At 37.3% G+C, this 234394-nt stretch overlaps 9 protein-coding genes across 26 annotated transcripts in view; 5 read left to right on the forward strand and 4 right to left on the reverse strand.

The window, feature by feature from the left end:
• Positions 1-15564, forward strand: part of col1a2 (collagen, type I, alpha 2) — a 15969-nt gene extending 405 nt beyond the window's left edge. The window contains exons 2-50 of the mRNA XM_026231567.1: positions 1525-1526; positions 2554-2589; positions 2871-2954; positions 3442-3498; positions 3801-3845; positions 4054-4107; positions 4199-4252; positions 4359-4412; positions 4506-4559; positions 4740-4793; positions 5140-5184; positions 5334-5432; positions 5525-5578; positions 5815-5913; positions 6002-6046; positions 6135-6233; positions 6391-6444; positions 6549-6656; positions 6880-6933; positions 7151-7249; positions 7377-7430; positions 7580-7678; positions 7770-7823; positions 7937-7990; positions 8084-8137; positions 8560-8613; positions 8728-8772; positions 8884-8982; positions 9061-9168; positions 9256-9309; positions 9403-9456; positions 10476-10529; positions 10688-10741; positions 10881-10988; positions 11113-11166; positions 11261-11314; positions 11433-11594; positions 11693-11800; positions 11891-11998; positions 12084-12137; positions 12306-12413; positions 12521-12574; positions 12690-12797; positions 12932-12985; positions 13080-13187; positions 13376-13622; positions 13738-13922; positions 14048-14290; positions 14538-15564. Coding sequence (XP_026087352.1) covers positions 1525-1526; positions 2554-2589; positions 2871-2954; positions 3442-3498; positions 3801-3845; positions 4054-4107; positions 4199-4252; positions 4359-4412; positions 4506-4559; positions 4740-4793; positions 5140-5184; positions 5334-5432; positions 5525-5578; positions 5815-5913; positions 6002-6046; positions 6135-6233; positions 6391-6444; positions 6549-6656; positions 6880-6933; positions 7151-7249; positions 7377-7430; positions 7580-7678; positions 7770-7823; positions 7937-7990; positions 8084-8137; positions 8560-8613; positions 8728-8772; positions 8884-8982; positions 9061-9168; positions 9256-9309; positions 9403-9456; positions 10476-10529; positions 10688-10741; positions 10881-10988; positions 11113-11166; positions 11261-11314; positions 11433-11594; positions 11693-11800; positions 11891-11998; positions 12084-12137; positions 12306-12413; positions 12521-12574; positions 12690-12797; positions 12932-12985; positions 13080-13187; positions 13376-13622; positions 13738-13922; positions 14048-14290; positions 14538-14684 — 3989 coding nt within the window. The 3' untranslated portion in view covers positions 14685-15564. The remainder of the gene's footprint in view (positions 1-1524; positions 1527-2553; positions 2590-2870; positions 2955-3441; positions 3499-3800; positions 3846-4053; positions 4108-4198; positions 4253-4358; positions 4413-4505; positions 4560-4739; positions 4794-5139; positions 5185-5333; positions 5433-5524; positions 5579-5814; positions 5914-6001; positions 6047-6134; positions 6234-6390; positions 6445-6548; positions 6657-6879; positions 6934-7150; positions 7250-7376; positions 7431-7579; positions 7679-7769; positions 7824-7936; positions 7991-8083; positions 8138-8559; positions 8614-8727; positions 8773-8883; positions 8983-9060; positions 9169-9255; positions 9310-9402; positions 9457-10475; positions 10530-10687; positions 10742-10880; positions 10989-11112; positions 11167-11260; positions 11315-11432; positions 11595-11692; positions 11801-11890; positions 11999-12083; positions 12138-12305; positions 12414-12520; positions 12575-12689; positions 12798-12931; positions 12986-13079; positions 13188-13375; positions 13623-13737; positions 13923-14047; positions 14291-14537) is intronic.
• A 12224-nt stretch (positions 15565-27788) lies between these two features.
• On the forward strand, positions 27789-38681 carry casd1 (CAS1 domain containing 1). Its single transcript, XM_026231576.1, has 19 exons — positions 27789-27974; positions 29001-29241; positions 30433-30529; positions 30622-30742; positions 31117-31155; positions 31270-31332; positions 31420-31464; positions 31552-31675; positions 31755-31957; positions 32046-32459; positions 32564-32653; positions 32743-32862; positions 35665-35821; positions 35936-36015; positions 36096-36197; positions 36300-36440; positions 36510-36587; positions 36876-36968; positions 37222-38681. Exons 1-19 carry the CDS (start codon positions 27909-27911, stop codon positions 37462-37464), a joined length of 2517 nt encoding a protein of 838 aa, XP_026087361.1. The 5' UTR covers positions 27789-27908; the 3' UTR covers positions 37465-38681.
• A 159-nt stretch (positions 38682-38840) lies between these two features.
• LOC113062054 (sarcoglycan, epsilon) lies at positions 38841-49087 on the reverse strand. Of its 3 annotated transcripts, XM_026231577.1 has the most exons (12): positions 48858-49086; positions 44902-45024; positions 44439-44596; positions 43889-43961; positions 43132-43330; positions 42423-42585; positions 42075-42289; positions 41457-41483; positions 40851-41039; positions 39837-39880; positions 39511-39548; positions 38841-39417 (listed from the first exon to the last, which is right to left on the reverse strand). In XM_026231577.1, exons 1-12 carry the CDS (start codon positions 48892-48894, stop codon positions 39367-39369), a joined length of 1317 nt encoding a protein of 438 aa, XP_026087362.1. In that variant the 5' UTR covers positions 48895-49086; the 3' UTR covers positions 38841-39366. The 3 variants fall into 3 exon arrangements, with proteins under 3 accessions (XP_026087362.1, XP_026087363.1, XP_026087364.1); XM_026231578.1 differs by lacking the exon at positions 41457-41483 and having other exon boundaries at positions 48858-49087; XM_026231579.1 differs by lacking the exon at positions 39511-39548 and having other exon boundaries at positions 48858-49084.
• LOC113062052 (neurabin-1-like) lies at positions 47319-90462 on the forward strand. Of its 7 annotated transcripts, none has more exons than XM_026231570.1 (19): positions 47319-47553; positions 54839-56220; positions 65988-66120; positions 66558-66678; positions 68729-68833; positions 73334-73469; positions 76935-77087; positions 77904-77957; positions 78211-78440; positions 80751-80847; positions 81145-81292; positions 83314-83366; positions 83942-84014; positions 84202-84253; positions 84817-84865; positions 86026-86145; positions 86379-86402; positions 86650-86832; positions 87437-90462. In XM_026231570.1, exons 2-19 carry the CDS (start codon positions 54928-54930, stop codon positions 87629-87631), a joined length of 3219 nt encoding a protein of 1072 aa, XP_026087355.1. In that variant the 5' UTR covers positions 47319-47553; positions 54839-54927; the 3' UTR covers positions 87632-90462. The 7 variants fall into 7 exon arrangements, with proteins under 7 accessions (XP_026087355.1, XP_026087354.1, XP_026087353.1 ...); XM_026231569.1 differs by having other exon boundaries at positions 47320-47517; XM_026231568.1 differs by lacking the exon at positions 47319-47553 and adding an exon at positions 51287-51516.
• Positions 90463-90505: 43 nt separating this feature from the next.
• asb4 (ankyrin repeat and SOCS box containing 4) lies at positions 90506-94606 on the forward strand. 2 transcript variants are annotated; one of them, XM_026231581.1, is made up of 6 exons: positions 90506-90543; positions 90649-90722; positions 92291-92590; positions 92762-93249; positions 93406-93519; positions 94211-94606. In XM_026231581.1, the coding sequence occupies exons 3-6, from the start codon at positions 92332-92334 to the stop codon at positions 94397-94399; spliced, it is 1050 nt and encodes a 349-aa protein (XP_026087366.1). In that variant the 5' UTR covers positions 90506-90543; positions 90649-90722; positions 92291-92331; the 3' UTR covers positions 94400-94606. The 2 variants fall into 2 exon arrangements, with proteins under 2 accessions (XP_026087366.1, XP_026087365.1); XM_026231580.1 differs by lacking the exons at positions 90506-90543; positions 90649-90722 and adding an exon at positions 90953-91292.
• A 3052-nt stretch (positions 94607-97658) lies between these two features.
• On the reverse strand, positions 97659-107002 carry LOC113062056 (pyruvate dehydrogenase (acetyl-transferring) kinase isozyme 2, mitochondrial-like). 3 transcript variants are annotated; one of them, XM_026231582.1, is made up of 11 exons: positions 106595-106997; positions 105799-105940; positions 103254-103325; positions 102933-103117; positions 102135-102224; positions 101918-101995; positions 100577-100653; positions 100043-100141; positions 99775-99885; positions 99442-99555; positions 97659-99227 (listed from the first exon to the last, which is right to left on the reverse strand). In XM_026231582.1, exons 1-11 carry the CDS (start codon positions 106710-106712, stop codon positions 99060-99062), a joined length of 1254 nt encoding a protein of 417 aa, XP_026087367.1. In that variant the 5' UTR covers positions 106713-106997; the 3' UTR covers positions 97659-99059. The 3 variants fall into 3 exon arrangements, 2 of the variants coding, with proteins under 2 accessions (XP_026087367.1, XP_026087368.1); XM_026231583.1 differs by having other exon boundaries at positions 106639-106776; XR_003278500.1 differs by lacking the exons at positions 97659-99227; positions 99442-99555 and having other exon boundaries at positions 99815-99885; positions 101865-101995; positions 106595-107002.
• Positions 107003-108096: 1094 nt separating this feature from the next.
• dync1i1a (dynein cytoplasmic 1 intermediate chain 1a) lies at positions 108097-162270 on the forward strand. 5 transcript variants are annotated; one of them, XM_026231589.1, is made up of 18 exons: positions 108097-108492; positions 109551-109664; positions 109757-109871; positions 110591-110678; positions 110988-110993; positions 114828-114887; positions 116097-116212; positions 134026-134115; positions 135987-136149; positions 136834-136933; positions 137100-137225; positions 146359-146505; positions 147968-148081; positions 148160-148293; positions 148655-148799; positions 153440-153580; positions 158144-158269; positions 160226-162270. In XM_026231589.1, the coding sequence occupies exons 2-18, from the start codon at positions 109557-109559 to the stop codon at positions 160334-160336; spliced, it is 1890 nt and encodes a 629-aa protein (XP_026087374.1). In that variant the 5' UTR covers positions 108097-108492; positions 109551-109556; the 3' UTR covers positions 160337-162270. The 5 variants fall into 5 exon arrangements, with proteins under 5 accessions (XP_026087374.1, XP_026087377.1, XP_026087373.1 ...); XM_026231588.1 differs by having other exon boundaries at positions 108193-108492; positions 134023-134115; XM_026231590.1 differs by lacking the exon at positions 114828-114887 and having other exon boundaries at positions 108193-108492; positions 134023-134115.
• Positions 162271-162273: 3 nt separating this feature from the next.
• Positions 162274-209837, reverse strand: slc25a13 (solute carrier family 25 member 13). 3 transcript variants are annotated; one of them, XM_026231586.1, is made up of 19 exons: positions 209755-209805; positions 209115-209165; positions 208929-208983; positions 208215-208357; positions 200191-200306; positions 197910-198049; positions 195149-195295; positions 194009-194147; positions 186328-186421; positions 185552-185636; positions 182182-182266; positions 181009-181167; positions 179691-179743; positions 178557-178637; positions 174897-175037; positions 171264-171402; positions 167334-167492; positions 165536-165626; positions 162274-163334 (listed from the first exon to the last, which is right to left on the reverse strand). In XM_026231586.1, the coding sequence occupies exons 3-19, from the start codon at positions 208938-208940 to the stop codon at positions 163166-163168; spliced, it is 1953 nt and encodes a 650-aa protein (XP_026087371.1). In that variant the 5' UTR covers positions 208941-208983; positions 209115-209165; positions 209755-209805; the 3' UTR covers positions 162274-163165. The 3 variants fall into 3 exon arrangements, with proteins under 3 accessions (XP_026087371.1, XP_026087370.1, XP_026087372.1); XM_026231585.1 differs by lacking the exon at positions 208929-208983 and having other exon boundaries at positions 209755-209837; XM_026231587.1 differs by lacking the exons at positions 162274-163334; positions 165536-165626; positions 171264-171402; positions 208929-208983 and having other exon boundaries at positions 167341-167492; positions 209755-209837.
• An 11716-nt stretch (positions 209838-221553) lies between these two features.
• sem1 (SEM1 26S proteasome subunit) lies at positions 221554-222929 on the reverse strand. Its single transcript, XM_026231594.1, has 3 exons — positions 222773-222929; positions 222321-222414; positions 221554-221805 (listed from the first exon to the last, which is right to left on the reverse strand). Exons 1-3 carry the CDS (start codon positions 222846-222848, stop codon positions 221763-221765), a joined length of 213 nt encoding a protein of 70 aa, XP_026087379.1. The 5' UTR covers positions 222849-222929; the 3' UTR covers positions 221554-221762.
• Positions 222930-234394: the final 11465 nt, after the last annotated feature.

Below are 234394 nucleotides of genomic sequence, written 5' to 3' on the forward strand. Positions count from 1 at the left end.
TCCAGCGGATCTTTTAAACGGATTCTTCGCGGTCTTGGATATTTCCATCTGTTGCGATTGAGAAACGGAAACACATGGCATAGTTAACAAAAACTATTAGCAAAAAAAGTGCAAAACTAGAGAGAAATTACGGACAGCTGGTTGAACGTGTTTAGTTTATTCTTAAAGTCTAGTTTTGGGCGCTGTACCTCATCATTGTCCCAGACTCCAGGAGTTTTTTTCTTTATAATTATGGGGGTCTGTAAAATCTGCCCCCTGCTGGCTGAAGTCTGTAACATCATTTTTAGGCAACATCCTGTAAATTTATTTAATAATCTGATTTAAATTAGCTGTTTCCTATATAAAGTTTTTTTTTTTTAAAGTAATAAAAAAAATTATTACTTTAAATAATGCCTAAATGTTAAAAGCATATCAATAATTAATTGGCTCTAAAACAACACCTCTAGCGTTTTAGAACAAACTGATTTAATAGAAGATTTAATTAATCAGACTTACCTTTAATTTTTTTATAGCTGATTTTAGATTACAAAGAAATCTGGCATTTGGCATTAGGTCATGCTAATAAAACGTCATTAGGTCATCCCTTAGTAATCAAAGACGCCACCTGGTGGAGAATAAGCGACATTACACGTAGCTGCTCCTACTGGATAAAAACTATTTAGTTGAGTGGGTGTCATGCTTGGCATGGCAACCGGAAGGCCTAAGCATGCAAATAATAACTGATAACCTCCAAAAGGTTAGTAATACATGATAATGTCTACTGCCTGTGACTCACTTGCTATAATAAATCAATAAATCAATACAGCCTTGGACAGTAGACTACTGTATTAAAATATTATGTGACAGGATATATTTAAATATATATATAAACAAAAGTTAGCATATTTGGTCATCCACGTATACAGATTTTAAAATTTTACTCAATAGTAAAGTAATTCAAAGCATCAAAATACTTTTAAGTAAATTAAGTACATAAAGAAGTATATTAATTAGGATTTAGGGATAATAGTTTTAGCTAGTGCCCTATATTACAATTTTGTGCATTCATTCTTACATATGCTCAATCATAAAAGCAAATTTAACTGCAAGTTATTCATTTAGACACCCTTTTTTTGTTTTACTACAAGACATATATGTAAACTATCTAAATTCAATCCAGGCCTACTAAAATATGGTCCTCTTATTTTGGCAAAAATGCAAAAAATATATAAATAAATTAATAAATGTAAAAAAAAAATAATAATAATAATTTTTCTTTATAACACTTTTTTTTTTTTTTTTTTGCATGTAAGGGTACTGTATATAGCATAAACATTTAAATTTTTTCTGTTCAGCGCCTTCTGAAATGCTTAGACTGTGTGAATTGTAGCCTAGAAAAATAAATAGAAGGCTTTTTTGTAAATGTTACCGTATTTCAACATATGGAGTGTATAACTAATCGATCACCTCTTTCTCTTTCTCTCTCTCTCTCCTTCTCTCTTTGTTTTTCTGTTTTTTTCCACCACCCCCATCTTCATCATACAGCGGTCAGTACACTTGCATGAAGTTATTTCAATAGTATTTTATAGAGATATTTACCTTATCTGATCCCAAATCTCCAAAATGGATGATGATATTCGGTGAGAAGATCCTTTGGTCAGTCTCAAATCTAGCATTTTGGATTATCTGAATTTCTGGGGTTTTTCCTTCTTGCCTGTTAAGGGAAGGAGGAAAGCACCATTGGCTCAAGCAAATGTCAGTGAAACTAGAGACCACCCAATCCTGCCTACCAGACAACCTGGGCACAATGGATCTTTTTAGATGGCCTGCTGAAGAGGTGGACTCAAAGTAACAAAATCAACATGCTGCTGAAATTCCTTCAACCTGGAAGATTTTGCACAGCAGTTCCCTCAAGTGGACATGCATAGCATAGATTATATTGTCATATTATTTGGGATTGAATCAACTGAATTGCTCACCTGAATATCACATACACGTATTAATCACTAAAAACAGAAGGTACTTAAAGGAATGTAATGAGAAACCAATTTTGGTCACTGGGACAGGCTCAATGCCCTGTTCTTGTGATGTAAACTAGGCCTCTGAGCTCCTTAAAGCACCTTGGTTTAATGTGGCATTACATCACTGATGTATTGCTACCTTCATTAATGTCGAATTAATTTCCAGGCATGTAGTTAATGGTAGTTACTGATATATACTGCACTGTGCATGCTTTGCAAGATTAATTTGCATGTTTGTAGCTTGAAGAATACAAAACATGCAGCTGATATGAGCTATTGCATATCACATGACATAAACATCTTAGAAAACCGGGATAAATAAATCCTGTATTTATATGTAGATAAGCATTAGATCTAATGTTTATGTTGATGCATGTGGCATAGTATATCTAAATGTTACTTAAACTTGAAAATGCATCACTAATATTTTGCTATTACCCTAAGCATGCATAGAAAAAAGCAAGTGGTTTTCATATGAAGGTCGAAATAAGGATTATGAATAAACTGCTGCACTTTAAAATATAGCTGTCTGATTATACTTTTCTGTAAAAAGGGCCTAAGGGGACCAAAAGGACCCAGAGGTGAGAGGGTAAGTTTATCACATCATTTTTTTCAACAGTATAGTTATATTAAAAATATATAGTTATTATATTTATATTTGAAATAGGAGAATTTCGATAGATTATTATAAGATGTTTAACTTAACTATTATCTATAATGACATATGGATAGGAAAAAGCTATTCTGTGTATTTTTGGCATCATCAGTTTCAGTTTCACTAAATTAGCATGGTGGCTAGTTTACATCAACACAACAGATTTACCTAACATTTTAAAGCTTGATTTTGTTATTTATTCTTGTTCTCCATAGGGTCCTAAAGGACCAGATGGAAAACCCGGCAGACCTGGACTCCCTGGGCCTCCCGGCCCCCCTGGCCCCCCTGGTCTTGGTGGAGTAAGTTTCCATTTCAAGCGAAAATTAGGTCTTCCAAAGACCTAAACCTGTATATTGCATAGTGAATGAGTGATTAAAGCTTGCGGCTAGTTACATTTGAGACTAATGATCCTCCCATTATCTCTTGACCCAGTCATATCTAACATTTGACCTTTAACCTTTGCCCTGAACCTTGGCCTCAAAATGGCTTCCAAAAGTGTGAGCTGTATTTATTTTCAGTACAAGGCTAGAAACAGTGTCATAATTTAAGTATGAAAGAAGAAACATTTAGAGAATATTTTGTGTTATTTTATTAAATATTTATTTTATTATTTTATTTTATTAAAGCTTTCCATTTTGTTTAATGTTTTTAATGATATTGGAATATCAAGTTCAATATTTTAATATTAAAATATTGTATTATTGATATAAAATAAAATAAAAATGACGGAAAAATCCATTATTATTGCACTAGCGCGCTAAATATTTTGCTTCATTTCTTTTGTAGAACTTTGCTGCTCAGTATGATGGCGCTAAAGGACCTGAACCTGGCCCTGGACCTATGGTGAGTCTATCTGATTTAATATCGGCTTCTCTTCTGTTCAGTTTCATTCCAGATGATGTCAATCCTCTCTGCTATTAAATATATTAATATTAAAATTAAATAGAATAAATTGAACAGTTTAATACTTAAGTATGACGAAATCCAAAACTGAGAATTAGTCTTGCCCAAATTTGTTTCTATTAATTTAGCAATTTCCTTCAAATGAAATACCGGACCTTTTAGTTTATTTGATCATAATATTAAAAATATTGCTGATCATATTGAGTCCACAGGCTACAATTGTTTTACTTTCACTTTTTCAGGGTTTGATGGGACCTAGAGGCCCATCTGGTCCTCCCGGTGCCCCTGTGAGTGTTTCCTTTTGTTTAACTGGATTACAGATGGATTGAAGTATTGATACCTTTTTAGTAAAATTTGTAAATAGAAATGTTTAAAATGAGTGTTTTAGAGTAAATTACTAGTTTGATGATCAATCAGTTAATTAAGTATTGTTGTGAGTGTTTATGAGTCTAAAAAAATAAATAAATGTATTCCTTTTTCCGTGAATTTATATAGGGACCTCAAGGATTCCAAGGACATGCTGGTGAGCCTGGAGAGCCCGGGCAGGCTGTAAGTACTCCTGGCCAACACTGTTTCACACGAGTCTTTTTTTGTTTTGTTTTTTAAAGCTGATTTTTTTCCCTCTATCATCTCATTACAGGGAGCTGTTGGTTCTCGTGGCCCACCTGGACCTCCTGGTAAAAATGGTGACGATGTGAGTGCTATATTACCATATCCTTAACTGAACTAATAACTTGACCATGCATCGCCTTGTTTATATATGTTGTGTCTTAACATCCTTTTTTCTATTCTCCTTAAAGGGTAACAATGGCAGACCTGGAAAACCTGGAGACAGAGGAGTCCCTGGAGCACAGGTAAGGGCATTAAAATGCACTTTTTTGGTTTAAATCGAGCAGGTATAGTAATATTTCTTACAGGAAACTTCATCTTTTCTCTTTCTTCTAAAGGGTGCCCGTGGTTTCCCCGGGACTCCTGGACTTCCTGGCATGAAGGGACACAGAGTAAGTGCTTAGTATTGAGGACTGATGAGAAGACACTGATAGCTTTTCAATTCCAAATTCCGAAAACCAACATTTCTCATAGAAGACGAGCCTTAACCTCTCGTTTCAATTGATTTCAGAGACCAGCAAGTTTTTAAGCGATCTCCAATGTAACCGTTATCTTCATTTCTTGTTTCCCAGGGTTACACCGGTCTTGACGGACGCAAAGGAGAGCCTGGTGCCGCTGGTCTTAAGGTAATAATCAAAGGTTTAAAATCCTAAAACATTTCAGATTATGAGATGACTTTAAAAATACATAAAACAATTCAGTTTAGCGCAGTTTAGTGCAATTTCATGTGTGCATGAAAGAAACTGCACTTAATGATGCTTTACATTGAAAAAAAAACGTTTTTAAGTTCTGACTTAAGAAGCTGCATTAAGTGTATGAAAGCTGCTATACAAATAAAACATATTATTATTAATATTAATCCTGATGTTATTACTGTAGGGCACTCTTACAACATTTTCTAGTCCATAACATTAATAGCTTAAAATATATTTTACAGGCTAATGTTTGTCTCCTTTTTAATTTTTTTAACAGGGTGAGAATGGTGCTGCTGGAGCAAATGGAATCCCCGGACAGAGAGTAAGTCAAACATGATTATTTATGGAAATATTTAATGTATATCCCAGTTCTCAAATGATTGGATCCATTTAAATTGATTTAACACCTTAAATAAACACCTGCTTCAACTCTTCATCTTAAGTCCATATCTCATACCTCTTGTTGCACAGGGTGCTCGTGGTCTTCCTGGTGAGAGAGGTCGTGTTGGCCCTTCTGGCCCATCTGGTGCTCGTGGTGCTGATGGCAACACTGGTCCTGCTGGCCCTGCTGTGAGTGGACTGGCTGCCCTTTGACCTCTTTGTTACCTTATGGCATAGTCTTAAAGAAGCCTTGTAGAACAACACATTTTCTCTCCCTGCAGGGTCCTTTGGGAGCAGCTGGTCCTCCTGGTTTCCCAGGTGCCCCTGGACCTAAGGTATGAGTGACAGCTGGTGAAATCAAAACTGAAGAAATGTAACATCCACCTTGCAGCTCTGCGTTAAATAATGTGCCAGAAGATTAATAGACATGTTAATACAAGCTAATACTCCCAATTCATATAATTTGATTAGATCTCATGCTCTAAATATATTACACCTTTCCTTAATTCGACATTTTGCAAACTTCCCTCTCTTGCCATCTGTAATTTACAACGTCTATGATATTTGACAGGGAGAAATTGGACCCGCTGGTCCCACTGGTCCATCTGGACCTCAGGGACAAAGAGGAGAGCCAGGCACGAATGGTGCTGTGGGTCCAGCTGGACCCCCTGTAAGTGCACTTTAAATATTTGCAGATAAATTCATCAGATGTTCATGAAGAAAAAAATTATAATATGTCTATCTTTAAACTTTTACAGGGTAACCCTGGTGCTAACGGTATCAATGGTGCTAAGGGAGCAGCTGTGAGTTTCCACATTATTTCATACTACTTAACTGAACTAAATAAAGTATGGTGCGTTAATGTACTAATCATTTTAATTTATTCCACAGGGCACCCCTGGAGTTGCTGGTGCCCCTGGTTTCCCCGGCCCTAGAGGTGGCCCTGGCCCCCAGGGACCTTCTGGAGCCTCTGGTCCAAGAGGTCTTGCTGTGAGTACCATCTGATTAATCAGTACTGCTGCATTTACAGTGTATATTAGTGAAGCTCCAAATTGTTAGCTGCAATTTTAGTTGTGAATTTCAGATTTGTAGATCTCGTAAGTGGAACATAAAAATAGTCCAACCTTTGAACTGTTTCAATGCACAGGGTGACCCCGGACCCGTTGGAGTGAAGGGAGATTCTGGTGTCAAGGGTGAGCCTGTGAGTATACACACTGTCAGCCATCTCAACCTTTATAAAGCTTATCATCTGTGCTATAGCTGAATGCTCTTCTTCACTTCCTTCTTTGCCTGTTTATTGTACAGGGTAGTTCTGGTCCTCAGGGACCCCCTGGGCCTTCTGGTGAAGAGGGTAAGAGAGGTTCAACTGGTGAGCAGGGAGCTACTGGACCCGCTGGACTGCGTGGACCTAGAGTAAGTTTGATTTGAGGTATCTTAGTAATAAGCTGTTAATATTAATATCTTAAGGGGCATCTCAATTTTAAGTGTCAGAGAGGGAGAGTGCAAGACTTGACTTACATTATAAGGGTATTACAGTGACAAATATTAAACAATGAAAATGTATGATCACCACTTTTAGTTGCTTAGTGGGCTAAGGAGTACTGATTGTATCAATGTATATTGATGTTTCTTGCAGGGAGCCGCTGGTACTCGGGGTCTGCCTGGTCTGGCTGGAAGATCGGGCCCAATGGTAAGAATAAAGTGATATTAGAAGACCTGTTCTGTATTGAATCAAGCTACAGAGTCTGTACAGAATGTCACAGCAGTTTAGCTGCTTTGGATAAAAGCATAGATTGCTATAAAAATATGTGTATGTATACTGTATAATTTCCTGCTAAGCTCTGAAAATCCATGCATTTATACGTTGTTCTGATGCTTTATTTAAGACACATATCTATGTATCTTAGGGCATGCCTGGTGCCCGTGGTGCTACTGGTAGCCCTGGAGCTCGTGGACCTCCTGGAGATGCTGGTCGTGCTGGTGAGCCTGGTCTTACTGGAGCCAGAGTGAGTATTATCCTCCCACTAATTTAAATCTGTCCAGTCCATTATGACAGGGAAAATATGGAAATCAAAAAGATCAAGCATTCTCAACATGTGGCCATATGAACAAAACCACTTTATATATTTTCAGGGTCTCCCTGGTAGCCCTGGCAGTTCTGGACCCCCTGGAAAGGAAGGGCCTGTTGTGAGTACAATCAAAGTTTATATTTGTATAATACACATAGTTTGAGTAACCAATGGTAATTTGTAAAAATATGCTGTGATATATTTTTAACAATAGTAAAAAAAACAATGACTACAATTACTAATACCACCTTATATGCCATTTTCTAGGGTCCCTCTGGTCAAGATGGCCGCAGCGGACCCCCTGGCCCAACTGGACCCAGAGGCCAGCCCGGTAATATTGGATTCCCTGGTCCTAAGGGAGCTACTGTAAGTATTGATTTTATTTTGTACATTTCATCTTTTTTTACAGATTCAACATGTGACATATCAATGAGTTTATCAATGAACCTCCTTGCAGGGCGAGGCTGGCAAGCCTGGTGAGAAGGGACCTGCTGGCCCCACTGGACTGAGAGTAAGTATTTCAGAGAGAAATAAATCTGTTATAAACATTCTTAAGGATCCAGCATCCAAGGAGTCAGTTATTAGTTACTGAACTGCTCTGACTGAGTTTCTCTTTTCACTTAGGGTCTCCCTGGTCCTGATGGCAACAACGGCCCTGCTGGTCCCGTCGGACTTGCTGTAAGTAGGCTTTCTGAAAAGACTATCGCTGTGGATTAGTACACAACCTTTTACTCTTTCTCAGTGGTAATGGATTGTTGTCTTCTCATTTAGGGTGCCCCAGGTGAGAAGGGAGAGCAGGGACCATCTGGTGCTCCTGGTTTCCAGGTCAGTGTCATGTCATGCCAGTTGATAATTTTACAAGCCTTCTTTCAAAATGATGAACGTCTTCATTCAAGTTACAACTGTGGAGTTAAATATGAGAAGTGTTTCACAACCTTTCCTCATGTATACCAACAACCCCATAAGTACGGCTCAAGTATCAAATGTGGCCAGAAATGTTTTCCTTTAATCAATACAGTGGGTGGAAAACGGGGTTATCAAGTAGCTCAAGCGCGTTTGCCTTTTACGAGTTTGGACAGTTTGGGGGCAGCTGTATTGTTGTGGAGAAATCCAGACAAAATAAAATCAAAGTAGTAATCCCTTGATGTATCAATGGTTGGGAATTTGCAATAGTCTTATATGCATTCTACCTGTTTATGTGGTGTTTGAAGCTTAGAAACTTAGAGTCTTTTGCTCAACCTTAACAGGGTCTTCCTGGCCCCGCTGGACCTGTTGGTGAGGCTGGCAAGCCCGGCGATAGAGTAAGTATTCATGGCTCAGATGCTATGCAACTTATGCATTTTTTGGTTCACCTGCATAATGCTGGATGCATAGTGTCATGCAAATCATTACAAATATTTAATATCTCTCAACAGGGTATCCCTGGAGAACAAGGTGCATCAGGACCTGCTGGTGTAAAGGTAACTTAACTTTCCCTAATAGCTTATTCTGTTTTTATTCTCACAAAGGGTACATGCATGAAAAGAAATGAGCCTATCTTATGGTTCTTCTACCCTTTTATCACTGTTTAGGGAGAGCGTGGTGGCCCTGGACCCGCTGGTGCTGCTGGCGCTCAGGGACCCATTGGTGCTCGCGGCCCTGCTGGTACTCCTGGCCCTGATGGAAACAAGGTACGTACACATATAACCACACTTGTCATCTAGATGGATCTTTTTATGAGAATAACTGACCAAATCTGTATTCTTCAGGGAGAGCCTGGAGCAGCTGGAGCTGCTGGTGGCCCTGGACACCAGGGAGCTGCTGGTATGCCTGGTGAGCGTGGTACTGCTGGAACTCCTGGACCTAAAGGAGAGAAGGTATGCTTTGGAGCAATGCTTGTGGCACTCTATACTGAATATGTTGATGTCTCCTACAGCTGACTAAAACATTTCTCTTATACACAGGGTGAGCAAGGATACAGAGGACTAGAGGGCAACGCTGGAAGAGATGGTGCCCGTGTAAGTATACACAGTACCTTTATCTCATTTCATACAAAATTACACATATTTTCTGTAGCCATGATTTTATGGTACTTTGTCCTCAATGTACAGGGTGCTCCTGGACCCAGTGGACCACCTGGACCCGCTGGTGCTAATGGTGACAAGGTAAAGAGCATTCTCTCAGTTGTTATGCCAGATCAATGCAAAGAATTGTTGCTATCATTGTGAATCATTGAAACTGAACATTTACACAAGTCTTTGTATTTTTATGGATCTTGCATGATGAATCACATCTTCACATTTTCAAACACTAATGCCAAATTAAAACAGACATGTTTTGATTTATTTTCAATATTTGTATTTTTATTTGATTATAAGTAATTATATTATTATCATCTACAGTCAATATGTGTGTGATAAGATGAAAAACAGTGTGTGATTAGATGATGGTTGTTTAGATCAGTGGTTTTCAATCCTTTTCCTCGGGACCCACTACTCTGCACATTTTGCGTGTCTCCCTTTTCTGACGCATTCATTTGAGTTCATAGAGCTCTTTCATGAGGAGATGATGATCTGAACCAGGTGTGTAATTTAGGGAGACATGCAAAATCTGCAGAGCTGGGGGTAGAGCAGGAACAAGTTTAAAAAGGACTGGTTTAGATAATAAACAACAATCAGACATTGCTACATTCATTCAAATGTGGTTTAAATCTGATTTTTGATCCTCCTGTGACAAATATGTTCTATAAAACTTTCATATGAGGACACAAATTACTTTGAACAGTGAAAACAAATGAAATTGTAACGAGCTGATCTAAAACTGGAAATCCAATGTTCATCAATTTTTTTATGACAGCATTTATGAAATGTTAATTGCTATGAAATTTCTTCAGCATGCTATGGTAAGATGCTTTAAGTGAGCCACATTTAACTTAACTGTATGGCCTCACAAAAATTGGATTGGAGGACTATGGCTTGCATCGTGAATTTAGCCCAACTGTCCTGAGGAATCTCCAAAATGCTGAACTGTTCTGAGCGATCTCCAAAATGATTTACAGGTGTTCCTTGGCACTTTGTGTAGCCAAAAAGAAAGTGATAGCCTAAAAAATTATTAACTTGGAAGACTGGCAGAAGTACTTAATTCAAGTAGCTGTGATCAAACTTAACTCTGTGTTCTCTTGCAGGGTGAGACTGGTTCTTTCGGTCCTCCTGGACCTGCTGGTGCACGTGGTAGCCCTGTGAGTATTAGGATCAGCTCTTTACTACATACTGATACAATGAATATTTAATTATTTTATGATTGTCCAATATCAAGGAATTAAAAAAAAGAGCTGTGCATAACTATAATTCGCTTCAGAATCAAGCATTCATGTTCAAATCTTGACATGTATTTTAGGGAGAACGTGGTGAGTCTGGCCCTGCTGGACCTTCCGGATTCGCTGGACCCCCAGTAAGTCCACGTGAAATCTTCTGAAGTCTGCAACTAAAGAATGTTTTTTTATGATTCATACATTCAATTTTAGACTTCCAAATATCGCCGTTTTAAAAGCTTGCACTAAAAACTGACAAGGACACAATGTGGCTTGTAGGGTGCTGATGGCCAGACTGGACAAAGAGGTGAGAAAGGACCTGCTGGTGGAAAGGGTGATGTTGGACCCCCTGGCCCTGCTGGTCCTGCTGGCAATACTGGACCCCTCGTAAGTTTGAGACTACATTTAATACAGCCCATTTACTGGTGAAGAAACATGCCTAAATGAGAATTGACTTCTTAAGTGTAATTGTAAAAATCTGAAAATTGTTGTAATGTTTGTGCATCTTTAGGGTGCTGCTGGTCCTGCTGGCCCACCTGGTGCCCGTGGTGACAGCGGCCCCCCTGTAAGTATGCTTTCATGGATTTATATGTTCATTTGCATGTTTTGTTGTGCAACATTTCCTAGACATGACCCATACATTTTTGGCTCTATCCTAGGGTCTGACTGGCTTCCCTGGTGCTGCTGGTAGAGTTGGACCTCCTGGTCCTGCTGTGAGTAATATCAGATAACTTTATCTGGACCCAATGCTTCATATTAGCTCTTGCTACCACTTGCTTCATTTCAGGATATATCTTTATTGTCTCATCTGATATTCTTCCTGCCCATTAGGGTATTGTTGGACCTTCTGGTCCCACTGGTGCTCCTGGAAAGGATGGCCCACGTGGTGCTCGTGGTGATGTTGGCCCTGCTGGTCCACCAGGAGAGAATGGACTTATTGGACCACCTGGTCTGGCTGGCGAGAAGGGATCCCCTGGAGAGCCTGGCCCACAAGTACGTACAAGCTAAACAAGCCAGACTGTTTTAATTGCAAAGTTAAACTACCTAGTATATAATACATATCATGATATTTTTTTCTTTTTAAAAATCAGGGAGCACCTGGATCTGCTGGGCCTCAGGGTCAGCTGGGATCTCAGGGATTCAATGGTCTTCCTGGCTCCAGAGGTGACCGTGGTCTTCCTGGTGGCCCAGGTGCTGTTGTAAGTGCACTGACCTCCTGATTGTGTCCAAACTGGTCAAAAATAACTTGCTACAGGTTCAATCTTAATCAGTTTTTGTGTGTTCTTTAGGGTGAGCCTGGAAGAGTTGGCCCTGCTGGTGCTCCTGGTCCCCGTGGTCCCCTTGGCAACATTGGTATGCCTGGCATGACTGGTCCTCAGGGTGAGGCTGGACGTGAGGTGAGTATCAATTTTGTCTCACTGTAAGACTCACAATTTTATATTTTTTTCCAGTATTCACATATGCCTCTATGTTGTTCTGTAGGGAAGCCCTGGTAATGATGGACCTCCTGGCCGTCCTGGTGCTGCTGGCCTCAAGGTATACATCCCTGATAGGACTTCTGACTTTGCATTTCTTCATATTTAACCATGACTAGCTTTATCCTAAGACTGTAGTCTTGTAATAAATCCTGAAGTTTTCACTACCAGACCAGTTTGTGTTACAAAACCGAAAGAGGTAATTGAACTGGACTATTTCGACTACCAGGGTGACCGTGGTGAGCCTGGTTCCGCTGGACCTTCTGGACCCGCTGGTGCTCCTGGACCCAATGGACCATCAGGCGCTGCTGGCAGACCCGGAAACCGTGGTGAATCTGTATGTGTCACTGAACTATGCTACAGCATTTACTTAATTATGCATAGAAATGGAAGAGACTTTCATACATTTAAATCAATCCATTCTCTCATTTACACCTCCTTTAGGGACCTTCTGGGTCTGTTGGCCCTGCTGGTGCTGCTGGAGCAAGAGGTGCACCTGTAAGTGTGTCAGACATCATCTTTCTCATTGTATTTTCATTGAAGGACACGGTCAATGGCTTCTATGGATATTTCTTACTTTCAAATTCTTCCTTTGTCTCTCTTTGATTAACAGGGCCCTGCTGGACCACGTGGTGAGAAAGGTGTTGCTGGAGACAAAGGAGAAAGGGGCATGAAGGGACTTCGTGGACATCCTGGCCTGCAGGGAATGCCCGGACCCAACGTAAGTGGCATAATAAGCCTCAACGTCTTGTTCCTGTACAAACAGTTTGAACAGTTTTGTTTAGTTCATACAGATTAGTAAAATGATTCAGCATTAAAGACTGCAGAACAAAGTCAAATGACAGTGTGTTACAGGGTCCTTCTGGTGACAGCGGCCCTGCTGGTATTGCTGGTCCTGCTGGTCCAAGAGTAAGTAACTTTCTCATTCTAAAGACTTACCACACAAGATTTTGTAATAAAAGTGTGGAACTGTGCAAAATGGTTGTTTGCTTTTTGTCTTTAGGGCCCAGCTGGTCCTAATGGCCCCCCTGGTAAGGATGGTTCAAATGGCATGCCTGGTGCTATTGGACCCCCTGGAAACCGTGGTCCTCCTGGATATGTTGGACCTTCTGTAAGTATAAATACATTTGAGTATTACTCTTAACATAGATAGAAAGAAAAACAGAAAATGTATATTATAAAATATATATAATATAGAACATACTGTCTTTTAAATTGAGATGAAATGTAGAGAAGACACCAAAGTTGTAACCATGAATACCACGATGTGTGGTAAATCAATAGTGTGTTTAACTCTAGGGTCCTCCTGGATCTCCTGGTCTTCCCGGACCCGCTGGTCCAGCTGGTGGTGGATATGACATTTCTGGAGGCTATGATGAGTACAGAGCTGACCAGGGCTCTCTGAGGGCTAAGGATTATGAGGTGGATGCTACCATCAAGTCCCTGAACACTCAGATTGAGAATCTGCTTTCCCCTGAGGGCTCAAAGAAGAACCCTGCCCGTACTTGCCGTGACATCAGGCTCAGCCACCCTGAATGGAGCAGTGGTAAGTGACCAAAGCATTTGAAGGTCTTTCTTCTTCCAATAGCACTAACCCATCTTCCAGTAGTTCCAATAGTTCCAATCATTCTAATGATCTGTATTTCTTTCTTTCCCTGTAGGTTTCTACTGGATCGACCCCAACCAGGGCTGCACCATGGATGCCATCAAGGCCTACTGCGACTTCTCTACTGGCCAGACCTGCATCCACCCCCACCCAGAGAGCATCCCACGCAAAAACTGGTACAGAGGTTCCCAGGAGAAGAAACACATTTGGTTCGGCGAGACCATCAATGGTGGTACTGAGGTAAGTTGCAGAACTTCTCAATAGCTGGAGACGTCAGACAGAACAAAATGAATTACTGTATTGATCCTTCAAGATTTATCAAGAGAAAGTAGTCTGAAGGTTGGCTTCTTCCATTCCCTTTTCAGTTCGGTTACAATGATGAGACCCTGAGCCCACAGTCCATGGCTACTCAGCTGGCCTTCATGCGTCTGCTGGCCAACCAGGCAGTCCAGAACATCACCTACCACTGCAAGAACAGCATCGCCTACATGGATGCCGAGAATGGAAACCTGAAGAAGGCTGTGTTGCTGCAGGGCTCCAATGATGTGGAGCTCAGGGCAGAGGGCAACAGCCGCTTCACTTTCAGCGTCCTAGAGGATGGCTGCAGTGTAAGTTCTCTTTCTTACACTTCGATTATACAGACAAACTAAATCTATGTTCGGTTTGCACAAAATAAGAGGTTAAGAGTTTGTATCATACAGAAGATAGTGTTCAACATGCATATGAGCCATACTGTCACAATTACATGAGCTACCAAAGAAGTCCATACATGTTTGCACCTTGGCATGTTTATGACAGTTTGTCAAAAAAAGAAGTCACTCAACATGTTTTGTCTTTTTTTTTGCATCCCTGCAGAGACACACTGGCCAGTGGAGCAAGACAGTCATTGAATACAGAACAAATAAACCATCTCGCCTTCCCATCCTCGACATTGCACCTTTGGACATTGGTGGCGCAGATCAAGAGTTTGGTTTGGACATTGGCCCAGTCTGTTTCAAATAAATAGACTCATGATAAATTAAACGAGAGAAAGAAAGAAAAAAAGAAAAATCTCTGCCCTTCTGTCTGTGTGTGTGTGTGTGTTTTTTTTTTTATACTGAATGCTGATTTTTTTTCCGCAAATCCACTTGCTTAAGCTGGGCTCTATCGGAGAGGACCAATGGACTGAACGGAGAATTGTGCAATGCAAATTAATACAGCAGCCCAAAGAGACACGGGATAACACCATGTTATGGGACATGTCATCATTTTGTAAAAATAAAAGAAGTGTAATAAAAACGATGAAAGTATACATCACTTTGTGGTCTTTGTATATCTTCCAAAGGGGAAGTTTAAAAACACAATTTCCGTAAGGTTTAAACTACCTCATGTGTAAAGGAAAATATTACTCAACATCCTAGTTGTCACTAGTTGGTACTAAGGCTTCAAGTTCTGTCCTGTTTCAAAGGTGCTAGATGCAGTGATATTATATGGTGCTATACATGCAGCTGTGGAGTAAACCACTGTTACTGTATTACTTTGTATTGTCTCTAAGGAATATTGCACAGGTCGCCCTGATAACCCCATTTTTAAGCAGGTGGAATATTCCTAAAACTAATGTTTGTCTGGTTTTTAATTTTGTTTTCGTTTTCTCTGAGTTTTGTTCAGATGTTTAGTTTTTTTTTTGTTAGTTTTATTTTGTTTTGTTCAGGCATTACATTCTTTTACGCCCCAAGTGTTAATACTGACAGCACAGTTCGTCCATTTAAAAAAGGATCACAGGAGCCTCTCTCTCAAAACGAACCACAAAGTTTATTGTACCTATTTTGTATATGTGAGATGTTTAAATAAATTGTGAAAAGTTCTGAAAATAAAGCATGTCCAATGTTCCGAAATACATTATTCCATGAGTTAAGTGCTTTAATGTTGGGGAAAAGATGTCTGACTTAATTGGCCACTTTGAATGTCTGCCTGATTTCTAATTTCTTATGTTCACAAGCAAAGGATTTCAATGCGCTTATTTCCAAAACATGAAATGGGTTTTCTATTTTATTCAGATAATGGGTGTTTTGTTTCTTATCAAATATCACTTTGAGTATATTGCCAAACAAAGCTCATTTTCCTCTGTTTTCAGTCATTACATGCTTTCAGATGGCAAAAGCTTTCTCACTTTTGAATCAAATAAAAAGGCAGTTACTGCACCTTTGCATGTTTGTATTTGTAGAGAATCCAAACATGTCTATATCCTACATAGAAAAGAATGCATTCAATTCTATACATTGTGTGTGTGAAATCTTTTAAAAGTTTAATCGAGGCTTAACTAACATGCCCACTATACTAACCAAGCAGCATAATTTATTACAGGAACCCACATTTAATATGTGGGTTCCTGCAATAAAAACAGAAAAGTTGCCAGGTTTTGATTATTCAAAATATATATCTTGGTAGAACCTGTTGAGGTTCAAAAGAAGCAAACATTCAGATTTAGCTACTGTAAGATGTTCTATTAACAAAGGAAGGAGTACGTTCAGATAATCAACCAATTCAGCACAGGTGGACCTTGTTCATAATCAACATAATTAGCATGATAGTAAATATATAAACAGCCATCCTACCCACCCCAGCTCCTCCCTCGTAAACAGTGATGCATAAACACTCAAGTAAAACTACAGATTTCTTACCAGAAAATTACTTTAGTACAAGTTGAAGTCACCGTTTAGAATATCACTGGAGTAAAAGTTTTTAAGTATGTGGTGTTTATTGTACTTCATAAAAAAGTTCATTCCAACATAAGAAAACATTTCTGACAGTAACGTAGCCAGAAAAGAGACTCATATGTGCATATGATAATCTGGGTGTGCCACATTTATTGTCAGATTACTGTGCAAAATTATGGGATAGTATTTTTGTCGCACTGCTTCCAACCATACTCCTAGTGGTAATTTGCAGGTCGTGTCAAAATGTAGTTAATTGTTAAATGTAATAATTTTCTTCAAAATACGATCATTTTGAACTTCTGGTACGATACTTGGACATTTCCAATCTGGCAACACTGTCTGTTGATGTTGGGCCCGGGGAGGGAGAAACATCCTCATCAGGTGGAACGTTAAGTCCTTGTGTCCGGCTGTTCATCAAGCCAATGTTTTTTTTTCTAAAAAAAAAAAAAAAATTAAGAAAGGAGCTCTGCGACATATTGCTAGCTAGCAATGTCCAATCAAAAATTATCTGGGGTCACAGTCAGCTGCTGTTTGCTGATTGGTTGGCAGTCCAAATGTTGGCAGATATATTTTAACAAAAATTATTTAAATTGTAAATTACATTTTAACATTTTTAGCATTATATTGGATTCTTATGTCTGTGCCCCTGAGAGTATGATTTAGAATGTTCAGTGGCGTCACAGAACTGCCAGATTCAAACAGCTTTCGCGCGTTGGCTGGCGCTGAGCCAGAGACGGACGCGCGCTCAGCGCTTGTTTCATACATTTAAATATACATAATCACTAGTAAACCAATATATTGGTAGTTTGTAAAATACACACTTGATGTCTATGGAAGCAGTAAAAACTATCTAATCAAATGTAATTTGCCGACGTGTTTCATTCATATATCAGACACACATAGCATTAAAAGTTTACTCTATTCTTCTCCCAGTTCAATAGCCACTTCATGTATTTCGGGAGAAACTGGGGAATTCAAGTGCTGTACGTTAAATCCGGCTGACACGACTCTGAACTGCAGCGCTTATCCCGTTATAGATCAAGATACTTTATAAAGGTTTTTGAACGAAGAATCGGAATATCAGATAGTTGACATGGTAAGCAAGTTTGTGTATATTTTTTAATAAAAAATGAAAAACGAAATAAAACGAATAACGATACATCTGTGGCTGTGGTGTGTCACGTGACAAGGGGAAACAAGGGGCCAGTTAAAATATTTGTAATTTACGCGTGAAAGGGTTGATTTAAAATATATATATATTTTTTATAAGTAAACAACAATAGCCCAAGTTTAGTAAAAATAATAATAATAATAATGAGACTATAAAAAACAATTCTGCATCTATTTTGAGGTGAGGCAGCTGCCACTGTGGGTGGCACAGGCACACCCTGGCACACCCGTGGAGTGAAATTTCATTGTATTATTATTAGCCTAAATGTAGCCCAGAGAATACATGGATGTATTTAACATGCAGTCACAACAATGATATTTGAAACTATTTAAAACATGAAAAAAAAATAATTGTGCAAGTAAATAAATGTGAAATTAAATAAATAAAAATGTGAAATTAAAACCGCCAGTAGGTGGCAGCAAGTCACTGTTAATAAATGAGTCATTGAGATTCATTACCACGATGTAAAATGGGCATTTCTGAAGGTAAAACGCCCTCTTTCAAAAGAAAAAATAATGATAAATAAAAAAAAATATATATTTTTTTTTTTTTGCCCAGTCATTTTTTAATCCTAGAATCAACTCAGATGGATTATCGAGAAATAAAAGCATACCTATAATGGATAATGAAGGAGAAAACAGTCATAAAGGTAGATATGTAATATCTGTTGTTTTATTATCTTGCAGTTAAGCAATTTTCGAAAACAAATAAACAACCAAAACATTTCAAACGTGCCGTAATGTTAGTAACGTTACTCTACATATATTTTACTGTAAGTTTTACTACAAACCAAACATGGTTATTGACGTCCATGGTAATCACAAAATAATTTGATAAGCCTCTCACATTCAGACAGGTAAAACAGTGTTCCTGTTCACACCTTTTAATCCTCAAACACTTTATAATGCTCTTGATTCATCTAAGTTATCTCTTTCTCTGTAGTGTAAACAGTCCACTATTCAGAAAAGTGATGGTTTGGGACATAATATATCAGAAGATCCTGTAAGCCCTGAAGCAACCAGTCCTTCAAACATTATCAAACTAAATATGTTCTTTCTGTGTAAATTCAATTTAGTATAGAATTATGAATAATTAAAAGGGTTTTCTTTACAGCAGTTGGCTTTGGAAAAATACTGAGACTAATAAAATCTGAGGTTTAACTGCAGACTTGTCTTGTGTGATAGAAATCATGATAGAATGGATGTGAAGCCAAACCTATTGAAGTGAAATGGGTATACCATAACTGAATAGTATATTGTGAGCATGAAACGATCAGGACAGATATCTTAAGTTTAAACTGTATTAATACAATTTGACATGAAACACCTGAGATCAGGACAGGGATCTGAAGCCATAACTTTAAAGGTCCCGTTTTTTTGAAGCTTTTTTGAAGCTTTGATTGTGTTAACAGTGTGAAATATAACATGTGTTCATGTTTCGCGTGTAAAAAAATCACAGTATTTTTCACACAATTCACTTATCTGTATACCGCTGTTTTCACTGTCACAAAAACGGGCTGATGACTTCCTTGTTCTATAAAGTCCCTCCTTCAGAAATACGTAACGGGTTCTGATTGGGCCAGCGGTTCCTGCTGTGATTCGACAGTTCTAGTTAACAAAGCTAAACAGCGTTGTATTTTGTGTCCTTTCTCCAGACAAAGAGGGAACTGCTCCATCTTTCAAAAATAATCTTTTTGCGAATCTGGCACTAAACTGATTGAGATAGAGGAAGCTGTCCTCAGCAAGCTGTTCTCAGCAAAATGTGCTGCACATAGTTTTACATAGGGCTGGGCGATATGGCCAAAATTTCATATCCCGATAACGATATACATAACGATATAGCAATTTTTCTGTTAATTCAGTTTATGAATAGTCTATATAAAATTGCAATGTGGAAATGCAGTTTAAAATGATATACAAAACAAATAAAGGTAGTATGGACTAAATTTTTATTTAGAACCTTATTTTCAAGCAAGACTGTTGGTCATGTTAACACCTGCCATTAAAATATTTCAACCAGCTATTATCGACCGTGTAGATATGCTTGAAAACAACAGAAGTGATCTCCTTCCATCTGCGGGAGCTATGGCTATATGGTGTGCCACGGGTAAAAGCCTGTGGAGCCATTCACATATTGCGTTGTTGTTATGTGGAGGGTTGGGATGAATTCAAACACAGACAGGATACACTACACACAGGGCTATTTATTGACAAAAGGGGAAAACAAAACCCACGAGGGGGAAAACAACGACTAGGGCAAAGACTAAACGATTTAACAAGACTGAGCTGACACGATAAACAAAGACTCTTAACACAAGAACACTAACTACAGATAAACAATCACAGGTAACACAACGTCTTCTTCAAAGTGCAACAAAGAGTAACAATATATCACAAGGAAACATTTAGAAAAAATGAACCACACAGGACAGTGAACATAAGGGGATATAAATAGGAAGACTAATGAAGACACAACAGGTGGCACAGGTAAGGCAATCACGACAAAACTAGGATAACAAGGGGGCGGGGCAAGGGAACGAGACAACACAAGCACATGGCCCAACGACCAGGCCATGTGCTTGCACACAAAACATGGGTCTGTCATGATCCTGTCTCAAGACTAGAAGAAAATCAAGGACACGAGGGCAGAATCATGACAGTTATTTCCAATGTAGCCGCGCGGTATGCGCGGTCATAATGGAAGCGCGGTGCGACGTGCCCGTTTTTTCCAGGCGCGTCCACACCGCATCGAGTTAAAAACATTTCAACTTTTTCATCCGTTTTAGGCATCCATGCAACATAAGTCGCCCCTCTTTTAGGTACAAGCTCCTCGGTTTGGGTTGGCTGGTCATCTTGTTGAGAATTACCCTGGTCTGAACCGCGTCTTTGTATTGCAGCGTGCATGGGCATGCCGTTGCGTGAGGTGCATCTTGACGTAAAATTCTGTCGTGAACGCCTTATCGTGGCTTAAACGATAGAGCCTTATATAAAACGATAGACATTTTCTATCGTCCAGACGATATATTTCGTCTTATCGCCCAGCCCTAGTTTTACATGTGGATTATAATTTTTGGGAACCGAGTTAAACATAAATTTCATTAATCTCCAAGTACAGTGTCCCTGAAGCCCAAACAAAGATGATTGGACTCCGAGATGAAAATAACAGCGTTTCAATGACATGGCAAACACAAACGCAGCTCTTTCTTCTTCTCTGTCGGAGTGCAACAAGACCACGCCCCCCTTGTTGTGAATTCATGTGGGCGGTGGTTAGTCAAAAAACTGTTTTAGTGACGTCATTACTGCAGGAACTAGAGGGCTGTAGTCCAAACGGGTCGTTTTTTGTAGGCGAATTCTGTTAAATAAAATATCTCGCTTGGCATTGAACTTTGAGTTTTAGAATTTTACAGATATTATTTATACTCCAACAACAACATAACTAAAGTTTAAAACATGGGATCACGAAGAAGGGCACCTTTAATTTACATTTGACATGAAACACCTGAGATCAGGACAGGGATCTGAAGTTATAACTGTATTTATATAATTTGACATGAAACACCTGAGATCAGGACAGGGATCTGAAGTTATAACTGTATTTATATAATTTGACGTGAAACACCTGAGATCAGGACAGAGATCTGAAGTTATAACTGTATTAATGTAATTTTACATGAAACACCTGAGATCAGGACAGAGATCTGAAGTCATAACTGTATTAATGTAATTTTACATGAAACACGAGTTTAGGACAGGTATTTAAAGTCATAACTGTATTAGTGTAGTTTGACATGAAACACCTGAGATCTGGACAGGTATCTGAAGATATAACTGTATTTATGTAATTTTACATGAAACACCTGAGATCAGGACAGGGATCTGAAGATATAACTGTATTTATGTAATTTTACATGAAACACCTGAGATCAGGACAGGGATCTGAAGATATAACTGTATTTATGTAATTTGATGTGAAACACCTGGGATCAGGACAGGGATCTTAAGTCATAACTGTATTAATGTAATTTTACATGAAACACCTGAGATCAGGACAGATATTTAAAGTCATAACTGTATTAGTGTAGTTTGACATGAAACACCTGAGATCTGGACAGGTATCTGAAGATATAACTGTATTTATATAATTTGACATGAAACACCTGAGATCAGGAAAGGGATCTGAAGTTATGACTGTATTAATGTAATCTGACATGAAACACTTAAGATCAGGACAGGGATCTGAAGCCATAACTGTATTCATGTAATTTGACGTGAAACACCTGAGATCAGGACACGTATTTAAATTTATAACTGTATTTATGTAATTTGCCATAACTGTATGAATATAATTTGACATGAAACACCTGAGATCAGGACAGGTATCTGAAGTTATAACAGTAGAGCTGTAGTCAAGTCCGGCTTTGTCGAGTCCAAGTCAAGTCCAAGTCCAGGACTAGTCGAGACCGAGTCAAGACCGAGTCCAAAGAGGTTCGAGTCCAAGTCAAGTCCAAGTCTAAAAGTTTCGAGTCCAAGTCCAGGTCGAGTCCAAATGAAAGAAAAAAGGGTCCTCTTCAAGACCACATACTTAACTACTGATAATGTTTGTGATGCGAGAGAAAGCATATCTCCTATTCTAAGAAAATCATTTTACATTATTATTTGTAATGATCAAAAAGCATGTGCAAAGTAACAACTCTGTAGGACAGGGGTCTCCAAACTACATCCTGGATGGCCAATGTCCTGAAAAGTTTAGCTCCAACTGGCCTTAAAACACCTGGAAGATTAGTGTGTCTAGTAAGAGCTTGATTAGGTTCAAGTGTGTATAATTAGGGTTAAAGCTAACAGGGACGTTAAACAAGATCCTGGGCCCTATTTATAGGCAGTCCTGATGGGCGCCCAAGGCCCCCACCCATGAAAATATCCAGGTAAAAAATATATATTTCAGATTCATACTTTTCAAGGGCCCTCTCTTCCTTTGGGGCCTTGCTAATGAGTACTGGTCTTACCCCCAGTCCAACCCTGGGAGCTAAACTTGGATAAACAAACAAAGTTTGGAACTGTAAGGTCAAATAATTTTTATGTACTTTATTTTTTGTTGACATTATATCTGTGGTCAAAAATGTATATGACTATGCCTAATTGGCACAGTGCACAGACACACGCAAAGCTCGGGATATGACAAAAGCGTGCAGCAAGGCTAGAATGGAAACGTTTGGCTCTACTGGGCATGCGCACATAAATACAGCGACATTTTTGTCATACTGTGCTAGTGCTTGCTGTGCTAGTCGAGCTCTGTCGGAAACAATCGTCTACTCCAGCATGCATTAACCATAATTCACACAAAGTGTCTGCAAGTACGACGTGAATTTTAGAATTACAATATTGCGTGGAGCTGTTACTATATGACCTTATCTATGTTGCATGTAAAAATAAAATATGTAATGTAATAATTAGGGTTGTGCCTGAAGCCGAATACCTTATTCGGAATGGCAAGGATAATGACTTAAAAAACGAATAACGCTCAAGGAATAATTCTGCCTGAATACTCGGCTGAAGCTGACACAGTCTGGTATTTGCTAGATAACAGGTGAGCCAGGGCATCAGCGCCAGAAGTGAATGAATGTAAACTTTATGAGTGAAAAGAGCGCAAATCAAACACCGCATTGTTGTCACCTCTCTGTTTATCTCTCAGAAATCAGAGCGTTGCAAGAGTAATTTTACCTATAATAATACATCATAGCTACACGTTATATTATTTGTATATATTTAAAAGGCAAATATTGAAAGCTTAGGCTACCATGATACGAATGAATGGAATAAGCACAGCGCGCTCACCAATCAAACAGCCACGCTGCGCGTCTCAGTCTCTCAAAAACCAAATCAGTTCTCTCTCAAGAGCAGGCTAATAATCAGCTTCGATACGGATACATTGTCTACTTGTCCTACATGTTTGCATATTTACCTTTTGCTGGTTTGCGCGGAACACACACATCTGTTTAGTAGAGTTGGGTCCGAGTCCACCTTTGTCGAGTACGAGTCAAGACCAAGTCCACAAACATCGAGTCCAAGTCCGAGTCCGAGTCCAAAAGGGTCCGAGTTGGACTCAAGTCCGAGTTCTTAAAGGCCGAGTCCGAGTCGAGTCCGCCCGAGTCCAGAAAGTAATTAAATTAAAAAAGATTATAAATTGGTATTGTAAATTTTTACATTCTATTCATATTTTAACCTTTCAACCCATTAAACCAATGGCAATATAAAAATGTAATAAAAAAAATACCACTGTTACATCTAGTCATTGCCATTGAACATTTTTATTTTATGTCAACAGAACTAGTTTCCTATCAAAAAAGTTTTCAAAGGTTTTATTGTATTACAAGTGCATGAAAATACAAAGGAACCTATTTTATTATTGCATCACACTATATTGTCCTCCAGTTAAAGATGACATTTCAGTTATTTAATGCCTCCCCCCACATTTGACATAGGTAAAGTGCAGCCAATGAGGAGATCCTTAATGATGACATTATGAATTTCTTGTTGTCTTGGAGAACTTGCATCATAAAGTAGCACTGCTTGTTTGGTCAGTTCTGGTCTTGCAAATCCTGCAATGCTGAGCTGTGCAGCATCTGTTGGTTGCTGCTGCTGTCTTTGGTAGTCGGTTGCATCGGTTTTCGGATCACCAGTACACTGAACCGAAAACCGTTTCTTTCGGAGGCGTCCGATTTGAGAACAGCTGAACTGATGATACTGCGCATCGTGTAATTTTTCAAGTATTTTGTTAAACATCGGAAAGTGTGATAAAACTATAACTATATATATACGTTTTTTTTTAAGATAGGGGCTACATGTTTCTAATCTGTATATTGTAGATTATGTATGGGCCAAAGGGGTTTTCAGGGAAGTTGGACAATAATTAAGACTCTAAAGACTCCATGTTTAATATGAATAAGGGATGATTTATGAAATATCTGTACTGTATTTATAGTTAATGATGACAGATTCACAAACTGAGTTTGTAGTAAACAGAACATGAACACGAGTAGAGCAGCTGATGACACTGAACTGCAGCACGTGCCGGTGTCCTGACATTTTATCCTACCCTGTCAGATTTTCCTACCCGGGTTTTGAGCGATTCTCGTTCTCGAGTCAAGAACCGGTTGTATCTGTTTTCAGATCATCAGTAAACTGAACCGAAAACCGTTTCTTTCGGACGCGTCCGATTCGAGAACCGAGGAGCTGATGATACTGCGCATTCGTGATTCAGCATGAAGCCGACTGACTCACAGCGCGTCTGAACCGAACTGATTCTTTTGGTGATTGATTCTGAACTGATTTTGTGCTAATGTAATGAGTGCGGGTAAACCGAGGGCTTGAATGAAGGGCAATCTGACGAAATGTAAATTCATTTAATAACAAATACATCGCAATGGATTATGTATCCGGTGAACTGTTTTTTTTTTTTCAACCGGTTTATTGAATCAAACCGTCCGAAAGAATCGGTTCGCGGAAAAGAATCGAACTTCCCATCACTAATCCACATTGATATCCAGTGAGTGGTGCGTGCGTTTCGTCTGCAAGCATGAGACTTCTGCCTGCCGGTGTGGTGCAGTAAAATGACAGAAGGGGAGACATTCATTAATTTATCATTTCAATTTTATGATGGTTTTATTGTTACACATGACGTGGACTCGACTGTACTCGGAATATTTTCCGAGTCCAAAATGTTCAAGTCCGTGTCAAGTCCGAGTACAAATTCACCCGAGTGCGTGACAAGTCCGAGTTCATTCAAAATTGGACTCGAGTCCGGACTCGAGTCCGAGTCCAAGTTCGAGTACCCCAACTCTACTGTTTAGTGAAGTTCATTAACATTAAGACTCGCTCAAAGTGTTCTGCGTAATGAGAATGTGTGCATTGAATGGATTCAGTCGTGTTCAAATGATCACTAAACGTTTGTCATGACATCTCTCTGCTTGCATGATAAATATTATTTTAGAAATTAATAATTATTTAAGTTTAACACGACATACTTGTTCAGTGATAACTACGAAAAAATATATAAAATGTCATAACAGTCTTATCAAATAACTGTACGATGTTGTATCCGAATGCAGATAGGGAAAAATTTGTGATTGTTACAGATACAAATACTGGCTGTTACATGAAAATGTAAATATGTAATGTCATATATAAAGTTTTTAAAATTTACATATGTAATTGTTGCATAAGGCTATACATTAATACGCGTTTATTGATAAAAAAAAAGGCTATCTAGGTAAAACACAATCTAACAGGTAGAAAATTAAATTAGAAACATCTAAACTTTTCAGGTCGCAGTATGTGCACCACTGGTCATGCACATCCTTTCCCGGAACAATACTGAAAGCTAAGGCAAGATGGAGAAACAGATGATCATAGTTGTACAAGGATAGCCATTTTTTAAATGAATCTATTAGCAGAGAACTGAAAGTGATTTTTAGTGCTGGAATTCCATTTATTCTTTGCTGAAACTTCTGCGTCATCATGAAGAGCGGGTCATGGTTGCCCAGCAACAGCAGACGCCACTGGAGCGCAAGCGGAGGCTACAGAGTGCTTTGGAAATAAGGAGAGCGGCGTGCCTAGCGTTTTCCACACGTTTTCAGTCGCGACATCATGCAAATGTGGTTTTGTTTTGAAGGAGAAATTTTTTATTTTATTTTTTTGCTGGACTCGGTCGAGACCAACTAGAAGACTTGGCGAGTCCAATGGCCAAGTCCGAGACAAGTCCGAGTGCAAATTCAACGAGTCCGAGACAAGTCCGAGACGACAGAAAAATGTCTCGAGTCCGGACTCGAGTCCAAGACCGGACTCGAGTACTACAGCCCTATATAACAGTGTTAATGTAATTTTAACAGTATGAATGTAATTTGACACGAAACACCCGCGATCGGGGAAAGGTTACCTTAAGCTGTAATAGCATGAAGATAATATGAAAAACACCCACGATCTCGGAGAAGTAACGCTATTTGAAGCAATTTTGGCAAACGGCTTTCCTTTCAATCTGCGCATGATCGTTGACCTATGCAAATAATCAAATAGGCCACGCCTGCCCGATGACGCAACATCTGTTACGCTGTTCTGAAATCCCTGGAAAAAAAGTGCTAGCCATGGCCAGAAGATGGTGTCTGCAACACTACTGGTGCTCATTGGATTTCTTTCACTTCAGTGGACGCTTTTCAAATAAAAGGAGGGATCCTAATGAAGATGCATCCTTCTTAGTGCAGTCCTACTGAGGTTTCAAGGCTACAGTCCTGCTCAGCATTAAACACTAAAATGAGATGGTCTAGTCATAGGCCTAAATTTTTCACATTTGTGGTCATGGCGCAAAATTACTATTAAAATTGTAATTTGAAGAATACGTTATATTAAACATGTTCATATTAACAGGCTTTCTATTAAAGCAGTATAGGTAAATACAACGGTCTGTGGTCTGCCAGTGCTTACATTAAGATTGTTGTACATTAGGAACATGGATGCAAAAGACTGTGAGTGGTGCGCAAAAGATACACTCGATGCATCCTTCAAAACATACTGAATGAAGGATGTAAAATGAAGGCCCTCTCCCAAATGGCACACTTAATGTCAACTTGTGGTCTTGCTGACTTACAAGATCCATGTGTCCTTTCAGAAAGGTGCTCAAAGTCCAAAGACACCCCTTTTGTGGCCACTTTACACCCTTGTATGCACTTCTGCTGAGTTTTTATGATATGAGTGGGTGGTGGTACAGGGGCATTGAAATCATCTCAAATCGGATGGGGTGCCTTAGTGCTGGATCATGATTGGTGACTGGGAGCCACATTACCAAATTCTTAAAGGTTTCTTTGTTCTTGTCTTTAAGAATTATGGTTCTAACACTTTTTGACTGGTCAATTATGAATGTTATTACATAGAAAAGGGAATCATGTAAGATTTACAAGTGATAAACTATGCCACCTGTTTAGTATCATGAAAAGAATGTCAGTTAGGGTGGTGTTTAACCCTGTTTGTTTGCATGCATGCATATATATAAATAAATTCTGACATTCAGAAACTATGTAGTCCCAACCAGAACAACCTGATGTGACAGATACACATTGTTTTAATTGATGAGGGAGGACAACTTAATTCAACAAATCATTTAAACGGCTGCGTGTCTTGCCAAACAATCATAGGTTATACTGCATGTGGCGGTTCAGTAAATAGAGGAGCAAAGTTCAAGGTTTCACAAGATTCGCTCTCCTCGAGTTTAACAAGTAGGACACTGGGGAAAAAAACTAAACTTTAGTAGTAGTTTGGGTAAGTCTGTGATATTTTCTTTATGTGGGAAAGCGAAAGAAAGTAAAAACCTGATATGACAGATTGTGCAAACGCAGCACAAGGAGCGCAGTCGGACTTCAGCCAACCTGTTCTGCTCGCGACAGCAGAATAGAGTTGTGACGTTCGCGAACGAACCGATTCTTTTGAACGGCTCATAAACATGAACGATGGGAGCCGAGTCGCGACTGGAGAGGAGCCGTTCTTTCTATCGTTCTTTTTTCCTATGCGTGTTCATACAAATGAGCTCCGCCAGGAGCCAGAACAGTTATAGGGGGAGGGGCGCACCCAGCGCAGGCCAACCCTTTATAGCGTGATGATATTAGTTATTAGTTGTGCATGCATTTACATTGCATTTTGTGTTCATTTAAAACTTATTTTAAAATCATTAAAAATGTTCTTTTGTGATACTGTGCTTGTATAGAAATGTTTCACTAAAAGCTGTTTTCCACAGACATTCATTGCAGCCCACTTTGTTATTGTTCATTGACTTGAAGGGGCTGATGTCATATTTTTGCAAAGTTTACAGTAGTAATAGTATGTAGTATGTAGACATTTCCATTTTATTTATTCTAATTTTATCTACTTAAAAAAAAATTAGTTTTCTATCAAAATGTTCTTGTGTGATAACAATGTTCTTGTGTGGAAGTGTTTGTAGTAAAAGCTGTTTTGCACAGAAATTCATTTCAGCCGGCTTTGTTTTTGATGTTTTTTTGTGAGTAGGTATTGTATGAATAACATAAGTCAACGTAGTTTTACACACACACACACACACTTTGTACTAAAGGTAAATCAAAATAATGATGTCACTGTCTAAGCAGAGGGATTTGTGCAACCCTATGGAATATAGTCAACACATGAGAAATGAGGTAATAATCAATATTTCAGAATAATTCAAACTCAGATATTGGTGTGTGATATCTGAGCTTTAATTATTTGACTACAAATCTCACCTCATAATACCTCCCAGTGATTATTTCCAGGATAAACTGAGATGCTCCCAAGCTGGCTTCTTAAAACTGACTAAATATTTAAAAAGAGCCAAAAGAGCCATTCTTTTGAACGGCTCTTTGAAAGGAACGGATCGCGAAGATCCGGATCCCCTCAAAGAGCCATAAATCCCATCACTACAGCAGAAGCTGAGGCACACGCGGGAAGCGGGCACGCGCCGCTCGGCTCTAACTTCGTCAACTCCGCCGCAGCTCGTCTGTCTGCCTGTTGTCATGGAGGAGCCAAGATGGCGGTCCTGGCCTATAGCCTAGGCAAACGGGAAATAAATCAATATTTCAGCATCAAAAATGCTAAATTGCTGTCTGTCGCCGCCGTCGTCCTTCTCACTGTGTTCCACACGGCTTCTCGACATTATGGAGGTGAGTGTTTGTGTAGCGGTGTGTAAGAAAGAGCTGCGTGTTTGTGTTAGCGCCAATGCTAATGCTGTCACTCAATGTTTTCAATGAGCGTGTGCGCGTCTGTCACTGCTAGATAACAACTACAGCTTTGCTCGTGAAAACACAAATAAACTGTGACCGCTTCGTTAAAACATTATTTGGCGCAATTTTATTAATAAGCACAACATTTTTCCTGATTTTAGCTAATCAACAGATTAAAGCTAGAATCAGTGCTGTCTCTAAGCTGGTCTGTCATCAGGGTTGCATTTCCAGTTATTATAGACTTAATTATTTGACGCATAGCGCCCAGTAGTTTAAAAACAGGTGCCTGCAGGTAACGTTATTTATTTCGTTATAGGCATGTCTGATGCTCATATATTGGCTAACGCTAGATTAAATGTTGAAATCCAGCCAAACGCATGTAAGTTAATATATTCAAACTCTATTCCAGGTAACTTCATTAAAACCTATAGGAGGAGATCTAGTCGTCCCTGGATGATCATTCATCTAGTCTTGCTTGTGTTTTCTGAAATTGAAGCATAATACTGGTCGTGTCTTAGCATGTTCAGATGATAGTATTGTCCTATCAGGATTGCGCAATGCATAAATCATCTCCTCTTATAATCAGTGATGAGCTCACCTAAACGTGAGCATTTTTTATTGTTTACATTATTTACTTACAATGTTTAAAATTCTGTGTTCGAATATTCTGTGTAAATTTGGTCTAGATATGAGAGGAGCAAAATATTGAAACTGAAACTATCTGAAAAGCCCTTAAATGTTATTTTAAAATCTTGCTTTATGTTGTACACATATCAGATGGACACAGTTGGCCATTGTGGTTTTCACATGATCCTTCAACGTGATTCTGATTTGGAGCTCATTCTTTCGACAATGTTGAGAACAGTTGTGCTGTTTAATATTTTTGTGGAAACTGTGATGCATTTTTTAATGATTTTTTGATAAAAAGTTCATAGAAACAGCATTTATTTGGAATAAAAAATTGTATTTGTTACTATGTAAAAGTCTTAACTGTTGCTTTTGATTAGATGCACCCTTGCTGAATAACAGAATTAATTTCTTTCATAAAAATAAAATATTACTAACCCCAAACTTAATTATATTATTCTTGAATTTGGTTTATTAACTATAATTATGAATGGTTTCTTTCAGGCAGTGACACATGTGACTGGCTTTTGTCCAGTGGACGTTTTTTAGGGGACAATGTATGGCAACCCTATGGCTGCATGCTTCACAAGTACAAAATCATGTAAGTCATGTAGTGATTGTTAATGTACCTCAGTGACGCATATTGGGTAGAAATGTGGGCTGGAATTTACACTCCTTTTTATTGTCTTTCAGTGAAGCAAAGTTTTGCCTCAGAGAGAAGAGAATAGCATTTGTAGGAGACTCTAGAATACGTCAACTCTTCTATTCTTTCATCAAAACGATGAATCCTGAGGTGAAAGAAGTTGGCAACAAGGTTTGTTGTTGCTATTCATGTAATTAAGCCATCATTTGGCTGATAATGTATTTCAAACCAGAGTGAGCATTTACTTCAAAGTCATATTTTGTTCGATGTGGGATGTCCCCCAAGCAATTACAACTTTTATAGATGTGCCTTCAGTTAAATAAAAAATGAAATGGGGAAGGAAAAAGAAATTGTATAAAAAAATATTTTTATAAAGATATAATAAATTCTAAATTTACATACTATAAATTCTAAACTTAAATAATAAATGCTAAAGCTTTATTATTATAATTTTATAGTAGATGTATTAACGGCTATAGATATAATTTATTCTGCGTAAAGTTAATTATATGTTTTGTTCTTGTTTTTATCAATTGTTCCTCCAGCATGAAAATATCCCTTTTGTAGATGGTGATTCCACTGTCGTAAGTATTTCTTTATTCGTTTTGTCCCATACAGCAGAGATCTTCATTTTATTTGAGCCGAGTTATTGTTATATAACAACCACTCAAAATATGTTGCCTGTGTTTACTTTTTAGGATTTCCTGTGGTATGCTGAAGTGAGCAATTCCTTGAAGGAGCAGTTGATGTTATGGACGGAGGTAAAGACAATTCTATTGTACTGTATAGAAAGCAAGCAAATCATTAAATCACAGGCGTAAGAATCATGTCTCATCTCATAATTTTAGGGATCTCCTTCCAAACCACATGTCGTCATCATTGGTGCTGCTACGGTGAGTTCCTCTTTGCAGTCGTGCAGTGCATTCAGGTGCGGTTGCTTAAAATCCTTTCTAATGACTGCAGTTTGTGGTTTCCAACAGTGGTCCATCAAGTTGCACAATGGCAAGAGTGAGGCACTCGTTCAGTACAAAGCGAACCTCACGGCTATATCCGACACATTGGAAAAACTAGCTGAGCACAGCGAGGTCTATTGGGTTCTGCAAGGTGAGTTTTGGAGTTCAGATCCTCTGTAATGATGGCTTTGTGTTCCCGTCTCATGTTTTTGCCTTGCCTGTGTTCATAGATCCTGTTTATGAGGACGTTCTAAGTGACAGTCGAAAGATGATCACAAACGAGCAGATAAATCTGTACAACGAGGCAGCGATTAGTACTCTGAAGACCAGCAAAAAGAAGGTCAAGTTCTTAGAGGCCTCTCGGCAAGCTGCTCTGGAGACCATTTCCCAGTCGGTGGATGGCTTGCACCTTCCTGAGAGCACAAGAGATGTTGTAAGCCTCTGGTTAAAACAAGTTTTATAATGAATAGCTCCATTTTGTTCTTTTTAACTAATATGACTAATATTTACCTACTTCTCAGGGCGCCATGGTTCTGATGAACTCCATGTGCAACAAGATCCTAAAGCCCATCGACGGCTCTTGCTGTCAGAGCGCTCCTCCCCTAAGCGTCTTTCAGAAGATCGCTGTTGGTCTCTTCCTGCTGTCTATCATCATCTTCCTCATCCTTGGCTATAGTAGACATCGTAAGAGCAGACCCGTTCCTGATGTGGAGAGCGGAGAGGACAAGAAACCCCCCTGTGTTGGGGGTCAACTGAACTCAAAGGGACCTTTAGTGGCCATTGGCAAAATGAGCCTTATCATGTTGTACTTCTACCTGTGTGACAGGGCAGATATCTTTATGAAGGAACAGAAATTCTATACACATTCTACCTTTTTCATCCCTCTCATCTATATCTTCGTTCTGGGCATCTTTTACAGTGAGAACAGCAAAGAGGTAGGGCACACTTTTGTTGTAATCGTTCTAATCTATAAAAGAACTCCAATGCTGTATAGATGTTCGCATTGATATTCTTGTCCAATTTTCTTTTCTTTTTCCAGACGAAACTCTTGAACAGAGAGCAAACGGATGAATGGAAGGGCTGGATGCAGCTGGTTATCCTTATTTACCACTTTTCTGGAGCTAGCACTGTATGCTTATTAATATCTTGGATTACTTTGCTTTACTCTGTTATTTATAGCGAATGCACTCTTAATCTTCTTTTTTATTTTCTCCTCAGTTTATACCTGTGTACATGCATGTCCGTGTCCTGGTAGCTGCATATCTCTTCCAAACAGGATATGGACACTTCTCGTTCTTCTGGCTAAAGGGAGACTTTGGACTTTACAGAGTGTGTCAGGTACATGTTGCCGGATTCTGCTCATCTTGTGATCCTGTGTGCATGTAGCAGTGACATATGTGATCCTGCACCATAAAACCTTAAACTTAAAAGTCTTAAGTTGCTAGGGTATATTTGCAGCAATAGCCAAAAAATACATTGTATGGGTCAAAATTATCGATTTTTCTTTTATGCCAAAAATCATTTGGATATTAAGTAAAGATCATGTTCCATGAAGATATTTTGTAAATTTCCTACCATAAATATAACTTAATTTTTGATTAGTAATATTGCTAAGAACTTAATTTGGACAACTTTAAAGGTGATTTTTCTAAGTATAAAAAAAAACACATACATCAATGGAAAGCTTATTTATTCAGCTTTCAGATTATGTATAAATCTCAATTTCCAAAAATTGGCACTTAAGACAAAAAATTTGAATATCATGGAAAATATCTTTTATTTTTTGTAATTTAATTGGGAAAAAAGCAAACTCTTTTATATTCTAGATTTAAATAAACAAAAATAAATATTTCAATATTTTTATTTTATTTTTATTTTTTTTTTACTTCTGATGGTTACAATTTACAGCTTGGGAAAATAAACAATTCAGTATTTAAAAAAAAATAGTTTGATTAGTTTTGAGTATAAATACTGGGTGCCTCTTGGGCTAGTTAAGAACATGCAACACAATCGAGGGGACAATCCAGAAGACAATCATCAACAACCTCTACAAGGAGAGTAAGCCACCGAAGGTCATTGCTGAAAGGGCTGGCTGTTCACAGAGATTGTCAGGAAAAGCCGATTCAAGAACTTGGGAGCGCTTCACAAGGAGTGGACTGAAGCCGGAGACGTCACACTCCGACGTCTTCAGGAAAAGGGCTAGAGCTGTCACATTCCTAGAACCAAACCACTCCTGAACCAGAAAAAAACATCAGAGGCATTTCACCTGGGGTAAGGAGTAAAAAAACTGGACTGTTGCTCAGTGGTCAACAGTCCTCTTTTCAGATGAAAGTAAAATTAGCATTTCATTTGGAAATCAAAGTCTGGAGGAAGACTGGAGAGGCGCAGAATCCAAGCTGCTTGAAGTCCAGTGTGAAGTTTCTGAAGTCAGAGATTAATTGGGGTGCCGTGGCGTCTGCTGATGTTGCTCCATTGTGTTTTATCAAGTCCAAATTAAAAGCAGCCACCTAGCAGGAGATTTTGGAGCACTTTATGCTTCCATCTGCTGACAAGCTTTATGGAAATGCTGAATTTATTTTGCAGCAGGACTTTAGCACCTGCCCACAGTGCTAAAACCACTTCCAAATGGTTTGATGACCATGATATTACTGTGCTTGATTGGCCGGCCAACTCGCCTGACACAGAGAATCTATGGGGTATTGTGAAGAGGAAGAGAAGTAACCTCTGACAAACAATACAGAGGAGCTGAAGGCCTATATCAAAGCAACCTGGGCTTCAGTAACGCCTCAGCAATGCCACAAGCTGATCGCCTCCATGTCACATGCCGCATTGAAGCCCATCCAAGGATTGAGTGCATAATTAAACCTGCTTTTGAGATCTTGAACATTTCTGTTTTGAAAATCTTTTTTTGATTGATCTTTTAGAAAAGATTCAAATTTTTTGAGATACTGAATTTTACATTTTCCTGAGCTGTAAATCATAAGCATCAGGATTAAAACAAAAAACTCTTGAAATATTTCAGTTTGTGTGCAATGAATCCAGAATATAAGAAAGTTAAATTTTTTAATTAAATTACAAAAAATAAAGCACTTTTCCATGATATTCCATTTTTCTTTCTTTTTTTTTTTGATGCACATGTGTGCTCTTCTAAAATGATGAAGTCCTCTGTCTCTATTTCATTTGATGTTTCACAATTATTTTATACTGAATTTAATAATTTCAAAATAAATGAATACTTTTCAGCATGTGTGCACAAATAAATGCTGTCAATAAATGGCATAAATAAACTTTTTCTTTTTTTAATTTATCAAAGAACCTTGAAATAATTTATCATGGTTTCCATAACAATATAAGGGCAACACAACAGTTTTCGGCTTTGATAATAATAAGAAATGTTTCTTTAGCAGCAAATGTGCATATCAGAATGATTTCTGAAGGAACATGTGACACTGAAGACTGAAATGTGTACTGAAAAATCAGTTTTGCCATCATAGGACTAAATTCATTTTAGAAAACAATAAGTAGATAAGTTTGAAGTAATAATATTTTACAGCATTACGGTTTATGTGCTGTATTTTATAAATAAATAATGCAGCCTTGTGGAGCATGAGACTTCTTAAAAAAAAAAAAAAAAATATATATATATATATATATATATATATATATATATATATATATATATATATATATTTTTTTTTTTTTTTTTTTTTTTGACCCCAAACTTTTGAACAGTAGAGTATATTGTCATTATATGTATTCATTTCAAAATCACAATATAAAATGATTAATGGATATTATACAGTATTATAATGTTATAAAATATTACGTATTTTATTTATAATAATAATGTAACATGACTTATTTTTTTAATGATTGTAAACTGTCATTTATTGTTTTGTTTTTTTTACCTTATGGATTATTGCTAGGTCATAGTTCATCACTAGATAATGGTTTTGTTGACTTTCTTGTGCAGTGTTTGAAATCATTGTTATAAAGTAGATGTGACCAAGTTGCTTATTAATGTAAATATTACAAATGGCAAAGTTTAGAGGGATATGCTTCATAATAATAATATTAATAATATTGCATAACTGCACAATATGATAGAAATAATGAGTCATCTCTGTATTTGTCTTTTAGGTTCTCTTCAGGCTTAACTTCCTTGTGGTGGTTCTGTGTCTGGTTATGGACCGACCTTACCAGTTTTACTACTTTGTGCCTCTTGTCACATTTTGGTTTGCAGTTATTTTTGCAACGATGGCATTGTGGCCACAGATTCTTCAGAAGCAGGCTAATGGTAATCAAAGTCATAACAATATTTGCTAGACACAAAACCTCCCTAAAATACTTTTTTAAAGGCTTGAAACATTGTTCCTCTATCTCTCTCTCTGTCTCCCTCAATCATGTACAGGTAGTGCATTCTGGAATCTGGCACTATTGTTGAAACTTCTGGGTTTGCTTCTTTTCATCTACTTCTTTGCATACTCGCAGGTGAGTTTCTCTCTTACAGCAGGACAGTTAAGACTAGTTTTGAGAAGTTTGTGCATTTCAGCCTTTTGCGTTTGTTGCAGGAACTCTTTGAGGCTGTTTTCTCTTTGAGGCCCATTTCAAAGCTGTTTGAGCTGCAAGGTAGCATCCACGAGTGGTGGTTCAGGTGGAAACTAGATCGATTTGTACGTAAAACATCCTTTCCTTTGAATGAATAAGAAGTCTAAAACATTGGTCAGTTTTGCATCTTGAAGTAAAGGTTTTTGTTCTGCTCTTTTGGATGCCAGGCTGTGATCAATGGGATGCTCTTTGCCTTCATATATCTGCTGCTGCAGAAATGTCAGCTGCTGTCTGAAGGCAAAGGAGAGCCTCTCTTCTCCAACAGGATTTCCAACTGTCTGCTCTTTGTCTCAGTGGTGTCATTTATGGTAAGGCTTATTCTGTCTCTCTCTGAAAACAGTAATCGGTCTTCTTTACAAAGATTGTTTTGTTCCCAGACATACTCCATATGGGCCAGTGGGTGCAAAAACAAGTCTGAGTGTAATGAGATGCATCCGTACATTTCAGTTGTCCAGGCAAGTACTCATTCCACTTTGTGCTTTTTATAATGTTGTTCTCTTATACACTTTTAACTATGAATGATTTAACCAAAACACACACACACATACACACACACACACAAAAAAAGAAGTAGAAAAGATTCTTTTGACTGTTCATAACCACACTGACCTTTATCACAGTTGATCCAGACAGTCAGGCGGCTTTCGTGGGAACAGAAAGAACATTTGTGACCTAAAATAATTCTTCCGTCCTGTTGTGCATGTGAGGCTGCTGACTTTGTGTGTTCATCACTCTGCCCACAGATTCTGGCTTTCATTTTGATCCGGAATATTCCTGGTTACGCTCGCTCTCTGTACAGCTCGTTCTTTGCATGGTTTGGAAAGATCTCCCTTGAGGTGAGACCATTCAAGCTCTTCTGCAAACAAACTTTTAAAAGAATATTCTGTGCTGTGCATTAGGATGAATATTGCTAACTCGTCCATCATTGAGTATAAAATTAACTAAATTTACAGTGATATACTTAAATGGACGTCCAGTGGGTCAGCAGGCACCACTGTAAATACAGGTTTAAAAATGCTGCAAGCAAACTATTCCACCATTTTGAAAGTATTGCAACCATTTAAACATGCTTCCTGTTTTCGCCACTAGCTCTTCATATGCCAGTATCATATTTGGCTAGCAGCGGACACCAAGGGCATCCTGGTCCTCATTCCTGGAAACCCCACTTTAAACATTATCGTCAGCACATTCATCTTTGTCTGTGTAGCTCATGAGATCTCCCAGATCACCAATGACTTGGCCCAGGTGGCCATTCCTAAAGAGAGCGGGCCTCTACTGAAGAGACTGCTGGTGGGAGGAGTCTTTCTAGGTCTGGTACTGATACTGTCTTGAAACGAGTAATCCAGGGCAACCAGAGACAGTAGCACACTTCATCCGGTGTGGATCCTAATGATCTGTCTGTATAAAATCAAGAAACTTGACCAGCCTAGGACTTAGAACCAGGGAATTCTTATGGTATGGGTCTGTATACAAAACTCAAGCTGGAACTGAAGCCAAGGACCATGGAGCAGAAACTGTTCGGATGATCAAACAAGGATTCTTACAGCAAGATGTTTGCAGTAGACAAATAGCACATACAGTGCAATAACAAGTACACCTGTGCTCTGCCCTCTCTCATAGCTCTGAGATGTGTTTTATGGACAGTATTTAATAATTTAAGTTTCTGTTTTAAATGGGGTTATGTGTTCGTGTGTCCTCATTGTCTCCCTCTTCTGTTTTTGTACACGACGCCTATGATTGCAAAATGTGAAGAAGTAATACATTGCTGCTTCTAACCTTGTAAAACTGACAAAACTACATCAGCTCGTGCACCAAATGTTTCCAAACAAACAGTTATATCACACCAGCAGCTTTATCCTTTAGGTGAACAACCTCATGTGAAAAAGACATTTGTGGATTGTTCAAAGGGGAACATCCATTTCCATGCCATCATAAAATCTTAATGGGAGTGAATATGGTTCCCACTACTAATGGAATCCATAAGCATTTACTGCTTCTATCAGAATGGTTTTCAGAAGTCGATTGTTTGCTCAGTTAATTTAGGGTGGATGCTGGACTTGAATCATAAATCTGAACACGATGCAGTCTTTACCCTCTTTTGATTGCACTGAGCGGGGCATCTTCCCTGCAGACTTTGAGTCGTTTGAGCCAGTTATCATTTGGTTTTCTTACCACGTGTTCAGTTCATAAGAATACAGCTTAAAGTCAGAGTCAGTTTTGTCTAAAATCAGAGACCTCATTATTTAATGTTTAATGTATGTCTTCATATCCTCTTGAAATGTGGCAACTAAAGCCTGATGTTCATGTTCAACTTGATTTTTTAAAATATATTACATGTATAAAAAAAAAGTTACATTTAATTATCAGTTTTCTGATAATGCTGTAAATAGATCCTTCTTCATGAGACAAAGGTGTATTGTTTCAAAGTGGTACTTCATTCTAGATAAATATATACTGACATTTTGGTTGAGAAGTTTTATTTACTATGAAACCATCACAATTTTGAATCTACTTTTCATAGGAGTTCAATATGTGAATTTAAAAGCAACTGCAAGGTATAATCTTTTTTTTTTTTTTTTTTTTTTTTTAGCAAAACTAAATTTGCAAAGTGTGCCATCCGCTGGCACATTCATACTACTAACTGTAAACTTTTTTTTTTTTTTTTTAATACTTCACCTTGTTTTTGTTCATAAAACTAATTATCTGTATAGTTTGGTATAAGTTTTATTTAAAGAAACCCCAAAGGCCTCAAATGTGAAATTATTCATTTCATTTGGAAATGCCTTCATCTTATTGTACAGTAAATGTTGACGATAAATAAAAAAAGTTTTTTTTTTTAATTCATCTTCTTTTGTTTAAATGACTTACATCCTCAGAAACAAACATATGCCAGCATAGTTATTTAGTGGCAAGTGTATTCATTTATCAAAACACATTTAATCATATAAGAGAACAAAACAAACAATATCAACTTGTTCAGATCCCCGTAAATGTGGCTCCATTAGTGACTCATACCATAAAATTAGAACATTTGACAGTATATTTAATGTGAATTCTATTTTAAAGTAATCTTTTAGTGTGCCCCATCTCAACATTAGTTCTGACACTGAATAACGTTTGGATATTGCACTTTTAGACGTGCATGACAGAACAGAAAGGCATTGAGCTTGAAGCTACAGCTACACATGCACATTTGGCATGATTAAACGGGCACAAAATTGAAGCCACGTGAAGTCACAGGTTTAGAGCTTCGGCCACCTTTCTCTCCTCAGGAATACCATTTACCTACAATGAGAGGTGCATTTTAGAAACATGAAATAGTTAATCTTGTTCTTCTTTGTTAAAACACATTATCACAGATGCAAAGAGTATACTTGCCTCTAGCCTCCGAAAAGTCGACATACAATAATTATCTCCTTTGTTAGCATGAATGAATGAACAGCATGTTAGACAGGAAGAGATTTCACAGCCGACTGATGGCAGTTCATTATGTGTGCACTGGGGTTCACCAGAGAGCAATGAAAGAGACTAAAGCACCAACACTACAATTAACATCTCCACTGCAAGGAGAAATGCCACAGCCCTTGGTTTTTGTGGATAATTTAACAAAATGTTGAAATCTATTGCTATGCCACCTGGTATCAGGTACTGTTTGCATCAATGGGATGAAAAGGTTAGGCATCCATTTTAAATGCTTCACTTACCAGAGGACTGCTGCTGTGGTATTTGGATCTGACTTTGAAGATTTCTATGAATAAACACAAAGTTTTGGTCAAAATGCTTATTACTAACACTGTGTTAGGATTAGGAAATAAGAACCGTTGTATTAAGAAAAAATTGCATAATGATGGTTGGATGCATTAAGAGTTCTTGCAAAAAAAAAAAAAAAAAAAACATGTTTCTCACACTTAATCTGCAACAGCGCAAAAGAAACTGTAATGGCTCTAATGAGTCGGTTCTTTTCAGTGAATAGAAAAAAAATACTCAATACTCAACCAGTGCAGTACAATTTCCAAACGAAAGAGTATCTGTGAGTAAGTCAGTTCTTTTTAATTATTCAAACAAGCTTATTTTATCACCCTCAAGTGGTTAAAAACCTGTAAGAGTTTCTTTCTTCTACTGAACAGAATAGAGCAGTTACTTGTAGACATTTACTTCCGTAGCATGGAAAATACTTCATTCATACAGGTTTGAAACAACATGACGGTGAGGAAATTTTTGGTGAATCATTTCTTTAAATTGAGATCAAGTATGTGTTGTTACTGAAGCAGAAATGCATCTTTTGTAAGAATTTCTTCACATTATTGTATTATTAAAACTATAACTCTTGGAATTGGAATGGAACTGAATCAAAACCCATAATCTTTAAAAGTAAAAAAAAAAAAAATCATTAATGCAACTATCCATGTAATCTAAATCGTTAAATTCTTCGGAATTCCTTTTCCAACTCTTCTTTCTTTTTTTGGGCATCATCTTATCAGAGTTTTAGGTCAGTCTTACTGATGATAATACACATGTGTAGTGATTTGAGATCTGTTCCAAGTCATCAGTGAGTTAATACCAGGTCACTGAGAGCTTCAACTCTGTTTTTAAAGAACCCTGGATTATAGTAACCTACTTTCTCATCTCTTCTTAAAGCAGATTCACCATTTCCAAACAAGGGTTGGGCATTACTTTCCATCCAGAAACCCCGATTAATGCTAAAGTAACAGACTCACGTCTGCGTCTGCATGAGCGGCATGCTGGTGGTCTCGTAGTTGTCGGGGTGGATGGGCGGCACCACCTCTCCGCTCACAGGATGGAAGACTGGCAGTGTCGAGAGAGGCCACGAAATCTCCCGGTTCTTAGACATGCTGCGAAGCTCCTTAGTAGACTTCTGAATGGAGCTGTGGTGAACCAGCTGAATACTGGGAATAGAAGCAGCAACTAAATGACTATTCAAAGCACATGCACGCACAAAAGTATAATACAGAATGTCTGACGCTGCTATGCAACCGCTAAACATTTATATAAACACTGTATTCTAACACTGGGTTATTAATCTATTTTGCAAAAGGGTATCTGATGAATATTTGATTCTTTTGTCACACTACCTCGTTATAAATTATTTACAATGATAATAAGCTGACATATATCTCTGTCACTGAAGCAGCTGCCCATTGATGACACCATGGAGACACGGAGGCGATTGTATGAATGAGATGCAAATGAACATGTCACTATGATGGAGGATGTGAGATAACAAAACGTAGGGAAGCAAAAAAAGAAAAAAAGGGGGACCTATGTAAAGAAAGGAAAAATACCACAGGAGAGGGAACACTTACTCTGGTGTTTGCATGTTTCTTTTTTCCCTAGAAACAAAACAAAATGACTGAATTAAATTCTAATATTAACAGTTAAAGACAACCACACAGAAGCCAATGGAGAGTGAGTCAGGAGGGGAATGGAGGGGTGTGAATGGATCAACTGAGGTCTGGCGAAGCAGGGGTCTCCTTCAGCTGCGGCAGCTCTGACGGCGTGTGACATCATCAGGAAACAGACTGGGATTGGCTGATAATGAAGAGGAAACATCTGCCGGAATGGCTCTGAATACAACAGATGGATCCTTTGGACTGAGTGGGTTTCAGTTAATGATTAAATGGTGGAGAAAAAAAACTGATGCTTGATGAAGATGGTAAGCTGCTTTCTGGCAGGAATGCGACACTGTCTTGCCTTTCAGAATTTGACAAATTCTAAAAAAGCCCTCGAGATCTTCACTTAACTGATTTGAAAGATGCCATAGTGGCACTACATGGTTTACTGTAATCAAAAAGTATTATATCATTTAAATGTTGATCATGATACAATGGGCACTAAGTACAAGCATTAAGTATACGAGCATTTTTTTGCTTGCTTGTTTGTGTGTGTTTCACTTTCACCAAGAGTTTAGCACTGGAACTTACACCCCTTCCCGTCTGCAGCACATGGAGTAGCCGAGGATGATGAAGAGGACCAGGGCGACAGCTGAGGGCACCGCCAGGGTGATCAGGAAGTCAGCAAAATAGTCTCTACTTTTCAGCGACTCAGAAGGCGGGTTGTACTCGCCGATGTCCGGCAGCACGCCTGTGCCCCGGTCTGGACGGTTACTGTGCACAGGAACAACCTTAGTGATGTCCACCTTCAAGAACAAAAGACAAACTGGGCTCAGCATAAATAAATGCTTAACACTATTAGGGAATGAATATGTTACACTTCATTATCTGCTAGCAAAAAAAAAATAAAAAAATCAGAGCCAGAGATCTGGCGCTCACCAGAGAGATCTTGCACCAGTCGATGTGAAACTGAGCTCTGAACTTCTTATCGCAGCTGATGACGGGCTCCATCTCCTGACTGCAGCGCAGCTGGTTCTGTGGGCTCTCCACCTCTCGAAGGCACGACGAGAACTGCACGTCTGCTCCCACCATCACATACACACTGTGAACGTCACAGAGACTTACTGAAGGGCAAGGTTTTATGCACAATATTCATAAATATTTAAGCCTCGTTCGACTGTGAATTAGCGCTTGGCATAACCATGATATCCAGAAAGCATAAAGGGTCTGATTGCACTAGACAGACAATATACATCTTCTGTCTGCGTTTCTGCTCTATCCGAGAGCTTCTAAAATGCTTCATCTGGAACATTTCTTCTTCTGAAAGAGGACGTGAATATTTGATGAACAACTTATGCCAACGCATGAGCGAAGTCCTCTAAAGAAATGTGAACCGAGAAGGGCAGCCTCTGATGTAAATTCACAATCCAATACACATTGCTCTTCTGCCTTCTAGGACAAAATGTTCTCCCTTTCGCAATTTTATTTATTTTTTTTTTTTTTATAACACTGCAATTTATACAGTTACTAAACCACTTGTTAGCATAAGATCCACTACTGCTACTATTTCATATTATTGGTTATATCACACGTTCTGTGCCAATAAGATGTTTCAATCAATTCCTTTCAGTGTATCTTTAGATCTCACCCCTCTTTCAGGTCGTTGATGGGTAATGGCACTCGTCCGCCCCGGTCCAGCGCTGAAGTGATGTTGATGGCATTGAGCCTCTCTGGTTGCCACACGTTCTTGACAGCACCGAGAAAATCTCCCAGCACCTCACTGGCTAACATCTCCTCAATATTCATGTTCTTGATGAAGAACTCAGCCTGATAGGGCAGAGGGAATTCTGCCAGAGAGCAAAAGAGCACAGACATGAACATATCTTCTTGTGTGCGATTAGAAATAACCCAAACTAGGTTATATAACGGTTGGATAATATGGTTGACATGTCGAAGTGTCTCTTTAAAGCAGATGGTGGTGAGCGTCACATCTGCACTGAAACAGTTGCTCAGCTTAAAGCTGCACACAGATCAAGAACGGGAATCTCACAGCAGCATTTAAACATAAAGCAGATCCACCTGTGAAAGGGACTGTGATATCTTCTGAATATAATGGGGTGAATATACTGTTAAAATACACAAATAATCAACGCTATTAGCAATTTAAAATCATCAGGGATTTTTTTTTTTTTACAGTGTTACATAACAGTCTTAAGAAAACAATGTTAATGTCTGTTGGTATATTCATGAATCCTATAATGACCTTAAAAATAAATATTTTTCATACTTTAGGATTATTCTCCATATTAGGGTTTTCAGTCGGACAACAGAGTCTTTCTTTGAGCATGTGGCTGCATGTTATAATGAGATTTGCTACATCAAAACTATAAGTTCTTGGCTCTCACCTTCTGTAGACATGATGTTTATGACCAAGTTGTGCCTGGCAGTTTCAAAAGTGCGTTTATTATACGCGGTAATCTGCAACATGCAAGAGGAAAAGTTTAAGCCCGGCTCAGGGCAGATTTACATTTATACCATGCAGAGGAAGTCAGAACCAGATGCAAACACATAAAGTCTCTCAAGGGTAAAGAAGAATCACAAAGCCAAATCCTTACATGAATCTAAAGCCTGAACAATACACAAAGAGGAGATAAGCATTCTCATGCATACATTTTCAACTTTGCCCTGTTACCTTCTATTTTCCTAGAAAAAAATATATATATTAGATTTATTTCTACAAAAATAAAAACTATGCACTGCTGTTTAAAAGTTGGGTTGGTATGATTTTTACAAATGTTTTTGAACAGCATTTATTTTGAACAAGCTTTCAATTTTTATCAATTTAATGCATCCTTGCTAAATAAAAAGTATTCATTTCTTGCAAAGAATCTTTACTGACCCCAAACATATCAACGGTAGTGTATATGAGTTCAGACGTGTTTATACATAACACACCTCGATGATAGTCGGCTTGCCCACATGTTCAGCGGTTGGTGAGCCATAGAGGACTCCATCACTATGAGAGGTTCTCTGAATGTACCGCAGCCATCCAGGCCTGTCAGGATAGCCTTTAAGGTTGGTGTTAAATGTGATGGGGTCATTACTCGAATCACCTGAAATGAAGAATAATTTTCAGTTGGATTTATTTGAGCAATAAGGTTATGGCAGACTGTGCAAATTGTGCTTTTGCATGGCTACCACAAAATAGAAATATTATGGAGAGAAATGTTTATATTCACTGTGTGCCATATTTCCCTTTGAAGATATAGGCTCTGACATGTAAACTGAATTTAACATGTTTCGTGTGCAGTGATATGCAAAGTAGCTACCAAGGTGTACAGGTGTTTCATAAAATTAAAAGAGCGAAACATTTATTCTGTATAGGCACATTATTGTGTAATTAGTGGAGTAAATATACCTGCTTTTGGATACGGTGGGAACTCCCCTTTAAAGTATTCCCTCTCAAGCACATGTACGAAAAGCACTCCGGCCGAAGGATAAACGTTGCGGTCCGCGTGTGACTCACAGAGGATGGTGACCGCTGGTGCAGACAGAAATGACAAAAGAATTAAATGCAGTGTAATGTGGCAGACTAAATTCCCTTATTGTAAACGGTAAAACTTCAGCACGATAAAGAATTAGCTATTAGAAAACAATCAAATACATATATATTTTACACACAACCATTCAAATGCTTGGGGTCAGCAAGGAAGCACTTCTATTCAGCAAGGACAAATTATGATCAAAATTGACAGTAAAGACCTTTATAAAGATTTTTTGACAAAAATATTAAGCACACGCAGTTTTTCTTGAGCACCAAATCATCATATTAGAATTATTTCTAAAGGATCATGTGACATTGAAAACTGGAGTACTGGCTGCTAAAAATTCAGCTTTGCCATCCATCACATGAATAAATTACATATAAATAGAATAGTTATTTGAATTGTAATAATATCTCACAATATTACAGTTTTTACTCTATTTTTGATTTAATAAATGCAGCCTTGGTGAGCATAGGAGCATAGGACTTCTATCAAAAACTGTTCAATGGTAGTGTATATACTTTATAAAAATTTTTTTTTTTTTTACAAGATAAGATTTTGTTATACCATAATAAACAATTTGATGCTTGAGACAGACATAACAAACAGTGTTATAATTAAGGTTTATGATTTAAGGAAGCTTAACAGTGATTATTTTTGCATTTACATATATATATTTGTCCTTTTCCAGTAATGTAAACTCTCTATTTTAACTTGTATTTATTTTTAACGCATTTATGTAACAGGGCGTGTTTCTCGCTTCTAGTGGGAGTGTGTGAGAATGTGTTATTTGAGCAAGTAGATAAGTGTGTGTTGTGTATCAGGCCAATCAGTCCTATCAGAACGGTAGTACAGTGAGTCACAATCTCAAACGCTCAATGCACATCTCACACGCCTTCCCCTCCCCTCGCTTTGCACATCAAAACCCTTTCTCTGGCATAACACATACTCCCCATTCAAGCATCATTTAAAAGGAAAGCACTCATTTTTTTCAGCAGTTTATAAAAGAAACTGGAGAGATGGTTGCCAGCATGCTTTTACAGTCTCTTTCTTTTCTCACTTGAAGTCAGCTGAGAGGAAGCTGGTTTTAAATCTCCACAGGGGCGTGTGCTGCAGTGAAAGAAAGCTACTGCAGCGATGCACTACAGAAATGCCAGATCTCTTCAAGCTTTCAGATACAAAATAGCCCCTAATACATCACTCAAGGCAAAGCATGTGCTTAAAGGCTCCAGACTGTGACTAAATGGGTTGCATTTGCAACCAAAAATTTTTAAATTGCGAGTGATATTTTTGCTGAGATTGCCACTGGAGGATCTATAAATTCACATGTCATGACTTAAAAATTTGCATGTAATGCCTTGCATGAATTGTCATGCGAACTGCACTAAACAGGGTTTTTTGCATTTTTGTTACCTCATTTGCATAAATTATTTAACAATGCGCACAGACAGTGCATGCAAATAAACGCTATAAGCAAGCATAATTCATAATTTAATGAGTTACATAACTTTTATGGAAAGCTCAATTAGACTTGCACCTCTCACGTGTGCAGAATTGTGAACAAAACTGCTAAAAAAACAGACTGGATGATAAGCAACAGCAACAGATTTTTGAACAGCTGTGGCATTACTAATGTTTTTATCCATGGTGGAGGTATTGATCTGTTTCTGGGGTGTTGATGGCTATGGTTTTGTACACATGGGGTCACAGATGCATGCTTTGAATAAATGGAGTGCCAGATGGTTTATACTGTCACCCTGAGCCTGAGGGCGACCTTAGCCCACAGGCTGATATAAACCCAATAGCAACAAAACCACAACCCAGACTCTATAAAATGTAGGGGTGTAACAGTGTGAAAACTCAAACTCTTGTACCATGGTTCAACAGAAATTTGACAATGCATCTGTTATATGGTTTGTTAAAAATAGCAATGTAAAACAGACAGAGTTCAGCTAATGTACAGTATGTTTCTGCTGATGAACCGTGAGTCATCTGAACCATTACACCCCTAATAAACTGATTTAAATAATATGTGAACTCAAGGTAATCTGAAGGTGGTCCACAACACTATATTCTAATGGATCAACCATTAATGGTTAATGCCAAACTATTCAAAACTAAGTAATGGCAGAGTGAACACACACATGCGCAAACACACACACAAATTACAGACAGCCCTGCAGTACAAATGCCTAATCCTGGTTTATGATTTTATGGGCCGACCTTGGGGTGGGCCAAATGAAAATATTCATCATGTGCCAACTCAGAAAAGACACTTTCTCTTTTGCTCCCTCCCTTTCCGTGACACAGCCAGGGATGTCCTACTGAACTGTTGAATCAGCGCTCTGCTGACTTCTCTTTTCCAGTCAAAGGGGAATTCATGTACTTCATGATTCATTGGGAACATAAAAAAACAATGCAGACCAATCGCAGGATTGTGAAGACATCAAACTGTTCAAAGTACTGGCCGGGAACACACTCAAAGTGAAGTGAGTGATACTTTTCTCAAGCTTTCCGTTTATCAGGTAATACAGATTTTCATTTTAACAGACTGGAAGAAGTGGACACTGGTTTTAATATCAATGCACTCATTTAATGCAAAAAATGCTGAATGTATTATGCACATCAAAAGATATATTTATATACAAATATATATATATATATATATATATATATATATATATATATATATATATATATATATATATATATATATGACATCACATTCATTTATTTATTTGAGGTTGAATAACTGGGTAAGTGTGTGTTATAATATACCAACAGTGGTATTGTTAAAGGAGTAGTTCTTCCTCTTCTACTTCAAAAGAGTCAATAGGAAGGTGAATTATATAGGTTGGCGATTTAGCAGGTTGGCAGGTGTTAAGGCCAAAAAGCTTTACACAGCAAAGTGCTGTGCATGTGTTATGATCGCTTCAAACATGTCGGCTTTGTATCAAATTCTAGTGAGCTGCCTACCTAGTCAGCATTATAAATATCACATTTACTACTTTGGGTATCTTCTGTATAAGTAGTTCATGAATTAATCAGAACTGATATTTTAAGAGAATTAATCATTTCAGTTCTCCTGACATATATTTTTCATTCATCTGTGCATCTCTCCTTTTTTAAAGCTATATGATTACTTTAGTCGATTGTTGTTGTTGTTTTTTTTGTCAATTGTTAAGTCACAGTTCATAAACTTGTGTGGTTTTTACATTGTAACATAAAACAAAAATGAAAACTTTAATTATCTAGCATAACCTGCAGAAAAGGCTACTGAACCGATTCGAAAGATTCAATTCACATGGATGAATCACAATCCCTATCGTAACTAGGCAGGCGACATTCTAGTTTTTCAGACACAGTCAGTCTTAACAATCACTCACAGCCAGTCTGAATCACAGATTTGGAGTCGATTAAAGCCCGGCTTTTGGCCCTCTATGTCACCGACAGAACGAACAACGGCTTTTACAACGGACAAGAGGAATAACAGAGGAAAAATGTCATAAACCATTTACGTTACTCAGAAAAACGGCGTCGTGATCTTACAAGACATTCCTGTTGTTTAGAGAAAAGAAAGAACCAAGTGTAATTATATTGCTGGCATTTAGCTAACGTTACAGTATAAGACCAGCGGCAGTTATAATAATATATAAATAATATATTAACGTCACCAACACGTAGTTGGTAAATTACTGTCCCTGCGTTATTAGAGATTAACTGTTCAGTTTATCCATATGATGTAATGAGAACGAGAGCTATTCCGTTAGCCAATAGGCTAGCTATCATCCGATAGAAAAGTGTCGTCGTCTCAGGTCTATATACGTACCCACTATGAGCCCCGCGAAAACGCCAACCAAGGCCATCGTTCACTTGCCGCAGTGGCTTTTAACATCACACACTTGAAGTGTCGCTGGTGGTCCTCGGGATGTGACAGCCATAAGCATCATCCTCTGCTGCTCGGATTTCTCCAACTCAATGAAGCTGATGGGCGCTGGTTGCCTGAAACATGTGGCGCAGATGCTGGAAAAAATCACAAGCTATATTTACAGGGGGACCCAGTCAGAACAGAATGGAAAACACATGTAGCACAAACCATACAATAATTATTTTGTAGAATGCAAACCGAAGCATTTATAATAATAATAATAATAATTATTATTATTAACATCATTATTGTTATTATTTGTTTTATAAGATTTAAATATGCTAAATACATCAGATCCATTTGCATAATATCTATCTAGCTCCCAAAAGCATTTATAATAATAATAATTATTATTATTATTATTAACATCATTATTGTTATTATTTGTTTTATAAGATTTAAATATGCTAAATACATCAGATCCATTTGCATAATATCTAACTAGCTCCCACTTCACATGACTACTTTTGCTCATGTTTTTAACTTATGTGTATTCTGTAAAATATCTTTCAGTCATTTTTTGCAAATTTAGCATTTTTTTAATTTAGCCTACTTGAACAAATTTCAAAACTTTGCTTAGATTTGAAGCCTTTCTTGCTGAGATTTCCCATACTGTAAGATCTTACTAAATTATTAGCCATATATGATCTTGTACTGAGCTGTCCTTTGTTTAGCTGTTTGTATTTCTCCTTTTATTATTCATTTATTCATTCATTTCAATGCAGTATCCTTGCAAAAAGTGCAATAAGTTTATCATTGCTGTTTGTGACTGATACCACTTTGATTTTACTTTCAGTTTTAAAATTAATGACTAATGTACACAGTAGCATGACCACTGCAATTGTATTTATTTATTTGGTTTCAGCATGCTGTGCAAATGCAGAGCTGTAAGACACAAACACAACCCTTCTCTAAAGGATAATGAACAGGAGGCTCCTCCCTCCCCCATCCGTCATGCCCCATAAGCTCTAAAGATGACAATGAGATAAGGTTTATTAAAATGTATTCAACCCCCGTGGAGAGGCTGAGCACACAGATGGTCATGGCCATTTGCACCTTGCACAACGCTGCACAACTGGACAGCCTATAGTGAGCACCATGACTGCTACAAACCTTCTGTTGGGTCTACATCCTTTTTGTACCTCGCATGAACAAAAGTGCTCCTATAGGCTGTCCTTTGTGCCATCAAGATTTTAGGTTGCTAAGCAACATCTCCAGACAACCGCTGACAGGGATACAAGGCGATCAAGTGTTATGCAATAAATAGTATACATATACATATATATATATATATATATATATATATATATATATATATATATATATATATATATATATATATATATATAATAAAAAACATGGGGGTGTATCAGAATTATTCTGTAATATTGTGTGCTACCCCCAACACAGTTCAGCAGTTTCATTCAATTTCCTTGTCAGTCTTTATGATTAAAGGCACAAAACCAAAGAGTTTGGCTTAAAAATGGACTTAATGAGACAAACCAGAAGTAAACAAAACCAGTTTGTGGCTAGAATGCAGTGCACATCACTATCTGAAATATTGTATATAAAAAATAAAAAAAATCATACTTTTATAACCGACTTTTTGCCACTATTATGCTGCAAAGACAGATGCTATATCTGAAGTAGCATGTATAAACACATAGAAAAAGTTCATCTAGACAGACATTTAAGGGCAGCATAAATGTATTTATGAAAAAGTGAATTTTGGGAATATGAAATATTACGGACAGGAATTTGTTTATATGAATTTTTAAAAAAGTTTTACATTTAAAAATGTTAAATATTACAAAAATGAAATAATGAACGCAAATATTAAATCACCAATATGTCAATAATAAATTAAAATATATATATATACAATATATACTCTTGTCATAACACAGAGCTATATATACCTTGAATTCTAAATGCTCCCAAATTCTATGTAAAAACTCAATTCTTGGCTATTTGATCAGCTTATCACATTATAGATTGTATTGAATTATCCGTCTTGTCACCACGTGGCCTCTAACGCAACCACTAGTTATAATGTTGCTATTTTAATAACTTACTTTCCTTTGCCAGACTGCAGTTTGCGCGTTCCCTCTATACACAGATTACTGGACTAAACCATTCTTGAATGGTTACACACCTGCCACACTGTTGAAGCTCTCATAAAAATAGCACACAGGCAAGTAACACAGCTGGTTGCGGTAAATAAATAAAAACGGAACTGGTTTCGTTTGAGTGATAGTTGGCCTCTGAATGGTGTTGTGTATCAACAGCCCTACTAAGAGAATGGCGGCATCACCCCTCGCCTGCAATGGCGTTGTCTAGCTGCTCGCTCGTGTATATGTGTGTGTGTATATGTGTGTGTAATGTCATATTGTGTCAGTTGTCCGGTGAAGTCCAGCATGGCAGTTTGATGCTGATAGATGCTGATAGCGGAGCTGAATTTAAATGTTGTTCAATGTAATTCCCCTTTGGTCAATGATTTAAAGCTAGTACACATTTATTCCTGGCACAACTGACATTGCATCTGAAGGCGTAACGTTAGGTAAGTGACTCTGTTGTTTTGGAGCAACAAGGGGAGTTAAGCAATACTTGTGCCACTTCTGTTTCGTGTTTTTATGCGATGTTTTGCTAGCTGTGGCTAAATCAACTCGCTTGAATGAGCTAGGTCTGTAATTTTGGAGTGTTTATGGATCTGGGTTTGTAGGATGGAGCTGTCAGTGATGCAGGCGATGTGATGTGATGCGCGCAAGGGTTGGTTGTTCATCATCTTTGAATAGCGCAGTGGTCGCACTTTTGCTAAATGCATATTTACATTTGTCACATTTATTTGTGTTATGCATGTTGTGAGCGTTAAGTTATCTAACCAACAACAACTATTTACAGTACATCATGCAGGTTGCGCGCACAGTTATATGTTGTCCTTGTTTTGGTCTGAAATGGGCACATGCCTTTCCGTGCTCTTAGTATAGATGTAAAATATGAATTAATGAGATGTGGGGTGGATTGTAAACCCATCCTGGCAGACTGCAGCGGCTGTCTGCGGTTAACACGTTGGGCGATGAAAGGCAAATCGAGATCTGCGTCGAAAACACTTGGGTGCATAAACATCATCGAGCTTAAAAAATGAAAGCTCCGTCGGCCCTTATGGCAAAGTGATGATCACGCATTATGTTCAAGAACCAGGGCGGTGGACTCTAGAGCCAGTGCAAAGGCATCTTCCAGCATCCGAGCCCCTTTTCGAGGTGTTGTTGTTTACAAACTGATATGCAGAGTTGCTTTAGAGATGTTGGTTTTGTCTGCCCTGCTGTTGTACAGTAGGCTATTGTAGCAACGAATTTGGGGAAGTGACTCTATTAAGCCAACCCAAATCTAAGTTTCACATGTTTTTGTGTAGATATGTGAGCAGTCTCATCAGAGATTAATGTCTCTAATGTCACTAACAAAATGTATCTGCTTTATTTAATTGCAAAATTTAGAGTATGCTTATAAGGTGCATGCCCAACTACCAAATAAGCCCACTATACATTTCCAATGTAAATGTTTCACATCATATTAGACACTTCGATTTAGATACATTTCTGATTAGTCAGAGTGACTAATTAAAGAACTGCTGTTCAAACTGGAGGATCTGAACATCCATTCAACAATATCCAGACATTCTCAGGCTGGATGTTACTTTAATCATACCATGGTACTTTACTTATTTTAAAGTCAGCCAATTTCTCTGGCACACTCCTTTCTCTGGTTGAGCATGTATTTGGGTTTTTGAGCTTTCCGACTCAGGTCATCATTTTATCAACTTCATATTTCTCTGCCAATACTGCAGCTTGTTGTGAGACTTATTTTTAGGCTCTGTAGTCCCTAATGTTTTGTTTCTCAGTGTGTCTCCACAATAAAATCTAAGTGGGTAAAGTTCTTGAATTAAAATGATGTGTTCTAAGCACAGTGTTTTCAGTTAATGCTTTTTATAAGAAGTACTGTACTGTAGGTTCTTGTCTTAGTGAGTTTATTAAGAACAATATGGGTCAATGCAGTCATTTCTAATAATCCGACTTGACAAAAAAAGGTTTATATTTCTTTGATTATACTCACAGACAGATCATTAGGTATTTTTTTGGTTTAAGAAGCTTCTATATGTATAATTTTGTGTTTATTCTGAAGTATCATGTGAAACTGAAGACTCGAGTAATGACTGCTGAAAATTCAGCTTTGCCATCACAGAAATAAATTGCATTTTAAAATATATTTAAACAGTAAACTTTGTTTTTAAATTGTAATAATATTTCACATTACTGTTTTTTTACTGTATTTTTGATCAAATAAATGCAGACTTGAATGAATCAAAAGCATTAAAAAACTTACCAGCCCCAAACTTTTGAATAACAGTTTATATACTGCTTGCATATAGTATAACAACAACTAGGCCTGTATGGCACTTATTGTTCAAACATATGCACCCTTCAGAAACTTGCGTTCTGCAAGGGAACAACACCTTGTGGTGCTTGTGGTTCAAAATCACTCTCACAAACCTTTTCCTGGACTTTGCCCAGCTGGTGGAATGACCTCCCAATCTCAATTCGAACAGCCGAGTCTTCACTCATTTTCAAAAAACATCTAAAGACACTTGACCAACTAATACTAGCACTTACCTTTTCTTGTCTATCTTATTCTTGGGAGAAAAAAAAAACCTTAGCTACGGGTTCTGTGCTAGACTAACTGAGACTTGTCATGGCACTTGTATACTGTTGTTGTTCTCTTGTTGTCTGATTGCTTCTATTGTTCTCATTTGTAAGTCGCTAGGGATAAAAGTGTCTGCTAAATGTTTAAATGTAAATATGTTTCCTATATGGGCTTATTAAGATCACTTACTCTATAGGGTCGAAAAAATTATTCAATTTAGATTTTGGCCTCCAACGATTATTAAAATACAATAATCGAGATAAAATGATTATTCCACCCCCTTTTTATAGAGTTGCAATTTTGTTGCTCCATAAAAGCCAAATTTCCTGTGCAAATCAGTAAAATCATGTAACGTGACTTTGCAAAATGGGTTTTTTTTTGGGCTTGATTTATCGAAGTGTATTGATTATTTTAAAAGCTTAAAAGAGAAGTGTAAAAGGTGCGTACCTAAACGGTCAAATACATGCAAAAAAGTGTCAAAATGTCTTGCATGGTGATTATTCATATATACCTTCGTCGGTCATGTAATAAATGAACATAAAGAGTTAAGAATGAAAATCCGCGTGTAACAGTAATTTGGATCCAAGCGGCTCTTAAAGTAACAACGGGCTATGTTTTATTTTATGTTTGATTATTGATTTTTGTAGGCTGTACCACGCTACATGAACCTTTTCAGATAAACTGCAATAAATACAAAACTAGAGCCAAACTAAAACGTAAATGAGACATCAATAATAAATAGTAAAGTGAATAATGAAATAATAATACTGCTTGAGACTATGCATAAAAAACCATCATATCACAGTTTGTTTCATTTGTATCTTTTTATTATATTGTATTTGTCCTTTACTTTTTTATTATGGAGAGTTTAATTATTTTCAAGAATTTTGATGACTTTTTATTTGTTTGTTTGAAAAAATGTCATAGTAACCTTATTTACAGGATCTTTAAATAAATCACTCAAAACAGTTTTGGTCATATGGCCCCCTCATAATCGTGTTTAATAATCGTGATTACGATATTGACCAAAATAATCGTGATTATGATTTTTGCCATAATCGCGCAGCCCTAGGTCACAATGACAGGTTTCCACTTTGTACAGTGTATAATTGTCTACTGTGCAAACGTAATTGTGTAATTTGTAAGCCAACAAGCTACTCATTACATTTTGTAAATGTTTTCAGGAATCCCCAACAAAATGTGATTGCACCCAACAAACAACCTGAAGGAATGTTACTGAATATTTGAGAAGACCTCCATTGTCGAGGCTAAGATGTTGAAGACAGAGGCCTCGGCAGAGAGGAATACCCTGAGGAGCGCCTCCCCACACCGGAATGCCTACAGGACGGAGTTCCAGGCTTTAAAGAAGGCGTTTGACCAACCGAGACAGGATGGAGACCCCAAACTCAAGGACACGGAGGGGGTCAGGCAGCCTCGAGGGCGGCAATACGGGGCCCATGTTAGTCGCATCAAGAACATGTTTATGCAGATGGGGACTGAAAACACTGGGTCTAACAGACGATCGAGGGAGGAGACCTCCCCGCAGAAACTCAACAAGCCAACAAACTTTGTCAACAGGGTGGATGGGTCAGTGGTCATATTCCAGCATGGCAATGGAGAGCGGACTTCCGGTGGCCAGCATAACTCAAAGTTTTCCGAAACAAGGAAACTCTTTGAGCAGAGCTCCAGAGATGCTTCACAGTCGCCCGTGTACTCTTACGGCCGGGACAAGAGGGGTTCTCACGAGCATTTGGATGACTGGCGGGGGGCGCGTTCAAACCGAGGCAGTACAGACTCTTTAGATAGTCTTTGCTCCAGGACAGAAGCTTCATCTCCCACTGTGAGTCAGCTGAGTGCTGTGTTCGAAAATATAGACCAACAGGGCTCCAGTGCTACTTTCCGAAAAGGCCATGGAGGTGGAAGAGGACTGTACTCCCCAGATGGCTTACAGAGACAGGGGGAGGCCAGCGAGGATGACACCAGCGCGCGACAGTCTCCGTCACATGGTTTTATCAGGAAGCGAGTGGGTAGCAAGCACAATCTGCCGATTTCATCATCTTCAGAAGATCTTCTCAGTCCTAGTCCTCTGTCGGAGGCCATGGACCAGGTGAAAACTGATGAGAAGAAGCCCCAGGAAAATTCTGAGGTAGTTGATGGATCTAGTGAACCCAAACCAAAAGATGAGGTCAACTCAAACAACGCCGTAGATGGTTCTTCAGCTGCGTCTCAAGTCAATGACGCTGCAGGAAATTCACATGAGTCTGCAGCTACCAAGGTCCATGAGGACACAGATGGTCATGTTAAAGAGGAGTCTAGCAGGATTACCAAGGATCAAACTGAAGAACCCAATGAGGAATATTGTAGCAGTGAGAGAGTTATTTTCAATGCTGATGGAGATGCTTGCTACCAGGGCTGGGGGGAGAGCTGCACCGAGGATGACCTATATGATGAGGATCTTTCTTATGACCCAGGATCAGAGATTACAGAGATTCCTGGCCTTCCAGAGGAGGCCAAGGAGGAAATTCCACAAAAACGGAAAATTAAATTCAGCTGTGCTCCCATAAAAGTAAGTTTATTACTAGTCTTCAACCATATTAAAGGGTCAGTTATGTGCCAAATGTTTTTTTCTCTGGTGATGTATGGTGCAATTCTCCAATTATTTTCAGATCTGCTTTCATCCAATCAATAGTCAATGGATGGAACCAATTTCTACCTTACACAAAACAGAAGAATAGATATTTCACTGCTTCCATTCCGTGTTATTTTATTATTATCTAAATATTGTTTATTTATCTTTTTCATTGGCTTTTATTTTTTAAACTTTAGTTAAACAAATTTTAAATTTGTTATGTGCAATAGTTATTTTCATTAGTTTTTGTTTTTAAAATATTTATATTTGGCAGTTTTTTTCTTGTAATTTTTGCACTTCAGTTTAAAAATCAAACAATTTTAATTATTTATAATATTTTAATTAACAACACAGCTTTTGTTCCACTGCAATAGTATTATTCAGAAATACATTTCATAAATGTACTGACTTAACATTTAATAAATTGCCTGTTTTTTTCATTCTTTTTGCCTTGAAAAATATGTAAAAAAAACTTTTTAATTACTGATTAACTTATACTTATTCAATAGCAATCATTTTTCAAAACAATATAAAACTCAAATGAATGCAAAGAGTACATTGGTATTTTACAGAAAAATATTTTTTTCTTCTTCTTCTCTTCTTCTTCTCTTATTGGCCCTAGTTTATAATATTTTTTTCTAAATCTAGGTATGCTTTAAATTACCTTAAACAGACTTGCTTAGAGATCACCTGCATGTTGTTACTGAGTTCCTGTTGTTCAGCTTGTCTGAATGAATAGTGATACTTTAATCTATAGAGGTCATTGATGCCCTTTTTCTATTGATTTTCTCCAAATCTAGTAAGAGAAATTCTCTTTTTTTGCCTACCTATGTTAGTGCTATTTAGATAATGAGCAGACAGAACCATAAACTGACACCCATAGGCTCACTCATGCTCACTCAGGGAGATGAACACATATACAGTAGTTTCTGTCCTCACATGCCTCGCTGGCTCTCCTTGTAACTTTTCACACCACCCCTGTCCCCATGTTTGTCAATCCACGCTCCTCTAGACTATGATCAAGTCACGCTCCCATGAGAACATGATTAACCGCTGTGTTCGCAACTTTTATCCAAGGGGAAGCATGAAGGTAATTACAGTCTGTCTATCGATGTCTTGTGTTTGGAAAGAGGCTACAGAATCACATTGTGAGGGGATTTTTATGATGTTAACTTCGCAGAAATGCATTTTACAGTCAATTAGAGTTCAGATAAATTCACTTAGCCAGCATCTTTGATTTGGCCATATAATAGCACAGCTTTGGACTACAATTGTTGTCATCGATTTTTTAAGATATCATGAAAATGGTGAATGGTTTGAGCTGCTGGAAATGTGTTTACATTTCTGGCTATTAACTCCAATCGGAAGCTGGATGGAGATGTGGGAAATGCTTGAAAACAAACATCCCATAGTTGGATCAGTCCCATTAATACCCTTAAGCAGTGCTGGATCGGTTCCCTTCCTTCTCTCAATGGGTAAACGTGATGTTTGCTTACTAGTCTCCCTCACACAAGCTCAATTTCATCGAGCGGTCCGGTTGTGTGCCAGTATAAACTGAATTATAAAGTCTGTTTGTACACGTTTTTGCTCTTGAATAATTGTATTCTTATGGTCCCTTAATCAGATCACATCCCAATGCTCTCCATTTGAAATCTTGGATCTGGCTGCTAATTATAAACATGAAATATAGGTCTTCACAGCTGCCGAATGACAAAAGTGTGACGGTGCATTCGAACATATGATTCGAAACTTGCACTCAGATCAGTCTGGTAATACAGAAGTGTCCTTTAGTTGTGTTCTTTCATAAATATTCATGAGCTAAATATTATTAAATAAAGCATATAGTACTGAAACAGGTGGAGCAACCAGAAATTGCCAGCCTTTTGTAAAATGTCATTGTGCCGACTGGGTTAACTGTGAACTCGACTGAACTGCCCTGGTCATTAACTTGGAAAAGAAAGACTTTTTCATGAGTCAGGGAATTTTGAACCCAGGCCACATGGTTTTTCTGCCAACACGGAGGAAATAACAGTCTGTGGTCTGTGTTCGGACTTGAGTAAGTGACTGATTTTTGGTAAAAGATTAGACTAGCTGTCAGTCATTAATCATTCTGAACATTTCTCTCTGGCTCATCATATTCCTTAGTTGTTTATTAAGTGGGTCGTTTCCATATTAAAGTGTTTCAATCTGTAATTAATGTAGAGTTGCTATAAGAGGCTCTTGTGCGAGCAGCTCTAGTGGCTGTGTGAAATAGCAACACTTTCAAAAGCCCTTCCTTCAATTTACTCTGGCGATTGCTGGTTCATCAGTTTCAAAATGATCACATCATAATTTTCTGATTCAACTTTTTCAATTTCATGCAATAAAATTAGGTTGTATTATCATCTGCATGTTTACATTGTGCTTGCCAAATGGAGACATCGGTCTGTTTACATGGGGTTTATAACCTAAATTCAGGTAAAACAGTGCAAAAAAAAAAATCATGCTTATTTGGCATAGTAAAATGAATAGTGGTCTTTTCAAGTCTGTGCACCTGTGGACAAGTTGCATAACATCCTTACATCCTATAGACCTTTTTCAGTGCCATATTCAATTTGACAGACGTGAAAACAAGGTGAAATTTCTGACGAATGTACAATATAACTTTCTTGTCATTGCAAAGAAATGGGGATTCGAAGCTTTCAAACTGTAAAAAGGATGTGAAAGTGCCATATAAATAGCATAAAAGTAGTATATTGTGGGATTTTTTGAAGTCGTATAATATCTTTGGGTGAGAAATTAGAAAATGCAACTTGAAATTTACACTGAAAAAAGAATGTCATACAGGTTTGAAATGACATAAGGGTGAGTAAATGATGAAAGAATTACCATTTTGGAGTGAACTAAGCCTTTTGGGACATTTCTTTCTCTAATAAATAAATAAATTTGGTCACCACATGAAGTCCAATATAAAAATCAGGATCTAAAAGCAAAAACATCCACTGACCCAGCTGACTTGTGGATTTATTCCAGTTTTGGAACCACTTGAGGCAATGGAGTTTCATCGACCTGACTCAATGTTCATACCTTTTTAGACTAGCTCTGATAATGAGGACATTGCATCCAGTATCCAAGTCCTCTGCCTGTCCTTTTATGTAGATGGATGTATGTTGCACGAATCACTCTTTTAGCAGCTTTTCACCCATCATGTTACGAAGGCATGTTCCTTACCATTGCAAAACAAGAAATGAAACAAAACGAGAGAGAAAGATGTTGCATTATCATGTAAAAGTGTAAAACTCATGTCTAATGTTTATGTTATTTGTTGTCACAAAATTCAGCAACTGTAGATTTTGAACCTGATTTACTTGTGTGATTATGCAGTTTAGTAATTTCTGTTTAAAAGATTGTTTTATAATATTAGAATTTAATGAGAGCAAAGTAAGCATATACCGTCAGATGACACATCAAACACGTGCCTGATGCTTTTACAGTCAATTCTAGTGTTTGTTTAGCTGTACCCTTTGTTACACCCATCCTGTCATCATCCACCTACATAAAAACTGCACTTTCAGGCTGCATGAAATATGACATTAGCTCTGCTAATCTCAGCCTCTTGTTATGGCATATTTATTCCTTCTTGATTCTCTAATGGATTTAAATGGATGCGAAAGACTGGGCAGCAGTTGAATGACTGCTAAAAATGATTCAATGATTATTCACTCCATTCTGTGCTCAGATGCACATATATAGACCACACAGAATCAATCCAGCCTTTTACTATATCACCTCAGTTCTGTAATTCAGTTAAAAGGGTGGATGGATGTAGTCTAGTTATTAGCCATATCTTAGGGTTATATTAAATATATATATAAACATACTTTCAGAAACGTAGATAAGGAAACCTTTTAGGTGAGTGAGCCGAGCAGAGGCTGTATTATTCAGTTTCTTTTTATTTGGAGGATCCAAGGTATTTTTGACATAGTAACCCTGACTGGAGTAGATTAAGGAGGGTTTATGCAAATGGTAAAAGGCTATATAAACCTTGTACTGTAGATAAAGATGTCTCAATTGGTGATACCATGATGACTTAGGTGGTTTTTAATCATCCAATAAGCACAGTTTTATATTTTTGTCTGTAAAAATGTTTTGTCCATTACTTTTGTAGACATGTCTACATTTTGGTTTGTTTACATGAGTTATCAGTTACATGATAAGTGGGAAACACATTTGTTGAATTTGTTTTGCAGGAAACAAACTTGCTTTCATGAGATATCAATGTACAGTGGGTGCACTTCAGGTTCAGAACAAAAATGTCAATCAAGCAATCATCTTGTTCTTATGACAGCAATTTTGAAGCTGAAGTCACTTGCAAAGATCTGTCTCGAAATGCATGAATGCTGTGGTTTTTTTTGTTTGCTTGTTTCTCTGACATCTGATCCCTTCTGGAGATGAATTTTTAATGACTGTGGAAACAGAAGACAGGCCTGTGGTTCCAGCTGTCTGTGTCAGGCGCTATTTCTCCACAGCTCTCCCTCCGCCCCCCCATCACAGGCCATCACTGAAGCTATCAGAGAGTGTAGTTTCTGCTTTTTTCCATGCTGGAAACAAGGAGGTGTTCAATGCTGACACAGTGTCCTGTATTGTTGTGAGACAGTCAGGACAAATGTGGTCGCTGTTTGTTCACCTAGTTGTGTAGAGTGCCTTTTTTTTTTTTTTTTACTATTTTTATACTTATTTTTTTAATGATTTACAAGAATGTATTTAATGCAAGCAAATACTGTAAATTTATTATGCATATACTGTATATATTCTGGTTGATTTCTTAATATATTATAGTCTCTCTCTCTAGACAAAAAAAATCTGCAATATATTACTTATATACTGTAATATGTTTCATATATATTATTATATTTTTTATTTATCTATTTATTTATTGTTTTAACACAATCTTATTTTTATTATATTTTGGTGGACCTGTATTTTTTTTCTTCAGTTTAATTACTATGAGTTAGTACAGTTTTAATATGAAGTAAGGATGAATACAGATTTTAAAGCATTATTAAATGCATATGTATAAAAACCTATGTTTAGTTTAGGCTAATAGCTGGAACTAGCTTGCATGAACACTTGCCTGTAAATGCAACCCTCTCTCCCACACATGTGGTCAGTTGATCAATTATGTATTCATCAGACCATGTTACTGATCATGTGAGGAGACTCAGCCAACACATGAGAATGAAGCATAAAGTAAGCAATTGTTTGTCTTGTTTAGCTCCTTATGCTAGTAGCTCCCCCTCACTGCACTAGCATGCTACATGTTGGCGGGTGGTGAGACCCTCAAGAGGTATTTCCACAAACACAGGATTAAAAAGAGGGAAAAGTTACATTCCAGGCCAGATAAACAAAAAAACAAAAGTCAAGAGGATGAACATATTAACGTAAATTTTGAAGGAGCTGTGTTCTTGACAAAGAGCAAGAGGCTAATTATAGAGTTATATCACCTGACTCATCTGTTCACGTGGAGTGTGGTGGTGTTCTGATATAATATTTTTTTTAAATCAAATGGAAATTCCAGTCCCAGTCACATGTTCTTGGATAAATAAACATTACTTACACTACCAGAGGGTGGTGTACACAATGTAATTAATATTCTATTCATTAAAGCCAAGTATACATTTTGTTAGTGTTTTTAAGCATTTTTCATTTATTCCAAAATAATAATTAAAGGAAGTAACAATTTAAACAATAGATTTTATTTGTGAACTTATATTCAGCTATTCTTTTTAAGAGTTAACTTTGAATTATTTTTGAATTATTCGGTTCATCCATCATCGAAGCTCAATAAATACTGGTCACAGACACAGATGTTTAATTAAAATTTCCCCAAACTGATTACTCACTAAAAATTCCCAGAGATCATGCCATTTCAAGTCTTATTTTGACGTAACAAAGTGATTACATCTAAGTTGTTTACTTTCTTTTTAAAATGATCTTCCCATTAAAGCTATTATATTGTTCATTTAGGCGGATTCGTGAACATGAAACGAGCATGAACAGAAAAGGCGGTATTTATCGTATTTATTTCTTTTTATTAATATTATAATAGTACTGTGGAAACCATATGATTATTTTCTTCACTTTTGAATGCATCTATGTTGAATAAAAGCATTAACTTCTTTAAAAACAAACACATAATACTGAGAGTGTGAAAAGTGAATTTTTCCACAGGCTCACAAGTCCCTGTAGTTGACTACATTTGACTTTGACAGACACCTCATTTTGGAGCAGCTTCCTGTTTTTAGAGAATAGTACATGTCTGTCAACAGATTTGTCTGTTGCATGGTTAATCCACTCAGCATCAGCTTCTGGGTTCCTCTGCGAGGGAGCTGTGTGTGTGTGTGTGCATGTGTATGTGTGCGTGTGTGTGTGTGTGTGTGTGGGCGTGTTTTTGTGACATATCAGGACACAACTCTGTATAATGACGTGTGTGTGTGTGTGTGTGTGGTGTCACTTGGAGCGCTGGCCTCACTGCTTGACTGTAGGGCCATTAAATGCGATCAGTAGTAGTCAGCCACGCAGGGCGATTGCCAGTCTATGATACAAATGCAGACAAACCCTTTCAGTTGATTGTTCTGCTACATCCCTTCCTGTTTCCCCTCGGACTGTTCCCCACAAGGATTGCAGTTACCCACGATGCAGTTGGAGGCGTGCTGGTGTAGTATGCTGCATTAGATGCATACCGATGAGCCATGGCTGCTTCGCTACAAGTGCAGTGACACAAAAACAGATGAGAGACGAGAGGGATAATGAAGTAATGAGCGGGAGGAAGTGAGTGGGAGTCGAGGGATGGATGATGGGCCTGGCTCGGTTTCACTCCCCCCTACAGTTCTGTAGAACTTCGCAGAGAAAAATGAGAAGCTCTCAGAGCCTTTGATGGGATCTCACAACATGCAATAAAAACTTACAGTGCTCTCCGAACAGCAAAATGCTTATACAAGCTTACATCTCTTGGCTATTATACAAGGCAGCAGTTGGAGCCAAAGATCTTGCAGGCTGCTGGGTTTTAAATATAAGACTGCAGTATGCCAGAGTGTATGAGCAATAGATAGAGGATAAGTGAGAGCTGATCTACTGTATGATGAGAAGACAAAAGAGATGCACTGTGTTTGTTTGAAGGCAGCTAACAGGTGTATTGATCTAAATGGTAAAATGACAGGAGATGGACAGAGGTGAGGCTGATGATAGAGAAGTGGGTTGAGTGGGATGAATCATTGTTACTAGATGGGAGAAAATGAACAAAGATGATCACAAAAAGTATTGATGTTAGTCGGACCGAAGCCAAGAAAAGATTCAGCAACTACCGGGGTACCTAGAGACGTAAATTGATCATTTTTAATTATTTGTTTCAGTTGAATCACTTAACAATTACGAAATATAAAAAAATTATTTTGTGTAACCCATTCTTAAAATCTCAAATGGTAAATTTCTGTATTGAATTACGCTTCAAGGCCAATGTTTATGCACTTTTGGTGCCTGGTGACAAACATTTTTGTCTTCATATTATATATGAATAAGACCATTAAAATATTAAACCATGTAATTATATTAAAGCAAAACATAAAGTGTCTTAGACAGCTACTGTATATGTGTCTATAATGAATACAAAAGAAGATGTGAATTACTACAGTATATTCTCCCATGGCAAGTCAGACCTGACAAACTTTGTCTGTTGGGTAGAGCCCCTCGTGGTTGTCATGTCTGGCAGATTCACAAAAGACAGTAGGCTGCTTTTTAGCCAGCTGTGGAGTGTGGACTGTCAACACGGTGATAGTTGGTTGAGCTCAGGAGAATAAGGTTTGAGGGAAGATCTGCAACAGATACGCTGAATATAGAGATGGATGTTTCTAGAAGTGTCTTTACTTTCAGTTTAGACCTCTAGTCAAGGGAATGTTTCTGTATACGTGTATGCCCTCCTGCCATCTTTGAGTCTTTAAATGTTTCAGGGAAGACTTAAGACTAAACATGTTAGCAGCCTTACTTTCCAGCCCTTCTGCCAATATGACTTTCATCAAATCCATTGAAGAACTGTAGACAATGGGCCCATTACACTTCAGCTAATCATTCGGTCAGCAATGTGACTTCCCAGTAATGCATAGCTGTTGATCAGTTTACATTTCTGATGTTGTATTATGCCTTAGAGATCATGCTTGCTTTTGTCCTAGTGCTTGGATACCCTACGCTCTGGTTATTGGAGTGCTTTTAGGATCTGGATTCATTGGTGTAGGCTTGTAATTAGCATAAAACTTCAGATTTGAGTCTAATTGGTTTCTTCACAGATGAGATAGCATTGATTCTGCTATGATCAGTCATGGTTTATTTGAAAGCTGATGGTTCTCATGGAGGCAGCTGGACACACTGACAGCTGCCTGCTGGTGAATCCAGCTTATTTGCTTAGTGGTAGAGCAGTGTGGGTTCGATTTTTACATTATTATTTAGAATATTTATTTTAATTATTTTAGAATTTGTATCAAATAGCTTATTTATAAATTATTTTATTTATTTATATAGATACCGGTTTGGGGTCTTTTTTTTTTTTTTTTTTTTAAAGAAATGAATAGTCTACTTTTATTAAATAAGGATGCATTAAATTGATCAACAGCACAGTCTCACTCCCATCTCGTCATATATTGATGCTTGGTCAGGACATTTTGATGTTGCTTTTTGACACACAACGTACCCCTTTAGCATAATTTTTCTACATGCAGGGTCCTCCATTGTTTTAAATAAGAAACCCTTAAAAGGCTTATCATCATTATTAATTTATATTTTGGGCAATAATACTGCCATTATTGAATATATGTTGGGGTGTGATTTTTCAATGTAAACAGTCACAACAGTTTTATTTCTATTACACTATTTAGACATTTATGAGCAGTTAACCCAACCCCTGCCCTTAAACCTACCATTTGTCAATAAAACACAATAACAGGCAGATACCACACAAACGTCTTAATTTATCCAAAAATATTAATATTCCAAGTCTTTTGAGGCAAAACAACTGATTTGTGAGAGGAATAGATGCGATCACCGTCTCAGTCTGCCATGAAATTCTTCCTGTGTGCTGTCTCTGTGTACGAATTTAAAAAATGCCTCCAGAAGAAGCCTTTCGTCAGCCATTGGATCTTTTGTGTCTTATGACCGATTGCGTTTTGCTGTTGTGAAACTGTCAGGGAAACTGATTATGTGATACCATGAAGCCCCAACTTATCCAATGAACACTTTTTAAAAGGAAACAGATAAGGGGGAGACAGGGAAGTGTAGCATTGGCATGGGGCCGATGTTTGTCCAAGAACCTGCTTAGGGGTCGGGTCGCAGTTGTGCGTGACTGTCCTTTCACACCACGGTGCACAGGAACATCACTTACACTAAGGAGATGACAAATGAGAGCTTGTGTTTCAGATGATAAGCAGATATGAAGTCACTCTGATGCAACAAGAGACATTGCCTCACCATCACACTATATAAAGAGAGATAGAGTACGTTATCATTGGAGTTGTGCTTATACAGTTTATAAGGAACTAAATCCTTCCTGTGGACTAATATTCTTTCTGTGTTTTAGAAGAAACTCTACTGACTCTCTACCCCTGCATGTTTCATACTCCATCTTTTGTAACAGTGACCTTAGAATTGTGACATTGGCCTTGGCTTTTTCTCACTGCCAGGTGTTCAAAACCTACTCCAATGAAGATTATGACAGGAGGAATGAAGAGGTGGACCCGGTGGCATCCTCGGCGGAGTATGAGCTGGAGAAACGGGTGGAGAAGCTGGAACTTCTCCCTGTAGAACTAGAAAAAGGTGACTAGCAGGACGGCAGTGTCATGTTAAACATTTGGGATAGTTATTGTAAGTGAGAGTAGGTCTAGTCGTCACACTTTTGACTCCAGAAAATACATTTCAGTTAGTATTCACTCTTATAGTTTTAACCTTATAGCTGTTGAGATACATTATAGCCCTGTGACAACTAGCCTTCTCTATAAGCTTTCTCAAAAAAACAAACAAAAAAAACACCAATAAAACAGGATAGATACAAAAAGGTTTTCAGGGAAATATTCTGCATTTATTTGCATATTTTGTGAGTGAATCAGTCAATCAATAAGCCTTGAATATTGATCAGTTAGAATAAACATGCATCCATCCAACAAACAGCCAATGATTTATGGAATTGATATTCTTTCCATTTGCTCACCACTAATATTTTTCCTTTTATTGATATGTTCATCTGTGGGTGTCAGATGAGGACGGCCTGGGCATCAGTATTATAGGAATGGGGGTTGGCGCTGATGCAGGTCTGGAGAAGCTGGGCATCTTCGTCAAGACTGTCATAGAGGGTGGAGCAGCAGAGAGAGATGGAAGGTAAACTAAACAGTTAATGGACGTATATTTTGGTATTATATCACCCTACTTTCTGCAAATGGATATGAGTATTTTCCATGTAGAAAGAAAAACACCACTTGTTAAATAAAAGTACAAAATAATAGGTTTCTTGTCCTTGCTCTGTTCAGCTGCACCCAGAGTGAGGGAAGCCCTGAGAGTCCATCATGAGATTTGCACATTGCCTTAAATGGCTGTGTCACTTCACTAAATTAAGTCAAAGTTTTTAGGCTTTATCACTGATTGTAGTTCAGGAGCCTGACAGTTCTGAAGAGAGGGTAGGGATGGGAATGAAAGCAGCCCATTTCACATCTGACCAAATGTTCTAGTCTAGAAATTTTAGTAAATGTTTTTTGGAGAAAATGCTTTCACTAGATCACTAGCGAAAATATTCATTAAATTAGAAAAGTTTTTTGTATTATTAAAATTATATTAGCAGCATAAAAATTTGTGTGTAAAGTTAATAAATGTCTTAACATTTGTTTCATCGCCCTTTAGTTTTAATGGCAGCAGCAATCACCAAATCTGACATGACTCTACAAGTTTATGTAAAACCTGCCGATCATGTTTTCCGGCAAGATTTGAAATGATCATCGTGAAGGGCATCTTGAACTTAAGTTGAACATCTGTACAAAAATTCACATGATCAGTGTCACAAATTTACCTATCAGTGATCTAGAAAACGTGCAGAATCTGAAGTATTTCTTATTAATTTTACATTATAATGTTTTTTTTAAAGATTATTTTGATATTCAAATTATTTAAGTTTATTTCCAAGTTTGAGATTCTGAATCCCAGTCTTTCAGTGTAGTCTCAGCTTTTCGCTGAGTGACATCAAACACTGCTGAAATCTTGAGAAATTTTGTACTTGTTTCAAGATTACCAAGCATGCTTTGCAGTCAGGTTTCAAAAGGACCATTCAATAGCCAGGATGTAATTTCCTCCACCATTAATGTCATAGCTGTTTCTGAGCTAAGTGTGACAATGTAGGATTCGACAGTGACATTGAAATCTTTGCGCTGGAGTCCTTATTTTTTACATAGCAGAATTATAATGTCCTGCTTTCAGTGTTACTATATTGGCGACATTGCAAAATGCATGTGAAGGTCAAGCTTTGCTTAGGCCACACTCTTAAGTTGCACATTAGGATTCAATCTTGCAAGCATCCCTCAGTTTGCTTTGCCTGCATAACAGACGGGATTTGCCTGGAGCTCAATATCCAGACAGGAATCAAGGGTCAAGGCAGTTTGATCAAACACACAAAGCTCATTACAGATATCCACTGTAGCATTTTGAAAATATATATCACAAGTTGTTAAGAAGCTTACTCGTCTTTGTAATCTTTTGTGCATTAGCTGCTGAAATGAAAGAATGTGAGTGACCACCCAAGTCCAACTGAAAACATTAAAATATTGTTCATGGTTCTCAACCTTTTTTGTCCTTTTCAAGTCCTATAACCTAAATTATTTGCTTAAAGTATTCGCTAGAATTTTAAGGGGTAAGTTCACCCAAAAATGTACATTTGGCTGTTTTACTCACCCCAGAGGCAAACTAGGTGTATATGACTTTTTTCTTTCCGATGAATCCAGTCGGAGTTATATAAAAAATTGTCCTGGCTATTCCCAGCTCTATCATTGCAGTCAGCAGGTGTTGCAGTGCTTCAATGTTGACCCCTTTATACATCTTTACTAGATCTTTACAAAACTTTCATTTGCGTCAGTACTTATATGTTAATGTTTTTAAAGTCATTCACACTGAAGTTCAAACTCTAAGGGTTCACAAACTAAACCCTGTCCCAGGATATACTGTGTCCTTCATACATCAGCATATTTGATCCACTTAAAAAATTAATCATAGCAGATTGATTAGAAGGCCCCAGGCAGAACATAATTAAGCTTTTATAAAAAAAAAATGTCATCTCAGAAATCACTGTTTGGTATTCATACAATCATTCAAACCTTTTTTGATTGCACATTGTCCTATAGTGTCACTGTAATAAGCATTACAACCTAACCACCTTCATTTTCCACAGAATTAAAGTGAATGATCAAATCGTGGAGGTTGACGGCACCAGTCTGGTGGGGGTAACTCAGAGCTTCGCTGCTTCTGTTCTGAGAAACACACAGGGAGTGGTCAGGTAAGATGCGAGATGTCTACAACCATTTTTGTTTGTTTATTATGTCTCATTAATCCCAGGTTTTCCCTGAATGCTGACCACAAGATCCTCACATCTGAATCTTCACTATAGCTCACAGGCTGCTAGAGTGACAAATGTTATTATTAGCGTTTGAAATAGCATGACATGCCATCGTCTTTCCTTCCACTAAGCTTTCTTTTGAGAAAAATCACAGACTTCTTATTAGTGTATCTAAACTCCCCAACAGCTGAGAGCATGTTTTTGAAAAGAATATCAGCCAGCAGGAGTACTTCACACTGTGAGAAAACAAGACTCTTCATTAACAGTAGAGCTGCACAGCATGATGGAGCGTGACATTTTTAAACAGATGCTGTCAGTGGTGTCTTATACTTCCTCTGTAAACACCAAGATGGTGATTTTTTTTTTTTTACTTGATTGGAACTATGAATTTACCTTCAAATGTATGTTTATTTAAAAGGGTTTGGGGGGGGGGGGTGAAATGCTCGTTTTCACTCAATATCCTGTTAATCTTGAGTATAGAGTAGTACTGCATCCTTCATAACTCAAAAAAGTTTTATTATATTCATAAGAGAAAGATAGTCTGTACCGATTTTTCCCGGAAAAACACGAGCGGCTGGAGGCGTGACTTGTGGGCGGAGCTAAAGAATCACAAGCACCAGTAAGCTTTTGCGTTTAGCGCATGTGGAAACTGTGACATTACCATGAGGAAAAAAACATCCAAAACAAACCATGGCTTACAGTCAGATTCAGCTGTACATGTGGAAAGTGCAGTTTGATGACAACATCGCATGTTGTTTACTTGATGTGCTTACGCACCGATAGTTAAGTTAACAACACAGAGATATTTGAAGCAGTTTTACTCACCGCATGCGGTTTCAACACACGATCGTGACCCTTTTTCTTTGGGACTGCATTATCCTTAAGAAATAAACGATACGCAAATCCGTCGTCAAACTGGGCCTTGTTTGTAAAACAAGCATCTTCGAAATGCAGGGAACAAACACTTGCACAACTCCGTTGATGCTCTGTAAAAATAAACTCCATCCACTGGTCCCTTAATGCTGTTTTTTTTTTTTTTTTTTGTAATCTGTGCAGGGTTGTCTTGCCCTGGCAACCAAAAACACACTTCTTTTGTGACATTTTGCTCTCGCTCTGATCAATGAATTGCTCTGCTATACGGGAGCGCGCGCTCTTCCGGGAGAAGTGCCCTCAGGACCCATATAAGGAAATTCCGCTCCATCTAAAGTCACACAGAGCCATACTCGAAAAAAACTTTCCAAAACTTGTGACAAACCGGAAGGAGTATTTTTGGAACAGAAATCCTTCAAACGTACAACTTAATTTAATGAATCTTTTAAATTAACAGAGTGGGGGAAGTCGTGGCCTAATGGTTAGAGGGTTGGACTCCCAATCGAAGGGTTGTGAGTTCTAGTCTCTGGCCGGACGGAATTGTGGGTGGGGGGAGTGCATGTACAGTTCTCTCTCCACCTTCAATACCATGACTTAGGTGCCCTTAAGCAAGGCATCGAACCCCCAACTGCTTAAATGGCTGCCCACTGCTCCGGGTGTGTGCTCACATTGTGTGTGTGTGTTCACTGCTCTGTGTGTGTGCATTTCGGATGGGTTAAATGCAGAGCACAAATTCTGAGTATGGGTCACCATACTTGGCTGAATGTCACTTCACTTTCAGTGGTGAGTTTAAAATATTCTAGGGTTCCCCCCAGAGTGAGTTTTTTTCAGGCGACTGTTATTTTAGAACTCCCTTTACTGTTTGTTTGTCACGTGACACACCGCGGCCACAATAACACTGTATGACAGATGGATCGCTTTTATTTAGTTTTTCCTTTTTATTTAAAATATTCACAAACTTGCATACCATGTCATGAACAATCTGATGTTCCCATTCATAAATATGTGTAAATAAGTGTGTTTTATGTTCGAGTACTGTCAGTCAGATTTACAGCACGTGAATTCATTAATTTCTTCTGAAATACAAATAATAAGTTGGCGTTGAACTGGGTGAAGAATAAAGCGAACTTTATAGTTACTTACACTATGTGTATCTTATATGAATAAAACACACAGGCAAATTAAATTTGAATGGATTGTTATTGTTGCTTCCATAGACACGTGTATATTTTTCAAACTCTAAATGTATTGTTTTACTAGTATTCATGTGTATTTAAATGTCTGAAATATGCATGTGTTGTTAAGGACACTGCATAGTTGTGATAGTATGACAAGAGCAGTAAACGTCTATCTCTGGTTCAGCGCCAGCTAAAATGTGAAAGCAGAAAGTTTGAATTTGGCCGTCATGTCACGTCATCAAATGTTTGAAATCCCATATGTGGGACCGTACTCCCAGGGGCACAGAAATAATCATCTCATATGTGGGACCTTACCACTCAAATTTAATTTAATTTCCTTAAAGGGACAGTTCACTCATTTAGTCAGCATTTACTCATCTTTAAAAAAAATACTTTTTGAAGGGGACAGTGACTTCTTGATTTATATGATTTCATATAGCCAGACAGATACTGACACAGTCTGGACTGCATGAAATAATTTTCTTGATCAATACTTTTTGTCAAATTTTCCAGTTAAACAAAAAACACCAAAAACATCCTTAAAATGAAAAAAGGTACTCAAGCAAAATAGCTTGTTTGTCTTCAAATATATTTTCCATATATCTAGATTTATACTTACATCAGATAACAGCTGAGTTAAGAAAATTAAATGTCTCTATAATTTCTATAATATACATGTAATAAATATAAATACCAAACAATATAATTAATATATTTTATGTTCTATAATATATCACAAAGTACTGTATAATAACATAATATAATATATCACTTTATATAGTTTATGTATTTATATAGTCAGATTTTTACTGGAAAACATCAAGTTCATCTAGTACTATGAAGGTCTCAGAAGTTGCACCACATCATCATAAGTGTATCTTTGTTTTTCAGCCGTCTTTCCTTTCCTGGTTTTAATTTATTCCCTCCTGCTGGTTATTTCTCTCTGTTCTCACCAATGAGGCAGTGTGGCCCAGATTTGGAATTTGTGCTATATTTAACCTACTGTTAGAATTAAAGGCAGGTCTTAAACATCTGCACCAGTGAGCACCAATAGTGACCTATGAAGATCGACACTATTAAGAGTGATTCATTGCTGTGATGATTCAGTATCAGAGGCTAGGGATTTTTATAGCAAGATGGCAGGAACACCTCCTCACTGGGTGAGGTGACGCTTTTATCCTGAAATGCATCCTGTCACTCCGGATGTATGTGAATAATAATCGTGGGTTTAACCAATAAGAAAGCTCTGTCCCGGAGCAGTGTGGTCCCTGTGTGTGGTATCAAGATGGAAGAGAGGACCGTATCCAGGTCAGCTGTGCTGCAAAAGAAGCAGAAATGCTCAGCATCACACAGTATTGGCCCAGATGTTGCTTCAGATGTAGATCAAATTTGAGACCTTGTCTGTGCCTAATGCAGGGTGATTAGGACTCCATGCTGAGGACTTCCCTGCTGGTTCTCCAAAACATGGATTGTGCAGTGCAGAGGATGGGGTGAATATTATCAGAGGGAATGGTCTTTGTCCCAAATTATTAAACAATTTCACTCCTGTTATGAAGTGGCTTGAAATTGATAAATGGCATATAATAACATTTTATATCATTTTGTCAAATAACCTAAAAGGATAGGTAGCCCAAAAATGAAAATGACCCCATTATTTTCTCACCCTCAAACAAACCTAGGTGTATATGTTTCTATTAGTTTTTTTTTTTTTTTTAGATGAATTCATATCAGTGTTAAATTAAAAAATGTTCAATGTAAAAAAGAAAGCTCTTCCATGCCCGTAGTGTATGGGGGTTTATGCACAGACAATTATATGTAAGTCTGTTTGGTTTGGTTGATATATTAGTTCTTAAACATCAGGTTCACCGATGGGTATTAAAAAACAGCACCAACACACCTCGGGAAATGACAAACTTGACATTTTATGAAAAACTTTCATTTTCAAGTTTCAGATATTTCAGCGATCATTCTTTCCCTGATTTTCTCAAGTAGAACTGGTAACATTTTTAAACCGGTATTATGTTCACTTTTTCATAATCATTTATCACACTGTCCTCACAAGAATTACCTCCTGTCGCGTTCATTGATTTATAGGGTATATTATAAAAGATACAATCCATCATGAAGGGAGAACAAAAACGTCTGTTTGAAGCCAGACACTGTAAGAAAAGGGCTTGACATATTACGCTTCATTGAAATAGAAAATTAGTTGTTGTTGTTTTTTTACCTTTCTCTGTTTTAATGAATGACATGCAATTTAACCGTCCACATTTTTATACCAACCCCATTTATGTAAAATCTATTCTGTTCTTTGTTCATTTATAGCCTTTGCCAAACTGCATTTGCTCACAAAGCCCCTCCCTTCTCATTGGCAGTTGGTATGTCTTTGCAGGTTTCTGATTGGCCGAGAGCGTCCGGGACAGCAAAGCGAGGTGGCTCAACTCATCAGTCAGACTCTGGAGCAGGAGAGACGTCAGAGAGAGATGATGGAGCAACAGTATGCCCAATATGATGCTGATGATGACGAGGTGAGCACAGAACAGGTCTCACATCAGAGCTTGTCTGAACAGGTTAATCAACCGTCACAAGCCAGTTGGAGCAGGTTCAAATCTATTATCCATGATTCGTCCATGCTACAAGCCTCAACCTGTTACAATTTGTCACATCAAATTGCAGCAGGATGAAGCAATTCTGCTAGTCAAAATCTATAGAAAATCTAGCTGTAACCTGTCTGGCCTTATTCAAAATAATACTATGAGATGTTGGGTTTGCCAGTTGTGGTTTAACAGCATATCTGTTGTATAATTTTTCTCACAGTATCCTACATTTGACCATATTTTTCTAAATTTGCAGCTGGAAAGTTGGAAAGATAGTATAGTGCCTACAGTGACATGAAAACACGTGTTGCTCCATCTATTTAGTCTTCCTGTTGAAAGGAAAATTCTCAAATATAAAAGAAAAATATAAAACATAAATGTCAGTTGTTTCCCCTAGATTAGAGGGGGGTTTAAAAAAGCAAAGTAGAGCTAATAGTTTGTAATATTAATGTATGTCTTTCCTTGCCAAATAGAGGTATTAATGTGTGTGTGTGTGTGTGTGTGTATACATTTATTTACACATATACAGTACATAAACATATTAGTAGTAGCAGTAGTAGTAAATGTTAATATTTTCTTTACTGAGTAAAAAATGTTTTATTTTAATAATTTTCTTTGACTTTAATGCAACAAAAAATTAATTTCAAAATAGAAAATTGATAATATCTCACTATATATTTGGTTTTCATACACTAAAAATCAGTCTTTCTTCATAAAAATAAATACTTGCCATGTTATTTCTCCAGTATTGCAAATTAGATTTCAGCACAGTCACAAAGTGTGCTTAGGTTGTTGAGAGCTTCTCATGGGAAAAACACCCACAGTGGCAGCTTTCTGCTCCATGGAGAGGTGATGGGGTTTGTTATATTACTATTCACTGAGCAGTTATTGCTGTTCTCATTAGCAAATCAATGGGCAGCCTGGCTTTCCAAACAAGAGGGCCACAAGTCTGTTGTCACGTCTGTGACTGTGCTACGATCTGTTTCAAAGGATTCAGAGCAATGCATTAACATAATACATGCAGGTCTATCACAGCTGTGGGATTCTATAGGAAGGGTCTGACTGAAAAAAGCATTGCATTAATTGCTCGCTACGTTTCAAAGATAATTACATCAGTAGACCAGACAGAGCATTTTCTACCTTGTGTTTTGGAGGACGTTGACAATTTAGCATTATAGGCTCTCGTGCAGCGCAGAGTGATGCAAGAATCACATGTACTAATGCAAGAGTGACTTTTTAATGCCTCTCGTTATTTGTCAGTGAGAATCTAAAATAGCATTTGGACTGTGTATGTGTTGAAATCGCACATTATAGATTGAGCTGATGTCATTCTTATGTTCCCGCATGGTTTTATTTGTCCTCCTCTGCGGTAACGTCTGGATATTGTGTAGCGGCTGGCTCGGATGCAGACTGCACTCTTGAGATGGCTGTGCGATCAGCACTGTTTATTAATTCTGGCACAGGTGGCTACTCCCAGCAGACAGGCTGCCCGTTAGGAATTGTAATGAATGTAGCAGTCCTTGCTAAAGATTAGCATGTTTGCATGGGTGGATCGGGTGTTTGTTCGTGTGAATGTGCCGTATGTGTCTGAGTGGCAGCACATGTGAATGTCTGTTTAAATGTGTCATATCAGTGTCATGTAAGAGAAATGACGGTTTAGGAGCTGGTGTGTTCACCGAGGCAGAATGGTGTGAACCTGTCTGAAATCTTGCTGTGCTGTGGATTAGCAGCGGCCAAAACCATTCATAAGCTGCCTGCCAGCAGTAAATGGCCTTAAAACAGCAGGGTCCTGCAGGATATAGTGGTTAAAAGGACATCCAAGAAAGGTTCGGAAAGGTTAGTGTTGATGGAACAGGCATACAGTGTCATCAGCCACATGTAGAAATATATGAATTTCACAACATTATATAATAGCAAACTAAATAATGATAGACCTTTTTGTAAACAATTTTTAAGCCATTTTTGCAATTACTTTTTACCAACCATGAATGTAACTATGGGCATGATGAGTTCTTAATTAGCATATAGATTTTCTTTTTTCTAAGGATGCATAAATAAGTAGTATATTGGTTATGAACTGATATTTGACATTTTATATTGATTTTACCTTTATTTTTATCAGTTGATATTGGATAAGATTTACTTAAAAATATAATATCAAGCAATTTATATTTCTCTCTCTCTCTCTCTCTCACACACACACACACACGTTTGTTTTTGTGAAAAGTGGGTTCATCCCATAGGCGTAATGGTTTTTATACTGTACAAACTGTATGTATATTCTATGGCCCTACACCAACCCTACACCTAACCCTAACCCTCACAGGAAACTTTGTGCATTTTTACTTTCTCCAAAAAAAAAAACTCTTTTTGTATGATTTATAAGCGTTTTGAAAAATGGGAACATGGGTTATGTCCTCATAAGTCTCCCTCTCCTTGTAATACCTGTGTCATACCCATGTCATTATACAGAGTTGTGTCCTGATATGTCACAAAAACAAGAGCACACACACACAAACACACACATATCATCCTGTATATATTTTTTTAATCGTGACTTAAGTGTAATGACCTACTTTTGATTAATTAATTCAAAGTTTGACAAATTCGATGACATTCTGTGTTAAACTGTGAATTCTCTTTTTATGACTGGATAAAGACTACACTGTGTAATTGTACCACTTATCATGCGTCCACTTGCCTGAGGTGAAGATGACAACTCTTAGCACCAGTGGTCAAAGGGCAAGTGTAATGCAAGAGACTTAAGGAGACACAGATGAAACACAAAAGAGAGCGCTCAGGTTAAAGCAGTACAGTAGGGCTGGGTTATTTAGGGCCTCCTTCCAGGCAGAATAATTTGATCTGGAAAGGAGGCTTCCCAGGGAGCAGCCCTGCCCTGCAACCAGATACAAACCCCAGCCAAGCAGAACCAACCTGTCTGTGTGTGTCTGCACATCCATCTGCCTAAAATAACTTTGGCAGACCCACACGCAAGCAGGAGAAATAAATGCTATATGAATCATTTTAAGATTACAGACCAGCGTGGGGTCAGTATGAATTTAAAAAAACAGATAAGGGATTTGTTTTATTTATTTATTTAATTTATTTTGTGATTTGCCAAGTTAAATAGTTTTAAAATGTAATAGCACATCTCAGTGACCTGGGCAAATCGAGTTCACATTTCATTTGGCTAAGCATACTGTACCAGTTAATATAAAATCATAGCCAGGTTTTCTAGGATATGGATATGGTCTAGTATCTGTACTGTTGTTAAGAAAATACAGCTTCCTGGACACACAATATAAAGCTGTTCCACCTATTAAAGATAGAAACCCCTCACATTGATTGCTCCAGTAAATGCAGTGCGAATGTTTATTCCCATGTTCCCATGCTCAGACAGGAGAGTATGCCACAGATGAGGAAGACGAGGCAGGGCAGACAGGAACGGACCGAGATGTGCCCATTGAGGTTTTCGATTTACCTGAGAACGAGGACATCATCTCGCCATCAGAACTGGATGCCACCAAACTTTATCAGAAGTTTCGAGAGGTAAACCTAGACTTTTAACAAATTATTAATGAAAGGAAGTACTTAACCTTAATAAAACGTGAAAAAGTACAAATATTGTTGATTTTGGCAATACATTTCTAGTTAATTTTATGTTGATAGCTTATCTTTTCAACTTTCTAATCATCAAAAAAAATATATTAAGCAACTGTTTTCAACATTGATAATAATGTTTCTTGAGCAGCAAATCAATATATTGAAATTGATCATTTCTGAAGGATCATGTGACACTGAAGACTGGAGTAATGTCTGCTAAAAATGCTGCTAAATATGAATGAATTACATAAAAAATGTATTACAATAGAAAACAGTTATAATACATTAAAAAAAATAATAATAATACAAAAAAGGTTCCCACTGACACCCTGCCATGACATGTTAATCAGCCTGGGGAGAATAGATCTGATTCACATTTTTCCTGTCAAACCCACATGGCCTAGATTCAGTATACATATAGTCAACATAACGTTTCGGTATTGGTTTGCAAGTAGGACTAGATATTATCTTCATTGCTCTTCTTGAAAGTTGCAGCTGATGAGAAACCATATTCTTTTGAGAGAAATTATGTAAATATTGTATCCCAGAATTCATTCCTTCCTCAATTGTCCTTTTCCTGCTCACTCTCTGTTGTTATTTCTCTCGAGTCTGGATTTGTAGAGAGAGAGAGAGAGAGAGAGAGAGAGAGAGAGTGTCGTCAGGCAGAGAGAGCCTCTCTGGTCAGTTCTCTTTGAGAGGAGGACTGTCCTTGATCTTGCACTCATCTTTCTTCTACTCTCTCTTATTCCATTGTGTCTACAGCTGCAGATTAAACACACTGTCACTGAAGCTGAGATCCAGAAACTCAAGAACAAGGTAAGAGGCTACTGTATCTGCTAATATCCAATACAAAAAGCTACAAATTGAATTGGATCTGTTTGTTTTTTTCAACTGGAGTTTGCAGAACATTGAAGGAAAGAACAACTGGATTAATTGCAGTAAATTGGGATGGTTTTGTTTCCATGCTATTTCTTATGTCCATTTAAAAAGTTCACTATATGCTTATTGACTTTGTGGTACTTTTACCTTATTTTCCTGCCTGTGTCTCTATCCTGGTTTCTCTATATAGCTTGCCACTGTGGAAAAAGAGAAGGCACGGTGGGAGAGAGAGAAAACACAGCTGAAGCAAAGCATCGAGGACAACAAGGAGAGGATGCTAAAACTGGAGAGCTATTGGATTGAGGCTCAGACGCTGTGCCATACGGTCAATGAGCATCTGAAGGAGGCCCAAAGTCAGTATCAGGCCCTGGAAAAGAAGTACAACAAGGCCAAGAAGCTCATTAAGGACTTCCAGCAGAGGTACAGATACTGAGATGATCGAAGTGTACTTTAAACATGAGAGAATTCATAGAGAAAACTAAATGCGTTTCAGGTAATTATAACCCCAGCACCGTGCTGAAGAGAAGGATCTTGATTACGTGGTTGCTGTTCTTTCACAAAAGACCACAAATGAGCTCACTACAATGAACGCCATTAAAAGATCTTCTGAGTTTTTAAAGTAGCCATGCTAAATTTAATGCTTTCATACTTAAAAGTAAAAAATAAATGTATTAAAAGGGTCATATGATGCTTTTTTTAAAAAGATGTATTTAGTGTAACAGAATATGTTGACATGCTCTAATGTTCAAAAAACACATTATTTTTCAAATACTTCACATTATTGTAGGCTAGGTCCTCTATTCCCCAGTTCTCTCAAAAGCGTTGTTTTCTACAGAGTCCCTCCTTCTGACAAGTGCAGCCTGCTCTGATTGGCCAACTGACCCAGTGCTTTTTTATTGGCCGAACATAACGAGCAATCAACGGTAATGTTATGCCCCCTTCCATAATCGTGAGCTTTATCTTTCAAAATAAAATAAGACAGTTAATAATGTCCTTAGTAATGTTTTTTAGTTTTAAGGGGAACAGAGTGGATTGACAAACACAGTGATGAAGCTCGTATGTGTTTAGCCAAGGACGCTCTCTCTCTCTCTCTCTCTCTCTCTCTCTCTCTCTCTCACACACACACACACACACACACTACGCACAAAACTCCGCATTTGAACAGTCAATAGTAAATACTTAAACTAATAACAAAACATACTTACAGTAGCGAATTCAGAAGCGCCAGATTGTCATAGCAAAGTCAGAATTACCTCTATTCCTAGGTTCACGAAACGTTGCTGTTCTGTTGTAAGCAATCTTAAAGATTCCTAAATGCATCTACTTTCAGAAAGCCAAATAAAGTTATTTTGCTTTCGCCTAGATACACACAGCACCTCCCTGACATGGCTGCTTCAACACTAACTGCGGTTACTGAAACCACGCCTTCTTTCTTTGTGTGAACATTGTGGCAGCATTATGCAAATGTTTCCACATAGTGACATAGACATGTGGGGGCGTGTTTAAATTAGCCGTTTTAGGGGGGTGCGGCAGAGTCTTAACTTTGATAAAGAATATTTCTTTGGATTTGAGACTTGTCTTTGCAACTTTACAGATCTTCTTCATGCACCAAGAGATTGTGACACTCCAAAGAGTAAGGAAAAATTGAAATCACATCATATGACCCCTTTAATTTCTCGAAAAAAACTGAACTTTTAAATGATAATGTAAGCAGGAAGGCATGACTAACAAATGATTTCAATAGACCTTATCATGTTGCTAATCTAAGAGCACTATACTGTTTTAAAAATGAACAGCACATACAAATAATATTTATAATGGTCATTTTGGGAATTTTTTAATGAGACTGAAGCTTTTTATATTTTTATTGAATTAATTGTATTTATAATTAACATTTAAGTCACTTTGCCCACAATCTCGGATGGATATTGAGCCTGTTGCAGTGCATTATGGGACTGGCTTCTTCACAAATGATACATGTTATTGTTGCCTGTAGGATTTGAACAAGAAGAAATCATAAAACTCTGCATAATTATGCTTTTGTCAGGAGTGTGTTTGTTAGCTCTAGGTTTTGGCACAGAGCCCTGGTGACAAGAAATGGCTTGTAACCATTTATATGCAATGTCTGTTCTATGGTAAAACAGTTGTCATACTGGACTAGGTACATGCTGACTTAGCTGGTGAAGCTAAAAGATCCAAAACATATGTGAACGGCCAGTCTTTTCAACTGGGTGTATTTTGTACTTAAATGCAGTTTAGGTTATAATTGAAAAGATATTTTCCCATTGTATAATTATAAACTATTTAAATCGAGTTAAATCTTCACAATGGCGTCTTCATGATGTCTGTGTGGCTGAAGGTTGAGAGAATCACAGCGCGTGTTTCTCAAACCGAAAAGTGTGGGAAGGGGCCTGTGTGAGCTGATCTCTGTGCTCGTTTCTATCACAACTCCTCTCCTCTGGAGCCTGAGTGCCTTTAATTGTGATTTCCCTTCAGGCATTATTGCCATAGTTAACTGCAGAGTAGCTGTCTATCCATGCAGACTAGCCTGAGGAAGCAGTCTTGGCATTCCATTGTCTGAGACATCTCTCGGTTGACAGTAGTTTTTTTGTTATTTGCTTGATAATGAGGTTCTGTGCTCTCGAAGCCATTCGAAATAGATTAATATGTCCACGTAAACCCATCTTAGCCAATATATGACCACAATATTTTGTCTTTGCTTGATTTCAGAGAGATGGAGTTTGCTCAGAGGGAGGATGCAGAGAAGAAGAGGCTGGAGGAGGCAGAAAAGGCTAATTTGGCTGAAATCCAGAGTCTTCAAGTTAGGGTAATTATCTGCACACACAGACACATGTCAGTGCACTTCACTGCATTTCATGGCAACTGTCTCATACTGTGAATCATCCGAAGTCCATTTGCATTAGTCAGTCTGTGAGCCCACATGGAAAAGGTATATTGCAACTGGGACACATGGGACACTGAAGACTGGAGTAATGATGCCTGAAAATTCAGCTTTGACATCACAGGAATAAATAACATTTTTTAAAAAAAAAAAAAATATTTCTATATACATATGGGAAAATTGAAAACAGTTCTAAAATAGAAACCGTGTGGTTTTGAATAGATTGCTACACTAGAGTCAGAGCTATTGCAGCTGATGAAGCAAAATGGCATCCAGATAAACAATAACAACAACAGCGCTGAGAGCCGAGCCCAGCTGACGGAGAGACTGACGGCCTTACAGTGTCCAAGGAGAAGTGTTGCTGGAGGGGGTGAGTCACAAAAACACACATACACACAGCTCAACGCTCTCAACCAGTAGCTCATTAATTACCAAAATGATCATCAGTCTTCTGTTTGACAGGTGTCCTATAACCCGACCTCATAGAAACACACACATGCTCACGTACCAGGACACACTTTATACAGCTGGTCATTTTTTGCACCCAAACTATTAATAGTGACATAGTGGTAGGTGAAGCATGATCATATGATAGGAAACAGTTAATACACAAGACCTAATCAGTCTCAATTAAAGCTGTGCTTATCAGAAAGACAGGAGAAAATAACATGGGTTTCAGCTACTACAGAGGGGAAACATATCAAATCCAACATATAAAACCCACCCTATATTACATGGCTTTTAGTTAAAGCCACAAGGTCCGTCACGGATAATCTGATAAATATTGTTTAGATTTTTTATTTATTCTCATGCAGTTAAACAGAGCAAGCCATTAAAAAGGGAACTGAACAGGCATAAAAACATAAAACATTTTGGTGGAAAATTGACATCTTGTTGTGTAAAAAACTCTAAATGTACAATAATATCGTGCTTATTCTTCATTATTGTAATGCATTTTATTTTCTTATTTAAAAATGAATGTATTATGCATTATGATGATAATATGAATAATATATTATCCTTATTACTATCATCTTCATTTTCTCAATTTTAAAGGGTTAGTTCATCCAAAAATCTAAATTATGTAATTAATAACTTACCCTCATGTCGTGCCAAACCTCCGTTAATCTTCAGAACACAGTTTAAGGTATTTTAGATTTAGTCCGAGAGCTCTCAGTCCCTCCATTGAAGCTGTGTGTACGGTATACTGTCCATGTCCAGAAAGGTAAGAAAAACATCATCAAAGTAGTCCATGTGACATGGACTCCTGAATCGCTCGATGTAACCGGATCTTCTTGAACCAGTTCACCAAATCGAACTGAATCGTTTGAAACGGTTCGCGTCTCCAATATGCATTAATCCGCAAATGACTTAAGCTGTTAACTTTTTTAATGTGGCTGACACTCCCTCTGAGTTCAAACAAACCAATATCCCGGAGTAATTCATTTATTCAAACAGTACACTGACTGAACTGCTGTGAAGAGAGAACTGAAGATGAACACCGAGCCGAGTCAGATAACAAACAAAAGATTAACTCGTTTCCAAGGCAAGAACCAGTTCTGTTGGACTCGTCCAATTTGAGAACCGATGAGCTGATGATACTGCACATGTGTGATTCAGCGTGAAGCAGACCGACTCACAGAGCGTCTGAAGCTTTTTTGCTTAAAGCTATTTTTTTCATGTTAATAGACTTTCTCCTATCCTAGTTAAATGAGAAGTGAGAACTACTGTACATTTGCAGGAAAATGTAAAAAAAGTATGTGAATGTGTGATTATAATTTGACAAAGTCACAACAATAGACAAGCACCATTTGCTTGAACACACAAATAATGAAATGATTTCACATGTGTATTGAACACTATGTAAATATTCACAGTACCGGATGAGAACATGAATGTTGGAAAAAGTAGTGGTTGTCCCACCCTAAACCATCACCAAACATTTCCCAAAATTGCAGATCAGGCCTGCACTACAATCGGGAGGAATTGTGCCCCATTCCTCTTTCAGTATAGCTACAGTTCTCTGGATGTCTGGTGTGCAGCGCTCTCTTGAGGTCGTCTCAATCACATTGAGACCAGAGCTCTGACTGGGCCAGATCTCATGTTAAAGACATTATGTGAGTGTTTTTCATTGTTTAGGCTCCAGGTTAGCATTAAGAGACATTATGAGTTATTAGAAATATTCACATACTTCCCTCTGTACTGTACTGTACTGTGTGTTTTACACAGTGTGTTTAGTGTAGAACATGGTTTAGGGTTGCCAAAGGTTTTGAATGCTTTTGAAGTCACTTATGCTCACCAAGGATGCATTTATTTGATCAAAAAGTATTTTAACATAACTGTTTGTATATTTGCACAAATGTAATTGTATGGATTTGTTTCCTGTGCTAGAACTGGGCGAGTGGACGGGAACCAGTGGAACTCACCCTGAGAGAAACGACAGGGTAAGACTCCCTTTCACATACACCAAACTCCTCTTATTCAGGCACAGGACATTTAAGCCAGATGCTCCGATAAAGTGGAAGTCACTTCTAATCTCATACCTAATTCTTGAGTATGTGTAGAATATGTCTGGTTTCTATTTTTACAAAATACTTCCTTAACATTAAATGCATTTAAATGTATTATGTATGAATGGTCACAGCTTTTTTTTTTAGTTTTCTTTTCTGTCAGAAGGCCTTGGTGGGATAGGATCACAAAACAGGAGAAAATCTAGAACATGTCATTGTACACATTGACATTCTTGTTTGGCAGACAATTTAGCATATTTTTAGGCTTCCTGAGAAAACATTATTTTCAGTTTTTCCTCTCTCAGAATCATAAGCCACGCTGTGTCTAGCTGTTGTAAATGTCTGTAGTAAGAACCATACAGTAATACAACTCGTAGAAAAACAGAAGGAAGTACTGTTGGGTCAGCAAAACCAAACAGGAAACAGCTTACTGTTGCAAAGAGCTTTCTTTTTTGGATGTTTTAAACCTCTCCCTCTCTGTCTGTCTCTGTGTCTGTTGCTGTCTGTAGGGCTCTGGGCTTCAATCCTCCAGGGCGACCGGTGCCACAGAGACCAGGCTCAGGCTGGGACCTGATAATGAGGGTAAATGCACCATACATTAATAACTCAATTACACGCCTAATGAATTATGCTTAAAGCCTAAGAGACACAGTAAGGAAAAGTCCCTAAAGAAAAGATAGCATAAAAGGAACGCCTGAAGTAATGAATATGGCCTCTGTACAGTAAATGCTGAATCTTTTTGAATGGATTGTGCCTGGTTTTTCTACAGGCTCTTCAGCAAGTCAAAATGAGAAATCTGGCAAAAAACTACTAGACGTGGGGTAAGTTGTATTATTGTAAGATGTACTATAAACCCTTTTCATAGTAATGTTAGAATAAATGCATTGTAACCTAAATCTCATAAATTGTACAGTACATGTCCAGATGTGCCTTAAAACTGAGGTGTCCTGGACTGCAAGATTAATAAAATGGCAAAAGAGCTTTCACACAAATTTCAAGGGAAAAAAATACACTACATCTTTCGGAGATCTCAGATTTGCTAGACTTCAGATGCATTTTGCATTTGAATGAATCTTCAATGATTCAAAGAATTGTTTAATCAATGATTAAAGAGAATTGCTCAGCAGATGCAAGGCTAAAATATTCGGAATTTACGGAAGACAGGTCATATACCACAGCATCACAGTTCCTGGATTTCAAACACAAATTACAATGGACTTGTAGCATTGGAAACCCCCCCCCCCCACTAAATTAAGGCTGAAACTTAAGTGTGTAAAGCAGTGAAATAAATGCAGCTCTCCCCGGTGTATATGATCTGTCTCAGTACTTGTCAGAAACTGTGCCATTGTGTAGAACCAGTGAATAACCAGTCCACTAACTTTAGCTCCACAGGTCCTTCAGCAGAAAACAGTCCTGAAAGATGCAAGAGCAAGGTAAGAAAAGTCACACAGACATGTATGTGTGTTATATATGTGTGATTTTGTGTGTGTGTGTGTATTTACACTTTATATAACTAGTTTAAAAGAAATTGCAAACAATTGTTTAAAATATAAATGCCTGCTGCCTGTTCATGACATAACCTCCCTCTGGTGTGTTGCATTTCCATGAACAGAAATCTTTTTCCTGGCCACGCTTCTTCTCCTATTCATATAACGTGGTACTGTATCACGTCTTGTTTGTTCAGATCCAAGGCTAATCGGATATTTCTCTAATTTTAGCTGTAGACAAACAGTAGTATCACATTACTGTTTTTGAGATTGTTGCGGAATTATTATAGTCAAGTTTCACAAATTGAAACAGACCATTTTGATCCTGAAATTGGGGAATTTCATTCTGCTGCATGCATTCTGACTCATACTTTTGAATGTCATCTTCTTATAATACACTAACCTCCTGGGATCAATGCAATCTTGTATTAAGTCTGAAGGACATCAGAAAAACTATGGCCTGCTTCCCTTGCTGAGTCAAGGCATTAAATTAGCTTCAAAATAATCACTTTTGAGCCAGAGTTAGAGTATTTTCAGATTCAGTTCAGAATCTTTCTCACAGACTTTAAGGTGTTGGAGACAACCAAACTGGTAAACACGTCCATCTCTATTGTTAACATACGGGACTCTTCAGGAAATGTAGTAAACTTGTATTTGATTCTTGAATCTGTGACCTTATGTTCAGAACATGTGACTAGCAACATTTTCAAATGCATCATGTTAGTTGATTACACATTATGTTAAAAAAAACTTTCCCTAAATGCGTTCATTTTAAAATGCTAATTAATTTACTCGGTGACAAATGATCACAATCATCATTTGAGTGACAGTATCAGTCCACACTCAAAGCATTTTGTCGAGGTGTGCATGTCTCCTTTTGTCTTGTTAATCTTAAGAGACTTAATTGGCTTAACTGTCAATCAGCAGTAATTACGCTAATAATTCTTTGTCATAGTCAATAAAACAATCAGAATCAAGGAATAAATAATTACCTCTCAAGTAATGGAGAAACAATTCAAGCCAATCAAAATGGTCCATGGGTAAATGTGTCAATCAGGTAATTCCGGTGTCTTACAGGTGTTTTTCTGTCTCTGTCTCTCTTCCAGGGTCCTGGTGTCACTGATGACCTCAGCCTCAGCAGCACCAGCTCCACAGAGATCAGCGGCATCCTGACAGACGCCAAGATGTCTGGCCGATCGCAGACACTAATGCTCTCCTCAGATGAGGTATGGTTTGTACTATACACTTGCAACCTGATTTCTCGGTTTAAAGATCCAAAATGTTACATTTATTCAAGATTTACTTAGCCTCATGTTGTTTCAAACCTGTATGACTTTCTCTAACTGAATTCTATCTAAAGCATCACTTGCATGCTAAATTGTTCTGCCTGGAAAGATCAGCAAAGGTTTTTTTCTGATTCAGTGAGTGTTTTTCTTGTCCTTTATGCTGCATTTATTAGAGTGTGGATATGATTGAAGATGAGGTGAGACTTTGTTTTAATGTGTTTAAGTCCCAGAATGACTCTTCTTCCACTTAGTCTAGTTCTTCCATTTCTTGCATGTTCTTTGTCATCCAAAAATGTAGCTTCCTCAAAATGTATTAACTACGATTTCTGGAATTATCAGTGCTGATGACTATGTGATCTTGTCCAGCTAGTTCTGTACAGTAAGTTTGTGTGCGTGTGTGTGTGTGTGTGTGTGTGTGTGTGTGTGTGTGTGTGTGTGTGTCAGATTCTAGACGACGGTCCTCCTCCGAAGCTGTACCAGTGGCAGAACCACAGTGTGACTGAATGGACATGTAAACAGGTGTCATGCTGGCTCATGGGTCTGAACCTGGAACATTATGTCTCTCTTTTTACTGCCAAGAATGTGGATGGAGAGCAGCTAATGAAGCTGGACAACTCAGCCCTCAAGGTGAGGAACAGATTTGTTGGGATAATTTAATCCTCTATTACTTCTATTGTGTGTGTGGTGAAAACCAAGCAAATGATGAATATGCAAGATGCAGAAATATATAACAACTTCAATCTTGCACATTAAGAGTCATACATTTGTATATTGCATTAATATAATAGCTAAATATTTCAAGATATATTTATATTTTTAAGCCATTATTATAATATCTTATTTAATATGCCATACACATTTTTGAGGTTAAAAATGATCTACATTTATGTCTTAAACATTTACATTTACATCCACAAAAGCATTTATTAACTTATTTTATTTTTATTTATTTATTTATTTGTTTGTTAAAAAAAAACTTTTTATTAAAGTAATGAAGTCCATTTCAAGAAAATTCAATAAAATGTATTTATATAAATTAAATGTGTGCAATAGATGCTTAGGTGTTGTTTTTATCCTTCTTTTGTTTTACCTGCCATATGCTAATATTGCTAGAATGATTCACGTCCCATCTGCTTTCCCTCCAATGAGAGAGTTGTCTTTAGAGATTAGCATAGTTTCTTAGGATTCGTCTGAACATCCTGTAAGTGTGTCTGTTTGTGTTTTTTGGCAGGCTCTGGGTGTAGAGTCCTCTCAGGATCGGGCTCTGATAAAGAAAAAGCTGAAGGATCTGAAAGTATTGATGGATAAAGCTAGAAGAAACAGAGAGAAAATTGAGAAACAGCGCAAGAAAGAACTGGAGCAGGCTCAGAAACCGGTCCGGAAAAACAGCAACTCCTCCGGACCAGGAGAGGGCGCTACTGAATGACACTATTCACCTCACTACTGTCTCACCATTATGAGTACAGACCAGTTCAGCATTTCACCCACTGAAAGTTCATTTGAAAAGGGTCTTATTGCTATTGAGCTGCCATTGGATGAATTGAAACCAAAATTTCCAGATACGGATTTTGTTATTTTTACCGAACAATATTCAGGTTGTCGTTTTTTTTCACGTTTTAACAGAATGATTACTGCTTTTTTGGTTTCCTATGTTTTATGTCTGATTGATATCTATTTATTTGCATATGGAGAATATGTATATATTGAACCAGAGCATATCAGCTCGTAGCTCATCCATGACAGTAAAAAAGCACCTTTAGACGTCGAGACAATGTACATATGCAGAAAGCATATATATGAATATGTCTAACGTGCCATTTTCTATCAAAAGGAGGATCGTTTGTTAAGTGAACGAGGAAAGTTTTTAATACGATAGCTTTGACAAAGCACAGGTCATAGTGATGGACAGTGTTGCTGTTGAGTGTCTCTTCACCAAAAAGAGTTTGGGTGCTGCTCACAAGAAGCACTACAGTCTGATTCACTGTCAAACACAAACCCTACTGTGAGAAGAAAGCCATTCCAACTGATGAGATATCATGGACCCTCTGTGTGGATATTTCACTGTATACTTTGAACCTCCTGTCTGGATCTCCTTCATCGACCTGCCACTATTCAAGATGAATACACACGAAGTGTATGCTCTTCTCCAAGCTTAAATCCTCCTAATGGTATTTGGGGGGGAAATGGTGGCAGTAGGATACTTAACGATTTCAGGAGTCCGCTATCTTAATTTTTAAACAGCTGCTTCTATTTCACAGCTACCTGCTGTAGCCCTCTCCATCGCTCTGAGCTAGATTCTCAGTTAGACCCAAGTGCTGCCTTTGAAGTGCTGTTTAGATTTTATTTTTTCTTTTATGGTTTGTGGTTACAGTCCGGATCACAGTGGTTGAGTGAATGCACCTCTGTTTTACCGGCATCCAAATGTTGTAGAGCAGATGACAAATGTGGGAAAAAATTGACTTATCTACTGTATGTACAGTACACTACCTTTCAAAAGTTACGGGTCAGTAGGATTTTTTAAAGAAACTAATGCTTTTATTCAGCAGGGATGCATTGAATTTAACAAAAGTGACAGTATAGACATTACAAAATGTTACAAATTATTTTTTTTATTTCAAATGAATGCTGTTCTTCGGAACTTCGAAGACTGAAGTAATGATGCTGAAAATTCAGCATTGCCTTCACAGGAATAAATTACATTTTTAAAATATATTTAAATAGAAAAGAGTTGTTTTAAACTGCAATATTTCACAGTAGTCTTGTTTTTACTACATTTTTGGTCAAATAAATCTGAGACTTAAAACTGACCCCAACTCTTAAACAGTAGTGTATGTTATTTCATCAAGCTAGATTTTATTCAGTTTGATCCCATTGTTTTTAATCAGTTATTTGTCACATTCACAAAGAAAGCACTGTAATATAGTAAATAAGTAGTCTTTTATAATGTCATTTACTGCATAGACTAACCAGTATTGCCTCTGTCAGTTTATCCTGGGTTGTATTTTTTAATTTATGCAACACATTTTCCATACTGTATTTATCAATTGTAAGTATTCAAAACACAGTAACCTACAGACATCATTTAGCATTTCTGAATGCTCTTTGACGAGTCACAATAACCCTGTTCAACCCACATTATTTTCCCAAATCTCAATTTTATCTGTCCATATCACATTTTTCTGCATTCGTGATAAAACGTATCGTTCATGTTTACATTTGAATTACTGATTATTTCCGTAACATCACAAAGGCAGCTTCAGTGGAACTTGAGCAAAGTACAGAGGACATTATGCAGTGATTTATTCAAATGTGACTCCATGGAAGATTATACTCATTGTTAATTACTGAATTATTTATCTCTTATAATTTTAAGTCTGTCATAGTCTGTTTATTTCCCAATCAAAGAAATGTTTATAAATCAGTTCACATTATTTATTTATGAAGCAGAAAATGATTACCAAAAAACATTTAATTGTACTCATTGAAAGAATTAGGAGATTGTATGTTTGTTAATTAACCCACAATGCTCTTGTGAACATATCTTTATTATTGTAATCGTGAAGAAGACGTTTGACTTAACATTATGAAATCCTTTCTAACCCTCTGCTATGAATCAACTGAAAAAAAGAACCTGCTGTAGATCCAAATCTAACCTGCCTACCGATATACTGACTTTTATATGTTAAAGTTAAGCAATAGCTTTTAATCCTGGCATTTTGTATCAATTCCATGAGGAGACCGCAGACGGGGTCTGTCTCTTTGAATGTGTCTGCGTGCAGGGATAATCACGTATGGATCTGAGGACAGAAATGTGCTTCTCTTTCATGGGTTATTGGTTGTTTTCACTATACCATAGTCAGGGTATATAGAGGAACTGCACGCAACACCTGAGAAAAGAGCATTAACCTGTGTATTTTTGTTCTTCATACCGGCATGAGGGACCTCAGTGTGCCATACCCATTCTTTCCAAAACTACTCAATTCTATCCTTTATTTTTGTTCATGAAAAATGTAAAGCCTTGTGAAAGTTTCTCATGTTGGACTGTAAATACACTTCAAGTGAAATATTTGATCAGAAAAATACAATGAAAGATCATTCCAAACCTGTCTTGAGTTGTTCATGTGCAAACCGTTTGTGGATTCAGTGGATGCTTTGAACGGTTCAGTAAATGTAACCATTTTACGTTTGGGTGAATTGGAATTTGTATATTAAATCATTAATTTACAGAAAGGTATAATTCTTAGCAAATAAAAAAATTTTTGAAAATGGTAGTGGTAGTGGTAGTGCTGCTTAATGACCTGCGGAAACAATACTGAATGCTTTATTACAGCTTTATTGGTGCGTGCATTTTGAAAAATGCAACTTTATGACTTATATTTCACCTATTTGTTATGTAATGTCTTTTCATCTGTCACAAGTATTACTTTTTATTTTTATTCACAGGATGGCCTCCAAAAAGGCTTGTAAGTTCAATACTGAGGTGTGACCTTGCTGCACTTTCGGACAATTTGCCATTGGTAGGTTTCGCCCAAAATAGGCTACCTTTAAATATAATACAATAATATGGCGTCTTTAGATTAAGTCTTTCTTAAATGCTGTCACTGTTTCAGTGTAGTAATAGTACAGTATTTTGGTGGATACTGTATAGTTGTTGGCCAGTTGTTGTTTTGTTTTTTAAGGCTTATTTGGTCCAGTAGGCTCTGACCTCTTCGCCTCAGTCTATTAATAGTTCGACTGATGTGACTGACTCGACACCGCTTGTGTGTCACACACGCTCCTGGCCACTGGAGTTCACAAATCTTTCTGGATTTACTTAAAACATACTGAACGAGTGTTTCTTGCGGATAAGTCGGTGTATGGGTGAGATATGAACAGGCCTCGAGCAGTACTCGGTTTAGCGGAAGAAGATAACCGGACTCTGTCGCGGCGGGAAGTTGCTGACAGCCTTCTGAAGGCACGCTTTCTAGAAGCGCTCACGCGTAACGATGCGGTGGAGGTTGCAAAAATCCTTCGCACCACCAGCATTGAAATAGACACCGTGTTAGACGTGGAGGACCGCGATATGATCCTTGCCTCGTATAAGCAAGGTAATTCATGTTGACAACAAAACAGTCGTTTATTTACCGGAGAAATCACTAATCGGTAGACTGTGTGACTGCAGTTAGTTATTCCACCACAAGGTGGAGCTAGACCGCAAGTATCTGAGAATTAAAGTCGTCTATGAAATCTCTCAGTGAAGCACGCTGCAGTAACAGGGGTACTTGATATTATTGTCCTGCAGTGTGATAAACACTACGATTCCGATGAAACTATTTAAATAGCATTTGTTCAGTTGCATAATTATTATACTAGTAATTGATATGACCTCAAGTGAATCGAGAGACTTTTCGTAGTGTAAATTCACACGATCCCTGAAATAAAAATACTTTCTGCTTGTAACTCGCATTCCTGTACTTTACAGATTTTTGTCTAATCAGATGCTCTCTAGAATGAGAATGCCACCTGCAACCAATCAGCAAGCTGCTTTTTTAAAGACTATTTCCTGCTCCAAATGTCCTATTTAAATAAGAAACATGTTAACACAGATAACACTGAGGTAGGGTTTTAAGGGAGCTGCTAAAAAGTTAAAGATTAAATTGTGGAATACATGTGGAGTTGGGACCATGTTGTTTTAGTGTTCTATTTTTATTACATACTATTTAATAATACTGTAAATTAGCTTTTATTTTTATATTTTCAGTTTTCATTTTAATTTTACATTTACGTTTTAGTAATTTTGTTGTTATTTTGTTCATTTTTATTAGTCTTTTTAATGTTTTTTTTGTATAACTTGAATTTTACTTCAGTTTTACTTTAGTACTTTACTTTAGTATTTTAGTACTTTAGCTTACGCTTGTTTTTCCATGATCTAATATTTATATTTTATAATATTCCAGCTTTATTTCAATTACCAAAAATACATTTTAATTAACAGCAACAACACTACGACCAGTTAAACCTAAAATATAAACTTCCCCATGCATGTGTATATCCATTTAAACCTTAAATCTTTCAGTGGAAAAAAAATAATGCCATTTTCCACCAGGTTACTGGCTGCCAAGTCATAAGTTGGAGACATCCTGGGCGATGGGTCTGCACGTGTGTATGATGTACAATGCACTGGAGAGCGCCATAGTCCTTCTGCAGAATGGGGCAGCGGTCAACAGGAAACCTAATGGGAAAACCCCTCTACATGTGGCCTGTGCGGTGTCTAACGCTGACTGCGTGGGACTTCTGCTGGATTGGGGTGCACGGATCAACAGTATGTCCCTGAGTGGACATACTCCTTTACACTTCTGCATCACACAAGAGTCTTTGGACTGTGCCAAACAACTTGTTCTCAAAGGTCTGTACATTTCAATCTAAAATCACCAAAGTTCTGTCCGAAATTAACCTGTATGACTTTCTTTCTTATGTGCGTTAAAAACAATACTGTATTTGTCCATATAAAGTCAATGGGGTCCAAAACAACACTATTGGACAAAAAAAACACAAAAGACTTCTAATCTTACTGCAGGAGCGAATATCAACATGCCCAGTGAGGAGAACCAGGACACCCCTCTTCACACTGCGGCCCGCTACGGTATCCCAGAGCTGGTGGCTTTCTATATTGCCCATGGAGCAGATATCAATGCAGTCAATGGCTGCATGGAAACTCCTCTGATCACTGCTGCATTCTGGGCCATGGACATTCGTGAGCGGACCTACAGCTCGGACCACCAGCTTGTCTGCCGGATCCTGTTGGACCACAATGCTAACGTACATTTATATGAGGAAGACAAGAAGACAGCGCTGCACAAAGCTTGCTGGAACTGTGATCATGTGCTCATCCAGATGTTCCTGGAGGCCGGCGCCAAGACTAATGCTATGGATATGAATGGATGCGCAGCTATACAGTATCTGCTGAAGGTGACGCAGATCAGGCCGTGGGCCATTCCTGAACGCTGCTATCAGCTGCTTCTGAACTACGGAGCAGCACGAGTGTATCCACCACAGTTTCACAAGGTACAACACTCGCCCAGCCAAACCGCTGTAGTTTTCCATGTTTATTAGAGTAAAGATGTCAGTGGGAATTTTATAGTCGACTAGAAGGTGTTTACACTTAAGATGGGTCTCAAAATATTAATGTTGTTCTTTTTGGTTTGTCTTTCTGTTAAGTAGGTGTTGCAGACATGTCATGAATACCCCAGGGCTGTGGAGGTTATGGTCAATTCTTATGAACATATCAAGCACACAAAGAAGTGGAGAGCTGCTATTCCTGAAGCTGTATATGAGGTCAGAAATAAACTTCTTTATTCAATGCAAAAAAATAAACATCATAAAATACAATACAATAGCATAAAATAAATAATTCTGTTCTGCTTAAAAATGTTTAGAAATGTTTCTTGGGCACTAAATCGGGATATTAGAATGATTTCTGAAGGATCATGTGACACTAAGGACTGGAGATATGATGCTGAAAAATCAGCTTTGCCATCACAGAAATAAAATTTAAATAATTTTTTTTTTTTTTTAAATTGTGATAATAACAGTATTTTGTGGTATATGACAAAAACAGTTATTTGGTCAGTGTCCACACTGTCCCAGTTAGACTTAGTCAAATAATAAAAAATAAAAAAAAGGAGGTAAATGGAACATTTTTCCTTAATTATTTAATAGTACAGAAAATGGCACTAGATATATATATATATATATATATATATATATATATATATATATATATATATATATATATATATATATATATATATATATATATATATATATATATATATATATATATATATAGATATTGATATAGATATTGATATAGATATATTAGATATTGTGCTTTAAATATTAATGTAATTTTCATGCATTTTAAACAAAACATTTTGACCTGAATGTGGCACACAATGATGTATTAGTGATCTGATATCTATTCATGAAGTTGTTTTTTCAGCCTTGTTTCTTTTTCTTCATTTAGAGGTACAAGGATTTCTATGATTCTTTGTTTGCTGTCTGCACCAACAATCCACGCTCTCTACAGCATCTGGCCAGATGTACAATACGTGCAGTACTGTCGAATCACTGTGAACTAGGTGTCCAGCAGCTCCTTCTTCCTTCATCATTGAAGAAATACTTACTTCTGGAGCCTGTAGGAATCATATACTGACACTCTTCTACATTATAAGACTTCAAATTCAGATTTTGTTACAGTGTAAACAATGCTCCAAAACTTGCTTGCTTTTTGTTTTATGTTTTTTAAAAAAAAAAAAAATCTTTTTTTTTTTGATCCTTTACCAGGGCACAAGAATAATGTTGATGTATTTAATAATATTATGTATTATTACAAAAATATACTATTCAATATATAAACAATGAATAATTTTATATTAATGCTAATATCAATGCTAATGCTAATATTCTAAATATTAAATTAAATTAAAATTAAATTAAAAATGTAAAATTAAATTTACAATTTTAAAATTAAATTTATGCATTTAGCAGACTAACAGTGCATTCTGGCTATCAATGTTTACCTATCATATGTTCCCCGGGAATCGACCCCACAACCTTGCGCTTGATAGCGCAATGCTCTACCAATTGGGCTACAGGAACACTAAATATTAAAATATTAATATTAATATTACACTAACACTAAATATTACTTCTAAATATCAAACATTCAAAAGTTATTGGTTCTTTCCACATCCACACATATAAAAAGCCTAATGTTTTAATGAAAGACTGTGAAGATCCTTATTTAGTTTTAGCTATGGGGGGGGGGGGTTATTATACTTTAACTGAATAAGTACACATTAACACTTGATTCACTTTGAACAAAACAAATGAAAACTTTGTTTTTATTTAAATGTATGTTTGTCCTTCCAGCCTTTGAGATAAAGTATCTCTCTTTGCAAGTCACTGGCCTTAGCACTTGGTAAACTATTTTTTGATGAGTGGAAGTGGTCTTTTCATCCTGGTCAGCATGTTTGCAATCTCCTTTAATGATGAGTTCTGTGATTACTGGGTCATATGTGAGTTTAGGATAGTATTTTCTCTCTGAACCCCACACAATGTCACCTGGAAGCAATGATTTTTCCTCCAGAAGACAGTCTGTTTCCACTTATTCTCTACAGAAGAGATAAAACAGCCACCAACAAATCAACCTCTGACCCCGTCATTGTACAGACCAACTTTTATTTGCATTGTATGAGATTAAATTATATATTATATTTTAAGCACATTAAAAGTGATAATCTTATAATCAAGTCCACAATGTAAAGCAACAAGCTCTGTATATTCCTGTGGAAATTAGGAACTAGCAGCAGTTGTGTGGTTTTAAAAACGAACCGAGTACATTGTCTGAATGACTGACAGGTCAAGCGGTGTGGTTAAGGTTCTTAAAATAGCACTATTTTCCAAGAAGGGTGGGGCCACCAGTCACAGCCACTATATCAAGTGCTGTTAGGAGAGACTGGAGAGACGTGCTAAAGAAAAGATGGATCATTTTGTTCTGGGCTTATGGCTACAGGCCAGAAATAAACACAGGCTCTGTGCCAAAAATCTGTCCTTAAGTAAGACTGTAGCTCTCCTGCTAGATATCCCACAACAAAGACTACAACAGACTATACTGTAAAACACCAACTCAAAATATTTAAACACTAATAAGTTCAAAATGGTTTACACTACCATTTAAAAGCTTGGGAAAGAAAAATAGACATTTGATGGGTAAAGTTTCATTTCAAGTGTTATAGTGTTATATTAGTTTTGTGTTATAGTCACAAGTTCCCATTTAAAAGTTTGGGGTCAGTTTTTTTTTTTTTAATTATATTTATAAATAAAATTACACATTAAATTGCTCAAAATGTATTTATAATGTCACAATGTTTAATGTTTTTTGAACTTCTACCCATCAACACCATGGGGTTCAGGTCTGGTGAGCTTGCTGGCTAGTCAAGCACACCGACACCATGGTCATTTAACTAACTTTTGGCAGTGTGGGCAGGTGGCAAATCCGGCTGGAAAATTAAATCAGCATCTTCACAAAGCTGGTCAGCAGAAGGAAGCATGAAGTGCTCCAAAATTTCTTGGTAAACGGGGACTTTGAATTTGGTTTTCAAGAAACAAAATGGACCAACACCAGCAGAAGACATTGCACCCCAATCATCACAGACTGTGGAAACTTAACACTGGACTTCAAGCAACTTGGGCTATGAGCTTCTCCACCATTACTCCAGACTCGAGCATCTTGGTTTCCAAATGAAGTATAAAACTTGCTCTCATTTGAAAAGAGGATATTGGACAACTGGGCAACAGTCCAGTTCTTCTTCTCCTTAGCCCAGGTAAGATGCCTCTGACGTTGTCTGTGGTTCAGGAGTGGCTTAACAAGACGAATATGACAACTGTAGTCAAATTCGTTGACTTGTCTGTGTGTGGTGGCTCTTGATGCCTTAACCCAAGCCTCAGTCCATTCCTTGTGAAGTTTGCTCAAATTCTTGAATCGATTTTGCTTGACAATCCTCATAAGTCTGCGGTTCTCTCGGTTGGTTGTGCATCTTTTTCTTCCACACTTTTCCCTTCCATTCAACTTTCTGTTAACATGCTTGGATACAGCACTCTGTGAACAGTCAGCTTCTTTGGCAATGAATGTTTGTGGCTTACCCTCCTTGTGAAGGGTGTCAATGATTGTCTTATGGACAAGTGTAAGATCAGCAGTCTTTCCCATGATTGTGTAGCCTAGTGAACCAAACTGAGAGACCAAGAGACCATTTTGAAGGCTCAGGAAACTAATTTGCTGAAATAGTGAACTGGTTGGTTTTTGTTAAATATGAGCCAAAATCATCACAATTAAAACAACCAAAGACTTAAACTACTTCAGTCTGTGTGTATTGAATTTAATACACACGTTTCACAATTTGAGTTAAATGAACTTTTCCACAACATTCTAATTTATTGAGATGCACTTGTACTAGAAAGTTGTAATTGTAATATCTCACTACTGTCCTTTTACACAAATTAATCAAAGTCCGTTTAAAGGGGTATTTTATAGTCTTTGGATTATTGCAGATTTGGTGAACATAAGAAACTTAAAATAATAATAATAAAATAATAGTAATACTAAAATAAAAAAAATACCCCCAAACTCAATACTTTTGAATTGTATGGTAGTAAAAAAATTATAATAATAAAAAAAGAAACATTGTAGTGTATGACAAAAACATTAGTTAATCCAAATATGAAAATTCTGTCATTATTTTCTCACCCCCCATTGTCTCAAACCTGTTTTGATTGATTTTCTTTCGTACAACACAAAAGGAGTCATTTAGAAGAATGTCCAAGCTGGAAAGTTCCATATAATGAAGTTCTAAAAAAGAAATTAAATTCTTTAAAAAAATAAATAAAAAAAAACATGAAAGAAAAGAAAAACATTTTGTTTTCCATTCATTGTTTTAATTGTACAGAAAATGGCACTCTCTCACTGAATGAGTGAGTTTGATGAATAGTACTGAGCATTTATTAACACAGTTGCTCTTTGTGAATACAGGATTGCGTCTAGAACACATGTGTGACTTCATGAGCACAGGTATGTCAATCTCTCCGTGACTGCACTGAGGTATGAACGAATAACATCAACATGTCAGTTCTTGATTATAGCTTGAAATGTGCAAATGATCTATTAAGATTGTCTAAATACTTCCATCTCTGAAGGAGGCAAATACATGTAGCAGAGCAAACTGCTCGCACCTGAAACCCAATAACAAACCAATAAAATAAAATAAGATAAAAAGACAAAACTAGAAAGGCAAATCTGCACAATCCTGAGATTATATATTTAAAACGAGCCATTTATATTTCAGTCTCTTCAGTGTTTTCATGCTTAGAAAAAAGAAGAGCAAATAGAGCTACATATCATGTTTGTTCATACAGAACACCTGAAATGTTCACCCAGAAGCTGATCATACATCTTGGTGGTCATAAAAAGCTTCACACATAACAAAAAGCAACACTGTTAAATCTATCTAACCAGTTTTAAATAAATGAACCTGGGCCCAAACTTACTTTGTCGGTTTCTTCTGACACAACTCACTCTATTATTATTACAGTATATATCAGATAGAGTGTCAAATTAAATTCATGGTGTTTAATGTCAGTGAAGTTACTTGGATTTCATCATGATTGCATGTGTACATTGAAATGATTTGGCCTCATTGATAGCAATACATTTTTACACTCAAAACTAAACGGAGTGTTAAACAACAGGTCCAACTGTGGAACATTTCACGATCACAATCAAGAAACACACTACTATGGTCATTCTAACGTTTGCATTGTGAATGCATTTTAACCAAGGAAACATAAAAAGCCTTGGTTACTTTCAGATGCATACGTGTTCTCTCAAATATTTGCTAGAGATAAATGCTATATAATAACTTACATAAAGCTGGTAACTTGGCCCCACTGACTAAAACACAAGTTCACATACTCAAAACACACTTACAAATCAGTTCAAATCTGTGGTAATGTGTAGGAATCGGCACGTGCTCAGATGACCAGTCAGCTTCAGTGCATTTGACTGAAGTCTCTAACATCACAGAAGAGTCTTGTGAAACTTAAACGAAAAGGTTAGCACCACAAATGAAGTGCATGGTGTATTATAAGCAACGTGAGATGTGGAAGACAAAAATGCCCTTGTTATTCAGACTGTAACATTCATGAAGTCAATTATCAACCCTTTGAAAACACCATGCTTCTGAAAAACCTCAACAGTCGCATACATGGTTACTCAAATGAACTCCACTATAGTTCACAGCCCTGTTCAGTCCTTGTGTTTATTGTATGAGCTTCTCCTTCCTCTCAACACCATACTCGTACTTTCCCAGTTTCTTGGGCTCGCTGCTTGGGATGCACCAGTCATCTGCTTCTGTGCTCGTCTGATAATGCCTTAAGGCTGACTTGTTAAAGACAGGAAGTCTTTCTATTGATTCAGTGGATAAGGCCTGTGAGAAAAAAGTGGAAAAGACAAAAGAGAGAGTGTAAATTAAATAGTTGTAACATATTTAAAAAAAATGGTGTCACATTTCTGCTTATTCTGAATCCTAAATGCGTGGCGATATTTAGTTATTTGGCAAATTTTTATGCAGGTGAAATCCAATTTCAATAAGAGTCAATGTGATTGGGAATATCACAAAAGATTTCGACAAAAGAGTGTACCTTTAGGTATATGACTGCCGATGTGCCGTATCCCTCCATAGAGTAGAGCTGCAGATCTCCCTGGAAGTACTTGGCATAGAGGCGGGAAATAGGAAGACCATATCCAAAACCAGCCTGACATGGTACAATTGTGAGAGAAAGAGAAATCATTACAAACGGCATTTTGGTTTAAACAACAAACTGCACTTTTGGTAATTTTGCTAATTTATAATCCTGTAAGATCATGGTTTACTTCAAAACAAGACTGGGGATCAAAGATTTCCCATGTGGTATCACTGCACAACAAAGACAATCTGCATAGCATATGTTTAATTAGAGAGCCTAGGTTCTTACCAGGGGAGCATTACGGCTGTTTCCAGTCACAGGACTCGGTGCAGTTGAATACATGTAGCTGAAAAGCCTTTCGATTTTCCTCAAAGGAACCCCACCTCCTCTGTCAGACATCTAACACAACACAAGAGTCATTACAAACATGTTTTGGCTCTCACTACACTAGCCAGTATGTTGCAAGTTAAAACAGAGAAAATATTCAGCTTCTGCTGACCCGTTACATCTGTGCGTCTGAGAAAGCATGAGCGTTTAGGTGTTAAAGAAAGCTCACCTTGACGGTCAGATCTTCTCTTCCTAGAGAAACTCTCACTTTGATTGGTGGGAGATGTAGGCTGGTCTCATGGGTTTCCACAGTTGCTCTCATTGCATTCTGTTATAGAGAAGAAGAAAAAACACGTAAAATGCTTGATGGTCAAGTCATTCCAAACAAACCCATTTAACTTTCTTACTTCTGTGGAATGCAAAAGGAGACGTTTAGTTTAATGAACAAAGACAAAAAAGCACTATTAAATGGTCCATACAACTTGTTTACTATATTCCAAGTCTTCTGAATCCATATAATAGCTTTGGTTTTAGTCATTATTAACTGAAAATTTAGCTCTTGAATCTAATTTACACTTGCACATACAGTATCTTGTTTTGTAACCAACTGCAATTTACCAACCTTCTGTAAAAACTCATTTTGTGTCATACAGGTTTGGAACAATATGAGAGTGAAGTAATGATGATACATTTGCCTCTTTTATTTTGTTTATGCGAGACTATCATTGCATGGGCTATAGCTACTATAAAGTGATTCACGTACCTTGAAGAGCTCAAAGAGCATGTGGTACAGATGAGAAGGCACATAAACTATATGTATAAGGTCACTGGGTCCTTCAGCTGCAAAAACAACAGACATATCGATTCAGTAACAGTTGAGTTACCCGAAAAACAAGGCCATAACATGCTAGCCCAAATTAATTAATTAATTAATGCAAAGAAGAAATCAACACTGGCACGTTGCCCAAACTAGTCAGGTATGAAGCACATGATTGAGGTTATGCTGGCTAATTTGTTACTATGTGTTGTTAAAAAGGTGACTGGCCACAATGGTGGTCATTCAAGCTTGTAGGTTCTCTTTGCTTGACACAATAGTACACTGCTATTTACATGTCTAAGAGATAAAACGAGAGATCGTGGCAACATTTTGCCATTATGCAACTGAGTACACAGTGCTGCTCCTATCAACCATTTCTGTATAGACAAACAGTGATAAGATTATAAAGCGCTATTTCTGTCTACACGGATAAGTGATTAAAGAACATAGTAAATGTGGTTGCATAATAGTGCAATTCTCTTATAAAAACTAATTCAAATGTATAACACTATTATTACTATCAGTCCACATCATGCATCTTACTGTACGTATACTGTAAATGTACATGACAGTTACACTACCCTTCAAAAGTTTTGATGTCCGTAAGAGTTTATGTTTTGAAAAAAGCCGCTTATGCTCACCAAGGATGAATTATTTGATGAAAAATACGGTGAAAACCGTAATATTGTGAAATATTATAACCATTTAAAATAGCAGTTTTCTATATAAAAATATTTCAAAATGTAATTTATTTCGATTTTAGTGACATGAACCTTAAGCAATCATTCTAATATGCTGTTTGCTGCTCAGGAAACATTTCAGAGCACCAAAGCTGCAGTTATTGTTTGAATTTGAAGACACAATTTGGGAAAGATGAGACTTTGTTTCTTATCAAAAGTAACAATATAACTGACAGTTTCCAATGAAATTCCACTGGTGCAGTGGTTAAAACAATGCTGTATTTGTATGGTACACATGTGTACCCAACCAAAAGTCCCATACCGAAAATGTCCGATATGAATATGTGTATCGTTAAACGCCTATAAGATATAGAAACTACAAGCATAATTAGACACTAGTCCAGGCATGTTTAAATGCATGCAGGACAAGAATGTGGCATTTCACTGCATACCCACTACAGACTAACATGAGTCAATAAGACTGTAAATAAGTGTAAATAAGACTGTAGAAAGCTCCCTGCAGAGTTCAGCTTTTCTGCCAGCTCATGACTCACCATGCAAAGGACACACTTAGACTGAAAGTTTGAGAGAGAAAATTCTCGCTCACAGTTCACTTGTTTGATTTCCACTTCGGGAGAGGTCAAGTAGTACTGATCACACAGCATCTTGGCACTCTCACAGGCATCTAGAGAGAGAAAAAGTGAGACACAGCTTGAGTCGGCCCATGTAGGGCCTGCAATGTCCATTTCACCCACAGTTTATTGGCTTTCTTTCACAGAGTAATTAATAGTGTTACACAGGCAAAAAAAAACATGTTTAATTACCTTTTACAACCTCCACAACATCACAGTTTGGGTCGATACTGCCAATATGTTTTGGGTGGGCTGGATTGGTGCTGCCATCAAAGATTAACGCTAAAATGAACACATTTTATTTGTAAGGATGCATGATATATGGGTACTACATTTTAGCGATCCTTACCTATATTCGATAAAATTTTAAAAGCAACATTTTTCTTAAAATAACTAACATTTGTATTAAGCAAGGAAACATTAAACTTATAAAAAGTGATGGTTAAATACAACTAAAATTTTACAAATGACTTCAATAAAAAAACAAAACAAAAAACAAAGAATCCTTAAAAAAAGATCAGTTTCCACAAAAATGTAGCACAAATGTTTCCAACAATGGATAATAGTACTGTTTCTTGAGCCCCAAATCAGCATATTACAATGATTTCTGAAGAATCATGTGACTGAAAACTTATACTGAATAAAAGTTTTATATATATATACATATGGTAAGTGATATAACATATTTAAAGTTATCTAAAATATGACAATTTAATAACACCGTTAAATGACTCCGTAGTAAATTCAAAAACACTTGTATGGATACTTATCCATATCCAATGCCTAAATTCCCTTGAAGCATTTAAAATGATTAGTGTTTAAATTTGACTTAGACAAACTAGTACAGAATTTTTCAATATATTTTCTATTAATCAGTTATGAAGCTATGGTACATTACAATATCAGCAAATTGCTAATCTTTTGTTTCAGCTAAGGCCAAAATATGTCTCCTACTTGGCCAGAACTTTAGTTCATGCCCTCAACACTTACTGTGCTGATTCATCAGCATGCGTGTGGAGATTCGGCTCATGTAGAAGCGGTCCAAAAAATACTGGACGTTCTGATTGGTCACGGGATCCACGCCAAAGGCCTCCTTGTACTCCAGCACTCCCTGTGCCATGGTGGGCACCACACTGTTGTGCCTGTTCCTGACATTGATCAGCGTTTCTGTGAATCTGAGAGACATGCCAACCAGTTAAACACACTATTAGAGGTCACTTAGAGCAGGCTACAGCCAAGTTAAACTAAATGTGCAACATTCATGAAGAAGGACTTCAGATTTCCCAGAAAGCTCCTGAATACTGTACTTACTTAGTTAGGATGTTTTTATCATCAGGGTCTTTCTCCAAAAAGTCAACAAGCTCCATCAGACTCTGTGCATACCTGTTTTTGAGAGTAAACAAACAGTCAGCATTTATTTTTAGACTGGCTTTTATATAACTCATAAATGCGTAACATTAATGTGTTAACTTTATATTCCATTTCAGTTTTCAACTAAATTGAAACTTTCATTTAAAAAAAAATAATAATAATTTAGGTGCATCACTTTTTCCAATTCAATACTGAATTCAATCGAATGAGATCAGAATCAAATTACATTGAAAACCTGTGAATCAAACTGAATTGTGAGATCTGCACCAATACCCTAGCTCTATTTGAAACACAGCCATAATGCACCGCACACATTATGTAATACCGTGTATTGTTTCCTTTGAACAACAAAGCCAATTATAGTTGTTTGTCTGAATGGCTAAATGTATCGGACAGGTATTCTTATCACTGCTTTTGCTGAATGGTGATTACAAAGCTTTGCATGGATAATTTGTTTAAGTTGGCATGATGGGAGACGTGTTGCATGAAGAACAACAGTTGTACATGTGACACGATGAACACACTGTATTGTACTAGCTACAATTCATCTGAATGACAGTTCTGTGTCAGTGTGCCACATTGCCAAAGAGGACTTGTCTACACTGAGACCTCTAGGAAGGTTGCAGCGCACACTTGTTTGTGTACAGTGTCTTATGCTATCTGACACAGCACATAACATTTTGATGAACACATTTGAAAGTTTTGTTTAGTTCACGTTTGGATCTCAGCATGATTCTGGAGTTTTGAGGACAAGGACCTTGAAACAAACAGACCATCTCATACTGTATGAATATTAAAACTCAAGTTATAAAAATATTTTCCCTGTATCATACAGGGAAGACCAAGGGCAACTGTAGCATTTTGTACATTGTCCTTCATAACTCACAAACTATTACAAATCTACCTGACATTTATTGGACTAATATAGTGTAATAAACAGAAATACACGATAAAAGTTAACATAACAAAGAATATGTACAGTACATTTATAAATAAATACATAAAAACAGTTTTTTTTTGTTGAACATTCATACTTTTTGTCAGGCAGTAGTACTTCACTGATTGTCATAATGTTTGCTTGTTTGTGCTTGAATAAATGTGCGTGTTACAGTCCCAGTGTCATGTATAGTTAAAAACCTCTCGAAAAATATAAAACTTCTCAATCCAGCAGAGTCAGCGGAAAATGTTCAGTTTACCTTACACCCACAATTACATCATTTTCAATGCCTTCCAGTTGACTTGTTGAGCACAAAGCCTCAGCTAAACTTCAATAAGCTAAACTTCAACTAAGACAAAGTTCAATAACTACAACAGCTCATTTTGAACTTATAAATCATTCTTTCCTTCAAATTATGTCCTTTCAGAAGTCTATTCTCAAACAGAAAAGCCTTCCATGAAAAACAAGCTATTTAAATCGCCTGCACGTTCATTCACCCCGCTTGAATACCATACTCTGTCAACAATTTAAATAGATGATATTCATCATTTACTCATTCAGTCTTGTTTTAAACCTTTTCCTTTCAATAGAGAAGACAGCCGAGAGTGACAGGAAAGGGATCAGAGCGAGACAAAGCAAAGGTCAGACTCTGACCCACATCCTCATGAGAACAACAACTACCACCTGCTAATATTAAAATAACATTTACCTACACACACTTACTTTTTAGATTCCAATTCACTTATCTAGTAGTTTTAACAAAATAGCTAAGAAAGATTTTTACTTGTCTGGTCTGAGGGCTGTGGATTCCTTAAATTACTCCTTCAAAAGGTCAGCTGTCTGTCCAGCGTCTTTGTTTTCATGAAGCAGCAACACTAATGAACTTGGACCTCAAGTCCAAATTTCTGAAAACTACCGACTGTTACAGTATATATCCATATGCGTTTTAGCCTAATGATGAACAGAAATGTTCTCTGAAAACACATTACTATTCAACCTGAACTAGCTAGAGTGGGGGCTGAATAATACTCAAAAATGCTGATGAAGTTTAGTGATATCCTAAGTTTTTGCTAAGAGGTTGTTACAATGTGCAGAATCGGGACATAACTTACAATTCAATCTGGAACTGATACATTTTTCACCATCATGAAAAAAAAGACCACAACAGACGAACCAAAAATCAAGTCCTTTCAGCCAACAGATCTGCAGAAGTAAACAAATATAGCTCTGGTACTTTTTAAACACAATCTGTTGTTGTTATGATATTCCATGTAAAGCCACCGCAAACCTATTCAACCTCATCAAAATGTCATTAAGTTTTAGCGAGATGAAAAAACCGTCAGCATCATTGCTCAAACTACAGTTTAATTTCTTGATTAAAGGAACTTTGATTTGCTCTCAAACTTAGAAGGTCTTTATCTAAAAGACTTCATGGTCACCTTTCGTTTGAAGTCATGTGCTGAAACTATATGTCATATGAATTGTAAAAGGTTGACAGAGAGTCTATAGTAGGCTGAAACTGAACAGCATGTCAGCTGTGGATCTCACCAGCTCTGAAGCAGCTTCAGTGAAGGAGTGCTGAGCAGTTTGTCCGGGAGGAAGTCGATCTCCTTCATGATGTTGGCTAACCGGACAGGAAGCTCTTGCCTTAAAAACATGAAGGAGGTCTTTTCACAGGCATTGGCAGATCCTGTGAGCAAAACGGGACTACATTAGTAAGAATTTCACTTTTGATATGTACTGTACACCTGAAAATCACTATACTGTACAGTTCAGACCAATATTTTGGTTAAATCCTAACTAGACATCACTTTGAACATATGTGTAGACGCCTAAATGACTGTGGAGTTTAGAAGTTAGCTTTGTAATATAAGATGTCCTGTAAAATGACACTTTATTTCAGACATTTGTGTATTTTAAATATTACACTTTCTTTTATTGTTTTTAAACTAGTGGTCTATTTAGTACTAACATATACATACAAAATATCAGGGTTTTTTAATATGTATGATAACAGTCTTTAAGAAAATGTAAACCTAGAGAGCTGCATATATAGACCGCATGTTGTGTTACAGCTGCATACAGATAAACCCTACAGATGCAGACAATACTGTACAAGTAGGTCAAGCTGTTCTTACGAAAATGGTTATATACATGGTATAGCACTATTAATGCTGTGGTTTTTTTGATAAGTTACATGACATATTCCCAATGACAAATAGATAAATACCATGTAATAAAGTGTCTTTGTACTTTTTATAAGTGAGCTCACTAGGTTTTCAGACACAAGCACAATGAATGGGTTGGCTCCATCAGATCCATTTCAAGCAGATAAACAACTCACCAAAGTCAATGAACTGCTTCATTGACAGCGGGGTCGGAGAGTACCTTGAAAACCTGTCCACTTGTTTAGGTATGTTCAGCTTCGAGCTGTTCTTCAGCATGATCTGGGCGAACTTCATGTTGATCTTCAAGTCAAATCCACAGATCTTGAACTGTTCTCGGCGAGTGTTTGTCCTGGTCTCATCCGATGCAGGTCACAAAGTTTGACATTCACAGACTGTTACTTCATCACATAAATGAAGATCACCACGGCTGTGATCGGATCGGAGCCCGTCTCAATCCCTCTAATTTGGTTTATTTGTCATTGCACCAAAATAACTGACCAGCACAAGGTACAAAACGGTACAAACATTACTGTAACTCGAAGGAGGGAGGGCAAAGGGGAGACTGTTACTCCAGTATGCACAGATAAAGTATTACAGATAGTAACCCACACATCAAGGCGTTTCTTTCTATTCTTATCGGCAGGTAAAACGCAATCATTGAGATAAATAGTTGATATAAAGAGACTGGTTATCTGATTTTGTCATATTCTGTTTCTTGTGCAGCGGACAGAAAAGGGCTTCACGATCTACGTGCTGTACATCTACAGCGTCCTGCCGCTGACGCACGCGCACAGCTCATGCAGAGCAAAAGTCTTTAGTCGGACCGACACAATTTTTATTTGTATTTTTTATCCTTAGTGGTGTATTTAATTGTACAGCGTGTTAAAATAACCTCAGTTACTCCATGTAATGTGACAATGTACAATATATTGAGATTTTTTATTTTTTTATTTTATTTAAATGCAAATTTGGTGATTAAATGCAAAGTTTCAGGGTTATTAGTACTAAAGGGAAAATATTAAAGAAACATAAAAAAATAATGTGTACAATCTTTTAAAAAATAAAATTTTGGCTGTTATATTATTGTATACTTACAATACAATAATATAATCTAAAGGACATGATATGAAGATATGAGAAATATGTTTGCTGTTTTTCGTTCCTGTTAATCTATGACCTATGACTTATTTTATTTGTTTATTTTTGCAGTGATCATTTACATTATAGGCACATTTCGGTTGGCCCATCTTAAACCAGCACACAATATTTTTTTATGTTTTTTTATTTTTTATTATTATTATAATTTTTTTTTAGCCTTGCTCATTTGAACTATGGCTCCATCTAGTGGTGTATAACGATTGAAATGAACACATTCTTCTTCTTATTATTATTATTATTTCTTTTTACTCTTTTCCAAGTTACCCATTAGTGCAATTTTCGTTTACTGCTGAAGAAGAAGAAGAAGAAGAAGGAAAATACGCTAAACCCAGCCTTAAGTGGTAGGTTGGTCTTAGATGGTTTAAGGTGGAAGTAGCTGGTTTTAGCTCATCTCCCAGCCTGACCAGCTAAAACCAACCATACAGTTGTTTTCAGCAGGGATGTTAGGCTGGTTTAAGATGCTTTTTTCCAGCAAGAATATTGAAGTTAAGATCCAAATGAGATTGTTCTTATTGGATTTTGGTTAATTTGTTATCTTGTTAATGGTTATATCACCTAATGTTTACATCTGCACCTCAGGCACATCAGAATGCAGAATATCCGCTAGGTGGCACTGTTGCAGTGGATTAATTTATTTCTACATCTAGCATCATTTCGGAAAGGGAGAGGTGGGATCTGGGATCTTTTAGTTATCTCGAGGTAGCAAGGCGGTCTGTGAGCATCTTGCCACCTCTGAAAAAATGTAGGCCAACTAGCATTACATTTTGCCAACAATTTAGATTAATTTCTAAACGGTCACATCGTATGATCTCAAACATTTTTTAAATCAAAGCGCCGTATTAAAGCGGACGACAGATTGTGTTCATCAGCAGTGATACAGCATATTTACAGTGGACAGCATCCACACTGGGAACAGGTAGGAGGTCTCTCACACACCGACTGCATGTTTCTCATGCTCACATAACCGTGGGGCTTCATACGTGCATTTTGTTGAAACGGCGCGCTGTGTTTTCATCCTTTATGTTCGATGACTTCATAATCGCATATGGTTCATGACGTCACCGTGCTTCTCCTGGTACCCACTGTTAGCAATAGCAACGCTGACATCATTTGTACATCCAAATGGATCATTGTCGGCCACCTGTGTAATATAACTGGATTTCCAATAATTGTATATTCTATGATTCTCTATAATCGAATTTGAGTCTGTTGTGACAACAAATCCAGTATTATGATAGTCCACCTAATGTAGCATCCTCACAGGACCTTATATATCTCTGGACCACATGAACCTGTCCACATCAAACATTTGACGTTTGCATGTGAATTTGCGATCAAAATGCATGTTTTTATTTGATTGATTTGAAATGCATTTGCATTTTGTTTTGTGCCATGTATTATGCCTTAATAAAGCTTTCCTCCGCAGTCTGATATTGTTTTATTGTTAGTACCACTCCATTTCATCTCATTTATTGGTAATGTGAATTATTTGATAAAACATAGGATTTACACTTTTAAGAAGTATTAATCTTAGATTCTGCGGGTACATCTGCCACACCCTTAATACAGAAATAGCTAGTTTGATCTCCTAAATCAGCAACAACAACAAAACTATATATATATATATATATATATATATATATATATATATATATATATATATATATATATATAATGTTGTGGAGTTAGGGGATCAAACTAGGTTTCTAATGCCTCATAAATATAAAAAATAAGTTTGCTCATAAATGTATTGAATTACACGGATAAATGCCAGCCAGGGCATTTCTGTTGAAAACACAAACAGTCCTTCAACTTGAACCAGTGATTTTCACTGCAGTAGAGAGTGATGAACTACTGCTTTTAATGAACAAAACCTCTGAATATGGTAGAACCTACTGTAATCTCCATACGGCCCTGCTTACACTGGGATGGGTGTGAAAACTGTTGGTCTGTGGTGTAACTGTTTTATTGCAGGGTAAAATGGCTGATAAGAGTGACCTAAAAGCTGAACTTGAGCGCAAGAAACAGCGCCTTGCTCAAATCAGAGAGGAAAAAAAGAGAAAGGAGGAAGAAAAAAAGAAGAAAGAGGTGAGAAAAATATTTTAATGACACTTATTCAGAATGTGGTATTACTTAACATGAATATCTGAGTTTGTGTGTGCATTTGTAAATGTAAACAGTCAGAGACACAACAGAAAGCGGAAGCTGTTCCTGAGGACTCAGATTTGGACCGCAAGCGCAGGGAGACCGAGGCCCTCCTCCAGAGCATTGGCATCTCACCCGAACCTCCATTAGGTACACAGTACACAGACCACTGGACCGCACTGAAATATCCATCTGCACCGCAGCCACCTCACTCAACAATGCCTGCCTCCAAAACACAGTGGAAAATTGCCTTTTTACCTTTGCCAAGATCAGGCGGTGTAATATTCTGGGTTCCCTTCATGTCTTTGAATGGGACTTCATCCAAACCTCTTTTTAGGCTGGATTTTCCCTGTTTTTTTTGTCTTTTGGATTCTGCATTTTAGTGTTTTTACTACACCGTACAGTATGTCCCTCATTACTAATCCTGTCAAAGTTGTTTTGTAATTGGTAATGAAATTCTAAGGTTTATCCGCCAAAATAGATCACCCAAATATCTAGATCACCCAAATATCTAGAGCTTTAACATAGACACTAATTAATGCAAATGTGAGCAAATTAAGAAACTCACAATTACTTGTTTTATGAATTATCTCACCACTCTACAGATTTTGTTAGTGATTGTAATCCCTTTATCTGCTATTATCGCCATCTAGTGCAGAGCCATGTGCATTACAAATGTGGACATGGCCTTTTAAATGAAATTAATTCTGATTGCGAATAGTATGAAATAATGCAGTGTAAATAAAAAAAAAACTAAAAAAAAAAAAACATTTTTTCAGATGTAGCTTCTTCTTTTTTTTCTAAATGAAAAAAAAGATGAACAACATTTTATATCTCACAGTTTTATGTTTTTTTTTGTCTGTTCATAGTCCCGACACCCATGTCCCCATCAAAGTCAATGAGCACACCCAGCGAGACAGGCAGCCAGGACTCGGTTGATGGAGCAGCTGCTGGCAGGTATTTAACACCCCTTAATCTTCATGTACCTTCAGGAGACACAAATCTTTATTGTTTTTTAGTATTTGAGAGAAAAACAAATGTCTTCTCCAATGATAGTTCAGTAAGGTAAACAATACTAGCAAGTTAATAACAATCCATTTTATTTTATTTTAAATGCTCTATATATACCACAGTTCAAAAGTGTGGTTGTATATATATATTTTATATATAAATAATAGCTTGTGTTTAAGCAGGAAGAAGTTAATTTGTAACACAAAAGTGTGGCTGATACCCATGTTTCTCTGTCTTTTTATATGGGATCAACAGATATAGGTAAGAATCATTCTGTGGTTCGTGTAATGTGCTCATTTTTTTTTTTCCACTTCATCTGTTAGCTTTAGACATTATAAAAGTATCCAATCTAATTCCACTGATACTGAAATGGAGAGTTCATGAGACTGCCTGATCAATTTAGTGGGCATCTAGAAATCGATAATCAACCGGAGAACTTCCTGTAAGAGAAATATATATAAGGTGATGCGATCGATTTTTAACATACAGCATCAAAAATAACAAGCAGGAGTGTATCAGTTCCGGTAGCAGTGAGGGTTGTTAACAGACTCGTTTTTCTTTCTCTGAAATATGGCCAGATAGCTGCAGTCATGTGGAAAGGGGACGGCTGATGCGACTGCTGCTCTGGCATGTAATTAAGTCTGCAGAATGCAGAAGTGCGGCACGTTTGCCACATGATGTGCGTGTTTGTCCCTGTCAGTGCTCCCTGCAGGGGGCTGGACTGAAGGGATATTTCCAGGACATATCAATGACTTCATCTTTAGCTATGCAGTACCATTGCCTCATGATAGCTTGATTGTCACAAAGGATTTCAAGAGTTGTTTTTGCTTCGAGGTCGGTTGTAACAGTGTCCCGCTCGAAGTGTCTTCATCTATAACTCTTGTCCTCTCCCAGGTCAGGGGTCAGTGGCATTAGTAAGCACAAAACAGACACAAACTATGAAAGGAATGTATCTGCACAAAACCCTAACCCAGAATCCCAAGCAGCTCCTTTGAAGGGAACGTGTGTGCTCTGCTATTAAAGTCGGCGCACAGTTGAAAAAAGCAGAGCAGTTTGGGTCGTCCCCCCGGTGTGACTGCCTGATGCCTGCTGTTACCTTGAGCCTTGACTTCAGCAATTCCTCTCGCATGGTTAAATTGGAGCCATTTGCAACGACGTGAATGACAATATGGTTTTTTAAATGTCATCACTGGTAAAACAGAGTGTCAGTTTGACACGCGACCCCTCTGGCTGTGTAAGCTGAGTGAAAAAAATTAATAGCCATGTTTGTGACTTGTGCTGAAGGTGGAGGAAAAAAGTTTACAAGGTCAACACTGTTTTGACTTGTTTCTATAGGAGGAAATATGCACATCACAGCAAAGCTTTGCCTTTGTGGGTCATATAAGAATATAAAATATATATATGTACATATATATATATATATATATATATATATATATATATATATATATATATATATATATATGTTACGTTCTGGCCACCAATCAAAACACGTCATGTATGAAACTGTGCCTACTGTTTGTTTATCTTCCTAGTCGGCTTAATAATTGAGTTTATGAGAGAAGATAGGCTTTAATATCAGATGGTACTTTGAAAAAGACCTACTTTAACCACCTTTTTTTTTTTTTTTTTAGCGTAAGTGTAAGTGAAGTGCATTTGTAACTTGAATAAGTGAGGCTTCTAGTTCCATCCGCTTCTAGTTATGTTTAGCTGTAAAAAAAAAAAGCCTTTATGCTACTTGATACTGCAAACTGGTATTCTCATCATGTTATTTTAATTTATTATCATAACCATTAACACACTGGTTTGTAGCGCATATAGTTTTACTGTTTACAGAACTTTGTTATTCTTCTAGCTATCTTCCTATAGAAAATGTGAAGCTGACGTCAAGCCACGTTGAGTTCTGGGAAACTTCTTTGTTTATCCGCCATACTGGGAGCATCCACTATTGCGTTTAGGGCAATAGTTAGATTTTTCTGTCATGATTGTGAGAAATGTCATTCATGCTGCATCGAGAATTGCGATAGTAACTCAGATCATCGCTCTGAGAGAAAGCTGGACAATGTAATATGTTTTTTTGCCTTTTCTTTGTGTAAAAACACCAAGCAGGTCGTGAAGACGAAGATGCCGGATAGTAAATCTATTAATGTCAATGATTAAACCTATTGCCTGTCACTCAATAAAAGAGTCACATTGCTGCATTTTTTTACATTTTGATATTGTTTGGTGTAATAATTAACATTACCTTTGCGAGTATGAGTCTCACTCGGCTTGTGAATTAGCAGAACTTGAACAGAGACATTATACATTGCTCAACATAATGCTTAATGTGGCTTTTTTTTTTTGCATGTTTAGGCACCAGGCAATCATCCCCAAGCAGAAGCGTCAAGCCCTTTCAAACCGAGGGGACATGTGCCCCTCAGATTTTTGACCCAACTGGTTTTTGAATCCAGCTTCCAAAAGACAAAAAAAATTGACTAATAATATTTTTACATTTGATATGATCACACCTGTGGGATTATGATCAGCTGCTCAATTCAAATGTGCATTTGCGGTTTGTCTGGCGCTGAGCCAGAGACAGACGTGTTCATGTGTCATCTATCAAATCTTTGAAAATTGAAAAGTGTCAATTGCAGCATTACATTTAAATCTGCCCATGTTGCATCATATCTTCTTTTTAATAGTTTTTGCAGAGTTGCGCAATAAACCATTTGCTGATTCTGTTGAGCTTATGAATTCAATGTCCAATCAGAAGCGTTCAGATTAGTCATCGCTGAAGTTTTTTCAGTGCACATGCTCGCAGACTAAATTCTGCACTTTCTCATTGCAAATTCTCTAATCATAAACTTCAGAGTGTAAATGTGCATACGATGTAATTAAGAGATTCATTTCAGCTCCAAGAGATTAGGAGATTCATAGACAGCTTTATTTATTATAGGCAAACAAGACTTTTTTGAGAGTGCTTAAACTCACGCTAGATTTAAGTCAATGAAAATTTTATTTGATTGTGTAAACGTTCTTGGCTTTCTTTCTGTATAATGAAAGCATTACAACTAGTTACTTACAATGTTTTTTTTATAAATTCAAGTTCAATACAAAATCAGTTGTATTAAAAATATTTTATTACATGACAACCATAAGTAAAAGAGACAGACTTTATAGATTACACTTACATTAGGCTACTGGCCCATCACCCGTTATAGTTGCAAAATTCATTTACTGAGAACAGGAAGCACTTCGAATGCTCACTCACTCATAAGCAGTAATCAGCCCGCCTCAGAACGGCCTTGTGCCTTGTTTATACACAAATCCATGGTAAAATGAAGTGAGCAAAAGACCAAGTTCTTACTGACACGGTCTGGAACTTCATTAAAAATTAAATTCATCCACTGATCACTCTTTCCTAATGTTGGGATCAGAAGGAAGGCATTGCAAAGTCTGTTTTTCCACAGCTTGGCACTGCCACTACATTTTGTTGCCATCTTTATCGTTTGGTTTCTGCGTAGACCTGAATTTGCCTCTCGTTGTTCATCTACTACATGCGCAAACAAGGGGCGGGGCTAAACAGGCAGTGATGTAGAAGCAGGCATTGATCTTTTTCTGTGGAGGTGGTGTTTAGCCACACTATTAAGTCATAAAGTGAAACTTTCCACAACCTTCTGTTTTTGCAGATTGGCTTCAATATAAGCTGTTTTTAGACTAACGAGAAAGTTTTGAGTTCTGAAACCTACAGGATATCTTTATAGTACAATGACCTCTTATATGTAAAGATATCAAAGGAATTTAGATTTCTCAGTTCATGACCCCTTTAATATAATTCATCTTTCTACAGTAACATACATGCCATTCTTTGAAAAGGCCATAAACATGATGCATGAACTTCCTTATTGTTGTTTCAAACTGCATCCCATGTGTGCTGATGTGACTGGTCCTTTCTCACTGTTCTCCTGGCTTGCATGAGGCGTGTTGTTTGATGCTGTGTGTGCTATGATATTTATGTTTGTGTGTGTATGATGGTGTTGTTTCTGCTGAGGTTAATCTTGCACGTTCTCTCCCTCCTGTCCCCTGCGTGACACCCCCTGCTGCCCCCTCCAGGACCTTGCAGTGGGACACTGACCCCTCTGTTCTTCAGCTGCAGGCTGACTCTGAGCTCGGGTATCTCCTCCTCTCTGTCTCTTTCTTTCATTTTCCCTCAGATCTGCTGAACTTTTAAATGCATACACATTTACATGTACAAATATTTTTCAGCAGATGTACATGCATTTCTTTTGACACCTGTTGCCTACATTGTGTGAATGAATTCTTAAATTCTTTATTTTGTATTGACTAAAAAGAATGCATAATTTAAAATGCAAAAATTTGAATTTTAAAAAGCAAGTAAAATTTTAATGAATTTAAATTAAAATGTTATACTTTACCGTATTACTTTTTAAAGCAAATTTCATCAAGACTACTCTTGTTTGAAAGTATGTGTATATAGGAAAAAAGTAAAAACACTAATTTTGTAAAATATTATTGCAATAATAAATATTTAGGCTGCATTATGCTCACCAAGGTGGCATAACGGCAAAAATGATCAAAAATACAGTAAAAGCTAATATCATGAAATATTTGTACAATATTTAAAATAAAAGCACTAATATGAAATATTGTTAAAATATTCATAGTAAAAACACTAATATAGTGAAAAATCATTGCAATTAAAAATGAATAGAAAGCTCAAAAGAAACATGTAAATTTAATACTGTATATTTTGAGGATAACATTTTTGATATATAATGATAAAATCTTGACGTTATTGGTTGAAAAGCAAGAAGATTTATTTAAATATATATTATTGAAGAGATTGTTTTGTTTTTAGACCAAATGTGTTTTAGGTTCCCTTTTGATGTCTAATTTACTTTTTTACATTGATAATCTACGTTTTTCATATTTGTGAATGGTTGTATGTGTGTGTGTGGTATTGCACTGCCTTTGTACCGTAGTGTACCATTGTGTATGCAGCTTTTTCTTTGTTCCTCTCATTTCTCGTTTTTGCTCTCATTCCCCTTTCTTTTGAAGTTTGTCAGGTTCGAGTGTTTTCAGCTGGTCATTCTCCAGCTGTGTGCCCAGGGCTGTATGTGACAGTGATTGATGCACCATGCCATGTACTGAGAATGCTTTAAACATTAGTTCTAGCAGTCAACTGAGGGTCATCCAAACTTACAATGTTCACGGACCTGAATAATGAGCCCTTACAGCATATTAGATGTAACATTGTATTTTATCACTGGGATTCTGTCAATGTGTTATATGCACATGCAATCATGTTCACACTTGTGTCAGCTTGCAGGACATTCATAGTCTGTATTTCTCTCTCCCCAGTCGTCGAACACATAGATTGGGACCTTCTAAGATTACTCAGGTGGATTTCCTGCCCAGAGAGGTGGTGTCCTACTGTAAAGAGACTCAGACACCGCTAGCAGCTCATCAATCTGAAGGTAGATACTTATGATACTTATTTGAAGATGCTACTTTTAAACTAGACTCTAGATTTTCTAGCACAGGAGTGTCAAACTCAAATCCTGGAGGGCCGGATCCCTACAGAGTTTTGTTTCTACCCTGCTACAACACACATACCATGTAGTTTTCAAATAAGCCTGAAGGACTTGATTCGTTGGATCAGGTGTGTTTATTTGGGTTGAATCTAAACTCTGCAGGGCTCTGGCCATCCAGGAATTGAGTTTGACACCCCTGGTCTAGCTGATAATCATAATCTAGAGTGGTTAAACTACATATAAGCTAACCTTGTGATGAAGTAGCTACACTGGCAACTACAAACAAAAATTGCTTATTACATTGAAACTATTAAAGGGGGCAGATATATAACTACTGGTAGAGTAAGTGTTAATTCATTTCAGTAACACAAATCTAAACAGTTCAGCTAAAAACATTAAAGGGGTCATATGACGGATTATAATTTTTCCTTTCTCTTTGGAGTGTTACAAGCTCTTGGTACATACACAAGATCTGTAAAGCTGCAAAGGCTAAAGTCTCAAATCCAAAGAGATATTCTTTATAAAAGTTAATAGTTATCCACGCCTACCTATGATGGCTTGTTCTAACACGCCCCCACATGTCTACATCACGATGTGGGAAGATTTGCATAGCTCCGCCCAAATGTACAAAAAATAAAGTAGGCATAACTTTTATTCTCGCTGTTGCTGCTGGGGCCATTGTCATGGAGACACTGTGAGTTACATTGTGAAAGCAAAACTTCTTTGTTTGTCCTTCCGAAAGAGAAGTTACAGTGCAGAGGAACTATTAGAGCTTGTTGTTTGTCCTTTCTCAGATCACAGATGCAGACATGGTTTTATGTTTATGCAGCGCTATACGCAACACAATGCATGAAAAGACAGTATAAGTCATGATAATCCGTAATTATGTCCCCACTGGATGCAACAAATGCCTCATATGAATGGGTTTTAATTGTTTAATCATGCCGAGACACACAGTATGATGAGCTTTGTAAAAAATGACGCGTTTCAGAAAGGCTGGACAAAGAAGAGAAAAATAATGTACATTATGTGGAAAATAATTTATTAATAATAATTTATTGTTTAACCATAAACCACATAAACACATTGCATTACATCAAATACACCAAATAATATTATTTTTAGCAACGTCATATGACCCCTTTAAGATTTGTTTAATAGTTTACACAAAATGAAACAAAAATATACAAATAGAAACACCAACACCAACACTTCAGGATTAACAGCAGTAATAAAAAAGAATCACTACAAAAGGTTGACTCAAATGAATCTGTGAATTGTCTTTAAATGAGTTCATTTACATGAATCTTCCAGTGAGCCGATTCACTGAAAGGAATCAGTTTAGGAGTGTCTGTGTGATTCATTTTACTACAATATAATGTGACATTCTTTAAAAACAGCACTTTGTCATGCTACATTGTTACATGTGTTATTTTGGAAAGAGCTTATCTTTTGTCACACTAATGAAAAATGTTGTGAGCATTGCTTTCAGTTAGCTATTCCCCAACTCACACACGAACTGTGGGGAGGAAAACAATGCTATTATTCAATTTAAGTTTTCTGGCTAACTATGATGTGAGGTTACAACCTATGCTTAATTCAATTAAAAATAAATGTTATTTAAATATATTTTCCGGATGTTTCTAAAGCACCATTTTAGAGTTAGAACCTATACAGATGTTGCCTGTTGTGTGAAGTGAAATTTATGGAGTGCAAAATCAGACGTTTAGCTACAATTGTACTTGTCAAACACTGTTAAGATCTACAGTAACTTATTTATGCAGTTCTGAAAGGGGCTGTGTGAAATTGAAAGGGACTGCTCGGTGAAGAGCTTTGATTTCCATCGCTGTCAGGTGGGCTGTCATCCTGACCGTCTGGTTCCGTTGAAGAGCTCCAAACCTGTGCAGATTAAGATTCATCTGACCAGCTGTGGCCTCCATTTCCTGAGAGGGGATGTGGGGAGACGGCTTTTTTGCAAAAAGAGATGCCTGCCCATCAGTGGCTCTGCCTGAAACGGCAGAACAGTAACGGCATTGAGTCAGGCTTTAAGTGGATGCAGACGGGTAATTCAAGATGGCTTCTATCATCAGAACATCACTTGGAGTTGTGCCTGCGTTTCTGTGGAGGGCTACCAGTTTACTTTCTCCTTTCTGTTGAGATTGTTAAGCCCAAAGATCAGATCAGGTGCATGATATTTCAAAAATATTGTAGATGAATCCTTTGTAGACCAATTTATATATCCATCTACATTTAAACGATATTATACATCGGATAGTTCACACTGAAATTATTTATTCACCCTCAAGTTGTTCCCAACCTGGCTCTCTTTTTTTCTGTGGAACACAAAAGAAGATTTTGATAATATTCACAGTTTTGGTGACATTCACTTTAATTGTGTGAAGAAAAAAAAAACGATAGTGAATCTTGGTTCAACTTTGGTTATATATGTTTTATTAGCCCTGTAAACATATAAATAAATTATTCATTTATGTGCATGTTTTTAGATACTAGTTCAAATATATCACAAAAAAATACTTAAAAAAATACTTGTACTTAAAAAAAATTACAAATAATTTATTCATTTTTTTTATTTGCAATATTACCTAGTAGAAATTATACAGCTACTGTATAATGATAATACAAAGAGCTATAATAAAAGTCCTGAAGGATAAAAATTTATAAACAATTTTTTTTTCTGGTGTTTACTGTAAATACCATGGTAATGTAATTTAAAACAACAACATCCTAAACATCACTGAATCCCGTGTTTAAGCTTGGAAGCTATGAAAACAAAAGATACAGTGAAATAGCATAACAGGCAATCCTTTAAATGGTTAAATAGTAAACTCGTACCTCATGTAGCATGATACCGTAGTAATAAAACTCCTCGAGCTGTCTGATTTATGAAATGTGAAAGTGCTTAATCAAAGCCACTTTTGCTTGTTTGTAAAAGAATAATGTCAGGATATTTCTCCTTATTAGTTTAAGTGTGGTTCCTACCACAAAGACGGCTTGGCTTCTCCATTCGTTAACTCGACACAGCAGTCAGCGCCGAGCCACCCTCTTCCACAAGTGTACTCTAATGCACTCTATTGACTTCAATCATATATCTGAAGCCAATCATATTTAAAGTGTCATATTTCAATGACATCTTTAAATTTATAGCCTTGTTAAAAAGAAGCTCACATAGAGCTCGGCTAATTTGATTGCATCCCCCAGACTCGGGAGCCAGGCCTGGTATAAAATGCAGATGGTTTGAAAAGCACCCTAAACATCTCCATATGGACGGGGACCCCTAACAAGCGGCTTTCGGGAATATTTGCATAACATCGCTGGTAGTTGTGATGTAAAGCGCAGCTTTTGCTCTTTGGTTTTCTCCGATTTGGGTGTTAAACCTGCGAGCGGTGCACTGGAAATGAGTGTTTTGTGAGACACAGACTTTACCTCGATGCTCGCCATCTCATCTTCTTTTTTTCCATCTGCACTTCACACCGGAATCTCGTGGCTCCTTGATCCCTTCGCTGGCAACAGTTGCTTGCCATGTGATTGGAGACTTCCTGTCATTATAACTGATGTGTTTTTATTCTTTCCACTTCCTTGAAGCCTGATCAGAATTCAAATTGCTGGTGGAATTTCCTGTCAAGGCAGGTCATTTGTTCAGCAAGTGCAACCGCTGACAAGCCTTTGATTGGCCGTTGCCCTTAGCAATCGCACTCTGTACAGTTTATTCGTTTTTTTGAGCTCACAGCTGTCTGTAGGTACAGGTTGTCCGTCCAGGGGAAACCCTGCCCCTGCCAGACCTCTCAGATGAGAAAGAGAGGAAGTATTAATAGGTCTTTCCACCACCTGCTACAGCTTGCTTTCTGTGTTTGTTCAGGTCGGTGCAGAGGTTTCATTCGTTGATTGGTGAAACTAAACAGATGCCTTTTTTCCCTTTCTTTCTTTTTCCTCTCTTGCCCTCTCTTACCCTCTCTCTCTTTTTTCCCTGAGTTGGGGGATGCAGAAACCGCCCAGGTGTTAGCCCCCTGTAGACTGCACTTTAACACTGTCACGAAAGCCAGCAGTGCCTGCAGTTGTACCAGCAGGAGTCAACATGTAGTTTGATTAAGGTCAAATGAACCTGAGCAGTTTCCAGTACGTACCTTCTACTTAGAGTACAATGGCTAAAGATGTGCTTGGTTAAATCTCTCCTGAAAGAATTACTGGTAACACTTTACAGTAACGATTCATTGACATGAGTTGACAATACTTATGCAGCATTATTATTAATCTGTTTAATGTTTATCTCAACGTTTTTTAATATATTAAGATGAAAAGTTGTATCTGTAAACATTATTTAATGTCCTGTGTTAATAAACATTTGAGACCTTACTGTAAAGTGTAAAGAATTATTTCCCTTTGTATAAGCCGGTAGTCTTTTCATGTGTGTGCTCATAGAATAAACCTTAAAATTATGAAAGTATTTTAACCTGGGTTGTATAGAACACTAACTTATCTACAATTCCCGTAGCATTGAGGATCCTCTTCCATTAACATACCACTGTTAAAAAGTTGGGGTCCGTAAGATTTTATGCTCACCAAGACTGCATTTATTTGAGGAAAGGTGTGAAATAATAATTAATAGTGAAATATTATTCAAGTATGTGTTTTTCTGTTTTCTATTTAATTATATTTTATGTATTTTTCACGGCAAAGCTGAATCATGAATAGAAAGTGCAAAAGAACAATATTTATTTGAAATAGAATTTTTTGAAAAACATTTTTTTTTATAAAAAGACATTTTATAAATGTCTTTACTGTCATTATTGATCAATTTAACATATGTACACACACACACACATATTACTGACCCCACACTTAAATAAGAAATGTTTAAGATTCTATGCTACATCTAGGTCACTAATCAGTCAAATTTGTGACACTAATCATGCAGAGGTTTTTCTGTGGCTAATATCTGATGCCTTTGGCTTAAAACACTCAGGCAAAGAATTCCTTAATGGATCCAAAAGGTACTTGGCCACGTGTATTGTGTTCGTCAGCTGTTTTGTTGACCCTAATTTAGCCCTCGTTGCAGGTTTGGTCACGTGCAGCTTCAGCCCTTGTGCTGCCAGCAGTATCAGATCCCATGAAAGATACGGTTTCAGAACGATTTCCGCTGGTGGTCTGCGAAAAGTTGGCAGAAATGAGCGCCAAACCTGTTAGCCAGTGGCTCGTTTGTGGTATAAAAGCCTTCCAGATCTCACCATCAGAGGCATAAGAGCTTAAAATGGCATTATTATGAAGCAACAGCACTGGATGTGTGTAGCACTAATGACTCAGTCAGGGGTTGTGACCCATCTGAACTTTTAACCCCGCTGAGAATCCTGTTTTCTCCAGCCGGAGTTTGACTCACATCAATCTAAATGTGTGTGACTCTGTTTAGGAAAATTGATTGAATCAACTGTTTGCTTCCGTCTCAGCTTCGCAATAATGAATATGGGTAGTGTGAGATGTGTCTAGGTTCTTGTGTGTTGGTTGGTCGGGGATCTTTATCTCCTAAGTGTACATTGTTCTTCACTCAATCAAATTACCCGCCATTCACTGAGCGCCATATTCAAGGCTCCATTTGGCTCTTGGCGAAATATTTTGTGTGAAAGCACTGGCTTGTAATTCTTAAAGACTGCTGGGAGTGGAGAACATTGTAAAGACATGGCTCATCCACTGGACAGTGCACTCTGGGAATATCGGCTTCCCAGTTATATACTTTCCTCTGGCCCGTCCAGTTTCACACTGCGCATATTTAGAGAAAGTGACCCCTGAAAATCTGGCATCCTGGAGTGGAGCGGTAGTAATTAAATGTTAATCTGTAAAAACAGTTTGTGAAAGAACACATTAGGTATTCTCTCTGTTCTGAGGGGAAACAGTTGTTCATTTTTCACCTAAAAATTTAAATTCTTAACCTTTCTCAGGGCTCCAAATTTCCACACAATAAACATAGAAAAAAATAATTTAAAATGTAGTCCTTTTTGTGCATTCATTTCTAGTTTCTTGTTAAAGTGTCCGCCAGTGTTTCCTACAACGACAAGAACACTGCGAGCCACGATGTTCAGTTTGCGCACAAATGACTCTTATGAATCAGTTTGTTTTAACTGGTCTTTTTTCATTGATTAATTAATTTTATATATTTTTTGTTTTGTTTTTATGTTTATGAAACTTGAAAACAGCTTCACACTCGCTTGGAACTTAACCATTTGAATCCGAGTTAGTGAATCATTTAATGAATAGCTATAAACTGACTCCCTAATTGAACTACGAGAAATTTTTTGAAAATTTTATTATTCTGTATTTATTTAAATTCCTCTATATCACGTGACAACATGTAATTAAAAGTACATATTTGCATAGTTTTATTTGTAATAAATAGCGGAACAACAATAATAATAATAGTGGTATATATTAAAAAAACACTTAAAAAAAATTTCATTTGATTTCAAAGTGTTTCATTTTAGGATACATTTTAAGTCAACTATTCCTTTGATAACCTACATTAATGCTTTAAGAGCAGATCTTCAGAAACATAGTCTTCAGCTTTATCTGATAGAGAAGTGGACCTATCAATGAAATGTGGTCCAAATCAGCAGAGTTTGCATGTACTATATGTGTAAGCCATAATAATTAAACGGCTTTAACAGGCTCTGCCACTAATTACCATCAGCCGAAAATAATTATTTAACACTGTGGTTAAAAAAGTCTTCACCCTTGTGCAAGATAGTAAGACCCAAGGTTGGTTAAAAAGCATTGAACTTTATTGCAACCATCATGATACTGAATTTTGTCGTTTCTGTACTGCACTCGGTCACCCCTGTCCTGGAAACCATCTCAAGGAAGTTGAATAGTGCAGAAGGTTTTGGAAATGATGTGATTCTTTGTTTCTCACAATCTTTCTCTTTCTTTATTTAATGTGTGCATGTACTTTTGTGTGTGTGAGTGTGAGTGAGTGGGCTTCTTTTGCTGGAATTTTTCAGGGCCATTAGCTCTGGGGGTCTCCAGTGGGAAGTGGTGATTCACTTTTTTACGGTCACTTTTTTGGTAAACCTGTGGTGGTCCTGTAATGGTTCCTAATTGCAGGCAAACGGAGTTCTAACTAACTGCTAATCTGAAAGACATTACAGGGACTTTGCAAAGACCACCATAGCCAAGCAGCCGAAAACAACAGTGAATGTCAATTGATCCCAGCAAAACATATTGACTCGATTAATTCTTTTGAGTTGTCGGGTCAGAGTCTGACCACTGAATATCTCAAGCGTCGGAATAATTTTAATGTTTGATGACACAGCTATGATTATTAACAGTCCGGCTAATTGAGATTAGAATTATTATTTTTTTCAGGTCATTCTCAAGCGCGGCACAAGTTATACTTGCTGTGAAGGAGGCCTACTTAAACCATCTCAAAATCTTTTGTTTCTGGCACATGCATTTAATATCACCTTGACAAACAGTTTTGCCTTGTTGAGAGTGTGTTGCAGTTGGTGTTTCATGAACAGCAGTTTTCTGAGGGTCTCATGATGACTGTGGTTAAGGCTTTTGCCCATAGCCTTGCCATTCGGGACCAGCTCGCCCTCAGTGTGGGTTTAGCAGGGCGTATGGGTCACATATGGAAGCGTTTCTTGCTGGCGTGTTGTTTCAGCTCTTTTATACAAGAGAAAAGCTGAGGGTGTCAGTGTTCACAAAACTAAAGGTTAGCCAAAATTCGCTCTCATACAACAGTGGTTGCTATTTTCTTCCATCTCCATCCCAGGGAGAGTCATGTCGCATTTAGATACTGTTACATTTACTCTCTTTTGATCTGCAATGTCAGAATTAATTGTTGGCATTAGAGATGATGTCTGTCTTTTCTCCCTTTGCTCCTTGCTGAAATGCCTAGACTTTAAATTCATCGAAATCATCTGACTCTGGTTTCAAGCCCAAAAAGGCCTGAATCCCCAATGGTTTGGATCGAGATTGGATGCCAGTCAAAAAAATCTGATATCAGACAATACAGTGTCTTTCACAGTAGGTGGACCTCGCCAATCTGGACCCAGATGATTACAATTTTCCTTTCTTACCGCCATATAATAAGATACATGAAACCACCTCAGCCAAAAAATCGGCCCCTGTCCACGGAGCCACTATAATAATATTTGCCATCTGATGTGTGTTGAACATCTGATGGGATACTGTTTCATCCCTCTGAACAGTTCAACTTTTTCCATGCAGCACACAAAAGTTGAAAGTCCCGTATTCCTCAGGAACTTCTAAGATCACTGTAAAGTCAGGTGAGGCGGTGTACAGGACTGGGTGGTTGGAGGATAGCTGCTACAGAGGGTTTCTATTAAATATTTCAGGTCTGCATAAAAAAATAAAAAAATAAATAATAATAAAAAAATTATATACATATATATTGTATTTATAAGAAAATAATGTTACATTTAATGCAGTTTTATGCAATAACTGATATAAAAAGGTAATATTTTGTGTGCTGATTGAATGAGTTGTTTTGGTTATGTACTGCAGGGGACATTAGGGGGCACTCTTAGCACATCATCCTCATAGAAACTGCAGCAGCATTCAGACTTCTGCTGCTTTGAAAAGCCATGAATTGTGAACTTAAGTAAATTCCACGATATAGTTTATTAAATAATTGATTTCCGGTCTATTTCACGTGTATTATAAACGTTATTAATAAGCGCTTTGGAATAGTGCATTTTACTGCTGAAAGATCGCAATCAGTTTATTTTATCACCAAGGTTTTAGTCATAAATTCTATTATTTACATATTTCACTAAGCACTTAAATAAATCGTGAAATCAAAGAATTTTAGCCAATATGCCATCTCTCTTTGTGACTTGTTGAAAAGTGAGTTTTAGCTCATTGCCTGAGCTGAGTTGCTCATTTTGACAGGCAAGGGTTTGGAAAGTTTGAAGTCATGAGGTTTAATCATGCTCTGTGGCCAGTCTGTGCATGGCGTGGCATGATGACTCCTTTAAAGATGTGGTTCTGGGAGCAGGCCAGCTTCACTGGCACCACATTTGCGGGCCAGAGACCCGTTGCATAATGTAGGTTCATTACTAGACCAGAGCCTTGGTAGGACAGGAATATAGGATCTGGAACAGTAGACGCTCAGTGAAAGGAGGAACTAATCATTTTCATTAGAGTTTGTGATTAATGTCAGTCTGAGATGCTGTAAGGGATTCATTTCATGTCACATATAGAATTCAAGGATCGAGGATTTTTTTTTACAAACTAAAAAGCATTGTTGCAGAGCCTAATTAGTTTGACTTGTAAGACTTAGAGGTTGAATAAAAGAAATGTAAACTATTCAAAAGATTTATTGTTATGTTAAAAAATACAGAATTAGTCAAACAGCTGTAACCAGACTAGGTCATTCAGGGAACCCTGTCTGTGTCCATCTTAAATAGCATTTAGTTTCTTTCTTTCTCATTGTTGAAATTTGTGGTTTGAATTTTTATTTTTTTTACAATGACCTAAGTGTCATGTTCTGTTCTGATTAGTAAGTAGAGTGTATTTCATAGCCATTTACTACTTCTCGATTTGAATCGTACACTAGGTGAAATAAATGTTTATATAGTTGAATCTAAAATTAACTATGTGCAATAGTACTGTATTTATGTTATTTTACTATCAAAAGACTTCCAACAAGTCAAGTAAATTTTCTAAAAAATGAAGTAAAAATAATTTCAATCGAAATAATGTTATGTAGGTATCTTGAAGTGATTTTGTCCAATAAAATATAAAAATGGAGTAACTGTTTAAATACGACGAAAGTTAAATCTAAAATATGTAATGTAGTATGAATTTTAATATTGTTTGACTGCCAATAAATTAGGTAAAATGTTTGTTTTTAATAGAAATAATGTTTTTTAAATTACTAATACTAATAATAATTCAATAATAATTTAAATTATTTACACATTAACATATTAATTTGCATTGAGATGCTGTTACATTTACTTTCTTTTGATGTCAAAATGAATTAGATATTAGAGGGGATTTTACAATTATATAAAAAGGACCAAATGCCATATGGTATTCAAATTGGACTCTATTAAATGGTAATACATAAAGTAAAATGTGAATCGTTTCAATAGATAGCGTGTTTTTTTAAATTACTCTTGAAATTACATTTAGAACAGATTAGATTTACAAACAATAAAATGAAGTTCCATTATAATAGTTGGACTTATTATACAATAGTGAAATACAATCTTAGTAACTGTAAGCAATATACAGTAAGGATGTGGTAACTTCCACGACACATTATTTTAAATATGCAGTCCAATCGGACAAGACTTGGAAATCTCAAATCTTAAACATTTCCTGTGCACGTTAGCAGCGCTTCAGAGAAGATATCGGTTCAAAGTGTTGGCTTGCTTTATCTCGCCCGACTTTGAACATTACCAGACCCCAGAGTGCGGTCTCACTCTCTGAGGGGAAGGCAGGTCTGTGATGCGTGGCCTTGAGCTTGAAGATAGCGGTACACTAAAAAGGACTTCGTGATCAATCTCAGCCGTTTGTCATGATGATGTCATAAAGATGACAAACGAGAATGATGAGGAAGGCCAACAAAAGGCTGTTCCTAAATGTGAAGTTGCTTTTCCAGTAAGGAGTCAAAGCATTATTTGCCACAGCAGCAAACTTTGAAGAGCCTCAGAATGGGCTTCAGAAGGGGAGAAGAAGGATAAGGGTTGCTATGATTTATGTGTACGGTTTGATGAACTGCATTCAGTGCATTTTAGCATTTTCTCTACCGTTTGTCATTGAGCTGTTGAGACATTCATCTATTTTTCTCTGATGTTTTAGTCATTAGATTATATTATATTCGATTTTTAGATTATATTCGAAGTTATTGTTTTGTTTTGATTTTTTTTATGCATAGCACATGTACAGAACCAATGAAATACAACAACTTACTTGCAGTGGAATTAGTAATTTAGCACATAAATAAATTATAATAAAGTGTAAATGAGGTCAAATTTATAGTGTAGTGTGGTCACAATAAAGCATGTTTTAGTAGAGAATGTTCAGAATCATAAAACAATGCAATGAAATGTTTATAGAAAAAATATACAAGCAATATTAATTTGATGTTATTTATGTATATATAGAGAAAGAGGTGTAAATAAATAATTAAATATTGAATTATTTTTTTAAATAATATTTACACTCATTTTGTAGAATTTATATTTTATTACTTTATAATTATATATACTGTATATGTGTGTGTGTGTGTGTGTGTGTGTGTGTCTTTCAATCGCTGGGTTATATTTGGAGCAATAACCAAAAATACATTGTATGGGTCAAATTTTTTACCAAAAATCATTAGTATATTAAGTAAAGATCGTGTTCCATGAAGATATTTTGTAAATTTCCTACTTTAAATATATAAAAACGTAATTTTTGATAAGTGATTTGCATTGATAAGAACTTTATTTTTACAACTTTAAAGGCAATTTTCTCAATATTTAGTTTTCTTTGTACCCTCAGATTCCAGATTTTCAAATAGTTTTTATCTCGTCCAAATAGTGTCCTATTATCCTAACAAACCATTCATCAATGCAAGGCTTATTTATTCAGCTTTCAGATAATGTATACATCTCAATTTTGAAAAAAAGAAGACCCTTATGACTTGTTTTGTGGTGCAAGGTCACATATATACAGTATATTTATAAGTGTATATATATATACATGTATGTATGTATAAAGAGTACCCTAGGATAAGAGTTGTTATGACTTTACTTTTGCAGTTTTATTTGGTCTGTAAATAATAAATTTTTTTTCTTTCTGAATTGTAGCTGAAGGTGTTGAAGCAGTATTGCTGGTTTGTCGCCCATCCGTGTGGTTTGTAGTTATGAAATGCAAACAATGTATCCACAGCCCTGGGCTTTCACACAGCTGCAGGAGGCCGTGAAGAGTGTCAGCTCAAGGACCTGACTCCACTCTGGCCTGTGCTCTGTGTGTTTGATGAGCAAGTAGCCAGGAGCACAAGTACTCTCTCCACAGCTTTTTTCCCCATCTGATTAAACAAGACAGTCTGGCTCTCTCTGTGTGTGTCTGAGTGAGAGAGAAGGGAAAAGGAAAGAGAAGAGCTTTTGTTGGGTGGATGGGTCACAGATTGCAGACTGCAGCGTGTGCAAAATCTATCATCATGGGATTGTTTTCCTGTTGCTATTTTAATATTTACATTTTTATATTGAATTTGTTACATTTAGGTTTATGCATGTCACAGACAATGCATTCAGCATATTTTTTTATCGGTTTTGTATTTTACTGAGGGATTGAACCCAGGGTCTTTGTATTGCTAGAAGCAGGCATAATTAGTTACAAAATGATGAAGTGTTTACTTTTGTGAGGATTATACTATTTTCTTCTGAATCAGCTTAATACAGTATGCAGAGACAGCGAGCCACTTGCAGGATGATTTGAATAACATGTTTGGCTGTCAGGCAACTTGAATCCAATCAATGAGATTTCTGTTTCCCGCTTTATTTCTAATGGAAAGAAATTTCAGAAAAGATGGGGGTTTTTTACATTCTAAGTATGTTTGCTAGTTTTAGATGGGGTTTTGGAGCTGACAAGTGCAAATTGTCAGGCAAGGAGATCAGATGTCCCAACTTAAACCCTCTAATTTCCCACTGCTAATTCACATGTACTGCTGTTTTTTTTTTTTTCTTCAAGCAAGTTTATGCAAGGTTGTAGTACACCTATGGAAGGGATTTAAAGCCTCACTGCCTCATTCTCATTTGTGTCATATTCAATCTGCCCTGTCTGAGGTCCATTAATGTGTAAGGATGTGACTCGAAGGACGTTTTTGTGGCTGATGTGCCATTCAGGAGTGCAGTAGATTGATAGTGTTTGTCTCGTGCTCAGTTTGTCTTGCCAGTTCCACATTACAGGCCTCTTTCATGTTCCTGTTGCCGCCTCCTCAGTGCTCTGCCTCTGTTGTGGTCTGCAGGCTGCTTGACACCCAACTTCTGTATGTACTTCATCTTAAAAAAGCAAGACACATGTATGCAGGCCTGAAAGTGTGTCTTATATGCTTGAGTGTCAGTGTGTCAATATGGTGGGCAGTAGGGGTGTCCTCCCTATGTGTCTCATGCCCCATATGGAAATACCCTCGGCCCTTCAGTTCAATTTCTCTCTGTGTTTCAGAGGCCCTGAGGAAAACAAACACCCTCCGCCCCCTCACTGAAAAAAAAATCCCCAGTTGTCAGATGAGGGGATTTTTTGATTGTCTAATCAGCTCCATATCCCAATCCAGAGGCCTGGAGCAGTGCAGCTTTGTCCAATAAAATGCTGGATGAAAGACTGAGTCGCATCCTCCTTCCGTTTAATCGATGGGATCTCTTCTCGCTTTTGGCAGCATTTTTTCACCACCATAATCTTTTATATGTGTCTGTTGTAAAGATGCTCAGAACTCTTCTGTGTGGTGATTATTTCAATAATCAAATTATTTTTTTATTGTAGCTTGTTATATTTTAAGGTTTGTTAACATGTTAACTTAATTCACATGAAATATATTTTAGCATATTTAATCTGTTTTTATATTACTTTATAAAATTAATAATGATTTTTTTATTATTTCACAATATGTAATTTTAGAAACGTATTTAAAGTGCTACAGAAATGTATTTGAAAACATTTATCTTCTAGGACAGTAGTTCTCTGGGGCCCACTAGGAGGACTTAGCAAACTTCCGAGGGGTTTTATTTAAAATGTTTCAAATGTCAAATGTAATTAAATAATTTTTTGTTCTTCAATGAATATAATTAACTTACAAATCACTGGAACTTCAAGTGGGACTGGCTTCTATGGTCAGATGAAACTAAAAAATGAGCTATTCAGCAGCAAACACTCAAGATGGGTTTGGTGAACATAGAGATAAAAAAGTACCCTATGTGTACAATGAAATATACTGCTGTATTTCTGATGTTATGGGCCTATATTTCTGCTGGAGGTCCTGGACATCTTGTTTAGATGCATGGCATCTTTGATTCTATCAAATACCGACAGATAAAAAATCAAAAATGACTGACTCTGTTAGAAATCTTGTAATGGACCATGTTTGGATCATCCAACCGTACAATAATCCAAATAGAGGTTTTAAAAACCTATATATCATATTTCAAAATGATATTTCCTCCCATTTTAAATTCTTATTATCCAATGAAAGGTTAGATTTTTGTGAATTTTGTTAAATAAAAGATCAAAAGGATTAAAAATGCAGATTAATTTTCACAGCCTTCTTTGATCATATTTACCAAGGGTGTACATATTTTTGGGCATGACTGTATATAAATAAATAAATATATATATTAATCTTATAATATATATATATATAGTTATAGTTATAGTTATAGTTCAGTTAATACAGTTTTTAAGGGGCCTTAAGAACTGCTGGTCTAGTAAGATTACTGATCTCAAGTAAACCATTTTACGATGCTTTAACATCATAAAAACAGTATGGAAGTGTGTGCCTGACAAGTGCACTGTAATTCTCCTTCAGCACTGATGTTTCCATGACCACGTCCATCTGTGAACCATTTGTGTCTGGTATATCGCGTGCAGTGTCTTTAGAGCAGGAAGTGCTAAGATCCTCCTTACCACATTCAGAGGCATTCGCTCTTGCACCCTCTATAACGAATCAAATGTTGCCACCACTACTCCATTATGCGATAACCAGAACTAATCTTTCACATACCCTGCACCCAGCCATTGCACAAATAGCAATTTCTGTTGCCTAATTAAGCAGTTAATTAGCTCGGGTGTCATAAGTCCTACACCTTGAGAAAAGCTTGTGGTTTAAGGATGTAAGTCCCATTTTGCTGCTGCTGCTGTGTTGGTCATTACGACTAGCAGCTTGACAAGCAGAGGATTGGAATTGCTTGAGCAGCTTGAGGAAACAGAGAAAAGATTGAAGGCAGGTAAGATTGGGGGGGGGGGGGCTGTCAATAGCTTGCAGGGCAGGTCCCCAGTTTCATCAACCTGGTGAATGGGGTGGATGGTTCATAATGTTCCTTCCCACTGAGGGAACCCGTATTAAGCACCAGGGGAGAGTATGTTAACCTTGTCTCGTTTATCCATCTCTTCTTCACTTTCAAGACTTCTAACCGTTTCCTCGATGACATGTTGGTTGCTGTCACCTCATGGGAAGCGCAAATAAACATTCTGACTGGGATAGGACATCAGATTCATTATGAATGGATTGAAGGGCATAGTTTAATTTACAAATTGGCTTGTAAGTTCCCCCACCGTGCTGATGTTTTTCAGAGCGATAAGGGGTGTCACGAAAACATGCTTTGGCCAAAAAGCCACAGCGATCTGCGGATATATTGCAAACCTCTTGAATGTGTTTGCGAACCTTTTGACCACAGCCATGAATCAGGGTTGTTGTTGCTTTATCCCCCATCTGTGTGGTCAACGAGGCTTCATGCGAATGACTTTCCTCTAGATCATCTGGTCATATTAGGTCACATCCTCCTCCAGACTTGAACATCCCAATCCAAAACCTTCTGACATAGTGTGTCTAGCATGTGGGTCTTCTGGTATGCAAGAGGTGTCCCGTTCTCTGCCTGTGCTATTTTTTGTCAGGCCCTAGAGAAAAGGAACAAACTGAAAACGAATGGCAGGTCTCTTTCTTCATCTTGGGGTAGGCCAGAGCAGTCCATGGTAGTGTGGTCGGCCAGGGCTGGCTGGCTGCCTGTCTGGGTCTAAGGACTCCTCTATTCCCCGCTGGTCTCTGGCTCAGAAGCACAGTCGTATTCAGCAGCTAAACCACACTTGCTCCGGGCCAGACTCAGCTCACATCAGTGATCCACATTCAGCCTCTGGGGAATCAATTGTCTCTGTGCTTATGCTCATATGTCATGGATTTCTCAAACTCAAAGTGTGTACTGTAATAACACAAAACATTAATTATTATGAATTCAACATAGAGTATATTCTATCCACATTTGATTAAAATCAAAAAAGTATTTGTATTTAAAGAGTGAATAAATGAACTTGGCTTGAAGAAGGGAAGTAAACTTTTCTTTGTTTCAGAAATTAGCTCTGCGTTAAGTCAAGACTTTAAAAGAAGTTACTGACCAATTAGCAATTCTTGTTATACACCATTTCTTTTTTACAATGTAACTCTATCGACAGTCTTTCTGTTTGGATCGTTTTAAAGGCAAGTTTACAAAAAAAGTATCCAATAATGTTGCAGAGTCAGTTATAAAAAAAATTTTAGTTAGCAACAGTAACTAAGGCAGACCTTATTGGAACATTGGACCTTATTAAATACGGTTTGTAACATTCATTCATTTTATTTTAATGTCATTTATTCTTGTGATGCAAAGTGTAATTTTCAGCAGCCATTACTCCAGTCTTCAGTGTCACATGATCCTTCAGAAATTATTCTGATATGTAATTTGTTGCTCAAGAAACATTTGTTATTTTTATCGATGTTTAAAATAGTTGTGCTGCCTAATGTATTTGTGGATGTATGTTTTTCAGGATTCTTTGATAAATAGAAAGTTAAAAATGAAAGCATTTATTAGAAATCAAAATATTCTGTATTTTAAAAGTCTTTACTGTCAAGATCTTATTGACCCCAAACTTTTGAATGGTACTGCACAGCAGTGGTTTTCACTATGGAAAAAAAAAAGATTTTTCTTTCCAGAACCCTATTTTTAAGCCGTATTGGATAGAGATAAATATAGGGAAAAACATTATTGTTTGAGATTAAACCCAAGTAAAGGCAGTAAATCTGTCATACTATAGCTTAATTCACAACAATGTGAGCAACTGCATTTTGCAAAGCTTAAATCATTGTTAAGCGTGCCTCCAGGGCCTTGCCTCCTCCTTGACTGGTGTGAACACAAATACACTGGTGTTAAGAGAGTGAGCCGCAACACGTCTGGCATGATGGGATCACTTCCTTCTGCAGACTGGGCACCCACTGTCAGCCCGACCCCAGATAATTAACCTCTGCCACCGGGGTTCAGCAAGAAAACAATCCCACAGAGCTCTGTGTGTATGCTAGCGTGACGGTGTGTATGCCCCGTCTACAGGTGCCTGTGAGGGTGTTAAGCGTCATCCTTCTCGCCATCTGCAGACATGGGACAGGGTAATGGAGAGGGCTAGGAACACATGCCCAGTGCTTCGGATGGCGTAGCAGGTGGCTGAAAGCGGATAGTGCAAGACTGGGTCTTTGACTGAGGTGACTAGGTTAATTAAGGGGTGAGTCGTCAGGTCCTGGGGGGCCCCGGGGCAGGCGTTTGGGGGGGTTGATCGAGTGCAGAAAGAGGCCACGCCACTCACCCCCTTCCGCTTCCTGTGGGGTATCTGTGCCTCTCTTCATGAGCGGACCTCTGGATTCATAAACTTACACAAACGCATGCACACGTGTAGCACATATGTTCTTCGGGTCCTAAAGGAAGTGTCTTTTAACTGAGTGTGTTGTTTCTCTAGAGCTCACGGTTGTGAAAATGCAGCTGTGCAAATCCACAATGAACCGAAGAAACAACATGCCGTGTTGATCCAAAACAAGCATTGAGTTTGAGCAGCTGATTAGTAAAGAGTCTGATTGTGAAATGAGTCAGTATGTCAGGTACAGAAGATCTGTAAGCTATTATTATGGAAGAGTCTGGGGCTCAGGGTGGGTCACAGGGAGCCAGTGAAATTTGGCAGGTGTCATAGAACAGAAACTCAATGTGACCTTTTGGGTGTCCTTTCAGAAGATGAAGAGGAGGAAGAAGAGGTCACAGAACCGAAAGCTGGCCCAGAAAATGACCTGCAGGAGGAGGAAGAAAGCAAGGACACAAAGGAAGGTAAGAGTGGGTGTGAGTGTGTTTACTTAGTTCACTTAGCTGAATATTATATTATATTATATTATATTATATTATATTATATTATATTATATTATATTATATTATATTATATTATATTATATTATATTATATTATATTATATTATATTATATTATCAGAAAGCACTGTATTTATACTTTAATGCTACAACATGGCACAGCTAGAGCTATATATTACATAATTTAAAAATGATACTAAATCAGGTCTTTTTTATTATAGTTTAAAACTTAATCTAAATCTAATCTGTATTTAAATAATTGTAAATAATAAAATCAAAAAATATATATATGTATATAAGTCTATGTTATATCCTAATTTAGATGGCAAATGTGCGCGTGTGAAGGTGTTCCAAAGGTTGCACTCTGTTAAAAAAGCATGTTTCCAACACAAACGGCCTACACCTGGCACAGATTTAGCACATTTGACTTCTGTATGTTGGATGTTACACGGAACCACATCTGCTCATTTCGGGCTCAGCGAGAGAGACGTCTCTTTACAGTAAAGCCTGAGGTTCAGACGCGTGTTCTGCACACATGTTCCATAGGTGCCAATAGAAACCATATCAGGTCTGTAGATAAATTACCCTCACTGACTAAAATTCAATGAGGCTGTTCCACAAGGGCAATTCCTTCTGTGTTGGCATAGCTGGGATTTTATTGTCGCCTTCTTTTTGATGTTTCAAAGGGAAATGCATCCTGTTAGTGGTTAATAAGCCATGGGTGGAGTGACATGACAGTGAGGGGTTTATTAACTTGACGTAGTGTCTCTAATAATTTACCATGTGATTTACAGCTTGTTATGCAAGTCATGCGACGTAAAACCTTCAGCCAGTGAAGTAATGTGTGTACCTTATAATTACAGTAGAGTACGATGATGCAAACATTTCCACTACTGTCCAAATCACGTTTTTCTTACCTGTCCTGCTTCAGTAGTTTGTGTTTGGGCCTCCCACATGTCAAAATTCCCAAAGTCACCAAACAGGATCAGCGGAGCGTTGAGTGGCCACTCGCGTGTGACCCCTGCAGCCGTATCAGATGGCATTCTTGCTGGGGGAGGGGGGTGGGGTGGGGTGGGGGGGGGGCTGGGCTTATCGTGCGCGGCATTCTGGGTCAGGCCTGATCGAACTTTAATGTCACTAGACCCCAGCAAGTGGACTTCAAAGCGAGCGGAGAGTGCATTCTTTGTGTAAGTGTACAGGGTAAATAACTAGAGAGAGGCCGGACAGAGGCAGACTGTGAAAGCACACGAGGGCTTTGACTCCACGCGGACTTTGATCACGCTTTTGTCTTCCTTATGAGTCATCAAAAAAGCCACGCAAATCAAGTGGGCTCAGATCAAAGGGACGGGCCCCTAATAGTCCGGGAGAAAAAGGAGAAATGCAATAACATCAAAAAAGGACGAGAAAAACTGGGGGTGTTCTCATTATGGAAAGAAGAACTAAGAGCAGTGTGTTCGCTAATGTACAGTATTTGCGCATTCATTTATTATTTGTTTGTCGTTTTCATGCCCGTATCTCCGGTCTAATTGGCTTAACTACCTCCAAGGCTTGTTGGGAGTCAGGAATAAGAATGTGGGCGAGTTTGTTTGGGTATAGTTTGTACAGTTCCTGCTCATCGTTATGCCGTACAGCCATGATTTTGTCTGTGGTTAAATCCGTTTGTTAGTGTTATTGTATGTAAGTGGTATGTATAAACACATGGCCCATTTTTGCGGCCATGGCATGTGCTTTTGTGTGTTTTTACATTAAAATGTATGGCCTGTTGTTTATTTATTTACTGGGCAGCTGTGTTTACGTCTTCATTGTGTTGTGTTTTGTCTTGTGTGTGGATCAGGCCACCCGCGGGAGCTGACGGAGGAAGAGAAACAGCAGGTTTTGCACTCGGAGGAGTTCCTCATCTTCTTTGACCGCGGTATCCGTGTGATGGAAAGAGCGTTAGCTGAGGACTCCAACATCTTCTTTGACTACAGCGGACGAGACCTGGAGGAAAAAGAGGGGTAAGAAAGTGATGTGTAACACAGATGTGGCTTTATATAGAAAGATGGTTTCTGAGTTAAATATGAAATATTTTAAAAAAAATATATTATGCATTTTAAATATTTAATAATGAATTCCTATATATTAAAAACTTTCTTTAACAACAGTCGAAAATGATAAATGGTTGCATTAATAATGGTTATATTATTACAAACTTGATTGCAGTGAAATTAAAATTTATGTAAGAAATTGTACCACTTTGACATTAAAATGGTAATTAATCTACATAAATTGCAACCCAAAACACAGAATGTAGTTACACAATATAAACTGCTTTAATTTTCTGGATTTCATTTTAATTTAATTTTTATTTAATTTATTTAATTTAATTTTTTTCTGGATGGTCAATTTTATATTTATAATATTTTTCTCAAGCAATGGATGTAGGTTGCTCCAGTGTTATGATCTGTCATAAAATGAATGATCACACAAATTATCATATCACTGTTGAATTTATCACATTTTAAAATGTATAGTGTATTATCAACAAATTTTCTGCAGAAAGTGATATAAATATAACAAAAATAGGAATGGTTGGTGTTAGCTTGTAGTATGTGTTATAATCAGTCTAACATGAAACCCATTGAAGACTATAGCATGTCCTCAATGAGCTGAATTTGTTAATAAGAGTATCTCTCTCTCAGAGATCTGCAGGGTGGCTCCAGTCTCTCTCTCAATCGTCTGTTCTATGATGAGCACTGGTCAAAGCACAGGGTCATCACCTGTCTGGACTGGTCCCCTCAGGTAGACTGACCTCCCTCTCTGACCTCCTGCATATGTCCGCACCTGTTCATTAAAAAGGGAGAATCCTCCCATTCTTTGTCTCTGAGTCAGCTTTATCATGCTCTTCTCTGTTCTCTCACTCTCTCATCTTTCTCCTGCCTCCACTCTCTTCTCTTCATATTTCCAGTACCCTGAGCTCTTGGTGGCCTCCTACAACAACAATGAAGACGCTCCTCATGAGCCAGACGGTGTGGCTTTAGTGTGGAATATGAAATTCAAGAAGACCACTCCAGAGTACATCTACCACTGCCAGGTGAAAACCCTTAACACAACACAAATGTACACACTTACCCTCCAAATATCGCGTCACACTGAATATTAAGGAAGTGAAAACTGCTACTGCGAGAAAATGTTAAAGAGATTCTGTGATCATTTACTCACCCACATGTCATTCCAAACCCATATGAGTTTTAACTCTGCAGAGTTCAAAAGAAGATAGTTGGAAGAATATTGGGAACCAAAGAGTTGCTGGTAGCCATTGACTTCCATAGTATTTTTTTCTCCATACTATGAAAGTCAATGGCTCCCGCAGCTGTTTGGTTACCAGCATTCTTCAAGATATCTTTTTTGTGTGTGTGTGTGTTTAACAGAAGAAAGAAACTCACACAGGTTTGGAAAAACTTGAATGTGGATAAATGATAAATCATTTTTGGATGAACTAACCCTTTAAGAAATTTGGGTTTAACTATTTATTTTAGAGATTTAACTTTTTGCTGAGTTAAAAATACATTTATCATTGGGTTTATTGTTACACACTGCATGCTATATTGCATACGATTTTAAAAACTGTAGGCAACATGTAGTACATACATGTATCCCATTCCAAATATACCTCTAGTATTCCAAATTTATAATAAAATGACCTAATTGGAAAGCCATGATAAAGGAAGTGGTAGCTTCAATAAAAGGGAGATCTAATGGAGTGTACCACTTCAGATGACGACATGCATTTAAATGAGCTAAAGGTGATATTTAATTAAAGGTGCATGCTGGCCTTGGGGTACCGCAGCGGAACAGAACACCTTATTACGGTGTGTGTCCGCTTGGGTCAGGCCAAAAAAATCTTGAGGTTTGTGTGTTAAACATATCTGGTGTCGGTTTTGATGCTAATTATAAAAGACTCTTGGTTAAGAGTCTTTTCAGGGAGACGACCAAGTAAGCAAGTCTGGGAGGCGACAGCCTGGTGTGAAGGAGAGATATTAGAGAGACATATCTGTAATAAAAAGATGTGGCTTACCACTTCCTAATCCTACCAGCCGCATATGTTTGCCCACCCACATGGTCTGCTGGTGCATGTGCTGCTTTTCCAATGCCCAGCACCTCTCACATGCACACAGACAGAGGATGCACGTACACATGCTCTTTTACTCACACAGTAAAGCATGCATACTTACACCAGATATGTTTTAGACATGCCATATTGCACACGTTTACAAACAACAGACTTTTCTTATTTACATGACTTTTTTTAATTGCCATTTTAGTTCTTTCTTATTGATTTTATAATTGTAAAACTATATAATGTTGAGGATATCAATGTCTTACAGACTGCAAAATGTATGATTGTTTATTCTTAGACAAATTTGTGCTTCAGTTCTGGGAGGGGCCTATATGACAGGGCAAAAATGTTCTTGATAGGTAATTTTTGAATTTGGCTCTTTATATTACAAAGGAGGTAATATTTGCTTCTAAAGAGCTTAATTTTTTTTTTTTTAAAGATCAGTTAAAAGATATGCTTAACCTTCAGGAAATATTGATTATGAAATATTGATTGAACCTCAGAAGGTCAACCTAAATATTAGTTGTTTATTTTCTGTTCATTTTGGATGAGGTTTACAGTCTTGTTAACAGAATGTGGGAAATGTCTGAAGACTGAATAATGAAAAACATTATATAAACATCTAAATTAACTACCCTGCAAATTTAGCCTAAATTCAGCTGATTCTGAGAATGGGATAAAGGGATAGTTTGGGACTAAATGCTTAATTTTCTTTCCTGATAAATGAAAATCATCAGTTTTTCTTTCAGTGAATTTCAATGTCAGCACTACAATTTGTTTGAAAAAGGAAGAAGATTATTATATGTTTGTCTTCCTGGGATGTTGTAGAAGGGTGCCAATTCTGTTATTTCTCGGGAGTCACAGTGTAACTGTAAATGTTTTGTAGCAGGAAGAAATCATGTGGTAACAGGGATGATGGTAACAGACATTTAATGTAACACTTGCTACATTTCATCCTAGGTCAATTATATCTAGACAGTTTCTATATAATAGTTTTCACAACAAAGTAATGGGACACTAAAATAAACTGTATTTTATAGAAAGTGCCATGTGTTTTTGATTGTGTTGTCACACAGGAGCATAAATGAAGACTCCCTTTGACCTGCCTCACTCTGTCCTTTTCTTCTCTACAGCTCAGTGCTACAAAAAAAAGTATAGAAATGTATAGAAATAAAACGTAAGAGGAATAACATACAATGGCATTTCACAGCTCTCATTCAGAGTGGCCTGAGGTTCATCCATCCTTTTTCCATCATGAGGAGAGAAATGGAGAGAGAAGCACAGGATCTCCAAACATTTGGCTGTTGGCTGAGGATGAAAGAGGTCGGGCCAATTTGCTGAGATATTGTTTTTCGCTCTGGGATCTGTTCTAAACGGCGGTGCTCCCCTCTCACTAAACAGGAATCTGATGGCTCTTAATGTGTGAGCATGTTCTGCTGAATCCCCCACACGCTCCTCTCCTCGATTCTTCACCCCTCCCTTTCTCTCTTTGTGGCTTCCCTCACTTTTGGCAGGCCATGTGGCAGAGTTCAGCAGTTTTGCAGTTGTTTTCCAGATTTACCCACAGTGGCCACTTTCATGTCCTGGATACTTCAGAAACCCTCCCTCCAGCACCGCTGTCTCCCACTTTTCCCTCAGTTTCTCTTTTTGCAGTTCCGTCTTTACCTCCTTTTGCCACATCTCTCTCTCCTTATACTTCTTCTCACACTCTAGCTATGTTCCAAATACCAGTGAGCTGACTCGCTGTCTACTTAGGCAGGTTCCTAGCCATCATGGAATTTCATAACTGAATGTACTGTGTGTAGCACTTATCATGGGAAACATGAATCATAGTTGATTTCAATTGAGTTTTCCATTAAAATTTCCATTTCCATTTTCTCTTTAAAATGCTCCCTACGTAGGCAGCTCACTAGATTTTGAAAAAGCTTCTGCTTATGTTTGCCTTTTCTTTAGTCTCTCCTTTTTTATTTCACATTCTCTCTGACTTCGGAAGGCCATTCGCTTTCAGACGGTTGTGGGATAGTTCTGAGATGGTTTGGGTTTGTTATGGGCTCTGTGGGGTGTGATCTTGGCTCTCTGCTGTTCTTTTGGGCCCATCATCATAGTGGAGCCCAGCTCGCTAGAAACACCATATGACCTTCTAAAGTGGGCTGCCTCTCTCCACATCAAGGGCACACCCTAAAAAATCTGCTCTCCGATACTGTCAGCCTTCATGTGCATCGCCTGCATTTTATTTATAGAATTTATATTTTACCCAGGATCACTCTGTAACCTCATTCAGACTGTCAGCCCCAGACCAATTTCTGTGCCAATGCGATTGAAATCGGATCATATTTAGATAGTCTGAATGGCAACAAACTATATGAAATCCGACTTTTGCAAAAGAATTTTGAGCTACATCTATATGCGGTTTGAAATCCTATTAAAATCGAATTTCTGGAAATGCTTTTCAGTCTAACCGCTCAGATCGGATTTTGCGTAGCTTTTTTACATTCTCACGCCATGTAAAAAGTCTATATGTATTCTATCTATTTGTTTTCTTTTTATTTATTATACAATTAACAAAAGTAAAAAAAAAAGGCCTCTCACACTAGCTTGCTCTGTTCTTTTTCTAATCTATCTGTTTTATTTATTATATAATAAAAAAACAACAACCTTGCTACATGTACTTCGTTAAGCTAACTGAGACTTGTTATATCACTTGCATATCAATGCTCTGTTGTTGATTTTGATTGCTTCCATTGTCCTCATTTGTATGCCGCATTGGATAAATGCATCTGCTAAATGACTAAATGTAAATTCATGCAGCTTCGTAACTTTCTGCCGCTGCCTCATAAGACATAATATTGTTATCGCTTATTATAATCCATCGCGGCAACATGTCATCATGTTGTGAGACAACACCTGTATTGCAAACTGTATTGCTCTTATTGTTGCTTTTAACGTAGACATACCAACACAACGTCATTGTCATAGAAACCAATACAGATACTGAGGAAAAACAAAGAGTGGCATGTACACACACATCGGAATCGAGCAGTTGTGATACACAGTGTGGACTGTCCATCGGATTCCAAACAGATATGAACAAAAATCAGATTTGACTGAGAGTCTGAACATGGCGTATGTGAACCCCTGCTGGATGCCTGAGACTCACTTAATAGAGGTTGGCACAGTGGAAGATGTGTTCGCAGGAGCTTGGAGAGATGCCTGCTCTGCATAATGCTGGTGGATGGAGTTGCATGTGCTCATAAAACTGAGTGTAGAAAGGCTTCAAAACCACTCACAGCTTTTGAAACAGGAAGAGCAAAGACCTCCAGTCCGCTATGGGTTTAATGCCTGCTCTTGTATCCACATATATTACCAGATAGGAATGGGTCATAACGGTTGGCTAGTTAGGAGTCAGAGTTAGTCTGCAGATTTTGGACAGTCACAGTCAAAAGATTTCACAGAAAATTCAGATCAGATTCAGATTGTGTCCGACTGAGGTGTTGGTATACTAACCAGACTAATTATACAGGCCTTCCTTAAAGGGTTAGTTCATCGAAAAATCATAATTATGTTAATAACTCATACTCATGTCGTTCCAAACCCGTGAGACTTCCGTTAATCTTCAGAACACAGTTTAAGATATTTTAGATTTAGTCCAAGAGCTCTCAGTCCCTCCATTGAAGCTGTGTGTACGGTCTACTGTCCATGTCCAGAAAGGTAAGAAAAACATCATCAAAGTAGTCCATGTGACATCAGAGGGTCAGTTAGAATTTTTTGAAGCATCGAAAATACATTTTGGTCTAAAGATAGCAAAAACTACGACTTTATTCAGCATTGTCTTCTCTTCCATGTCTGTTGTGAGTTCAAAACAAAGCAGTTTGTCATATCCAGTTCGTGAACGAATCATTCGATGTAACCGGATCTTTTTGAACCAGTTCACCAAATCGAACTGAATCGTTTGAAACGGTTCGCGTCTCCAATACGCATTAATCCACAAATGACTTAAGCTGTTAACTTTTTTAATGTGGCTGACACTCCCTCTGAGTTAATATAAGTGAGTTTTATAAGTGTGCTGCCAAATCATATGAGACTGAGTATAAAACTGCATGTCATCCGTATTTGTCTATTCTAAGAATACTGTTCATTCATATTGACTGGGCCATGGTCATTCTTTACTCTTGTCCTAAGGTAAAAGAGAGACATTGAACTACTTGCATTGACTGGCTTCTCCTCCATTGTTCTCTAAAACGGAGATATGGTATTACATGGCCTGTGCCAGTAACCACAGAGTGACAAAATCCATGGGGTGCCATTTGGAAGAAAAAAAAAGAGTTAGGGAGAGAAGGATGCTGGTGGAAGACAGAGGAGTGCATCTGGAGCTGATAAGCTTTGCTGAGAACCACATGATTGTGGTGCTTCAGGAGGAGGCGGCAGTAAATGTACTGTCTGTTACACAGTCATCTCCTCCCTGACAAATGGCTCCAACTTTTTTTTTTCCTCTTTTCCCTTTTCGGCCCTGAAAAGGGGGGCAACAAAGGAGGGAGTGTTCCTCATGCCATCTCTCTTCACGTGGTTAGTCCTGTGGATTATCCCATACTGAACCGTTCCCATTGATATTATCATGTCCCATGCACTTAGTTCCATTGAAACCCATTAAACTGCAGGAAAGTGTTGTGGGATTGTGTTTTCACTTGCATTTGACTTTCCAGTTTGACTTTCATCAGAGCTTCGGGTTGTTAGACATCAAGCTGAGCTTGTAATGAGTAATATTCTCCATAAAATCTCAATGACTGCACTGTCGAGATGGTGGGATAGTGAAACTTCAATTCAGGATTGAACATCAAACATGAAATTTCCTAATATTGACTGTACACTTATAAAAAGACCTAATAAGTAACATTGTAATACATTTATTTTATTGGTTATTGTTGTATTCTTTGAATTATGGTTGAGTGCAAAGTAAACTGTGATGCAATTAATGATAATCATTCAGTTCTTCTTTCACGGAATAATTCTATATATTCGGTGTAATATAGACACAAATTTTGGGATGTTTCTCACCTGTATGTTTTTATACTTACGTGCCAGTTGGAGCAGGTCTGAATGGCTGAAAATGGCTGAAAAGATCACAGCTAACCAGTCTATTGAGTCAAAGTGAGCTCATTCCAGTAGCAAAAGCTTGATCAAATAATGGTGTTTATGGCTTCCAGTAAAACTGAGGAAGTTTCAGCCTTTCAGGTTCCACGCGTTGAAGATAAGCAGATCTTAACCCACACTCTCCATATGGTGTGAATATACAGCCTTTTCATCCCTTTTCCCCTCAGCGTCTTGTGCCTTTGCCATGTTTAGATTATGACTTTAAAGAGAGTTCAAAAACTTGTCATATTTATCTGCGCTTCGTTATGGAGCCAAAGGTCTCTCTGGATCTATGTGGTTACGATTATGAGGGAAGTATACATCTGATGTTTTATAAACTGAGATTGCCCTCTGACATGTTATTCATCATTAATGGCCTGTTCACATTGTGTCCAATGCATTGAACTTCATGAAGTAAGCGATGATTACAGCATTAATCTAGTCATCGCTGTCATTCAGTGCTCAAAGTTCAATCAATTTTTTACATTTCTGACCTTGTCAAAAGGTCCTAATATACATGACTTTTGTGATTTTCACATAATTTTGCCAACAAGAAACTTGTTCTTTGAACAGGTGCATTCACACAAATCAGGTACTTAAAAGCTTATCCAATCAAAAGTAAACTAGTGATCCGTTAAGCTAAAGAGTTCATCTTAACTTTAAGAACAGAAAACGGACAGACCGAGTCATCAAAGGTTGCTGCAGGACACAGTGATGATACCACAGCAGACGACTCTGATAAAAACAGGCCTGCAGTGTACGGGGAGAGGCCAGAGATGCCTGTGATTGGCTGTTGGCTGGATTGCTTTCCTGAGCTGAAGTTTCAGGTTACGATACTTCATTAAGTCTCTGATTAATGGCTTCATAGCGGAGTTATTACCCTCTTGTTGTGGTGACCCCAGCTCATGTTCATTAGCCCAGTAATGAAGCGCTGGTCTGGGGAGCGTGTCCCTGTCACATGACTATAGGAGAGAGAGAGAGAGAGAGAGAGAGAGAGAGATTTGGTTCAGAGGTCATCTTGTGGCTCTGATTGAAATAGCCGTGCATTTAAGCAGCAGTGTTCCCATCTCTGTGTTAGTATTCAGAACTGAATGATCATTAATCACAGAACTGAGATCCTTTTCCAGCAGTACTGGTAATCAGACTAATCAAGTCTTGAGTGAAACTTTTCAACCTCTTAAAAGATACTAATCAATTTATTAACTGAAATGTTGGCTTTTGATGACCAGTGATTGTATTATTGCAGGCAGTTTAGTGCTTTCCATTTTATTAACCCTGCAGTTAAGGGTGGGAATCACAAGAAATGTAAAGCTAGTAAATTTAAAACAATTCTTGAAAAAGGTGACTTTTTAATTACCATTTATTTATTCAGTATTAATTGTATTTTTTTTTATGTGGCATACAGTAAGTGCAAAGCAATTATTGATATAACTGTATTAAATAGTATTGAACAAACAAAAAATGTGGTAACATTTAATTTATTCTGTTGTTTTAATAAAATACCAGTGATTACAGAACTCACAAGTTGAAGGCTGTATGTGTTAGATTCACTAAAAAGAACCAAATTGTAAGAGTCAATTATTCGTGAATCGGTTGGAATGCAGTATGGTTTTGATTCACCAAAATGAACCTGATCATCAGAATCATATGTTCGCAAATCGTTTTGATTACAGGGTGTGCTGTGTGACTTTAATTCACAAAAAATAATTGTCTCAAAAGAGTTATTTGTATGTGAATTGGTTGAATTTGATTTTGATTCGCTAAAAAGAACTGACTCATAAGAGTTATTTGCTCAGGAATCTGACTACTCACTTCATGCTGTGTGGTTTTGATTGACTAAAAAGAACATAAACATTGACTAAACATTTTTTTTTAGGTATCGCACTTCTCACTTCATTTCACTTTCATTCAGAAAAAGCTCATGAGAGTAATTCAGGAATCAAACTTGATCGCACAACGAGTTCTATATATTTTACCCAGCAGATTCAGTAGCAGTTTGGCAGTAGCTGCAAGAGTACAGTATTTGTTTTGAATAATGCAATTGCAACAACCCTTAATGAAACAACATAATTAGATTTCTGAATGTAAATGAATGGAAACATTTCTGAATAAGAATGGTTTCTTAATATTTATGTAGTCTTTCTCAGTCAGGCCGCAGTCAATCACACAATCAGTCATATGTATTTCAAAATTTTCCAAATAATCTCCAGTCCAACCATCAAACATTTTTGTCTTATTGCGTTTCAACTTAAAACCAGATTGGCTTGTGTGTCCTGAATGTAAATAAACTCAACTCGCTTTTATTTTTACCCCTCCAACTTAGTTTATTTTGAGTCCTTATAAAAAACCACCTCACACATGAGGTTGCTCCCAAACCCTCTTAGAAGCTGTATTTTTGTAGAGGGGGGACGAATGAAAGAAAAGAGAAGCGTGTTTTCTTTTTTTCTCTGGTTTGTTTTCCAGTCACTTTAAAATGAACTCTGGGTGCATGACGAGAAGGCCGCAGATGGAGTGGGGTGCAATGGAGAGACAGTCCTAGTTTTGGCTCTACAGATGTCTGGAGAGCACTATGAAAACATGCCTTTTACACTTCTGTCCTGCTGCTTCCACACCACGGTGAAAAGGGCAGTTTTGGAAGTAAAACAAAAAATCGTTGTCTCCATAAATGGTCTCCTGAGATAATTGTAAAAGTGCTTAGTAAGGGCGCTACAGAGAATTCGATGTGAAAATATATAAGCATGAGGACACGTTTCATGTGACAGGCACTGAAGAGGAACCAAAAACTCAATAAAAGTAACGACAGAGGGAAAGTTCAAGGCTAAGGCTGTAATAACAAAAGGCTGCACTTTTCGCTCTAGTGCACTCTGTTTATGATGCTGTAATATAAAACTGCTGCTCCCACAATCCTTAACATAGTCTTCATCTCCATTTTTCTTTTGTCTTTTGTCCTAAAGATTTTGTCTTGTCATCTCTTTTCCAGTCTCCAGTGGTGTCGGTGGGTTTCGCTCGGTTTCATCCTAACCTGTTGGTGGGTGGCACGTACTCGGGGCAGATTGTTCTCTGGGACAACCGAAGTCACCGAAGAACGCCGGTTCAGAGGACCCCCCTGTCCGCTGCAGCACACACTGTAAGAGAACCTACAGATACAGTCATCAGATACACTCCATCATGAATTCACTTAAGTGATTCCAAAGAGCCTTATTCTATAGAAAACAAAAGGAGTTTACCCAAGCCACTCTTTTACATACAATAAAAGTAAATGGGAGACTATGACTGTCAGATATGATTTTCAGTGAGAACATAAATCTTAGTTTCCTAACCAAAGCTCAAAGAGTTATTTCTGTTGAAAAAGTTTGCTTAATTGTACTGAATGTTCAGTTGTAGTGTAATTCAAATCATAAATGTATATTTAAAAAAAAAAGTTACTTGCAGATAATGAATGAAATAAAAGACCTCTTAAGTGCACTTTCATATTTTAACACACTTAAGTATACTTTAAAAAATTACAAATGTCCAATTACAAATAAACTTAAATTCATTCAAATACACATTTTATGCTTGACAGTATATTCGGCAATGCACTTTTACCAAAAAAAATGATAAGATTACATTTAAAGATGTACTTAAATCTTTCTTATAATAAGTGGGTCAAAGAGCACTTTTAAGGTCAACTAATTTCATTTAATATAAGTTTTACTTTTTTACATTTTGATTTATTTGCAGCTACTGTAATGCATTTGAGAGTGCATTCAGTTTACACTTACCTATATTATTAAGTATATTATTTACATAAGAAGTACTCTCTTTTATTTAAAGTATGCTAAATTGTACTACAAAATTAAACACTTTCATGGTGCTTTTTTGTCTATTTTGATTTCCATTTACTTTTATTGTATGCAAAAGAGCAGCATAAACAGTCTTAAACAAAAAAAAAGAAAATCATACAGGTTTGGAACAACATGAGGGTGAGTAAACGAGGACAGAATTTTTATTTTGGGTAAACTTTCCCTTTAACCGGACAATCACGTTATTACATGATGCTGGTAGCAATCAACCCTCAACGTTTTCCTGACCTCGTCTTCTCTCTACCAAGGGCTAGACTCAGTCTGTCAGCACAGTCAGGTTCAGTGAGCCTCATCGAACTCCTTGTCATGCAATAAAGACAGTACAGCCTAGTAGCAGAGAAAAGGGACGTCCATAGACCCTTATTGTGCTCAGCTGCCACACATGGCCCCTGAATGCCATACATGCTGAGGGTTTAAACTCCCGTGCCCTCAATAATGAAAGCCTATGTCCCGACTGCCATCTCACCACTCCACCAACCCGTCTGAAAGAGCCCATTGTTAGTCAAAAACAAAAATCAAATTGACGACAATAACAAAAAAAATGGATTCACATAGTTGACTGTATTTGCAGACGGGCAGATGCTCAGGCCAGGTTAGTTCACAAGTCTTGTCTCTATACAGACATCGCTTTTATTAAGGGACCATCCCTAGATCTTTGCTGGCCATGTATAACACTTTCTTGAATTTCTCATATTTGTCAGGCAATTGTAGGTGACATATATTGTAAATGTATTTTTCTCAAAGCACCCTGTCTACTGCGTCAATGTGGTTGGCACTCAGAACGCCAACAACCTGATCACGGTGTCCACAGATGGCCGGATGTGCTCCTGGAGCCTGGACATGCTGTCACAGCCTCAGGTCGGTGCTGATATTACACCAGCATCCATCACGTCTGTATAAAGGTCTGCTTGCTCAATCCATGTGTTTCTTTTGTAGGAGAGCATGGAGCTTGTTTATAACAAGTCTAAGCCGGTGGCTGTAACTGGGATGGCCTTCCCCACTGGAGACGTCAATAATTACATTGTTGGCAGTGAAGAGGGAACAGTGTATACAGCATCCAGACATGGCAGGTGAGTGGCACATACATGCATACATTTAACAGACTGTTTTTTTAAAGAAATTTGAAAAGATATCCATTTAAAATAAAGGGCAAGATCAGCTCAGAATCATAAAATGAGATAAAAAAGGTAAATAAAAATAAACATAAAGTACAAAAGAGCAGAAATGTATTTGAAAATAAATGAGTAATTTTGTAGATGTCTTTCTACTGTCACCTTTGATAAGTTTAATTGAAATGCAGAAATTACGTGAATGGATATTGTAAAAAAAAAAGTTCCTGGAAAAATATTCACATTTTTAACAAATATCAGATTTGATTAAGCATATCAAAACTGTTGCTGTTATTATTGCTACCTTTCTGTTGCTCCACAGTAAAGCTGGCATCTGTGAGATGTTTGAAGGCCATCAGGGGCCAGTGACGGGCATCAGTTGTCACAGTGCTGTGGGTCCTGTCGATTTCTCCCACCTCTTTGTCACCTCTTCTTTTGACTGGACGGTAAAATTGTGGAGTACAAAGGTAAGAAATAATATCCTCTACACCTTTCAAGCATCAAGCATTGAGTACCTACACAAAACTACAAGATGGTCTTAATGAATGTATGCATGACTAATGATCGGTTTTAATGAGACTCATGGACTGGAATTAGCCACTATTTAAACATTAACCAGTGCATTATCAATGAATTCATTCAAAAGTCTGAGGTTTTGTAGAACTTCTGTTTATTCAGTGATACTTGAATGTTTAAACATGCAATTATTTACACTTTCTCGTTCTAACAGCAGCAACCTTTTTTTTTTTTTTTTTTTTTTTTTTTTTGGGGGGGTTTTGTACATTCAGAAAGTACAAATTGTGAGTTATTTATTCTTTTGTACATATTTTTGTGTTGTTTTTCAGTAACAAATATCTAAAATGGCCCCACTGACCTTGTTTGTCTTTGTTTTATGCATATATGTATGTATGAAAAAAAAACAGTAAAAATTCAAATAACAGTAAAATTTTTATTATCTTAGACCACTGTTGTTTTCAAGTAAATGCATCTTGTGTTAAGGATGTTTTGACTGGAAATCAAGATAAAAGTGCTGTCTTTTTTGCTTTTTATGTTTATGAAACCCTAAAAAAACTGGATAATTCAAAATGTTTCCATCATTAATGTAGGCACACTAGAGCTTTTTAAGACCTGCTTTGTTAATGGAGACAGCATCTTGGCTTTGTCTTGTACATACAAGTAAATCCATTCTGTGTCCAGAGCTTTGAGACCACTGGACAACGGCTTTTTACTTTGGAGCTTAATCTGCAAATTCAGAAATGAATGATTGAGTCTCTTGATTGGAGTTCAAACCACACGGACCAAAGAGATTGAGCAAGAGCGGGTTAGGGTGGGAGACGTATGGACATGGTTGTGTTCACAGATACTGCAATCTGTGTCTGGAGATACTGGCTCAAATCACATTAACCACGGAGTGAGGGAAGCATGAAGGCCAAGTATGAAGAAAAGATGGATGTAGAAGGAATGTTAGGGGAGAAGAGAGAGGCACAAATAATTTTTTATTAAGGGAAGGTCTTTGCTGAAATTCAGAAATTATGTGAATGGATATTGTTAAAAAAAGTTCTAAAAACTAAAAAATAAATTATTTTATTAAATCATTTTATTAAGGGAAGTCGTGGCCTAATGGTTAGAGGGTTGGACTCCCAATCGAAGGGTTGTGAGTTCTAGTCTCTGGCTGGACGGAATTGTGGGTGGGGGTAGTGCACGAACAGCTCTCTCTCCACCTTCAATACCACGACTTAGGTGCCCTTGAGCAAGGCATCGAACCCCCAACTGCTCCCCGGGCGCCGCAGCATAAATTGCTGCCCACTGCTCCGGGTGTGTGCGCACAGTGTGTGTGTGTGTTCACTGCTCTGTGTGTGTGCATTTCGGATGGGTTAAATGCAGAGCACAAATTCTGAGTATGGGTCACCATACTTGGCTGAATGTCACTTCACTTTCACTTTATAAAAAAAAGCAATGGAAAAGTGGGATAGCTTGAAGAAGAGACATCAATGACACAACCTTTGTAGAAACGGAAAACCTAATTAGTAGTTAAAGGGATAGTTAACCCAAAAACAAAAATGCTGTCTTCATTTTCTCATGCTCATGTTCTTCCAAACCTGTTTGACTTTCATTTTTGTGTGGATCAGTCATGAGTATGAGTTAAAGAGTTAGTTCACCCAAAACTGAAAATTCTGTAATTAATTACTCACCCACGTAATTATTCATCTATATATATACATCTATTAATATAAACATATAGGTTGTGATTCAGTGGATCCATCTAGTCCAAATAAACTGGGTACTGAGTCATCTTTCAAGAGCAAGCGGTTTGTGAATCCTGCGTTGAACTCCCCGAGATTAGAGAAGCATGTACTCAGTCAAAATGACGTGAACACACAAAAAATTGGGGTTGTACTGCTGTGGTACAGTGGAAAAAATGAAATTCAGCTACTGATTCTTTCCAGCCTAATCTTTCAGAATCGAAAATAAAATTAATTTACTTTCACAGCGTATTTCACAGAATCTAGGCATGATGTTAACCACACGGACAAGCTACAGTGCATGAGGGCAGCCAACCATAGTCGGGCATTATGCAAATATGTTACTCTGTGACGTGTAGCTGTCACAGAAGTGGGATTCGAATTACCGACGACTCGTTTAGGCTGTTCATAGTTGATTCTTTTTTTGGGAGACAATAACTTTATTTATCGTGCACTTTTAGCATTACAATTTTGCAGATGGTTTACATTCACATACAGCTACATTAGACACTGCATGAACGGCATACCTTTAAAATGAGTTAACAAAGAGTTAAAAAGTAGAACAGAGCCAAATAATCTGAAGTAGATGGTGGACACGGGTCATTTGACAAGGAAGTGTCACATCTGCTGCCTCAAGCCCTGCGATGGATAACACAGCTGAGCTGCATTAATGAAAGCTACAGTATATGTATCATGTTCACACACTCATCGCTATCTGTGTGCACAAGTCTACGTAAAGAGTTTTCCCAAAACCACAATATAGCGTCCTGTCACTTTAAGTTGGGCTCAATGGATTTTCTCTACAAATCTTAAACTTTGTGCATTCTGACAGATATTAAAACATTCCTGGGCTTTTATGGATGTGCATGTGTTATTTTTTGGGGACGGGGGAATTCCTTCCCTTTGAGGAGAGCCGCAGGAATGCAGGCCTGTCTCTTTCTCCTCTGTGTGGTTGTAGGCACACCTTGGTACCTTGGAACCAAGCACGCTGTGAGCCTCCACACGTTATCACTCACATGCAATAAAATGAATTTCAAATGATACCCGGCTTGCTATTTTTAGACATTGATGGGATAGTTTAGTCATTTTATGTTATAAAAATGTATTGTTTAATTATTCATTAGGTACAGAGCTGCCTCCATTTTTCTGTTTGTAGTATAACCTAGGCAGTGCTGACAGATAATTCTGATCTTTTTATTGGTGTCCTATAAACACGAAAGGAAAAATCATGTTTACCGTCAATGCCTGGTCACTGCTCAGAAAACCCTTCTTGTGCCCTAATTTGCCTCCTTAAGTACATAAGTAAGGCTAGTCCTTGATGTACTTTTCGATCTGCATCTTAGTCCTCATCCGGGTCTGTGATGGTGGTGACATGTATAAGCAACGTTTACTGTAGGTACATAAACAAGTACATGAGGTAATTGTAATTGAGTAAAAACATGCATATACTGAAACCCATCACTAGATCTCTGCAGAGGCATCAGAGAGGTTATGGAATGAATGTGAGGTCTGCTGAGGAGTAAGCACATCACGCTCTGTTAGAGGGGGAAAAAATGGCCTGCAAACTGATCTGTAGTCCTGAGGAAGGGTAGAATCAGCACTGGCGCCTTCAGGATTTAGATTTGTGGCTGTGGATCCTGTGGATCAGATCAACTGATGAGCATAGTTAAAGTAATAATTGGACCTGAAACTGGTTTGATCAGAACATAATAAAATAACAAAATTACCTTAGTGCTAAATGGGAAATGTAAAGCACCATTTGTTTCAAACTGGTCGGTTTTTCATGGATTTGTCTCTCTCACACACCCACACACACACACAGACACACACACACACATTATTACATATTAAAAATATATTTATATTCAAAACATTTTGTCAGGCATATTTACCAGGATTTTTTCAGAATTAATTTGAAAGACTGTTTAAGGATCACAGTGTAGCTCCCAAAAAGTAATTTTTAAAACTTTAGCAATCTTTGCCACTATCCAACTCATCAAAATATAATCAAATTTAGTATTATTATTTTAGATGTTTTAATAAGTACAGGTCAGAATAAGAAGAAGTTTACTTCCATTTAATATGCTTTCTATAGATATAAAATCACTTTTGTAAATGTAATTTTATGCAGACACCAAATGGGACGTCTCTTTGACCCATATGTTTTTGTTACAGTTATTCACACTTCTCCAATGCCTCTTTTAATACTGTAAAAAAAAAAGTAATATTGTGAACTATTATTACAATTTAAAATAGCTGTTTTCTATTTTAATATATTTTTATAAAATGCACTTTTTCTTAATGACAAAACTACATTTTCAGCAGCCATTACTTCAGTCCTCAGTATCACATGATCTTTCCCAAATCATTATTTGGTGCATAATGATACAATAATAACATTTGATTTGAAGATGAAGTCTGCTCACTGCATGGTGTGTTTGTCTCTGTGGGGTTGTTTATCATGCCAGCTGTCTCCTTCACTGTACCTGTGTGGAATGCATCCTGCAATTCTCAGGATCTCTCTCTCACTCTCTCTCTTCTTTCCTTTTATTCCCTTTTCTTCTATGCCACAGACAGCTGTTACACTTAGGCTACAGTACACCTTGGGGAGACTTTCATCTAGTGTTTTTTTATGACACTGCTTGAATGTGCAAAGGTTTTAATTAGCTCAATCCCAGACAGGCCCCAGGGCTGCAGCAGCGCCACTCTGTCTACTGCCTATGCCACTCATTCTCTCGTTCTGCCTCTCTCTCCATCTTCACCCACTCTGTCCCCTTACAACCCCAGCACCTTCTTGCTTGCCCTTTCATTCTGTCTTTCTCTTTATATTTCACATCCTTTTTCTCATTTTGTGTCCCCCTCAGCAAAACAAGCCGCTGTACTCCTTCGAGGATAATGCAGACTACGTCTACGATGTGATGTGGTCCCCCGTGCACCCCTCGCTGTTCGCCGCCGTGGACGGCATGGGTCGCCTGGATCTGTGGAACTTGAACAACGACACTGAGGTGAGGTAACGCTTTCGGTCTGGTCCCCCAGATCACGCCAGGCCAAAGATGCATCAAAACAACAACAAGTTCCTTTCTGTGTGGGCGTCTTCCCACAGGCCGCGCTTAAATCAGCTTTCTGACAGCTCCTCATCAACAGCTCGCACAACACCCCACCGACGTTCCTTTCCACAGACGCACACACTTAGTCTGCAAGCGTACGGCTAATTACTCCGATGTGTGCGGATTCCTCTCTCTCCACCATTCCAGAGTCAGTGAGTTCCCATGGGCTGCAGCCCAGCAAAGCGGTTTAACCCGGTCTTCTGAGGCCACTGTCTTTCAAGACCTTCAGCGACTTAGAGACAATCACAGATTCACTTATTGTATAAGACTGAGGTATACTGCAAAAAAATTGTTTTAATCATTTTCTAAACATTCTTAAAACAAGATGCAAAACTCTCTGGATTAATCCATATACTGTATATTTCAATATATATGTATAATTTGAAATATTATTTTATATTTTGTATTTTTGTATAATTATATACAATACAATGATATGTAAAAAAAATTACTTTACAGTTTTAATTTAAATAGTTTTTTTTCTTACTTCACTAGAAATAAGAATATCTTGATTTAAACATTAACCACATTAAAGTCTGTTAGATGTTTAATATACAGTTATTTTGACCATTAAAAAGCTATATAAATATATGAAAATAAAATTCTATTAAAAATGTATAATAATCAACCAATTTCCAAAATATATCCTCTGGGAACAAAAAATAATTTGCCATAACTCTGCTGGACGTTTTTTCATGTTGTATTAAACATTAATCTCATAAAATTTTGCTCGATTTGTAGTTTAATATACAGTTATTTTGATTAAGAAAAAGTAAAATACTTCAGTAAAAACCAAATACATTTATGAAAATAAAATAAAAATATTAAATAAACAAATATTCAAGATTTATTCTCTAAAAAAATTATAATAATTAGAATATGCCATTATTCCACTGGAATTTTTTAATCATGTTTTTAACATTAACCTCAATTTGTCATTTAATATACAATTATTTAGATTTAAAAAATAAAGTGATTCAATCAAAACTATAACAATATATTAATCAAGATTTGTTCTCTGAAAACACACAATAATTTACCATTCAATTAAGCTTAATGAATTTGGATTTTTTAAAAATGACAAAAATAAACAAAGTACAAATAAGTACGATATAAACCTCTAAAAAAAAGCCTTCATATCTGAAGCAGTTTTGCTCAATGATTGCTCATGAGAATGTTTAGATATTTTTTCTGAAAACAAGGCCTGAATCAGTCCTGATTCAACTGCAGTGTATTGACATGCAGACTTGTAGAACGCTGAGGTCATATTAACTGTCATATACTGGATCCAATAGTGTATGTCACTGATAATGGAGAGTCAATGTACATCACATGCCATGATGTTGTTTCACATGACAGTTGACTTAGTGCTACATGGACCATTCACACAATACATCGGTCTGTAATGGTGTACATGCCTCACCACAGTGCAGAGTCCAGCGAGAGCTGTTGTGTGTTACTTGTCTCCGGTGTGAGATGAGATCTGCTCTGACTGACACTGCCTGTCCACTAAGGAATACACACCCTTTTTAATTACATGCTGCTCTGAGATCTGCTGTTCTCGACTCAGCCATCTCCCTCTAACCATACACTGTGGGTTTGGTGGAAGGTAACCAATAAACAGCTCACTGATTGTAAATCACATACACTAAAGTCAAATTGAAATCAAAACTGACCCTGTATATATATATATATATATATATATATATATATATATATATATATATATATATATAGAGAGAGAGAGAGAGAGAGATAGATAGATAGATAGATAGATAGATAGATAGATAGATAGATAGATAGATAGATAGATAGATAGATAGATAGATAGATAGATAGATAGTAGGGGTGTAACGGTACGTGTATTCGTACCAGACCGTTTTGGTACAGGGCTTTCGGTACGGTGCACGTGTGTACCGAATGACTGAATGCAATATTTTGTGTGCGGAACATAGGTACATTTTCGTGTTTCCAAACAAACATATTAAGTGGCGTAAGTCTCTGCGTTCAGCGCAAATCCCGCCCTGCAGCTGATTCTAAGGTCGGTGACACACTGGCTGCGTGGCGTGAGCGTGGCGTTTCTGCTGCGTGTCAGTTGCATGACGGCTGCCAGTGATGACCCGGGATATGTGCATGCTTTCACACACAACCCGTAAAGATCCCGTAACGACACGTGACATCAGGGCGTGACGTGTAATGTACGAGTCGAAAACGTTAGGCACGTTATACTTTCACTGAAGCAAGAGAACGATCTCAACTTTACACTTTGGAAAAGTTATATAGATTTTTTAAATATGAGCAGGCCTACAAGCTGGGATTGGTAATGCTGCACTGTAATCATAGTTATTTATTAATATTTTTCATTATATTTTATTATATGATATTGGTTTGAGACTGAGAGTATTTTATTTAGTGGAGAACTTTGCAGCAGTATTTTAGTTCTTATTCTTTTTTAATGTTATATATATTTTATTAAAAAGTATTTAAAAAAGTGTAAACAAATTGTTAAAAAAAAGTTTCTAGTAATGAACAACCTGCAGTTTAATGTTTCCATTTCTTTCTCTTACTGTACCGAAAATGAACCGAACCTTGACTTTAAAACCGAGGTACGTACCGAACCGTGATTTTTGCATACCGTTACACCCCTAATATATAGATAGATAGATAGATAGATTAACCAAGCCCCCTTATTTTTTGATATTTTATTATTATTAAACATTATATTAAAGTATTACAAATATTAGCTAATTTTTAATATTTACTGTAATATAGGTCTTCGTTTTAGTCCATTCAGGTAATAATCAATATGGTACTGATATATTGTCCATTATTATTTGTATAACATGGTATATAAATGGTACTCTACACTCAATTTCATTAAGTCACTACAACTTAATATTTAAAAACTATACTGCAATCAATTTAATTAAAAAAATCCAGTGTGTGGGTGCGTGGGTGTCCTCTTAAAAACAATGGACATTATCCAAAACATCAGGAGCCAGCAGTGCAACAGCAACGTGCATGCTGACGCACACACCGGCACATGCGTAAACAGCCAAAGATCTTGTGCCAGAAAGCAGCCAACAGTTCTCCATTGTCAAGAAATTCACCCATAACACCATTAACAGACTGCGGGCTCGCCTGGTTCCAATTTATGCAAAGAGAGGCTTGCAGCCAATTTAACCTTGCAGTTGACTCTCGGAGGAAGCTGCTCGCTAATAGCTCTCAGGCTGTGGTTAGCCTGTTCTGAAGCGAGGAAGCTTTTGTATTAGCCAGCGTACAGCTTCCATCTTTGCTGACAACATATGTCAGGCCGGTCTTAACTGTCATAAGTAATAGGCAGAAGTCAACTTCACACACGCGCACAAACAGAGCTTGTGTCTCGCATTAATGTGTGCAAAGCAACTTTTCATGATGATTTATGAAATCATTAAAAGCGCTCGTAGTTATTTCCAGTACAGCTGTGGATTCATGTCTTCTTCCTGTTAGAGCTCAGAGGCATCCTAACAACATCATTTGATCACAATGGATCTATCTGTATGTTTACATTATATGAGTTATAGGCTAATATCCAAAAACTGAAGACACATTTTCTGAAATGAGATTCACCAGAGTCCAAATCCTCTTTTTTATAATTTATTGTATTTTTCTATATTCTAGCATGTTATTTTATACATTTTAAAGGTGAGTAAAATAGTGATTTTCAACATTTGTATCATTTGTATGTTTTTATTCCTTCTAATTAATATTTTAAGGAATTATTATAAGAAATACGGAGTTAGCAACATGACAAACATTTAAATTTTGTAAATGTAAATTTAGATATGAGATATTAAAAAAGCGGTACTTTTTATAGATTTCCATTATATATTTATTTATACAGTATATAAATTATATATTTTATTATTTAGCATTTTAGACTGCAGTTATTCACATTATACAATTACAAAATAAAACAAACTACCATTGAAACATTTGGGTCAGTAAGATTTATTTTCTGCTTTTCTTTGAATGATGTTCATATTTTTATTAATCGAGGATGCATTCAGATGATCAACAGTAAAACATTCATGTATGATTTTTTATTATTATTATTATTATTTTTACTTCATTCATTAAAGAAAATGTTTTATAGTTTCCACAAAAAAATATTTTGCTGCACTGCTTAAAATTCAGTTTGGCACCACAGAAATGAATTGTATTTTAAATTAATTTAAATAGAAACCAGTTATTTTAAATTGTAATGATATTTCACAATTTATTTGATTGATCTTCCATCAAATAAATGCAGGCTTGGTGAGCATAGCATATTTATATCAAAAACATTTCAAATTCTTAGTGTATATGCTGGGGTGTATTTCACCGTGAAAAAGACTTCATTCAAAAACATTGTAATGTGGGTAATTCACATATTGTGTTGGATATGTATGATATATGATTAGAGGTGTGTTTTGTGTCCAGGTGCCCACCGCTAGTGTTACAATAGAGGGAGCCCCCGCTCTGAACCGCGTCCGATGGGCCGCAGGGGGCAAAGAGGTCGCTGTGGGAGACTCAGAGGGACGCGTGTGGATATACGACGTTGGAGAGGTATGAATCATTTGACACTAATACGGTTCATAATGTGCAACATTACTTGTATTATTCTTCTATCAAGATGATGTTTTTAAGCTGTACGGCAGCTTTGTGAGCATCATCAACCCAATAAGGCCTGGATGTTGAATGAAAGTGAGTTTGTCATGAAGGGTTTGCGTGTTTACAGAGCTCCGCGTGGCTAGCTTGTTTTTGTTTGAAACTTTTATTTTAATTCCTTATTTTAAGGCAGTCTCCACATGACTTAACAGAGCGGCAAACCACCAGGACTCCCATGTTCACCATCTTCTTTTTCGGTCTCCGGGTTTCGCCTCATGTGTGGGCCAGGGCAGTGCTAATCTTAGCGCAGTGTATCGTGGTAATTGGAGAGTGCGTCGGTCGAGCATGTGGGCTCCTTGGGCTGTTGATAATGGTGGGTCGTCAATAAAACGAAGTGAAGGAAAGTTGAAGGGTTTAGGTGGAACGTGGCTTATTTACAAAAGACTTGGACATGAAGCACTCACCATGGCCTCTGTCAGCAGAGGCAGTCACCAACCTCCAGTCGCAGCAAGAAGGACCACTTCTGACGACTGCCAAGGTCCCTTTGTGTTATATTTAGTAGACTGTGTTAAATATTTGCTTTGGAACACCACAGCATGTTTTCACTACACTTGAGTCATATTGCCTAAACTTCTGATGCCATTTTAGATGGTTTACAGTTGAAGTTAAATAGATTTTATTCTTCAACCGCAGGACACCCCCTTTATAAGAGTTTTTTAAGGCCGGAAATATAATCTATGATATACTAAAGCTAAAGATTCTTTTTAAACTCTTGCTTTGCTGCTGTATAATTCTAGTTGACCATAGAAGAAGACAATTTATGCAGATATCTGCTTTACTGCCCCTTGTGGCAACTCAAAGAATGCAACACGTTTTAGTCCTCCGTTATGAATTCTGTTCATACAGTCGAGTGTTTGTGTTCATGTTCTTGCCTGACACTATTACTGCACTTCATACAAACCATGATTTTCTGTGCATCTCCCTTATGACCAGCATGAATTTGATTTCAAATTCATTTTGTTATTTTAGTTTTAGAAGCAAGGTTAAACATCTCATAAAAATTAATGAAAAATGTTAAACATATTTTATAAACATATTATATTATGTTCTAGGAAAATATTTTAACTGCTTCACTTATGAATATCTAAATTAATTCTGTCTGCGAAATTATGTGCTCCAACCAACCTGCAGAAAAAAAAAAGAGAGGACCCCATCAGACCATAATGTTAAGTTCAATAAAATATCAGATATTTTTATGACTAGGTTAGTTTTTTTTTAGTTTGCAAAACTTGGAAGTATTTGATTAAGATTGCAATCATTTTACTAAGTTAGACATTTTCAGATTTATTAAATGTAAACATTTCTTTAAAAAATGGTATAAAACTTTTTCAAAAAAAACAAACATATGAAACATTTTATAAATATAGTGATGAAATCCCATTGTTATGAGGTCATTTATTGATGAAGGCCTCTTAAGCCCCCCGCTGTACTCTAAAAGAGCGTGATTTGGTCTTGGGTTTGGAAGTGGCTGTCATCTCCTCCCACCTCTCTATTCCTGTTTAATTATACCCTGTAGATCTCTCTCTCTCTCTCTGTTCCTCAGCCTGGGCGGCAGGCAGCCGTCCTTTCTCATCTAAATCTGACTCTGACAGCAGAAAGCGATCCCACATCGTCACCCAGCCGACCCATAGTCCCCATCTTCCCCTTCCTGAGAACTGACACGATAAATATTCAGCACTCAAAGGCCAAACAAGCAGCTTTATTGTTCTGTCTCTGAATCACAATGTGTGGTGATCTCTTTCCTCTCCCACACTGTGACAGCACATGTAATGCGTAGCTTTTGCTCTTGATGTGGCATTTCGGAGGGGGTGGGTGTTTTTGGCACTACATTTCTAAAACGCTCATCTGTTGCAGCTGGCCGTGCCCCACAGTGAGGACTGGGCCCACTTCGGCCGCACGCTGATGGAGATCCGTGCCAACCACGGTGACGGTGAGGAGGAGGGGCCTGTGGAGCTGGCCGCGTAAACACCGGACCCAGACTGAGCCTGATGGAACACACCCAATTAGCATGTCCACTAGTACTGTGCTGTTTACGCCAATAAAAGGGACCATTGATCCAAATAATGAAAAATTACCAGGGCTGAGTAAAATATTGCATGATTTTTTTTTTCTTCCAAAGCAGTTAAGTGCAAATCCTACCCCACAGCGGCTCCGCTGATCAACTCAATCATGCAGTCACCAGTCAAGAAAAGTTCAGAAATATCTTCAGTGGATCAAATCGATGCAAACAGTAGGCCTAAAGCTATCAGGATGTGCAACCAAGGCTATACTGAGCTTAGGGTAGAGGTTGGGGTCAAAGGTTAGGATTTGATTTAATGTTGTGCAGGCAGTCTGAACTGTGATTTATTTGACTGATACAGTCTTTAGAATCAGCTGTGTGGTGGGTTTTGTGCTTAACTGTTTTAGTAGGAAAGAAATCATGAACAAATATAGATTTTCGGATTATTTGCTGACGATTCCTGAAATGCCGAGATAAATGCTGTGTCTGAAATCACATACTCTCTAGATAGGTAGGCCTACTTTACTTTAAGTAATTACTTAGAGGCTGTTTAAAAAGTATGTCGTGTGAAGTATGAATGTGTGTAGTATGAATTTAATCATTGTGATTGTCATGTGACCTGCTGGCTTCCTGAGATAGGAAAGTGGCCATTGTGCACACTTCAGAATTGCACTGAAAGTACGGGAACATTTTCTCATACTATTTTATGAATACTGTGAATTCGGGCATACTACATTTTTTACATAGTGTTTTTCGTTATATAGTGAGGAAGTAGTTTATGTGATTTCGGATGCAGCCTCCAGTTTCAGTGACAGCGTGACAATGTATTTGCGCTATCCGTCCTATACATGTCGCTAAACTAATTAACCTTAATGCACAATTTGAGCCATGTTGTTATTTTTTTGTTAATATGTATTTTTCGTAATGTGCAGGCTAATGCACTTAGAAGGTTGTCTGTATCACGTGTTTCTTGCATTGCTTCAGTCTTCAGTGCCACCGCAAATGAAATCATATTATAAATGTGAGTTTGTTGTCTAGATGACTGCACTGCAAATGAATACGAAACGTCTTTCTATTGAGTTGTCCTTGCGGAATGCATGTAACATAAACATACACACGACCAATGTTGTCTGAATCACAAAATTACATTTATAAGCTTGATGTTTTAATGTTTCAGAAGTGAATACAGTGCGACTGGTAAAGACCGATTAAAGAAAAGTGACTTGAATTAGCCTTTTCATTAATTATATCATTTACAGAATTAGCAAATCTATCATCTATTAGCTAAATAGACGTTGTAACTGTTTTAATCACCACTTATGGGAAAGAGCGGCTTGTCCTACACAGTAAAGTCAAACAAGTTTGGAATGACATGAAAGGTCATTTTCATATTTAGGTGAACTATAAATGTAATGTTGTACTCATCGGTTTGTTACGAAGCATTTAAAATGACATTTCATTGCCATGAGCTTTTTGTTGTGTGAGAGTTCATTGTATTTTTACGTTCCATGTCATTAACTTGATGGCAATTAATGTTAAATCAGTTTTTTGAAAATGTGCATTTCGAAAATGTGAAATAGAAATAGCCTGCTGCTAGAAAGGCATCTTCGATGTTGGTTTGTGGTTATTTTTTTTTTTTGTATACTTGAATATTGTGTGTGTGTGTATATTTTTGTACTGAGCCCCTGCATGAGGCATTGACAAATTAAGTTATATATAAGTTGGTGATCGTGTCAACAATATTCACAGTGGCTTTCTCATTATTGTTACGGCGATGCAAGCAGGTATTGTGTGTGCATACTAAAAGATGTTTCACATGTTAGAATTGGTGACCATAATGGAAACTATAACTGTGTGGCTAAATGAAACAAGTGTTGGCAAATAAAATATCTTCTAGCAATCATTTTGGTTTGATCTCCTTTAATAAATCTGTCCATCAGTGCATCTATTGCTTTCATACGTATAAGTGCCATAGTAAGGCACACTATGTACAATCAACTCAACTATACAGCTCAATTTATTCTTCACATCATTTTGTATGGGGCTAAGAAATACAGTACCCACACTGACAAACATCATGTGTAAAACCTTACTGCGGAGACTCTCATTTCACACTGACCTGACCGTAAATGGTCACTGCGTGTAGATTCCCAACACACAAATGTAACACTATACAAACATTAATATGAAATACAATAATACATTCAAATATGAGTGTCCACATCAGCACTGAAATGGACTGCCCAGTGAGTGCTATGTGCTTAAATAGTTTTATGGCAAAAGGAGGAGAAAAGAAATTGTAAACAGTTGCACATCTATCATTTAAACAATACAACATGGTCAATTCCAACTGGATATGCTTGTACGCTTTTAAAACCCTGCAATATGCATCAAGTAAAATGTTCATTAAATAAATAAAACTAGTAGTATATATAACTGGTCATTTGAATTGACTGGTTTGTCCATATCCATTAAGCTGGTTTGCAACAGTTTGCTAAAGGTTTTTTTTTTTTTTTGTTCGAGTAAAAAAAAAAAAAAAAAAAAAAAAAAAAAAACAATCTTAATGTTTGATTTACATTTAAATTAGATCAAAGTCACACTAAGAATCCAGGACTTTGTGGTAGATTTTTAAATATTACACATCATCCCATCTAATGTTGTACTTTAAAGTTGTGATTAACGATCACATAAAACATTATTTCCAGGTCATCTTCTGAAGGCTTTCTGTTCTCAACAAGAAGGAAGAGATTCATATGTGTGTTTGTTCCAGTGCTGCTGAAGTGGATGCGTCTGCTTCAAACGTGTGGGGCGGCAGGCGCTCCGAATCGTGGTAGATGCAGTCCAAATTTACTCTCGATGCCAGCAAACGTGGCCACAGCCAACCTGAAGCCACCGATGTGGTCAGGATTGGGCGCCGGGAGGCTGATCCGAGACTTGGGAGTAGGCTCTGTGCCAGCTGGTTTTCTGTGGTGAGGAGAGAGGGAGAGAGAAGATGGATGAGGAGGAGGAGCAAGGGGAAACCTCACATTCTGCTGTGTCCTGTCAGAAAGAATAAACAGCCTGTCTGAATACTGAAAACAAGAATATTTTCCTCTCCAGTTATGGAACACAAAATAAATGAATAGACCAGAACCAGTTTCTTGTCTTCCTTTAAAAAATAAAAAAAGGAAAAAATATTTTCCATGTAGGACACAAAACCTATTTTAGGATGTCCTCTTACCATTTTTGCCTGAATGAAATCATGTTGCTCAGATCTGCCGAGGCACCAAAACCAGACGTCTAAATCTGTGTGTCCGCATAAGCAATAAAATAAACATGTCAATGTCTATGTGCTTATGTATATTTATGACAAAGGAAAAAGCATGTAAATAGAGTCTCACAATGAACACATTCAACAAAACACCTTTTCACTCATTCTGTACTGTACTGTATATGCATGTGCCGTTTTCTCAGTCTCTCTGTTTTCCTACAGCTTTTGGAGCACATGATTCTGTCAGTTGTGGCACTGAAATATTTTTCTGGAATTACTTCTACTAATAACTTTAAATTTGACCGCTGTCCCTGGCAAATCATTTTCTACATACACTACCATAAAAAAAAAAGTTTGGGATCAGTAAGAAAAATTAATACTTTAATTCAGCAAGGATGATTGAAAATAAAGACAAAAGATTTCTATGTCAAAAAATAAATGTTTTTGAACTTTTTATTCATCAAATATGAATTGCTTCTGCATATATAAAGCACAGCTGTTTCCAACATTGATAATAATAGGAAATGAGCAAATCATAATATTAGAATGATTATTAATAGGATCATGTGACACTGCAGACTGGAGTGATGATGATGCAGAAAATTCAGCTTTGCCATCACAATTAATAAATGAATAATAAATAATATATCAATAATTAAATAAATTATATATATATATATATATATATATATATATATATATATATATATATATATATATATATATATATATATATATAATTAAATAATTTAACATTTAACATTTTAGTGATATTTCACAATATTTCAGTTTTTATAAATAAAAGCAGCCTTAGTATGAATAAGACATCTTCTCTATTATAATAAACAATAGTTTTATTATTGTACAATATTCATAATACTTTATTTATGTGTGTGTGTATATATATATATATATATATATACACGTAACAAAGAATAGATGTATTCTTATAAATGTATTAAATTTGGCCATCAGTTACCAGCTATAACATAAAAGTAATTATCTATATCCGCAGGAATTTGAATAATAATGCATTCTTGGTCATATCTATGCTCTCTTCTTCACATAAAAGTTTCAGATCTAAGCTACATAACTGTATGATTTCATTTAAACTAAATGTCCTAAAATACAGCCTGCATTCTAAAGGTTTTGAAAAAGGCAAAAAAAAAACGCTCTGTTCATTTATTCTGTCCTCCAAAACTTATAAGGAAAAAATTCTTGTTTTCACAATTCAGTCAGGCTGTTTACCTCCAGTACACTTTTTGATATGACAGCAAATATTTATTAAAGTGCTAACTGAGCCACATTAATCAATATATAAACAGGTATAAAAACAAATCCACACACAGGTTTGTATATATAGCATGTTCTTTTGCATGCTCCTGTGGTTTTTGGGTTTCAGGACAGCACAATATTCCACGGGAAAATAAGGTCATTCTGTCCAGAACTGGAACAGACTCCAGTCAAAGCAATTCTCCCCAACTCAAATCACTTGGGACACATGGAGCCATGTGGCTATGGAAGAGCATTTCTAGAAATGTCACCTCCAGGCTTCAGTGAGTCAGCCGACCCTTTCTAAATCATAAAGCGAGGGTGTTTTTTCGCTTCAGCAGGAGAGATAAAGATGCCACAGCAAACAGCTTTCAGTCCAGGCGTTCAAAGCTTTCTTGTGTAGTAATTAGGCCTTCCTGCCTCAGCTGTAACAAAGTGCCTGTCGGAATGAGAGTCTTTGCTACAAAGCCAGCCCTCTCTAAACAGCTATTAATGAAATTTCAGGGCATCTGACATTTCAGTGCTCTTCACAATCACACTACGTGGCCCAGAATTTATTTACTTTTTTTTTTTACTAATGGAAGAATTCTAAAGAAAGTGTTACTAAACTATTTCAAAGTTGTAGGATGTGTGAGAGTCTTACTGTCCACCGAAGTCTATGTAGAACCACCTCTGCAGGAGTTCATAGGTCACTAGAGTCACTCCAAACTGAGGCGAGGAGCGAAACACACGTGCTGGGGGGGACAAAAACATAAAAAAATAAGCATCAGCATGCAGTTGGTATAGATAATTTGAAAAACTTAGTAGAAGGATATAAAGGTCACCATTATTCACCCAAAAATTTGTTCACCCTAATTTGATCCAAACCTGTGCAATTCTTGAAAAATTCTAATGTTCTCAGATATTTTCTTAAAAACATCCATGAGACAATGACAGGTTTTGGTGTCATCACATCGCAAGCCTCGCTGATCAACATTATGAAGAAACATCTCAAAGACCGACTTTTGAGCTGCAGTAATAAAGCTACTAAACACTTAGAATATTTTTTGTTTCTTAAAAGAACCTTCTTTTCAGGAGTTTTGTCTTTGGAAAGATCTTAAAGGGATCATATGATACGATTTAAATCACCCAGATGTTCATGCAAAGAAAGAAGGCATAGCTTTTATTCTCTCTGTTGCCACCGCTGCCAGGTTATGGAAATGCTGTGAATTTCGTTGTGAAAGTGAAACTACTTTGTTTGGCGTTCCAAAAGAGAACACAACTAGAAATTAGTGGTTAAGTTGCATTTACAACACTACTTCAGAACAGTTAAACTCAAATATTCAGATGTGTGAAGCACATGTTACTTCAGTAAATATGCAATGTAAGTCATTATAATTAGTAACTATGTCCCCACTGGATGCAACAAATGCCTAGTTTATAAAGGGTTTTACTGATTTTGTCTCATCGCACAGGGACACACGGCATCACAGTAAGGTAAGGAGCGTAATTGACCAATCACAATGCACTGGATAGCTGGCCAATCAGAGCAGACCTCGCTTTTCAGAACGATGAGCTTTGTAAAAATGGACACGTTTCAGAAAGGTGTTGGCATAGAGGAGAAACAATTACGTACAGTATGTGGAGAGTAATGTGTTTTTTTAACCTTAAACCACATAAACACATTGCATTACACCAAATACACAAAATAATGTTATTTTTAGCAATGTCATATGACATTCTAAAGAAATATTTTTTGAAATGGAAAGTATTTTTATTCTTTATTCTTGAATTAGAAAACAGTTCAAAAGAATTGTATTATTGCAAATGTTTTGTGAACCCAGCTCCTGACTTTCACTCAACAAAAGGAGAACGTTTCACAAAGCAATCACAGAAAGTCCAGGGCTGCGTTTCTCAAAAGCAGTGTGAGCTAAGTAGAGGACATTGGTGGCAATGGTCCTATGATTTACATGAAGTAGGCTTATGATGCTTTTGGTAAATGCAGCCCAGAGTCTGTCAAGCTCCAAAAATGAAAATGAAATAAAAATTATAATTGTAAAAGAAAAGCAAAAGTTGTCCATATGATGTTTGCACTATATTTCAAGTCTTTTGAAGTCATATGGTCATAGTTTTCTAGGAAGAACTGAATGAAATTTAAATGATTATTCACTGAAAATCTTCCAGGTCTCAATCGTGGCTTGAGTTCAATTCAAATGTGGCACGTCAAGAAGTGACTGATGTCAACAATGTTCCATCATTGACACGTCCTGGCACACCATATTTGATTCAATGCTATTTTAGATCGACAACTTTTTGTGAAAAGTTGAAATAGGGGTTAATGATGATGAAATGATTATTATTTTTTTGCTGAACTGAGCCTTTAAAATATAAGGCCGACTGCAAAATCGCAGGTCACAAAATATATTAGCATGACTAGTTTCAGGTACGTCTGCAAGATATACCTTCAGCTCCTTTCCAGAAGGCACGAGGCCCCTCCTCCCGAAGAATCTTCCAGAAACAGTCAATGAGTCCATTGTACGTGGTCTGACCTGCACGGGCAGCCACTTGTAACCGGGTCTTGATAACATCAGCAGGGGTCACCAGGGATGCGGCAGGCATGCCTAAAGAGAAGTCACACATGTCAATAAAGAGTCTGATTTAAATTCATTAGAATCCTGAAATAATAACAAAAGTTTCAGACATCATATCGGAATATAATAGATTCATTAATATAATTCAATCCTTTTTTAAGGCCAGGATTAAAACATTAAAGGGGTGCTATTATGCTCTTTTCAAAGTCTTGATTTTGTTTTGAGGGTGTACTAGAACATGCTCATGCTTGGTGGTTCAAAAAACAATATTACAATACCTTTCTCCCTAGCCTGACACAAACGGCTCAATTAGTTCCGGGTTTGATGAAAGCCCGCCTTACGAAAAACTAAATGTGATGTGATTGGTTAGCTGTCCCAGTGCGTTGTGATTGGCGAACAGCTTAGATGGTGTTTCAGTACTGCACCGCCCCTTGCCAAAGCAACCAGTTCTGTCTGCTCTGGTATAGTTAGGAATGGTGTCAACATTACCATATCAATTTGACCCAGTTTCAGACCCCGGGAATATTGTACAAGAGGATCGTGGAGAACCTTTGCATGCACTGATATTGTAAGGCATTTTAGAGTGTTAACTAGGGTTGGGCCGACAGACGATGGCATCATCCATCGCCAATGGCTGAAAGACATCACAATGTTGATCCAGCATCATGTTTTGAACTTTTGTTGAACTATTGTTCCAGCCACCAAAAACAGATTCGCAAATAACCTGCCTGATTTATCTCAAACTCAAAAATACATATGAACTAGATGAAATGACTGGCAACATTGAGCACCATTTTCTCTTATACATTAGAAGCTGTTGCCCTCATCAAATTGAAAAAGGTTAGAGAAAAACTTACTGTGACATGGTATAACAGTAATACTCACTCTCTCAAGATAGAAACTCGTAGTCTTGAACGCAAATGGAGAAAAAGTACTATAACTTGGAAGTTTTTAGAATTGCATGGAAAAACAGTATGTCCAGCTATAGACAGGCCCTAAAACTGCCAGGGCCGAGCATATCCACAAACTCATTGAAAATAACCAAAACAATCCAAGGTTTTTATTTAGCACAGTGGCTAGATTGACAAATACCAGACGCCACCTGATCAACATTTAATAATGATTACTTTACAAATTTCTTCACTGATGAAATAGATAACATCAGAAATACAATAACAAATGTAGATTTTACAGCGTCTAACACTTCAGTTTCATCCATTGCACGCAAAGATAAACTGCAGTGCTTTACAACTATGGGACAGGAAGAGCTAAATAAACTTATCACTGTATCTAAACCAATAACATGTTTATAAAATCCTGTACCAACTAAATTACTGAAAGAGTTGTTAACTGTAGCAGAAGTACCACTTCTCAACATTATTAACTCATCTGTATCTATAGGTCACGTCCCAAAACCATTCAAGCTGGCGGTTATTAAGCCTCTTATTGAGAAACCACAACTAGATCCTAGTGAACTGGCAAATTATAGGCCCATTTCAAATCTTAGAAAATGTTGTGTCTGCTCAATTCTGCTCCTTCCTGCAAAAAATTATCTGTATGAAGAATTTCAGTCAGGTTTCGGGCCCCACCATAGCACAGAAACTGCACTTGTTAAAATTACAAATTACTTGCCTCTTGCGTCAGATCGAGGCTGCATCTCATTGCTAGTTCTACTTGATCTTAGTGTTGCGTTCGACACCATAAATCATGACATACTCATAGATAGATTACAAACCTATACAGGTATTCAAGGTCAGGCTCTAAGATGGTTTAGGTCCTACCTTGTTTATTTAAATGGGGAGTCATCTCATTTATCACCAGTAAAATATTGAATGCCACAAGGATCCATCCTAGTTCCTCTGTTTATTTTAATTTACGTTGCCCATTGGTAATATTATTAGAAAATATGGGATTAGTTTCCACTGTTATGCTGATGATACTCAACTATAAACAGTATCTCAACAAAACCAGATAAAACTTCTTAATTATCTAAACTAAAAGTGTGGACCAAAACAACAGTACACAGAATCTCGTAGATTACAGTATGCAACGATGGATGTACTGTTACTTCCTCTATAGTCAAAAATCTGAATGTTATATTAGACAGCTCTTTGTCTTTTGAAAACCATATTTCCCATGTTACAAAAACAGCATTCGTCCAACTTAGAAACATTGCCAAGCTACAAAACATGTTACCTGTTTCTGATGCAGAAAAGCTAGAAAAGCTTTTTATGCCCAAACATGTGCCCACTCTACACACGGGCTAAAATTCAAAAAGTGAAAAAGCATAATAGGACTCTTTTACCGTATGTAAATATTGTGACTCCCGTCTATGATTAATGCACAGTGTGCCATGAATTAGTTAAGTCAAATAAAAACCAAAAGCCTATTTTAACAAATATTATAAATATCTTAAGCGTTTATCAAACGGTATGCATCCTTTTTCACTTAAAAGTCCAGACAATGCTTAATAATGAGGCTGGCATAAGCCCTGTCCCACGCTGTCCGGCACAAAGGCCACTGTGGCACCAATTCAGCTCTTAATAGCCTAAATCAGCGATAGCATTTAGACTGAGCAGTCACACCGCCAGCACGCCAACTCCACCGTATGTTCAAGAGCTTTATTTAAACATCCAAATAAAATACTTCATCTGAATAATTACAAGCCTTTCTCTTTGTTGACCTGCTCCGATGGGCAAAACCTTCATTATTAAACACAAAGAGCATAAGATATCTTTAGAAAAACACTTGCTTTCATTTTTAGTTCGGTCTGTATCTGTGTTATTATCATTAGCAAAATCTAAAATGAAACATTTTCATAGAAAGAAATATAATGTATGTTAAACAATTTTAAATTACACCTGTTGGCACATTAACTTCAGCAGGCTAAAAATACTCAAATTAAAAACTAGAAAACTCTGAAATATATGAAATTAAAGATTACAGACATGTTAAAACTACATTAAAAATGTAACACAAACACCCATTTCCTCAAGAAGAGGCATGAGTAAGGGAAATACTCAGGGAATTGTGTGTTGGTCAATGCCCCAGAAGTCTGCATGCCTACCAATAATGGCACACAAACTGAGCATGTGATTAAATTTCCTGAACTGACTGTAAATCACTAATTGCCTTTAAGCTCGAATTGCTGATAAATGGTAAACTGAGTGATACATGCCATAAGAACATATCTAACCACTGCTTTTTAAACCATCTGACAGATATAAAACATTGGGGAAGACAGGAATGCTAAGCTCTCTCTGACCATGTATGGCTTTTCGATCTCATATCACGTTCAAGAAGCAGTAAATCAGAAAAAGCAAAAAGGATTAGAAATAAATATTAATTTTCTTTGAATCACATTCCAAACCATACTGGCTTGGCCAAAGATGTAGTCTTTTTAAACAATGTTTTCTTAAGGATGAACCACAAGAGTAAAATATTAAAAACAACATTAGATCTGGATCGTATTTTATACGTGACGAGGAAAGAGAGACTTGTAAAAATATTGCAAGTCAGATCTTGGATGTGTTGGCCTGGTCACGCCAGTATCGTAGGGTCTGTTTATTGCTCCTGCAGTATGGCTACTTTGGGAGTTAGATATTTTTTTTCCTCTTTTAACACTCTCAAAGCTCAAAGCACAAACTTCCAGCCTCTATATTAAACAGTGGAAAATATCCGACCCTTGGCAGGCGTTCTGCACTTCAAAACACAGCCTAAATCACTGAGCACTCTAATTACGGCCAACCGCAATGGAGCCAGCGGTGGCAGGCGGCTACCGGAGAGTGCGTGGTGGCTTACCCGCCAGCGCCCCTGCCAGGAAAAGCCTGCCAGGTCCCACTCGCCCATCTTCATCAGTCAGGGCCGCCTTGGCATGTGCGTAGCAGGGGAAGTAGATGGCAGAGAAGGGGATGTCTCTCAGGAAACAAGCTTTTGCACCCTGGGGGCCAAGAAGACGGACACGTCGTTATGTCAAAATGGAAGACATTAATATTTCATGAGGTATATTACGGAGACAGTTTTTTATTCGAGGACTGAAGTTGTGTAGTATTGTGAGGTTCTGAGATATTCTGGGAGTTTATGGTGTGTTGATGTCAGCCCTATGGACTGAGTCTGTTTTGTGCCGTTTCTGACTTGTCACTTCAAATAAACATTCACCATGTAGTTTTTTCTTGCAAGAACGGTCGTGGAGACTATTCCTGCGTCTCTCACTGTAAACAAAGCCGTACCTTCAACGGGATTCGGTTTCCCTGTTTTTAGCGTGCTGGTGAGCAGCCAGGAGTGGAGAAACAAAGAGATTTTCCTCTCAGCAGAGCACTTTAAAGCCCGGCTGAAGTGCGCTTTAGACAGGCTTCATTAGACTCGCAAGGTTAATCTGCAGCGTGTACACAGGTAGCGCAGATAGCCAAGGTATCTCTTTCCTGAAGCAATCTTTGTGCTCTCCTGCGGGCCAGGGCAGACTGCCTGCTGCGAAACCAGATAAAAATCACCCCTTTGTCCAAAAGACCAGACCTGGCTCATCTTCTTTGGCAGAGCCCGGCGTGCCGGAGGTAAGGGTTGTGTTAATGTGGGAACATCTGCATCCACTGGCCCTCAGTGTGCATGATAACTCGACAACAACAGACTTGCAGGTGTGTGTGTGAATGTGATATGAAGTGTGTGTCTTCGGTTTGTAGCACGGGCAGGGAGAAGTGGTGGAGGCCCTGCAGCAGCAGAAGGGAAGAGGCGGGGTAATTAGGCTGACAAAGACCGCTCTGTGCCTGGGCTGGACCCTGAGGAGCCAGGCCGTCTGAGAGAAGCAGGCTGCAGCGTGTCTCCTGCACTCAAAGCACATTGTCCGTGCGGCTCAGGAGAGACACAGATGGAGGGGAGGCACCGGATTCGACATTCTTACACACACACATGCTGTTGTGTACGGTAGCAAACCACCCCCACCCCCTGACCATGACTCTGAAATAAAGGCTCCTTTCCCACGACAGGCTGACAGGTGAGGCCTGGAGACGTACCTGTCTCGGCCAGATGACAGGAGCGCAGGTTTTTTTTCAAGTGATAAAGTGATTTTCAAGTTTTTTTACTGAGAAGTGAAGCACATTCTACTGTAATCTACTGAGTGATATTGAAATTAAACATGAAGTATTGATACTTAAAAGACAATATGGAAAACAAAAGGTTAGGTATGATACAACCGATAAAATAGAAGCTGCTACAATGATTCTGACTTGTGTTATTGTCACATTAGGATTATACTTACATACATATATACATATACATACAGTACAGACCAAAGGTTTGTACACACCTTCTCATTCAAAGAGATTTCTTTATTTTCATGACTATGAAAGTTGTAGAGTCACACTGAAGGCATCAAGGTCTATTTGACCAAGAAGGAGAGTGATGGGGTGCTGCGCCAGATGACCTGGCCTCCACAGTCACCGGACCTGAACCCAATCGAGATGGTTTAGGGATGAGCTGGACCGCAGACAGAAGGCAAAAGGGCCAACAAGTGCTAAGCATCTCTAGGGGAACTCCTTCAAGACTGTTGGAAGACCATTTCAGGTGACTACCTCTTGAAGCTCATCAAGAGAACGCCAAGAGTGTGCAAAGCAGTAATCAAAGCAAAAGGTGGCTACTTTGAAGAACCTACAATATGACATATTTTCAATTGTTTCATACTTTTTTGTTATGTATATAATTCCACATGTGTTAATTCATAGTTTTGATGCCTTCAATGTGAATCTACAATTTTCATAGTCAGGAAAATAAAGAAACCTCTTTGAATGAGAAGGTGTGTCCAAACTTTTGGTCTGTACTGTATATACACACACACACACACACACACACAACTGAACAAAGTGGGTGTATACTTGTGTCATATAAACACATCTTAGACTTTAATGTTCTCCTCTCCTCTCCATTATTTCCTTTCCTCTCTACTGCCTTCATAAATAATTAAAAAAGTGAACACCAGTTATTATTACAGCATAAACCAACATCAAGTGTCTACATGTAATTAGCACCACACATAACACCTACGCAGAGGTGAACGCCTCATTCATCTCTCTCCAGCTGTCCATAAAATGTCAGAGAAGGCAGCCACTAGATGAGATATGACCCAACTCCATCATGGCAGTCCCCACAACGTTGTTTACACCAAAACACTCGCTCTCCGCAACCTCCTGTGCTCCAAGCCTCAGGAATGCAGCCCTGCATCCCTGCTCAGATGCATTCAGCAGCAGCAGAATAACTGGAGATCTTCTCCTGCCGCGCGGCTGAGCCTCATGGGGAAAACAGGACACAAAAGCAGCACTCAGGGAGCCGCTGTGCATTCATGGTTCTGAGAGGCTAGTGCTACCTGGTCCGACTGCTACAGCAGACCGCAGGGGGTGGATTAGGACCTGATGGTGTGTGTGGGTGGGTGGGTGTGTGTGAGAATTGCTGGAGAATGTGGAGCATGACTGAGGCACTCAGGGACACAAGAGGGAGTCCAGGGAGTCAATCCACAGGTGGGAGGCGCTAGAGAGCCGAGGATGCTCTTCTAGGTTGTGTAGTAAGGTGAATCAGACTGTATTTTGGAAGGCTATTGGAAGAGGTGTTAAATATATAAACACTTATATACAAAATACACACACAAAACACCATACTAAATGTAATAAAAAGGCTTAATTATGCATATTTTTAGGATAGGTAGTATGCAGACAGACTTTAAAATTAAGCATGCCTGATTTTGCTTATGACCCCCCCCCCAAACACACTTAATATTTAACATTAATATAAAAAAATAAACATAAAAATCAATAGAAATAGAAATATGATTTTTAAATGTTTTTGAAAAAGGTTTCTTATGCTCAGGAAGGCTATATTTATTTGATCAAAAATATTGTGTGTGTATATAGTATTACTGGGTAATATATATAGCAATATTGTGTATTATAAATAAAGCTGTTTTCTATTTCAATATGTGTTCAAAAGAGCTGAATTTTTAGCTGCCATCCAGTCTTTAGTGTCTGATGCTCAAGGAACACTTGTTGTTAATATCAATGTTAAAAACTGTTTATTTGAAATAGCATTATATACTGAATAACATCATATATGTTGTCAGTCACTTTTGATCAATTTGATGCATTCTTGCTGAATAAAAGTATTCATTAATAACCCTTTTTTATGTTCTTATTTTCTTAAATTCTTAAAATAAATATAAATGGGTAGTCAATGCATTGAACACTGAATTTCGCTAAATGCTGAGAATTCATATGAAAACATTACTACAACAGTTTTAGCCTGTATAGGGTAATATTTCCCAATACTCTTAATTTTTTATTCCATAAGAAAAAGTATGTACCAGTGAAGTACACATTGTTCTTGATGCACATAGCAGATGTATCTGACGTTAAATTGATTAGGTTCAGTTTTTTTCTTTGTGTGAATGTGACGTACCTTGTACAGGCCGAAGAACCCCAGGTCACGGATGACAGAGAGAGCGCTGACGCGTGGCCCTGTGGTGATTTCTCCTGCCACCTGCAGACGGATCTTCACGATCTCCAGAGGGTTTGTGAAGATCACCTGAGATCCCCCAGCCTAAAGATCAACAACACCGCATAAAGGCTTTCACCGAGCTTCATTAAAATGCATGTTTGTGAGTGAGAAGGGTAAATGAGGAAAAAATGTTTGCTGAACGTATGTACAGATCATCCGTGGTAAGTCTGATGTTACAGATGTAAATAAGTTCTGATGAACCCAAAGTGGAAAAGCAAAAACGACAAGAGGGAAGTAATGTGATATTCACATTACAAGAGGACAATGCTTTAGACCGGGACCGAAGAATGACTGTGCCATTGTCACAGGAGGAGGTTATACCTGCCACAGACAGACGGTGCCTGAAACATCACACAGAACGCAGGCCCCTGGGGGCCTCTCAAAAAACAACTTCAGGTCTCCAACCTTGTACTTGTTACAGGTTCGAACAGGTTCCTCTGAGCTCTTTGAAACGGTTCGGCTTTGACGTGATGGCATCTGAGGCTGCAACAGAAGCATTTAAACATGTCTCGCCAAAGAGGCTGGCCGCTTGCCGCCTCCGTGCCCTATCTTTCCTGTTGCTCCTAGTTACTGAGGCTACACACAGAAAAACAGAGCAGAGTAATTAGATGGAAATCAGTTTCCATGGATTTCTTCTCTTTCCCCCAGCCCTCCTTTTAAATACAGAAGGGCCTTGCCGATGGTTTGTTTGTTGGTTTTTATCTTCTATTCTTTCAGAGATATTAACGAACGGGGCGTCTTACGGGAATCTGGTAAATTGGTCTTGAATCTCACAAGTGAGCACATTTAAAAATCCCACTTTAAGTCTGAGGCAGCATATTTAAAAATAAAGATCATTTTCATCTCATTGAAGGTGTAGTTCAAACAGGATGGACCAGAATGACCTGCACTTTTCATCCAGAGGAAATTACAGCTAAAGACGTTCAGAAAGGGGTTCCTACCTTTCAGAACTCACAGCTCCGACTTAACAGTTAATACATTTCATGAATTTGATTTATTTTGATGTACAATTATAATAATTTTTTTAAGTATTAGAGGCACAAATCTATAATTATCTATAAAATTAACCTTCTGTATTGAATCTAACAATTATAATCTTTGAAAACAAATTCATTTTCAGAACTGAGTGAAAAAAAGTTTTTTTCAAAGACAAAGTTTGAATTTCATATACTAAAAACTTAATGTAAACATTTGATTCAAACATTTTTTGAAGGTTAAGCACTTCCTTTCACTGACCAGTTATTTAAAAAAAAGAAGTTACGAGTTTCGCATCCTATTTTATACCCTATTTCTGGAAAATGCCACTTATTTATGTGGAAAGTAATCTTTTATGGTTAATTATGGCATCAGGGCCAAAAGCAATCTTATTTTCCCCTTGTTTTGGCAAGGAATAACACACTAAGGAGAGGGCCAAGCTATTAGCCACATTAAGTGGGTACTAATTGGATATTTAAAAAGTTACACAAAGAGAACAAGCAAAAAGCAAACAAGAACATCGGTTAGAAGACAACAGATCGATCACCTCTGGCAAAGAGGCAGTTTAAAGAGCGGGAAGCATGCGCTGCAACGTGACTGCAAGAAATGCGATTTGAGTGAAGAGTGAGCCAGCGTTGGCTCGATAATTCAGTGGTAATTACAAGGCAAGGTAATCCCCAGAGGCACTGGGAGCGTGTGTGCGTGTCTGAGGTGGGTGGGGGGTGGGGTACTACACACTTTACTGGCAAGATGAGTGCAACTGAAAACAAATACTTAACGCACACTGAGCACATAAGCATCACACACAAAACACTACAGTCTTCTAAAAACAAAAGTTCAGCGCCAGACACAAACATTAGCTTCCCTTCATTAATACTCGCTCACATTCCGCGCACTTAAACAGGATTACACAAGCGTTCTCATGTAGAAATGGGGGCACTGCGCCAAAAAAAAAAAAAGTTTCGCAACAGACTAACAAACGAATGCTGAGAAACAATGGACGAGCTGAATTACATAGCTTTACAACTAGCGCTGCAAATGAACAAAGCATCACTGTATCCATGCCACGGTTTCCCCCGCTCTCTACGCCATTTTACGTTGGCTAAGCTAGTATTTTGAGTAACCCAGCCCTCAAATGAAGGCCAGCAACAACCAGATAAGAATCCGGCCAGCTCCACGGACAGCGAGGCGTGCTGTTCTTACCAAATGATCGACTCTTGGCAACTGTCAAGTGTCTAATTCAGAGGCTGCAATGTGAGAAGAGAGGAGCTTGAAGTTTTAATCACTGCAGCTCCACAACCCTCGCAATCTCTTGCTTTTCCCCTCTCCCGTTTTCAGTGATTTTTACTCTCCTTCCTCAGACAGGAACACTCACGGTGTGCAAATCAGCCGTCTAGTCTTTTCCCACTCAAACCAAATAAATAGATTTGATTTGCCGTGGCTGCAGTGTCAATAAACACGGCTGTGAGCGAGCGGCGCGTGTACAGGCGTGAGAAAGAGAGCGGATCCTGCCAGGCCAAACACCGGGGATTCGGGCTGAGATGAAAGGAGCTGTCAGAGAAATCAGAAGAGGAAAAACATCTCCGTGGCACAAGCTCCCTTTCTGAGCTGACTTCATCTGCAACCAACCTTATGTTTCCGTAGCCATCTCTTTTCAAATCTCAGAGCAGAGATCTTGTGGCTAAATGCACTCACGTCGCTATAATCGAGACTCGCAATCATCCAAGAGTCTGTGATGCTTTTAAATGGAAACCCACACGTGATGAAATGTTTTAGTAATGACTGTGATATGAAAGAGGGTCTTTCAGTATCCTGGGTCAGGGCAGACATGAAGAAGCACAGTCTGGTTTTGACAGGTCTCAGGTACGACACAAACAGGAAAGCTACCGCTCTATGAAATCTGAACTGAGGGCATTCGCTTTCACACAGATCAGACAAGAATGAACTGTAGCACATGTAAACGTTGCAATAAAATGTCAGTTTCGCCTTTACGCTTCTAATGAAAAGGGTAAGTGATCTCCTGTTCATGCTTGTGATGGGCAGGTTGAGAATCAGCAGCCGTGGGGCGGCAGACTATGATTTAGATGTGAGATGACATGTTTTTAAACTCTGATGGGGCTGAAGTGTCTTTTCGGTCACCTCACAAAAGGAGAGAAGTGTTCCCTCAGGCCAAGGCTTAGACCTCAAAGCCCACTGACATTCAAAACTAAACTCCTTATTGTCAGTGTATGGTTACTGCATTATGTATGGTTTATTTGTGACCCTGGACCACAAAACCAGTTTTAAGTTGCTGGGGTATATTTGTAGCAATAGCCAAAAATACATTGTACGGGTCAAAATTATAGATTTTTCTTTTATGCCTAAAATCATTAGGATATTAAGTAAAGATCATGTTCTACTGTAAATATATAAAAACTTAATTTTTTTTTTGCACCCTCAGATTCCAGATATTCAAATAGTTTGTAATTGTAAAAAAATTTATATCTGAATTTATTAAATTCAGATATAAATCTGAATTTAATAAAATTGACCCTTATGACTGGTTTTGTGGTCCAGGGTCAGATATCAAAGTATAAAGCTACTCACACATCCGCCAGCCAAGATTTCAGCAGGTATAGGAATGCTGCCATCTTTTTTCATAGTCTTTCCTCTCACAAAGTCGTTCACCTGTGGAAAAAACAAACAATGTAGCATCAGATATCTATAGTTTCTTGGAGGAAGAAAACTGCATGGGAGATTTTTCTTTACACCTGCACAGATTCAGCACATTTTTTTTTTATTTCATAATTCAAACACATCTTGTTTATTTTACTGGGAATGTTTAAGCATCCAGTTCATGTAAGGAGATTTTAAAAAGTGACTTAATTTAAATGGGCACAGCTATAGCAGTCTGCACAATTCTTAGATTTTCCTATAGAAGCCTGTTTGTGCCTCAGAATAAAAAATAAAAAAATAAATAAACCAAACAACTGTGAGTTATCAAGTCACAATTACAATTGTAATACATAAAATTGCAACTGTGAGATATGAATTCACAATTTTAAGATACAAAGTAACAACTGTGAGATAAAGTCACAATTGTGAAAAGTCCTAAATTTAATATGAACTGCAATTTTGAGAAAGTCAGCTTTGAGATATCAAGTCTGTAGTAGTGATTTTTAGATTTTAAGATATAAAGTAAACTGTGAGTTACCAGGTCTTAATTTGAAGATTTAAAATCAATTTTGGTATAAAGTTGCAATTTTGAGATATAAAGTGGCACTTGTGAGATAAAGTCATAATTTTGAGATATATTAAGTTGAAATGTTGAGATATAAAGTGGACATTTTGATAATTAAAAAAGTTGTAGTCTGGATAAAAAGCCACAATTATGAGATATAAAGTCACAGGTGTAAAATCTAAATTTGTAATTCTAAGAAAAAGAAATTACATTTGTGATATAAAGCTGTAAATGTGCCGAGGAAGCCACACCGAGAGATACAAAGTCGTGATTGTGAGATTAAAAACCACAATTGTGGGATATAAAGTATAAGTGAGCCTGCTGATGCCCAAATCAAGGGGATCCAACAGAAAACAGATTCACTTCTTTTTCAAGGGGCTAAGGCGAGTCAGTGAAGACAGGCAGCAGGCGGCCGGGAGAAACAGAGGGGTGCATTTCTGAGGAGTTAAGGGCTTGGGTTTTAAGAGGCCAGGCTGATGTGGTGAAGGGAGAGCACTTACTGTAAGCTTTATGGCTTTCTCGGGAGCCACGCCCAGAAGCTGCGGTACGAGGCCTATAATTAGAAAACAAGTTGATTAAAAAAGACAGGGGTGCGGGAAGCACGACTTTCCTCAATATAAAAGCTGCAGTGCTGCCTCCAATTCTCTATCATCCACACACTAATGAACACTATTGATGTGGAGTGTATAAATATCGGAAACTTAACAGTACTACAAACTCTATTTCCCTTTAAAAACAGTCTTAACCAAAGTTTACACAGCCCTCAATTACAACGCAGATTTCTGGCTTAGACAAAAACAAAACTAAATAATCTGATTTAAAAAGTGATGTCCCGTCCCCGGCAGTAACAAACAAGCGCAATAATGTGGGCATACTATACAAGTGTAAATAGGCCACAAGGTTAGAAGAATACAAACACAAACATTTCCTAAAGGCATGGTCTACGGAGTGCATTTGTGTTTAAATACAAGCAGATGAATTTACAAATAATATTTTTGAAAACATTATCATCCATATATTCCCCATAAACAATTATTGTTCATGCATGCTGCTGAATGTTTTGTGTTTGCCAGGATAGTGACATCATCGGCTGTCATCTTTACCAGCTTCTGAGCATCTACTCTGTCAATAAACAATCAGCATGACTTTGCCTGAGAAATTTGTGTCTTGAATAATAGTAAGTATGTTTATTACTGTCCTGCATTAAGGGATCTGATAGAAAAAGCTGAAAAAATATATATTTTATGCATTTAGCTAAAAGCCTGGACTGCTCACTTCCTTGTTTAAAAACTAAACTATCCATTTGCAAAAAAACAAAAGCACTTAGTGCTCACTTCAAATATAGTGCTCTCAGTCATAAAGCACTGATATGCTCTACTAAAATGAGCACTGAATTTTCGTTTCGAATTCTGCACGGGTGACTAAGATCTCAGCCTCTCTTTTGTCAGCTTTATGATTGACAAATACCAGCAGTTAGTGTTCTCAATGGAGGTCACATGACAATTGCACCTTGCAATCACAATTTAAATCTGCGCCCTCAGAATGCTTTAAAAACTCATGTTCCAGCTCTAAAATCAGAGCAGATACTCATTATCTGAGTGCCATTGACTGCATAGAGCATTCATGTTCTTCATTGTTAAGTTCCTGTGCTGGTATGTGCCCTTTCATGCTCTGCACATTGTCCCCCTCAAGCAGCAAAGGTAGACTTAATCTCTTCAAAGCAGGTAAGGTCAAAGGGAAGATGACCTGGCCCTGGCTTTCATGAAAACTCTTTTTGTTGGTGTGTCCCTGATGGCCCGGCTGCACAAAGCCACTGACCTCTGTAGAGGCCGAAAAAGCCCTCGTAGCGTACGACCTTCTTGAAACAGTCAATGCTGTTCTTGTACATCAGCTCTTCCACGAAGGAACCTGAAGAACGTTGGTTCTGCATGCGGGTCTTCACCAGGTCGATGGGGTACACGGCAGTGGCACCCATCGCTGTCGTGAGAGGAAATGTGTTTTAAACTATGTACGATATGGAATAATAAGACTGTTTAAGGAATAGTTCACCCAAAAATGTAAATCTCCCAAAAATGCATTTACTCTCTGGGCATCCAGGGCACCATATAAAGCGTAAACGGTCCAAAACAGCTCTAAACAAATATGATGAACATTATTATGGATTATTAATATATTATGGACAGCTATTTTGGCCAGAAGCAATGGTTTAAAGTTAAAATGCTTTAATGATGGGACTTGTTTTTTAGAAACACTTTTCATTTACAAGACCAATTACTTGACTACTGTAATATCAGCCACTTTGGACTCTCATTTTGACGGCACCCGTTCACTGCAGAGGATCCATTGGTAATGTAATGCTTAATTTCATCAAATCTTTTCCGATGAAGAAACGTTATAAGAGTTATATCTTGGATACCCTGAGAACGAGTGCATTTTCAGTAAATGTTAATTTTTGGGTGAACTATTCCTATAAAATAGAAAATATACTGGCTGATGAAGGACACATCAAAAAAGAACAAAAAAGAACAAAAAAAAATTAATAGAAAGGGAAGAAAGTCAGGATATTTCGGAAGAACCCATCAGTCAGTTCTTATCTGACAACTTTGGGGTGGACACAAAGGGGGATACAGCACCGACAGGCTTAATTAAAGAGTGAGTCGCCCTGCACTACCTCCTTATTACCTTGTCTCCTCTGAGGGAGCCAGACTGGAGCCAAACACAGGGCCAAGCACCACCTCCTTACGTACACACAGTCCAGCACACACACACACACTCTCACACACCCCTCTGATCACTGACAGGTACAAAAGGAGCTTCCCATGGTGCATAACCTCATTAAACTAGAGAAATAGCCCCCTATGAAGGCTATAGGGCAGGCTTTTTGTTATTCTTTTTGTGCAGTCCTGCTATCTCTGGCGTGGAGGAGGAGGGGCTACTGCTGGTGCAGGCTCAGGTAAAGGAGTGGTGCACAATGATCTGTGACTGACTCACCTCCAGCCACAGAGCCCAGAGTGAACCTGTACGCCGACTCAGCGGCCTGAAGCAGAACCGAGCGAGATCCATCCCCACCAGACTGCTGTGGAGAGAGAAAATAAAAAGATGCTATAATATAATCATTACATTTGAGCACTAAATTAGCATATTAGAATGATATATATAAAATGATATATAATGATGAAAATAGAACATTTTAATATAAGAGAAAATATAGAATCGAATAGAATGTAATATATGGCTTATAAATAAATTAGAAGCTGCCATGAAAAGTTTCGCTTCCATATTTTATTTTTGATAAATGTACTATTATTCTAAAGTGACTATGGAAAATAGAAAATGCTCATGTGGAAACTTTTGACTAAACATTGAATGAAATTTAATTAGGATTTCACAAAATAATAATACACTTAATTTAGTTTGATCCAAGATGTCTAGATAATTAGAAAGTTAGTGTTAGTTGAGATGAGCAGAAACCACGATCAAGTGGGTTCAATCAGTGTCCCAGCCACAGCCGTAGCCCCACGGTTAAAGAGAGCATAAGAAATAAGGCCAGCCAGAACCATCCAAGCGTCCCATGCTGCATTCCCCGCCAGAGAAACAGTCGCCCAGCCTACCCGGTGACCACCTGTCAGGAACCTCAAGGTAAATGCCCAGATTGCCACTGTACACCCCTTCCAGACTCACTGAGGGGTTAAGGGTGTGGGATGAACTGTGTTGGGGGAAGTGGTGAGGGAGAGCTGGCCAGCATCCCATAAGGCCAGACCACAGCCCAAAGCAGCTCATTGTGGTGGGACTGGCGTCTCTGTCCCAGGCCCCCGCTTCGTATGGCCCTGTACGAAGGAATAACTCAGCTCTCAATGTGTTTGGAGGCAGGACTTCTGTTAAAATAAAGAGTGAATTTTTCTAGACACAGACACGCTCTCTTTCTTTTCCCTGTAGAGTCTTCAGGCCTTTCTGTCTGTTTTAATTTCCCCTCATCTCACCATCAGACGCTGATAAGTTTCCTCGACTGCTGGGCCCGTGTTTCATTTACAGCTTTTTATATGTGTGATCTGTGTGCTGATGACAGATTCAGATATTCTCTTCTTTCACTGCTCTGGTTAAAGCGAAGACGAGAGCTCAGCAGTAGCTGAGGGAAAAATCCAGAGGGGCTGGAAACGATGCATTGATCAGAAGCACTTATAAACTCAAGTTCTCAAAACATATCTTTAACTTCAGCAAAAGTGATGTCAAAAAATGAATGAACCAATAACATCAATAGGAGTAAAAGTAGCACATTTAGATAACCAAAACTTGTTAAAGTGATTTGATAGGATATCTAAGGATACACAAGTCACATTTTTGCAATGACAGAACAAAGAAAAATATAGGACAGTCTACTCTGGGTGTGTCCAAATCCGCTCCTTATTTCAACTACAAGTGTGCTAACCAGAGAATCAAAATCGTTCAATCACTGTCAAAACTGTTTGAATACATGAAACATTCCCAAAATTCATATAAATGCCACTACATTCATTTACTGGAAGATCTGTAAAATTGCAAAGACTAAAGTCTCAAATCTAAAGAAATATTCTTTATAAAAGTTAAGACTCGTCGACACCCCACTAAAACGGATCATTCTAACTCGCCCCCACATCTCTACGTCACGATGTGGGAAGATTTGCACAACGCCGCCCAGATGTTCACGCAAAGAAAGAAGGCATAACTTTAATTCTCATTATAGTATTGTTGTTGCCGCCACTGTCATGTCGTATAGACGATGTGTGTTTGGTTGTGAAAGCATAACTACTTTGTTTGGCCTTCCAAAAGAGGAAGATATCCGCTTCGTCATGCCTGGAGCTGATCCGTGCTGGTCGCTGAGGATATACATCAAATTCGCACTGTGGATCGCCAGATCGACTTTCACTATGGACAAAGCGGCATCCAGCCCAGGGTCATCACATGTGGTTGCCCCAAGCTCCTTCGTAGAATCCACCAGCCGCACCGTTGTCAAGCCGGCCCACCTCTGCTCACTCTAGGCCTCCGGCCTCTGCTCACTCAAGGCCGCGGTGTAACCCTGTTTTGTTGAGAAAGCGAAACTACTTTGTTTGGCCTTCCAAAAGAGGACATGACTAGAAATCATGTTTATTTCACGTTTATAATGGGTTTTATGTTCATGTCTCAACGCTCCAGCCTGACAGGACATCACAATATGTTAAAGGGCGTAACATTTCCTTCACACGCTTGAGGTATTCGGCCAATCACAACGCACTGGATAGTTGGCCAATCACAGCACACCTCGCTTTTTAGACCGATGAGCCTTGTACAAATCGACATGTTTCAGAAGGGCAGGGCATAGAAATTAAACAATAATGCACAGAATATGGAAAATAATGTGTTTTTTAAAATTAAAGCGCATAAACATTTAATTACACCAAATACACAAAATAACGTTCTTTTTAGCAGCATCATATGAACCCTTTAAAAAAAAAACAAGTGTACCAAAGTTCTGTACAAATGTAAACAGTTTTTGGCAAGAGAAATATAAAAACTAAAACTAACTCATTTAAAATAAAATAAGCAAGATAAGCCATAAACAACTAAACCCACCTATGTAAGTTAGGCAATACCATAGGCTAAAGAAAATAAATGAGTCTTCGATCTAGATTTAAATGCTTCCAATGTGGGGGAGGATTTCACAACAGCTGGATGTAATAAATACTTTTATTTAGTAAGGATGTATTACATTTATCAAAAGTAAGACAGTAGGACATTTATAATGTTACAAAATATTTCTATTTCAAATTAATGTTGTTTTTTGAACTTTCTAAATAAATAAAAAAACCTGATAAAAGTATAACAGTTTCCACAAAAATATTAAACATAACTGTTTTCAACTTTGATTAGAAGTTGAGATTTTTCTTGAGCAGCAAATCAGCATATCAGAATGATTTCTGAAGGATCATGTTTTACTAAAGACTGGAGTAATTATGCTGAAAATTCAGCTTTTCCATCAAAGGAATACATTATGAAATTTAAATGAAAAAATATATATATAAAATTAATAAATGTTACATTATATTAAAACAGGGAAATAGTTTAAATTACTTCTTTTAAACAAAGTTACAGTTTTACTGTATTTTTAGATAAAGTCTTGGTAGAGAGTTCTTTCTAAAACATTTTTTAAAATCATGCTTTTTGGATAACAGTGTATGTTCAACATATAAATTCTATAGTGCATTTTGTGGCTTTGATTTATTGCATTTTAATGCACAACCTCATAACTGAGTCAAAAGGTCCCAAAAGTTAGTGGACTAAGGCCCAGTTTATACCGATCTCTATAATCTTTTAAGACAAGTTTATACTCTGAGGTTCTAAGTGTTACCTGTCTTTGAATCTCAGCAAGGTTGTAAGGAAGAGCTCCCTCCTCCAGAGGTGCAGTCCTCTCAATGTCAAATAAACCAACACGTCTGAAAAAAGCAAAAACATGGGCAGACATAATTAAACAGTTAAACAGATTCCTTTTTTCTGCCTTTACAGAGCACAACATCTCAAAGAAGTTTATGGAAACATGGTATAGTTTGTCCTCAAAATCTTGAAAAAATAGTCAAGAAATAATAATGTCCGAAAACCAAGCTCCATTTGAGACCTAACCAGTAGTGTCATAATATCTGACTCTTCCAAAATGTGCATGTAATATCTTTGGTTTCTGGAAAGAGGGGTTTAATTCACAATGATTATACCGCACTATGGCTCAGAGCAGATATTTTGTAAATATACTTCCAAGCTCATTACTGTACTGGTAGGAACTTTGCAGCAGTTACTGTAGTGTGGAAACATGTGTGCCGCTACATGCTGCAGAAAATGTTAGAATAAGCTGGACCGTGTTCAAATCCTCCCACTGTACAATAATAGGAGGAGTCATGTATCATCGACTATGCAATTGCCAGAACAAGACTCAGAATAGAGGGACCAGAAAACTTTTTTCATATAATTACAGAAGAGTCAAACAATGCTGTTTTTAGACGTCAAGAGTGACTAGAGGGCTCTGAAACACAGGCTGCGCTGAAGTATGTTATGGCTGAGCCTCGAACCCTCCTCTTGATGGGCAGAGGCTCTCAGACGATGATTCAGCAAGGCCTTATCACCATGGTGACTCACCCTCTTGGCTCAGACAGGTCAGCCAGCTGGAACAGGATGTCCACTTCCATAGGGGTCACCTGGCCAAACCTTTGGGCAGCAATGATGAACTCCTCTGAAAAACAGGGAAAGAGAGTGCAGAAAACATCTAAAAAATTTTATTTGAATTTAATACAAATTTCACAAAGATACACTATTCCAACATTTTAAATAAGTTTTTCGAAAACAAGTTTTGTCATTCATGCTTCCTAAAACGAGTTTTCCATTTGAATATATTTTTAAGTGTAATTTATCAAAAAATAAATAAAATAAATACATTAAATGATCAGAATGTATCTATGACAAAGGGTTCTAAAAATATGGTTACTTATAAAAAGTGTTCCCATGGCTCAGTTTGCCCCAGGTTTGAGGTAAGTTGACCCGAGTCGAGTCAGTGAGTAAATACGATAAAAAAAACGATAACTATAAAGATAACTATAAAGATAACGATATTAGCGTCCACACCAGCGAACGATATTGTCTGTGTATTCTAAGCGGACACACGTCTGCTGCTTTAAATTCTCGAGCTCATTACAACAGGCTTGATTCTGATTGGTTGGCAATTCCAATGATATCGTTTCTCTGTGCCTTTATCGTTATAGTTGTGGTGTGGACTCTGCTATTCTTTAATATTGAGAACGATTTTTAGAACTATATCTTTATCGTTATCTTTATAGTTATCGTGCTTGGTGTGAACGGGCCTTAAAGCGTTAGTTCGCCCAAAAATGAAAATTATGTCATTAATAACTCACCCTTATGCTGTTCCAAACATGTAAGACCTCCTTTTATCTTCGGAACACAGTTTAAGATATTTTAGATTTAGTCCGAGAGCTCTCAGTCCCTCCATTGAAGCTGTGTGTACGGTATACTGTCCATGTCCAGAAAGGTAAGAAAAACATCATCAAAGTAGTCCATGTGACATCAGAGGGTCCGTTGGAAAATACATTTTGGTCCAAAAATAGCAAAAACTACAACTTTATTCAGCATTGTCTTCTCTTCCATGTCTGTTGTGAGAAAGAGTTCAAATCAAAGCAGTCTGGATATCCGGTTCGCGAACGAATCATTCAGTTCACCAAATCGAACTGAATCGTTTTGAACGGTTCGCATCTCTAATACGCATTAATCCACAAATGACTTAAGATGTTAACTTCTTTAATGTGGCTGACACTCCCTCTGAGTTCAAACAAACCAATATCCCGGAGTAATTCATTTACTCAAACAGTACACTGACTGAACTGCTGTGAAGATGAACACCGAGCTGAGCCAGATAACGAACAATAGACTGACTCGTTCACGAGTGAAGAACCGGTTGCATGGTGTTCGGATCACCAGTAGTTCTTTCGGACAGTTCGATTCAATAAACCGGTTGAAGAAAACGGTTCACCAGTTCTTTTGAGCTCGACGTAATGGCGTCATTGGCGATGATTGCCCTTGATTCAAGCCTTCGGTTTACCCGCGCCCATAACACTAGCACAGAATCAGTTCAGAATCAATCACCAAAAGAATCAGTTCAGTTCAGACGCTCTGTGTGTCGGTCTGCTTCACGCTGAATCACACATGCGCATCATCGGCTCCTCGGTTCACGAATCGGACGCGTCTGACAGAAACGGTTCTTGACTCGTGAACGAGTCAATGTTTTTGTTAGTTATCTGGCTCGGCTCGGTGTTCATCTTCAGTTCTCTCTTCACAGCAGTTCAGTCAATGTACTGTTTGAGTACATGAATTACTCCGGATATTGGTTTGTTTGAACTTAGAGGGAGTGTAAGCCACATTAAAAAAGTTAACAGCTTAAGTCATTTGTGGATTAATGCGTATTAGAGATGCGAACCGTTTAAAACGATTCAGTTCGATTTGGTGAACTGAATGATTCGTTCGCGAACCTGATATCCAGACTGCTTTGATTTGAACTCTTTCTCACAACAGACGGGAAGAGAAGACAATGCTGAATAAAGTCGTCGTTTTTGCTATTTTTGGACCAAAATGTATTTTCGATGCTTCAAAAAATTCCAACGGACCCTCTGATGTCACATGGACTACTTTGATGATGTTTTTCTTACCTTTCTGGACATGGACAGTATACCGTACACACAGCTTCAATGGAGGGACTGAGAGCTCTCGGACTAAATCTAAAATATCTTAAACTGTGTTCCAAAGATAAAAGGAGGTCTTACATGTTTGGAACAGCATAAGGGTGAGTTATTAATTACATAATTTTCATTTTTGGGCGAACTAACCCTTTAAGATGCACCATCTGGGTGTAAAATGACCATCTGACACAATCTGATTCAAACCCATGTGAAATTAATAACAATATAAAAACAAATTTAATAATTTCCTTTTACAAACAGTCATATTTCTTTTCATAAAGTTAACTTCAACAACATAAAACCAACCAAATCAAGTTTAAATTTCAATATTTCCAGTTGTAGCCTTCCTAAAAACAGAGAGTTTGAAAGTGAAAGTAAAAGTGATGTGACATACAGCCTAGTATGGTGACCCATACTCAGAATTCGTGTTCTGCATTTAACCCATCCAAAATGCACACACACAGCAGTGAACACACACACACACCGTGAACACACACCCGGAGCAGTGTTTTTATCAGAGAAGGATTTGGTGCACTTGTACACTGTCCCTATCAAATAAACTGAAAATAAAATGTTTATTTGATCAACTAGATCACTAATATCACATTAAAATACCTTTTCTCAGAATTTCTTTCAGTCATTTTTGCAGTTATTTCTAGCCAGCTGGTAGCAAGGTCATTTTCAGCGGATGTTCTGTTTTTAGTCACTGGGTGAATTACATGTAGAAGTGAGCATCACTGTGACTCATTTACTCAGAACGGCAGAACACTTGAAGTAAACACTCAGGACAATATGGTAATGTACAGCCTATATGTCTCTGCCACTTTATATAAATTCTAATTTATAGCTATTGCAATTATTCTTTCACATCTAATATTGCCTGTTTGTGTCTTTAACTCAATTTAATTTCAATTTCTGTAGTATTTGTTAAAACTAAAAGAAAAGAAAAAATTCCACAAATAATCCATATGTGCACCATAACAGCTGAGGTAAGATTTCAAATTACCTCAAGATGCATAAGTGCCGATCAGAATCACATGACTCTAAAACAGTAAAATTATTTCCTCAAAGTGGCCATTTGCCCTTCACTAACAGCCTTGTAGAAGGACTCTTCATGGAGGAATTCAGCTACTCGCTTTCATTTGTACAACAACTTGCACCATCTTCATTAAAAGATAGAAGCTGAAGTTTTGTGCATGGAGTATTACAAGGTTTGAGCTGTATTGCTCTCAGTCTCACTGAATTGCTCGCTGTTCTATTAATAAACTATGTGTCCCTACTTGATCATGTAGTAAATAATTCATTCAAATATTTAGCAAATCACTGAGTCTGGGCTTGCATTGGATATCAGTTGGTTGTGCAGTTTAAGAGTAGAGAGGTAATGAGCAGGGATTCCCACTGCACTGGTATAGAGTGACTAGCCTGAAAAAGGCAGCAAGTGTTCTTACACAGAGCCCTATTGAATCAAGGCCAGCTCAGCTTACCCCGGCCTTAAACATGCTGTGAAGTGTGAAGAACGCTCCAATCAAAGATCACGCAAGGCATCTGTCTCTTTAGCTCCCTCCAAAAACAAACACCGGCTACAGTGTGAGGAACATGCCGCCAAAAGCATTCAACCAGACAAAAATCATATTTGATGCTACAAAATCGTGATCGATAGCAATGAAACAAGTGAGATGAATTTCTGCTTTAGAATGGCCAGAACATCAGTACGATGATCCACATTAAAGGTTTTATACATTTGCGAGCTCTTTTTTTCTATCTGCAGCCTTTGTACGGGGTGATGTGTTCCCCATTTTCCCCAGGTGGCAAACGATGGCTGTTGCAATGACGAAACTATGCTTCGGCGTACTGCTCAAAACATACGGAACCAATCAGCTGTGGGTCAACAAGAGTACTAGACATGGAAATTCGCACGCACAAGTCCCAGCGGAGCCCAATGGCGGCCTACAGCCTCTGTGGGAACAGCAGCGGTAAATGTAGCCTCCCCACCCCTGGCCCCGGTCTCCACAGGGCTGATAGCATCGCAGGCTGGGTGTGTACAGCAAGAGTGTGTGTCCAAGACGCAGAGCTCCATTGAAGCCAGACTATGAGGGCTGTTTCACAGGTCAGCAGTTGGCCAAGGAGACACAGGCCAAAGGTTTTTTAAGGTGTTGGGGCTTTGTTTTAAAAGTCCTCCTTGATAGGCTATAGACAGGTTTTTTAAAGATATTTATCATCCTTTAATGAGCTAAATGTGACTTATCACAATAGTAATAATACACTTGTACTATGCAAGTTGCTAAAAATATATACAAATAATTAAAATTAAAATAATAATAATTAGAAGAGTCTGAGTGAGAAAAAAAAATCTGCAATTAAACTTTTTGTTATTACATTATTTTAAAGTTCACAACAACAAATGTAAGTAATATTAATTTTTTTATTTTATTTTTACTTTTTTATTTTTTTAAATGTGTTTTAGAGCAAGATGTTTTATTTAACACATATTATATATATATATATAAGTGGTGGGCCGTTATTGGCGTTAACATGCTGCGTTAACGCGAGACTCTTATCGGGCGATAAAAAAAATATCGCTGTTAATCTATTCTCAAAGTTGGGTTGGGAGCTGGGTCTATACTAACAAGCTATGATGACTTTCACCTTGATATTTTATATAACCGACTGAGTCTGGCTGAGGCCAGCCTAAAAAAATGCTCAGGACAGTTGACGGGCCACTGCTGCGCATCGTCACGAAAGCTTATATTTTTCACAGGTTTTTACGCATTACCGCTTGTCGATTTAAACATTAAAGCATCCAAACACAAGACGCGGAAAAGTTGAACAGAGTAGCTGGTTACTCGCGCGCTGTGCTCGGTGTGGATGTTCGGTGAGGAGAGAGAGAGAGTCGCGTATCACGGACAGCGACACTGAACCGAAAGTCGTCTCAAAACACTTGAAAATCGAATTTGCTTATTTTTGCTCTTGTGCCGACAAATACATACAAAATATGAAAAAATATCCACCTTGGAAATTATGCTCGAAAAACTGTCAGTTATTTCTTAAGTGAAAGAAACATTTGAGAGAAAAAATGGGATGTGTATTATATTGGATGCGTTCATCGTCTCTTAAAGTGACCGCGCCTAATTTAGCTACTGGCTGCTGTAATGTTAATCCAAGAAAATGAAAGAAAATCACTCACACTTACTTTGTAGTTTTAACAGTCAAACCAAAAATTATTCAGACACCAGATATAATTTTTTATATATATAGCAAAACTGTAATAATGTGAGAAATGTTGAAGGTTTCTGAATAAATGTAGGTTTGATTGTATATTTAATTTTTACATTGAAGACTACCCAGTGCTATTTTAAATTTAATTATTTGGTTTCTGTACCTTGACACCTACAAACCTAAAAAAAACTTGAACATTGGTGTGAAACAGGCGTAAGGTTGTTTGCACTTTGTGCAATGTGGAATTAGTTTATAGCTTTTTCAAGCACTTTGTGATGCATTTTGGAAACAGGAGATGAGCCCCTTTTCTAATGCAACACCTAGCTTGATAAACCCCTTCTCAAAGACTTACTGTTTGTCAATTATATTTGAGTAACACACATATTCTGAATGCCTTCGGCAGAATTTGAATGAGCCATTTTAATCTATGTTAATCTAGATTAATTTCAAAATCACAGTGAGATTAATCTAGATTCAAAAAATTAATCTATGCCCACCTATAGATATATATATATATATATATATATATATATATATATTTTAATGTGATTTAGAGCAAGATGTTTTATTTAACACATATTATATATATATATATATATATATATATATATATATATATATATATATATATATATATATAAGTGGTGGGCCGTTATTGGCGTTAACATGCTGCATTAACGCGAGACTCTTATCGGGCGATAAAAAAATATTGCCGTTAATCTATTCTCAAAGTTGGGTTGGTAGCTGGGTCTATACTAAGCAAGCTATGATGACTTTCACCTTGATATTTTATATAACCGACTGAGTCTGGCTGAGGCCAGCCTAAAAAGATGCTCAGGACAGTTGATGGGCCACTGCTGCGCATCGTCACGAAAGCTTATATTTTTCACAGGTTTTTACGCATTACCGCTTGTCGATTTAAACATTAAAGCATCCAAACACAAGACGCGGAAAAGCTGAACAGAGTAGCTGGTTACTCGCGCGCTGTGCTCGGTGTGGATGTTCGGTGAGGAGAGAGAGAGAGCCGCGTATCACGGACAGCGACACTGAACCGAGCTCTCTTCTGCGAAGAGAAAGGCGTCTCAAAACACTTGAACATCGAATTTGCTTATTTTTGCTCTTGTGCCGACAAATACATACAAAATATGTAAAAATATCCACCTTGGAAATTATGCTCGAAAAAACTGTCAGTTATTTCTTAAGTGAAAGAAACATTTGAGAGAAAAAATGGGATGTGTATTATATTGGATGCGTTCATCGTCTCTTAAAGTGACCGCGCCTAATTTAGCTACTGGCTGCTGTAATGTTAATTCAAGAAAAAAAATCACTCACTGCTCTTGACTGAATTTCTTTGTAGTTTTAACAGTCAAACCAAAAATTATTCAGACACCAGATATAATTTTATATATATATAGCAAAACTGTAATAATGTGAGAAATGTTGAAGGTGTCTGAATAAATGTAGGTTTGATTGTATATTTCATTTTTACATTGAAGACTATCCAGTGCTATTTTACATTTAATTATTTGGTTTCTGTACGTTGACACCTACAAACCTGAAAAAAACTTAAACATTGGTGTGAAACAGGCATAAACTTGTTTTCACTTTGTGCAATGTGGAATTAGTTTACAGCTTTTTCAAGCACTTTGTGATGCATTTTGGAAACAGGAGATGAGCCCCTTTTCTAATGCAACACCTAGCTTGATAAACCCCTTCTCAAAGACTTACTGTTTGTCAATTATATTTGAGTAACACACATATTCTGAATGCCTTCGGCAGAATTTGAATGAGCCATTTTAATCTATGTTAATCTAGATTAATTTCAAAATCACAGTGAGATTAATCTAGATTCAAAAAATTAATCTATGCCCACCTATAGATATATATATATATATATATATATATATATATATTTTTTTTTTTTTTAGTCCACAAGAACATGTAAGAAATATTTAAAATAAAAAATAAAATAATTATTATTTTAAAAGACAGTAACAAAAATTGGAGTGGTTTTGAAAATTGAAAAATGCGAGATGTACTGTATTATATAAATAGTACAATTAAATATTTATTTATATTAAATTGCACACATTACATATTTGCACAGCAACATGAGACATATAATTGTTCAAAAAATGTATATGAATTTGACGTATATATATATATATATATGTATGTGTGTGTGTGTACAGTATGTGTATCAAATTTCACATATTATATAATAACAATAATTATATTGCCTCAACAAACACATACAGAAACACATGTGGGTAATTTTGGGGCACATAAAGTCAGCCTAATCTGGGGAGGCAGGACAAAGTCAAAACAAAACAAAATAAAAAATAAAAAACCCTACTAACCTTTAGTAACTTCCACATCTTTGCGGTTGCCTGCCAGGGTGGTGTAGATCTTCCTAATGAGCTCCATGTTGTTTAGCAGAGAGTTGAAGCCATTAAAGTAAGAAAAGCTGACCTGATGTGACGTACTTCCACCGGCCGCCTGCAAAATTGGCAGACACACAGACATCTGAACGAAGACATCCTTTTATGAGGGACAGAGGTGATAAATAGCTGAGAATTCTATGGAGAGCCAAACATTAATCAAGCTACAGTGCGGCGACATCTTTAGCACGTCCACCCCACAGAGCGCTAAATAAATACACGTGTTTCACAGAGACGGCACACTGGTAATTTCAGAGGGATTCAAGCTCGAGGGCCATTTTTAATTAAGCTGTTTTATGAGAAGAGAGACATATAAAGTGGAAAACTAACAAGAGGTAAATCTTTAAATAGCATCTGACAGGATGCTCGGTGTAAAAACTCCCTTTGCCACTCAGATAGCGAAATAAATTTTGCATTTATGCTGTAATATTAAGTATCAAATTAAACATTTCTGGAATGTATTCATTTTGACGTAGTGTAGCTTGGCTGAAATAGTTCTTGTACAGTTTTCTTCAGGCCTAAGAGGGGCTGGGATAGAAAAGCAAGAGCAGATTGTCCCTCACTAGATGGCGCTGTGTGCTTTGCAGAAATGGTGGCGTTTACCTGAAGCCACAAAAACCATACCTGCTCTGAAGTGTGCATAACCTAGATGTCATTTGTAAAATCCCTGCATAAACCTGTCCATAAAAAAGTATAAACCTTTTTGTAGATGGGATAAAATGTTTACACCTCCTGTCTTGTTTTGCGAGGCATCTAAATTAGAGGATTGAGTGTATAGACTGGGTCTGACGAGCGCATTGTCTTCCATTTATTTCTAATGGCCTCGAAATTGTGTGTTTACAAACATCTCCTAGAATCCTAAGGTTTGTGAGGCACAAACCGTGGAGAAAATGACAGACTCCAGCGAGTGTGTATAAAACAGACTGCTTACACATATACACCTAGCAAATAAATATCTCCCAGTGGTTTACGTGAAACAAAAGTCTATCACAAAACTGTCCTCCAATACAACCGCTGGCTGAAATAGCTAAAACATGAATACAAATAAACAAAACTCACTGCAACTAAGCATTCCTCCACAAATGGTGTGAGCATGTGGGGTCTGATGGTCACCATGATGTCCCTGAAGTCCAGAGCGGTGATGGTGCCTGTCCCGGCCTTGTCTCTTTGCATAAAAGCCTGTCTGGCATGTTCAAGCTGCATCTCCTGCAACACAATACATCTCAATTAGTGTGTGCATGCTAGTAGTTTACACAATGCTGAATTGGAGTCATTTGTACTGCAAAAAAAGAAAAGAAAAAGGATATATTACATGCTCGTGACTTTATGCATGTGATCCATTATGTACAGCTGGCCTTAATTATGTACAAATGTAAATGTAAATCAATCTTTGAATGGAAAAAGCAGATGATTTATAAATCTTAAATATAAAGACTATATAAGTAAATATTATACATGTAATTATTAAATGAACCCTGTGCATCGATCTAAATCAAAATATGTCAACATGTTTAGTCAAAACCCTAATAAAGATTTACATTTATCAATTATAATACTATTTATTTTGCTTAATCATAAATGCAATTTTATTTACAATATTATATGTTATTACATGGGCTACAAAAAAGAAGACAAGCCAGTGTCAGGAGCATCAGAAAATCATAAATGTAAATAAAATCATTAGTTAAAAAAAAAAAAAAAAAAAATCATATATATATATATATATATATATATATATATATATATATATATATATATATATAAAATTTCCATTTTTAAATATATATTTATTTATAAAAGCATCAGTCCATTCAACGTCACCCATGCTGTTTCAATGAAATAACTATTTTATGTGTTTGTTATTACCTTTGTTATTACACTTAATTTATTTGCTTGCAGACATATGCTAGAAAGACATTAGGAGAGGGAAATCTAATTTTGTTGATTGTGCAACTCATCTGAAACGGCTGCAGTATCACATCAGGAGACGAGAATGGCTTTCTTACACATCTCAGGCTTTTAAAGAGAGTTGTTTTTCTTTCTTCCCGAGCTACCGCTACAAAATCCTAGAAATATAGGTCTGCTGTGCGAATAGACGCACATTCATATAGAAGAAATGTCTGCTCACAAAACACGATTAGAGAAAATGCCAAAGCTCTGAATGTCAGACTCCATGCTAACCTATTTGGGATATTATAGAAATGTCATTGTCCTAATAAAAATACAGCAATAATAGTTACAATTGTTGCTGGTAATTTCACTATTATTAACCTATTTTTCACATCAATATACTTATTTGAATATTCGCAAATCACATTTAAGCAAATGCTGGAAAAACTTTACATCTTATACTGTACACGTGCATGCTCCTCTGCCTTTCAAAAACACACAAACAATGTTTTAAACAAGGAGGAAATGCCAGTAGCAGTGTAAATAAATAAAACAAGGGCAGAGCAAAATATTATCTGGCTACTGATTTTTCCTGTCTTGCATTGCACTGCTCCAGCCACAAGCATGTGGAATTGCATAATAATTGTGGATCTAAACCTTACAGTTTACAGTTAGCTTCTTAAAACCTTAAATTACTGCAACTGTGAGTATTTCAGGAGCATGCTTTTTATTTAGAGAGGAGAACAACTGAACCTATGAAAGCCAATACTGAAACCACTATGGTATTTATTGTGCCTTTAATTGTCTTTGGAATCAAATAAAAACATTTGATGAGCCACCTCTGTTCGGGTCAATTATTGTAATTCAAGCGCTGGCATTAAAACCGCATTTAAACAGCGAAACAGGCACTTTCTGAGAAGTCTTAAAGATCTCATCATCAATGTTCAGGTTAAAGAAGCTGCAGGATTTTGGACCTTTGGCCATGTCAGTAATACTATTTCTGACAGCAGAGTCAGATTCCTGACATGTCTGACATGTTTGTAGGTGGTCATATTGACAAGAAGTCAGTGTTAGAAACCACCCATTCATAAAGGAATAATTCAGAGAATTTGTGGATTTCATTGAGTAAATCTGAATCGGCAGCTTTTTTCTCATAGTATGTGAAGCTGCTGGTGCAAATTTACAGTGCTGCGTGATATTGTATCAGTGCGATTGTATCAAATCTAACAGTTATCACCGGCCGGATTTTCAAATCACTCCACACGACCATAAAAAAAAATTGCCAATTCGAAGAAAATGAAATAAATGGGACAGGAAATGTGTTTTTTCATCGTTTTCAAGTTCCAAAAACAAAATTAATCCCGTCTTGGCCACAAACACACTCTCGGCGTGTTTCTCGCCGTTTCCCAAAAACCCATCTGGTTAAAGTTACGTTTAATATAAAAAGCTCATTCAGATATAGTGAGCGTAGATGTAAACTTGGCACAGCCGACCCCTCACACTCCCTCTGCCCACTCTCAGGTCTAGACGTTATATTGGGAAAGGTCTTACACACCACCACAAACACAAAAGGAATACTGCTATTCTTCTTGTAGGAGAAAACCTTTACCTGTTTTAGACTGCACTGAGGTTATGTCACTTAATGAGAAACAAATGCTGGCATAGGAATATAAGTGCAGTGTTTCATTAATGACTAACTAGGTCAATATGCCTCGTTGTGCTGTGGGAAACGGTGCCCAGAACTGTGTGTCAATCTAAGCAAGACCAGGCACAAAATATAGCAAACAAGACATTACATCGATCTGAGCTCTGCGGCGGTGAAGGGAAGTATGCGACGGGGATTGTATGAAAGTGAACATGTCAGGGCGTTCATGGCGGGAATAGGTGGGGTGCAAGTGGATCAGAGAAATTAGACGGCAGTCATACCCACCAGCAGAAACTGAGTGAACTCCCCGTAGTTTAGGTGTTTCTTCCTCTCAGCGCCAAAGTGAAGCTGAACAAATTCCGAGTTCCAGTTAAAGGGGATGTGCTGGTGAATAGTGGTCTGACCGAAAACTTGTTTCACATCCTCTGAAATCAGAGATATGCCTTGCGTCAGAAATGTAATTGTTGAGGATTGAGTTACAAAACTATGCATTGTTCGATTTTAATGATAGTACCGCTAAAACATGGGTCTACGAGTAAACCTTGTTTAAAAATGCAGGGCATCAGGACATTTTTTTTTTTTTTACATTTAAACATGAAAATGTACATAAAAAAAATTGTAGGTCCTAAACAAGTAGATTTAAGACACTGAACTTGACTCTTTATACAGAAATACACACGTTCGTGCTCTTGAATCAGCTCAAATCATGCTGGAGAACAAGATCAACTAGTTTTACACAAACCTGTGGCCTTCATCAAATAAGAAAAAAAAACTAAAATGAACCATTTAGACATTTAAGTTCATTTTTCCACTCACATGCTGATGATACAATTAATAATAAAACATTAAATTAGAAAAAATAAAAGGCTAAACAGAAGTGGCCAAATAAGTATTTGCAATGAAGATGACAATAAAAGCAAAGAAAAATTAGGGTTGGCGGTATTTCTCATGAAGCGCTGCACATCCAACAGGTTTTTCCCATTTATGGCAAAATATATACAGTAAGCATTCATTTAGCAGATGCTTTTTATATGGCATTACACCAGAGTTCCACTGTGGAGTTACTCCAGAGCTTTATTTTATCAGTGTTTATGAACCTGTCAACACTTCTCTGTCCTTCTTTCTTTACATCGCTTTGGAGTCGCATGGCAGCCTGCAAGTTTAATACCTCTAACTCTCCTAATTGAAGCTTGGGGGGGGGGGGTGAAAAATAAAATACCCTAGTCATTCATTCATTAAAAACTAAATTTTCCAGACTCTTAAAAAATACCCCTTCATAATCTGACTTGCAATGACAGGGTTTATTAAATGGTGGTTAAATGGTGAAAGAATCTGCTTAATGTAACAGCAAGAGACCTTTAATGCTTTTAATGACATTAAGAGGGTTATAAACGGGAGTCTCCTGTTTGCTTGAACACAGAGCGGCATTTCATTTTCCTGCCCTCTGTAGTGCATCACAATAAAGTGCTTTTGACATGACCATAATCTTAGTCAGAAGTTATTTGCTATTTATGTTGACGGGATGGCAACAGTTGAAAAACAGGTGTATGAGACAAATACTGCCTATACGTTTTCATTACAGCTCAACCCAGACATACTACTGACGACATGAACAACAAGAGACCTTTGAATGGCACAGAAACATCATAAATAACCCAGTCATTTCAATACGAAATAAGCACATGTGCATGTACTATCTGATCTTTTTCCCTATTGACTAAAACAGGCTAATGAAAGTCTATTTCTCTCTGCATAGCCACTTTGAGTAGTGCATCTGAAATGAGCTGATCTGACAGGTCTCACCTATAAAAGGCAAATTAGACTAAGTCAATTAGGGAAATTTAACGTATGAGATACACACATGCAGTCTTTCTGCGCCAAGTTCTTTTGCAATATGTATATAACTGCAAAAGTAACTTTTCATCTTATTTGTGCATTGCTATCTTTGGTTCTTATTCTTATCTGGAATCAAATAACCGCAATGAATGTAAAGCGGAAGATTATACTGATGTCCACTAGCGTCTGTTTGAAATCAATCTGCTTTTTGAAGATCTCTGGCAGTGGATGAATAAACCTGATTAAGAGTTTTACAGTTACTGATCCTGTAAGTGACAGGAATCTGTCGGTCTAAGCAAGCATTCAGATTAGACTACTTAGCATTAGCCCTTTGTTTTAAGGCTTAGCATAAGGTGCTTTGGAATTATACTCTGTAACCTCGCTGATTTAAACAATCAGCTGATATAAACACAGTTTAGGCCAAGACAAGGATATTCATGCAATGAAAATTTACAACAACAAAAAAAAAAACAGTCTAGTTCTTACAGAAAGTGACTATGACATGACTTTAAGTGACTTAGTCTTTATAAATGATGGCAACTTTAGATCATTACAAGACTCCAATGTTCAAAAGACATTGCCAAACAGCACAGCAACTAGGCCCATTTACACAGAATGTGTGCGATCACAGGTGAACTTTAATGAACATTTTACAACAGCTTCAAAGGCAGCTCATCCGATCAGAATTTTGAGCTGGAACTCTGTTTTATGAAGTGCGTTGTACACTTACCAAAAGTGGCAATTCCGTTTCCAGCTTTGTCGAAGAGCTGGAAGGCGACCATGAAGAGAGCATCCGGAGCACACAGCACTGCCTCAAAAGCCAGAAACTCCTGGAAGGAGATCAACCTGATGGAGACAAACAGACTTACAGCCTACATATTGTGGACACTTCACTCCACCAGTCTGGCATTACATTATTGAATGATGAGAGGGTATCACTCACTGATTACTGCTTCTCATCGCCAAACAAAAAAAGGTAGCTCATATTTTCATTGTGAACACTTGACACTTGAGTGATTTGTTCAACTGTAATTATCAGCCTAAAATTATGATGTACAAAACATCTAAACACACAGTCCAGCTTCGATTCTAGGCCCAGAGATTAAGTGAATGACAAAACAATTCGACATAACAGGCTATTCAATGATCCCGATCTTGATTGAAGTGCCTCCAATTTGACTGTCAAATGTCATTACCTTTTCTGAAAATGGGACCAGTTCATATAAAGCCCCCAGGATAGGAACTCAGTAAATAATGTGATTACAAGAGAACCACCAAGTCATGCTGCGGTATAGTAAAGAAATGCTCAGGAAGTGCAGTGTCTTAAAAAGATTCATGTATAGGCTTATACTAAAAATGTTCAGAATAAATGAATATATAAACTAAAATATATATAGTTAAAAATATATATTTATACAAATTGTACGAATGCAACAGAAATTGCACTTCCGTATGAATTTCTTTACAAAACAAAAATATTCATTTAGTTTTGTTTTTTAATGTATGAGTTGAACCTGATAGTAAAGAAAAACGGCTTGCTATTGATTAGGTGTGCCCAAACTTTTGACTGCCTGCGCACATTTTGAGAAAAAGATAGGAAGCCATTCACATAATTGCCACTGTTATTAAATATAACAATTTTAAGATTATTTCATTAGTTCCTTTATGTGTGCTCACTTTACAGTGAGAATAAATGGGGGCTATTGTTAAAAAAAAAAAAAAAAAAAGAATCAAGTAAACCAACAGAAAGATTAAAAAAATTTGATACCAATAAAGGGGAACAGCACTACTTCTTCAAATGACTAAAAGTTTGAATCATAATGGAGAGCATGACATTTGCCGAACATCAGAAAACACATAAACATGCTCACAAACGCACACGTACGCATGAATCTACCTGATTAAAAAAGAAGCAATTTCAGCATTCATAGGAAACCCTGGGGACCACGCAATCTAGTCTTTATTTAAGCGCAGTTCAAAGTTGCCTCAACTCCATTATGAATTTCACAAATGGATACAGCAATTACTCGAGGTCACTGCTAACGAGCAGTCCCAATGCATGCATCTCTAATTTATTTCAATTTCCAGCGAGCAATGATTACATTTTCGTGGCCACTCTAATTAATTTTGTTACTGATGAAATTCAAAGGAACTGAGAATTTGTGCGCTTCCAGCATGCCAAATCAGCCACATTGTGGAGTCAAGAGTAATTGTTTTATTAACTAAGCTGACAGTAGGAGAACAGGAGCCTGCTGTTTCAGAGTGGGCGGAGAGCTACAAAAGGTGATCCGCTGGGCCCAGGCGTCAATGATTATAAACAAAAAGCAATGAGAAATGATACAGATGCTGCTGCTTTTACAAAAAGAAAAATCGACTAAAACTTAGTAAGTGATTAAAATGCATCGCCAACACGAGAAACCGCTGGAAGAAAACTATGGACTTCTAATCACCAGATGGTATTGCTTTCATTTCAGATCAGCTTGATGGTCACTGTAATTGATTTTGGGAGCGTATCTGCATTAAATACCCTCCGATCATCAACATACACAAAAATGAGTTGTGCATGTAGTTTCCACCAGCACCATGCCAGATGCTTATGATGGTTGATTAGCAGTGCCTTGACTACTAGAGAACAATTACGCTGATACACAGACACACTAAGATGCCGTAGCCATGAAAAACAAACTAAACTGAAGCTCGAGTAATAAGGCCAATGCAAAACATCTTCCAACCATCAACTAAAATGGCACAGAACCAGAAGGGTAAAATGGCGAACGCAAAAACTTTTCTCGAATATGATACTGAAATGGTTTAATAATACGGGCAGTTCGTGTGGAACTTTGTTTTTCTAAACACACAAAAACTGGAAAATCTTTTTTAATACACCACCATTCAGTTCAGGGGTCAGTAGTTGTTTTTCAGAAATAAGTACTTTTATTTAGCGAGGACACATTAAATTGATCCAAAGTGACAATTAAGACAATTATAATGTTGCTAAAAAAAATCCAAATAAATTATATTCTTAAAAAAAAAACATTCTGAAAAAATGCATCACATTTTCAACAAAAATATGAAACCGCACAACTGTTTTAAACATCGATTATAATAAGAAATGCTAATTGAGCACCAAATCAAACTGCAGATTGGGGGAAATTCAGCTTTGTGATCACGGGAATACATTTCATTTTAAAATATATGAATATAGCAAATTGTTATTTTAAATTGTAACTAGATAGTAAAGTTTGTTTTCAAACTTTAAGTTGGCTTGAAAAAGCCTGGCCAGAAAGTTAGAAAAATGTAGAAAGTTTGAAAAGCTTAAAAAGTTTTAAAAATGTAAAAGTTTGAAAAGTTAAGAAGTTTAAAAAAGAAAGTGATTAACATATTACTAGCATTATAAGCAAGTGACTACCATGTCGTTAGCATGATTAGCAAAGTTTTTAACATGTTTCTAGCATGTTGAGAGCATGATTTTAGCATGATTAGCATTTTGCTAGCATGTTTCTAGCATGTGACTAGCATGTTTCTAGCATGATTAGCATGTTGCTAGCATTCCACTAGCATGTTTGTAGAATGATTAGCACGTTGTTAACATTTCGGTAGCATTTTGTTAGCATGATTAGCATGTTACTAATATGTTTGTAGCATGATTAGCATGTTGCTAGCATGTTGCTAGCATTTTTGTAGCATGATTAGCATGTTGTTAGCATGTAACTAACATTTTGCTAGCATGATTAGCATGTTGCTAGCATGTTGCTATCATTTTTGTAGCATGATTAGCATGTTGTTAGCATGTAACTAACATTTTGTTCGCATGATTAGCATGTTGCTAGCATGTTTCTAGCATGATTAGCATGTGGCTAGCATGTCTCTAGCATGTTGTTAGCATGTTTCTAGCATGATTAGCATGTTGCTAGCATGTCGCTAACATTTTGCTAGCATGATTAGCATGTTGCTAGCATGTTTGTAGCATGATTAGCATGTTGCTAGCATGTTTCTAGCATGATTAGCATGTTGTTAGCATGTTTCTAGCATGATTAGCATGTGGCTAGCATGTCTCTAGCATGTTTCTAGCATGATTAGCATGTTGCTAGCATGTCGCTAACATTTTGCTAGCATGATTAGCATGTTGCTAGCATGTTGCTAGCATGATTAGCATGTTGCTAACATGTTTCTAGCATGATTAGCATGTGGCTAGCATGTCTCTAGCATGTTGTTAGCATTTTTCTAGCATGATTAGCATGTTGCTAGCATGTTGTTAGCATGTTTCTAGCATGATTAGCATGTTGCTAGCATGTCGCTAACATTTTGCTAGCATAATTAGCTTGTTGCTAGCATGTTTGTAGCATGATTAGCATGTTTCTAACATGTTTCTAGTATGATTAGCATGTGGCTAGCATGTCTCTAGCATGTTGTTAGCATGTTTCTAGCATGATTAGCATGTTGCTAGCATGTCGCTAACATTTTGCTAGCATGATTAGCATGTTGCTAGCATGTTTGTAGCATGATTAGCATGCTGCTAACATGTTTCTAGCATGATTAGCATGTGGCTAGCATGTCTCTAGCATGTTGTTAGCATGTTTGTAGCATGATTAGCATGTTGCTAGCATGTCGCTAACATTTTGCTAGCATGATTAGCATGTTTGTAGCATGTTTGTAGCATGATTAGCATGTTGTTAACATTTTAGTAGCATGATTAGCATGTGGCTAGCATGTCTCTAGCATGATTTTCATGTTGCTAGCATTTTATTAACATGATTAGCAAGTGACTAGCATGTCGTTAGCATGTTTGTAGCATGATTAGTATACAACTAGCATGTTGCTAGCATGATTAACATGTGACTAGCATGTGGCTAGCATGGCTAGCAAGTGACTAACATGTTTCTATGCTAATCCAGGTAAAACCAGTTGATTCAGTTAGAAACCAGCTAAGACCAGCGTGACAGTGGCCAAAACTACTTTAAAACCATGTTAAAAGCATGTTTTTGACATGATTATCAAGTTACTAACATGTTGTTAACATGTTTCTATGATAATCGAGCTAAAACCAGTTGATTCAGTTAGAAACCAGCTAAGACCAGCTTGAAAGTGGCCAAAACCACTTTAAACCATGTTAGAAGTATGTTTCTAGTCTGATTAGCAAGTTACTTGCATGTTATTAACATGTTTCTATGATAATCTAGTTAAAACCAGTTGATTCAGTAAAGAAAACCACCTAAAACCAGCTAAGACCAGCTAAAGCCAGCTTGACAGTGGCCAAAACCACTTTAAACCATGTTAGAAGTATGTTTCTAGTCTGATTATCAAGTTACTAACATGTTGTTAACATGTTTCTATGATAATCTAGCTAAAACCAGTTGATTCAGTAAAGAAAACCACCTAAAACCAGCTAAGACCAGCTAAAGCCAGCTTGACAGTGGCCAAAACCACTTTAAACCATGTTAGAAGTATGTTTCTAGACTGATTAGCAAATTACTAACATGTTGTTAACATGTTTCTATGATAATCTAGCTAAAACCAGTTGATTCAGTAAAGAAAACCACCTAAAACCAGCTAAGACCAGCTAAAGCCAGCTTGACAGTGGCCAAAACCACTTTAAACCATGTTAGAAGTATGTTTCTAGACTGATTAGCAAATTACTAACATGTTGTTAACATGTTTCTATGATAATCTAGCTAAAACCAGTTGATTCAGTAAAGAAAACCACCTAAAACCAGCTAAGACCAGCTAAAGCCAGCTTGACAGTGGCCAAAACCACTTTAAACCATGTTAGAAGTATGTTTCTAGACTGATTAGCAAATTACTAACATGTTGTTAATATGTTTTTATGATAATCTAGCTAAAACCAGTTGATTCATTAAAGAAAACCACCTTAAACCAGCTAAGACCAGCTAAAGCCAGCTTGACAGTGGCCAAAACCACTTTAAACCATGTTAGAAGTATGTTTCTAGTCTGATTAGCAAGTTACTAACATGGTATTAACATGTTTATATGATAATCTAGCTAAAACCAGTTGATTCAGTAAAGAAAACCACCTAAAACCAGCTAAGACCAGCTAAGGCCAGCGTGACAGTGGCCAAAACCACTTTAAAACTTGTTAGAAGTATGTTTCTAGTCTGATTAGTGAGTAACTAGCATGTTGTTAGCATGTTTCTATGCGAATCTGGCAAAAACCAGCTAAAAACAGTGGATTCAGTAAAAACCAGCTAAAACCCAGCTAAGACCAGCGTGAGAGTGGTCAAAACCACTTAAAAACCAGTTTGGGAGACTAGCCAAAACAACTGATCAGCTTAGGCTGGTTTTAGCTGTATTCTCAGTAGAGAGTTTTTAAGGTTTGCCCTGGTAGTAGACAGCTTAAATATATTATAAGCCTTATTTTTCAAAAGTTTGTACCCCCGTAATGAAAGTCTATGGGATTTAAGGTGGTTTTGGTAGTCTGGTTTACGAAAACCATAAGCCGAATCAGTTAGAAAAGATATAGCAACCCGAGTCAGACCAGTCTGAAGGTCTGACCCGAGTTTGGTGGTTCTAGCTTGAAAGCTCTAGGAGGAGATAGTGTTTAAAATTTGGCTCAGAAGAATAATAATAATAATAATAATAATAAGATTAAATAGTAGATCAGTAAGTTGGCTTTTTCAAGCCAACTTAATAATATTTCACAATATTACAGTTTTTACTGTATTTTTGATCAAATAAACTTATTGGGCATAAAAGACATTTCAAAACGTATAAATTCTTGATCTTATGTTGCAATAATCAAAACTCAGTAGAGAAACGTATTATTAAAAAAACAATACATTTGATCTTTATTTTTCATAGAATTGAAACATTATGTTGCTATCAGTTTCCAATGTGTCATGCTAATCACAACAGGCATATACATGTTCTACAAAGAATTTCCCTATATCTTCCAGTGGGTGCGATGCACCTTTAAATTGTGTTTTTGTGTTAAATTTGTGTTTTCAACAGAAAGGTGCTGGTAAACACTGTCCTTAGCAGAAACACTATTTACAGACTTATTATTTCAGTGGTTTAGCGTAGTAGCTTTTATCCGTGACAGGTGAAGAGAGAGCACCTTCAATAAGCTCTGGCCCTGTCATTGTCACTGACAGACGTGGATGCAGAGGGACACAGGCTGGTTTAGCTTTCCCTGAGTGCATGCCTCAGACCAGCCTGAAACCACATGGGCACGGACTGCCATTTTCTCAGCATGCACCCTTTACAAAGTTTTAACCCCCAAGAGGCTACAGTGTTTCACACTTGAGGAGTTTTTCCATCAGAAATGGAGAGGGGAGAAAAGATAGAAGGAGAGAAGGAGAGAATGTCTGGCAGATCTTTGAATCAGCAGGGAAGTCTACATGTGTTGAATGAATGATTCAGAACCGCTGGCAGGATGCCGCTCAAACAGGGCCGAGTGAATAAAGGAGAAGTGATTCTGTACCTGATGGATGTCACCATACCACTTGATTTATTCCAGCTCAGGAGGAGGTAGAAAATGCATCATGCTGTTTGTATCCATCTCATGAAACAGATAACCTGTGAATCATCTCAATCAGATGAAAACCTACCTCGGTTGTAAAACACATCGTGTTCAGCAAAACATTAGCACCCACACAAACAGATTTAGCTAGAGATCGATAAGAGCTTTTAGCTCTTGAAATGTTATGATTTTGAATACATTTCAATACTAGAACGAGCTTCATTTGTACATGCATTTATAAATATATATATATATATACACATATATGATCTGCTGTTAGAACTTCATTCCATCATAATTCTGGGAAGAAGGCCTCAGAATGAACATTTCTTCATTTGCAACATTCCACAGTTCTGACGGCATGAAGTTCCTGAGTCCTGACCACAGCCGCCACTACGACCAAACCACAGAAATCTCTATACAACCAGATCTTTATTTAACTAGCTCAGGAACCTACATGCATTGTTACAAAAAACATGAAAAAGCCAAAGCCAATGCTTACCAACATACTCTATATGATTATTTTTCCATAATGTTGATTAAATCAAACAATCCTTCTATATTTTAACTCAAAGCCTTGCAAATAAATCAAAAATGATGTTCAGAAAGAGAGCTCAAGCCATGATTCCCTAATAGTTATCCATTAATAGCTGAGATGCAGCAATTTATCCATCCTTAAAGTCGCACAAAGCATGAGAGCTGAAAGGCACAGGCAATTACAGTGCGTTTGTATCTCTCCCGCTCTATGGCAGCCCTAATAATGTGTGCCGCATGACCACATGCACTCGGCACAGAACGCTGCTCGGCTGGTCGCCATAGTAACGCACAATCTTTTTGGACTTACGCTCGAGTATCATTGGCCTTCATTATGTATCATTAAAAGCATACATATTAATGCAAAAAGGGGTTGAGCCATGCTGCCTGAATGGAGCAGCACCTGAACAAAGCGTGGCGTGTTAAGATCTCTGACCCTTCATCCTAATGCAGGATTCAAAGCGGAAGATCCCGCAGCATATTCCACGTCCATTTCACAGCAAACGCTTTGTTTATGAATCAAATGACCTATAAACTGTAATTTACACAAGTCGTGAATTATTAATGAAAAACACAAATTCACGCTGCGTGTTGGTCATTGTCATTTAACAACTGAAAATTACATTTTTCAATATTTAGTTTTGTGTTTGGTAACACAGTTTGATTTGTTTCTGAGCTATAACCCACTAAAGATTCAAGAGCAACATAAATATTTCAAAGCAGCAATAGAAATAAATACTAACCCATCTTTGGTCTGGTCTACAACACCTGCCAGTAAAACAGTGGCCTCCTTGGAAAGCTTTATGTCTGTTAGTGCATGAAGGAACCTGGACACAAAGTCCTCTGGGGACATGTAGTACTCTCCATTCTTCTCCACACTGGCATACTGTGAACGGAAAGAAAACTGGGTTAATATTAACATATATATACATATATATAACATTGAGGCCACTGCAGTTCAGAATAGATATTGTGAATAAAATACTTCATTAAGTGTTAGTTCACAAAATATCAGCAATCTGATTTACATAAAACATGATGAACCAGCAAACTCAAATCCATCGCTTAATACAGTGATTGTACAATACTGCAGTATTTCATGAAGATTATAAGCATGGCAAAATACATCTCAATTAAAATCACATATCGCATCAGAATGGTAGTCAGAAATATTTTAGTATTTAAAACCCAGGACAATATAATCGAAGAAACATTCTCTTCATAGTTTAAGGCAACGTGAGCAAAACATTTTGCAATCATACAGAAGGTACTTTCTACACTTAAAAGGAGATATCAGAAGGAGGGAAAAAGGTTGGTTATTGAAAGGAATATTAAGCATGTGTTAGTTGATCATTGATATTAGATTAAATTAAAGATGCTACTTAAAATTCTTTATTTAGGCAACGTTTTTTTTTGTGCTTTTAAGGAACTCCGCTTCGTATTTCATGTGAACTTACTATGAGTTCCATACAGTGCTCGGTGCATTTTTAAATTAATCCTCAGGTTTTCTTTCTGTAATGAGAAAGTTATTAAATGGTTACATCAGATAGAGGTATATGTCATTGACACCAGTGCTTAGATGTTGGGCTACGGCTCCCATCCCTTCATTTCCAGACTTTCAGGAGAGATATGCAGTGACGTACCTTCAAGAAAATGGACTTGAGCTCTGCCGGATCAGCCCTCTTTATCATTACCTGAAGAGACAAACACACGATGATCTACATTCATAATGAATCCTCATATATACATTAGGCCTTGTGGTCTTTTTCAACATTATTTTAGAATAATATAGAAAATGAAGTTTTTCTATAATTACATTCCAGTGGTAATGATGATCATTTCACAGTTAACTAGTGGTATTATTATTAAAAGCATCTTATATCGAAAGAACCCAGACAAGCACTTGTAATGTCAAGCCCAACTTCAGCTCACTTCAAGAATGTTTAGCATCCTATAAACCCCATGACACCCATTCAAGCACTCAAGCAGACGCTGGACAGCCTGTCTGCAGGGGTTTGATGCTTCATCCGAGCTCTCTGAAGTGCTCTTATGTCTCAATGTCATTGAGAGACGCTAACATTCTACCAGGACATTAGCAGGCTAACTAGCTCTATCACACCGGCTACTACAGCATGTACTGAAGGTTATCAGTTAATCTCCCCCGCGCTTCTCCAGTAAACTGCAATGACGTTTTCTGGATACATACGGATGTTTCACGATCAGACACTGAGCTCCGTTCATCTGCAGAAAGCCTAGCTGTTCCTGAGCGAGAAAAGCGCTTACCTTTGCTGCCATGCTCAGCTAGCGAACAACTCTAGCAGCAGGACGACTTCTCGAGCTTGATGACGTTTCCATGGAGATCACGTGCGGGACAGAAGCGGCTGTGCGGTTAGGTGCAGAAGGACTGTCATGTTCCCATTGTAAATATTTTCAGATACTGTATAAGATATCAGTTTACAATTTTTAAGCATATTATTCGTATTAGTTAATTATCACAGTATCAGGGGGGAAGCCATTGGTTTGGTTTGAGCAAATGTTATAATATTTGTCATTATTTTGTGTGATATGCACTAAATTTTCACAAGAAAATAAAAATTCTAGGTAGTATTCATTTCCTAACTGAACTTTTTCCAACAAAACATCCAGCGTGTGTATCATTTTATTTAGTATAACTGGAGTCATGTAATCTAATGATTAAATCAACCGAACTTTGTGATGTACACTCTTTTGAATTTGTATTAAGCGAGTTGTGAATTATAAGTATAGAAACAGACAAACAAAGAATATATTAAATAAAATAAATTGAGTGTGGGTGTGTGTGTATGTGTGTGTGTGTGTGTGTGTGTGTGTGTGTGTATATATATATATATATATATATATATATATATATATTTAAAGCAGGAAAAAGTCTCTGATTGGGGATGGTTCTCAGAAATAAAATGCATTTTGAGCTCAAAATAATTGAAAGTGTTTTTGTGGCTTCTGGGATTCTTGGAGACCCAGTAGGAACCACAGTATTTTTCACAGCAGGCTTTCTCCATTACTTAAATGGACCTCTTCTCCCAAATATCCCTGGCTCCTGCTCTATTCTTTATTTATATATATATATATATTGATGCATTCCGTAAACATTCTGTTTGCATTTCTGAGTGTAATATTAGTTGCAATATTTAACTTAATATATATATTACATTCATTGTTACATTATAGGGATAGTATCTATAATCATTTAATCCCCTTACATCATAAACATTTTGAAGAATGTTCATAACAGTTTTATGTATTTATGTTCAAGATTCAAGATTCAAGAATTTTTATTTGTCACATACACAATTATATAGAGCATACATAACCAGCAGTGAAATGTGAGTCAGGTCCGCTCCATGGACAGTGCAATTATTAAAGAAAACAACACAGATGAAAATATACATAAATATAGCTATGAAAGAATGAAATAAATGTAAACAATAAAAATATAAGAATAAAATATAAAAAAGATTTATATTGTAGAATTAAGTATAGAACACAAAATAATGTGCATGAAAGTAAACTGTAGTTTTAAATATTAAGGTATACAGGGATGTATAATGTGCATGCATTATACTGTAGTCTTAAATATTAATATACACAGGAATGTACAAGAGGCAAATGTGCAAACAGGCTGACACTGTCAGTGTGAGGTAGTGAATGATGAAGATCTTACTGATAAAGTGAATGTTAAGTGGAGACATGAAGATGTTAAGAGGCTGGTTTTGAGTTTTGGAGCCTGATGGCCTGGGGGAAGAAACTCCTCCTGAGTCTCTCGGTTTTTGTCATCGGGCTACCCAAACGCTTACCAGATGGCAGCAAAGTGAAAAGATGGTTACTGGGGTGGATAGAGTCCTTGATGATTTTAATAGCTCTGTTTTTGCAGCGTTTGAGGTAGATGTCCTGCAGAGAGGGGAAAGCAAACCTGGAGATGTGCTCAGGATATGTAAATTTACAGTCTATTTCTGTAATTTTACACAAAATTACGTGGAAAAAACTGTAAAATGAAACAGTAAATTTCCGTAAAATTACAGTTTTTTTTTACAGTGTAAGTGCACAACTCTCTGCAGGGCTTTGCAGTCTTGAATGGAGCTGTTCCCATACCACACTGAGATACACGGAGTCAATACACTTTCTTTAGCAACTGAATATAAAGTTTTCAGGATTGCTGGTGAGACCTTGAATTTCCTCAGCTGTCGCAGATGGTACAGTCTTTGCCTGGCTTTATTAACCTGTGTTTGAATGTGTGTAGTCCAAATCAGGTGTTTGCACCAAGGTACTTGAAGCTGCTCACCCTCTCCACAGGGGTCCACAAGAGGTATATAGGGCTGCTGCTGTCTCTTCCTGAAGTCCAAAATCAGTTCTTTAGTTTTGCTCACATTCAGAGAGAGACAGTTGTCCTGGAACCATGATGTTAATTTCTCTACCTCATCCAAGTATGCGGTCTCATTATTGTTGTGAATGAGGCCCAGAACCCCAGTATCATCAGCAAATTTGATTAAATGATGTGGAGCTGTGCGAAGACACGCAGTCATGTGTGTAGAGAGAGTAGAGCAGGGGACTTAGAACACAGCCCTGTGGGGCTCCTATGTTCAGGGTGATGGAGTTGGAGGTGTACTAGCCTACTTTCACCACTTGAGGTCTGCCGGTGAGGAAATCAAGAATCCAGTTGCAGAGTAAAGAATAATTCAGGCCGAGGTCCATGAGTTTATAAGCTAGCTTTATGGGGACTATAGTATTAAAAGATGAGCTATAGTCGAAAAATAGCAGCCTTACATAGTTCCCGTTATTGCTGTCAATGTGTGTGAGAGAAGAGTGCAGGATGTGACAGATGGCATTCATCAGTGGATCTGTTTGGGTGTTTGGGTCTAAAGTATCCGGGATGGAGGAGCAGATGACGTTTTTTAACCAGTCCCTCAAAGACCTTCATGACTACTGATGTGAGGGCAACTGGACGATAGTGATTCAGACAAGAGGGTTTATTGTTCTTAGACAGGCATGATGACAGATTTTTTGAATGAGGTGGGAACCACCGATGTAGCAAGAGACTCATTAAAAATGGATGTAAACAAACCAGCGAGCTGATCAGCGCAGGACCACAGAACACGGCCAGAAATCCCATCAGGTCCAGCTGCTTTCCTTACATTCACTCGCTTTAGTGCCCTCCAAACCTCGTCCTCTGACACAGTGATCACATGATAATCACTGCTCTGGCTGCTGCTTCCTGATGTGCTGATTATGTAAAACTGTTTTAAATATTTATACAAAAAAATTATAATATAGTATGTATGTATATATATATATATATATATATATATATATATATATATATATATATATATATATATATATATATATATATATACATAAAATAGTCTAGTATATGTTATAATATATATATATTTGATGAATATGACTTTTCTGTGCTTCGACTCCCCAGTCTTTGGATTATTTTGCCAAACCAGAAGACCTTTGACACGTCTTGGCCTTCTGCCTCTCTTGGGGCAAACACATCTTTGAAGAAAAAGACTGAAAGGGTAGACGGACATCTTGGAGCAAAATTCCCCTATTTTCAGTTGTTTAAACTGAGGTTTAAAAATAGAACTACTTATAAACAAATGATTGAACCACTTTGTTCCTCTTTACCACTGGAGTGTCTCTAATAATGGTCAGTGACTGGGGACTCCAGAGGTCTCTAAGGTTAAATACCTTCTGTTTTAAGTAACAGAGGCATTGAGATGCTTTACAAAGTTGTGTCTGTTTGAGATGTTGACAGTTTAATTATAGTCTTTCAAGTGCTGATGAAGATGACTGACATGATTTAAGTTCTGCTTGAGCTTGTCTGCCTCCATTAAGTTCTGTATCTGGACAGGTATAGAAATTCAATAATCAAATATTGTGTCATTTTTACATTTTACAACAGTCCCTTTGCTACTACAAATCCAGTTAGTTACATGTATGTGAGTAAACTGTAAAAGTAGCAGCACACAGACAACACATTTAATGTTAACAGCTACTGTTTTTAACTAACGTCACTTAGACATTTTAAATATAAGCATTCAGATTCACTTTATGCCATTACTTTTTCCCTTTAAATTTTTTTTTCAGTATTCAGAAGTTATATGTTTACTGCATTCTTTTGTACTGTGTTTCACTCTCTATCGCTAATGTCTGTTTTATCTTTGTCTTGGAAATATGTCAAACTTAATTAGTAGGGAATCAGATACAATATATATAATTCCCCTGACAAAAACAGAATGCACGTTATGGGCTTTGACAGACACAAAAATAAATCTGTTTGAACAACATCCCACCAGCTAACTTAGCATGTCTGGTTCAATTCAATGTGCAAAAGTATAAAAAGCTCTGACACTAGTCCAGGGATAGAATATAGACAAATATACACAAATGAGCAGTAAGTAACTTTTGATCCCAACTAGACTTTAAGCCTGACCTTGGAAAAGCCTAACTGATCTATTTATTTTTATGGAGTAAAATGAGGATGTGGGGGTCAATATTACAAGCTGTTCATTATTCATTTGCCTACTTCCCCAGCATTTACACTTGTACACAATGCATCTGTACACTACAGTCACCTGAACCTGCTCACTCCACTTTGCAAATGCCCCATGAAGCCCGGCTCCTGAACGAATCTGTTTAACATCTTTCAGTTCAAATGAGTTACTATGCTAAACATGCTTTGGGGCATGTGGGATGGGTTGAAATTGCCCCTCTGGAAGGACGGGCGGATGCACCAGGGCAGTTTGAGAAGGTCCAGGCAAGCAGGCTTTAGCCATTTCGAAAAACAAGAGCCCACACTCAGACCCGCAACCTGAGAGGATGAGGGTACCTCTCCACCTAAGTGAATCCAGATGCTGCCCACAAACACTGCAGAGCAACTCAAAGGCTCTGGGCTGCACACTTGGACCTCGGACTCCTGCTCTTTCTCATAGCTGCTGATCATACGGGCTGTTCAACAGCATTGTGGGAAGGAAATTATCAGCCTTGTTTGTCTTTGAACAAAACAAGAACACCAGAAAATCTTTAAGTCTTTTCCTTTTCCTTCTCCTGAGGACATACCACCTGGCAACAAATCCAGATACACATGCCGGGCTTGAAATCTGGAATGTTGTTGAATTGCATCAGAGAAAAGAAAAATAATAATATGAAGCATGGTTAAAATACAGGACAATGCATATACTGTAAGAGACTTGTATCAAAAACATTTAATAAATAAATGAAATCAATTATGTTAAATGCTACAAGTGAATTTAGACATCAAAATATGAATATTAGTACTGATATGGCATATATATTGCGCATCCCTAGTCAAAACATTTGATATTTGAGTTTAGAGATTTGAACAACATGAAAAGCACGTGTCAGGGATGAATGGATGTGCATTAATAGATAGCTCTTTTCTTTTTATTTTGACATCTGCATTTTGGACGAGGAACAAAGACACTGCATATCGCAGTTCTCATGGCTACAGAGTGGCCCATGCAAAATTCAAAACAAAAATCACCAAGGATGCATCATGTTACATGTCACTCAATCCATTTCAAGCAAAAAACGAACAATCCTGCTCACTGTTCCGTCAGAACTGATGGGAGCCTGTAAGATGAGAGGACAAAAAGTGTTCTCATACTTGGATTGGAGAGATGAGCCTTTCTTTCCAAAAAAAAAAAAGTGAGAGAAAATCTATTATTTTTTTAGAGAATCTGATGTCAAATAAAAACTCATGGACATCATAATGGAAATGTGTTCTGATGTAATATCATTATAGCATTTCCCAGGATAATCTATGAGTGCAATATCCCTGTATATACAAGATTTTAATGATGCACTGCCATATGTGGACTCCTGCATTCTGAGCCAAACAGAAAAATGAGTGAGATTCAACACACTCTGCTTTCCTTAATCAGAGCATATGTAAGCCGGCACAATAAGCAATGAATCAAAGCTCACTCTCTCCCTCCACGACAGAACAGCGTTCCTTAGCAGGGAGCCCTTCAGTAACATGTGTCACTTCTAATTTCGACGGGCTGCATGATGGCCACCAGACGCTCCATCATGAAACACACACCAGTTCTTTCTTTGCTTATGTGTTTCTTTCATTTCCCAATCCCAAACACAGCGGTATGAAATAAACTGCACATTTTCCATTCCATTTCAGTAGGCGTTGCCTGCTTTGGCTCATTTTAAGGAAGTTTGCCACTCAGAGGACAAACGGTTAAATTAAAGATGACTAAATGATGACTACATTTCCCAACACGGAATAAAAAAGCTTGAGTTTGCTTTTGATTGAGTAAGATTTTGGTTTTCCCGTCCTGTATTTAGAAGGAGAAAAAGCAACTTGAATGGGCCATTAATTTGCAGTGAATAAAAAAATTACCAGTGAAAGGACTGAATTATTGAATCCTGAAAAATGGGGGAAGGGGGGTTAAGTGCAAATTCCCATTAAGATGTACAGTAGAGAATCAAATGTGCTCGACAGAATGCAAACCACCTGTGTGTCTGTGTGTGTAAGACAGAGAGAGAAAACAAGAGATAGAAAGGATCCACATGCCTGAGCGGTTTGCTGGATTTGTGTCCTGCCTGAGGGTGAGATTTGGAGCATTGTTGTTGTCTTGTGAGCAGACAGCCGCTCACACATGATAAATTGTTTCCGTGTTGAGCTCGTACTATAAGTCTGTGCGTCCGCCAGGCCTCCCAGGCTCTCAAACCCCCAAAGCGACATTTTTCCATATTTTACAGTTGCACTCCACATTTCATTTACCCATGGATCTACTGGCCTCTGCACAGCCTCCAGTTTATCCTTATTTAGTTGTCAAACTCAGCTATGGAAGCAATTTAATACTAGGAAAAAAAAGATTCAACACATTGTATTCATTTTAGTGGAGATGAATTGAAATATCTGTATAATTTTAGCTTTAACATTATTAAAAGTGTTGGACACACTTGACACTCATGATCTAAAAAAACTGTATATATATATATATATATATATATATATATATATATATATATATATATATTGAATTAAACTATAACACCTTTCAAAAGACAAGATGGTTAATAAATCTACTATATTATATTTATATCTTATACTAGACTTACATAATATTCATACTTTTATTTGTTTTATAATTCCCATACTTGAATGTGTGTTTTTTGATAACTTTATTATTATCGTTCGAAAATTTGATTAATAGTAATAATTAGTAGGTGTGTCCAAAATTTTGACTGGTAACATATTCGTTAACCTTCTGTATATATACTCTCATCCACATAGAGATGAATTTGAAATTCATATTTTGTTATTCACTAAGGCACAGCGTTGTAAGTACTTTCGCTTTTGAAAGCAGTTTGACAAACATGAATGTTCTAGAGAAAGACGATGTGTGTCCCACACCTGAAAGGTCATTTGGAGTCTGTCTTACAGTAACTGTGAAAATGAGAGAGCTTGAGCGAATGAGATGATTAATTAATAACAATTATCAGAGCTCTGATAATTCATAGCGACGAGGATAACATCAAGAGAGCTTAATTGCCCCAACAAGTCTTGATGTGCTTTCCTCCTGACTGTCCAGGGTTATTAAGTGCGGTGGGTTGACTTGATATGTTGGACATGCTTAAAATATGATTGCAGAACTGATGGAATAAAAACGACCTAATTGCTGGGTATCGCCGAGCTTGAAGATGATTTAGGGGCTCAGTGGGGAACTGCATAAATAAACAAATAAATAAAACCTTTTTACATTTTAAACAAACCACTTAGCCCATTTCTAGCTTTGTAATATTAAGACAGCAGAATTATTTAACCATTATTAAAGCACTATATTTTCTGGATATACTTGTCTAGACTGTATTTATACATTTTTATTAGAATAAACAATAAAAATCATACAAAACAGAGAAATTTGCAAAAGGCTTTGTGTGGTGCATTTGATATTTTGTGGAGGCAGTCGTTGCCTAATGATTAGAGTCAGACTTGTAACGCGGGTTCGAGTCTCATTACTGGCAGGCATTGTAGGTGGGGGGAGTGAATCTATAGCGCTCGCTTCCACCTTCAATATCACGACTGAGGTGAGACCCTTGAGCAAAACACCAAACCACCAACTGCTCCCCGAGCGCTGCAGTTTGTTTGTGTGTGTGTATGTGTGTGTGTGTGTGTACTACTCACTGCTGTGTGTGTGCACTTGGATGGGTTAAATGCAGAGCATGAATTCAGAGTATAGGGTGCCACTTGGCTACACATCTCATCTGTTACAATGTTTTTCTCATGTCATTTAGAAATTGAATTGGTATGTAGCTGTATAAATTCAGAACACCTGCAACTAATACTTTTTATAAAACTACCTGCATTAATAGTTTTGTATAATAGCAGACCAGAATGCATTTCAGTATAGCTGTAAGAATTTGATCTCAGAAACATTTGGTTATGCTGTTTTTATTTTTATGTATGCTCACATATTCATATATGTATAACATTTCAGTTATGACCATTTTTAATTATAATTCATATAATATACATCAATAGAATGATGTTCAAGAGTTTGGGATCTATAAGTTTATATATATATATTTATATATATTTACATATATATATATATTATTTGAAATAAGTCTCTTATGTGCACTAATGCTAGACTTTATTTGATTAAAATACAGTAAAACATAAAAATTGTGAAATTTTATTACAATTAGAAAATAAATGTTTTCTATTTGAGTATATATTTAACAGATCTTAATTTATATTTACATTTTTATAACATGAATGACTTTTCCGACATCAATGGAAATCATTTCCTATGTAAAAGTCCTTAAAATGTCTTACAATACTCAAAATAGCATAATATAAAAACAAAATATAGTGACGCAGCAAAACGCTGACTTACGCAATGGTAACATTTCCAAATGCCACATGAGTTCTACAAGCAAAATGAACAGCAGAGAAAATTAACAGCTTTTTTATTTTAGTGCCATTATGCAAATAGTGGATAAAGAAAGGCAGACAAAGAAACACATACAGAGAGAAAAGGGGCTTGAAATGAGGTTAACACACTTACACTGATACATGTCCTTTTAGGGTCCCTCAATGGGGGAACCCTCCTCTGTGTCTTCAGAAGTTATTTTCCACCCTCAATAAACAGGCCAACCATTGTCACATGGAGGGCTCTCATTATTATTTTTTGAAATAATTACACCTTATTATCTGTGTTTACTTTAGCGAGGGTGAGTGCAGGTGTGGGACAGGGAGTTGTGGGTGGTAGTGATGGGCCTCACTGCTGAACAGTTGCCCCTGTGAGTCCTTTTTTTTACACTCAAGGTTTGGGCATTGTAGCTGTGCACTGCCACTAATTTCAGACCCACAAAAGAAACGTGCAATTAGGCCTATTATTGCAGCAGCTGCACGCTCCCTGCACGACAGCCCCCTGTCTCCTCTTGGCTCATGCTGGAGATGCTTGCTGTGGTCGCGTACACCCCAGTGCAACCGCAACACCCGTCCTATGAGTGACAGAAACACCACAGAATAAACAAATAAACTGGATATATGTCATCAGTATATAAAACTAAGTGAGGGTGTAAATGAAATGTTCATCATAATATAACTAAATTGTTATACTTTTTCTCAGATACATTGATATTGACAGAAAACACAAATAAATGTGTAATTTTATTAAGCATGCATGAGTTAAACTGATCAAATTTGACTGTTAATTTATTAATAATGTTATATGATTTCTATTTCAAATAAATTGTGTTCTTTTGAACTTTCTGTATTTCTATTTATGAAAAATAATAAGCTGGTTTCCAGAAAATATTAAGCAGCACAACTGTTTTCAACATTATAAAAAGAAATGTTTCTTGAGCAACAAATCATCATATGAAAGATCATGTAATGATAAAAACTGGAGTAATGGCTGCTGAACATTCAGCTTTGCCATCACAAGAATAAATGATTTTTTTAATATATAAGAAATTATTTAAATTATTAAATTAAAAGATATTTTATTAACAACTACATTATTATTTTCATTTACTCTATTTTGATTTTTTTTTTAAACAGCCTTAGTAAATAAAACTTTTAACAATTCCAAATTCTTGAGCAAATGTTTTTTAAAGAAGTCTCTTAAGCTCATCAAGGCTGCATTTATTTGATCAAACATGCAGGGGAAAAAACAGTAATCTTGCTCAATGTTATTACAACATAAAACTAATGGTTTTGTATTTTAATATAATTTAAAATATAATTTATTTCTGTGATGCAAAGCTGAACTTGTATCAGCTATTACTCCAGTATAAAGTGTCACATGCGCTTTAAGAAATCATTCTAATATGCTGATTTATTATTAGAATTATCAATGTTGGCAACAGTTGTGCTGCCAAATATTTTTTTGGAAACTGCAATACTTTTTTTCAGGGTTCTTTGATGAATAACAAGTTAAAAGGAACAGCATTTAACCGCATTCAAAATATAAATATTTTCTAACAGTATAAATCTTTGCTATCACTTCTAATTAATTTAACACATCCTTGCTGAATAAAAGAAAAAAGTAATACAAATTTAGTGACCCCAAACTTTTGAACTGTAGTGTATGTTGTTAGAAAATACCTTTTTAACTGTCATTTATCAAAGAACCCCAAAAAAAATTAATCACAGGTTCCAAAAAATATTAAGTAGCATATAACAGAAAAAAAAATGTTCTGATTCCAAACTTTTGAACGGTAGTGTATACACACACACACACATATATATATATATATATATATATATATATATATATATAGCATTGAATCTGTCCTTCCTAAATGAGTCAGACATTTTAAAATCTATTTGAACTGAACATTTATTTGTCATCATTGATTTCAGGTCAGGACAAATGACCCGTTGACAGAATTTAAAAGGATCCAAATTCACAAGCAATAGCACACAGGACAAAAGAAATAATATAGTGGAAAATACTACACAGGCTTAAAGATTGTGTGCTTAATCATTCTCATGAACAGTGAAACCCACTTTAGAAAAAGCCACAAAGACCCACCTTACTAAACACAAGAGGCCAATCTTCTGCCTTCAGGCACAAACAAAATGGCCTTGGAATCTCCACTGTTGCTCTCACTTAGTGATTTTCACACCTCAATGACTCTCCAACAATTAAAATAATGATCCAGCACAGAGCACTTATTTTGTAGGGCATGGCTGGATTTACATGTTATAATTGTGCAAGCCTGTAAAATGTGGGTGTCCCTGATGTCAAGAAAAAAAAAAAGGGATGTAATCATAAATTTGACATTGGGTCATTAATGTCAGAATCAACAACAGAAAATCTATTAAACAACACACTGAGCAAGTAAGATGCAGCCTTCATACATGAACACTTATAGCAATAACAAACCACATCACAGCCAAACATGCACATTTCTGTCACAAAGAAATGAAGTTCTAGAACAAATTATAATTTCAGACATTTTTTTAATATATTTTGAATTTTGTTAAGAGAAAATATGCAACATGAGGCTTTAAAACATGAGCAAATGATGCCTCTGCAGTAGAAAATGCCTTACTGGCATTGATTTTAGCTCATTATGTCCTTGGGACTCACAGCCACAAATCCAGAGAAATCATTTTGCTAGGGGGGAGTGCGGCTGGGCAAATTGGCTTCTGGTTCCGTGTGGGAGCCCTCGCTGTGAAGAGCAAAAGAGCAGGGCCTGGTTGGGAGTGGGCAGGCCCAGGCAGGACTGGCTGGGGCTTCACGCTGCGACCACCTCCGTGCCTCTGACAAACACTTCACTGGATAATCTCACAGCAGAGACTCTCGGGGGGAAAGCATCAGGGCACAGGCCAAGCAGTTTCTCCATGGATGCATGCAGCTGCATCACTGAAGGTTACGTGAAAATCTGCTCACTGACTAACAATATTTACCAGACTTAACCATGCTGTTTACATTATGATTAGAAAGACAATTACAAATTCATGTATGCAATTCAATACTCTGCCTCTAAATATATGAATATAAATAATAATAATAAAAGAAAAAAAAATCAGAATTGGGAAAACAATTCTTTATTATTACAATTATTAACATAAGATGTATATAAGGGCAGGGGAAAAAACATTGGTATCAATTTCAACTGACCCTATTACAACAGTGGGCTTCTTACAGAAGTAATAAGAGAAGTCACATTTTTTTTATTGACAGAAAAACTGACAATATTCAAATGTGGAAAAATCAATTTTCAGCACAAGTAGTCCAATGTTAGGAGGTTTCCATCTTGTATCCGTGTTTTTCTAGCTCCGCTCTAAAAGAAGGGGGGGAAAAAATTCAATTAGAATTTTTCAATCAAAATTTTTGTTTTAGTTTCTTAATGTCTATAGTTATTATATATATATATATATATATATATATATATATATATATTATACACACACACACAGACAAGTATACTAAATGGCTGTATTTACTGCAGTCATGTTCTCACACACCGAAAAGTTCATAAATGTGGTTTGAGGCCACCATGAGTGTTGGTTAGCCATTGGACTATGAGATCCCTTAGGGACAGATTTCTTCTAAACGAGTTTAACCACACAAAATTCTTTTTGAAAAAAAAAATGTGGGTTTCACATGGACTCGGGTAGATTCTGACTAAGGCGCTAGGACAACGCAAAGTAATATGTATGTCTAACAGCATTCATTTTGGTGAATTTAGATTAGGCTAGTACACTCCATATTTAGTATTTAACCATCTACAATTAAAAAGTGCCACAAGGTCTTCTCTACTTCAAATGTATAATTACACAAAAATGTGAAGCCTACCTCAGCTGATTAGAAAAGTCATCCTCTACGTTGTCATCATCCCAGTTATCTTCCCAAACATGAGCGTCCTCATCTTCATCCAGGCCTGTCCAGTCTGGGAATGACACAATAGTTCAATGAAGCTGATGATCCAACTATGGGCTTTCTGAGGTGCTAAAAATGCTAGCTGCTAATAATGCTTAATAGTAATATTGTAGTTTATTTACGTCCGTGGACCAAGGAGCGCTAAAATACTTAATAAGAATTAATGCATATTACATTCGTTATTTCATTCACGTCTTTTCTTTTCAATCGCGACAACCCTCCATTTATTGAATAAAGTCTGGAATGCTCTGTCGGTTAGCTTAGCAATGCTAGCTGAGTCACTGTCGTGTTGTTTGTGTTTATTTACCCGTGAACTGACCAAAGAGCGCATTTCTAACCTAATCAACAAACATTTTCTGTTCACTCACCCTCTGCTGGGAATTCTTCAAATTCATCATCCTCCTCCAACAGTCCCAAATCCACTGTTTGTTTCTTCTCTGACATGTCTCTCTAGTCGCTACTGATCCAGCGGTTCAAATGATGTGGGCACTGCGCATGAGCGAAACTGTGACTGGGCCTACACGTGGCTCTTTGACATGCATCAGGCTTCATTTGCCTTTATTATGTGCACTAGCCTAGATGTTTGAAGTGTTTATTCATGAAGGCTCTGCATAATGAATGTGGCTGAATAGACTATATTGCTAATTCTCGAAATTATTCTACATAAATTTAGTATAATAAATTTATTTATTATTTTACATTATTTATTGGGCTTATTTATAATTGTGTGTGTGTGTGTGTGTGTGTGTGTGTGTGTGTGTGTGTGTGTGTGTGTGTGTGTGTGTGTGTGTTTGTGTGTGTGTATGTGTGTGTGTGTGTTTGTGTGTGTGTGCGCTAGGAAATGTGAATATGGCTGTATAGGCCATATTATATAACTCTAAATAATAATAATGTAATAATATATATATATATATATATATATATATATATATATATATATATATATATATATATATATATATATATATATATATATATAGACATTCTGCATGAAAATGAGTAGAAATTCTTCCAATGAAGGTAAATCCAAAAAAAAAAAAAAAAAACCTATAAGAGCCCCAGGCAAGACCATTGTATAGTCTAGATAAATGACAGCACATACAACCACAAAACCACACATGCCACAATGAAAATAGTCCTGCAGCTCCAATTTGCTGACAGCCGGCGAAAACTTCAGCCAGTATCCTACTTGCTTATTCTGCTTTGAAATTATTCTGTAATCATCCAAACTCCAAATATAAGTCGACAGCAAATGGAAGCAATTTAGATGATGACGGTGTGCTCATTTTTGCTGACAAATCCAGCGTATGCAGTAAAACAACAGACATTCCGGACACAGAGATGAGGAGAATCCCATTTTGATTCTAGATTTACACCAGTGCCAGAAAGATGGTAAATTACTAACAGAAATAATTGCACAAATCTCTTATGAGCTCTTGGGATAAAGTGGAAGGATCATTCAAGTCTGTCCCAGGTAAGGGCCTGGGAATCTCTCACAGTGTCCGTGGAGCATACCTGAGACTGCAGTTACACTGTGGCGCCTGGAGTCTCAGGAGATGGGGAGGGGGGCTGCCCACACTGACTCGCAGCCTTTCTTCGTATGTGAGAATGCCTTTCATTGGCCCCTCCAGGACAGTATCGCAACTGAGTCCTCATAGAGGCTCCAACCCTGCCCGGCCAGTCTGGCAGTCTGGCTTCCACCGGTCCTTATCGGGACTGAGATCACAATATGGCCTGAGGGGTGCTAGGACGAGCAGCGGGGACAGGAGGGTTTTATAAGGACGGAGGCCGTCATCACCCCCAGCATCTGACTGATCACTGACTCAGATTAATGACACGACTCTCCCTCTGCCAATGAAAGTGATAACACACCAGAACACAGGCCTGTCTACCTGTCCAAGTGCCCTTGATGAGATAATCGCCCCTCTCATTCAACATAAATAGAAGAATGCCAAATAAGTCAGCGAATACTTCACTGTGAAGACCGACTGTTGGCGCAGAAGTGCATGTGCTATATATGAACTTCATTTCTTGGTGTATTTTTGTGAATTGCAATTAAATCGCTATTTTGCATATAGGGAGTATTGACCCTGACATCTTGTGGATAGTGATTATAATCATAAAGAATAGAAAAGTTTAATAATCCACTAAAGGAAAACTTGTCAGGTTTGCTTTTTGGAAATCTTTGTGTGTAGTGATATGGTTCCTGAAAATCTGTCAAGTACATCAAATCCCACTCAGTCATCAAGTCGGAGCTCTGTTTCATGTGGTTTTAATGGTATTAATGATATATAGATTAAATCAATAACAAAATGAATGGGTCAAAATGTGTGACAACATAAATGTTTATATGTACATTTGAGAAAAATAAATATATAAAATTAAATAAACAGTGTTTTTTCCAACCCATCTTTGTAGCTATCTAATTCAACTGTCTGTCAATAGGAATTTTACTCTCAGATTTTTCATCTGTCTTTCTTGAAAAGGCCTGTCAGCTGGAGCTTGAGGTACAGTTTGCCAACAGCCTAATGACCCTTTATGGCAATACAATCTGATGTCTGTCCCGGCCGGCACGGTAATCCTGTCCACCTTTGCGGCTTAGTTATGCTCAGGCTTAAGTTGCATATTTTGTATTTATCAGGATTTTGCTGATAAATGCTATCAGCAAGAGAGAAATGAAATATGGGAGGTCTTTCTCAAGTTGCAAGAACAGACAGTTATTTCAGTGGTGAACTGCTGGTGATGCATATATCCTGTTGTTTTTCTCTTATATTTATTACTTTAGAAATACATTTTTTTAATTTAAACTTCACCAAACTCGGGTCAACAGAAGACCCCCGGGAGGCATAGTTTTAAATGTGAAAAACTTTAGAAAAATTATAGCAAAGTCACATGCGAATGTGAAGTCTGCAAACAAATTGTCAAGCTACAATTTCATCAGGCCCTCTATCAAAGATGAAAAACATGGGCACAATTAGTTTTTTCATTCCACGTTCCACTTAATATGACAATAAACACTGGGCCTCAGCCCTGCTTTTCTCAATGAAGCATTATTATATTAATATATTAAGCATTAAATCAAATTTTGTCAACTCTATGATTTAAAGTCAGACTGTTGGTAATTTTGGTCTGACCTCACATTACAGTAGTTCATTGTGATTGGTCTCTCTCTCTCTCTCTCTCTGTCTCTCCCTCTCTCTCTCTCTCTCTCTCACTCAATGGAATGACATTCTCAAGTGAATGTCGCTCATCAAGGGGCTTACGGAGTAAGTGATAAAGTGTTCCACTCTAATACCTGCCCGCTTTTCATCTGTCATCTATAAAGAGGATTGGAAATGAAGCAACATTCTTCAGGATATAATGATCTAAAAAGCATACAAGAGGGATATTGTAAAACATAAATGATGAGGTGGGAAAATGTGTTTGGATCATAACTATGATCATTTCAAATATACATACTATAATATATATTAAATTGTTCGGCTTTGTCGTCCATCATTATTATGTTTAATTGTCAAACTCAACCAATATTGATTTAACCAGTGTTTTATATATACTCTTCTTTATTTCAGGTTGCACAATGCAATATGGAATCGAGTAAAACTCACCATGTGAGTATATAGGCCCGGAAATAACCCTGATTGGACTGATTGATAAATGAAGCTGTCCTTGTTTTTGAGCAAGGCCCCTTCAGCTCTGGACTTTGTCCAGGAAAACCTCTAACAGCTACTTATTAAGTAGTTAGACTCACAAGGCAGTGTGTGCACTGGTCACCTGGGTGTGTGTCTGCAGGTTCTGAGAACCCATTGGCCAGCTCTGGACTCTCAGTTGCAAATTGGTAAGATAACAGAGTGGGTATAATCCTCATTATTCTCCCTTGAGGTTTGGAGTAGCGTGTTTTTACAGCTTGCCAGGTTGTTTAGCGATATAATTATTAGCATTTCTTGTAAACATTCTGCATTACCTCCATTGAGTCTTTGTACCCTTGACCCACGCTTGACGCGCTCAAAGACAAGTCGCCATAAAGTAGAGGAGGCGTGAATGTTTTTGCAACTCTCTAGAAAATAAAATTACGGATGACGTATTAAGTAAGAGCGCATATTTCCAAGATAGCATGATTTGAACTGCAAGGAGCCTTTCGTAAAAGTTCACAAAAACATTCACTTGCTAGTACAGAGAGCAGTTAGCGGCTAATGACTGATTTGATCTAAATATGCAAGTGGTCACAAAAACACACCAAGCATAAAAGTCATTATTATTATTCATTGTTTGTTTTTCGGCTTTACTATAATTGATATTCATATTGAAATGATATTTTAACACTCTGATGTCTAAGATCCCCATATTAATATGGAAAGGCTGAAAATCTAATTAGCTGTTTGTTTATATGATATCTGGATACATTTTTGCCCCAAACCCATTTATGTTTGAGTACTCTGGCACCGCTTATGCAAGGATCATACATGTTAATTTAAAATATTGCATATTGAGCCATTAGAAAAATTATCTTGGTTCCTGAGCTGTTGACGAGTTGCGAGCTGCATTTACCCAATAAGACGTTTTATTTATTTATTTTTTTCTAACACAGAGAGTATTTAGCTTTTCTTGTGTGTCTGTAAGTTATAGTGCAAAATTCTACAGTATAGTCAAAGAAGAGGTTTGAACAGCTTGGCCAGTGACAAGCTTTTAAGGAGACCGGAGCACCATGGGTAGTCTACAGATGAAATACTAGGGCATGAAAGGGAAAGTAGTGATTTGTCATTAGGACTTTTCAAAGAGTAGTGATGCCAAGGGTCCAATTTATTTTTTTATACCCTGCCTTCTTCAGAACACACATCAAGTTCTTTGTGAGGAATAGAATGATATATTTTTTTTTCTCTTGTAACAGAGTTATATGGGAAGATCTTTGCTGGAAATTTAATACATCACATTTTGACATGTCTGAGAAACATAAAAAAAAAAAAATGTAACTGATTTTTAACAAGATTATTAATGACAAATAAATGAGGATCATCCACACTGCAGCTAAATACAGTGTCACCACTGAGTGCTTATGGCATTCTGTTCACACAGATTTTGGTCATTTACTTAAAAAATAGTAATAAATAAACACATGCTATAATTATAAGATCAAAACCAGCACTGGATAGTTTTGTTTACGTTTTAAAAATTACAATTTTAGATTTTATTACTATTAAGTAACTATATAAATATAAGATTAAGTCATGAATAATAACAATAATAATATAGAAATTCAAAAAAATAAAGGAGAACAGAAAACTGAATCTTGCAAACTCTTCAAAAATGTTTTAATAAGAGACAGTGCACATTTGAGGTAAACCTGCACTGTTAAAAATTTATTGTAATTTTACAGGAAATTCCTGGCAACTAATTGCCGTGAATTTACAGCAAGTAATATACAGGTAATATATTGTTTTTTTAATACAATAGAGTCCTGTATTTTTACAGCAGTGCTACTGTGATTAAAGTAGCATTATTACAGTAAAATGCTGTAATTTATTTTAATTTCCTGTATATTTACTGCAACTCAGTTGCCAGGAATTTCCTGTAATTTTACAGGAGACAATTACAATATTGTAATTCAAAATAATAAAATACTGCAATTTTCCATCTTCCAAAATTAAAACCAAAACAATGGCAACTTTTTATTATTTTTTTTTATTAACACACTATGCAACATCACATATAACAAACTTATTTTATCTTTTTTTTTTCATACAAATAAAATTACAATTTCACTGAAGAATCTAGCTCACTTCCAGACGTCCAGACAGTCTATCATCAGGGGGAACATGGTAATAAATAACAAAAGGTCCCAACCAGTCTTGAACTGGGGAAGCTGTGGGGTGTGGGTGGGCATCAATACTAGCCCATCAACTCAAAGCCCAGGAGTCTTCTTAATAAGGTGCAGACAGACGGGGGATCGCAGGCAGGTGCGATCCCCCGTCTCTTCACTGCTTTGCTGACATCTTGGAATCGATTCCACAAAAAGCTCTGAAAAAAAGAGAGTGAAAACAAGTTTTCATATCAGGTAATTATAAATACTGTGTAAAAAAAAAAACATAAGTAAACTTTCATTGTAGTAAAAAAATGACGTTGATGTATTTATTTAACATCAACACATTTAACAACATAACATTTAGAATTACATTGGCTTTTACATTGTTTTTCTTAAATATATAATGTCACTGTATGCACTGTAAATTGAATGTCGCTTTGGACAAAAGTGTCTACAAAATGGGTCATATGACGTTGCTAAAAAGAACATTATTTTGTGTATTTGCTGTAATGAAATGTTTAAGCGGTTTAAGGTTAAAAAAACACATTATTGTTTCTCCTCTACAGGTACTCCTCTCCTCGCCTTCTGAAACGTGTTGATTTTTACAAAGCTCATCGTTCTGAAAAGCGAAGTGTGCTCTGATTGACCAGCTATCCAATCTATCTATAATGTGACTGAAATGTTATGCCTCTTAACATACTTTGCCTTTCCGGCCGAAGCAACGAGACAAACATTTAAATATAATGTTTATTTCATTATAATGTCAAAACCCATTATAAATGTGATATAAACATGATTTCTAGTCGTATTCTCTTTTGGAAGGCCAAACAAAGTAGTTTCCCTTTTTAAAGAAACAGTGTTTAAGAGTGACGCTTCAATTCAAACGAACGAACAAACATATGAGAGCAATTTCAAAAGCATAAAGAGCTGTCTGTTCTGCTCTCTTTAGCTCTCGATCGACCTGGATGTTTTAGGCAATATTAAAATCTTGACGGGGACGTGTCCCGTATGAACGGTGCATATGGCCACCCTGTACAGATCTTCTTCATTCACCAAGAGCTTGTAACACTCCAAAGAGAAAGGAAAAAGTAAAATCACATCTAATGACTTGAACCCCCAAAATTTACTTAATGAAAATTGTAATGTTAAACTGCTGTCTGTCAGACTTCTCTGTGTTTACATAAATGTCTTGCAGGGCAATACCAACTCTATATTAGACACTTAATAGCATTAGCTTTGTCTCCATCCAGCTTTTTAATGCACATTTTAACATTTTGAAAACAAACAAAAAAATCCTGAATGGAAACGGTTCAAATTCACAGAAAATATTCTAATGTGAATAAAACTTTTTATGTGGATTGACTTGCTAATAAATGCAACATAAATGCACATTTGTTGCAACTCTATCGGCTGTTTTAAGTTGCCCCTTAAGTTTTGATCCCACATCGTTTCATGACTACTCTCCTGTCCATTTCCAATTTATATAAAAGAGCTGATGGAAATGCTCTCCAGTTATAGTGTTTCTTTGCCAAATTTCTACGAATGCGCTTAAAAGGTGCAAAGGAATTGGATGGAAACCTGTCTTTTGACATCAATGCATAGAGTATATCATAGAGTCTATTTTCTTTATAAGTGTGCAAACAGTTTTAACATACCTTTAGTGCTTGAGGCCTCTTTAGGATACTGTTAGTTAGACACGTAGACAGCGAAGGTCGCTGCACTCCATTCAGAAGGTTGTTGTGGGGCCCCATCACAGTTGTCCCTTCCAAAGACATCATCCATTTGTCTGCACTTAGTGCCTCTCCTGAAATGCATACACAATATGATAACTAAAAGAGCACTAGAACCCTTCACTACACATGCATGAGTGGCAGTATTGGCAGAATTGGCAAAAGTACCAATTTTATCAGGTGGGAGACAAAGTTATAGTATGGTTTTTCCTAATTTAGACTAGGCATTTTAAGGATGCAATAGGATTATGTTGAATTACAGCCTTTCCTTTCTTCTTTGACATATAACCATATGACAATTATTAACAGGGCTTAAAGCAAGCAAACATATGTTCCATCTAGCAGCCAGTGTGCAGCTGATCCTGCGGTGTGTCTACAGCTGTTCCCGCTCAGTCTTTTCCTTCTGCCTTGACCGTTCATGACCGTGGTACGGTTATGCCGCGTTTCCACCGACCCCACCTCATTTCAATAAGACGAAATATGATATCAAACACCACTGCCTCCTTTCGTTCTCATTTTAATTTGTTAAACATATTAATAGCCGCAGAAATGAAGTTCAAGGAAATGTGTAACGTTAGGCCTTCATAATATAAAACAAAATATTATACCAAACAGTACCCTATTGTTTCCTTTTTTTCATTTTAACATATTAAAAGATTAACTGAATAAAGACCAAAGATTACCTGTTCGGTTCACCCAAAACGAATTATATTTTATGCTTTACCACTAAAGAGACATCACAGCCAGCGGCAAATGTCAGAAGGTCTAGCCGAGTTGAGAGTGCTCCCGACGGATTAATGATCACTGAGCTCCCGCTGATCGCGTGGAGTTGACCGTCTCCGACATCAGCGAAACACATTTTTTAATAGACGCAGTCTTTATAAATAAACCGCATATTTGAGTTTTAAACAACTACATTCTCGCCTGAAATAGTTAAAACACTATACCTTTCATGGCACGATGACAGTAATATTTCAAAAATTATCAAAAGAAACGGCGGTTGAAATTACAATGCTGCATTGCCACTCCCGAAAGTTCAGTAACGTTACCTTTGAACAAGTACCTCGCGAGCAGGGACTTTCTGAGGGGCATTTTCTTTACCCATAACTTTATTTAGATCATGGAAGCTGCGGTGGAAGCACACCGAGTTCCAGCTCAAAGTCCATAGTTTCTGGGTAAAGTTCTTGCGATGTAAATCTGGATAGAGTATGAAGACGCGATTTTAACTAACTTCACCCTATTCCACTGAATTATACCAAATGAAACAATCAGCACTCACTCAGATCACCAGTATTGATATATAAAGACTTATAAAACAAATTTTATGTTACATACCTGAGACATGTTCTTTCTTCCAAAAAAATGTTAAAATACTTCTGGGACCGTCCGTTGGCCGCGTAATTTCAAAATTCAAACAGCAGCGATCCCACAATGCTATGCGGTTGCTGTAAAAAAATGCTTCTACAGTGTAGTTACAATAATTTTACAGGACTGTCCGTTAATTTCCCATCATGCATTTGGATTTACAACAAAAACATGAATACAGTGCGTTGTTGTAAAATTTATTGTAAAAATTACATCAATTGCTAACAGTGTGCAAGGAGATAGTTGTTGGCGTGCTGACGTCAGTGTCGCTTGGACACCGGAGGTGCTAGAAAATCACAGAAACGTAGGTACGTGTCTTGACAACCTCGTACATGTTTAAATCGTCTTTTTCCGCTACAGGCCTAGGGAAACTTATAAAATATATTTTGGGGAAAAATGTACATAATGACCCAGAGAGCGCGTGCTGATTAAACCTACAGCTTCCAAAACTAGCCACTTCCGTCTGTCGAGGACATATCGTAGGTTACTAATATTTTCCAGACAAACAATACGTCTCCTATCGATCGTGTTTCTTTTGCCAACGAAGCTGGTTAAGTTTATTGGCATCCATGTTTACAGCTTGTGACTGCGGCAAATCATACTTTTGCTTTGGTTATCACACTGTCAATCATTAGTTTCAGGAGTGACTCCCATTTGGTGTATACACACGTAAAGATAATTCAGTTTCACTCCCATTATTACTCCCAGATCTTTGGAGTGTGTATGTGGTCATATTTTGATCTTCCTGATATTAAAAAAGCAGGCCTGTTTATCATGTTCGCTCAAACAGGCATGATGCCTGTGTCAGGAAAATATATATATTTTTTCTCTCCCTCTTTTGCTTCTTTGATTAACATGTTTGGCAGTGAAGTAGAGGTGATGCTTGGCCTCTGGTGCAAGGCTTTTTCTTTCTGTCAGCCTGCCATGGTAATGCATGGATTGCATATTCAGATTAGTTACACTATATTAGTGTGTCCCAATAATTATCATCACACATTGCATTTCTTTTAATTAATCAGCTATTTGTGATAGATTTGTCACATTTGTATATATCATCACCCCTGGCACACAAAGCTTCAGGGGATTCCCCGGTCCTAGACAGGGTCTGGAGATAGCGTGACATGTCTGGGATAGTAGAACCATGTGCCACTTGTTTCCTTTTAGGGCAATGACTTTCTAATTGGGTGTTTGCCCAAAAATTTTGGCCCCAGGCACACCGCCACTGAGCAAGATGGTAGAAGTGCAGTGAGAATAGCAGATGATGCCAAAACTGTCCCTCACAATGAAATATGTCTCTATTATTTCATTTGGTTGGTTAATTATCATTTGCCATGATATTAAACTGAATGAAGCAGCTGGATAAATTGTGGATAAATTGTGAAACTATTTGTAAATCAGTCATAGCCAGACTTTTTAAGTCTAGTCTAGTCTAGACCATTTTGCAGATTATTCTGGCCAAGAAAAGCCCATTTGGACTTTTTAAGGTTTTACTAATGGCATGATAAATTTACAGTTACACTGTTTTTGGATCAATGACATAACACAGTGTTTTTTTTATTATTGTTATTATTACATTAAAAGTGCAATTAATCCATACAATTTATGCTTTTAAGTTCTGAATTTAAAAAAAATGCAAAAAATTTCATTAAGGTTTTTTATTTTTATTTTTTATTTTATTTGAACACTAGGACTCCCAAAAATTATATTTATGAAACCTTGAAAAATATATTTAAAATTTTTTAGAAATAAGGGTTATATACTTACATACACAGACTTAAAAAAAAATATTTAGCAAAGATGCATTCAATTAAATTAACAGTGAAGACATTTATAATGTTACAAAATATTTTTTATGCTTTTTATTTCAAATAAATGCTCTTCATTTGACATTTATTTTGATCAGTGTCCTGAAAAAATAAATACGTTTTAAAAAAATATTTAGAAAAACAGCTGTTTTTCAACATTGTAAATAATAAGAAATGTTTCTCAGCATATTAGAAGGATCATATTTCTGAAGGATCATGTGATCCTGAAGACTGAAAAAGGGCTGCTGGAAATTCAGCATTGCCATCACAGGAATAAATTACACTTTGAAGTATATTAAAGAAAACGGTTATTTTAAGTTGTAATAATATTGATCAATATAACTGCTTTTATTGTGTTTTTGAACAAATAAGCATGCCTTGGTAAGCATAAGAGACTTTCAAAAACATAATGGCATAAAAGTTTTTATCTGGCACTCCGCACCACTTTTCTTTCATTCTGCACTCTCCCATTAAAACATAAATAATATTTAAAACCAACTAGTCTCTTGTCCCCCATGATCCATTGCACACAGTGGTAATGTAGTTTGGATTGTACTGTAAATGTAGCATCCTCCAAACCCTTCATTCACATGATTATGTGTACTCCGTGTGTTTTGATGATATTGAGAAGCTTAGGTGGGTGTGTGAGGATAATTACATGTGATATCATCCACTGATGAGCACAACTGTGGCGCTGGGCCAGTAGCCCAGCCGTTTCCTATTAAGAGAGGTGAACGAATGCGAGCAGTCTTTTGTCTGGCATGCATTTGTTCGTCAATGTATACTTTAACCACAAGTGATTTGAATATTTTGTACTGATTAAACACATCTCTTGATAATGCTTGTGTGGCACAGATAAATGTAGAGCAATTGAATGTGCTGAAAATGCATGTGTATAATAAGCACTTTATGGCAAGATAAAAAAATTTTGTAGAGCGTTTCTATGAGTTTTATAGCTTTATAAACTCTGCATACTGAGGAATAGAAAAGGGCAAAGTTGTTTTCCTCCTGAGACATGTTCTTGTTTTATTTGTACATGCCATCCATCCCTGACCATGTTTTATAGTCGATGACTCACAGCTCTTGTTTATTTTCTTTGCTCGGAGGCTTTATTTGTTACATACATTTTTAGGATAAAGACAGACATTTTGAAGGCTGAAAATATATTCCCCTTTCATTTTACTTCTTTTTCTATGTCTTTTAGTCCTTTTTACTCCTCCGTCTCTTGTCCTGCTCCCATTCTTTCTTTTAAAAGCTGAGGAGAAAATGCACCAAGCAAGTGCCCTTGTT

The sequence above is a fragment of the Carassius auratus genome, chromosome 44, assembly GCF_003368295.1.
Source record: "Carassius auratus strain Wakin chromosome 44, ASM336829v1, whole genome shotgun sequence".
In the NCBI taxonomy this organism is placed as follows: domain Eukaryota; kingdom Metazoa; phylum Chordata; class Actinopteri; order Cypriniformes; family Cyprinidae; genus Carassius; species Carassius auratus.

Coding starts and splice junctions, on each gene's coding strand:
- LOC113062052 (XM_026231570.1), top strand. CDS start 54,928: ATGTTGAAGACAGAGGCCTCGGCAGAGAGGAATACCCTGAGGAGCGCC. Junction 66,679..68,728: donor GCAGCAGAGAGAGATGGAAG/GTAAACTAAACA, acceptor CATTTTCCACAG/AATTAAAGTGAATGATCAAA. Junction 84,015..84,201: donor GCTGGGACCTGATAATGAGG/GTAAATGCACCA, acceptor GTTTTTCTACAG/GCTCTTCAGCAAGTCAAAAT.
- slc25a13 (XM_026231585.1), bottom strand. Junction 208,358..209,114: donor TCAAGTCCATTTTCTTGAAG/GTACGTCACTGC, acceptor TTCCGTTCACAG/TATGCCAGTGTGGAGAAGAA. Junction 198,050..200,190: donor AAACGGAATTGCCACTTTTG/GTAAGTGTACAA, acceptor CTCTGATTTCAG/AGGATGTGAAACAAGTTTTC.
- asb4 (XM_026231580.1), top strand. CDS start 91,073: ATGAACAGGCCTCGAGCAGTACTCGGTTTAGCGGAAGAAGATAACCGG. Junction 93,250..93,405: donor ATCCACCACAGTTTCACAAG/GTACAACACTCG, acceptor TCTGTTAAGTAG/GTGTTGCAGACATGTCATGA. Junction 93,520..94,210: donor TTCCTGAAGCTGTATATGAG/GTCAGAAATAAA, acceptor TTCTTCATTTAG/AGGTACAAGGATTTCTATGA.
- sem1 (XM_026231594.1), bottom strand. CDS start 222,848: ATGTCAGAGAAGAAACAAACAGTGGATTTGGGACTGTTGGAGGAGGAT. Junction 222,415..222,772: donor TGAAGAATTCCCAGCAGAGG/GTGAGTGAACAG, acceptor TGTCATTCCCAG/ACTGGACAGGCCTGGATGAA. Junction 221,806..222,320: donor GACTTTTCTAATCAGCTGAG/GTAGGCTTCACA, acceptor CCCTTCTTTTAG/AGCGGAGCTAGAAAAACACG.
- LOC113062056 (XM_026231582.1), bottom strand. CDS start 106,712: ATGAAGTTCGCCCAGATCATGCTGAAGAACAGCTCGAAGCTGAACATA. Junction 105,941..106,594: donor GAAGCAGTTCATTGACTTTG/GTGAGTTGTTTA, acceptor TTTTGCTCACAG/GATCTGCCAATGCCTGTGAA. Junction 103,326..105,798: donor CTGAAGCTGCTTCAGAGCTG/GTGAGATCCACA, acceptor TCTCAAAAACAG/GTATGCACAGAGTCTGATGG.
- casd1 (XM_026231576.1), top strand. CDS start 27,909: ATGACAGATTGTGCAAACGCAGCACAAGGAGCGCAGTCGGACTTCAGC. Junction 35,822..35,935: donor TCTTCAGAAGCAGGCTAATG/GTAATCAAAGTC, acceptor AATCATGTACAG/GTAGTGCATTCTGGAATCTG. Junction 36,016..36,095: donor ACTTCTTTGCATACTCGCAG/GTGAGTTTCTCT, acceptor CGTTTGTTGCAG/GAACTCTTTGAGGCTGTTTT.
- LOC113062054 (XM_026231577.1), bottom strand. CDS start 48,894: ATGGCCTTGGTTGGCGTTTTCGCGGGGCTCATAGTGG. Junction 45,025..48,857: donor TTTCGCGGGGCTCATAGTGG/GTACGTATATAG, acceptor TGTCTGCACCAG/CGGTCACCATCCTCTGTGAG. Junction 43,962..44,438: donor GCAAGCCGACTATCATCGAG/GTGTGTTATGTA, acceptor TGCATGTTGCAG/ATTACCGCGTATAATAAACG.
- dync1i1a (XM_026231588.1), top strand. CDS start 109,557: ATGGCTGATAAGAGTGACCTAAAAGCTGAACTTGAGCGCAAGAAACAG. Junction 134,116..135,986: donor AAGCAAGGACACAAAGGAAG/GTAAGAGTGGGT, acceptor TGTGTGGATCAG/GCCACCCGCGGGAGCTGACG. Junction 137,226..146,358: donor AGTACATCTACCACTGCCAG/GTGAAAACCCTT, acceptor TCTCTTTTCCAG/TCTCCAGTGGTGTCGGTGGG.